The sequence below is a fragment of the Patagioenas fasciata genome, chromosome 1 (assembly GCF_037038585.1).
Source record: "Patagioenas fasciata isolate bPatFas1 chromosome 1, bPatFas1.hap1, whole genome shotgun sequence".
Lineage (NCBI taxonomy): Eukaryota > Metazoa > Chordata > Aves > Columbiformes > Columbidae > Patagioenas > Patagioenas fasciata.
In genome coordinates this window covers 149686344-149923376 of record NC_092520.1, presented here as the reverse complement: position 1 = coordinate 149923376, position 237033 = coordinate 149686344, and the positions used below count along the sequence as shown (strand labels likewise).

The window sequence follows — 237033 nt, the reverse complement described above, 5'->3', positions numbered from 1 at the left end:
TGTACAACTCATCAATAAAGCCTTCTGCATGGCTTAAGCCTTCTAGAGATTGCCTTCACTGCAAGAGTTTAGTTACTATATTCATTAGTGTGCCACTTGAACTGCATTGGCACAAGAGCAGACACTCTCCAAAACAATGCTGAGCTAAACGGAGGGATTTCATCAGCAGCAAAGAGTGACTGAGTCAAAATCGATTAATTCATAATTCAATCTGCCATGTCCCTGCTGCACTTCCAGAACCAATGGCACCAGCAACTGACCACCAACATCTCCTCAAGATCCTCGTCTCCCAAGCAGTGTTCAGCTTCACTCAACACTTGGCTACAGGTATTTGTGCATCTCTAGACACCAGAATGAATATCCATTTGTAGTATCAGGAGGTATATCCATACTTTATACTGTTGGTAGGACACAGTAGCAGAGCTCCCAGCAAGGGCTGGCAACCAAGGCCCCATTACCCACCCTGGTCTGTGCCACTCCATCTTTGCCACTGTTGTTGCCTTCTGGAGCTACCTTAAAGCAGAAGTCTGCTTTCCTCCACTGCCAGCTGCATTTTTAGTAACCCTTTCAATGGGATAAGTAGGAGTAGATAGCAAACCTTTCACCAGCTTGGTACCTGATGTAGCTCCACGAGCCTATACCTGCTAAATCATTCCTTGCAGTGTAAGCCTACAGAGCTGTTAGGTGAATTCCACTTGCATCATCAGGAGTTTTTGGCAGGCAGCTCCCAGGTCTCTGCTCAGCCACGTACCATATGATCTACTACAAAAGGTAGATGGGCTGCAGCTGGGGAACCACCACCCTGTGGTCTACACATGTGGTTTAAATGAGACCTTGCGTGTAGCCCTTCCCTTACTCAAGTGCCTTTCACCCATTGTTCTTAAATATATTTTCCCTTAATTAAGGAAAAGCTTTGCAAAAGAGACTTGCAGCCTGGTGGTGCATAGCCACAGGGGGCCTGAGGCAGTCTTCTACTAAAAAATTGTGGTAATTATGTAAAAAGGCACCTCCCCGGTATCTGATCCAGCACATTCCTTAGTATAATACTCCTGAAATTCAAGAAGGTTGTACCTCTGAGCCCAGGGTGTTCAGTGCGAGGTCCTTAACATCAAGCTTTTCTCACTGGCTCCTCTTCTGGGCAGAGACAGGTATAGCAGTCATCTCGGCGGAAAAAAAAAAAAAATATTTAAAAAAAAAAAAATCTGAGCAGCTGACCTGGAGGTGGGAATGATGAATTTTGTCTTCTTTGGCTCTGAAAAATGAAGTGGAATTATATTGGCAATTATATTTCATGTGGGTGTTGTTTTAATTTTGTCATTCTAAAAAAAGACAAGTGTAATAAAGGCTGCGGGCTTGCTTTCCCTTCAATTTTATTTATTTTAATCTGTAAAACTGTGTTTAGGCTAAATGGAAAATTTCAGTATTGCAGCAAGATTTAAGAAAGCATTAAAGTAAATTCTGTATGTATTCTGTGTTTAGAAACGAGTAATCAAAATTGTTTCGGTGCCAGAGTTCCTCAGCCCGTTTTCTTTTGCCCATTGCTGTAAGAAACAGAAATAAGGAGGCTGACTGTACTTGAGAAATTACAAGCAAAGAGTTAAGTCTTTTGATTAAATCCAAAGGGCTGACACTTTACATACTAAAAATATCCTCCTTCTTTCAAGCCTCTTTTAGTTGCAGTCATCTTGTTTGGAACAATAATAGTTTTTTAAAAATTACACTGAATGAAGTGTGATTTTGAAGTTGACTGAATCAGAAACTTTTTTCCTGTTTTGCTTTCTCCAGTGAAATTTCATTCACTGTTGGCATTCATGACCTGCCCATGTGACAAAGTATTAATGCGAAACAGCTATCCTCTATTTTCTCTTATGCAATACCTTATGCAATACAGAAGACTATGCCATAATTTTGATGCATGTGATTTTATTCCATAACCCAAGTGCTTTTCAAAGCAAACTGTTCATCTCAGTTTTATTGCACATTACCAGGTTGCAGCTACAGTGCCATGTAATGACAGCGACAATCCACATTTTTTTACCACAAATTCTTTTTCCTTGACATTTCTCGAATCCAGGCTTCTGTCACAGTCTTCACTTTTGTTTCTTAACATTTGAAGTTAGTGAAACAAATTGTTTCAAGACCACATGCTTGAGAAATGAGAGTATTTAGCTTTCCAGATATCCTGTTTTGCTTTGTTTTTCCACCCAGAATATAAAATTTAATTGGAAACTTGTTCTTAAAATCTTACATTTCTTTTATTCTTTTCTCTTTAGTGAAGCTTTGTACTTGCAAGTAGCTCTGGAAGACCCGTCATTTATGAAATCATTGTAGCCATCGCTAGGATCTATGGGCAGGTTAAGTCTTCTGACTCTGTAGTAGGTGATCCATCAGATGGTGTTGGGTGGTGAGTCCTGCCAAAACCTCTGAACATGAGTAGTCTCTCCACAAACAGTGACCATGGGCATTGAGAAAGAGCAAGAACTACAGGTCTTACAGGGCTCAAAACTAAACATCCCTCTTTGTGCTCTCTGAGCTTAGAGAGTCTGCTAGTTCTGCAGGAAGACAGGTCCACACTGTGGACAAGACACCTGAGCAAAGTATGAGCTCTAGCAAAGGGACTAGTGAAAGAGGCAGCCAGATTGTATAAGAAAGACTAAATCCCAGAGATGATTAATTTATGTGACATTTCTTATTTATTGCTTGAGAAAATGTCAACAACCCTGCACCATAAAACCAGAATGTAGCATGTGCTTCTTCATCAGATTGGAACCTACATTTGCCTTTCACCCACCCATCCACCCCCATCCTAGCTACTAGAATAGAAAGCATAACTCTTTTTCTTCCCCTTCTTTCACCATTCTCTTGAGCTACATTAACAAATATATTCTAGCCATGGCAAAGTAAAGCAGTGAGAGAACCGGGAAAAGGATACATTGCTGGTTTGTTACTTGTGGGTTTTTTTGTGACCAAAGTACAATTTTATCTTATATTATCTTTAGTCTAGAGCTCAGTGTAGGCTGCACCACTGGCTCCCTGTTTTTTGTATCTAATCAACTGTTGTATTTATTAGTAGCATATCTATTTACCTATGTACATATTCTCCAAACATAATCCATTCAAATAAAGTCAAACAACAGGAACATCATGAAAGGACATTTAAAATGACTCAAAAAAACACTGAATTTTATCAGAGATGAGACTCAGTTATTGTTCATGCACTATTTCAAACTGTAGCAAGCCGTAATGACAGATGCTGTGGCCAAATTTAATGTCATACCTATTGGGGGCAGAGGAAAATAATTGCTTACTTCATTCTTTATGTTATCTTCGTGGCTGTTCTTGCAACGTTTCTTTACACAACAAGTGTTTGAAGTATTCTAACAGTGAGTAAGTGTTGTGGGAGCACAGTTATTTGCTGAAATCAGCATTGTGTACTTCCTTTTTCTGTGACTTTATTCATTGCTCAGGATGCCTCATTTATCTTTTTTCTCTCTAAGGCTTTAGGGAATTCTGCGCTTCACAGCAGTGTCATAACACTTCTAAAGCAGGCACAGAAGCAGGGGCACTGCTTTAATAAAGAGGAGCTGTTTGATGAAGGTGCGTGGAGGGAAGTGTGAAAAAGATGGTGATGCTGTGTTTGCAACTGAATCTGTTAGTGATGTTGTGCAGCAATCAGCCTGCCCTGCTTGCTGTTCACTGCTCAGAAGCTGATGAAAATCAATCACTCTCACAGCAGGTCTAGTCCTGCTCCACTCTACATCAAAGTACAAAAATAAAATACAACTCACTTCAGTCAAACCAGAAGCAGGCTTATAGACCAGCATAAAGAACTTCCTCATGTCCTTCAAAAGCACAGTCTGGTCCAAATGCAAAGCATTAGTCTGTTCCTATGTTGTTTCTCCCAGCTGGGGTACTGGAAGGTGCTCATCATTTCTGAAATGTGTTGAGCATTCCAGAAGGGTAATGGGTGCTCTTCACAGCCACTGACAGCCAGGAAGGGGAGAGCACTCAGCCTCTCATGGCAGGACTCAACACCTTGCAGAACCAAGCCCTTGATAAGGCAGGAGCCCTAAAGAAAAAGGGAACATGTGATCATTGGGCTGAAAAGAGCAATCTAAATCTCGAGTAACTTCCTCAGATCACTTCTCTCCTTGCAAAATACTTTGGGCAAGGGGTGATCGGCATGTTGTGCATGTTACAGAGCTGTATGCTTGTGGACTCAGTCAGCTGGCCCCTCTCGCAGTCTGTGGGGATCAGGAGCAAAAGTACAAAGTTGAAACGTAACATAATGTGGCAATCCGTGGCTGGTGCATGGCTACCATAGTGGTTTGTCAGTAGCGAAAGTGTTTATTGATGATATAAGCACACTGGTATTTAAAGTGACTTACATCAATGTTTGTTACCTGAATGACCTCTGCTGTGCAAAATTTTCACACTCACGTAGTTTCAGTGGTGTAATTACAGTCTCATGAAAAAATATCCAGTGTAAACAAGATCTGGGGGACCACTGCCAGATGACACAGGTCAGAGAAGCTCTCATATTGCTCAAATCAGTGTCCAAGGCTGGGCAGAGAATCAGGGAGCTGTGTCTGCCTCAAAGACACCACTAGTTCTTGTGCTGCACATGATCTAAAGTGAAGCACTCCAGGGAATCTACTTCACGTTTATCAGAGATCTCATGCGGTTGATGAGTGTCTTAAAGCTCCAGGTGAGAAGGGAGAGATCATCTGGGTGGATTTAAAAACTAAGAAAAACTAGAAAAGGTTTCAGTTTCCTCTTCATCCGTGTGATACTGCCTAAACACAGACAACCGTGATAGGACTGTCATAAATTGTTGATGACTAAGTCCATCACAAAACATCAGCCTCTCCAAACTAATGAGGTATGCAAAAACTCATTGAGTAGCCTCAAATAAAGCAGAATGGAAGTTCAACTCAACTCAACTGTCTTTGAGATGTGACACAAATGGTTTTAGAAGCGTCTCATGTATATATATGACACTTTGATTTTTATATCTTTCTGTGAGAAACAGCTTGCCCAGTTCATCCACCTTTGATACAAACCCAGTGGTTCTGCAGTTTCAGTCCCAAAACATCACTCTTTTAAAATATTTCTGTTTCATATTCTTGTTCTCTGAAAAAAACTTCCACTTCTTACAAATCCCTTCACAAACTATTAACTGCCACCAATAGCTAGAAAGCAAAGGTGTTGCCTGGTGGGAACACAAACATCACATAAAAGTCCGGACTATGAAGTGGTGTCTTTATGCTCAGACAACTGCTCAGCTGCCTTAGGTAGATAGGGCAAAGCCTCAGAAAACAGATATATTTAATACAGCCTTGGCTTCAAAACTTTCAGCTACGCACATGATAAACTAGAGAGACTCTCTATAGCAACACCAGTATAAAGGGCAAATTATTAAAACTTTCTGATGAGTCACTCATTTCCTGTAGTTCGCTCCACCCTCTTTGGGATGCAGTGCTGAACTTCTCCTGGTGCCTGCAACCTGAGCCATCAGCTCTTTGCTGGCAGCACCTTGTATCCCCATCGGTAGCCTCTCCACTGTGGCTGGAGGTGGGCACACAAATGTGCATTGTCGGCACCCAAATCTGCAAGCACTTCAGCCAGGAAACAGTACTCAGTCCTATGAACAGTCCCATTGACATTTTACATTGCACACAGCAGTAAGTGTGTGAAAGATCAGGTTCTTAGTGATTGTGTGATTACAGGTACAGCAGTTAAGATTCAAAACAATGCAGGCCCTGTGCAAATCATTCTTGTCTCTCCTAAAGCACTAAAAATCTCCAAATCAAACATCAGTACCTAAAATTAGATCCACAGTCAAGTGACAGAGATTACACAACATTCATTACAAGGTTTCCAGGATTTTCAAGCAGAAAAAACCCAGAAGGAAATATAGATCCAATCATTAGGACTTCTAATATCACAGTGAGTAAATTACTTTTTAAAAACATCTTGCATTACAGGGAATATATAATCTCAGGGGAACCAGACAGTCTCTGAGCAGCTTACACATTTGGCAGCAGCCCAAGATACCATGAGGCACAAATCACGCAAATGTCTAAGTTTGTGTAAATTCTGTGCTCAACATCTGCATGAGCTTTCTTCCTAACTGTAAAAAAAAATCCTAGCTGATCCTTTGTTTCTTTTCCCAAAATTCAAACATCATATATGTTATCAGACAAAGTGTGGTTATTCCTTGAATCTGAGTCTTTCATGTCTCCTTGTTCTACCAGATATGTAACATCACACGTTAGATGCTGTATTGACAGCCAATTGCAACGTAAAACCAACAAAAAAGGAGGACAATTAAAATGCTGTGATGATTTCTTCTTTATGAAGCCATTATTTACCTCCTTAAAGGGCCTGAAGTTCTGTTGAAATGCAGCTGTTATTACCATGCCGTTATCAAGGACTAGAAATGTGATTATTTGGGCATTACAACAGTCTATGATATTTAAAGCATTAAACCCCAGAGATGGTTAATGTAATACAGGAACGTAAAATTAGAACGACTAGGTTGACTTGTAGAATGGAAAAATGGACAAGTTTTAATATGCTTGAATGTGGAACAATCTCTCAGTAAGACACAGCTGATACTGCATTACTTGACATTGTTTCATTGATTATCCCAAAACAACATTCAAAAAGCAGAGTTAAAACATGTAAGATGAGAGCCAAATTAGAACATGAAACTGATTCCTAGCGCAAACTGGTATAAAGAAAGTCCATCAACCTGATACTAAGAGTAATGAGTTAGTCGTTGCAAATAAATGGTATAGTTGGAAATATTTGGTTGAGGAAAGAAAAAACAAACCAAACAAAACACATTGGTTTACATCTCTTAATTTTCACACCCTGACTATGGACACTTTCTTGGTCATCCATCCCTCCTGTTTCAAAACGAAGACATACACCCTGTTTAGTGCCTGTTAAACTGGTAATGCCTGTACACCATGCCAGGATATTAAGCTGTTCATATCATTTTATCAATGCTGTTGAGATCTTTCTACAGGAGAGAGAAGTAGCCATCACTGTGGTGTGGTTTCTGACCTGGTTGTTAGCAACTCAGCTAACTCAGCTGACTGGTTCAGAGTTTTTAAAAATGCAAACTGACAACAACATGCTTTAAAGGTTGGACTAAGCAATTTCAGAGTGCATATTTAGCTTACTGTCTTGATTGCTTTTTAAGTTTGCTTGGTAAGAATGAATCATTTTGCTTTTAAAAAGCTGATCATAGACAATATCTGTCAAAATCTGTAGTATGCAATGCAGTCTCTACTTGTGCAGGGGACACTTTTAGTCTGGACGCATGGTATTGGAATGCTAGAATCTGAACATAATCTTACCTACTTTTTGTTTGAGTCTCATTAAACCCTCCCAAAGTAAGTCCAAACGTATATATGGGAACTTTCCATGTTACATCATCTGTTACCACTCAGAAATTTACTCTATGGATTTTGAGAACATTATACTTAAGATCCGTAGATATCCCATCTCCCCAGTTGCTTCCCTCCAAAGGGACTTCTGCACAGTTGGGATTTTGAGAGGACCAACACAAAGCCCTTCAGAGAGAGGTATAGTGTTCCAGCTGCTATAACAAGAGGTGAGTAGGAAGTTCAAATGTGTCTGCCCAGGAGAAAAGTAGGAGAAAGGCAGCCCTCAAATTTCTGGGGCATTGAGAATTCAGAAGGAGGATGAAACAATGAGGCAGCAGGTGAAAAAAACAAACAAACAAACAAACACCCCCCCATCCAAAAAACAAAAACAAAACCAAACCAAAACAAAAACAAACAAACAAAACCAACAACAAAAAAACAAACAAACAAACAAACAAAAAAACCCCAACTTATTGAAACCCTTACAAAAGGTTTTGTATTTTTCCTATTTAGAGAACGTGGTTTTCATAGTATGGATAAACATCACCACTGACACTACATGGTGGATGAGATCTCTGTCAGAAGGACAGAAGATTGCTGAGGGCAGACCACTGCACGTTTTCATGATATCATGAGAAGAGTTTAGCTGAGTTCAAGTAACCCACATTTCCTTCAGCGATGTCAGTTTTTATCTTCCAGGCTAAAAAACTGTGTCTTGTTGTTCTTCACACTTACCATTGCAAACTTGTCCACCTAACCCAATCAGCCCTGTCCCTTCTCTGTGGTCCTCAAGCAGTTCACACCTGCTACCTCTCTTTTAGCCATCTATGGATTGTTTTCCTGCTTGAATCCCAGATTGCACAATGGGTATGATTTCTCCTTACCTAATGTTTGTTATAAAACCTGTGACAGCATTTTTCCTCAGCTGCTCTACAAGAGGAAATAACATTTTATTTGAAATGCTGTGCTGAGTGTCAACACGAGAGGTGTTCTAAAAGAGCTGAGAAGTGTGCTGTCAGGAAAATGTTTCCAGGCCTACCTTCCCTCCCACATCCAACTGTGTTGAAATAATCAAATGCTATACCACTGGCGCTTGGCAAAAAGGTGACTAACAGCAGCTAATTACTGCTCAGTCTGTTGCCCTCAGCAGCTATTGGCCTGAATCACACCTGCTGGCATGGAGGGTCACAAGTTTGCAGGGCGGTCCTTTGGAGGCAACTTAATTTTCAGAGTCATCCTTGGAAGGCAGCAACTGGGACAAGGACTCCATATATTAAGGTCCTATCACAGAAGCTGCTGTCACCATACCTGGCTCAGCAGATGGCCAGAACACGCTGGCTCTGAGCCTCTTCGGGTCAGCCCTGTCCTACTGAGGGCCCTGGACCAGCCCATGTCATACTGCATGGAAAGTAGAAGGCAGCTCTTAATTCCTTCCTGCCCCATCCCTCTGCGGCAAACTGAAGCTAGCTCAGTGGTACTGGATATTAGTTTCAGCTTTCCTCCCAGCTCACTGCTGCAGTAGCAAAGAGTTGGCAGAGGGCCTTCTGTATCATATTTGATCTGTTGACACTTGCAGCAGTGCTGGACTCTGACACCGTAGGAGTTTCCGTCTGGAGAAATATGGTAGCCCTTCCTGCCTCCTCATTCCACTCCCCATGGAAAACCTCCCTCTTGTTTTCCCAAATTCTGGGCCAAATAAAATATACCAAAATAACATTGGAGACAGAGAAGGAATCTCTTGCCTCAAACATGGCCTCGGAGCAATACATGCAACCATTACTCGTCTCACAAATGAAGTCAAGTGGGTGGACTCTAGGCAGGGTTTCATCAGCAGGGACTGCAGGTTCACTGTGGCTGCTATGCAAACAGATATCCCCCCTGCTTGTGGTGGCCAGAATGACCACTTTTATCTGTTTTCATGCTAGGTTGAGTTCACAAGAGTCCAGGCATTATACTCCTCAGCTGGCTAACTTAAAACTTTCCAGCAAACGAAAAGTCTTGAAGTGTGTTGGTGTAGCTGCCTGCTGGCCAATGTTCTGTGACATTTCACCATTGCATGGAGAAGAGGCAGGAAAGCAATACTTTGTTGTCAGAGTTGTTAGACATCCTGCCTCACTCTTAAAGCTTTTTATTACTTCAGAGATGTTCTCCTGCATAATCACATCATTCTGCTGTCCTCGTATAATGTATTCAACACCTAATGTGTGAGCCAGAGGGTGGTTTTCTACAGTATAACCCGCCTCCTGTAAAGCAACCATTATTATCCTGTATATGCATATCACAGCTCTTTTATAGGAAGACTCTTGCATGTGGGGCAGCAAGAACCTGCACAGAGATACTGCAGAGCATTCTTTCTTACTTCTAGTTCCTTAATGTCATTCCAGAATTGAGCCATTGCATCTTCTCGTCATCAAAGAAACTGGGATTTGGCCCAGAGCTGATGATGTAGTATGGTACTGTTCTTTACTTAGAAGTAAGACAAGCATTATTATCAAGATTCTGTCATCACTGTCTCACCTGGGGCACCTTTAGTGCCTCATACTCCTGCACAGTTAGATTAATGGTACAGTCCCTTTAAGATAAACAAAGGAAGTGTCTCTGAAATGCAGCTTCTCTGTTTCTGCTAAGATGTATTTTTGAAAATCATATTATTAAGTAAAACTCCATTTAATTTACCCTATCTTATATGTCTAGTGATAATGAATAGCCATGTGTTGTGTGCTGTAACTTCAGCTTTTTTTTAGAGATTTTTAATCTCTTCCTGATTTCCACCTGCTCCCTGTTCTAAAAAAGGCCATATGGCTCTTCAGAGCCACCTATGCACTGCTTAGTTGGGATGTGAGTGTTTGAAGCAGTGCTGTTCTTCTGAGGAAATTTCCATTTCAAGTACAGGGTGAGAATGGGGTTACTGGCTGACTGTGGGCACTTCTAGGATACATGAGCTTAAAGGCCAAAACAGATCATCACCACAGTCTGACTGGACGCTCTATTTAACCTGAGTTGTAGAATGACACCTCTTCTTTCACTCCCATATGATAAACCTAGCTGATTGAACCATATTAGAATTGTAGAGGTGATCAGTTTCTAAACAAGCGCTAGTCTACCTTTTCTTCTACACAAGCCCTCCTTCTCTTAAGTAACTTTCTTCTGTGTGACCTCCAGGTTTCCTCAGCTAGCTTCTGACTAACAGGCTTGCTCTGGCTTTTGTATCCTATGCCCCACATTCTTTGGATTCTGTAGATGTTACGGCTGAGATTTTTCACTTTTTTTGTTCTTTTTATCACATTCCCTCGCTCTTGCACCCAGCTTCTTGCAGTTAATTGGTTCTCCACCTCTGTCTGCCTTTCCAACCTGCCATCCCACTTTGGGTGTCATCTCCACCTGCTCTCTCCTCTGAGCCTGCAAAGCTTCCATCAGTGGAGACCTTTAAGAACAGGTTAGACACACACACCAGAAATAGCATAAGTACAGTTCATTCTGCCTTTGGGCAGGAAACCAATTAAAGGAGTTACTGAGGCCCCTTCCAGACCAGCATTTTTCTGATTCTATTATCCTTTGCATTAGTGGGAGAGCAGTAATGGAGCCACACTTCTTGGCACAAATGTTTCCAAGCGATTGTTATCTTGGACTCTTGGGCTTACAGCTGGAGCTCCCCTTTTGGCTGTTTGCAGGGTAGCACAGACTGCAGCTGGTGCCAGGGCTCAGCCTTGCCATTTCAGCTTCAGTGGTGACTTAAACATCTCAGAATCTTCTCTCCATAAAGTTATCAAATTACTTTTGGTTTTAGTCATTCTGTGTTTTCCAAGTACAACAACCTTAGATACTTCTTATTATAACAGGGGTCTTTGCCTTGAACTTCTCTGTTAGTCATCAGCTATTCCCTCCCACTTTTATTTTAGATTTTTTTTGAGGCAAACATCACTCTTGTGCGCTAAAACTGTGCAACCCCCACAGAGATCAATTGGACTGCAGATGTTTAGTTGATAATCGTTTCATTCTTTTTGTTGTGTTGTGTGTTTTTTTGTTTGTTTTGCTCATTGTCATGCCATTCTGATTATATTTGTATTTGTCTTTTCTGGTAATTCTGGCAGTAGCATAGGCAGCGTACAAAACTCTACAGTACATCCTGCAACAGTTTTACGTATAACTGCTCTTCCAATCAGCAGATAAATTTGCTGTCAGGTGTGCAGGTAGGATATCCCAGTTAAGGAATCCAGTCTCTCCAAAATTATTCATTTTCTCTTGTATTAAATTCCTTGGTAAATAGATTTATAAACAGTAAAAAAAAATTGCTTTACAGCACGTAAAAACATTTTGGAATGAATACCCCATTATACCCATCCAGCTGCAAATGGCTGTTATCTGGTCAGAACAGTCGCCCTGTTATGCATCTTCTTAAAACCTGATACCAGCACATCATCTTGGAACCCAAAGTATAAAGCCGTCCATTAACTTCCTTATACTTCGTATCAGCCCGCAAAACTAGCTTAGTGTCCCAGCATCCTTTGCAAGAGGGTTGCTCATTATCAGCTCTAAGCTTTTGTGCTAACAGTTCCACACTTTGCACAAAAAAAGAAGCCAAAGGGTTTGCCTGCGGTTTTCTATTATTTTAAGCACTCTGGACTGAACTTACATCAATATTGTTCTTGGTGTACTGAAAATAATAGTGAAAAGAATAGATGAGTGGAAAAAGGTGAAGTGGTTTTGGGAGGAGGAGGAAATGCCGATGCTGCTGGAAAAACAATTGGAAAAAAAACCCAGTGTTTCAGTGAGGCAGGTTTTATATCAAGCACCACTCACTTCTGTGGAGTTGGTCCTAAATTGTACTAAAAGAACTGAGGAGAGAGTAGAAATTTTATAGAGGTAGAAAACAGCTAAAAGATATTAAAAAAAAATCAAACAAAATGGATCTTTGAAACAATCAGGGGAAGTTTTCAGGGCTCTGGTACAGCGTGAAGAAGCTTTCAGGCTCGTGTCATCCTCTGGAGTAAACCCACAGAACTCACTGGGCAGAGAGCTCACAAAAGGCATTTTCAAAACCAAAGATCTGACTGATGTACAATTTGCCTAGAAAATTAGGTTGTCCCTGTGCTGTTGGCCAGTCTTTATTTGCTTTTCAAACATAATATGTGTACTTGTGGGTCATGGCAATTAATGTCTTTTCGTTTTGCCCATTCCTTTAAAGTACTTCTGGTTAGCCGTTAGTCTGAGAGGGAATTTGTAAGTGTGAAGTATGAGGGGTTTTTATTTTTTTTAGTTGTCCTCTATTTTGTTTCCATCCATTCCTTTTCTGTGGTTCAGTTTTCTAAGTGTTTTTATTGTATTATCCATTGGATCTCTGTGATGCTAGAATACAGGAGTACCTCAGATAGAGAGTCACAGGCAGGGACAGAAAAAAAAAAGAGAATAAAATATTATGGTGTGAATAGAATTCCTCTTCTTCTCCCCACCTCTTTCAAAGGAAAGCTAATTGCTGTCACACCCTGCTCCACACGTGAGACGACAGGACACAGCAGGCTGCCTGTATCAATGAGGATGCTCCTCTGTCTCCCAGTGCTGCTGGTAGCATGATCCCTTTCCGGGTACAAAGTGTCCCTTTGTGTCTACTTTAGGGCTATCGAAAAGTAAATTGTAAGCTTATTTTTTTAGGTAGGGGATGGCAGAAGGGCACAGTGTCCTTCTCCTCCTGCTACTGTTCATAGCAGGGCATGCTGGCCTCTCTAAGAAGCCGGCAGAAGCAGCTGGTCCAGCTCTGTTATGAAAAATGCAGAGGTGCTGGGAATTTGCCCGAGGGCATAGGTCCCAGATGAGAGGTGCAAATAGAGAGGAGCAGACGCAATGCTTCCATAGGGGATGGACAGACAGACCCGTCCAACAGTCCGACACAAAGGCAGCCCTTCCCCTAGGGTATCCATCAGGCGCTTCTGCCTGGGAAGAAGCACACAGGGATTTTTCCTATTTGATGGGTTGAATTGTTCCTTTCCTCTGATTCATTATGGGGAAAAAAGCTTAAACTGAGATGCTTTCAGGCAAGTGCCAGTGGTGTTCATTATCATAAGCTGGCAGGAGGCAAGACTGTCCTGTGATGGTTAAGAGAAGGAACTTTCCTCTATCAGTATCACTCCATCCAAGCTCCTTGTAAAGCTGTTCTTTCTTTGCTCCCTTTTCTCCTTCGTGACTGAGGGATGTATGCTGCCAGCAGCCCTCAGCAATGAGGGCAAACATCTGTTTGTGATGCTTCAAATCACAGGTAGTGAAGGCCTGGAGCCTCTGTCTGCAGGTGACCAGGATAAAAGAACAGTTTCCAAGGATGATGTTTACATTCAGCTGGCTGATGTTGCCTGACAGGGCAAATTTCTAAACTGGTTTTCAAGGAAGGAGAATTATTCCTGAAACAGTAATTCTACTATAAAGAAAAAAAAAAATCAGGATTAAGTTTGGTAGTTGAAAATAGTGGATACTGGAAGTCCTGTTTCAGGCATCTATAAGCAAGATGGTTACTTTATCATGCTAACTCATAATTGCCCATGGAAAGACTATGATTCTCCTTTGCCTGTTTAAGTCACCGTGACCTTGTAAGTCCTACACAATGGGCAGTCACAGATGCCTGATATAATCAGGTATCATGGCCAGTGTTTCCACGAGACTGGTGATGTTTGTGAGAAATGCTTTTGTTATCATATTTCATGGCGTCTACAGTCCAGACTTTTTTTTTTCCTTCACCAAGCCAAAACAAACTATCCTTCATATTACTTAATGGACATATGTTAAAAACCAAACCAAAATCAAAACCAACAGTATTTTCCTTTGGGAGCTATTTATTTTATTTATTTTTTTTTTGGCATGATGATACATTTTACTAGGAAATAATTCCAAATTATTCCAAATAGTCTTTTAGCATTCTAAGCCATTTCTGTGGATTTCTATCTATTATAATCTAATCATTACTATTTTTAGAACACCAGTGAATAATAATATTAGACAGCACTGATCTCCGAGACAATTCGAAACTCCCAGGTGAGTTTCTGCTGGAGAAGCGTATCATAAAAAGCACCATCACAAATTTGCCCCTTTGTTGCAGAGGCTGCCAGACAGATCAAGGACTTAGAGGGCCTGCCATTTGAAGTCTCTTCAGTATGAAGATGTACTGTGAGGGATCAGTCTGGAGAGGGCTTTTGTTCTGCTGCTGGAGTAAGTGTTTGTAGATGAAAGGAGAATGTCTGCACCCTGACACTTTTCGAGACATGAAATTCACTTTGAACTAAGCATGGTATGGTGGACTGAAAAATAACATATATTTGTTTTCCCTTTGCTTACTACCTTGATGAGCACTGCAATCACTTTGTAAAGGAATATTGATATGTAATTATCCTGCTGGAATACAGGATTTACAGCACAAAGAGCAAACATTTGAAATTGCTCAAGCATGGTAGCAGAATTTAGAGTTCTGGAGCTACATTATAGTCACTTGGGATGTTTCCATTACCTTCAGCACATTTTGATCAAGTCCTTAAAACTTCTGGAGCACAGGTATTTGATCACCTGTCACTAAGATCCATGTCACAGAACCGTCACCCTAGTAGACACTTTTAAGCATGAACATAGGTATGATGTTGTCTCTTATTCCTTGAGCAACCCCTTCAGATCCCAGATGAAATACACTGGATAAGACAGCAGAAAGGGGAAGGTTATGTAAAGTCACAGAGATTTATTTTTTCAATGTCTTTGACATCCTTTACTTATACAATAGCAAGTCCTTTTCAAATGTACTTTTTGTAATAGTGAAAAATAAGAAGGGTACAAAAAGAGGAGGAAGGATGGCTCAATGTAAGCCTTCAGCTTATGTTGTTAGAGTCTCAACACTCTTGGCATTCTGACTTTACCCATCGTCCAGAGCCCACATATACTCCTTCCAAGGAGTGACTGATATTTATGTTGTATCCTCTGTCCAAAGAACTCCAAGCACCCAATGAAATTCACCACTTGTATACAGAAAGAGCTGTATACAGAAAGAGCATCTTGCTCACCGTTGCAATTCAGCCACCTCTGGGATGAAAGCGTTTTAGGCAGAGAGCATGTATTACTTGAGAGATCTAAGCATAAACTACTGAATATCATGTTCTTAATAAAACTAAGAGGGAATTTTAGACAGAAATCAATTAATTACCCATCAAGGGTGTTATCTGCATAAGAGACATTTACAAATACAGTGATACAGGATTTTAATTGGCAAAATTAGTTAAGTCCCTGGTTTTACTTCAGAGCTGAAAGCCACCACCATATAAAACACCCTGCCTGCTAAATAACATGCTGGAGATTGGCTCAGAGGAAAGTATAGCAATACCATTTTCTAATATTTTTTAGGAGAAGAGGGACTAACCCTGTCTGTGTTTTGAGTACCTTATAAGAAGAATTTGTGCCTGGAGAACCAGACATAATAAATGACCATACTGATGTAATCCTTCTGGTAGGTGTCTGCCACAAGGTCTCTGCTTTCTGCCAGAGGATCTGAGTCAGTTACGGATCCTGGGGAAACAAAGTTGGTATCAAGGGTAGCACTTTTTTCACCTCTCTTCTATCTTGGCTTCATGGCTAAACCAGGATGGACACACTGTCACTTGGAATGACCAAAGCTTTTATTCATGCACATGCAAGGGAGGGTTGAATCTCACTCCCATTGCATCATTTGAATGCAATTTAGTGGGTGCAGTAGAAAGTGGATAGTCACTGGACTAGATTCTCACATCATCTGTACTGGTGTTATTTTGAGTTAAATTTCTGACATCAAGTGATTGACTCCAAATATACTGTGGTATAAATGAGAACAAAACATGACTCTAAAGTACTAAATTTACTGTTACTGCCTGCATGACTGTCAATGCTTTAAGAAATGTTTCAAAACATTTATCATCCCAGAAGACTAATTAAAGATACACAATACTTCAGCAACAGCTCACCCTAGCAAACTAAAAGCTTCTTTCTGACGGGATACACAGTAGAATGCTGTTGATGCTCTCTGTTTGGCTTTTGTTTGGTTGGTTTTGTTTGTTTGTTTGTTTGTTTTCCCCCCTTCATTCATTTCCCTTACCTGCAGCCTGGTCTTCACTGGCGATTGTGAACAAACAACTTCAAGATGGGAGAAGACAATTCCCTGTAACTTCCATAATCAGTGAAGGTGCCTCAGATATTTAAACAGATGCCTTTGCTATAGTAGCCAGGTCTCAGGTTCAGGCACAAAATAATGCAGGTGATCACACACAGCCTTGGCTTCCCTGTTGGCACAGGGCTGGGCTGTGCAGGTTGAAGAGCAGACAGGTCATTTGGTCGCATTACTCATTCAACTAAAGCTCAGCACTTATTATAGCTTAGTGCTTTGCTTTTTAAGATTGGAGCGGCCAGCACCCTGCAGATTTGAACCTGTTCTTCTTACCACATCAAAGGACTCTGGATACTGAGGCAGATTTGGATCTCCCGCCAGTTTTAACTGGTATAAACTATGTGATAACTGGTATGAACTGGGTGTAATAACTGTGTTACTTAAGATCTCCAAGCACCCAATGTGAGCACTGAGTGAGATCCCTGTAGTGAAAGAGCAACAAAACCCATAATACTTTGAAAGCGGTAAGCGACATATTATAAAACATTATAAAAGTGATTGGAAACGCAGCATTTGTACAGAATTTGTGGCTAATGTTGTATATTAAACATCAGTCATTGTACAAGCTAATATTGTGCATAGCACACTGATCCTGTTAAGGAGCTACTGTAACAAAAGTACTTCTACTAGGAAGGATTTATAACTTCATTTCCCAACGGTAATCAGAAACAGACCTGTAGAAATAAATGCAGTTATACTGGTGTAAAAGCCTGGAATTTAGACTACAGGGCAAAAGAAGATCAAGTGTTATTCAGTGAATCCCTGCAATCTTTTTTTTTTTTGCCATATTCCCTCATCTCCCAAGCACATCTGGTGTTTTAGGAACATTGTATTCAACAGTGGTAAAAGGACACTAAGGCCAAGAATAACAAACGAAAAAAGAAAACACTGGGGCCTAATGCTGATCTCATATGGGTGTAAATCAGAGGGATTCCAGCAAAGCCTTTGGAACCACACCAGTGAAATCCTTGTGTCTGATTCAGAATCAAAACTGTAGAGACCAGTGATTTTCATCAACTGTCAGGCCTGAAATTCTCCCATTCCACTGGGACATTTTACTACAAAAGTTGTCTAAGAGCGCTTCTCACAAATATCACAAATGCTGAAGAAGTGACAGAGTTAAAGCAAAAACACTTCAGTACCTCTTGTGTCTGCACCAGACAATGTTAAATACAAATCAAACCAGATTAAGGGCAAGTTTTTGATTTGCAATTTTCAGTACAAAAAGAGAGTTTGACAGCAAATAAATACGTATATTGCACATAGTTACTGGATTAGTACATGGTCGCTCTTAAGCCCTTTAAAGACAGAGAAAATCTTTCCACTGACTACAGGGTGGGTTGTCCTCAGTAGCATGACCTTCTGAATAATATACATTATTGCATTTTGTATTTCTGATCTCGACCTGAGGCATTGCTGTAGCCACAGCACTTGTAATGCTTGGCAATTTAACTAAATAGACTGTCTTTAAAATATAAACAGAAAGCAGCTGCTTGTTGACAAAATTGTTTCAAGACACCAGACACTAAAATCTCTTAGCTCCCATTTGTTGCAGGGAGATCCTAGCAGGGAGGAACAATGTATCCATAAACGTCTGTACAGAAACCATGTTTGAGACTGATAATTCTGTTTTCCCCTGTAACCCTGCAGCAAGAAAGCAAAAGTACATTCAAGACGCAGATCCAATAACTGCATTACATTTCCTAATCCCACCTTCCATCATAAAAATCAATTATTTTGTCTTGTACACTTCTCAGGGATAAATCACATCAAATTAAAACCATCATAAAAACATGGGGTTTACTCTTCCTGAACACAACATGCCAAAATCTTGTATAATTGTCAGGTGCTGCTGTTTTAATTTTATTACATCGTACTTGTATTTTTACCTCCTCAAATAACTTCCCTCCTCCCTTTTGTTTCAAATACTGGAGGAATCTCCCCCTCCCCTGCTGTCTCCCTTCAGGGCTGCTGTAAAGCTAACTGTAGACAAGAGGACTTTCTGTGGATTTAAAGGGGCTTTTTAGGAGGTACAGACTTCAGTTATCCTCCACTTGCTTTGCTTTTAAAACAGTTCCTTACAAATTACGTCTTTTACTGTCCTGCAGTCTTTGCTTCTTGAGTTGTTTGCGGTTCATCAATATTTGCGGGCAAAGCAGCTCACTGACAATGATACTCCAGGTCCTGCCATACCAAATTTCTCCCTGTTTTTCCCCACTGTCCTCCAGGTGATGATGCCCTTTTAATGTCCACTTTGCCAGAAGTCAATATGCTGCTTGCTTTGTAAACAGAGGAATAACCTACTCAGACTTGCCCCTTGTTTGACTTTGTATTCAATGAGCATCAAGTCAAACAGCGACTAGAATGCCTGACCTTAAAGGCTGAAGTTCAGTAAGAAACACTAAGATCTTGAGGTGAAGGGTTTCATATTACTGACTCCTATGTCTTTCATTGATTAGAGGTTTTACAACTGATAGTGGGTTTCAAGGTTTATTTGGAAACTTTGTCAGGAGGGCAGAGGTGGGGGAAGGGAGAGAGTAAGCAAAGCTGAGGGTTTCTTTTCTATTTAGTGTGTGGCATTAAGATGGGAATAAACAAAGGTGGCAGAAGGGAATGCCATTAACATACCATTTCCAGATCCATCCCTCGGCTTATCGTTGGGTCAATTCTCTGCAGCAGTAGATGGGGAGATGGGGGTGCACACTGGAAGGAGGGAGGGTACAAGAGAGGGAATCTGAGAGGTGTTCATTTCAAATGATTTGTTTGCTTTCTGCAAAATGTATTCAGCTCCAGATGAAGCAAATGGGAGTGATCCAAATATTCTGAATTAGATGGTGTGAATAATCCAAGACTGTGTTCAAGCTTCAAGTTCTAGGTCCTTGCAAAAATGTCATACAGGTGAAATGCCACATAGGGAGCTTTGCAGCATTTGCTCACAGTATGCAAAATCTGCTCATGGCAAAATCTGATGCCAGGATCAGATTCGGGAAAGACTCAGTCGAAGTGGGGAGGAACACCAGGAAAAGTACCAATCCAGAAAGTGTCGAGAAGGGGAGATCCTAATTTTGCCCAGTTCCTAAGGGCCAGATTGAGAGGAGACTTCCAGAAGAAATGCAAAGGAGTCTTAATTAGATGAGCTTTCCAAGCTTTACCCTGGAAAATGGCTTTCAGAGCTTCCAGGCACAGCAAGACTGGGAAACACTGCTGAGGCCAAGGTCAGGTATGGACCAAGGCCATAAGCACTGAAGTCAGTAGAAATATCCACAAGGAAATTCAGATAGCAGCAAATTTTAGTTTCAGAAGTATCATGCAAGATGTTTTGGTAATCACTGGAGGACTCAGAATAAAAGAATGTATTATGATTCTCTAAAAGACCGTACAGTGTTAACAAGCATGTAATGGGGGTGTGCCTGCGCGTGTGTGCATGTGTGTGTGCACACGTGCGTGCCTCCTGACCCACTGGTGTTGAAAAAGCTTCAAGTATCCATCTGTCTTGAAGTAATAGATGAAAAGAGAGCATGAAGCAACCTGTAATTTCCGTAGGCTGTGGCTGAGGTGTTAAAGAGAGGGGGTGTATACTGGAATGCACATAACTCTTTTCTAACCTCTCACGCCTTGCCCTGTGGAAGATAAGGATTGACATCAGAGTTATTTGTCCACTTGAGCTCTCAGAAAGCTCAAAGAAGTGCCAGTCAGGCTGTAGTCCGGCTGAGCTCCCTGTTTCTTGGGCCATAGCTTCTCCTGCCAGGCCTGTGGCTAATGTATGTTCTTAATCTACCTTTCCAGTGCAGATGTTTGACTAAGAAAGAAAAAAAATCCAACAGTCTAGCACCCAGAAAAGAGAATTCAGGCTTCAGAAACCACTCTCCAAATGGGACATGGTTTCATCACTCCAAATCCTTCCTTTGAGAACCAAAACAAACTGGGGCTGCTAGGATTTCTGGGAGTTACTGGTAGCTGGTTACATGAGCTTCAGCTGTTGCTGAGGAGCTGACCCAGAACTCCCTGCAGCCTGATCCACCTTTACTCTGTCTCACTCTGACTGTGGTTTCCCACAACATTTTTAAAAGTTGAAGAATGATAAAAGAATCTTTCTTGTCTATCATCTGTCCTGGCCTTCTAGTGGGAAGTAGTGATTTTCTCTCAAGGACAGACAGAGAGCTCACACTTAGTCAGACTCCAAAAAAATTACAGTCTATGCTCCAGACTCCCATTACCAGTCCAAATACACAGAAGATTATTTCTCTCTTACTTCTTTCACTTGCACCCCCATGTCCATTTTTCACCTGTGCTAATGCAGACTGCCAACAGTTCAAAACTCTCCAACAATTCGACAGGAAAGAGTTCAGAGAGCAACAAGAGCACTCAGAGATCTATGAAATATAACCTATGAGGAAACTGCAAAGGAATTTTTGTTTTCTTAAATATGGAGAAGGCTGAACAGAGACATGATAACAGTCCTCAAAAATGTAAACGACTGCAACAAAGAGGAAGGAAATAATCTCTTCTCTCCCACGTGGAAAGGATAAGAATAACAGGCTAAAATCACAGCAGGCATGTTTCTTTATTAGATATTAGCAAAAAAACATTTCTCGCTGTTAGGATAGTGTTACTGAAGCACTGGAATAGGCTGCCTTTTAAATCTCTGCATTTGGAACACTTTTCAAGGAGGTTGGAGCAATGTCTGTGCTGACCGGACAGGTACCAATGACCCACTGTGCTCTTGGAGCCGGAGGAAGAGTTGGTGACTCTTTAAAAACCCTTCTGGCCTGATTTTGTATAATTTAATGATAATTTAATGATAAGCACATGATAATTTAATTGGATAAGCACATGTTCATTTATCACCATGTCGGAGAATTTTAGAAGTATTACTTACATTTTTGTGTTCTTTGTCACCAGGGCTTTCTTAAGATTATTGCCCTTCCAAACACTGGGCTATACTCAGTGGTTCTTTGCTATAAAAGATGAAGCTAGTCCTACCAACCAGGAGCTATAACCCTACCATTAATTGAAATACAGTGGGATTAAAGCTCCTAAAGAAATTTTTAAAAATGAGCCCTTGGCTACCCAGTCACTTGCCTTCACTTTTGCAGCAGCATGCACTACAGCATTGCTGAGTTTTGCTCTTCAAAGACAACCATCAGTGAAACAGAGAAGATAGGACCCAGGACAAGAATGATTAGCAGGGTCAGTCTCTGGCTCTCCCAGGCAGCTGTATCAGGTAATCCTTTTGGTAAACTCAGCAAACTGCATCTCCAGTCTGATTTGGTTTCTTGTCCTTGCTACTCTAACTGGCTGGCTTCTCCAGAACATCAGCACTTAGGCAGCCAAGAACCTTCCTCTAATGTCTAACCTAGCATTTTTTTCTTGGCCAGTTTATTAACTAGTTCCTATGCTAATGCTGCATTTCCATCTCCCTAGAGTTTTCCAGTTCAGTGGATTTGTTGTTGGCATCAGTATCCCTCTTCTTTTTCAACGTGTAAAGCTAGACAAATCAAGCTCTTTTCATATCCTCTCAGGCAATCAGGTGAACGCACCCATAACAGATCAACAGTACACTTCTTTCCTGATCTAATGAAGAGGTGACCCAAAATTACAGAATGGAGAAAGTGTGTCTCAGAACCCAAACCAAACCACTTCTGTAACACAAAATGGAGGCCTGGGAAGGGTTAAGAAGTGAAGTTGCCCTGTTATTTGCTCTGTTAGAAGTGTAGTTGTCCTACAGAAACTCTTGCAGTCTTGGTTATGGTTCTTTCGGGTATCACAAGTAATCTGAGAGGAAAAGCAATTCTTGCATCAGTCTTCACACAGCATGGCCTCCTTTCTGGTGCCAATGGTCTCTACTGGCTAGTTCTGAAGCCCAAGAACTGCAGCTCTTCTCATGTCACTTTGCAGAGGCCAGCCCCACTGGTGGCACCAGCACTGCAAGGTTGTGGTTACACATTCGGCAGCAATGCTGCTTGAACTGGCTTGTCCCCACCCTTCTCCACTCCCAGCTGCTTTTTCCATCTCCCGTCAGGCGCCCTCCCTGTTGCCAGCATGAGTGTTTGTGCAGATATGTGCAGAACCAGGTCAGGGATCTCATCCCAGCCAAAAAAATAGCCTGGGAACTTATTTTTCATTTTCCAGCTGGAAGAAGCTCTTCTGTCTGGTTTCTTGGGTGGCTGCACAAGCACTTTGGCTGGCACAAGTGGATGGGGGGTGGAAATAAGCGACTTTGCCGTGTGTGCTCCTCCCAGGTGAATGTGGCCAATCCACAGAGCCTCCTCCACTCTCAGCTAGCGTGGGTTGATCTCACAAGGGCAGTCACATACTTGTTCTTTGTCATGCCCCAGATGCTCCCCACCCTCCTTTCAAGGAACGTTGCTCTTGCCCCATCCGTCTCTTGTATGCATATACCAGAAGGACTCTCTAATCAATCAACATCCATTGGAACAGCCAAGTCTTGGACGTCTCCCACTTGTCTTTGTCAAAATAGACTGGAAGAGAGTTTGGGGGCTGCTGAGTGCTGCCACTCCTGCCACACAATCCCTTTTAGAAGTTGGGCTACATTTTCTATGCCTTAATCTTTGGACCGTTACAGTGGTGCCTTCTTATATCATAATAAACAGTTACTAGAAAGATTGTTTGAAAAATGTGGTTCTTCCTGATTGCATTCAGTAACAAGTAAATCTTAGTTATAACTGTGTTCATGGCGGCACTTGTTTTCTCTCAGGCAGCTTTTTACATTCAAGTTAAAATAAACCCACTGCTCTATCTTCTCACATTTTTTGGCTCTGAGAATTGTTATTAAGGATATAGACAAATAATTTCCAAGAGAAATTTTACTGTTTCAGGTTTTCTCACTGTAATGTGCTTTGTTTGAGACACTTCAAGGGAGGCTGATACAACCATTATTACCAACAGGCTCTGCAGGAAGACTCTTTGACGTTATCGTGGGAGAGGGGATTGGGAACCTGATTTGACTGAAGTATCTACAAGGACACAAGACTTACTGTACATTCTGACTGATTTCTGTAGGTATTCTGAGGACATAATGCAAGATTATTACTCTCTGGAGAGTGGAAAAATTAAAAAAAACCCCACACAACACCACCAAAAAGCCCTTAGCATAGCATTTAGATAGATTACTAAGAAAAAATAGTTTTAAAAAGGCACACTGTTATATATGATGCAGTCTTGTCTGAAATTTGTACACTGGTGATATTTATCTATGAAATAAAATTATAGATAGTTCATTCCTGTCTGACCACTGGAAGATATTTTAGACTTGTTTTTATGCTTATGGCACATATAGGTACTCAAAAAACTTCAGCCAGGCTTCATGGGTTGTTTGCTGGAAGCCTGTCCACAAAGGGCCTGCACAACACGAGGTCGTTTTAACTCCCAGGAGTGCCTCAATAGACACAGCAGACATCCACCCAGCATGAATTGTCTATTAATAAAGAATATTTCTTTATAAACTGATCAACCATAGCATCTTTTTATAGCCTACACCAAAAAAAGTAAATTAAAAGAGGTAGCTATCTATATTAACATCTATGCAATAGTATACTTACAGAGAGTTTTTAGTTAATTTACAGATTCCCAGAGCAAGTCGGGAGCAGCAGATGGCTGCATTTTGGGTTAAAAAGAAGCCAACAGGTGCTGAAGAGTAGCAAAGAGTGGCCTCTTTCCCCTCACCTCCATTTCCCTGCACATTTCAATCACTTCAGTGGTAACAAGATACAGGGATCATAGTTTTCATTCAAAAGTACGAGCCATGAGGGTGGATTTTGATTATAGAATCAGCCTCATGGTTCCTGATGGGCTTTTAGCCTTAGGCCAGCCCTTAAGAATGAAATGAGCTGTATCCTAGCCCTGCTTTCCTGTGACACGTTAGCCTGGTGCCTAAATGCATCTCACTGCTTCATCACACACGTCTGTAAGCTAAAAGAAAAAGAAAAAGCAACAAAGGCAAACAAACAAAAAAGCTGTTTGAGAGGAATGCAGGGAGGCTAAATTCATCAGCACTTTGAAATGAACTTGCAGAACTAAGCACTGGTATTTTCATTGCAAAACAAGGCCTTTTGCTGGGGAGCATCAATGCAACAGGGTCTACTGACAGACTTGTCAGCACTTTTAGTCAGGCTGGAGCACTAGAACACGCATTTGGCTAAACTGTTCGACCAGAATATATTACTTACCATAAATTTTCTATGCTACTGTAAATATAGAAATTATCCTTCAAAAGCCAAACATGCCTACTTGATCTGCAGGTACTACGGAATAGCTCTGCTCTCTGTTTCTCTAAAATCTAGAGTACACTCATTTTTCTGCCTGAGGATTCCATCTAATAATAACAACATATTTTTCTACACTGTGACTTGATTCTGGCTGCATATGTTTCCATTCCAGTGTTATTCGTAGTTGCTTTTAACTTAAGCAAAAAGCAAGATTTGATTTCAGCTGAGACCAGACGTATCAAATTCAACTAAAAAAAAAAAAGTGTTGGGGAGGGGAAGGGCTGGGGAAAAAAACAAGAAGAAGTGACTATAAACAGAGTAAAGTGGAAATTTTATTTGAGCCGTAACAGTATCTTCGCAGCAGCGGCACAGCAGGCGCAACTTTCGGGAGCGAATCTCTCCAACTGTTGGTTCTTCACCCATAGGCTCTGCTGTGCGCTGGCGAGAGAGGGAGCGATGGAGATCACTGCTGTGGCTGCACAGCCCATGCCAGGAACCTCTTGGTACACTGGCTGCATCACCGCATCCCAGCCCCAGTGAGCTCATGGGGCTCAGCTGGACTCGGAGAGGTAGCACAGGCACGTCATGAACACAACTGTCACAGAAAGTCTGTGAGAGGGACGCTTGTTCCACGGACTGCCCGGACAATGAAGAATTGGTGTGCCGCCCCCTCCCTCGCCCCCCCAAGCTGATGCCAAGGCGGGCGGCCGGCCGCCGGCACATGAATAGCAGGTCTGTTCCAGCAGCTGCGTGTCCTGGGCCAGAGAAGAGAGAGTCTCCAGCAGCGTGGAGTGCCCCGCTCCGTGCGCTGTCTGCAAAGGAAGAAGCCTTGGGGGTGAAAGGATGGCCTCAGAAGGGGAGAACATCAATCTCCAAGTGAGTTCATCATGGGGAAATACCCATGGGAGGGAGAAGTGGGAGGGAAGATCACCGGTTTAGGGGGGAAATATCTGTTTGCTCCTCAGCTTTGGCAGCCAATTTCTCTTGAAAATTCAGCGCTGCTTTTTTCCTCTGTCCTCCTTTCAAGAAAAGCTAGCGGTAGGATCTCTGCCCTATTTTGTCGGGAGCTGTTATGAGCCTTTTTCCAAAAGAGTGAGGATAGGAAGAGGGGTATTACTGAATAGAGCTGTTTTTTGGGGAAAGGGGGAGCAGCAGGGGCAGAAGTTCACCTTCAGCTCTCAGAAGGAGGCAACGCATACTATATAAACTGCAAAAACCTGAGCTGTTCCTCATCTCACAAAGCCTGTCTCTGTTTGGCAGAAAATGCTCCCAATCTGCAGAGGAGGAAAAGAAATAAATACAGCAAATGCTGAGGCAGTGCAGAGGCCAGGGTTTCCTATGTGGAGTTTATAGAGCAACAAAACCTCTTGGTGAAGCTCTTTCAGTTCTCTGTGTTCCTCTTCTGAGTGTTTGTGTTTTTTAAGAAGGGTGTTTCTTGTGCTCAGCGTGTGTTCTAGGAAAGGGCAACTACCCAAGGGTTTGGAAAAAGGAACTATAAGAGATTAAACACCCGTCAAATGTCAGAAGTTCAAGTCCATATCCACACTTCAGACAGCTCTGGAGAAGGAGAGAATATGAAGCATTGTCCCAGCGTGCAGCTTCCAGCTCTGGGTAGGCTGGTAGCAGGGTCCAAATTTTGCAGCTGATTTTTCTGTCTGTAATGGTCTTAACCATCCTTAGACCTGAAAGTGGGGAAGTCTATCTGTAGTCTCGATTTTTATTTCTTTGGTCCAGATCAAAGAAACTACAAAGGCAAGATTTGTGCTCTTGGAAATAATCAAAACAATTACTCTTAACTAGAAAGACCAAGACTCCCTGATCCTGCAGAACATGTCTCCACTGAGATACAAGATACAGAGCCGTTTTTTAAGATCTGGGAACAGTTATGCTCAGATAAGAGACACAATAACTGAGGAAGATACACACGTAGCTGTGAAAGTGTGTGAAAATATACTTTGTTCAGGATTGAGGAGGAGAGAGGTTATGCTTTCCTAGAACTAGATAATAAGGGGGAAAAGGCAGAAATCAGTAAGCCAGGAACTGGTGGCAAAGGGCAGAGAGGACAAAGAAATTATGCTAAATAAAAATTTAAATTAACTCTCCGTATGTTAAATCATTCCACCCAACAGAAAGTTTCTGGTCTATCATGGATTTGAAGCCCAAGTTTCATAGATGAAAAAATCAGCTTCACCAACTAAAATGCTTATAAACTTCTGAAAAATCTGAGGTTTAGATTTTTCTCTTTCAACCCATCTTGAGGTTAAGCGAAGAGCCAAAAGTGATCCTCAGCGTCTTCAGCCCTCACAATAGTTAAATAAATAAACCCAGAAGGTCAAAGGTTCATTGAGTTACAAAACTGAAAAGAGCATACCTATCTGTTCTAGAGCAGGAAGGTGTGGAGCGTTTCTATCCACCTCCACACAGGTTGCCACAAGAAAAATCATGCTACTGAGATTTACTTTGCAACACCTTACAGGCCTTTCATGAAGCCACCATATGGTACAAAATATAGGTGAATGCAAACAGGTTCCTGCATGCTTATGACCAGGAGATATACAGTGCAAGGAGGGGAGGGAAAGAGCGTTACATACGTCCACATAGCTGAGACAGGCAGCAGGTCCTGGCAATGACATGACTTAACAAGTGTGAGGTGAGAGGAGAAGTGTAGTCTTTCAGTTGAAAGTACATTTTAAAACCTCTTTTGAGTCCCTGGTCTGAGCACTGAACGCAGAGCAGGTGTCTTCTTGGAAGTTTCCAGCTGTGGGTTTCCAAAGAGCTTGTGGGAATGCGCACTGCCCGCTCTGGGGTGGCGAGGCATGACTCATTCCTCCTCAAAGAGCTCCTGCACGGAGTAGAAGGAGCAGTCATGAAAGTTAACTGTGATGCTATAGAGAAACATGATTTTTTAGTTATTATTTGTAGGGAGAGGGTCCTGTGCACAAAGCAGTTACACAGTACCTGCTAGCATTGCTTAGACAACATTTGCATGGCCAGCCTAGACAGGAAACAAGAGATTGAAAACAGTATGGGCCTCTGGCCTAGCATAGGAGTGAGCTAGAAGAGGCAATCAAGATTTAAGAAGGCTCTAATGCAAACTGATTGGTCCCCAACCTTTCTGCTCATCCTGAAGCATGAGTAAAGGAGCTCACTCAGCAAAATTAAAAGTCTCCATAACAGGAGACTCTCCTTCACCCAGCATGTCATCAGCCTGTGGAATTTGCCATCTTCTGGAGCAGGTCAGAAGGTCAAATATTGGAGCAAGCATTGAAATGAGGTCGAGAGGTCCAATAACAATATTTACAGTTATGCAAGCTAAAAAAGGTACTTTCAAATCCCATAAGCCAATAGCAGGATAAAAATAAATACCCGTTTCAGTTCCCTACAGGCAATGGCACAACTGCTGACCAGACTGCAAGTTGTATCTTGCATTAGAGAAGTTACCCCAACTGTCCATAAATAAGACCTCAGACTGCTTTTTAATAGCAAGAAGTATCTCCCATTAATCCACTATCTCCCTTACAAAAATTCTCATGTTCTGTGTGTTTCAAAGGAGTCTCTTTTCCAGTTCAGATTTCTAGCAAGACCAACAAAACCTCAAACTGTGCACAGAGAGATGCTAAAAGGAAACGGTGCTGAAGTGGAAAAAGAAGCCACAAGGCTTCACCAGATCTGTGCCAGCCAGCTAAGTGCTAAGACATAGGATAAAACTTGAATTTAAATATTTTAATTAAAAATATTAATTTACCTGTTCAAAGATAAAACTTCAACATGAATTAATTTGAGTGATGCACTTTTCTTCCCAGACGTCACTACTTGTGGCTTCCAAGTGAAACTTTCACTTTTCCCTATTAAGTATCTACCAGGCAGGCAGAACAGTAACCTGATGAGACAGAACAGAGTAGTACATCCCGAGATAGCTGGGGTCAGAAAAATACATTTGGGATAGAAACAAATAAAACAACCCAAGAAGATCCCATTACCAATTTATTTTTACTTCAGGAAACAAAGGTTTATAAATTAGAAGTATAGCTTTGACAGTCACACTCTGGTTGATTTATCTGCACTTCTTTATGCTATTATTCCCCCTGACTCTTGCCTCCAACCCTCCCATAGAGATTTTCAGGGGGGAGAGAGAAGGAGGGAGCCATACAGGACCATTCTTTTCAACAGCAAAAGACCCATTAAATCTGTTTAGCTGTGTGCCTCAGCTGCTGCAGTTCACAATCTGGCGTCTTAACACAACCCTGTTTCATCAGTGATTTAAGCTAATGTACCAGATTTTGAATGGGAGCGACTGAGACAACATCCGTTCCACCACTCCCACCACAGTGGCAGTAACCAAGGGAAAGTCTGTGGAGAGCTGAGATCAGTAACACTCATACATTATCGCCATGGCTAAGTCTGTCAGAGCCACAGATGAATATTGCAGAACAGAGCAAAGAATGGGGCTGATACTAAATGGCTCCCGAGTTCTATTAGGTTTGTATTTTTATATTTTCTTATTCATGAATGGGTGTTCTATTCTGTATAAACGGGTGTTTAAGGTATGTGTGCCAGATGAGTGTTATCCATATTTGTATTGCAAAAGAGGCTATATATTGTGTGTTGCATCTTTCTTTTTATAGTTTCTTACTCTTTGGATAAAAAAAAAATACAGTCCTCTGGGATGAGGAGCAGAAATAATACCTCACCATTTAGGGAATCATTCATACATCAAAGTAAAAAAAAGTAAACAGATAAAATAATCACTCTGGAAAACAGACCCTACACTGAAATTTTTTGGCAGAAGCTGCTTGGCAAGTACTTTGAATGCAAAATACATCTGTGGAAATAAAGACAGGTTTACAAGCAACTTGTAAGGAAAAAATATTTTAAATAATTGGATAATTTACTTCCACTGCTCATTTCTTTGACCAGACCTACAGCAGGAAGATTTTATACAGGCAAATAAATAGAGTTAGCTAGAGGCATCACAGAGTGGACTTTTCCAAAATGCCCATGAAACAAGTGGAAAGTCCCACTTACCACTGTAACTCCCATCTCCCACATTCCACTTTCAGTCTAGGCCTGATGAGGGGATGCAGGCAGTGTGTTTGTAACTGGGTTAGACTGTTGGTTTTGTGGGGGTTTTTGTGGCTTTAATGTGTGCCTCGAGGCTGTGATGTGCTTAAAAGTTCTTGGCTTGGGCACGTAATTTCCTGCTTCTGCAGCAACAGCCAGTTTGTGCTTTCTGGTGCTATATGACCTTTAGTCTCCCTCTGTGAGTTCCTAGAACAGTGGCAGTCTAATATTGCCAACTGAGCAGTGTTCCTGCTCCCATGGGCTTCAGACAATTATTTGGGTTCTGTTATTTGGGCCTGGATAATGACAGTCTGCATTAAGACAGTGAAAGAGCCTTTCAGAAAGAACGTCTCAAGTGCTCCAGAGCCATTCCTGTGACATCCCTGTATGGTGTGTATAAGTCAGCCATCAACAGTTCAAGGAACTTATCTCACTGTGTTTTTAACTAAACCAACCCAATTACTACAGCCCCTCAAACAGGATCCCACTCCTAGGGCTTCACTTCACTGCCTGTGCTATTCATCTGACCCTGGTAAAGCTGGTTCAGAAACCTCTAACTTGCAGAAAAACAACCACTTTCTGGCAGGGTAGTGTTCTAAAACCTGCAGTGGTTCCCGGGAGGATCAGACAACCACCAATGACTAGGACTGCGTGGCCATGGGACCGCGTAGAGGCAGCAGATTCTCTCCTTTCAGTGGCAGCTACCCCTCATGTCAGATCAGTTAGCTGAAGGTCCAGGTCTGGGTGTAGTCAGTGGAAGAAGTAGGGAAGGCCCAAACAGTAGCAATGATTGCTCTCACTAGTGGATGTCACTCAGACTGCAAGACTTCAGACCACTAATGAGAGTAAAGCCTTTACAGTACTAGCTAGAGGCTTTGGCAGAGATTCACCATGCTCTAGTTGGTCAAAAGACAGGTGTGATGTAGGATATCCAACTTAGGACCAAGAATAATCCCATGCTTTTCTCCCCCAGCTGCAGGGACCTGCAAGTCTGTGTAGAATTAACCGTGCTGGTTCCAGAAACCAATAACGCTAGAAGACAGCGTGATCACAACATGCTGAGAATCAGGGGAATTTTTCTTACAGCCAGTACTAATTGGTCATTTGCTCTACAGTCAGATGTGGCATTTCTCCTCTCCTCTATACATTCCTTCTGCCTCCTCTGTCTCTATACGGCCAGCCTTTGCACTTAGGGTAAAGGTTCACCTATGCCCTTCCCACACATGGGGATGGTATTCTGTCATCGTGAGAAACTGGACTCTAGGTTTTAGGGTATCTGGGTAAATGAGGCACATATGGGGTCAAATATACCCTTGGAGATACCCCATGGAAATCAGTGCTCTTACACCAGAGGCTGATCTAGTCCCTCGCACTCTGCCTTGTTGAGAGGTGGTGAAAGAAAAGTAACAACTTCTTTCTGAGATAGGGAGCTTGGTCCCATGCTACACACTGGGCAGACCGTGTCCATCATGAAGCCCTGCATGTGAAGGCAGAGAAGGGAAAAAAGGGGGCAGAAGGGCTGTAGACAGAGAGCATATCAAACAGTGAATTAGCCTGACTGACCCACCAGTCAGTAAATCTTCTCTCACTGAAACAATAGGCATGCAGAGGCCTCCCACAGAAGAGTACAAGGGACTGTTGTTAAATAGGATTCTTCCACTGTGATTAGGGTTAGGGTAGGATTAAGATAACCCTGCTACAGAAATAAAAAGGCAATGACATGCCATTAGAACAGTCATTTTCTGTGATGTATCTAAAAAGTTGCCTGCTAGTGCTATAAACTATAGAAAGCAGTCTGTGCTGCCAGAGGACACTGACAGCAGAGTCCTCAGTCCCTTGGCTTGTTGTGGCAGAGGGCAAAGACGCTGTATGAGTGGTGCTGCCTCATCATCCTCGTGGGAATGAGGGACACCCAGACCTCCCCAGGCTTCATCAGTTGCACATAGGTCCACAGCAACAAAATGTGGCCCTAGACATACAAGTTTCACTCAGAGCTAGGGCCACCGTAACAGTAAACTACGGGACAGTTTCCCCCACTGACTTGTAGGGTTGGTTCATGGCACATCACACCTCGCCTACATGTCTGATAACCACAGCAAAGGTCACCGCTAGAAATGGTCAAAGTCGTGAGGCAGGGGAAATGGGCTCTATAAAAGTAACCTGAGGAAGCCCAGACATTTCTTAGGAGGAGACTGGGAGGGAAGGAGGAAGGGGTGACTTGGGTCAAGGGGTGCTGCCACCTCCCCTGAGGTTAGGGCAAAGGACCACAGATGCTGGTAGCTACAAAGGCTTCTTCATAATAACAGATTTCTGTGCCTACTTCATAAAGTTCTTGAAACTGAAGCAGGAGCAGCAGAAAGGGAACAAAACTCAGGAGGCATGGGCTCTCCCTGCGGGAGTGGGAAGGGGATGAAGTGGCACAGGACTTGGGTTGACAAGGTGGTGCCTGCACAGCACCAGGGGCTGAGGGGACACTGAGGACTTTACACTCTGGGGGCCCCACACCTAATCAAGAGTGTGCCCGCATGACCGCACTCTGTCCAGAGGATGAGGTCAGCCAGCAGCTACACCAAACCAGCCAAGGAGAACCCTCCTACTGCCCCTGTGCCACATCACCACCCTGGCTGGGCCTGCTCGCAGCATCCATGCAACAGCTGCCAGCAGGACCCCTTTGCCCTTTTTCCACCATCTCCTCTTCAGCCACAACCTTTCGGGGATCCATCTCTTGCCATGTACCTGTTCACAGGTTGAGATACAGATACTTCTCACCCACACTTTCATCTTGCAGATTTGAGCACACAAGGAGTGGGCTTTATTTAGCGAATAATCATAAACATGGTTATGGTGGTGGTAACACATGGTTCTCCTGGCTGGCCAATGGCAAAACCTCCCACTGAGACATCTTTGTGAGTAGGAGTCCTCTGCAATGTGAAGTACCTGCTAAACCATGGCTCAATCCATTTTTATGTCTTTCGTCAAAAAGCTGCCTCCCTCAGCTTCATTCCAGCCCATGCCTGAGAGCTGAAATACGTGCTTGCTTCTCTGTTCGCCCTCAACTGACAAACAGGTACAGCACCTCCACTCACTTAGCCACTAAAAATGGAAGCCTTCAGCCCAAGTTATTGTTTCTTAGCCTTTCCTGAAAAATATGTATTCATTTGTTATGTTTCTCTTCTGAGAACCAAGAACGGGCAATGCTGCCTGTGTACAATAACCACACAGAGAAACGTGAGCTTCTCCAAATACAACAGGGCGCACAGGCATTTTCACTGCTGTTCCCCCAGTGAGTCTAATGTTTATAAAACTCTCTCTGAGAAAGGGCAATACAAGAATATTGTAACCTAGACTGGCCCAGATATGTAAACATGTAACAGAAATATTTGAATTGGACACCAGAATGATGGAAGAGCCCATGTGCAGATGCTGCAAGATTCACATCACCGGTTACCATACACCTTGACACACTTCTTTGAACCCGGCAAGTTGTAATTCCTTGTCAAATTACATGAATCAGATGTGTGACTCTATAATTACAGCTGTGAAAGCCATTATACTCAGGATCTTAGAACTTTCTATCCAAAATAACCCTTGGGGAAGAAATTTCACATGAAGCTGCTTAGGTCAAGGTTCAGCAAGTGCTGGAAATTCTGGGGGAATCCTGTCAGCAGGTTTAGAGAAATGAGAACAAGAAAATGAGATGATGCACTGGTTTGTGGATTGTTTGGGCTACTTTCTTTTCTCTACGTTTTTAAATTTTGCAAATATTTATGCAAATTGGTAGGAGTTTTCTCTTTGCACTCACACAAGTTCACATGATATTTTTGGGAATTAAAAAAAAAAGCCCCAAATCCACCACAGACCTTAGTCATGTGAGAAAAATAGCTGCTCCTACCAATCTAACAAGAGCCAAAGGGCAACAAACCGTTCTTCTGTAGCCTATGTTTTACTGAAGGAACATTTCTGCAGAAAATAACAACACAGCAATAGTTTGTACTCTCACAGGACTTGTGTGAGAACTAGGTCTGCTGTCCCTAGTCCTCCAAGCATTTTGTAAATATCAATGAATTCAATTTCACAACCTCCACATGGAGTAAAAGGTGTTTTCCTGCCGGTTTTACAGATATTAGGTCAAAGCAGAGAGGGTTAAATGACCACTACTGTACCCAAGGACCCATAGGTAGAAAGTGACAGAAGCGAGAAGGCAAGACTGAGCATCTCTGGGTAGGTGGATGGCCATGCAGCAGTAGTGTGTTCTGTGGTTTCACCTCTACTTCTAACTAAGTTCTTAACCTCAATTTTTTAAAAAGAAATTGTTCAAGATTGTTTTATTTAGTCATCAGAGACCACTCAGTTACTTCACACAAGATAAAGAAGAACATTAACTGAAGCTGTCAATAAGAGAACAAACACAATTCCTTCCCTGCTGAATGGAACTTCAACATCAATTGGAAACAAATTTCAAGATACTTTCAAAAGTTCAGGCACACAGCTGTGTTTGCACCTCTTTCTTAGGGGAGCTACGGTCATGCTGAACCACGTTGGTGTAGGAAACAAATCCCAAAGCCAAAGCGAAACAAGCAAAATTATATTAAACATAAATGCTGACTCACAATGACCATACAGGTTCTTGATGCAACTATTCTACTTCAAATTTGCACCTTTTTTTTAGCTGATTGAGGAAGAAATGTTCCTGCATGTCCCTGTGTGATTTCAGGCTGTGGCCACACATTTTTTTGCTGACTGAAGCTGAAGCACTGAAAGGGGGAGGTTCATCCTCGTCACCACCATCAATTATTCTTGCTGCCTCAATGCAACTGCTCAAAGTAATCACTGTATTAAGACTGTCTGGGCTAGGAAACATCCAATACTGAGTGTTCAAGCTAACCCAGATCATTGTGAAATAACTTGTTTAGGGAATATGCAATTATGGCTTCTAAGGAAGAAATAAGTCCCCTGTTTTCACAAGTCCGGACAGAGACAGAAATAGCAGCTCCTTTAGATAGGTTTCATCCATGTTATTGAAATAAGATGATTGTTTGCATTCTCGGATATTTCTTGGCTGAAGATCCAGTTCTTCTGGGATGACCATGAGATGTACGATCCAATCTGCGTTCTTCTTAACATAAGAATAAGGAAAACAGATACAAACACAAATACAATCAAAATATTCCTGCATAACATAAGCACCTGGAGGTTTTTTTGTCTTTTGCAATTGGTGATACCTTGACAGGCAATCCACACTGAACAGAGAGGCGTCCAGCAAAGGATTAATATGCTACAAGAAAATATAATATGCTGCTGTTTTCTTTTAAAAGAAATAGATTTGAACTCCATCTTCATCTTCATGTGCTAGATTTTTGGGAGCTGATTCTGGACCAATTCCTTAGCCAGGCCCCATTTTTGGCATGTGGCTGTTAAAAAGTTGCTGAAAGGAGTTGGGTCAAAGGGCTTTTACTTTGCTCTTAATGGCTCCACGTACAGTCTGAAGGAATCTGAAGTGCTCACAAAATGTGGTTTCGCCTCTGGTGTTTGCTGTTCAGCTGGCTCAGCTGCTCAACCATTTAAAACCATTGTGAGGGGATTTAGCACTTGTGAAATAATGCTGGTCTATTCAGATCCATAGAGGGACGGACAAAGTCCACCAGCACAATAAGAGCCCCATCTCCCCTCCTTCTCAGATGAGGAGCCACTGTGCAATCGAGTTTGAGGGAGAAAACTACTATTTTCCAGGTGCAGCTACACGAATCTTGGGGGAAAGAGATACAGGCCTACCAAAATAAAGAAGCTAACACATGGTCAGAGGGGGCAAGAACTTCAGCATCCCAGAAAAACAAAACAAAGCCACCCTGAAACAAACACACCAAAACCCAACTACTTATGTACAGGAAGAAAACTGTGAAGGTGAGGAAAAGAAAGAAGGAGTGCAGCCCCAGAAGAGAGCTCCAGCAGGGTGTAGTCCACAAAATGACAGATTATGACTGCTACTAAGTCAGATGGGGGGAACGGATACAGAGAACTGAGAGTCCTGGAGGTCTCTGTCCCCAGAAACTAGAGAAGATGGAGCTCCCCACTTCATTCTAGCCTGAGCTACTAAGTATAGCAAGAGCTGTGTTTCATCTCTGAGCTGATCTAATGCTCAATTATTCTGCTGAGACCATGAAAAAAAAGAGATAACTAAAGGCATCTCTGATGTGGACAGGGTTGCAGGCATGCTGTAGATCTGTATCTTTGTGCAGAGATTTGAACTCAGGACCAGGCTCAGACAGGCAACTCAAGTGCAGATGGCAACAGGTCTTGGTGGCTACTAATTAGATTAGCTTTTGGTTAGTGATGTGGAGCTGAGTAGCCCTCTGATTTATCTCCAGCCCCCTCTCTGTGCTACCTTTAGCCACAAACCTCCATGCATCACCTTGAGTTGCTCAACTAGGTCATTTTTACAATGTTGACTTTTTCCAGCTATAGCAAAATGGCAGTTCTCTTAGGAATCCCCAGGTGGGGGAACAGGCTCAGGGTGCAGAAGGGGGCTCGTGTGTCGGTGAACTCAGGTGTTTACATCCAGGGTGGGGCAGGGTCGTTTTAAAGCGCTTCCTCTTGCCTCACTCACATGACATACAAACAGGGACATTATCTCTCCGGTGGGAGCAACTGACTCAGATGCTTGGCCAGCTGCAGGGAAAGGTGTCCCCACAGCTGCCAGCAGCAAAAGAAACAGCTAAGAGATAAAAAGATGCATTGCTCTGTGGCTGAAAATGATAACAATACATTCCTCTTTGTTCTGATCCAAAAGCTATTTTTTTCTTCCTTTGTTCCCCTCCCTGTTTTTTCCTATCTGATGAGAACTTGTTTCTCAGCTAGGAGCCTGATCTGTCTGTTGTTGATGTGCCTAACATAACTTTTTAAATTCCTCCTTTTTTAAAAAAGATATATTTTACATATTATCAAATGACTTATGAAAAGTAAAGTTCAGCCAACTAAACCTCAAAAGAGTTACGCAAGAGCAAGTTGCACTGAGCTTTACCATGAGCTCTGTACAATTAACCATGTATGTCCAAGGACTTGATAAATCTGTTTATGAAGTACATTGTGAGTATATACTGTTGCAGATCTGGCTGGAGCAATCTGAAAGGATACCATTCCCAGGGGTGATCCTTTAATGGAAAAGCACTGTCTCTACACTATCCTTGACCTCCCTGAGAAATAAGGGACGGTATCTAGCTGAGTATCTCCTCTAGCTATATCAGCCATTTCCATATACGTGATTTATTTGTACCCTGCACACCACGAAGTACTTCTTCATTTCTTATCATCGGCTCAGTGGGTGTAATTGCAAGGCTGATTTGGTAGAAATGAGAGCAACACTTGTGGGAAATTTGTCTTAGGACCAGCAAACTACACGGGCTAAGTGAAGGCTATGATTTACTGATCACAATCTTTGCATGGAAAGATCTATGTCCTTTGCAGGCCCTCTTCTCCTCCTGGTCCATTGTGAAGGGCAGGTAGGACTCTGTGACTCCTCGTGGTTGTGCTTTAGATAATATTTTGTGGGTCTAAAACTGTGGGAATATTGTGTCTCTTACCACGCAACATTCAGTCTGCCTTTCGCCAAAGGCACCTTTATTACGTACACGATCAAGGCCAACATGTTGATACCTGTATGAAGCTAAGGTAGGGAGGGCAGGGAAGCAGAGGAAAGTCTTCGCAGTCACATTCAAATGTAATAGGTGTAGCTAAGCAAAGGCTTTCCAGGTGAAAGAGGTATCCTTTGAGGCAGTATTTCTTCAGAAGGTGGATTACAAGGTAAAACATCATCAAAAGGCCCAACAAAACCAACACTACTTGGTGCCAGGGTCAAGAACTGAGGAGAACAATTTCGAGGATTTCACTAAATATTTATGTTCCTGTCATGTAGGGGTAAATATAGATTAAAAGTCACCAGTCATGATAGTCATATTAAAAGGTGGAAAGAGGTTTCTTTTGACCACCTTCTCTGGTCATGTCAGCAGCAGCATTAAAAGAGTATCTGGGTGCCCAAACAGGATATAAGAAAATGTGAATAAGAAAAAAGGATCACGCTGGCTTTTTGTTTTGCTTTTCCAGAAAAAAAGATTGTAGTGAGTGCACAGAAAGGCACCACAAAACCCCTTCACAAGGCTGCTGCACAACATAATGACAACAAACCTGAGCTGCTCCAACAACAGTGAGTTCTGTTGGGGGAGGCAGAAACCAGAAAAGGGAGAGCGTGATCAAAAGTGAATAAAGCATAGGGATAAACTCCTCCATTACTTTGTGCTAGGTATGTGTAAATGTTTCAATGCACAACTAAAACTGGGAGCTAATATGAGCTACTTCTCTGAGCCCGTGCCAATTAACGACCATCAAAACCACCATGGTGCTCCGAACACAGACATGCAGTGCCCAGTCTGCCCCACATTGTCCAGGTTTTTGTTTGTTTGCTTGTTTGTTTTTCCTTCTCCCTAACTCTTCCAACCCTCCTCAAACATTCTGGAGCTCATTTGGACACAGCTTGTTGCCTATCCCCTTGTAAGAATCCAGCTCTGGTACAAAGTGCTCACTGAGCAAACCCCACTTGAAATCCAGGGCATTTGTTCTGCATCAGTGGTTCCCGTTTCTTTTGCCTCTCGGCCATCTTGAAGTAAGAAGCTATAGGATAAACACCAGGTACAGTGACAAAGGAATCATAAGAAACGTCAGTTCCTGCGAAACTTTGTTTCCCACTCCAGAACTTACATGTTTGGTGGCTGAATGTGAATGCATTTCAGAAGACTGTATTTGCAGAATTCGGGCATTCAGTTGTCAGAGAATTGGTTTTCTGCTTTAATCTCCTCCCATTCCTATTCTGGCCCAGAGGCATTTGCTTCCCCAATACAGTCTCCTAGCAAGGCCTCATTTGCTACACCCCTTCCCAAAGGTCTCTCAAAGCAACATCTACCCAGGAGATCTCTGCAAAACACAATTGTCACTAAAGGGATTTGGGCCTCCCTTTAATTTCTGCCATGCTGCACTATAGCTCCTCATTATAAAGCTAGCTCTTAAAGGTTCTTTGTCTCTGAAGGGTTGAAAGTTGCTGACTGAATGTCTGGGTCCAATTTTCCACCAGTCTTCCTTTAACTGGCCATTCTCAGCTATGCAAAGTGTTTGCATAATGCTACAAGATCATTCACATCAATCTTATTTAACATTTTGAACCTGTTTTGCAAAGGGGTTAATGAGAAAACAAAACACAACCTGAATATAAGTCACCAGAAAAAAAGTACTAGCCTAATCTTTTAAAATAGAGCCTGAACGGTGGTTCTTTTCACCGAGGGAAGAGGACTGACATTTTTTCTAATCAGAGAATGTAATTCCCAGGGACAGTGTATGAGAAAACAGCAGTGATCTACAGAACACCCAGGAACAGTTGTTGAAAGATTCCCAGGGTGTTACTTTTGGCAGGACATCAGGTTCCAATAAAACCCACTGAAAACACTAGACTAACAATAAAAGTAATATATTATACAGATGAAGTGTCTTTCATCTAAGGGTCACAGAAGGCTTCTGCAAATGATGAATGAGCTTCTTGAGGAGGGGTAAATGAAATTGATGCTCCGTAGATGTTACCACTGATTCACTGATTTGGAAGATAGGTTATTGTGTGCATAGTATTAGAGGGTACAGAAAGAAAAGAGTTAACATGTATAGGCAAGCTTGGGAGCATTCTTTGTAGTGAACTTGCATAAACACAGTAACCTATTTTTTAATGTTTTCCATAAATCAACTGCTGACATTCCACATACACAATTTGAGCACCTGTACACAAATCAGGTAACCAAAGATTACATTGTGCAAATATAAAAAGTACTAGGTGAGTTCATGCGCAGCTACTGGACTCTAATGTGAAATTCTGTATGCTATGCTTGCGATTCCTGCTTGACACGCTTTTGCGTATTTTCTGAGACCAGTCTGGGACTTTAAAAATATATATAATCATACATAAGTATGTGAAAATTAGGGACTAGAAATAAAAGATTGTTGTATGCCACCTGTGAACTGCTAAAAGTTTTGGATCCAGACCCACATTTTGCACCGCTAGCTCACCTCTGCAGGGCAACCATTCCATGGCATGGCTGTCTTTCACAAAACCCAAGATGCTGCATCACTCTGGGCCATATACTATGCTTCATATATCATACTGTGAAGATGTTGCTGGCAGTGTTATAGTGGCAAAACTCCCAGTGGAAGTACAGCTTATACTGCATCATTAACAGTTTTTAAAGCTTAATTGGATTGCTTACAACTTTTTGGTACAAGTATACTATCAGATGTTGCTGCACTGACCTTTTACCTAAGTGACCTTAAGAAGACAACGCATATTGAGCTAACTGGGGTCTCTCAGTGTATGTCTCAAATCGGGATTACATCTTGCTCTTTGTAGCCATTTCCAGAGTCAACATCACCCTTACTTTCCAACCCAGCACCCTCATCAGACAGCAAAAGCTGTTGAGAAGTCGTTGTCTGTGCCTGAACACAGAGACACACGACATGACTACTCACTGTTTACATGAAGGAAATTATGGAAAACAAGTCATGTTTCCTCTGTGTCATAAGGGTAAAAACAATAGCAACGGAGGTTTTGTCATGGCACCTCCAGTCTAAGGCAATGACTAACAACCAGAAAGATTAGATATCAGGATGATCTAATAGCCTTCTGCTCCCAAAAAGGGGAGGTCCTGCTCCTCTTCAGCCAATGACCCTTTGCTCCTTTCCTTATCTCCTGCTCCCAGAGAAACATCCCACCTTGCCCTTGTGCTGGCATTTGCCAAACCCTTCTCACAAACAATTCAGCTCATTAAAGCTGAAGAAAATAGTGCTTTTTTTTTTTTTTTTTTTAATTTAGCTTGGCTTAATGAGCTGAATTGGCTCAGAACAGGGTCTTATGAAAGTGAGAATGTAAGAGAACACAAATCTCATAGCAGGAGCATTTGCTCTGGACTCTTAGATCACAATAGCTATAAGGTGTAACCCCCAGAGTTATGCAAAAGGTACTCTTACTGGTAGTTTAACATTTTTTATATAGATGACCATAGCTACTTCTGAGATAATTTGATCAAGTCAGGAAGGGGATTAGCAGAATAACTGGTGCAATTCAGAAGTTGTATTCACTACAAATGCAAAAGAGAGAATAATTCTGGCGTCTTAAAGCTGTCCCATACAATACTACAAAGAAAGAAGAGGGGCAATTGGAACTGATGACACACAATTGGAATAGCTTTTCTGGGTTGAACATAATGTGATGGCAAGGCATCACAGCCTCTAAGAACTGTGTAACTCTTTACTCACTATCAAATATACTCACATGTCTTTCCTGTGGCTTGAAACAGCATCTGTCACTAGGATAAAACATACAGAAGCACACCAAGTGTCACAAGCCACTGCAGAATTCAAGTCCGTTTTTTCTGTCCAGTTTTGCTTGCCCTGGACCGGAAGGGTCCCTTGTCAGAATCCTTAAAGGAGCTTCAACATCATCCCCACTTACGTGTTTTTGTGCATGCACATTTGTTGCTTTCAGCACTCAGTTTCTGCACAGAGATGGCAGATGTATATGTGTAGCTGCTATCATTGGGACATAGGTTAAAAGTTTACAAGTTGGTCTTTGCAGCTGTATTTGGAAACTAAGTTCTGAGAAACAGAATTGCTCTCATCTTTCCAGATCTTGGTTTTGAACAACCCCATAGTTATGGTCAGAGATTAGAGAGATTTTTGTGGTGTTAAAAGAATGGCTTGGAATTTCTTGTCCAGTCATTTGCCCTCAAAACTTAGCAGATGACTCACTAACACTCACCTCCATTTGTTACTGAGCTGAAACTTTTCTCTCCTCAGTTTCTTAAGAAGTTTCACTCTGTATCTTTTCAGAAGCAGAGCCTGTTCTAATACAAAAGAACAAACATGGGAAGTGCAATTCAGCTTTCAAAAGTGCTCATGTTAAATTCCGGCTGAGCTAATATGCACATATGTACAGAGGCATTTGCACGCATAAATCACGGCTTGCTTACATCTGGCACACGCAAAGAGCACACTGCTTGGCACACTGTTTAAATGTGCTTCAGTTACTGGATTGCATTCAGGTCTGCAGACAATTTTGAAAAATGTTCTTTGTAGTCAGGAGATGCAAAACCTTACTGAGTATTTTGCAGATATTCTTATGTATCAAAGACACTCACTGTTGCCCGCTGTTTCCTAATGAAGTTTCTGCAGCCCTGCATCTGCAGGATTATCCAGATAGGTGCTTTTCATTCTTGGGAAGTACAAAAAGCTATCTATCTCCATGTCCCAGATGTTATTTGTTTACCTTGCACAAGCTCAAAGAAGTACTAATAAGCTATCACAGTTCCTAAGCTAGCTGCATAGCTTAACCAAGCCTCAATTTTAAGTAAAGCAGCTATCTAAAGCAGTAAGTAGTTACGCTGTCTCACCCAAACTGAATAGGTTATTGCAGTCTCCCAGACACTGCTCACCATTTGCTTTCATATTCAGCCTCAAATATAGAAGGTAAGGCCAGAGAAGTCCAAGCTGAAAAATATCAAACTGCTGCCACACCTAGATTGCTCTTACCACATTGTACCTGACTAAGTGCACATCAAGTGCATTTTCCAGAGTGGTTTATGGAAACCCATTAATCAGTACAGCATTGATCACAGCTCTTTAAACTGTGCTTGTTTTCCCCTGCAACTGGGTCAGATTTCTTCTGGGTCCAAAATTACAGCTTTTGAGAAAGGAATATTTCTTTTATTCTTAACCTGGAAATTTACAATCTGCTCTGAACTGCTTTCGAGTTATGCAAGTCCAGATCTGTACTTCTTTCGTAACTGGTAACAGATAGAGCAGCACCATGTCTGGTCCCTCAAGCTCTGTACTTGTGCCAAAGATAATGAGTTATACTGGCATAATTAATTTTGACGCATTAATAACACAACAGTTTTTTGTCTTTACCAGCCAGCATATTTGCCAATAAGATGTGGCAAACATAATTTAGCAAAGTTCTTTCCTCTGCTAAGAGGGAGAACAATCTCTCAGTTTAAAGGAGAGCAGAGGAATCCTCATTTAGGGATTAATCATCACTATACAACTGTAGAATTCATACTCCGGGCTGTGATTCAGCTATGAACAATAACTGTGGCTTGCTACTTAAGAACAGCATGGGTGTTAGCCTTTCTTTTAGTTTCTTAAACTGTTGATTTAAAACTTCTCTCAGTATAAGAAGCATTTCTAAATATCTGAAGTGTGACATAGCAAGGGCATTTGCATCTCCAGCCAAACCCACATAGGTTGGAAAGAAAGGTGTGATTTATGTTCAATACCTCAACCCATAACACACAGGACATCTGGAACTCTTCAACACCAGCCTCTGCTCTATGAAAGGGGGGACTCCTCTCTTTTGGCTACAAAGCAGATTCACCTTTTGACTCTATTTGTTGTCACTAAGGGGCTTTAGCTTGAAATTATCCATTCCCTCCTATGACTTGTATATGAGACAAAGCCAGAAGTACTCCAGAGACACATGGCACTGACACTTATAAAAGTTTTCTGAACTCATTTGAAATCTTGTCTCAGTCTTTCACTAGAGTATCCAACAGGTACTCTGTTTTTCAGCTCATGCAGGTTTTTCCAAAGATCCTGAGATACTCTTTATTTATTGCAAACTGAGATGAAAAAAATGGTTTCTCCATCTTAAGAAAAAAAAATTACTTCACTTTTCAATTCTAAAGTAGATTTTGATGAGTCCTACTTCTTCATCAGTCTTAATGAAGCTACTCTTATGGTAGAAAGATTATTTACAAGATTCAGTCCAACATATCTTACTAGTTTCTTACAAGTAGAGTTTGATGGATTTTGATAGTGCTTCTGAATAGCTGGGGTCATGGATGATAGCTCAGCTTGATTAAGACAACATTTCTTCTGATCACTCATTATTAAGAAAGATGTAATTAACCTTGACTTCAATACTCTCTAGAATTTTTTTATTTTCCTGATTACTTTGAACCTGAACTGAGTTTGATAGCAGTTCTGAATTATGAAACTTGATGCCAGCTTTGATTCAGTTGCATCAATAGCCTTAACTTTTTATTTAAAAAAAAAACCCTTTCACTTTGTTTACTCCTTTATGGTACCAAGACTTGGCAATCCCTTTGTAGTTGCAGAATTGCTTTCTAAATAAAGGGGTGGGGGGGAACTTAAAAGCACACAAGCTCACTTGCTGTAGAAAATGCAATAGCATGTTGACTGAAAACTCATTGTAAAGATGATTGTGATATGTAGGGATGATGGGGGGGAAATGGTGGTGAGGCAGGCAGCATCTACTTTATTACTCAGGGACTTTCAAACACAAGGTGTGCACATTGCATAGCCCCATGCTGCAGATGGGGCAACAGGAACAGTTTGGGGGGGTCTCTGAAATGGAAAGAAGTTAATACAATGAAAACCATTTGTACTGGACACTACTATTACTTTTCATAATAGTCTTTCTTTCGATGGAATCCTGGATTCCCAAAGGAAAATAGTTGCCGGGAAGGTCCTTTCTGTGCATTTTCCAGGTAGCTGCAATAAATTCTTTCATATATAGATGCCATTTCCACAATGCAGCAATTTCTCAGTCTGTTCAAGGATGTATTCCAGAGAGTACAGACTTGCATGCTGTCCAGAAACACCAGGTAGTCCAAACAGGGTTGCTTGTTCATTTAACTGTCAAATATATAGCTGATGTAAGAAGTGCTTTCTCTGTTTTCCTCCCCATTTCTAGATGTTCTCCAAGGGATTAAGTGCTGTTTTAAAAGCACTTATGATCTGCTTGCAGCAGTAGCCATTTCTTACCCTTGCTGTAACTGGAAAAGCTCAGACCCACTGCAGTGATTTTGCTAACATTCCAGTGATGTGACTATTCACAGGGACAGGGTATTTTTGATAGCAAGCCCTTAATTCTTCATCCTGTAGACCCAGCTGGTCCACAGAGGCTGACATCATTTGACCACAAAATATAAGATACTAACCACTTGAGTTTTTGCCAGAGTAGAATTTGATAGCTGAGCACAGATTAAAATGTCTTTTGGAATCAGTGTCCACTATATATGCTATTATTCACCAGTGACACACATTCAATGTCTCTATGCAACTGGCCAGTATTTTTTTCTTCTGTGGATATATTTGCCAAGATGAAAAACCAGAAAAAATTTAAACCATTTCCAATGTGTTTCCAACTGCTGAACTATTTTTTTATGAACCACATTGTGAGTCGTGATCTAAACTTACTGAATATTCTCCCAGGCAGCTGCTATTCAAACAGCGATTCTCCATTTTCTTCTTCAATTATGATCTATAAATCACTGAACATTATCAAGTGGGGCTACACATATGCACAATCTGGGTTCATTACAAAGTAAGTCATAATGGGCAGTTATATCTTCCTTTCTCCAGGTTTAAAAATCTAGTCTGGAATGATTTCGTAATCTGCTTTGGAATGGAGAATACTCTCCAAACAAAAAAATGTCCATCTTTCCAAATATATGCTGGTGTTGGTATTGCCAGTTTGACAGCTGTGACATATGCATATTTCACAGGGAAGTTTTGGTTTTGTTATCATGGGGGTTTTTTGTTTGGTTCTTCTCCCTGCCCCCCATCCAGTCAGCTCAGTGTTCTGAAAGAGCTGATGATGAAATACTGAACAAGAATTGATAACATTTACTTGGAGGAATAAAAGAGCTTAGCCATAAGTTTTAGTCTGAGGCAAATCTTGATATGGAATTCTTTTTCATTGGAAAAAAGGCAGTCCTAATAAATATTTTCAAAACTGTGCTGACTGAATTAAAATTTGTGAAAGTCTTCTACCTGAATGTTTCAGAATGAAACATTTTATCTTCTCAATTTGAAAGTGCTGTTTATTTTGGATTTGATTGTCCTGATATTTTTTGTTATGAAACATTTAAAATATCGTTGGCTTAGTTAAAATATTTTATCTCAATATTATATATATATTTTTTTTCCCCTTTGACTTTTCTTTCCCGGACAATTTTGAAATACTTAGCACCATCCTTCCAGATCAGAACAAAATAAACTGAATGTAACCAAGTAATCAGTGCATATTACGCACTCTGCTCTGGATCTGAGCCACGCAAGATCTGGATCAGCTACAGCTTTCTGCTGAAAAGCTTGGCTCCTCACCTCAGGCTGCAGGGACTCGCCTGCTCAGCCTCGGACCTTCTCTGCTTAAGACCTCAGTGTCAAAGCACTGAATATCACAACAGTATCTATACTCACTGGGTTCTGTAATCCCAGTGGCATGAAACCCACTGAATGGGTGGTCTTAGTAAAGACAGAGCAAATTCCCAAATCTACCGCAAAGGAACACTTTGCACTTATAATACATCAATGAATAAAATGGCAGAGTTCAGGGTATATCACAGAATGCTAGGGATTGGAAGGGATCTCAAAAGATCACCTAGTCCAATCCCCCTGCCAGAGCAGGAACACCTGGATGAGGTTACACAGGAAGGTGTCCAGGTGGGTTTTGAATGTCTCCAGAGAAGGGGACTGCACAACCCCCTGGGCAGCCTGTTGCAGTGCTCTGTTACCCTCACTGAGAAGAAGTTTCTTCTCATATTTAAGGGGAACCTCCTGTGTTCCAGTTTGTACCCATTGCCTCTTGTCATATCATTGGTTGTCACCGAGAAGAGCCTGGCTCCATCCTCGTGACACTCACCCTTTATATATTTATAAACATTAATGAGGTCACCCCTCAGTCTCCTCTTCTCCACACTAAAGAGACCCAGCTCCTTCAGCCTTTCCTCATAAGGGAGATGCTCCTCTCCCTTAATAATTTATGAGATTGTTGTGTGGAGAACTGAGATTTTCTGCATAAAATTTTTCCCTTTCTTGACCTTGGAACCAGGAAGAGTAGAAAGCAGTCAGTTATCTGCTATGTATTTATTGATGATATATAACTATGGGTTGACATGCAAGTTTTCTGCAGCTGAATACAACAGTCTTCGCTACACTGCAAGAAATTCAGTGATGGTTGCTAGTCCATGTTATTGAGGTTGTTACTTGGCAAGAGTTTCAAATTTACCAGCCAAAAGCAGCCACTGCTCACGTTGTTCCAGCACATACCAAGAATCAACCCCTTCCTAATCTGTTCTCAAAAGGTTAACCTTGTCATGCATTGCTTCAGATGGCTTTAGTGTAGAAGAGTGAAGCAGAGGATTGTTTTGGTTCAGGATTTGACTCAGATAGTGGCCTTGTCTCCAGCTTCTGTCTTTTCACATTACTTCCAGATACGCAGATATCTCTGGAGATGTTTGTCATCTACAGTTTGTCAGAGCAGGCTTAGCTACAGGACAGCAGCCAGATGGTTTTGTATGCTAAAGCCTGCCCTCCAAAGGAAGATGTCATGTTCATTGGTACGCCATGGGTTCTTCATTAGTTACAGAGATCTTAAAAATTCATCACTATCTTCAATTTATGAATAAATTGTTGTTCCTGTGGAGCCACACAAACAACATCCTTCTAGTCCTCTTGGTTATTTGTATACTTGAAAGATCCTGCAGAAGGTCAGGCAATACTGAGGCCAAGAGCTGGATGCCACAACTTTAGGTGCTGTTCCATAGTTGCTTTCCGTCCAAGTAACCATCACAGGGAAAGACAAAACAGGAAGATCCTTGAGGTGGTTGGATCCCAGCCAGCTTGTCATGCAACTGCAGTAGTGTTAGCACAGCTCCACAGCCTTTTCAAGGGACATAAATCTATTTAAGCCTTGCATAATCCGACTGACAAGCCATGTACATCTTTTGGATTTCATTAAAGCTAGGTGAATCAATTCAATAAAATAAACCTTTGATGTCAGGACAGGACCAGAACTGCATGATACACTGCCTTCGCTGCCTATTTAACTTTGCAATATTGTCTATTTAAGTCATGCTAGATTATTTATAGAGACAAAAATAATAAGAGATACAGATAGATGAGAGAGATTTTAGAAGGTGCGTGCCACTCTCCAGCAGGAAGCCAGGCAAAACCAGAGGGTAAGTCATGTTAACCAAAAACAAACAAACAAACACACACCAAACCACAAACAAAAAAACCCCACCACACCAAGCTTTACCATCTCTTAAACTCACACTTTCTTTCATCAACATTCAGATCCCACAGAGCTGTTTGAACAAAGGTGTTACAGAGATTACTAAGAATTGACTAAGTCTAACTTTACCCCCATTGTTAACAGATTGACAGAAAAACTCTATATCAGCACCAAAGTTGAGGCAAGTTCATCAGTGTACAGCAATACATTTCAAAAGTTTAGGAAAAGTAACAGATACTCAGAGCCCTTAGGGATCACTGAATTATTCAGAGTCACCTTCTGTGTAATGCTGATGCTGTATCACTTTGCTTTTTCTGTACTGAGTCCAGTAAGTGGTATTTGACAAGAGCATATAAGGTGTCACATCTTGATTTGAAGGGTTGGAGAGCTGGAGAATTTCCCCCCTCTTTTGGCAAGAGATCTTGCTGTCTTCATTTCTAATTTAAACTTACCTCAGATTCAGCTTCCCGTCATAGGGTTTTTCATATGCTTTCTCCAGCAGTAAAACAAAGTTAGTTTAGTACCAGCTGGACTCTGTGCTCCTTATTAAGCCTGGATCAAGTCTTTTAAGCAGGACAGCTGGATCTCTTCCAGTTTCCCATTGGAAGGCATTTTTTAGTACTTTCATAATTTGTACAGCTCTTTTCCTACGCACTCTTCAGATTTCATGGGCTCTCAGCTGCGAGGGAGTTTCTCATGTTATTCTGATATTAAACTAATGAATCTTATGAACACAGCCCTGCTCCTGTCATCACTGCAGAACTGCCATGTCCCACAGCAAGCTCATGTTCAGCTCTGTTTCCATTAGGACCCTTAAATTAATTTCCAAACCACTGCCTTTGGGTTGTATGGTTCTTAATGCACATAAGTTGTACTTCACTCCTATTGTACCTAGCGAATAAAAAAAATAGATATGAAACTGATTACAGTTACCTTTATCTATTATTTCATGCCAAATCAATGCAAACTGGTCTGACAAAACTACCTGGCATATGACCATGTTGATCAGAATCAAGTTACCCATATTGGTTCAACCAAGACGAGTTTCACTTTGTGACACACAAAGTTAAATGATCTCCTCTTGCCTTTCCTATCTCCACCAATAAAATATAATATATTTTTCTTAAAAAATATTCATCTTACATGCTCCCTTAGCCATATTTGTAGCCTCGTTGCCCACATGCCTTCCATCACAGGCTATCTCTCACAAGTCCTATTCTACAGGCTTGTAAAGATCTTTTATAACATTTATTTTAAGCCAGTTTCAGGCTCAAGAAATTACACAGATAAAAACACTGAACTGACTTCAGCAAGTCAGCACGTTGATCCTAGTTTGGATGGTTCCAGCGCGAGCACTTGACATCTGTGCCAAATCCAGCTATAGCACCAACTAATTCTGGCCACCAGAGCATGTCACTGGGACTGATAAAGGGCTGTAAAGGGACAATATATCTGGCAGGGTATCATATAACATAATGGATATTTTCAAATTATATTTTCTGAAATAAAAAATAGTGCCAAAAATTCCAAACCTCACTTGATACTGGGTATACTATGGTATATTCCCTTTTCTCCTCAACTAGCTGAATTCCATATCTAGCTTTCTCATTATTTGCCCTCTAATATCAAACAAGCTGGGCCAGGATTATCCAGGTCTTGTTTTACTTTTTGAGTTAATTCTTCTCTAGACTCCAAAGTTTCCTTATTGCTCAAAGATGTATTACAAGTTAGCAAGAGAAGGCTATGCATCTCACACAAGTCTTGCTTATCTGGTGCTACCTAGGCATGCTGGGGTTTATTTTTTAATTTTTTTATGGTTGCTGTTTATCATCTTAGTTACTTTGGAGAGTTGGAAGGTAATTCTGCATTCCCATGATGCATGGTTACATCATCCTGTTTCTTTCTAAACACAAAAGAGAACTATTGAGTGTTTTTGCCTTTCCTGAATCAGTAAGACTTTCACCATCTTCTGGTAGCAAGCAAGCTATACTACTGTTTTAGGAACTATTTTATCACTGTTATCATTTAAAATGCCTTACTGTACTTAGGGCCACGAGGCAAAGGTTTCTTTTGCTCTCTATCAAGTCTTTCCCTTCTTTATATTTCCACAGTCTCTACATAACTGCTGCCTGCTTCCTTTCTTCTCATCTTCCCTGTTTATCTGATATATTTTTAATAGCTACCTTCACTTCCTCACTTAACAAGAAGGTGCCACTAACCAAAGATGTCCCTATTGGCAATTATGAAATTGTGTTTTTTAGTCATCTAGTAAACTTTCCTAGAATAATTTCCAGTTTTCATTCACATTTTCCTGCCCAAATCTTTTCTTCCCAACCACTTTCATTCATCATTTTCCTGGATGCTTTGGGAAATAAGCCATTTGAGAGCAGCAAATACATGACAAAACAGATATATAGCAAACAGAATAGAAAGTCAATCATGTATCTTTGTTTGGACAGGTTAGAAGCATGACTGAAAATTCTTTGTTTAACATCCTAGCAGGAAAAAAGGAGATTATTTTCAGTGTCGCTTCAGAACATGCCAGGATTACAGTTCAGGTCCTATTCTAATTCAGTCAAATTACTTAGTCATTAGTGGGAGTTACTGGGCTTGCCCTAGCGATCTCTTTTCTGGGAATTAACCAGCTCTACTCAGCTTGAAAATTATTGGAAATCTGTTAGGCACTATTACCAAAGAAATGAGATACTATTGGGAAAATTAGATTAAAAGACTAGATGTTCAAAGAAGCATTAAAATACTCAGTATTTACTTACTCCTATTAAACCTTTGAGAAACTTGTGCTTTATTAACAGAAATGGTGATTTGGTGTGGTGTTGGTGAGTTGTGTTGGACTGGGGAGTCCTGGGAGAAAACAGCAAGCCATAGCATCAACTTGTCAGAGTTTTTGGTATGCTTTGGTGAAGGATGCAAAATGTGTGAGGGATAGCCAAAAAACTAAGAATAGATGAATGAAGTTGTCTAGACGATGCTTTTCCTTCCTGTTAAATGCTGATGTTTGAGAATTATGGGGAAGCAAAAATTCTTGATGATACACTTTACCAGGACTGAAAGTGCTAATTATTATTAGAGTTTTGATTACAAGATGTGCCATGAATATAAAGCTATTTCTTGGTAGATTTTTTTTTGTTTGAGGGTGGGATAAAACACAACAAGAGGAACATCTAACCTTGGATAAACACAACTCCTAAATAGCATTTCTGCTTTTGTTTGTGTTTTTTTTTTTTTCTGTTGCCTCCCCACTTCTTCAATCAGATCTAGTGCAATAGTTAGAGGGAAGGAGAAACAGTCTTCCTAATAAGCATTATGCAACCTTTTCTACAATATTATGGCTACTTACTTGATTTTAGTACTTCTATTTGTGAGGTAAATAAAATAGTTATAGCAGACAACAGGTGAAAATGATTGGTAGCAGGAAAAAATATATAGCAGGGGGAAATCAGGGCTTCTGGGTGTGCAGAAGTCAGGGGTCTGTCAGAAAGTAAGTGACGATTGTTAACCTTAAGAAAAGACTGATTGATCTGAGGCATGTCTGCAGTTACACTGTTACTTCAGGTGATAACTAACGCAAGGGCTGAGTTTTGAGTTTTATGTGTAGTATTACAAGGCAAGTAATTCCAGTAGGGGAATTTTAAAAAGTGGATTTTTTTCCCCACTTAATCAGCCTCCTCATATTAGCTCCTTTTTAAGTTTAAAATCTTGCATAAGAAGAGGTTCAGAAATTTCTGACTTTAGTGGCCTACTTAGCTGGCAAAAATGAACATAAAGGATTCATGTCAGCTTTCCAGATTAAAATGGAACCCACAGTGTCCTATCTCCACTGGAGTTCAGTTTAGTTATCTTGAAAACATGATGATGAAATAATACTGCAACTATTTCTCAGTTATGCTGAGACCAATAAAGTTGCATTTAAAAAAAAATAAAATGGTTTAACTGGGGCAGAGAACTGGTTATTAAATATTTTACTACAGAAAAAGATCTGGAACATGAACAATTTGGTGCAGCAGGTTTGGTTTTCTGTGCTATTGGCAATTTTTAAAAATGAGGTTATTCATTTTCTTTTTTCTTTTTTGTTTTTTTTTTTTTTTTTTTTAAGAAACATTAGTAAGCATATGTGGAAATCACACACTGCAGCTTGAAAGCAATGTGCTTTCTAATGGTGCTTTTCACATCCTACATACATTGTTTTCCAATGTGTTAAATTGGAGTGGCCATATTTAGTCTTTGGTTTACATTTCTCCATAGTTGCATGCTAAATTAGACCCATCAAATTGTCATCATTCTCTAAGACACTGTTGCTTGGCTTTCTTTTCCTCCATTGTTGCTTTACACACTCCTTCAAATCATGGGGAAATTTACACTGAACATAATTTTATTTATTCCTTTTACTGAGAAAGTCTCTATTCTACTTCAGAAACAGGTCATATGCACCAAAAAAACCCAGAACAGGTACTGCAGATGACTACACAACACTTGTGTTCTCTGCCTAGACTAATATAGGTTTGCTTAACTTTTGATAACCATTTTTAAAACACACCTTTGAGACATCCAATTAAAAAAAGAAATAAAAATCTGTGATGATGGTCAAACGTGGCAACAGGTTGCTCAGAGAGGTTTTGGACACTCCATCCATTTAACACTTTAGTGATATGACCCTGTCTGAGTAACCTCAGGTATCTTCACAATTGGCCCAGCTTAGAGAAGAGGTTGGACCAGATGACCTCCAGAGGTTCTTTCCAACTTAAGTTACTACCTTATAAGAAAATACATGTTAAAGTATTATCTTCACCCCTCTTAATTAAAAAAGACATTTACAGTCTCCTATTTAACATACATATCTGGACAGCTTGCAAGCCTGTACTCTCTGGAATACATCCTTGAACAGCCTGAGAAATCACTGCATTGTGGAAATGGCATCTACATATGAAAGAATTTATTGCAAATACCCGGAAAATGCACAGGAAGGGCCTTCCTGGCAGTTATTTTCCTTTGGGTATCCAGGATCCCATAGAAAGAAAAACCATTATGAAAACTAATAGTAGTGTCCAGTATAAATGGACCATTGTATTTGCTTGTCCAATAGTGCCAGTGAAAGACGGCTGGCCTTACCACCAGGAGCAACAGCAGATCACTTCTTGATTTGAGTCCCAGAGGCAAATGTGAAGCAGCACTCTCTCATGCCAGGACCCAGCCCTCCAGATCCACTGGTGGTGACATCTGGAGCGTCTGTGAAGCTTGGCAAGGCCAGGACTCAGAGCAGAAGTGCAATGAGAGCTCATGCGGAAGGCAATACTGTTGGGCGCTGATGCTGAAAGTGTCAAATATGCATGCTGCTGCTTTGAGTGGAGGATTGTTCTTCCATAAGACTGGCCACAGAGGCGTCTTCCCCTTGACAGAAATGCTGTTCTTCAGTACGTGAAATAATTATGAGATGAATATGAATTGAAAGTGCACTTCCTCTTGACCTACTTCCCAGGCAGGGAAGCACAGCTTGATGCCCTCCTGTTTGGAAAGGTAAAATTATCTCTCCACATTCCCTCGGCTCCACATAAGTCTCTATTGTTTGGTACCAACCACATGGCTAATTATCATACCTGCTATGCAGTCTCTTTTAATGATTTCCTTCCATCTCTTGTCAACACCCAGGCTGACTAACCAGACTGGTTTCTTTGGAGAGAAGTGTACCTGTTTACCCCATCAATAAATACACCTCTTTTTTGTTTGTACTGTGAAGGTAAACATTCAGAATGATAGCATAAACTGGACTGCGTGCAACTGAAAAGACCTTTCTTTATGCACAAGGTTGCAGGATACATCTTTTTTACTTCACCACAAAATCAATTACATGTTCCATTAATGTTGGGGGAGCCTGGCTGTGGCCTTGGAGCCTTCATGTACAAGTCCCACAGCAGCTCAAGTCTTGGAACAGGACAGTAATGCCACCTCCATGACAATCTCCTTGCAAAAAGAACACAAGCTTCAGAACCAGTGCTTTCATACTTGGACCTTCCCATCCCCTTCAGAGACATCTGTGGCTCTCATTCTGGTATCTATCAGAAAATAAAGAGGATGCTCCAGCATAGCTCTTGCTGGCATTTCAAATCCACCAACTGTGGTGGCACTATGAGAACTGCTGAGAGGATTTGTTAGATTTGGTCTTGGCAGTCCTTGGATTAACAGGCCAGTTCCTCCTCCTGTGGAATCACTCCACAGTAACTGTTTGAAAAGGGAGGAGCTGCTGGGATTTTCTGACCTGGATAGGCTTACCACAGGAGAGGGGAAAAAAAGAAAAAGGAGATACATACATACATACAGATATATATGTATCTGTTTGCTGATGTGTTCAGTTCATGATTTTCTAGGTAACTATTATAACTGATGTTTTGCTGTAGTAGGGTATTACTGTGTCCAGGCTGCAAGAGCAAGCACCAAAAGTATAAAGGAGAAAAAAAAGCTCAGCAATATGGCAGACAGCAGGCTGTGGAGATCCCTAAATTAGCACTGAGCCAAGTCAGTAAATCTGTGCAGCCCCACATAGCATCGTGCAGCCATACCAAGTTGGACTGCAAGCAGCAGAGAGCGGGGTGTTGCTAAACGATTGCTCAGTTAATCCATAACCTGAATAAACCACCCAGAGATAAGTGGGAGATGATAGTGTGTAAATTATCAGAACAAAATCTTGATTCCAACTTCATAGGCAGAAGTCTCTAGATCACAGTGAAGAAAATTTATGCTAGGGAAGAATCTGATCATGGGTTGTATTTTTTCCCCTTGTCTATGACACCACAGATAATACCTTTAGCTGTAAACTTCACCCATGATGAATTGTGAATCAGTGTACATGAATCACCTGCCAAACCCTTAAGTGCGTCAGTGATAAGAGAAAACAAATCCAAAAGTGCAGGCGCCGTATCAGCAGCTGGAGTGGAGCTGACAGCATAGCTAGAGACAATGACCATTCCTGAATTTCTTCCTGGCCATGGTTTGCATTTTTCATCTCACTTTCCACAAAGAAGATATGGCGCATCTGAGCAATGCAACCTCTATGACAGATCTGGATGTCCATCTGAGTTCTCTTGGCTTGTCAGCAATGCTAATTTCATTCAGTTTGAGCATCCATAGTTACTGCTGTAATCTTAAACACCACTAACTAAACTTCCTGTAACCATCAAGTGTGTCTAGTGATCAAGCTACAGTTCTAGGTTTGTCTAATCTAATTTTTTCCCCCTCTCTTTTCCTCCCCTCATGTACTGATGTAACACTCTTACCCTAGATGACAATTTTGCCATCCGCAAGGATACTTAACAGAGAAACTCCTTGGTGAGATTAATTCAGAGGAAACTGTTTCAAAGGCAGTGTTTTGGTTGTCAAGCAAGCACAGCATCCATTGAATTGGGCTCTGATTTTCTTTATTTATTTCTGCAACCTAATTAAATACATCTTAATTAATTAATTACACTAGAGATGATTGCCTCAAATGCACATAAACCCAATCTGACTTGCAGAAATGCTGAGAGCCAGCAAAGTTCACCAAAGCCAATAGGAGTTACAAATCAGTGCCCTTGGGCAGAAACCCACACCCTGCCACTGCCCACCAAATGCCTGCCCCCATTTCCCCCAGGAGGTCAGTGGAAGTTTTCTTCCCTACAGCTTTCAATAGAAACACATCTGGCCACTGAGTCAGGTATACGTCAAACAGGTCCCTGGCTGAAGCTGGTTGCAGCTGAAAGGCCATTCGACAGCCATTTGCTTAAATGTTACTTTGGCTTCCCCAACGCAAAGCGCTTCCTGCAACACTGCAGATATATGAGCATAATGAAGTTCAGAGTTTATTTCCATCCACCGCCTTTCAAGCGACTAAAAAGACCTCAGACAGTATAATTTTCAGAGGGCAGTATTTTGCTGCACTGTTGCCTGCAATGGCTGCCTAGGCAAAAAAATTGTGGCTGAGAAGTTCCTACTGGTTGTACTAGAAGTTCCAGCCCTGTTAGGCTCATTAAAAGGAACAGCACTTAGCTGAATGGTTAGTCAGGACCACTGTTAACTTTGAAGTGAAGGATTTATAAATCAGTTATTGCTTCCATGAGGGTGAGACAGAATGCTGAGCTGGATGGGTAAGAACAACAAGGTCCAGTGTGCTCTATTGCTGTGTGATCAGTAACAAACCCATACAGGACACCTTATCTCCACCAGCCAAGCAGGAATCACCAATCTTATCTTCCTCCCTACACACGCCTGCTGTTTGCAGAGCCCTCTCACAAGCACGACTTCAGCCACATGAACTTTCTTGGTAGCTCATGAATACTTACTGACTCAACTCTATCATCCAGAAAGCCTTCAGTGCTTTCAGAAGATGAAACCAAATTCTCCAGGATGCCTAAGTAGCCTGTTTTTGAGACAGAGAGTCACAGAATGGTTGGGGTTGGAAGGGACCTCAAAAGATCATCTAGTCCAACACACCTGCTAAAGCAGGTTCACCTAGAGTAGGTTACACAGGAATGTGTCCAGGCGGGTTTTGAATGTCTCCAGAGGAGGAGACTCCACAACCCCGCTGGGCAGCCTGTTCAGTGCTCTGGCACCCTCAAAATAAAGAAGTTTCTTCTCATATTCAGGTGGAACCTCCTGTGCTTCAGTCTGTGCCTGCTGACCCTCATCCTGTCACTGGGCACCACTGAAAAGAGTCAAGTCCCATTCTCTTGACATCCACAATACTGTTCCCTAAGCTTTGTTGTCTATGCCTTGGGGTAGAAAGTAATGGTGTGTGTTCCTTCTGCTGCCAGATTTGAGACAGGTAGACCTTCACCATTTAAGGATCTACAGGAATACTCCATTCCAAGCATGGTTGCTCTACATCATTGTTTTAAAAATTGAAACAGGAGAATGAACTCTATGCTTGTTTGCATTCTGTGCACTATCAGTAAGCAGGGTTACATGGGATTGAGGTCAAGGGCAGTTTTATTTCTAAAACCACTATCTAATCAGACCTTTAGTATTGCTTTTATATAAAACTGAAGAGCCGCAGCAACAGCTGTATGAGGAATTGAGCCCAAAACATAGTACTTCTCCGAGCCTTACTGCAGGGTCCTTCCTACAGTGCAAAGACTAGAAATTTAAGACTTCAGGAGGCCACTACTGACATTCAGGGCAGGTAGTGTTAAAGCATGAGAGACAGTTTTAACTGAAGATAAATTTTATTGGAAGAATGTGTCAGGTGGTTGGTATTTACCGATCAAAAGAATACAAGCTAGGGCTATAGCAACCATTTAAAAATATATATATAAAATGTAATAAGATCCAGTTTTACATGCATGACCAACTCCTGAAGTAGCTCTTTTTACAGAGGTCCCCTCCTGAGCTTTGTTGTAAACATTACTCACTACCGTCTTCCAGTCACAACTTAGTCCAGAGTGTTGTATATTATTTTAACACAACATAAAAGCACAAAATTAACTCTATAATAGATGATTAATAGAGGGAAGAGGAGGGAGAGAGTGCTCTCCAGTTGATGCATATTTCTTTTACTGTGCAGATTCCTATGACACTGTGTCTTAAATAAGTTATATCAGACATCTTTAAAGCCCAAACAATTATGCTTTCTGAACTCTGCCCTTAGACTTCACTCTCTATTTGCAGCTGGTCAGAGAAGTTTCCAAATTATACAACACACTTTTGCAACACTTCATACCATAGGTCTCTATCTAGATAGCATATAACTCCTTTTAGTCATCATTAAATCTAAGTTCATGATCCACCAGAAAAAAATGCTAGCGTAGTACCAGAGGCAAAAATTCTTGCTACCATCTTAATGATGGAGCAACTTTTTGCATTTACGACTGAGCACCACCTGCTGGTTACCTCATCTAATTGGGCTATTTCTCCTGCCACTCTCCTCCCAGTAAATCCTGAGAGCAGATCCTAGATTTTAGGAAGACACAAATGTAAATGTTACAGCTGGGTGCTGCAACATAGGACTTGAGATTTCAAAGCTGGACTTCTGAACTCCCCAAGAAACGAAAGTGGCGGCAGCTGTGACGCCACAGCTGGAGTGTCCACCAGAGGGAAACAAAACTTTGCAGCCCCCTAACATGGAAAGCAGTGGGGCAGAAGTCCTCCCCACTGCGACCACTCCCTATTCGGTCTCAGAGGCCGCCAAAAACCCAGCAACTCGCAAATTAAAAGCAAAAGCAACAGAGGTCCCTTAGTTTTCTGCTGAATTCCTGTGTGCCTCATTCTCCTCATTTTAATTCCCTTCTCCTGAAACATAGGATTTTCCTTTAATCTTTCCAGCATCCCTTAGTTGAAATGCAGGTTGCTGATTTTCTCACATGGTTCTGCTGTTGTGTCAGATCTCAGTTAATATTAAGTGCTTAAGCCAGTTTGCCAAGAGGAACAGGCGTGTTACATACTCACATGAACAAATTTTGATCCTGGCACTTCAGTTCTTCCACTTTGATCTTATAAAGTATCTTAATGGAGATGCTTTCAGAGCCGCACTGTTGGAGAATAATGTAATTTAACATTGTTAACTTTAGCTGAGATGGCCAAAGATAAGTGTTTTAATTGTTTAACTTCCATTGAACTCAGTGGAACTTGGACACTGAAGTCCTGGTACCATTTTTCAGAAACGGGAGAGCTTACTGCTTCATTTCTGATCTCTGCCCAATGGTAATTCACAATTTATGTGTAATATTACTGATATACTAATGGCCATTTTTATAGCACACTATATCACTGCCCTCAATTTGGTATAGCTTGCTGTTGCAGCACCATCATGCTGCACTAAAAAATGGAAAGAAAAAGGAAAACATCATCATCCTACGAATCCTGTGTCAACACAGCAAGCCATAAACTCAAACAACAGGATGAACCCACCCTTGAAATTCCTCCAGGAAGACAAGAGAAAGCCAATCTTAATATTTCTAATTATCAAGAAAAACCTTCCACACTATAACCACCTTAAACATCCTCCCTGAGCTTTACGGTACATCCTAAGGCAAGGCTTTGGCCCAGCTTTCAATTAAATTATTAATAGGAACAATAGAGTCAAAGTTTCCCAACTCAGATACCTCAGGTTGTTAAAACCCACATAAAGCAACATGACACCAGATAGGCTGATTTCAGATTTTCCTCCTCTACCCATGGTTTCGTAAAGATGTTGTGCTGGATCTTCCCTTTGTTCCTAATGTATGAATAGCTCCCTTGGTGACCCAGTTAGCTGTGTCCCTTGGCGCCAGTGCTCCCTAGCGAAAACACCTTGCCTGGGAATGCTGGGTCCCCTACAAGACCTGAGCCTCTGCAGGGGCTTAATTACAGAGCTTGGACTCTCTGAGTGACATCGGTTGAGATCTCATTGGGTCTGTGTCATTTGGAAAAATCTGCACCAGGGAAAGAAAGTAAAAAAAAAGGAAGGAAAAACCCTGAAGAATTGCTCTCTTGCAATCTTTTTCCTATCCTAAACTTCTTCACTCTCTCCAGGGACTTGTGTGGGATGTGAGAATACCCCACAGAACCAGTGCTGCTGCCTTTCTGCAAGCAGACTCTGCATCTGGCCTGGTACGTGAGCTTGGGTGGGGAAGCTGGGTCTTGCACAGCGCTAGTTTCTTCCAGAATAAACTTCCACAAACACTAATTGCAGCAGAGGACACCAATGCTTATCTTGGTGGCTTCCAATTTACTGTATAGGGAATGTAAGTTGCAGACTCCAGTGAAAAGGCTGTGGTTGGAACACACTGCTCCACTTGGGGATGGTGTGGGAGGATGGCTGTCCCACTTTCCCTGTACTAGCTGTCAGAAGGTTCTAAAAGCTGGGGAAAAGCACCCAGAGCACATGTCACAGGGCTATGCATAGGAAACAGGGCAAGTAACTTGGCAAGCAGCAGGGAGAAAGCTCTCCCAGGGCCTTTAAAGAGACAAGCAGGTTTCTGCACACTGGGTAGTTTGTGGAAGCTGCTGGGAGGGAAACTGAGACTGAAGGAACAGAATCACCATGCAAAGATACTTTGTTTGAAAAGTTTATGTCTCACCCAACAATTTCTCTGATTCTTTAGAATTAGCCTTTTTTTAGCTTAATAGAATGTTCTCCTAATTCCAGTTTTACAGACTAAAGGTGTGGTTTTGGTTTTTTTTTTGCCTTTTGATGTGAAGTGATTCCACCTCAAGGTTCTGGCAGCTTCAGGTTTTTGTCACATATGGCCAGAAAAAAAAAAAAAGGGTTCTTGCAGAGGCACAAAACCAAAACCAAACAAAACACAAAACAAACAAACAAAAACAAAAAACAAACAAACCAAAACAAAAAAAACCCACCACCCTGACCCCATCTGGGTTTTCCTTTTGGTTCAGGTTCATGTAACTCCAGCTAACAGCAGCAAGACTGCAAAGAAGCCTGAGCATTTCCTTTGCAATATCGTCCTCAAAACAATGTTGGCATCTCCGAACAAAAGACACTATATGTGCCAATGAAAGAGTGGGATTGTTTGGTTCCAACAGTGGGCAAGGACTCAGCAAACTGCAATCTGAAGGGAGGTAATGCTGCTTCTGTCAGAAAACTAGATCAAATTCTGGGTTACTTCTGTCACAGGCTGCTTGTGCATTCCTAAGAAAGCTTATTTGTGCCTGTCATATCAGGACACCCACATATGATGTGGTGTCTCTGTGCCACTTGATTCAGAAAATAATAGCATCTCCTCCTTGTGGGACACAGCTTCTGCAGTCGAGGTATCTCCTTCCTGACTTGAACTACAGTGACAATTTTTTCCAGAAGATGAGCATAGCAAAGAGCCATTGTATTCAACATCTTACCTGCTCACAGGCTTTAGAGCAGCAAAAGACTAACCTTAGCTGCTTAGAAGGAAACACCTCTAAAGCATTTCATTGAGTGTTTTCCACTGCTTTAAAACTCTGAACTTGTAAATGTTTCCCAGCAGAATGGCAGACTGTTTCAGAGATATTGCTTATATATGTAAGACACCTCTTGAGCATACGAGCTCACTTTTCTCAGCTGCCTTTTGAGGATGCCTAAGAAGTAGTCATCTCTAATAGTCCATAGGATACAGGTATAAAAAAAAAAGCTGCCTTCCATAGTGGGAATTTTTTCCAAGTACTTTCTTGACTCAGTCTTGATTCATATGGACACTTTTTGAAGCAACACTTGCCTAAAAAATTGCTTAATGTTTTGCCCTTCAAAGGAGAAATGAAATTTGAGCCAGTGAATCCATACTCAATTAAGAAGCTTGAATATACGCCTTGAAGGGCTAATGTAGCAAGGGTAGGAGAAAGAAATGCTCCATATTTGGGACTTCAGAAATCAGCTATGTTCATATCTTGTCATGAAAAAATAGTGCTTCTAGTTGCTGGCAGCCAGGCATAACTGCTCTCAGGTAGGTGAAGTTTTGTAGTGAACACAAGAGACTCAAAGGCAGGACACTGGTCTTGTTCTGCACTCTGCCATTCTTCACTGATTTGCGATCATGCCTCTAGGCTCCTCAGCTGGTTCACTTGTCAAAACATAGATAATAGTTACACATGTAAATGCTCTGCACAAGCTAACGATCAATCACATCAAAATTCAATTAAACTTTGGGGAACTTCCATGCTTCTTTCTCTAACAGAGTTCAGAGAAGAGGCCCTGACTGAATCCCAAGCTCCATTGTGCCAGTTACTGTACACACAAAAAAGAGTGAGGCATTTTCTTGTGCTGGAAAGCTCTTAACATATGAGAATTCAAACAGTTTTATCCCTATTTTTACCAAGAATCCAAGACAGAAATTACATAACAACTCAGAGCCAAGTTCAGACCTCTCCAGCTCCTAGAACTGCCTTTACTTATACAGTCCCATTCTTGTCCATTTTAGCCACAGCAGTAGTGAAACCCGCTAAAGTGTAGCTAAATAACTTGCCAAAAAAAAAAAAAAAAAGAAAAAGAAAAAAAGTAAAAAAGTAAATCCAATAACGGGAGCAAAAGCCTTAGTCAAACAATAACCAAACCACAAGCAGAAATGCTAATGCAGTCACCCCACATAAAGCAATGCTAAACCTACAGCAAACAAACGAGACAGCTCTTTAGCCAGGCTTGGAAAGATGCCAGGGATGTGCTCAGTAGTACTCAGAGGTGCTTCCACGCATGCTGCCGAGAACAGAGAACACAGCCATGCTACTTTCGAGCATGGCAACTCGTGTCCTCTCCAGGCTACCCATCTCCCCAGCCCCAGCGACCCAGTAGCCACCTTCCTTGGCACAGCAGGCACCCAAGCAAGAAGCAGCCCCACAAGCCAGAGCTTAATGGAAGGGCGTTAACACTAATTGAATCTGAACAGCCATAGCCATGCATCACTTTGCATTTTCTCATGTTAAAATGCAACTGCCATTTGTTAGAGCACTCCTAATGTGTTTAAAATCTTTCCAGAAACAGCTGATGTTGTTCCTAAGCCTGACATTCTCAAGCAGCCTAGTACAGACCTGAGATGCTGCCCTGCAGACTTCCCAACCCTGAAGTCCCTTGCTAAGTGCAAATATCTGCCCCTACAACTCCAGTTACTACGTGACTAGATTCTGTATTTAATACCTAGTTTGGCTAGCCTTGGGAAAAAGAAAAAATATACAAACAATTGGAATTAAGGACTTATGAAAGTCCTTAACAGCACCTTTTTTTTCTTTTACCTCTCCTGATGGCATCTGGCCAGATGCTCAGCTGCAAACTGACAGAACTCAGAATGTGCCAGTTCTCAACAAAAATCAGCAGATTCAGCCTTTTTAGATCCAGAGATTGTCTTGATTTCCTGGCACAAAAGGAAGCTAAACCTGGCGGTTTTTGAAGAAAGAGAATACCATGCACTCAGGTGAGACTAAATCAGCAGGGTCTGTTTGAAGATGCTGGTGAGCACTGCAATAGGAGACAGACACTGAGCCACAGGACAAAGACGTTGTGTTAGCACACACGTAACTAGAAAAAATGCTTTGTGGATGAAAGACTTTATAAATAATAGAGGGACCAAAACCCCTGAGTTTCAGTGTTTATGGATGTGATTTCATTCAGCTCTGTCTCTGTTGAAAGCCTCGGTCATGTTGTCCCCTCTTTCCACCCAGATTCTCACAGCTTCTTTTCTCTGGAGAGCCCTGAGCAACTCAGAGGGTGACCAGGGGCACACACAAGTCAAAATCTGCAAATGAACCTGAACTCCAGTGCTTTTGAGTGTGGTTTACCTGGGAAACACTGCAAGATATAAGGCCCAAAGGGAATAGGAAAAATCACCTACCTAATTTCATCATTTTCAGTGGCTTACGTGCATGAGGAATTCAGTCCATGTTTATTCTGTACACAACACAGGCACATATCACAGCTCTGCAGTAGATCTTAGCCATCTCTCTCCCTAGTTATCATCTACATGAGCATTCTCATTATTTTACAGAAGTGGAAACTAAGAAGGGCAAGGAGGATGCTCCAAGCCATCCAGCAAATGACAAATTAACCTAGGGATTCCTCCCATGAATATCAGCAGATGAGGGCTGGAATGGTTCTGTATATAGAGTTACAGGTCACTGAGTGAAAAGAGCACAAGGGACCATTGCTAGGTACTTGTCCCATACTATTTATTTTTTTTTTTAACCCTAAACATCTGCTACAAACTACAATCAGAGGTAAGTGGACCTTTGGTCTGATCCAGTACAGCTGTTACTATGTTCCCTCAGTTTTAGAAATCAACCTGACACCTCAGCATTGGATGCAAACACCCTTAGACTGGAAGAAGTTCAAATTTAGGACCTTGGTTTATGAATGTTTTGTATTAAAATGATTTATATGGACACATTTGCTCTTTGGATCTGGCAGCAGCCTGCGATCAGGCCCAGTTTTTCTTAATATTTTGGGCCACAAGCCATCCAGCTTGGGGATTTATTCATCTTAACGTGTTTAGCTTTGTAAGCACAATGCAGTAGTCACTGTTGTGCCTCCCGGCTGCTCTTCTATTTTTTATAAACTCATTTTTTCTCTGCTAACCTACTTTTAATTTTTTCTTATAGAGCTGTTTTTATGCTTCCCTCACTTCCCCCTCCCCCCACAAAACAAAACAAACAAAAAAACCCCAACCAACCAACAACAATGACCACAAAAAACAAACAAACAAACAACCAAACAAATCAAAACACAAACCCCAACCACCACTGGGTTAAAACTACTCTGGGTACTAAACACTAGTGACTTGAATAGGCTCCAGCTTCTATATCCTGGCTTTGGAAATAATTGTTCCCACTAATCCTTTTGAGTGCATTCCCAATTCCATACATTCAAAGAGCTGTCCCCCCACCACATATACACACCCAATTGCTTCTGTTCAACAATCAGATATCATGCATCAGCACATTGTAATTGCTGCTGCCAAGCAGTTCTTGAGCCCCCAAACCCACTAGTGGCTTCTGACCTATGGATGGAGGCTCCTCTGCCAGTATCACTGCCCTTCCCACCTTGTCCTCATCCCAGCTACCTGGAAATGAAAAAATGTCTTCTATTCCAGCTCAGTCCTGCAGCCTGCCAGTCGATTCCTGGATCCCTTCAATTCAGTATCATAAATAAACTTAACGATGGAGTTTAATATAGATTTGGCAAGACAGTTATTTGAGCGATAAATAATTTATGTTGCCCTGTAGCATAGGAAGCCATGAGTGGTGTCTGAGAGTGAACGGATGCAAGAAACTCACCATACAGCAAAGCAGAGTGACAAAGGGGGAAAAAGAGTTGGGGAGACAGTAACCCAAAGAAGGGGGTGCATGGAAGAGAACAGCTCGATAGCAGGAAAATGTGTGAAAGAAAGACAAGGTAAAAGGCACAGGGTAAGAATGGAGGAGAGAACAGAATAAGAGGATGAAAGGAGAGAGAAGGAGCTGAACAGATAGGTCCTGCAGAATGAATGAGAGACCAGCAGCAGTGTGGAAAGGGAGGAACGGAGAGCCGAGCATGCACATTCAATGCGACAAGCAGGTCTCTGCAGGCTGCAAGTGCTGCAGCCAGCCGGAAAGGAGAAGTCGACAGCCGTGTCAGCTGAAGGGCAAGGAGAAGCACCCCGGCTCCCGTGGGGCTCTGCCACCTCCTGACTCGCCCTGCTTCTCTCTTCTGCTCCCCCCATCAAACACAGCGAGAGCACTGCCCGGCCTCCCTACCCACTTCCAACCCTCAGGTGTACATAGCATTCAGTTTTGCTGTTTGCCTCCCGCTCCTGCATGGCCTCATTTCAGGGAGCTGCAGTGAGAATACGAGGCCGGCCTTCCAGCTGGGTAAATCGGAGAGGTGGTGCTGGCAGTCTCACCCAACTACACTTTCATCCCTTTGTCAATAGAAGTGTCCTACTTAGGCACCCCTCAGCTGAAGGATGGGAGTCCTGAGTGCTGCACCGCAGTGACATCTCTACCCGAGAGAGCTCACCAAGTTTGCCTGTGGGCGTGAGATGAGACACAGGAGGCGGATAAAGCAAATGGAGAGTGGGAGTTTGGTGACACTGGGGAACGCGAACAGTGCTTAGCAAGCACATGGGATCCATGCCTGCCATTTGCCTAGGCTTCCAGTTCTGAATAGGTGCTGACCCTCAGCTCCTGGAAGTTACTTTTTGGTTGGAGAGTTCTCATTCAAAGAGTTGGCATCAGTGAGCACTCTGTTACACTGAGCAGTGACCTGTCACAGAAGTGGAGGAACACCTCAGAGGAAGATCTCCATCAGAACTAGGCCCATACATGGGAAGAGCCTGGGATAACCAGGAAAGCATCCCTGATTTATTTTCTGGGAATTATCCAACATGAATTGAATGCAACACAACCATTTGGCTCTGAGCAGGACCCCTAGTGAGTAGAACAGATGGCTATATTAAAAGGGAAATACCCTAAGCACAACCGGACTAGCTGACAGCCTCCAGAGGCCAAAGAAGGGGACTGGCCCTGAACACTCTGTTTTCCTTTTTCCTGCAGCATCCATGACAAGGTTTACTATTACTTTTGTTCATGGAATGCAGCCAAGATGCTCGCTGTTGTGCCAAACTGGAGAAAAACAGCCTTTGCCTTGCAGAGTCCACAATATAGCTGGTATTGCCCAGAGCATTCCCTGCGTGTCCCTTCCCTTGCACACATGTGGCTGTGCACAAACCTGTGTCCTCACCCATGGGCTGACACACACAGCTCTGGCAGGGAAGTCCAAGCTGCTCCTAATTGCTGCTGCCACCATCTCTATCTGCGCATAAGCATGGCATATAGATCAAAACTATTAAAACTAACTCCCTTCATCCCAAGCTAAGCAGTCAGGAGCTGCAGGGAGTGAGTTTCTGTGGAAAAGCACAGTAGCTAATAACAGTGCACTTAAAAGTAGAAGTATTGATTGAGAGCAAGGCCTCCTACCCAAAGGGAACTATGCTCCTCTCATACCTTACAACATGGTGACTCTGTGTGTGCTTTAACCTTCATCAGCTAATGTTTACAAAGTACTTCTAAAGCTGCCAACTGGCAAATACCATGGAAAAACACCTCAGATTTTCCCCAATGATATGTGTGTGTGTGTGTGTGCAGCTGGCTGTTTATCAGCCGGGATCCCCGTGGCGGGCATCTCTGCACCTACCCCTCCGAGTGCACGGTCTACATTCATGTCTCTGTTTTCTTTGGCATCCTCCAGCATTTTCTTTGGAACTAATGGGCAATAATATAGTTTTTCCTCAGACATCCCCCTCTTCCAGAGTGCTCCCATGAAGACGATTACCATTCTCATACTTGTGAGCCTCATGCCGTCCCTCTGTCTCTTTCAGGCTGTTCTCCCCTGGGGATAGGGTCACAAAACCCACAGAGCACACAGATTTGCAATTAGATCTGCTCCTTTTTTTTTTTCCCCCCTGCCCTGAAAATACAACAAGAGAAACTGTAGTTTTTGTAGAAATTGTCCAAGTAGCTTTAAGAAAGCTCTGTGCTCTCCTCAGCCCAAAATCTACAAGCTTTGGAAAGAAATACTTAGACGAACCTCCTCCAAAAGTTTTCAGAAGAAAGTAGCTATTTCTTATAAAAATAAGCGCATAATAAAAAGCAAAGAATTTCCCTTGAAATCTAACTTCAGTGGAAATTTTTCAGGTAGCTTCAGTGAGCTTTGGATCTCAGCATGCCCTCTGGTGCCAGAGCCAAGTTTCACAGGCCTTTGGACCTGCCAGGTCCCTACAGCAAAACCAGAGAGAGAGTTTAAAAAAAAGTAAATCCCATGCTTGTGGTGATATTAATCCTTCTATCTGTAAGAATTTCTAAAAAAAAAAATCCCCAAACAAACAAAAAAACACACACACACAAAAAAAAAAACCAACAAAAAACCCAGCCCCAACACACCCAGAAAGACCCAATCAAACAAACAAACCCCCCCAAAAAAAAAAAAAACACAACATAATAGATGTGAAAGTTCAATATTTTTGTGTGTGCTTTGAGTAAGAATAAAGCCTGAGTTATAAAACATTGATGGGTACCTCACTCAACCCCTGTAGTGATCTGTATCGCTGCGCCACATTTACGCAGAAGGAAGCAGAAAGGGGATTTGCCTGAGGTCAGACTGAAGCCAGCAGACTCTTTGCAGGGGAAGAGGCTGTCTCGCATGGAAAGCCAAACATCCAGAAATCAGACCTGGCAGCCAAGCTCCAGCACCAGTTCAGCCAGCACTATTCTGTGACTGGGCTGGAGTTCTCCAAATCCGAATTTCCCTGCCCTTAAAAAGCGAGAAATAATGATACGTGCCCCGTAAGAAACTGCTGCATACCATTAGGTGCTGTTTTCCAGCAGACATGCTGGCTCTGAAACAATACTTGCGAGATGAACTTGGTGTCTGATGGCCAGATCCAAGTCTCCTCTCTTTGAGACAATACAGAGAAGAACAGGCACTGGTCCCCACTTTCAGAAAGGTTAACACTTTCAAAGTTACTAGAAAGATACCAGCTCTAGCCTAATGACATAAATCACTTTGATGAGCCTTAAGCTATGTCCTGTGACTTGACTTAGGAATCCGTTTGCCAAAAGAGAATCATTTAATCTTCCCAGTGATCCCACGTAACCCCCCACAGCTGTCTGGGCAACCCTGCTGCAGAGAAGCCCGAGTTGCTTGTGACTCAGCTCCTGAGTGGCAGCAGTCTACAGGACTGAACGTTAAGACAAAGCAAAAGCAGCAACGGTCTCAAGTTTTAAGAGCTGTGCATGCATTGTGGCAGCTCAAAGAGTCACAGCCATGTGTGCACACCCACAGAGGCAGGGGGTAGCTAGTGACAGCTATGGCACCAGGCATCCAAAGCAAAGCCAACCTCCTGCATTAATCAAAATGCCAGGTCTCTGAAGACTTCTGGTTTGTTTAAGTCTCTTGTTCTTTGAGGCCCAAGACTTGCATTCACAGCTGCTGGACTGAAAGTGAATAAATACCCTGTAAAGGCAAATCCATAGAGGAGACAGATTTCTTTAACTTTCACCTGCATCATAAGGACTCCTGCATTGTAAGGATGCCAACATCAAACTGGTTGATTGGTTAGTTGCCTAAATGAAAGATTTGTGTCCAGCTTTCATCACCCAGTAACCTTTTGGCTACCTTTCTGGATCTACTAAGCTTGGGCTGACAAAACTTGGAAACATGAATCACAGTTTTGCACTGTTCAGTGCAAGGGTTTCCCAGATCCAGTGACTCCACATCAGAGAGTGGTGCCCATCCCTGTCTGTGGTATCATGTCCAAACAGGGGAGCATGCCATTGTGTTCATTCACACAAGAAAAGCCCTTGTAAAAGTTGTCAATTTTTATTGCCTTATCATCTGAGACACAGAGCTCAGTGCATTGCAACTCTACCCCATTTCACAACCCAGGTATAGGAGCGTGGGGGCAGCTGAAAAGGAGGATGTGTTTTCATTCAGCAAGGGCTCCTGACTTGCTTTATTTATCTCCACATAAGCAAGTGGGAACAGATGTCTCAGCCTCCTTGTACCAGTCACTCAGCTAACAAAAGCGCTGTCTTGTTTGTACAGTGCTCTTGTTCTCGCACCCTTAACTCATCATTACGCAGATATAAACTATCAATGCCCAGCCTTATGATGCTGCAGGGAGGAGGGCTGACTCTGCAGAAAGAAGGAAGAAAACACACGAAAGGGGCCAAATCTCAGACCTTGCACCACTTGGTACAGGCACCACTCTGCTGTGACAGGATCGTATGCTTTTAAGTCGGCTAAGAGGGGGCAGTAACTAAATTCAGGTTTTTAAGACACGTTCGAAGGATTGGAGCTTTCACTGGCCTCCTTTCTCCAAGATGAGAGATACCTCTCTTCCAGCCCAGACACCAGACAGCAATGTTTAAGAAGTCTGGAACACTTATGCACCACCTTAGAGTCCTTACCAGCTCTCTAGACTTCTACTTTTAACTCCTTCCAGTATCTTTAAACTTCTACCTTTGACAGCAAGAAACACAAGCTTTGCAGAGGAGCCTCTTAACCACAGTAACTTTACTGTTAGAAACCACAAGAACTGCACGCTTTAAGCCAGGGGTGTCAAACTCATTTTCCCTGGGGGCCACATCAGTCTCACAGTTGCCTTCAAAGGGCCAAATGTAATTTTAGGACTATATAAATGTAGGAGTAATGCTTTAAGCTATACTCCTCCCGCCCCCCTAAAAAAAAATTCCCCCAAAGCACTTTCCTACCCCAATCCAGCCCCTTCTTAGGGATCACAAGTCACCAGTAGTTCAAATTGGACACAGTCCTTCCCACCAGCTTTCCCACACCTTTCTCACATGAGGGTGATCGCCAGCACAGGCCACAACCCGCTCCTGAAATCCACCTCCAGTTTCAGGATCAGGCACAGAACCACACACAGCTGTCTCCCAGGGTCACTGGCTTTGCTCCCGCTCCCACCCTTGCCCCAGGATGCACAAGGAAGCCAGAGACAGCAACACGAAGCACAAGCCATAACCCTTTCCACGTGTCATGCCCAGAATATGGAAGAAAGATTACATTTTCTACTGCATCTGGTACAAAAGGACTAAAATAGGACTTACCATTTGATGTAGGCATAGTTCTACTTCCAGTGTGTACCTGGAGAACTCTTCTACCACTCTCAACAAAAGAGGTCACCTTGGCCTTATCTCCAGATTTAAAGGGTCATCTATCGGACAGCACTGAGAGCAAGGCTGCTGGTCTTTACTACAGCTGTCAGAAGGCTGATTACTGAGAGCTGAAGCCTGTCTGCTACATGGAAATGTTGTTTTTCATTTGTTTTTTAAGAAAGAAGTTTGTAGCTTGCTGCAGATATCTCCAAATCTTTTGTAACTGTTGCCTTTGCAGGTGGTTTATTGCCAGCTGATGGCACTCTGGGTGAATGGAAAACTATAATCCCCTTTTCCATATTTTGTTTGTTTGTTTTCAGCATATGAGTCAAGACAGGTAACAGAGGAACTGAGAAACTCCGCAAGAAAAATAGAGAAAAGTGGATGGCTAGAAGCAGCCAAACGACCCACAGCTTGTAATTGGGTTAAGGGCAACCAGGTGATTTACCCCTTGTAAATACCTGTTTCTTTCCACTGACAAAAAATGTGCCTGAGTGATTAAAGTTAGGTGTGATGGATCCCACCCCTTGTCTCAGTGCATTTCAGTGCTTGATGTTTTGATAAAATTGTGTCCCTGGTTTCAGAAACAAAAATGTGGATTGTCCCATCTGCTCCAGCATCTTGTTTAAGACAGTAGCCAGCAAAAAGTGCTCAGAGGAGACACAAAGCCCAGCCACTGATTGTTCCTTGAACACTTGACCCAAAGAGAAGATCTCTCTCTAATCCCCTGCAAGTTTGAGGCTTGTCTGTGCCCTGAAGGAAGAGAATTTAATATTCCTTGCAAAATCCCTAGCTCTGGGTAATCTACATTATTGTAACGCTAGACAATCTTGTTTTCCACAAAAATACCCAGTATTTTTCTAACCTTACAGAGCTCTTGATCACCACAAGTATCTTGTGGCTATTAACATCATGAGGTGACTGTGAGGGGCAACCGAGTGCTCTCAGCATGTTTAAAACACACAATTTGACTCTTTCCCAGGCTTTCCAGACAAACCCCAGGAGGAGACAGCAGCCTGTCCAAGACGGCAGGCCTGTTAGCTTAGCAATTGCACTGGTTCATGTGGTTTCTCCCATCTCGCCAGGGTGTGAATCCTCGGCTCCGGCTTAACGGGCCGATGAACATCAACCACTACGCGACGAAGAAGAGCGTGGCAGAGAGCATGCTGGATGTGGCGCTCTTCATGGCCAACGTCACGCAGCTCAAGGCGGTGCTGGAGCAGGGGTCTTCCTTCCAGTACTACGTCACCCTCATCGTGCTCATCAGCATCTCTCTCTTCTTCCAGGTGGTGATTGGGATTCTCCTCATCATCACTGGTAAGGCGGCTGCCGAGGCATGTGCACCCTTGTAGGGTGCTGCTGTGGTGGGGGGCCCCATGGCTTGGACAGCATGGGGGTGGGAAGGAGAAGCCTCTTCCCCAAAACTGTTCCCCTTGGCTGCAACGAGGGCTGCAGGATGGTTGAAGACAGCTTGATGCAGCTGGTGGGGAGGTCTGTGTAACTGCTTTTTAAAGCGGGGAGTGGGTTGGTATTTTCTCCTGCACAACAGCTCTGAGTACTACTCTTCCTTCACTTCCCCACTGCTGAATCCCTGTTGCAGGGAGAGATGGGTTTTGGGCCTTTTGCTGCCCATCCTGCAGTCTTCCCCATCATGCAGCTCCTGCAGACACATTTTAGCTGCATCTTCTGCCTCACTCAAGCCAGGGCCTAACCGAACGACTTAGACAGAGGTATTTGAGCCAGCACTGTGCCCTTGTGGCCAGGAAGGCCAATGGCATCCTAGGGTGTATTGGGGAGTCATCAGTAGGTCGAGAGAGGTTCTTCTTTGCCTCTACTCTGCCCTGGTGAGACCACACCTGGAATATTGTGTCCAGTTCTGGGCCCCTCAGTTCAAGAAGGACAGGGAACGATTGGATAGAGTCCAGCGCAGGGCAACAAAGATGATGAAGGGAGTGGAGCATCTCCCTTATGAAGAAAGGCTGAGGGAGCTGGGGCTCTTTAGTTTGGAGAAGAGGAGACTGAGGGGTGACCTCATTAATGTTTATAAACATATAAGGGGTGAGTGTCACGAGGATGGAGCCAGGCTCTTCTTGGTGACAATCAATATGAGACAAGGTGTAATGGGTTCAACCTGGAACACAATTGGTTCCACTTAAATATGAGAAGAAACTTCTTCTCAGTGAGGGTGCCAGAGCACTGGAACAGGCTGCCCAGGGGTGTTGTGGAGTCTCCTTCTCTGGAGACATTCAAAACCCGCCTGGACACATTCCTGTGTAACCTCATCTAGGTGTTCCTGCTCGGGCAGGGGGATTGGACTAGATGATCTTTTCAGGTCCCTTCCAATCCCTAACATTCTGTGATTCTGTGATATACCCTATATTAACCTCACAGTTAACCAATCCTCCTCGTGCCATACAGACAGTATGTTAACAGCAGCATTTCAGACAGGATCGCCCCACGCTCCATCTGATACAAGAGTTGCTACGTTTCAGTCTCTAACACATGCTTGGTATTAAAAGTCTGCAGAACTCTGCCTTTTCCTGTATATCCTCTGTAGGTTTGGGGGTTTTGTTTTGGTTTTTTTTTTTTTGTGTGTGGCACACAGGATCGGAGGCTACAGGAAATCCTGTGACCTGTTCCTTCCCCTGCCCCACATGGCACAGCCTATTTTGGTGGCAGCCATGGTGGCTGGAGCCAGCTGTGAGGAGAAGGGGCACAGGGGACCACAGCTGAGGGCAGGGAGCCACAAGGCTGATGTTCACATGGCTTGTCAGCCAGACAGCCTCGGTGACCAGGGCATTCCCGTGGCTGAACTGATCAATGCCCATCAACTAGGGCTGATCTCCTTCATGTACCCAGGTGTCTCTTGGTTTGAGGGTGAGGAGGGAATTGATAGCAGTGTCAGCACATATGTGAGATCATGGTGTCAAGGAAGAACTGGTCTCCCAACCCAAGTACAATGTCGCTGACCTTGTCCCCCATGTCACCCGACCCTCCCTTGCCATGTACCATAGCCATGCAGTGGCAGGGAGTGGGGGGCACATGCCTGGCTAGCATGCAGCAGTAATTTGGCTATTTAGGGTTGGCCCATTGGAGGGCAATGGCATCTCTGTGGCAAAACAAAGATATGACCAAAAAAAGGATGTTTTTCCTCTGCTCTATCCTCTTACGTTGTCCTAGGGCAAGCTGTGTCCTCTGTAAAGTTCCTGGGACTATTCCCTTATCTCTGTGGTCACAGTACCCAGGGGCACTATGGACATTTGCCAGGCAGGGATTGCTTGCAAGGACCGGAGGACTTGGAGTCAAGCTACACATCTCCCTTTCTTTCTGCTTTGTATCGCGCAGCTCGATTGAACCTGAATGATGTTGCAAAGCAACCCCGCCTGAATATACTCAACAACACTGCCACAGCTCTCATCTTCATCACGGTCATCCTCAACATCTTCATCACAGCCTTTGGGGTGCAGAAGACTGGCCTCTACCCTACCAGGAATTTTCGACCTTATTAGGTCATGGGGCAATGCAGTCAGGTAAGAAAGGGGTGAGTTCCCATCACTACCAGCCCCTGGAAGGGCTCTCAGTCTCACAAAACTTCATTGCAAGGTGGAGAAAAAGGCAAAGCTGCACAAGTTAACAAAGCCTTTCCAGAGGCAAATGGTTATCCAACGAGCATCTGGGGCCATTGAACAAATTCCCTCAGAAGACGAGGATTTCTCATTGGTTGGTCTTTAGAGCAAGAACACCTAACATCCCAACTGCTGGGATTTATCGGCAGCAAGTGGTTTTCAGAAGGCTGCAGACCTCAGGCTAGATATGGATAGCAGTTGGGGATGGGAGCTAAATTTGGGAAAGAAAACCAGGTGCCTTCTGGGAGGTATCCCAAGATGGCAGCGTTATGTGAGAAGAAGAAAAAGAAGGTGCTGGCAAGGTGGAGGTGAAAGAGCTCTTCACAAGAGTCAGTGTGGTTTGGCAGGGGCTGTTTTAAGAATCTACCTCTCATTTTCAAGAGAGTCTTGAGAATAAGAGTCCAACCAAATGCTTGAGTTCCTGTGCAAGGTCAATGAGGAAGTGACATGTTCTTAGGTCAAAAGTGCTTTAGGTGAAGAAGCAAAGTTCACATCTCTTGTTTACATGACCTGCAACATGTAAACATAGTTTAAATGCAATATACTGGGGCACCAGCCAGCAAGAAAACTCTATAGTCACATGATAATGATGATGGAGGATGCAAAGGCCAAAAGCCTCTACAAAAACACTGCTGCCATGGGATCCAGAAGGGTGGGAGCACTGAAGAGCAGCAGCCCACACCTGTAGGGGTGGCTCCGGTGCCGAGCGACCCAGTGTGTTGTGACTGCTCCTCTCTGCCCATGCAGCGCCAAGGAGCCTGCTGAGACCTTACTGGTGTTTCTTGTCTTCCCTGCAGGACCTGGGCAGTGTGGCTGGTGGGAAAGCTCTCCTCTGTTTTCACTGACCTCAGCAGGAGCCCATCGACGAATCCAGAGAACCGGGTTAAACTTTCAAAACTGTGTACATGTCATGGTATACCGGCCCCTTACCGTAATGCTTTTGTAGTTCTGAAGGGGTGAAAACATTGCCTTTCAAAGCTAGAGCAAACTTTGCTAGATAAAGGTACAGGAACAGCAGCAGGTACACAATTTCAAAGCAGAGTTTTGTAAATCTCATCTCTTATTTTAGTTGCCTGCTTCACATAATCAATATTGGCTCATTTTGTAGAGAAGACTGAATGGTTTACTTTGTAGGGTAAATAAATGATAAAACTCCAGCTTTTTTATCTCAAGCATAATTTGCTATACTTAAAGCAATTCTGTCTAATAGTTTACTTCCCTAATGATGGACTGGTTTTCTCAAACTAAAAAAGAAAAAAAAGAGAAGTTCTCATGGGAGGATAAAGTGTATGTATATCAGTGTAGCTAAAACCAGTTCAAATGCTTTCCTAGTTGTTTAAAAATAAACACAACACAGTTAGCATTGGAAAATTAACCATGACAGAAAATAGATATTATGGCCTGACGTCTTTGCCAGGGACCTATCAGGAATGATGTCAGAAGAACCTGACAATATTTAGTAGAAAATGAAGAAACATTATACATAAGGAGATACTCTAGGCTTATTGCCACAATGAGAAATGAAAGATGCACAGTGTATTACTTTATTAAAAAATTACCATTACAATTTAAGGTCTTATCACTAACATAAATGTTTTAAAAACATATCACTTTTATATTGACAATGCCGGGAATTCTCTTGTATTAGAATAATTTGTTTCCTTAAAAAAGGTCTTTGAATTAATGATTTTTCAGGTTTTATTTGAAACAGTAAAAATTTTTGTCCTTAAATTTTGTAGCTCTGTAGTCATGCTAAAAAATGGTATTTTAATGGCCTGGTATAAGCCTGTTTAAATAATGACATGCTTTTCTGATTATTAAATGATTTTTTCATTGTACGGCAGAATCGGAGTTCAGTATGGATTTTTCATTTTGCGTACTCTTGCCATCACCGAGAAAGAAATCTCATGAAAACGTCCACATATTGGTCTTCAGGAGCCATTGGGAATGTCTGACACTAAAAATAACTGATATGGGCAAATTTCATTTGTGCTCTACATCTGACTTTATAGAACTAAATTTTTGCTTAAGTCACAGGTGGTGCTTTTTTTCTGGAGAGGATGTGAAAGATCTTGCCTAGGAAAGCTAGGCAAGGCTATGGGCCAGCACCAGCTCGTACCTGCAAAAGGACAGTGGCTTTTTTGCAGCTGAAGGCAAGCTGTGTGTAAAGAGTAGGTTGGAAAACACCAACTACACATTTACCAGAACTTAAATTATCAGAGCTGAGCAGAGTCTGGGATGTTTGCTGAAACAGGTAGACTTGTCCTCCACGTTCTCTGGGGGATGGCAGGTCCGGGCGACACAAAGTTTGCTGCTTATCCTGCTCCTCAGTCTCTGTTGAGACTGATGGCAAATGGGGGTGAAGCCTCTGTTATCCTGCTCTCCTCTGGAAAAGTCTTCACTGTAGAGGCAGTTCTAGCCAACACAAAACCACCAGCAAAGGGTTTTCAGCTGGCTGCGTTCATGAAAAAGTAAAAAAACTATGCGTACCTTGTGCAGATCCCAAATCCTGTGACTCACTGCTTCACAGAGCAGGAGGCAAAGCAATTAACACTGATGACTGAATGTAAAGAGAGGAAAGAAAAAAAAAAAAAGGTTCAGCTGAGAAAGAAGCAGTGAGAGGAATTTCATTACCAGATCTTAACTTCAGCATCATCACCTCAGAGACCTGCCAGATTGGGTACGGTGGTGCATGAGGCCTGCCCGAGCAGAGAGGGCTTCCCGTCACCCAGCCCAGGCAAGCAGGAGACCAGCAGCAAGCACACTGGAATGCTTTTCCCCTGTCACCTTTAATAATCATTTCTCATTATAATGGAACGAGACTCATTAGCAACCTTGGCTGCCTTTTTCCCTCTCCATGTCTGACTCCCATTCCTGCCAAGCCTTTTATACTCAGAGGAGGCAGAGTTGAAGGGAAAAAGGGCCAAGTTTGAATTTAATTAAGCAGTTGCTGTGAAAGAGCTGACCTCCCATTTATGTAGGCTGTACCAAGCACTGAGCTCAGGTCTAGGCTCTCACCTGCAGTCTTCTCCAGAAATTGTTCCATACTTGTGAGAGGGACCACTTCATTCTCCACATTCTCTCTCCATGACCACATAGCACTTCTGCTTTGCTGCGACATATATTTATCCAATGGTTCTATCTTGTTTCAAATGATAAACCCAGGAAGACAGGAGAAAAATTGTTTTGTTGCCATCCCCCTTTCTCCAGCCCTAGAGGGGACAGAAACAGATCTCACTCCTGGTTAACCCTGCTCATTGCATCTCTCACCCACCTCTCATGGGCCTGGGCAGAGAGCGACCTGTCTCTCTGGTATTGTCTAAGCTCTCCATTATATGAGGCCACAGGGGCAACATATGGTTTCTAATCCCTGCTGTATGGCGACGCAGGTAGGAGTAATACGAGGACAGAACTGAGCTCTTGTAGGAAGATGATGTATTTATAAAACATGTGGGAGAACCAGTATATCCCCCAGCTCTAACAGAGAGGTGGCCCAAGAGTCGTCTTGAAGGCACGGAGCCACATTAAGGCAGATAATTCAAAGGTACAATTCAGATTTTTAACACAAGGCATCAGTATCTAAAAAACAATCAACTTTAGACATTCGTAGGCAATGAAAAGAGGTGAGATGTTCATATTGGGCAAACATTAAAGACAATGACAAAACAAGTCACATTGTAATTTTCACACAATACATTTCTCTCAGAATAAAAGCCAGCCCTTCTTTGTTCCCTTCACTGGCCAGCAAAACATGCCTCAGCCCTACAATTCACAGTCCTCAAGATGGAGCTGGCATTTGTGGGCAGAGCCCCCTTGCCATGCACCCCACACTTGGGGGCCCAGGTTCCCCAGCCTAGCCACATCCTGCCCCAGAGAAGGTCTCGTCTGCAGCATGGCCCATCATCTCCTCAGCTGTCCCCATCCAGAGAGCTGCCAGAGCAGTTCCCTCCAGCCCACCTCCCTGACGCACAGGAAATCCCGTGCAACCAATTTCCTTCTGCTGTCAAGGCAGGACACAGCCAGGATATAAGTGAAGGCCAGAAACACAGGGCGAACTTCACCGCAAACCCAGACACAGCTTCCTAAAAAATTTCCCGTGACAGAAATGAGATTGACTGTCAGGGGTGTCAGATTCCAAGCTGTGGTGAAGCCAGGTTCTCTCTTGGTCTCCAGCAGCTGTGCCAGATCCAGAGGTGAACCCTCCTTACAGCTGTAGTGCACATTGTGTAACACTATGCTGATCAGGGACCACAGTGACCTGAGCACCACCCTGGATGGCCACATCCTTTGACTGCATGGCTGCCGTACTACCTAATCCTGATGTGCTGCCTGCTCTCCCCTCTTCATAGAGTCATCACAGAATCACAGAATGTCCTGAGTTGGAAGGGACCCACAAGGATCATTGAGTCCAACTCCTGTCCCTGCACATGACAACCCCACAGTTCACACCCTGTGTCTGAGGGCTTGTCCAGTCTCTTCTTGAACACTGTCAGGCTTGGGGCTATGACACCTCCCTGGTGCTCCACCACCCTCTGGGGGAAGAACCTTCTCCTGATACCAAACTTAAACCTCCCCTGGCACATCTTCCTGCCATTCCCTCAGCTTCTGTCACCGGTTGTCATGACTCTGGGGAGAAAAACTTCACGTTGTTTCGGAAGAGCGGCAGCAGCCTCAGAGCAAAGCCTAGTACTGCTCCTGCAAGATTTGCTGCTGGCCAGTAATCCAGGAAGCATGTAGCCCTTTCTCTCCCTACAACCTGCAGCAGTCTCTGAGCATGCAGGCTGGAAGACAGCTTTTGTCCCCATGGTCTCTCTTCAAGCTCCTCCACAGAGGCTGCCAACTAGTGCCAATTAGTACTAATCATGTTTACTAACACAATGCTTAAATACCAACTAAAAAGACACACTGTGCTAGAAAGCGGAGAACATTTGTGATGGTAACTTTGACAGTGGGGATACTGGCCATCAGTAAACTGGACTGACACCCACTAACTCCTTACATCTCAAGCAAGGAGTCCTCACGAGGTAAACAGTTCTGCTTGCCACTGGCTTGGGTTACAAGGTGTGAAGGAAGTAGCACAGTCACAGCTAACGCACAGGGGCGAAATCCTAAAATTCTGCTGGCAGTGCTGGAGTGAGCTCTGCACCCTACTTCCCAGACCACTCTTTGCTCGGTTATTTAGAATCTTTTAAGCCAAGTGAGTTATCTTCTGGATGCCCCTAATTCTTGACAGTGTCTGAAGATGAACGTTCACTGCTAACTTCAGGTGCTGCAGACCACATCTAAGCCAGACATGAAAGCACACGGTACAAATAACCTTTCCTCCCTGTGCATGGCATAAGGGTCGCCACCAAATCCGTCAGCTTTCCATCTACAAAATGGGCATTGTGCCATTCTCTGCTCAATGGGGCCAAACAGCTGGGTCGTCCTAATGCCTCTCTGCATCCCAGCGCTCACCCTCCCCGCCAGCCTCTCCCCATTCCACAGGGATTGCGTGACAGAGCTGGCCCGGACAGGTTGCAGAGGCACAGTCCTGGAGCCTCGGGAGCAGCTCACCTGCACACTCGTGGGGCTATGCCTGTGTTTGAGTGAAGCACAGGCTGCGACATGCACCGAGAGCGTGACTGACACTGCACATTCCAGGCAGAAACAGAGCTTATTGCAAGATTGCATCACATGGCTCAGGCCTCCTAAACTCCTGCAAAATGTTAAAAAAAAGTAATAATAATAGTGTTGACTGTTGTCAGCCTCTTCCCTGTTGCTCCAATTACAGTGTTTCATTTCTTAAGTCTCTACATGGGGAAAATACTTTCCCTCAATAAAAAGACTACTCTGGCTTGAGCAGAAGGCTAAGGCTGCCTCTTCTGAGATATTCAGTGTATCTGCTCTGGAAAAGGTCCTGTGGACTCAGAGAGACAGCCGTTTCTCATCTGCTTCTCACCAGAACTGCACACTGCACAGCAAAACTTTCTCAAATCTGGTTGACTTTTTCTGACTCTATCACCTGCAAGACACGGATGGAGGCAAGCAGATGATTTGACAAGATTTCTATCTCACGTGCTGGAACTTGCGTGTTCTGTTTTCTACTGCAACAGTGGAACTTGATGGACTTGTCAAGCACCACGAAATTAATAATAAATGAATGCCTATTCTGAATTGGCATCCACTCCACCAGCGTAAAAAGCAAACAACTCTAGTACTATGTCAGCATTGCTTGTCGCCTGCATACCTGCATCACTCACTTCTCAACAGCTCCCCACAGAGCTGAGTGCTGTGAGTAGCATCCTACGTCAAGCTCTCCTCTGAAGCTTGAGATCAGTAGCAGCCCTTTCAGCAGGGTACTGGGACAACAAATCTCCAGCGCAAAGCACCAAGTGTGCCGGGATTTCTGGGTTTCTATAGTCCTGTAAAATGCTTACAGGGGTAAAAATATCTTGCCTTGCATTAATGGGAGTTTTAAGGGTTGAGAATTCCCTGTAGTGTCAGGCCGGCTGTGGACAGGGACTCTTTCCACAGTTCCTCAATCAACACCAGCATGGGTCTGCCCATCCTTTTATTCATTTAACCCTCTTCTGTCCTCACTGTTCTTTGCACCCAGCGCAAGTGCCATGGCCAGAGGCCACCTCCCGTGTACCGGGCCAGAGCTCCCAGGGATGTTCCAGAGATGAAGTACCAACAGCTGTGCTGGTTCTTCAGCCAAGAAATGTGGTCTCTACATAAAAGTCAAACTATGACAAGACATAACCATGAGGCCATAACTTATTAAACAATGCTGCATAAATGTACAGGATTTAGAGAGCAGAATACTCTGTCTCCTCTTTTTCAGACAAAATCACAATATTTCAACTAATAAAATATTGCCACTTCTTCCCTGCTAGGTTTTCCCTGATATTGTTAGGACAAACACATGTCTGTCAGATAAGGCTGCAAAGTTCCTCCTGAGATGCCTTGCTAGTTTCTCTGTGTAACCCCTCCACTACCCTCAGGCAGTGGATCAATAATTTAAGTGGAGTTTGAACATCAACTCCCGCCACCTCGCCCAGCTGCAGGCAAATGTGGCTTTCATATGGGAGGTGTACTTGCATCTCCATCCATGGCCCATAATTTGCTGAATATGAGCACAAGTTTTCATAATGACTAAAGTGAAAAGCACAGAGAAACGTCTAAGCACCAGCAGCCTAAAGTGCTTATCAGCTCCTCCACCTCCAGATTGCCCTGGGTCAGCATGTGGGCATGTGGACACATAAGAGTTCAGAGAACTTACTTTGGTTCTCTGTCCCCAAAGGCATGGATGCTGAAGACATGGGGAAGGAGGGGAGATGAGGAGGGTTGTTGGTTTTTTTTCCTCTTTTTTTTCCTTCAAGTATAGAAAGAGAAGCTGTGTTACTATAAATAAACCATTATAGGCTTAGCTGGGACTGGTGTTTGTTTTGCATCATGCCAAGCCTCAACAGGAAATATGGCACCTCTCCCACTGCACCATACGCCAGACTGCACAGCAGGACATACGAGTCTTTCCCTCAGTGACATCTCCCCTGCACGCCTTCTTAAGACACAGATCCCACATCTTGGATGCAATGGCTCACAGGAGAAGCTCCCGCTTCCCCAGCCTGACCATCCCTTCCTCAGCTGTGCCGTCCCATCAGAGGGCTCTGGAGGCAGAGGAAGAGTTTGTGCGCTTGGCTGTGTTGTGCCTCGATGCAGTGCATGTCGAGACGAGATGGTGGATGGCGCTTCCAGGCGGCTTTGGGGTTGAAGGCTACAGTGTCTTCAGCTGGCGCCGGTTCCACATGCCTCGCTTTGAGTGAAACCAGTGGAAAAAGTTTCTCAGAGAGAGACGCTCCACTTCCAGACCCGCCTGCAAGATCCTGGCAGAAAGGAGAAGGGCAGGTTTAGGTAAAACTTGATCACAAAGATACCGAGGGGCCCAACCCCAGGAAATCTCTTTTCAGTTGTCCTGTTGTCAAGAGACTGCAATCAGATTGAAGAGCCCAGAACAGCTCAGAGGCATCTCATATCCATAAGCAGACATCTAATGACACTTGCTGAGTGTTCATAGACCCCTGAGAGTGGGACTGGTCAGGAGCAGGCTGCACAAGCCAGGCTAGGAGGAAAGACAGCTGGCAACATGGGATTGCTGGTGATGTTAGTCTTTTCTGCAGATATCTGACAGAAAAGACAGGGCAGGTCCCAACACCTAGAACTACAAACCAAGAGGCCTAGGATTCGTCCAGCAGATATCCCTCATCATAAACTTCTCAGAAGTTGTAACTGTACCTCATGATCTCTAAATGTCTCTCTGACTGACTCTCTTCTGGGCAATTGCTGTATGTAGTATGGGAAGCCTGAGGGAGCCAAACTGGACCCCATTGTGTGCTACACTGCTTGAAGAAGACAAAATCTTCAAGATCACCAGTGCCTGATCTGTCCATAGACAACCAGCAATGTAGCTGGAAGGCAACCAGGAAACTCCTCTCAGTGGCTGTAGTAGTGTATTTTGGGTCCACTTGCCTACTAGATTTGAGGTCAGGACACACTCAAAGACACTCCTTCACTGACTAAGCTTATGGTGGCACTAGTAACCTCAGTCTCCTCAGATCACCACTCCCCTGGTCCTTGGTCCTCCAGGATCTGATGCATCTCCTCCCACGAGCGCATGAATGTTGACAATGGATGCCTACCTGTCCAGGAGTTCCCAGTCCTCTCCTCCCCAACGGTCCCGAAACTCTTTTGTGTTCATGCCTCCAATCTTGTCCAGGTCAGACTTGTATATGCCCAGGAGACCAAACCCATTCACTTCCCAGTAGCCTGAAGACAACACAAGAGGCATAGGTATGTCAGTGCTTTGAACCACTGATGACTCCAGCATGGCTACTGGAGTGAGACTCACGCTTCTTTTAGCACAATGTTGACACCAGAGAGTCAACTCAGCCCCAACGCAGAGCCAACTGTATTAAAGCTTTGGGAAGTGAGACAGGCTTGCAGACAGACAGCAAGGGCTGTCCTATGGACTTGATAGCAGAGCCTCTCACATCTCCTGTCTGGCAGCATAGTTCCTAATATATCCAGACTGTCCCAACTTCAAAGGGCTGTCCTTATGCTGGGATGGCTCAAGATGGTCACTACTATCTAAAGGAAATCCTACACTCAGATGATGTATGCTACTTTCTTCCCCCTGACTTGGGTTGGTTTCCCCCACTCCCAGGCTACCCGTTCTCCTCAGGACAGGCTGCATCCACTAAGAAAAGAGAGAAATGGAGGAGGGGTTTTCCAAGGTCCTCAAATCCACAGTGAGCCCTAGGAGGTGACCAGGAGGAACATCGTATAAAGGGCTCTACTGGCTCTTTGACCTCAGATTCCACGTACTTGACACTGTTAAACCCCATCCTTTGTCTAATACACTCTCATCTAGTGGCCCTGGAAGCACCTTAAGCTCCAGACCACGACAGCACCAGAGGAACAAACCCAGAGGTTACATGCACTGCCCTTCTCCCGCCATTCCCCAAGGTCTGAGCCAAAGAGGCTCAACTACCTCTTACCGTCAGGCCACTGTGGGGACATGCCGCAGTGCAGCCTCATGACCATGGGTGCGAAGGCCATCTTGCCTTCCACACAGTGCTTCCGTATCGAATCAATGACTCCAGCCGGGAAGTGAATGTGGAGGTCGCAAAGGAAAATGATGCTATGTGGGTCCTAGAACCAACCACACCGGTTGGGAAAAAATAGGTTGACTTTGAGTATGTTTTTCTTGAAGGGAAGGAAGACAGAGATACGGGAGTGAATTAAATAGCCATTTGTTTCTTGATCAGAAATTGAGATCCTAGGGGCTGGCGAAATGGCCATAGAGTGGATGTTCAATGACAGGTATGGAATACTATGACCATCATCTGGCAGAGGCAATATCACAAAACTGCTACTGCTGATAGTCCCAGCAGGTGGGCCAAGAACTGAATGGACCACAAGTTTCCTGGAGTAAGGAGTGAGGCTCTTACTCTAGAGGGACAGGAAACACATCTACTGATCTGACAGGCTATTATTCCCTTCCCTAAAAAAGTGTGTTCAGTAAGAAACGCAAGAGGTAGCACCAGAGACATACTAGAAACCCTCCTGTCCAGCCCAAGTCCCCCAGGCTTACCGTCACAAGGTCTATCCCTGCCTGTAGCCCAGCAGAACGCTCAAAATTTCCCGTCAGCTTCAAGTACTGATAGCTGTGGGTCAGACAGGAAAGAAAAGTTCAGTGCATGCAGTCTGGCAAGTGGTACAGGGCAGGCATCATGCTGCGGAGCTGCCCCTCACCACCACGCACTCTTGCAAGGAGGAAGAAAAGCCTTTGCTATGCAAGTGTGCATGTTCAGGGCTGCTGAACGTCCCAGTGTATTCCAAGGGTCTTCCCACTCTTGCATTAAGGACACAGTCGCTAGCAAAAGTCTTTTCAGCTCTAGTCCAACTCTATCCTAGATCTGTTACTGGGAACCCTTGGCACATAAAGGGAAGGACCAGCAAAGGCTGCTTCAGGTCAGAGTAGAGTGAGACAGACAGCTGTTCCAGCAAGTGGAGTCTCCAGAGGTCTCTGTGCTCTCTGTCCCATTTCTCACAGCTTTCCTGTCTTTTCTGTCCTCCCCCTGCCCCATCACTGCAAGACTTGCTTCGTGTCCTCTCTTGCAAGCTTGAACCAAAGCCAAGAGAAAAGAGATGCATCTGAATGGATGACTGCAATAGGCCTTGCCTTGCATTGTTATAACACTATTATATGCAGTATACATATATGTACATTAGAACACCAACTAGATAACACTCTCAGACACATGGTGTGAACTGTGGGGTAGTCCTGTGCAGGGACAGGAATTGGACTTGGTGATCCTTGTGGGTGTCTTCCAACTCAGGATATTCCATGATTATCTATGATTATCTATGATTCTATGATATGCACATATAAGTGCAAGGTGTGGTTTCCAGCTGCAGGAGGCTGTGGCTGGTCAGTACACAGAGGCTGGCAGACGTGCTGTGTTTGCAGGCATATGCCCGTGAGTGGTTTTGTGTGACCAGGCGGTCCTCTCACCTGTGCAAGGTAGACCTTTTCAGAGCCTTCTCTACATCCATGTCGTCGCTGCTGTAGTCCGTGATGATGATGTTGAAGTACGGATCCTTAGTGACTCGGAACAGCTCCTCCATGTCAGAGATGAACTGCAGCACCCAGCGTGCCTGGTTTTTCACTGGTTGTATTGCAAGAGGGAGAGAACCAAAGCAAAACTGATTTCAAAGATAGCATGGCTTCTCAACAGGTAAGGCTCCTTACCTCCCCTTAAGCCCCGCTAACCTTGCAGGGATGCTGAAATAGGCCCAGTCTGAAAACCTGGACCAAAGAGCCCAGGAATCAGCGTGGGTTCTTTCCCAGAGTGTGACGGGAGTTTTCTTTGAACTTACATTCTATAAGAGTCATATTTCTGAGGGGATTTAATCTGGAGAGAACAGAAATGGGAAGTGACCCAAACGAAACAGTTGAGGCTGGCCCAGACCCACTGTTCAGGACTACCCTCATGGGAAGTGCCCATCGTGCCACCCCTGGATGTCCCGGGAAGGCAGGTCCCCCTTACCTGGCACCACGAAGTGAACCACAGCACGGTGGTTCCAGGAAAAGCCCTGGGGCCAGCACAGCTCTGGCTCGTTCACCACAGACATCAGGTGCCGCTGGCGACCCCACGCCAGGTTCCTCATCTTCCTCTCCTCCTCCTCATCCCTGCCAACGCCCTGCCAGCCCCGTGCAAAGACGTACTCGGAGAAGCGGACGAGCCGCTTTCCCTGCTCCAGCAGCTCCAGCTCCAGCAGGTAGCGGCTGCCTCGCATGCGGTCCTGGCGTTTCTCCACATTCACGATACGCTGCAGCTGGAACCGCCTGCAGGAGATACAGCTGGGGTGGGCACGTCCCCCATACACCAGCCATCTCTCTCCCACCTCCAGCCTGGTCAGCTCTGCCAGGCTCTTTTCTCCTGGCTAACACAAACCTTTTTGTCCCCAGCTTCCCCCTTGCTTTGCTGCACCACTTCCAAAATCCCCTGGGAAGGTCTAGCACCTGTTTCCTAAATCCACAAGCATGTGGGATTAGATCTGGGATTCCAGCCAAGAGAAAATAGTTGGCAAGGGAAATGAAATAAAGGTGACACAGAAAATAACAAATGTGTCTGAATGATTGTAGGGCTGGTAATAACGAGTGTATTCAACACCTCCTACAACAATCTTGGCACAAGGAGCATGTTTGGGTTAGTGAAGTTGGTTGACGACAGCTCACCAGCCAATACTATGGAGTAGGACTGAGTGATCATACAGTAAAAACTGGAGTGAGCTGTAGGTTCAGAATGGCTGAAACAGGATGAAATCCCTTCTGGATCATAACAAGAGTTTCTGCTATAAAATGGATGCTCATCAGTTAAAAATGCAGAGAAAAGGCTGTGTGTACTGATCAGTTAAACCGTGACTGTGATGGATGTGACCCTGAAAAAATAAATGCTATCTTCAGATGTGGCTTTAGAGCTACTTCCAGTAGGGATTGGGAACTACTAACACCATTCTGTCAGACATTCAGGATACCGGTCACTTATGTACAGGAAATTAAGCCAAACTAAAACCTGTACAGAGAAGGACAGATAAAATCATGGAAATAGAGGCCCACTCAACAGAAGGGTCAGGAGTTGGATTGTTTGGCTTACAGAGGCTCAGAGAAGGTACGTCTGTTTGCCAGAAAGGCAATCAAGATGGTAAGTCTTAAGAAGAAAAAGAACCATATCAAGACCATATAAAAACAGAGTACCAGATCTCCAGTAGGTCACCAGAGAAATGAGGAGCTCAAACATCTTCCCAAATCAGTACTAGGATTTAGAAATCCAGCTAGTTTTAAAACGGAGGAGCACACATTCAGATAACAGTGTAGGGTACTTGGTTGTCTCTGAGATCAGTGTACCAAGCCACATTATCTGATAGGTCCCTTCTGGTCCTCTGTCCTAAATGATTCACAAATTGAGATGTGGCAGCTATCAAACCACAAGCACAAGGAGTTCCAGTCCTACTTCATATCAGCAGGGTTTCTTAACCTTCAGCTGGTAAAATGCTCCTTTGTGCTCTCAATACCTACACTGTGCAAGGAGGAAGCCAGCAAAAGGCCAGTGATGCCAGCTGGATGGAAACCTTCGGTCTTTCATGTTTACTGCTACCAGCTATTTGAGGGCAATATTCAGTCCCCAGACACGCTTTGGTGTCCAACAATTCCCATTCCTCAACCAACAGAGGTATTTGAACCTCGGTTTTTACACAGATTCCTTACCTGAAGTCTTATTTCCTACACCCAGTTTAGCCTCTGATTCCCACTAGCTCCTGACATGACAGGTATTCCCTGTGCAGCACGGTACACCACCTCCAGGACACTGTCCCTTCATTTTTACACCGTGTCTTACCCTTTACTTCTCTGGTTGAGTTTCCTCAGGAAGACCCGTGTGACTTCCAGGGCCTCACTTTCTCTTAGCAGCAAGTTCCCTGACGTGTTGCATTTAAGGTCAATCCAGTCTGTGCGCAGCATATGGAAGTCCAGGTTGCTCATGGTGAAGGTCTGCTCCCAGTTCACTGCCTGGTCAAACACTGGTACGTAATCAAAATCTTCCTCATCTTCCTCCTCTGGCTCCCCATCTACCTCTTCTTCTTCCTCTTCTGCTGCCATAGGTCCAGACTTGCCCTTCACAGGAGATGCTACCTGTGCCTCTTCCTCGTCCGTGACCCCATCGTTGGCCACCTTTTGCTCAGCAATGTTGGACTCCACTTGGTTCAACCACTGAGGCAGCCCAGCGCTCACAGCATTTCTGCCAGCCCTGCCAGAGACTGGGCCTCCTCTCCTGGCTGGCATGGTGACTGCTGGCTTCAGCCCATCCTTAGCAGTGCTGAGGTCTCCTTGAGGTCTCACCCCTTTGGGAATTGTCACCCCTGAGTCCCTGAGGTGACCAAGAGGCTGCTGCTGCTTTTGAGACATGGTCCTGAAAGGAGGGTTTGCCGTTTTGACTGGTGCTCTTCCTTGGACAGCCCTGACGTGCTGCGGAGGACTCCTGGAGTTGTCTTTGACACCAGCTTTTAAACGGGGTCTCTTCACTATTGGGTTCCCCTCTAGGCCAGCCTGGCTTTGGTTGGCAGGGGCCACTGTGGCTGATTTAACACCAGACCTCTTGGTCCTCCTCCTCTGTGGCCTCATTCCTATGTTATCATCCATCACTGAGAGGAGCCGACGATGCTCCCGGAGGGAATAGTCCTCAGGGACATTATCGATGCCGACCGTGCTGCTGGGAGTGTTGCCTGCCAGCTCTGCTCTCCCCATGCTGGGGTGCTCAGGGTGGCTAGTACTCTCCAGATCCTGCTCCACGTACTGCAGATCATCCAAATGCCCCTCCTGGGAGCCTGCAGGAGTAATCACAGTTACACCTCTGCCACCCTCCTGCTGCCTTCCCTGTACTGTCCCAGGCACCTGCCTTGCCAGGGGTAGCTACTTCTCACCTCAGGTTGTACCAGGGGGAGGTTTAGATTGGACATTGGAAAAAAATTCTTCACATAAAGGGTTGTCAGGCATTGGAACAGGCTGCCCAGGGAAGTGGTTCAGTCACCATCCCTGGAGGTGTATAGAAGATGTTTAGATGAGGTTCTTAGGCATATTGTTTAGTGCCAGATTTAGGTTATGGTTGGACTCGATGATCTTAAGGGTCTCTTCCAACCAAAATTTTTTTATTACTCTATAATTCATCTCAGTGTTGTGCCTCCTGCTCAGACAGACAGGGATGCTCTCACATAGAGGAGCCATGCTCTTGTTGGTACCAACCTCCTCAGCATCTCTTAGCCAGCTTCGCCAAAGGCTGTGGCAGGGTCTGGCGTTGCCTTTGGCTGTTGGTCTGGTCATAGCTTTGCAGGACAGGTGTGAGCATAGGGTGCCACACTGCACATCTTTGGCTCTGTCCCTTCTGCCCACATTTTTGCTGGAATTGCACCTCAGCTAAGCTGCGGGCCTGAGAGGTGGTTGACATGTTGTCCACTACAGCCCATTGTTTGGTGACCTCTCAACCTGCCCTTAAGAGAAGGGAAAGTGGCAGCAAAAATCTCCTCCCAGCCACAGCAGCATGGTAGGGAAGGGCTGTGACTTGCTTGGTTCAGAAAGTCAACAGTTTCTTTCAGCTGATCCTGGAAGATCACACACAAAAGTAATACATAAAAGGATCCTCTGGGCTCTGACATTAGGGACCCTACCTGGTTGCTCTGTCTTTTCTCCAGAGTCCCAGTTCTTCTCTGGCCGATCCATTTTCATGTACTTGTAGAATCCAAATCTGCAGAGGGAAGGGCAAAACTCAAGTTTGATGAAAGTCACTTTACCCTCTCAAATTAATTATGGCCACTGCCACAGAAGTGACAGTCCATTACTCTGATTACATCTGCCCAGTATCTCTAGATCCCCCTTTCTCAACAAGTCATAGACTACCATCATTCCTATCTTTCAAATCTTTGGGCAATCAAATCTTACTCTGCACTGTCAAAGACATCACCTTTCCTTGCTTATCATCCTAGTCTCTCAGACATTTTCTCATAAGCACAAGAGGAAATCCCAATACAAGTACCTTGAAATACTCCTGTAGCCTCCCTTAAACTGCCCCTTAAAGCTCACTTATGATGTAGTGCTCACAAACGCAAGTCATCATGCTGCAAAAGCGGCTCAGGTAGGTAATTGCAATGATCTTCCTCTCTCCTCTCTCACACCACGCTATGTGATGTCTGTGTGCTGTCCTCATATGTCTGTGGTTCAAGCTTTTGGAAGGGATTTCCCTCCATGTTTCCCTCCATGTGTGCTTGATGCCAAGCAAAAATGGGCTCCCAGTTCCCAAATGTTGTCACAATACAAATGAATTGTCAAAGCAATAAACCTGGGTGGCACCTTCCAGCCCATGGCAGCCACCTTCTCCACCCTTTGCTATGAATCCCAGGCCCAGCAGTCCTCTCCCAAACCTACAGTACAATCTGTTGTTCCAGTCCTCACAATAGTTTTGTAGGGAGGAAGAAGATCTTGAGCACAGGGAGGCTACCACCAGTTATCTCACAGGAAAACTGACTCTCCTTATCCTGCAAAAATGTCCTCCCGAATGGAGGAAGGTCCTCACACAAGGTGTCTGCCTGTGACAGGGGGAACCTTGGAAGTGGCGGCTCCCTTGCAGGGCCACGGCTGGGAGTCAAACACTGGTGAAGACAAATGACATGCATTTATTCCCCTGGAGAGACGCCTGGTGGTAAGCATGGTTTGGCTTTCACAGCGACAGCCATCAGGAGGCTCCAGCTGCTGGCAGGCTAAGTTTGCTGGAAATGCATTCCCTGATGTAGTGGAACAAACATGCTCTGACCCAGCTTCTGGGTTAATAGAGCAAGAAGAGCAGCAGTGGTTTCCCCTTGAGACCTAAACGTATTTTCACTTAAAGGGAGCATAGGTTATTGAAAGGAACTACAAACGCTTTCATGTTTTGTAAGACTTAGGGGATCTTTAAGAATTAAGAGAGTCCTACAGAAATGAATATGAAATTCCACCCCAATTCCAACCTTCAAACCATCTCCTTCCTCCCTGCTAGTAAATCTGCATCTGCAGCATCCTACCTTTCCAAGTAATAAGGGTTCTCCTGATAGAAACATTTGTTGTCTTTCTCCATGTGGCTCAGGCGGCTGTAATCATTTGGGTAAACAAAGGATAAATGAACCTGGAAAAAAAGGAGGAAAATAAAGTAAAATCCTCATAAATGCCAGATATCGATCACCACGTGACCCAGGCATGGATGTAGGGTGACCAGCCCTTTTGAGAGGGAGCAGGGGTTGCTCACTAACTATTTGCATCTCCAAGGCACCCGGTAGCAGGTTGTGTGCACAGAAAACAGAAGGAAACGTGCTGGGATGTGTGTAGGGGTATGCTTTTTTCTCTCTCTTAGCATCTGTCCCTCCATCTCTGTGTATTTAAGTCCTATAACAGAGTGGGAACTAGCTGTGAGAGAGGTGGGCAAGTCCTCCTGAAGAGATGCAGGGGATCAAAAACTCTGTGGGGACACCTCCAGGCAAGGCTGAAAGAGCTGGGACTGCCCAGGATTCAAGTGCCCCAGGGAGTGTAGGTTTGCCCTAGCATCCAGCGAGGGCAAATCGTGCTGGTGACCTGTCCCCAGCAGATCTCAGAGTCTGCTCTGCTATGCAGGGGATTAATCCCTGCTATACTGCATGCCCCACAAATGTGAGATCCCCTTGAAGACCAGTTTTAAACTTGTCAGGGGATTTAGTAGTCCACATGGAATACAGTTCATCCCATGGAGAAAAAAATCCTCAGCCATTGTGAGGGTCTGTGTGAAGGCAAGCTCAGCTCTTTGGTTTGAGGTCCGAGTGGCTCTGTAAGACACACACACTTGTGCCACAGTGAGATCTGTGAGCGGTGCGTAGCGCCCATCTCCCTTTTCTTGTTGTTGCCCTTTCGTGTGTACTGGGATGCACAGACCTGATCAGCAGATGGTCAAATCTGCCCAGGAGCTTCAGATCAGTGAAGAGGCCCCAGAGGTTAATGGGGTCTCCCTCATTCCTCCTTGTATTCCCCTGGGCAAGTATTTGCTCAAGGAGTAAAACTTACAAACTGGAGTCCCTGGTAGCGCTGCAGAGGGAATCCATTCACCAGGTAGCTGGGCTTGTACTGGCAATCTGGTAAGGCTCGGCGCACACGAGACTTGCTGAGCAGAGGCACTAAGAAGAAGAAACATGTAGGCAAGTGTTGCTGGAGAAGCTCTGCTGAATCTATGCACCATCTTAGCTACTTCTGTGCCTGGTTTCTATTTATCCATGTAAAATACTAACAGACACACAAAGCAAACTGCCTGGTGCAGCATCACCCTTTTACATTGCTCTACAGAACTTACACTAAAATATTATGCCCGTGGATGTAATACGAGCTGGATGACAAGAAAGATGAGCTGGGTTTGGTTCATGCTTTGTGTCCTGCAGTGACTGATATTGTTTGCTGCCCTTCTCCTCTGCACTGAGGACAAAAAAGCGTGGCTCTTGCTAACAACGGCACAGGAGGACAATCTTTCTCAGCTGTGCTATCGCACGTGCTTTGACAGGCTGCAGCAACCTCCTTCAATGGCTTTGCAAGTCTTACCTTTGTAAAGAGTGTCCCGGGGATCAGGCTTGAGCATGTCAGCGGGGTGTGCCCTGCTGCCTGCATTGTCAGCAGGCCGGCTCGGGTGGCTGGCCAAGGTCTGCGGGATGTGCCCAATCTCATCCATCTTTAACAGTGTCTCATCTAGAAACCAGAGAGAGAACGGAAGTGGGAAGAAGGGCTAGTTCATTCCTTGTCCCAAAAAAATGCCCTTTCTCAGAGTCAGCCGTTTCTAAATGGCATTGAATTCATGACAGCTATGCTGTCTCTGTCGTAGCAATGCCTAAATGGTGCTGATCAGGAGCTTCACTGCAAAGACATCGTGGGAAGGAAAGGCTTTGACTCAGAAAGCTGGAAATAGAGACACTGTGGGGTAGGAACGTGGCTATCACTGAAAGCAAACAAACACAGTGATGAGTAATGGATGAAAATGACCTCCTGCCTTTCACACACTAGCAGTGGTGAGCTGAAGAAGCCCCATGCTGGCAGGAATTACTGGACATATCTGAATTATTAGCATTAAATTTATTTTAAAAGGAGATAAAAAAAGATGAAAGGGAGGAGAAACTTGAGGAGCAGAACTTTCTCCTGTGCTGGAAAAGGAGCAGGACCCTGGAGTCAGGCCTTCAGTGGCTGAGGAGGATGATGCTCCAGCAAGGGAATGGAGACCCACAGTAAGCCAGGAGCAAAGGGAAGCTTAAATTTAAGACTGGATATTGGTTGTGTTTTGTCTTGCGTGCTGAATGTCCCTGTATGTCTTACTCTGAGATGAGGGGAATTGAATAAATACCCAGGAGGGAAAGGTAACATGCTGACAAGGGCACTGGGGTTACTGTTAGCAACTTTTGGGTACTGAACATGAGAACCCCGAAGGAATGGGATGACATGATAGAGCCAAAGGCTGATATGGAAGAAGGAAACACTGTATGGGCAGAAGGTGCCAGATAAATATGAGACTGCAGAACTGTGCGCAACCATGAAGGGATCTTCTAGGATGTGAGTCTTCCCTTCTACAGGGAATTAATACGAAGAAAGCAGAAGGAAAAAAGATGGGGATAGAAGACTTAATGGAAAGCCTAGTTCTGGACAAATGGCAGGTTCCAGAAAATACAGCAGCAGGTTGCGATCCAAGACACAGCCAACAGATGCCTCAGTTACACCAGGGAGTCCTCCGTGGGAAAAAGTGTTTACATGGAAGAAAGCCCAGAGATGTTGGAAGGTAACAGTGGAAGATACAGAAAGGGGGAACACTGGCAGAGGAAAGAGATGCTGACAACGCCAGGTAAGGGTAAACAGGACTAAGGAGCTCCTTAATTGATAAAGGTATCACTCAATGGGCCAAGAAGGGTTTACAAAACAGAATGGACTGGGCTGATGAGCTTGCTGCAACCCAGCATCAACTTGAAGAGCCTGGAGGCTGATACAGAAGGAAGCAGCATCCTCCAATGTCACTGGTGTTTCCCATTGTGTCCAGCACCCAGAGTGAAATCCCCTGGAAGTGCTACAGTGGCCCCTTCTCCCTGGTCATGTCCAGCTGCCAGCGCACCCTCATGTCCCCACTAGCTCTCTGCAGGCAACCTCGGTCCTGTGTTGCTCTCACCTCTGGAATAGTTCTCACCCTTGTAGACTCTCCTTTCTGCCTTTCCTCACTGCCTTTAGATATCCCTGAAATAATGTTCCAGTCCTACTTCCAGTTCACCTATATTTAATAATGACCTGTTATTTAATAATGGACCTCTTGTCCTGAGGTGTCTCTCCTGTACTTCCTCCGTGTAATAATCTGTATGCATGGAATTTGGCTGGCTAGACTATGATTTATGACAAAACACCCCTGATACATTTTGGAAGAATGAGGAGGTACTTGGGGAAACCTGTGGTGAAGATACTTACTAGCAAAAAGGGAGAGGTATTGGGAGTCAATGACTTTGAACTTCGCTTCTGGGTCATTCAGTCTCCACTGGAACAGAGAAACACATGAAAATGAAAGTGCTTATGGAGTTAACCAAGCCTGAACAGAAGGAATAGGCACAAGATGGTTTTTTCACCAGATGGGCTCACAGCTTCCTCTTTCTCCTTACTATGATGGAGTTTACCTAACAGCAGAAGACTGGGAATAAGCTGAGATCCCACGGAACACATCCAAAGCAGGAAAAGACAAGGAGCTGTAACAGAGATTAGAGAGGGCAGAACTATCCCAAGCAAGCAAAGAATCCTGACATGTAGCCAGGACTATCCCGCAGAGAAGTAGGTAAGGGCTCTGGGAGGGATTAGATACATCTCATGCAAAGAGGAGCTGGAGCCTGGGAAAGGAGGCCAGTTATTACAGATGTCATTCCTGAGCTCTGTGGGGACACATACGCAGCACGGCCATTTGCATGGACTCACCGCTACTTCCACATGGTCTGTTCCTCTGTCATCCTGCTTGTGCAGCACCTCAAAATAGTACCTGCCTGAAGCTGACAACCTGTGAAGAAAAATGTACCTGTCACCAAGAGCATTAAGGAATATGTCTTAGTTTGTCAGCAGACAATGAGTGGAGAGCAACCACACCCATGAAACAACCTGATTCTCAGGGTAAGCAGGGCTAGGACTGCCAAGAAAATCCAGATGCTGACAGTGAGATAGGTAGCTTCACTTGTGCACCTGGAGCACACCATACCCTTCTCAGTGAATTTTGAATAAATCCCTTTCTGTCTTGCCTGCTGGGTTTTGGCACCTGGGAAACCTACCCAGTTCCAGGGCAGAAAGGTAGGGAGGAGCCTACCTTATCAAGGAGCCTGGATCTGCTGGTGGCTACTTCCTCCAGGGAAGAAAATTGCAGTGTTGCAATTGTGCAGTAAATCAGCAAAGCAACTGGCACAAGCGTGGATGTGTCACTTTAGCTTTGGTGATATCCCAGAGTAATCCCTTTCTCTATATTGCTAATTGTCCATATGATTTCCTGGCCGTGTACAGAGGTGACTGGGAGCGAGACGCTCCGCTCACTCACCTCACCATCTTTGACTGCTGGCTGTAAAATTTTCCAAACTCCCCTGGCGCGGTCCACTCCTTTCCTGTCTGTGAAGACACAGAAAACAGTCTAGTTAATATGAGTTTCTTCCCTTGTTACTGCACTTGAAGTGATGAAGAGGGAAAACTGAGCTACTCCTCCTGGTAAGTTGTTTGTGAGATCCACAACCTGTGGACAGATTTAAGTCCCTCAGTCATGAACATGGGGCTCCCAATAGCACTGCCAATATGTAACTGGCTTAAGGTATGTCATGTCATACCCGTCTGTGTTAGTGGTGTCTGTAGCTGGGCAGGAAAACAGACTTGGGAGTCCAGGGAAGTGTGTAAGATAGGAAGGCCTCCATCCCCACAGAAACATCAAAGCCTTGATGGAAGAAGCCATGCAGCAAGCACTGTACCTTGCCTACACTGGCCAGCAGCTGGAGACCAGAGGTCTTTTCATCTGGACTCAGCCAGAACTCAGCATTGTCATCCGCAGCAATGGCAAACTGAAACTCCCCTGTCGAGAGATGGAGGGAGTAAGTAGGGCTCTGGGGTAAAGGCTTGTGCACAGAATGGATTCTGCTACTCTAAAATGCTGTCTTTGTGCTTTTTGCTGGTGACACTATATTTTTCTTTTTGATATTACCAACCCCATCCCTTTGAACCTCTGTGAATTCTAACTCTGCTGTAATTGAAAACAAAATTTTACAGATGCAACTGGTTCACTATCCATCCTGCACTGGCTTCACCTAACTTGGAAAGCTAAGAAGTCCATGCAAAGCCTCCCTGCCTCCCATTTTGTTTCCAGAGCAAATTTTTGTGTGAGAAGCTGCATTTGGATGGAGGAACGTGCACACGGAGCCACAAAGGGAGACAGAGGTGTTTGAGTCTCACTGTTCTATCTGGGGTTACAGGGATGGTGGCTGAGGGCCAGGGGACCAGGAGGCATGGGTGAGTGCCAGCAGGCTGCTCTGGGCAGAAGCATGCAGCTGAGTGATACAGATGTCAGCTGCTGTCAGATGGTACTCATGCACCCGGGGAGCAGCAGGAACACAAATGATGTCACGTACAGGCTTGTGTATGCCAGGGAGGGAAGAAAAGCTCAGGGATTGTTTGTGCCCACGTACATGCCATGAGGCTGTACATTCATTGTTTTTTATCTAGCATCTGTCTTCTTCTGTGCTCTTCCTTTCCACCCTACAGGGGAAGCAGATGTGTTCCACCCATGCCAAGGCCATGGCCGGTCACGCACAGATAGCTGGGCTGCCCATGTGAGGGACCTGGTGTTGGGCTTCATGGGGTGAGGGCACCAGTGGTTCAGCAGAAGGCGTGAGGGAGGGGCAGGTGAGAAGCGACAGAAGCAGCAGCACAGCAGCCTCAGAGCCCTCACCATTGGTGAAAGGATGCAGGTAGCCAAATATCCGGAGACCATAGTTGGTCCATTTTGGGGACACAGCCAGCTTCTTCAGTGTAGTTCGCATCTGAAGTGGAAGAAGAAAAAAATAATAAAAATAATTAGATGTGACAGGATGCAGGGAGGATGCAGAAACCCTGGGACAGGTGGACAGAGAGAAACATGAGGCTTGTTCTGGGAGGAGGATGGAGCACAGTGTGTGATGGAGTTAATGGGAAAGAGCAGCCCAGATGAGAGATGAACTGGAGCAAGTGCTACTGTGGGGAGGAGAGCCACATGGGTGAGACGGTGGGAACAGAGTGTGGCATTTACCAGCCACTTGGATGGAGAGCACCAAATACAGGGTTCCTTCAGCCTGTGTTTGAGGCCTCACAGAGCAGAGTGGGTAAAATGAGCCTCCCCCATGCAGCGGAAGAGCTGCCACCATTGAATCTTTGTGAAAGCTTCCTGCTCCCTCAGCAGGTGGACAGAGGAGGTGATGGAGAGGGACAAGGACAGGAGGTGAAGGGAGCAGGGGTGATCCAGCTGGGAAGCAGAACTGGGAAGTGTGGGACAGAGTGAGTCCCAGTTTTACTCACGTGAGGGAAGAGGGGGAAGTGGAGGTTTTTCCGGAGCTGATCAATGGAGCTGCCGCACCAGTCCTCAAACACATGCAGATTGGCCTGGCCCTGGAACTGGGAGGCAGAAGTGGGGCACAATGAATTGTTGCATCCCTCTCCTGTTCTCCCAGCCTCAGCCTGCCCCCCCAGTACTGGAGCGCTTGTGAGAGAAGAGGAAGATGTTGCTGCTGCAACAGGCTGGTTTACAGGAGATATGGGTCCAGGCCCCTGTTTCTCATCTGCTGAGGGTTTGGGGTAGGCACAGGTGACAGTCTGAATGGCAGCAGGGAACTGCAATAACTCCCAGGACATCTCAGTTAAGTGGCTGGGGTTCACTCCATTTTGCTCCATCAAGGAGGTGTTTAACCAGAGGGCTGTGCTCTGAGGCCATGGTGTGGGACACGCTCTAGGGTGGCAAAAGGCCCCTATCATCCAGGAAAGAGAATGCAGGGTCTTCTGTTCTCCAAGAAGGTGTTTTTGGCTCCTCACCATTTCAGGGCTATTTTCCTGACCCAAGGAAGAAGGGACAGGAGATGGCAGATCCCTTTCTCAAAGCATGTCTGTGAGGTAAATCTCAGAGAGGACAGGGAGACGGAGGCTCAGAAGGGTGGGAAGCAGCAGCACAGGGCAGTCAGTGGGCAGCATGGCCTCCGTGTGCCCCCAGAGATACAGAATCATAGAATCACAGAATGTCCTGAGTTGGAAGGGACCCACAGGGATCATTGAGCCCAACTCCTGTCCTTGCATATGACAGCCCCACAGTTCACACCATGTGTCTGAGGGCTTGTCCAGTCTCTTCTTGAACACTGTCAGGCTTGGGGCTGTGACACCTCCCTGGGGAGCCTGTTCCAGTGCTCCACCACCCTCTGGGTGAAGAACCTTTTCCTAATGTCCAATCTAAATCTCCCCTGGCACATCTTCCTGCCATTTCCTCGGGTTCTGTCACCAGAGAGAAGAGATCAGTGCCTGCCCCTCCTCCTCCCCTTGTGAGGAAGCTGTAGCCCCATGAGGTCTCCCCTCATTCTCCTCCAGGCTGAACAAACTCAGTGACTTTAGCCACTCCTCATATAGCTTCCTCTTCAAACCCTTCACCAACTTCACAGCCCTCCTCTGGACACTCTCCAGTAGCTTTATATCCTTTTTATCCTGTGGCGCCCAGACCTGTACCCAGTGCTCCAGGTGAGGCCACACCAGTGCAGAGTAGAGTGGGACAACCACCTTCCTCACCCGGCTGGCAATGCTGTGCTGGATGCACCCAGGACACAGGTGGCCCTCTTGGCTGTCAAGGCACACTGAAGGGAGCAGGGGTCTCCTCCCAGGTGTGCAGTGTGGGTCTGGGTGGCTGTCCCTGCTACACAGCCAGCCCTGCCAGGACATGCTGTCAGTGCCCAACGGGGCCCTCCACCACAGCTTTGCTGGGTGCTGTGGGATTTCAACACTATGTTCCCTGAGGGACAGACTTTCTTTCTGCCAGAGCCATTCAGAAAGGAGGAGCTGGCTATCCCCCACAAAGTCCAAGCTCTCTGCCTGCAACCGGTGGAGCTGGATGCTGAAATCCTCCTCGCAGGACCAGCATCTAACAGCAGAGAATAAATAAGCTGGAGACTGCAGAAGTTACCTTAGACAGGGAAATGCTAGACAAAGGAATAGGTTGCCTTGGGACTGGGAAGGCTTTGCTGCAGCTGTCCTGCCTATATAAGGACTGAGGAAATTGCCTGAGCAGCACCCCCATGTCTACAGATGGCAGCAAATTCTTAGTTTTCACCAGGGAGTCTCCAGCAGAGCTGAAACAGCACGGTGGAGGAGTGCTCAACCCCTCCATGCACTCCTGGCAGAGAAACCGCTTCCCAGGACAGCGGGTTGGGGTTTTGTTTTGTAATGAACCGTGGCTTGAAGGAAAGATGTGGAAAAGACTTGGCCTGGCACCAGCTTATGCAGCAATGCTCCTTGCGAGCTGTGGGCTTTAGTCATACACGTGAAAACCATCTCTGTGTGCCAGGCAAAACACATTCACAACCACTGCTGTTCTTGACTGGTCTCTTACCAGCCCGCTTTCATTGGTCTCCGCACTGCCAGGGCTTGACTGATGTCTGCAAGCCCATATTGTCCCCCACCACTATCTCCTCTCCTTTCCTTCTCTGCTGACACCCCTCAGTCTGGATTCTGCCCATCACCAAGAGGAAAATCAGTGAGAAAAAGTGGATGCAATTCCCCAGAGTAATGCTGCACAAAATCAGAGAGGAACTACACAGAGGACTTGGGGCGATGGATGCAGAAAAGAGAAACGTGCGACTCTGCAAGGATTTGTGAGACAAATCACTGCAAGCATGACAAACACTGCATTGGAACTTAATTTCTGGGCAATTCCATGCCCCTTGGCCAAATCCAGGTTCACACCCAAGGGTCTTACACTACTTTTCTCAGCCAAATCAACTAATGACAATTGCTGTTGCTTGTGGAACACGAAATGAGGTGAACAGGCTGGGCTCTCACAGTGAGTCACTGTCAGAAACTGAGTCTTAGGGCAGTTTGCTTCTGTCCAGAAGTGATGCTGGTTTTTCTTCTTAGAGAATTGTTTGCACACTGCAGACAGTAGGCTAAGATCTCTGTCAAATGTAGCACAACACTCCCACACTGTGGACAGGCTGGTGTTGCAGTCCCCTCCTGAGAAAGACCCAGGAGACGCTCCTGAGGCTCAGGACTGCAATAGAGCTGGGCAGGCTTTGGCACGGGGTAGCCCAAATGACAAAACAGCTCTTCGGAGGGACATCCCAAAAGAGTAGCTAGACTTGCTTAAATGTTTGCAGAGGAAACTCAGACCTGTCCCATTCTAATTAATTCTTTACTGCAGAGTTTGGCAGTATTAGAGAGAGGGTAGCCCGCTAAACAAATAAGGCAGACACCACCCCACTAGGTGTTCCATCAGTGCTGTAAGAGATGGTGCCTGAGATTTCTAGCCTGACACTTCTGTCTCCAAAGTCTTTACAAAGCCACCTGAAAGGAGCTTCTGGCAGGAGCTAATGAGATTGCTTCTCTTTCACACACTCACAGCTATTAGAAATAATTAATTGGTAAATAATAAGCATTTTTTGCATGTGGCTTCGAGTCTTTTCTAAAGCAACAGACTTTTTCCTCAGCTACAGCAGCTTAACTTACTCTCTCCTTCCTCTGAATGGGAAAAGAAGAACATTATTGACAGATAAGTGCTGGCTGCCCAAAGTGCTGGTCTGGGACTGAAAACTGAGCTAGGCTTTAATTTTAGGCCCCCATGAGCCATCAGAACAGCAGCTGTTTTGAAACACTATCATCTCTGTCACTCCAGCTCAACTCATGGCTGCCCACTGCAGGTAGCTGAGAAATTCCTCCATTTACTATTTGGGTCTCCTCTGGAAAATGTAGTCAAAATCTCCTCCTTGGGGTTTTTGGAGATTGCAGTAATAGATAAACAGCACCATCATTCCCAATTCACGCACACAGCTCCTGAGGAATGTCCATAGACTTTGTAAAACATGGCTACTGAGTTTGACTTCTCAGCTTGGAACTATCTGGCCCAGGTTGTCAAAGGGCTGGAAACATAGGAGTTGGTAAGCAACAAGGTAAATTCCTCTTCTCCCCTTAAAAACATCTGCTTTGAAAATTTTGGATAGACTGATTTGGCCAGAACCGGGAATAGAAGCCAAGAGCCTGGGCTTTCAATGGGAGCTGGTATTAAGCAGTCTTGTGCCTTCCCATTTAGAGGGCACCTCCAGCTCCTCAGCTTCCTCCTTGTGTCCCAGCCTCACCTCCAGTTGCTTATCTCTACCCTGCTGAAAGAGTAGCATTGCAAGAACCCAGCTCAGATCCAAAATGGGCACGTGTCACAAACCAAGGGCACTGTCAGCATGGCACGAGTACGCACAGGAGCACTAGGAACTGGTATGGGCAGGCTGATACCCTCCTGAGCACAAGGTCACTGCCCAAGGGAAGGGAGAACTGAGCCTCAACAACCCAAGTAGCAAGTGATAGGACAAAAGGAAATGGCCTCAAGTTGCACCAGGGGAGGCTTAGATTGGACATTAGGAAAAATTTCTTCACATAAAGGGTTGTCAAGCATTGGAACAGGCTGCCCAGGGAAGTGGTGGAGTCACCATCCCTGGAGGGCTTTAAAAGACATACAGATGAGGCTCCTAGGGACGTGGTTTAGTGCCAGAGTTAGGCACTAAATGGTTGGACTCAATGATCTCGAGGGTCTCTTCCAACCAAAATGATTCTATGATTCTAACTGCAGGGAGGCCAGGGCTGGGACAGGCCCCTGCTTTGGTGCTGACACAGCAACCTCCACGGTTTCAGGAGCGCTCCTGGGCTCGGAGCCCCGGCGCCGACCTTCTCCTCTGAGTGTGCTGAATTAACACCCACCCGCAGCCCTGGCTGCATATTAAGAGACTCTGGTATTTCCGCTCCATTCTAGTGAGGAATTTTAGATTACCAGCCCCTCCAATGAAAACAGACTGTAAAGGAGGATCAGGCATACAGAGAGCATGGACCTGTCTTCCTAACCCAAGCTCTATCATGCCAAAATTGCCCAGGGGGCTGGCACTACACACCCAGCAGCTCCTGATGAGCAAGGAGCCCTAGGGAAGAAAGGCAAAGCAGCAGCAGAGGCCGGGGCAAGCGGCAAAGCTGGGAGGATTGCAGCAGTGGAAACATGACCTACTGCGTAACCGGAGCAGGATGGAGAAATGAGGTCTTTCCTAATTTAATCCCAGGCGGTTTTGGCAGCACGGAGGCAAATCAGCTGCGTGCAGCCCAGGGAATGCACAGCGTCGGGGATGATAAACAGGGCACAGAGAGGGCCTGAGTCAGGGAAGAAAAGCGACATTGTGCTGCCAACTGGAAACTCCTGAGTTTATAAGACGCTTCTGTCTCCGCGGAGCGGCCGCAGCCCCTCCTCCTGCCTGGCCCAGCTCCCCTGACTGGGTGACATTCAGCAGCCAGCAGCTGGGCTTCGCTGCAGGCTCTGCTGCGCTGTGCACTGCGGGTATCCCATCAGGACAAGTCAGCAACAAAGACCCCCTGTCCCACTGAGCCCTGAGACCTGACGGCACGAGCAGGCATGGAGGCGACGTGGGCAGGGACAAAGCGAGCAGCAATAGCTTTGTCTTTTGGTCCTCTAAGGATGCTTCCTCTTAGGGCAGGTTTGGTAGCAGAAGGATGCCCTAGCACAATGCTCTGGTTTTGTGCAGCACCTATACAGGTGCTGCCTGCAAGCGACCGTGCTCCTGGATGACTCTCACACCTCCTTCCAGCGAGAAGTCCTCAGGCTGCACATAGATGAAGTGTGGGGGAGCATTTTAAATGCTGCCCCCCTCCAGCGCTGCCTTAACCTCTCTCCTCTCAGAGCTGAACAGAGGCTTTTGCAGAGGTAAATAAGAATGATCAGGCTAACCAAGCACATTTCTGAAAATCCTACCCCTATGCTTAGAGGAGTGCTAAACTGGTGACACTCATGGTCCCACAGCGCAGGTTCACCCTGACGACAGCCAGGCACCTTTCTGAATTAATGAAACAAAATGCACCACATCTCTTACATCTCTCCAGCCTGAGGAGGTAGTGGGTGATGCTGGGATCTAGAAGACTTAGCTCTAGTGTCTGAAAAGGACAGTGAGGTTAGGGATCATGTGCATGGGCACCTCGAGGAACTCAAGAGTGAGGCTGAACCCTGCTTTCCCACAAATTCAGGGAGTAACTTTATTAGGGATTTCCAACGTGCACACTTTTCCACCACACTATCTGAGGCTGAAGACTTAAGCTGCTGGTTTCATCTCCTGAAGCTGAAAGAGGAAAACTGAAACCTCTCCTTTTTTGGCCAGTCTGGCTGCCAGCTCACTCTGCAACCCTGTTAATAATTTATGTTTGTCAAGAATATACCTCTCCATTCAAACAAAGTGTAGCTCCCTGACCTGTAAGAGGTAACCTGCCACCCCTCGCCCCAGGAATCAGGCTGCAATTAAGTTCTTAGAGATGCTGTGGGAAGGGAACAATGGGATCATAGACCCTGGATAATTAATTTGGGCAAAGTTACAGAAAAACTTAATCCCCAGGCCAGGGGAAATTTCAGTCGGTGGTTAAGAGGACAGCAAGCAGCTCTATACAGAGCTGTGCCTATGGATCCTTATCCATCTCCTGCAGCTGGTACAGGTGAACTGCTGGCCTCTGCAGTCAGGGTGGCTCTGCTGACCCCCTGGGTACAGACAGTGATGCAGCAAGGGGCAGGAAATTTTGCCTTATAGAGACAAAGAGAAAACTGGTGAAGGAGGTGAGTGCTTTGCAGGAGCAGCGTTACAGAGCACAGCTGGCAGGGGAGAACTGCAGGGCACGTGAGTGGGCCAAGGCCACCCAAACCAGCTCCCCAGACTGGTACCTGTATGCTCTGAGAGTCACAGTCTTCTTGTGGTCCATCTGCACCGCACCACCTGGCAGAGGGCACGGCTGGGGACTCAGACACCCACAAATTCCCAAAAGCAGCAGGTCTGAGGCAAAAGCCCTGCTACCTGGTAGAGCTCTCCTCCCCAAGAGGGAGCAGTGCAAGACAAGGCAGGAGGCAGAAGACACCTTTCCAGGCATGAGGCCATCCTGCATAGGACACCTCAAGCTCTACCCCTTCTCCTTGGCCAGAACAACTTTCCCCTCACTTCCTTCTTGGCAGAACCACACAAAGGCACCAGGTTTGCAGGCTGGTGGGTGCCCTGACCAAAGTAACAGCATGCAAGGATGTGAAATGAACCCATCAGCAAAGCAGAGGGCTTTGTAGATCAGCCCTGTGCTAAACACAAACTGTGTGGCAGTAGCACTTGCCTAGATGAGGTCTGGAGCTTTCAATAGGGTAGTTGATGGCTCTTTAGTACCTTTTGTGCCCCAGTGTGCCTGTCTTCACTTACACAACTTTGTGGCACCCTGGTCCGTGCCAAAGTTCCAGTAAGTCACATCCCCTCACCCCAGGAATGGTGGCTTCTCACATTCACCTCCCCTCCTCCATCAATACACAGGGACCCTCCGTCAATAGATAGGGACCTCAGCCAAGAAGGTGACCAGGCCCAGAGAGGCTGAGAAGCTTTGGGACCATGCTCGTAATGATCACAGCTCAGATTCAACTAGGGTATAAATGGAGCCTGCTGGAGACCCTCATTGAGTTGTTCTTCCTTGGAGGAGCGGGCCTGCAGTTGAAGACTCTCTTCCTTAGACTGGCCATCTAAGGAACATTGAGACACTTTGCTGATCTGGTAAGTAATCTTCTGGGCACCCTTGAGAGTCCTCATTTTGTAAGAGGTGGGAAGATGCACATTTTGAATCACCACTCCAGAGTTTTGGGATCTGATCCCCTTGGGTTTGAATTTGCCATGTAGTAACCGAACTCCTAACCGGTATCTGAACCTGTGTTTTGTAATGTTGTCAGAGTGCTGAATAATTTTGGATAAACCCCATTTCTAGTTAGTTTTCTGCTAAACAGTTCTGGTTAGAATAAAGTCTGCTTGGAGCTTATTGTCTGTCTCAACTGACTTTTGAGGTACCTCCGTAACACATACCTTCGCTCAAGCCACAGCACATACCCCACGAGCTGCAATTCTAACCCAGTAAAGTCTCATTGCACGCCACAGTCAGGGGGTTTCAAGACCAACACGCTTTTGAGAAAACACCACGGAGGAGATCAGAGACATCAGGCAAAGCCTCAGAGAAACTGGGGGATGCCACACAGAGCCTGTACCACCTGGTGCCATGGGAGCGGGGAGCAGTAAATGCTCCATATCATCCCTGTGCTCGGTAACAGGCCTGGCCCTGACGTCCCACTGGGTCTTGGCCAGCAGCTGCCCATCTGGGAGGCAGCCCTGCCTGCATGCTGCCTGCAAGGCCCTGTGGCCAGAGGAGCCCCCAGGCTCCAGCGGGGACCAGCACTTTGAAAGCCCATGCCGCAGACCAGATCAATGATTTGAGTCTGGTTCTGGGCACTGGAGGGTGACTGGTGCTGCTTCCAGGAAAGCTTTTAGTTCATGCTGCAGGGACCTGAACTGCTCAGTGCGATGGCTGGAGGGAGGTTGGTGATCATCTCCTGCCCCAAGCACAGGGACGGCAGCCTGCTCCCTCCCCAGGGGAGTCCCAGAGGCCCTTCTAATTTGTGCAGGTCTCTAATCACCTCGAGGAATTTAGGGAGCTGATTCCATTAGTTAAATGCCCCCTGGCTGGTGTCCCTCTCATTATCAGCAGGCTGCACTGCTCCCTTATCTTGAAGAGGAATGCTGAGATAAGGGAACAGGGGAGGAAAGAATAAACGAGGCATGAAGGAAACAAAGGGAATGTTTACCCCAGTCTTCAAGTGTCACCAGAGAAGGTATCTGTTCATCAGAAATGTCACTGAAGTGGAGAAATCTCTATGTATAACACACAGGGGTTGGATAGCAAGCAAAAGCCAGAGCAAGAGCAGAGTGTGACAATTCTGTGCACCACGGTCATGTATTCACTTGTTGAATGCTTGGCCTTACTCACTCCCCACCCTGAATAAACTTCACCTTTCAGGAAGGGAGGAGGCTGCCTGCTCTCAGGGAATAGCAGGTGGGTGCTTTGTGCCTTGATGGCTGGTGAGGACGCCAAATTATCAGGTATCTGGACACTCCTGTCTTTCCAGATGATTACTCAGGTCTGTAAGTGCCATTAAGCCAGGAGGGGGTGATAGGGAAGGGACTTCTAGTGAAGCAAATTAATTTCCAGGCAGAGGGCCCTGCCTTTCATTCCTGCGGCACAGGTCTCTAGCTACAGCTCCCTCACACAAAATGATGGAGAAGGGCACCCACCTCTGGCATCCATGGAACAGGGTTGTCCACAGCTGCATAATTCAATTTATTCCTCCCACCTCTTCGCAGCTCTTGGTTCTGAAATACAAGTAGAGGAAAGTCAAAGCCACCTGATAAATGATCCAGTACTGACACCTACACAAGAGGGCTCAAACCTGGTCACAAGAATATGTGAGGAAAAAAGAAAGTTCCCAAGATGCCTCTTCAAAGGACAGGTCAGCTATCAAGGCCATAGTGGGGTGAAAGTGCTCCCTGGCTTTTTTGACAGCAAATTTCCATGGTGAGCTACTGAGGGTAAGGATATAACTATTTTATAACTATTTGCTGGCACAGTTAAAACTTAGGTAGTTTTCCTTCTTTCTTTTTCCCCATCCTTGTTTCACAAAAGGTCCAAGTAATAGTTCTTCCAGCACTTCCTTCTGGCAAAGAGTACTAAGATGTGCTTCACTAGGGAGCTACAAACTCTCTCCTGACCTTTCATTTCTGCTTTCATCTTGCTTAGTGTTACCTTGCTGTGCCACATACCCAGCCAGCTCCAGCCCACCGCTGTGGCTTAGTACACCTAAAATAACTCAACTGACTACAGTGGAGTCATTGTACATCAACACTGCTGTGAGTCAGCTCGGATGTTGCCCTGTGGCATGCTCTCTTTCCTGTGTGAAGAGAGAGCTGTCTCTTGGGGATAGCATCAGAAAGGAAGATCTGCTTTTCTCAACTTTCAGAAGACATCCAAGCCTGCTCACCTGGTGTCCCACCTTCTGCAGGTGGCTTGGGTCCCCACCTGGGACATTAATGTCTGCCAGAGCCTTTGCCAGCTCCCTCCAGCTTTCGTACCCTGTGCAGAGGAAACAGAAAGAGATGGTCAGAGTACAGGCTAAAAAAAGAAGCCACAGCAGTTACCAGAATAAACTGGTACTTTACAAGGCTGAGAGACCTTTAACACTCTGGAATGGTCCAGCAGAGACCAGGAGTTGTTTACATTACTCAGAGCCGGCAGACTGACAGAGAGAAATTGCCTTTGTCTTCCTTAAAAGCTCTTCCCTCCTTCTTATTAACTCGTTATATAAAAGATTCACCATAGTTCTAAAATACATGCCACAGATCTCATTAATCACCACAGGACTGGGAACCTCTTTGTAGATCCCTCAGATCTACATCGGTCAAACTAAACATCAGTTTCTTTTAACTAGCAATCTCAATGAAAACCAAGTGAGACAATAACCAGATTACTAATTAGTTTAGCCATCAAAAGAATGTTATTCTGAATATGCACCTATTTGCATAATAAAAGCTTTCCATCTTCTTTTCTTGAAGGAAATGCCAGCAAACATTGCACCTGATGGAACATTCAGCTGTAATGCTTAAAGTATTAGAAGTGATGTGGTTAAGGATGTCCCTATTTAAGTGAAGTCAGCTTCTAGGTTCAAACTAACTTCATTTGACACCCCTCTTCTCCCAGTCTGCTCGGTACAGGAGCCAGGATCAATTCTGGTTTCCTTCTACAACTTGGTTGGCCTTCTGGGTTTAGGAGGTACAAAGACGAGCAGATACAGCATAACCCTGTAGCTCTCCATAATGGCAGTCCGTATCACTAACGAGACAAGCGATGGTCAGCAGAGCTCACGCCTCCCACCAGTGTTACAATGGCTCACACCATGTGGTTTTCAGATCTGCTAAACATTTTGGCGCAGAGACAGCAACTCACCAACGGGCCAGCAGCTCAGCACGGTGCCCACCCTGCATGATAGCTTAATTGTGAAAAGCGTGAGTGCCAAAACCTCCATGAGCGCTTGCTTCCCCCAGGCTGGTGGCGGACCAGCTCAATATCCATGTACCAGGGAGAAGAGCCAGGCTCTCTGCCCATTATCTTTAAAAATGGAAATAATTCCCAAAGCTCTAGGAGTTCCAGAAAAGTTGGCTGCCTTGGTATCTAACGGGAACCATCCTGCCAGCTTCAAGTCTGAGCCTTGAGATGAACGGTCTGAGACCTCTGTGCTGCTCCTGCAGCCAGAAGTGTCAGGGACATGCTCCAAAGGGGCAGTGCAGCCCACTGCTGGGGAAACCGCTACTCTTTTTTGTGGCCACCATACCCATCTTTGCCCTGCCCACCCAACTTCACCCTGCCCACCCAACCCAGCAGCACAGGAAACCCCACTGTGACTCAAGTAGGAGTATGCTCCATCAGTTTGCTTCAGAGGGGGTGTCTACAAGCCACATGACTTATATCAGCTCCAAACCACCTCTGAGCTATGTAGAAGCCAAGACAAACCCAAAACAACCCCAAGAACTAGAATTCACAAATGACCCTTTGACAGATCTCTCTCCCTGACCGTTGTAAGCTCTCAGCCTGTTATTGCACCTACAAACAGGGTTGCAAACTCTGTCTCTGCTTGCTCCTGAACCAGGATGCTGTAGGATCTGGCAGAGGTGAGCAGAAAGTGAAGATGTTGAAGTTGCCTCCTATGATGTGGTGGAAAAAAGGAGACAATTAATGAAAAGAAAGTGCAAGAAATGTGGAAAATGTGAAAGTAAGTAGTCAGAGATGCAACTGAGAGACAAGACTTGGAGGCAACTAGGGTGTCCTGCTTCCCTGACATGAGTGTTAGCTTCGACATGTGGGCTTCACTGAGGCGCTGTGAAATCCTGAACAGCCACAAATTTCTGATCTAGGTCTTCCCACCCCCAGGATTCTGATCTGAAGCTAGGGCTTTAAGTCTATGACTAAAAATATCAGCATCGATATTTTTCTTCTGCAGAAGATTTTTCAGTCAGACACTCTGGTTAAGTAATTACTGATTAATGCAGCTAAGCACATCTTGTGCTTCAGGGACTGACTGCAATGGGAAAGAAGGAGAAATTCCTGTGTCTTCACATAAAATAATGTATAACCGGTGAGCTTCCACCTCATTCAGAACAACAAGGCAGGAACCACTGTTTCTGAGAGCCCTGCAGCTGGACACATGGCCCCACTTGCAATGGGGCTGAAACAGACTTTGTAGTTTGCATTAAATTCAGCACTCACTGCTTCGAGGGCTCATTGTACCAGTGGGAGAGAGGACCACGTGTTTTTTTCAGAGGAGAGACTCAGAAGAGTGGGACTGGCTAAATTAGAAAGGAATCAAGCAAAGCAGGAATAAAATAGAAAAATGGCAACAAAAGTCAGCTCAGTCCTGGAGGTTCACTGAGAGAGGACATCAAGAGAAGCAGGTTTTTTTCTTCTGTGCAGAAAGGAGGAGATTATTTAGTTTAATTGTTAAACTGAGGACTTCACAGCTCTCTGGAATACACTCAGGACGAAGTGTCAGGAGCCCTCCTCTCCTGGGAAGAGGATGCTGGCCATCAGAGCCAGCCATGCCATTCGCTCCACCACGGTGACTCCTGGTCTCATCTGCACTTTGGCTCCTGCTCATGGCTGGCATGGAACCTGCCCCATGGCAAACACAGGAGCTCGGCTGCACACAAGTGCCAACGGCTGACATTCTCCTTGACCCTTGGAAAAAAGAAAAGGAGGCAATTTTCATTGTTGTACAAATATTTACCTAACACTTACATCAGCCAAACATAGAAGAGACAAAACATCTAGGAATTCATCTGGAGGTAGTGATTTCCTTGCTGGGTAATTTGTACTTTGGCAGGCTAATTCCCTGGCATGGTAGGAAATGATTTTCAGAAAATAAGGGGATAAATACCCCCCTCAGAGAAAGTTCTTGATGCTCCAATTCCTTCTCAAAAGACTGGCTTCCACCTGAGGATCTCCATAAGGGGATCCTTGTAGAAGGACCTGACTTTGTCCATGCTTTCTTCACTAGGAGGAGGGAGTGAGCTATAGAAAAGAGACATAGTTCCTCCAGCTTCCTGCAGTAAAGACCTGTTGAGGCCAACTGTTGATCAAGGTTTTCTCTCCAGCACAGGCCACAGGAATCCAGGACATCGCCTTGCAGGTATCCCCTCCTGGATGACAGCTGGAGAGCAGAGCCCTGTGGCTACGTCCACTGCTCTGTCTCAAGAGCACCAGAGTGAGGTGGTCTACCATGGGTTCAGCCCGTCCTTGAGCACTGCTTAGCAGCCCACCTGGCAGGAACACTATCTTGATGGCTACTTAAAGTCAACAAGAATACGTCTGGAAAAAAGTAGTAGGGTAGGAACTAAAGTACCTCAGCAAACACTTCAGTATTACTAAGAGGGAATGCCAGAACTGTTAGCTTTGATGATTTTGCTCTAGCCCCTCTACAAAACCGGTTCTGGTTAGGATGGGAAAAGGCAAAAAGTTGTAAAGGCAGAAATCAAAAGCTTGGGAAGAACCTGTCCCAGAGCCAGGTAAATAGCTGAAGATATTGGGCCAGGTTTTGTTGCCATTAGCCTGTTAGATGGACACACCAGCCAGCTCCCGGCTTTTCTCTCTTCTGAGCACCACTTCCCACTGCTTCCTGAAGCACACTGGTTGTTTTCCAAGGCTACGTTTTCACCTCAAACACCTCCAACCCTGATGCAGGCGCAGCTTGCCAGAAGCAACCATCAGCCTTGCTGCCGCATACTCCACCACCTTGACATCAGGACCAGTCTCCCCACAGCCACAAGGGATGGTTCAGGGCAGTGATTTGTCCAAAACCCAGCCCAGAGGAAAGAAAGGCACAGGGCTTTCTGCTGAGCTAGCTTGCCCGACCAAGCTGGCTGGTGGTCACACTAGGACCACAGCAGACTCCATGGAGGGTGATGCTGCTGTAGCCAGGACAGAGCAGCATCCATGCTTCCAGTGACCTGCAGTTACACCACATGTAGTGTCACATCAGATCTGCCCCTTCACCATCCCTGCCTGCAATGGCACACCTGGCACCAGAGGATGGCGGACAGGGAGATTTGTATGATTTTGTGCCAAGAGGGACTTGATGAGAAAGGAGATGTTCTTAAAGGCACTGTGGATGGGCAGAAGGGCAGACGGATTCACAGCAACAACAGGGGTTTTGCCCAGAGTGCACCCAAACTGCATTTTTTATCCTCACTCCAACCTTCAGGACATTTTCCCTATGTGTATAACCAGATACTTGGTTGACCTCCTTTCTACAAGAAGAGATCCACCTTTTTTTCTGCTTTTGTACCGCAGTGGTCCAAGGTTCAAGCCTTACAGGGATCAGCAACTGCCCAGAAATGTGAAGGTGATTCTTCTCTGGAGACAAGGGTTCCTTTTTCTCCCTGTTCCCATCAGACAGGCTGGCAGCTGCCTGTTGATGACCCAAATGCCAACTGGGGCTGAGCCTCAGCTGCCCCTCTGGATTTGGGATGGGAAGCCCTCAGGGAGTTGAGCTTGCTTCTATAAAAAGAGGCAGGTGGACACAAAGAAAAGAGGTTGAAGAGGAAGCTGAGACAGATGCTGTATCCTATAGTAGGAATTGCCACAAGAGGCAGCCGGTCTGGAGCCAGTTGCCTGCAGAGCCAGTGGACCAACAATTCAGGGACAGGAAAGATGTAATAAGAGGAAATAAGATGAAGATATTTCTTGCCTTGGGTCCAGTCAGGGCACTATCTGCCTTGCCTCAGCTATGCTTTTTACTGCTCTCAGGTTAAAAGTCAGGGAAGGGAACTGCAGGAACAGCACATGGAGATGGGGAGATCTCATCCAGCAGTCATAACTCTGCCAGAGCAATGCACTTGAAGCCTGGCTCAAGAGAAAAAACCCAATAATAATAAAAATGTAAAAAGCAGAAAGGTGCAGACAGAGATAACAGCAATACCCAGGGAGCTATCAAGGCTTTGGGGCAGGAGTGTGACCAGAGCTGCTCTGTTTGCAGATTAGAGCCATCAAGCTACTGTCATGCCCCTGGCCCCAGCCAGCACTCCATGCTTCAATTAGCCTGTGAAGGTACCTGGCAATTGTGCAAAGGGGAAATCCCAGACCCACTCAGGTGATGAGCTTCCTCTCTGAAGGAGGAGATTTGATTACTCTGCTGTTGTTACTGGTGCTTACATAGCTGCAAATGCTATTAACGCCCACATGCTGCCCAACCCTTTTGTAACCCTGCTAAACGATTTCACTCGGCAGCCTCAGGAAACAGCAGGTCCACAGGCTGGTTTGCATGAAAAGCATTTTCCTTCTGATGCAAGACCATCCCCCTCCTCTTTTGTTGCAGGGACATGGCAAGAAAAACTGGCAGGTATGAAGCAGGGTTTTGTTCTTCACTACCCACAGACCCTCAGTATGATTATGATGTTTTTTAACCCTCTCTTGGATGGTTCTATTTTTCCTCTTATCCTGGTTGAATTTTTTCTACTTGCTGTTCTCCCACAGGACTTCAATGTAATTTGAAATCTCTCACAGTATAATTCCTGGCTGAACAGGTATGCAGGTGTGGTACCCAATACCCACAAGTATTACCATTAGGTACCTTGCAAACATACTAGTCCAAACGATGCTGCGGAAGGTTGCTTGAAACTCAACATGACCATGTGAGCTCAACTCAGGGAGCTATTTGTAGTCTCTCACAAACATGCATCAAGCCTCCTGTCCTGAGCATGAACTTCAACTCTACCTCCTGCCCCAGTTATCATTTAGATTATACCCCACTCACACGGCAGTGCACTGGGAGTGCCTTCACCCTGCCACATGAGCTGGACAAACTCAAGAAATGGGCCCATGCAAATCTCATGACGTCCAACATGGCCAAGTGCAAGGTCCTGCACGTGGGTTGGGGCAACCCCTGGTGTCGATACAAGCTGGGGGATGAAGGGATTGAGAGTAGTCCTGCAGAGAAGGACTTGGGGGTACGGGTGGATCAAAGACTGGACATGAGCTGGCTACATCCACTTGCAGTCCAGAAAGCAAATCATAGCTTGGGCTGCATTAAAGGAGCATGGCCAGCAGGCTGAGGGAGGTGATGGTGCTCCTCTGCTCTGGTGAGACCCCATCTGGAGTTCTGCATCCAGCCCTGGAGCCCTCAGTACAGGAAAGAAGTGGACCTGTTGGAGAGGGGTCAGAGGAGGCCACCAAGATGATCAGAGGGCTGGAACAGCTCTGCTATGAGGACAGGTTGAGAGAGTTGTTCAGCCTGGAGAACAGAAGGCTCCAAGGAGACCTTACTGTGGCCTATCTACTTAAAAGGGGCCTATAAGAAAGATGGGGACAGACTTTTCAGCGGTGCCTGTTACAATAGGACAAGGGGTAATGGTTTTAAACTAAAGAAGGGAGATTCAGGCTAGACATGAGGAAGAAATTTTTTACAATGAGGTTGGTGAAACCTTGGCACAGGTTTCCCAGAGAGGTGGTAGATGTCCCATCCCTGGAGACATTCAAGGCTGGGTTGGACGGGTCTCTGAGCAACCTGACCTAACTGAAGTTGTCCCTGCTCATGGCAGGGGCTTGGACTAGATGACATTGGAAGATCCCTTCCAACTCAAACTATTCTATGATGCTGGGTGTCACGGGCAATGAGCTTGTGAACCAGCAACCAAATACTTCTGGCCAGTGAGAGCATGGGGACAAGCTGCCATGCTGTGCTGTGCACCCTGGGCAGCTTGGTTTCGTGGCTGCAGCCTGATTGTGGCCATCTCCTTGTCACTTGGCCAAGGCAGTGCTGCATCACGCTCTGAGGAAGAGGGTATTTAGAGAGTTTGACATGCCTTTCGCACACCCTGACCAGGGCAAACCCCTACTGATAGTGCCCCACCGCAGGGGAAGCAACACCCACCTCTTGGTCCACCACGCACACCTGTACACAGCCATACAACACCAAGTGTACAAAGCATAAAGATGAGGTGTAAACTGATCTCCTAAAAACAGAGATGAGAGGGAAGGATAAAGTGAAAAGGAACAAACAGCCAATGGTTTCTGGCCATAGGGGTAAGTGAGGGTTAGGTCAAATCATGAATCACAGACAGGCGTTCAGAGAAACTACCAAAAAATCATTCAAGGGTAGAGTCAGGCCAAGAGAATCTCTCCGGTTACTTATTTCAGTCATTAAAAGGCATAGGCAGAAAAGACTGAATGCCCTGCCCTCAGATCAAGATCAGAGCAATACTCCCGGAGTTAAAAGAATTCAAGAAGTTATGAAACTTGGTGTTACAGAGGGAGCCCTGCAAACATTTCCATTTCTGGTTAGGGTAGGACTCTACAAATAAGATTTCTGACCTCCTCCAGGGATAAATCACAAGTTAGAGACTGTGTGTGCAAACATAAATTCCTCTATTCTTCCTCCAGTTACAACTCTGATTCACTGTTTTGTGAAAACTGCATGGCTTTGCTGACTGTGAGTTTGCAAACTCTGACAATAAGCTGCAGAACATTAAAACTACATGAAGTATGACGGAGGAAAAGGCAGAGCACTGCATTTGGGAATGAGAGGAAAACGAGCAGAAATAACTACCCTGAGCACTCATGCAGTACAACTTCTAGACTTCAGCCACCAAATAATAACTTGCTGCTGTTGCCCTCTAGGTATAGGAAATGTATTTCATACAGGAAAGGAGGAACTGATAAGCAATGGCTGTGGCACTAACCTGTTTTGTGGAAGATAAAATTAAAATCTCGCTGCTGCCGCTAAAATTTTCCATTGCCTTAGCTGAATCATGAAATCCGTCTATGCCACAAGATTATCTGGCAAATACTGCCTGTGTCCTGAAAGCTCACCGAGGACATGCGCTGCTGGATTTGAGTAAGAAAGCCCATGATGTTGCTGTCGGTTGCACTATCTGCCAAAATTACAGGGCTGAGCTCATAAAATTAGTTCCAGAAATGTCTGTTTCAACCTAGAGTAAAACAATTGCAAACTCTTGCCTATCTGCACTTGACCAGCTGAAGGCAGAGGAGGTTCAGGAGCCAATGCCAGTGTGGAAGGGCAACTACGACCTGCAGCCAGCTGAGGTGCCCAGCCACAGAGGCCCAGCTTTGGCTGCCTAATCCACAGGCCACAAGCAATGGAGACATGTCCTCTCCCCTCCAACCATCTAATGTAACCCCTCCTCACCTTCCTCTCTTCTGCCTCTGCAAAGTTGCACTAAGATGTCCTGAGGGATTAGACTGGGGAAGGGGAAAGAGCAGGATGCTTTGTTTTCCAGGCCAAAGTTGACTCAAATGAAGCCTGAGAAGAAGAGCACCTACTGCAGCTTCTAGGAATGTAAGATGAAGACCATGATTTTGACACTACTAATTTCCACAGCAACACAGGGGAAATGCTTTCTATTCTGTTATTCTTCCGCAGTAATCCACAGGTCATCTTAACCGCACAAAACACATGTAGAAGCTTTTAAACAATAAAATATGCTTTTAACATTACAGCCATAATAGCTGTGCCATTAAAATCATTAACGGCTGGCAAGTTCAACTCTTTAATTTACGGAACGCGTGACAGTTGTCCTGCAATTGCTGTGTGCTTGTCCCCAAGACGTTGTGCTGACTCGATCTGCCTCCTTGTAAGTTACTGCCATCAAAGGCAAACAGTCTCTCACTTTTTACATCCTTCACGCACAGCAACAGATTTCTCAAAACAGCCACAGCCAGTGTTACAAAGAGCTGCTTCCAGTCATACCAAGATTAAGGGTATCTGAGTAGCTCACTTCACAGTATTGCATTTCCCGAGACAGGCTTTTGCCAGTCATTGTCTTTAAAACATGGGATTTGCCTCAAATCACTTACTGATGAGAGATCAAGATGTTTGGCTTGCTTGAACTACAATACCTGCAGTGCTTGGAAAAACTGGCAGATTGACAGAAGAGTACGGAATCAGATGTTTTGATACAAGTCTAAGTTTTTATTCCTGCTTTTAAGATCAAAATAACTAGCTACTTTGTGGACCCCAGTGTCATACTTGTCTTCCTCCCACCTTTTTTTAATTTTTCGGTAAATGGTAACATCTGACATAATTTTTGAACAAAAATACCTTTAATCCTGGAACATCTACATGGGTTTCCACCAACTCACTCCCAGTGACCACATCCTCAACTGCTGACTCATACTTTGCAGCTCTGCATACCGTCTGCTCCCCCCCCTCTTTTTTTTTAAATAAATGTAATAATAATTTTAAAAATTCCTCTCTGGCCCTCAAGGTGACTAGCATGAAAAGCAGATGTTCCACCTGGCTATGATCACTGAAAGTGGTATTCCTGGCACTGTCCCCTTTGTCTGGAAGCACCAGTGATGCCGTGCCTTTAGGCACACGACAGTCAATAAAAGCCTGTTCTACTGTGGTAACAAGTTAATTAAAGCTAATGTTTGCCTCCATATATCACCAGCTCAGTGCAGCAAATCGTGTGCACTGTACTTGGAGACAGACCTGGGAGGCTTCTTGCCCACTTTTAATCATATGTACAGCATCGTCATTAACAGCAGTAAGGACTTCAGGCAAAAAGAAGCATGTTTCTAAATCCTTTCAACCATGAACCGATCTGTTGCTTTGATGTCCAAGGTACCTGAATAAATGCAGTGAATAAAAAGCAACACATGTATGTAGCTTTCTTGCCCTGAGCACAGGGAGGTACCTGCACAATGAAAGAAAGAAAATGGAAATTCCACACTCCGCAGTCTTTGCCATCTGTTTTTCTTTTTGTAACAAGACTGCACCCAAGAAAGTTCAACAAGGTCATCCATGCAGCATTCAGAAAGCTTTGGTAAGTGCATTTTTCTCAACCGATCCAAACAGTGCAGCACACAGACTGCTCAGAAAGCTTTCCAAGAGGTATTTTTAATTTTTTTTTTTTTTTTTAAACAGGAGCTGTCTAGGATGTGAAGCTGAACATCAACTATGCACTAGACCCTCAAGTCAGCATTTGTATTGCTTTACCAAACATAGCTAATGCATTATTTCTTTTATCTTGGATAGGCATTTTCCTAAAGACTCAACAGCTTGACACTTCCGCGTAGATGCAGCATTCCCAAAATATCTCTCTGCAGCCTGACTTTCAGTCAAGTTCAGCGGAACTTTGGGCTATAGAATCTTATCTTATTTATCTTATCTTATTCATTTTTGTACTCAGTATTTCTATTTGTCATTTTGCTCAAAGCTGCTGTAGGTATTTTCTTCCCCTGAATTCACCTCGAAGGCAGTGATACGCTTCTGCTGAAATGTATTGTTTCCATGGTCTCTGTGAGCATTGTGACAAAATTATTACCCTGTGCTATCAGTTTTGGTGGTGACTGGAGGCAGTCTTGTCTCTAGACTGAAGGAAGAATTAAGATAAAGAACAGGTTGGACAAACATCCACCAGAAATAGTGCAGGTAGGGTTGACCTGACCTCTAGGCAAGAAAGCAAGTTAAACTGACACTCTTGAAGGTCATTCCAGAAATACCTTATGATTTGTTTAAATTATTTTTGTTTGCCTGTGTTCTTCAGGGTAGCAGAACAGCTGGTCATCCCAGGGCTCTGCATGGCATGCCCTGCTTTGACACTGTATAAAGCCCTGAAGACACAGACACCCCTAGGTGTGAGACAACACAAGAGTTATCTGACAGCTATGCTGAGGAGGAAACAAAAGCAGGCATACTGATGAATATCAAAACCAGGAAAATATAACAAGTCTTCTAAATAACAAAGAGGAACTGACAGTGCAGTGGTTGAGGCATTGCTTTGGTATTGCTTTCTAGGTACGCCATGTTAGAAGCTTTGGTATTGCTTTCTAGGTACACCATGTTAGAAACAATCTGATGATTGAATTTTGAGTCAGATGAAGTCCTTCTATTAATGGGTTTTGGATGAGGCTCTAAAACTACACCAAGAATTTCAGGAACTTGGACACAATCCCTGTGTACAAGTTTACTTCCATGATTCTGATTCAAAATTCAAAACTACAGCTTCTGGTTTATACATGATGAAATGTTGATTAAAATGGCAGCAAAAAGCAACCAGAATTTCAGGATATTCTTCAAGAATGTTTGAAATTTCTCATCAGATGCTGACAACACCAAATCTAAGCCCAAAGCTTCATTTGGCCTCTGACCCCAAATGCCAGCCTTCATCTCTCTTTGCGGAGGAGCTGTGCATGTGCCTTGCAACCCAACACCACCATCTCTGTTTAGCAAATCTGCGATTTGTAACACAGATTTCCCCTGAATCACCATCAAATATGGACTGCTAGTCCATAGTGGTTTTATACGTCATGGAAAATCCTATGTACCTATGTTTACAGGTATCAACCCTCAGAGTACTAACGGGGCAAGGGCATGCTCGAGCTTCTCCACAACACAGGCTCAAAATTAATGTGGACAAAACAAGCCACCAGCCCTCCCTTTGGGCATCCTGCCTCCAAGCAAATGTACACCGTGCAATGTGAACGGCTGCAAAGCACAGACACTTGCTTCTGGGTCGGCTTTGTTTACACAACACGGGTTGCTATGGGGAAGAATCACAGTTGTGTAAATTCTCTTTATAGAGCTCTTACCCAATGACATAATGCCAGAACATCAGCTCCTGAAATATTGTTTCTTCTCTTTCTTGACTAAATCCCACGTCAGTGTCCTGCTTCGGGTCTCAAACTGCCTGTGCAATACACTTGGCAAAAATCACTAAGGATGTGGGAGCCGGGAGGCGCTCACAGAACCCCCTCGTTGTCCCGGACAGAACAAACCTGGAGCTGCTCACAAGCCGAGAGGTAGCTGAACTTTTCAGAGCCCAGACTGCAGGGGCCAGCCAAATGCTGCTGAGGGGCCCCCGTCTTCTGCAAGCAATCCTTGCCACCCGCAGGCATTCCTGAGGGCTTCCAGGAGGTGATCCTTCACCCAGAAGGAGACGGATGGGTTAGTCGCCTTGGAGCTGGGCCAGCCTGCCTTACAGGGCTATCTTGTTTCAGTGGAATATTTACCCATGCTACAGCTTTCTTACCAGAGCATTAAAACCACCCTGCCAACTGCTTACCCTGGGGCTTGCAAGGACTGATGGCAAAATTATTGTTTTCTTTCCAATGCATTGGAAATTTCCATAAGTCAAGAAGAGGGGTTCCTACTGCCCGACACTCACACAGAGAGCACCTAATGAACACAGGGACAAATGAAACCATAACGACTGTCCAATCTGCCTCTTCTGTAATTCAGTACAGGAAACTCACACAGTAATTCCTTCACCAGCTCCAGAATAAATATCCAAAGAAAATGCCATCTGACGTTGGTTATTTACACGCTGATCAGAGATTTCACCCAAACTCTGTTCTCGGCCTCTTTGCCAAGTTATACTGACCTTTTCCACAGGCTCCTGGTACGATTCCTACTGAGCTTCACTGATTGTTCAATTTCTTTCCCTTTCCATGACCGCATGACTGTACCGCCTTCTACAACTTAACCACATATGTCAAAATACCCATTTCTAGCATATTCTGCCAAAACTGAAGGCGAGTGAAAGCAGCTGGCCTCTCTACTGCATTTTGCCAAAGGATTAGTTGTTCATCATCTGTCCTTTGTGTGCCTCTGACCCCAATACCTCACAAAGCTCCAGGTTTTACATAGCTAGGAGAGCATCAGACCTCAGCTCTGGTGCCTCGAAACACTACAATACAGTTTATATGCTACACACTGTTTTATGGGAAAAGTTCCTAACATGTTGTCTCCTGGGATGGAGATGAAGACTATGTGTGCCTGTGACTTCCCAGGCTCCACATATAGCCTAGGGCAGTCCGTTCTTAGTTACTCTCTTAAGCTACTGTTTCTGCATGCTAATACAAAGCCACAGAATTGCTGAGGTTGGAAAGCAACTCTGAAAATCACCTAGTCCTAACCCCTGCTCAGAGTAGGGTCACCATCAGCTACAGCAGGTTGCACAGGGCCACGTCCAGTCAGGTGCTGAATACTTCCAAGGACAGAGACTCCACGACTTCTTTTGGCAGCCTATTCCAATGTCTGACCACTTTTAACAGTAAAAAAGTTTTAAACAGAATTTCCTATGGCTTGGTTTGTGCCCATTGCCTCCTGTCCTTTCCCTAGATGTCACTGAGAAGAGTCTGTCTCCTTATGCCCTACTCCCTCCCTCAGGTATTCATACATACGGCTAAGATGTCCCTGAGCCTTCTCTCCAGGCTGCACAGCCCCAGCTCTCTCAGCCTCTCCCTGTACGTCAGATGCTCCAGTCCTGTAATCATCTCCATGGCCCTTGGCAGGACTCAATCCAGCCTATCTGTGTCTCTCATGTGAGGAGCCCAGAACCGGATAGGGCGCTACAGATGTCTCACATGGGCTGAGCAGAGTGGAAGGACCATCTCTCTCAACGTGACCTAATACAGCCCAAGAGGCCTTTGCTGCAAGGGCACATTGCTGGCTCATGTTCAACTTGTCCATCAGGATCTCAAAGTCCTTTCCTGCAAAGCTGCCTGTACCAGGGTATGGGGTTATTCTTCTGCTCCCTGAAACTGTCTCCCATGGGATTTTTTGAAGCAGGTCCCTGAGCAAAGCAAAGTCTGCTCTCCTGAAGTCCAGGGCTGCTATTTGCCTTGTTTCAAGTTAATGCCAGTCTGTTCAGCACATGAGGCAAAAATCATTTTTGAAAGCAGTTTTAAACCAGCCAGTCATCTAAATACATTGATAACTCTGAACCCCAAAAGTTTACAACTTCACTGCTTTTGAAAATCTGCCTGTAAGTGCCTTGAAAGCAGAAGTCCCAAGGGAAAGTGCTGGGATTTGAGCCAAGCCACACATGTGCCTTTTAGAGCCCAACCTAAAATAGCAATACAGTTAACTACTTCAGAGTTCACAAAATCACTGTGAGCCTTCCTCCATCTTTCTGCGCTCTCCATCTCCCCATTAGAAACCCACCTTCTCCACAGAGAGTTTCAAGACTGTGATCAAAAATTGTGATCCTGAAAAATGAGGGACAAAAGAGAAGGGATTGAATGCTAGAAGGAATAATGAGAAGTCTTGTAAGCTAAGTTTATTATTCATGTCCCTACTATATTAATGAGATACCAATTTTTTTCATTCAAATAAAGCAACCACAGAATAATATTCAGGCTGTCAAATCAGCATTTCACAGGATTTAGAAAAGTTGGAGCAGAACGTAAATCCTGTTTGCTACTGGATGTTAAGGGTTTGTCTATTCTATTTTGGAATACACATAACTGCTACTGCTTGACACGCTCTTCTACTTGAAGAATTGATGCCAAAACGAGGCAATGGGATTGTCAGCAGCCCACTGTCTTGGAGCTTATCCATCAGAAAAAGTCCTGCTGTTACGTAAGATGTCAACAGGTAAACAAACAAAACTGCTCACTTCTGCCAGGTTCATTTATTTGCTGTTCTGCCCTGGATCTCGGTGACAGTTAAATCAGGAGGAAGGCTTGGGGTAGTGCACGAAACAGAGACAGAATCATTTTATTTTAGCTGACACCAAGAACGACATTCGCACAACACACATCACACACTTGATTTCTACCTGCTTTTAAGGATCTGGGCTGCTTGACTCAGTCTTATCATGGCTTTTTTTTTTTTTCCCCACTACTGACCAAAATACTAGGTGTTTTTTCAGCACTGGTTCTGACGTCTCAACACTGCGAGGACGAGGCTTTCACCCTATCTGAAAAGCAGCTGTGTTGATGTTTGAAAGTTCAGTAATCCTAATGGCAGCACCCATGAAGTGACAGGATAAACATCGTGTAAAGTAAATATGGAATAAGTACAAGCCATTACTGCAACAGTGTCAATGGGGACGAGTTAGCACATGAATGTGACTGCGTTCACACAGCTTGTGAGATTTGGGCACGTCCTGGATGCCAGCGTGCTCTCCTTGACTGTTTTTCAGTCACCATTTGATGGTGAGAATAACACAAATCTGTTTGCTTCCCTGAAGTATCGAGGGGCTTGATTATCTCGCTTTCTAAAACACCAAAAATGACAAGGATAGAGAGTCTGATTCACAGGGTCTGTGCACTCAGGCTCACACAGACTTGTTATAGAAGTGCTGCTAGTCCTATCGGAAAAATCAGGCCCCTGGACACTCTGAACCTCATTAGAAATAAGAAAAAATGCTTTCTAGTGAACAAAAAAAAAAAACTCATATAGGAATCTCTGCATCTCTCCAGCTCTGAAGTTGGCAAAGTGAGCCTCAGTGGATTTAACTTCAAATGCTTATAACTTTGCATAATTGGGAAATGTCAGAGTAACATTTTTTATGCATCTTTGCATATGATCAAAAGCATGATTGTCACAAAACCAGCTGAGGCACACAGCATGTCCCAGACCCTTGGTGAAATCTGGTTGCTAAAGCATCCAGCTGCTTTAAGTGAGCCTTACAGAGGGTTGTCCTTTTTAAACATCTCTAACTGTTATATGTTGGGCCATCTCATATGAAAGAAGAGTTTCATTAGCAACTTTATCCCTGGTACAGACCGTTACAGAAAACTAAAAAAAAAATACATATTTTTCATTAAACTCTACAGAAATTTTTAGGATGTTTCTAAATTTAGAGTCCCATATCTACCCCTAGAAACTCCTGCAGGTCTTCTTCATAAAACCTAAGTCCACTTATGCTACCAATGTGGTAGGGTCTCTGTACAGATACGCTCAAATGATAAGAAAGACACCACAGGCATAACACTATCTTAAAATTATTAGAAAACAGGAAACATCATACAACAAAACAAAACAAAACAAATATTTTTCTACCAACTCTGCAATAACAAGATGACTGTCCAGTTTCTCCCACCCCTTCTCAGATGGTCTCCCCATGCTTTTTATTTAATTTGTTTTCCCCTGTCATGCCCTTGCGCTCTTAGACTCTTTCAGCCTCTGACAGTTTTTGGGGACCACCCAGACCTTGCCAGCTCCAGTGACCCTCCCAAGACCTCTCCTTCCAGTCCTCTTGCGTTCCCTAGTGAACTCTGCCTTCTCTTTCATCAGCTGCCTCGAAGTCCTGCCCCGGTCCTACAGTGCTGGAAAGAAATGCAACCTGATAGCTCTAATAAATGATAGCTAGTTCCTCCTTTCCCTTTCATCTCCTCTTCTCCGGTTGTAAGTGATCTGCCTGCTGCCAAGGCAATGGGCAAGCAACCTCCCAGGGCAGGCGGTGGGGCTGCTATGTCAGGCCCTGAGCCTTACTCCAGGCCAGGTCACCACCTGAGCAGGTTGGCAAGCAAGATCTCCCCAGCTGCCCAAGCCTCCTGCTGGCACCACCAGTGGAGAAGACCTGATGGGACCTTGGATTAGGGGACGACAAGGGCTCTCACCCGATGGAGCGCCCACATCTCCCCAGTCCCTGCCCTGCACACCCGGGGAGGACACATCCACCAAGAGGGCTTCCCCAGCAGCCTCTCATGCTATCAGAGCTCAAGGCACCACATTCGGTCTGTAGGCCGTGGACAGCCCATGGCTCCCTGACAGCCCAGGAGAAATCAGCCACCACTCCCTGGTTCTTCCCTGCTGGGTGCCCAAGGCTCTTTGCCTGAAAATCCATCAGATTTTGTGACTCATCCCTCATCCCATGGTAAGGCTAAGAAAACAGGTACTGACTAGATAGAGAAAAGAATAATTAGCTGTCATACAAGAAGAATTTGCAATCTATCCTTCCTTCACAGGACTTCCCCATCCCTGACGTGAAAAAAGCACCAATTGAACCATTCCAGCAGACTCCTCATGCCCCAGCAAGGGCTGGGTGTGACAGACACTGAAGGGCTCCACTGAGTCCAGACCTGCTACAGGGACCAGGTGAGCCCTCAGTGCCAACGTCCTTATGGAATAGGGTCACACTTCTTACAGCAAAGGAAGTCCTTCCCCCTTCCAGGTGTGACAAGACATAGCACTGAACTCAAATGGATTGGTGGGAGAAGGATTTGGGGAGACACAGGTACTTGTGAACCTGAGACAGAGGGCTAAACCCTTAGCGTAATCCAACTGTTTCAACACCACGAGCAAGGCAGGAACCACCGTGGAACACACTTGCTCAGCAACTCAATGTGCAGGCTTTAATCAGGCCCCATGAGACATCAAAATGCAATTACAGTCAAAGAAGCAATATAGGACAGTATCCTGTACTTTCTCTCTTTTAGTAGCTTGCTCCAGTTTGTTCACTTTTTAAATCAAAAGGATGTATTCTAACTGATGGTGTTGCAAACCACAAGCTGAAAAAACAAACCAGGTTATTTTTTGCTCTTTAAAAAAAAAAACACCACCCACCAGGGATCTTGCCCAATGGTCAAAACTGCCCAGCTGCTCATTTGTGTGCACAGCTGAATACAATTTCCACAGAGCTGCACAGCTATAGGAATGGAAGGAGCAGGAAAAAATAAAACAAGTTGCCACAACCAGCAACATTAAAAAGATTATTTTTACCACTCATTTTCCTGGTAATTAAGGTAGCTTTCTCCCAGTTTTCTGGGCATTTGAACCACCCTGGAAGAATCAACCCCAACATATTTTAAACCCATGTTTTTGTTTACTCAGAGAGGGCCAATTTTTCATTCACTTCTTACAAGCACTCGCAACACGCCTGGATTATCAAAGAGCTAAGTCTTAGTCAAATCAGGAGAGGAAAAAAAAAAGCAATGCTCATGTAATTAACTGTTGCTAAACAACATCAAATACATGTGAGGAGATTTTGATCTGCTCCTGGAAGTTCCATGAGCAAACACATACAGTGAAATGAATATGGTAAGTTATTTATTGCAATTTCTTCACTCAACTCTAAGAGCTTCTGCCAGAAATACAGTTCCTGTGCATGGAGCAGAAACCACAGAGGCCCGCCTAGGGCTACTCAGCACACAGATATGGTCCAAACTTATTGAATGCTGCTGGTTTCAATTAGGGACCAGAGCTGGTGCTTCAACTCAGTCTTACAAAAAACCAAAAAAAGGTACAGCATATGCACTGTACCACCCTGTGCAGGAAATAAAAGCCTTACATAGGAATTCAGCAATGAGCAGATTAGACCATTGGTTCATCCCATCAGATAGTCTACCTTTGACCAGTGGCCAACTTCTGATGTTTAAAAGGCAGAAGAAAACAACCTTCAAAAGTACTTTTAGCCATATCACTTCACAAAGGAGAAGAAAAAAAATGTCCTTGTGACCTATGCAAACAGGCAGCTTATGCCCTGCAGCACAAATAGTGATTACTCGTCTCTTACCATACCACACATAGTTGCAAGTGTTATTATTAGTCATAAAATTATCCAGCCCTTGAAAAAAAATATCCAGCCACACTACTTGCATCATTGGTTTCTGCAGCACTGAATTAACTAGGCTGAAATTACCCTGCACATACATGATACCTATTTTACAAATAATGCTTTTTAATTTAATGGTGTCACTCCCTTATACTATGAGGCAGAAGGAAACCAAGAGACTTAATCATTTCTAGAGCCACTTTGAATTCTGCTGTAGGATCAGCTTTAACCCTTCTTTTTTCATGGCAAAAATCCCCCCCCAGAAATATATGTATAGATTCATACCTTACACAAGTAAATCCTGCCACAAGTAAATCTCCTCTGCCTCAGCCACCTTTGCGGCTCCTTCCCTTGGTTCTTCTCAGATCTCACGTCATCCCTGAGCACTGAAGTACACTGAGCTTCTGCTCCAGACGAAAGTGTCCGGGTTCAAAGGAACGTTGGAGCTCAGTTGTGCCTGTTTATGTTCTCTTCCATTTTTAAAACAGAGCTGCTCTGGACCACGTTGGCTTCAACCCAACGGGAGCCCTTCTACTGGCTTCTGTGGGCTCAGATCCAGCCCTTGGTCCTTGCTCACGTTTTGATTAGCTGCAGCAAGCAAGGCAGACAGCTTTGTTGCTTAGCCAATTTTTACTATGCAGCCCAGCGAGTAACTCCTGGGTTGCTCACCCTCCTGAGCAGCCCCCTGCATGACGGCTTTTGAAAGTAGCTCACTTGGATTCTTCAGTTTCAGGTACATAGTGTTTGGTTTCACTGTGCGCTTTCCAGACAACTCTGGTAACTCAGAGGGATCCAGCTATGTAGATGAAGGATGTATTGGTTTGACCATATCAGATCTCATACTAGCCTGAATTTAATTAGCTCCTTACGGCCTGGTTTTGATCTCAGAAACACTGTGGTAAATCTGGAGTAACTCCTCTGAGGAGCAGAGTTTTGAGAACAGCGTTTGGCCCCTCAAGTAAAGTTCTGACCTTCTTTATGCTCCTGTGAGGGCTGATCAGTAAGTGGCCATGAGAGCAGCTCCAGGCAAAACCAGACTTCCAGGGCCCAGCTTTCAAACCCAGGTTTGAAATCCCAAAACCAGCAAGTTTGTCCATGTCAAGTGGGGCACTCCTTGCAGTCAGGACCTTGCCGCAGCATCATACGCTCCCCTCCCATAGGAACTCCTAGGGGAAATCCAGGCATTTCAGCCTGGCTTGACAACAGTGCAAAGGACAGGGGGATAAAGGGTATCCTGCTGTGGAGTAACTGAAGTTAGGTGCAGCCAAGGGATGTCACTCCTCATAGGTTCAATTCATTGCTAGCATGTACGTGAGGACCTCAGCAGAGGTGCAGCTGCTTTAAATCAGAGCTGTGCTTGCCTCACAGCACCCATGAGCAGCTCATGTACTGCCAAATGGTGCTGCAATGTAGACATCTCCCTGCCACTCCAGTGCTGTCTTCATACAGACACCCAAAAAGAGTGTGCTGCTTGACCATTACCAACATCCTTGTGCACCACAAATAGCCTGGCTGAGCTCTGGGCCTGCTGAAGATCTGGAAACTACATTAGGTTCTTGGAAGCAACTGATGGCATTTGGCTGCTCATACAGGAAATACACTTGCACAAACATGCTTGCAGACGGTTCCTCACCAGGTCCCCGTCCCAAAAGGGGTGCCAGGGGTTAGTTCATCCACCTCAGGGACAGCGCTGACCTCCTGCCTCTATCCCCAGTCCTAGCCTTTTCCATTACCTACTAATCTTGACTGCTCTGCTGTTGTTTCCTTGGATGTTTATCTGTAATCCTAATCCTCACGCTCTAGTTATTTCCAGATCTCTGGTCCTCCTGTGTCTTGCTCCTTTTGCAGCTCTTCCAGGAGACACAGTTCCAGCATGGCAGCCTTCTCCTCAGTGACTTCCCTCTCAATGCTGTGAGCAATTTCACTTAAGACTTGTATCACCTATAGCTATTTCCCCCAAACCATGAAACCCAGAACCCGAGGGAATGTCAGGAAGATGTGCCGGGGGAGGTTCAGGTTGCACATTAGGAAAAGGTTCTTCAACCAGGGAGGCAGTCATGGCCCCAAGCCTGACAGTGTTCAGGAAGAGACTCAGACACATGGTGTGAACTGTGGGGTTGCCATATGCAGGGACAGGAATTGAACTTGATGATCTTTTTGGGTCCTTTCCAGCTCAGGACATTCTATGATCCTATGCAACTCCAGATTGAAACATCTGAATACAGGTCTCATTCAAATTAACCAGCACTGAAATGCTCTTACTAGTCCTGCATAGTGTACAGGCACAATTTAGCAGGTCTCATGGTCTGTGCTAGCAGCAGCCAAGTGTACCCCAGGGGAAGGAAAGAGCTCCATTCTGCTTTATCAGCCACCCTCCCTTCACACAAGGCTCTGAAGAATCAGCTGCAGTAAGCTGCATCTTGCTCCACATGAGGTCAATAGATTTTTGCCATTGATCTCCAGGAGAAAAGCGTTTGGCTCACGTCTTTTTGCTGAAGAATAAGCATAGGTGCCTGGAAATTCATAAATATTATGGTTTGTGCTGGCACCCTGTCCGGTTGTACCCCTTTCTCACATCAGTCCTTCTTGATTACCCAGTTTCTTCCTCCACCATTGCCAGATCACCAAGCAAAGCACTCATTGTTACCGAGTCCCTGCAGACCTTTGCCCAGCTGCATTGTGGCACATGCAATTAGTTGCTCAGGTGAGCTATATGGCAATGTACCTCTGAGATCCTGCTGCCCATAGCTGCTCAAAGAGGTTTCTAGGAGCTGCTCCCACAACAAAGAAGCCCAGATGACCTGATAGAGCCAGCACTTGCCCTCAGACTGAAGAGATGGATAAAAGCAACCACATACATATGGCCAGGACTAAATGTCCTAAATTGTGGCACTGCCTATGTGATTGTTGTGTGTGACAGGAGCAGCTCAAGTCCATGCGCAGCTGGCCTGGGAGCCAGCTCCATCCAAGACGAGTGGCAACAGTGGCAAACCAAACTGGGGACTGGATAAGAGCAGGTGACAGTGGCCTTGTGGAAACAAAGTTTACTATTCACTGCAGTTCTCTCTGCATCATCAGGAGACCTAGGTAAGTCCCCAGAGACCAGCAGCAACCCACTCAGAGCCAGGGGGGTGTCTGGGGTCTGGATTTATCCTCCTTATTTCCCTATATCCACCCAACCTCAGCCAGCACCACCCCTTTCACAACCAGTTCCCTTGGCCATGACCTCTCAGCAGCACATCTGGTCAAAGGCAGAGGGGTTTTGACATCGTGCATTTTGACAGATTCACAAGCACCCTTGCTTCTTTTTGTCCTCAATTCCTAAAGTTAAATTTCTGAGGCAAGGCAGAAAAGGTCCATGAGCTGGAGCTAGGAGAAGGCAGAAAGGCTCCCTGTGACACCATGCTCTTGGGAGCCAGCACAGCCTTCCCTGGCAAGCAGAGAGGCACCACACAGTAATTGGTGCCAATTCCCCACACAGAGCTTCTCATCATAGCCTTCCTGCAGGAGAGCCACCAAGCCAGGCACTGATGGGCTGTGCTAGGATGGGAAACCTGGCAAATGCCACCGAGCATGTAGGTTGTCACAGAGACCCCTTTTACAAGCTGCTTTCAGATGCTGACAAGGCATATCTGGCCCTCTCACGTGCATCAGTGAGGCAGAAGGACACAATTCAATTATGAAGTTCGATGTAGAAGAACAGGGAAAATTTGTTACAGGGTTGAAATTTCAAGATCTGTACAGGCTGCCTTGGTGCTGCTTGTGTGCTGCTGTGTTAACCTCTAAGAAGGTCCTGCAGTGATAGGATAACTAGTAATAACATCTGTTATCTCGGCTAACGGGAGCATAAACAAGACTCTCAGAAATTAAGAATGATTTCTCAGAATTTTAAGCCTTTTTTTTTTTCCCCAGAAAAAAATATTCTTTTCATCTTCGTTACAAGTGACAACTCTTTGCTCTAGGATCTCTGCCTGATGAGATGTAATAGATTCTTTGCGTTTTCTTTATGAAGGTGCCCAACACCTTCAGGTACTTGCATACCTGCCAGTATTTGAACACTAAAGAAACATCCGGGGAGAGAAACAGAAAGATCTTGCAGCTCTGATTAAACAAAATGAAATTAAGAAAGCCTTTGTAAAACAACTGAAGAATGAAAAGGATGCTGAAAAAGAACATGGGTACACTCCCATGGGTACGAGCTCTAAATATACACGTCTCCAGGTACTTTTCTGGTCTGCAGAGGCACATATGTGGGGCAGAAAGACCCAAGGTGGGAAGACCAAGGAATGCTGCAGGCCAAGGAGTGTAAAAGCCATGAGTGAGTGGCACCGAGTAGCTGAGGGGGCCACAAAGGAAAAAAAAAAAAAAAAAAAAGCAAATGACAGTATATTGCAAATACCTTGCTTGCATTGTGCTGTGCTCTCCTAGGGGCACAGAGCTCGCTCTCTCTTCTAGCTCTGCTACTTTAGCCAAGTTAGTTCACTGCGGCCGAAACACGTCATGGTGCAAACAAGCACATGCCTTGGTAGCCACGTGTAGATGAGGTTCTTAGGAACGTGGTTTAGAGGTGGGCTTGGCAGCACTAGGTTAATGCTTGGACTCGTTGATCTTAAAGGTCTTAGCCAACCAAAACAATTCCATTATTCTGTGACTAGAGAGAGGCACCTGTGAAGAGAAGGAGGTGTGCGACAGCAGAGGGGACCGCTGGTCTGTGTTCAGATGCGCCGGCAGAGCAGTGCTGGAGGGGGCTGCGATTCCCCTCAACAGCACATGGACCAAGTCGGTGAGGAGTCAGCATGGGATACTGTCAGAATTTGAAATGGAAATGCACGGTTGCAACCCTAGAAAGGAAACTTGAAAGGGCCATGGCCATCTCATGTCTTATTTATCCCAGGATCTGACCTACCACATTAGTGAACATTACTCTCCACCTTAAAGGACAGCAGAAGGAAAAAACATGGTAATATATAGCAAGTCGTGGAGTCCCAGGAGCTTGGCAGGAGAGAGCAATGCTTTCAAATTCATGAAAACATGCAGGGTAACACTATGAAAGAACACTAAGTAGGCGAGGTGAGGAACATGCAGGTACTCGCATGCTGGGGTGGACAGGTATGTATGAAGACGAGTGAATACATGGGGAGCACATCTACACGCCCAGAGACGAGCGTGAAGCTGTGAGATGAGGTGGGTGGAGAGCCTCAGAGATGAAGGGATGGAGCCTTTCGTCGGGAGAAGAGATGTTTTGCGGGGAGCGGCAGAGTGATGCGGGGATCTGGGTGTGCCTCCATGTGCGGGTGAGGAAGCCAAGGGGTGAGGAAAACTAGTGCCACAGCATATAGGAGTATGTGCTGCAGGCATTGATGTACACACTGGGGTCATCCAGGTGCAGCTGGCTTCCCGGGCAGGGAGCAGGACAGAAATGGTAGCACACATCTGTGATGTGCCTACATATGGACAATGATTCCTTAGGGCACTTTTACGTGGGAGATGGCGGCATCTGTTATATTAGACAAATACTATTTACTGAAGTCTTTTGCCTCTGGCACTTTCACTGCATGAGTATTCTACAAAGAGAGGATACTGGGCTATCACCACGCATGAGGGAAGACAACAAGAGAGACGCTGTGTCAACAAGGGACCAACACTGGAGAGGAAGCTCATTTAACAGTGCCTGAAAGCACTTGCTCCTCTGGTTGACATCAAGTGCAGAACGCAGCCTGTGTCACTCAGTGTTTTAACACCGCATCCAAGCCTGTGATCTCAAGAATCCCAACCTGGGTCTTAACACTAACCCTCATGTTAAATCATTACAGTAGAGTGTAATTAAGTATCCCACACCCTGGTTCTTTACAAAGGAAACCACTGCAGCCTGCAAGGTTTTTATGTAGAATAATCAAGCTGGCATAGAAGACCTGCTGCCAGTCTATAAAACACTACATTGAGCTTTGTCAGCAGGTTGTTTAAGAGCAGCAGCATGCTGCATAGCTGCTGAAACCCTCATCTCCACCTCACACCACAGTTCCCTCGAGCTTGGAGGGAGGAAAGAAGAGCTGCAACCAGGTATTCATTACAGACCAGCTCCATGAAGGCGACCTTGGGTCAACGAAGTGCATGTAAAATTGCCCTAGCACTAGTCCAGCTGTCTGACATGCAAAGGAACTCAGCATCAAATTCCTCGGCCACCTGAAACAACACAAAGTGCAGGTGCTGCAATTCTTCTGCTGGGAAATAATCATTCTTACTCCAGAGCAAACAGGTTTGGTTAGATGTGCTCAACAAACACGAAGAGCAAAGGTGCCTTCAGAGCACAGGACACTTAAAAGGCACTATTGTGAGACTATCTTAGCACACGATGCAAAAATAGGTTAGTCATTTGTTTTCTTGGGAGGTTCAATTGCCAGCTTCTGAACTCTGAGTTGATTTGGTAGTACTTGGAGCACACACAGACCCTCTATACGTGGAAAATGCTGCATGTGAAAATGCCTTTAGAACGTGAGATACACACACCTGCAGAGAGTAAAGTTACAGCCATTTCTTTACAAAGCTACAGATCCAGACAGTACTATCACACATATTTCAAATAATAATTTTTAAAATTGGGATTATTTAGAGAAGAAGGCAAAGATATGCACACAGGGATTTGTACGTTTCATTTAAGCCATATAGTGAGATCACAAATCTCAAGTGACCACAACAGACATCACTGGTAAAATCCAAAAGCATGGAAGAAAACCCCTAACCTACATGCCTGTAACTGTACAGACATATCTACTACAATGATGAGAAAAAGCACCAATGCCACCTGACTCATCCTTGGAGCAGAGCAGCTCTGCTGGAACTGCCAAGGTGGTCAGGCCTGGACAAGGGCTGTCCTGAGCATCTGCTGCCAGCACAAGAGGTGGCTCAAATCCGTTCATATCACCACCACCACTTTCTTTTTTTTTTCTTTTTTCTTTTACTTGAACATGCCTGCTCTGGGAGACCCCCCAAGCCCTGCCCAGTTCAAGGAGTAGCCCAGTATCATTCACCCAAGCTGTTGTCCCTCCGGGGGCCTCTGCCCTCAGCCAAGCAACGTAGGAAGTCCCATCCTCCTGAGAAAAACTTTCCAGTAACTTAAGCCTTAATCTGTCTTTGTACCATATTACTTAGCAACAGAGAAATACACCTAGATCTAACACCATGGGATATGGGTCACAGCTGCAGAAGGCATATATCGTACATTTTTGCCTTTGTTTACCCATGTTAAAAATACCTTGATGTCCTTCACATAAGTACACTCTTCATTCAACCTCTGGCATGGAAAAGGAAATGGAAGCCAGGGACAAAGTTCAAAGTTTTTTCTCCTTTACTTCAGTGGAATGAAACCACAGAGCGGTGCTCGCAGGAGGGAGGCACCTGTGTCTGGAGCTGGAATGGAAGCCAGGCCAGACCCTGCCAGTACCTCACCTGCTCCAGTTCCTGGGGATCTCTCCTTTCTGTATGCTTAACGTGATGGAGACCTGGCAGACGGTGAGCACACATCTGCTGTACACACCTCCAGACACAAACAGAGAGGCCACTTGCCAAGTATAGTTGGTCGAATCTATAAGACACATCTGATGCACCCATGCTATCTGCCCTTGTTTCTCTACTGTTCGTAGGAAAAGGGGAATTCCACCTCCTTTTCAGCAGGAACAGTTGTCAGGCAGATCATGAGCACGTTCTCCACTTTTTTTTTAACTCTTCCTGCAGCTGGCCCACAAGCAGTGCCCACCAACTCTTGCTGAAAAAAACCCAGAAATGTCAATGCAAACCGTGTTTGCGTTTACTCTGACCTTTATTAGGCCATCAAGGGGTATGCATTTTGCTCCACCACCCCCATGGTGCCCCTCAGGCTGCCTCCTCCTGAGCTATCAGGACCAATAGCATGCAAAACCCACAGCAGTTCTCTCTGCAATGGTCGCAGTTTGCCCTTGTGCTGCCCTTGCACGTACTGCAGATAGGTCTTTCCAAAGGCCATGGGTTTAGGGACCATGTCCCCACATCAGCTGTATCCTTCCATCCATCTCTTGCCTTGGGCTGTGCAATTCAGACAAGTGCAATGAATGGGAAACGTCAGAGGTGAGACTTGTATTCTGGGGGCCCAGATGAGTTCCTGCCACTGCATTACACGCACTAGCAAAGTTGTTTCTCAGAAGACAGGGTAGCAGCATGCCTCAGGCAGCCAAACCAGCAGGACTGTACCAGCAGGGCAGGCTGGGTCCATCAGAATAGTCAATAATGAAATAACATGCCTTCCTGTTGCACTGAAGTAATTTCAAGCCAAATTAATGCTTTTCCATTCATAGACATCAAATATTTCAAAAGGATAAATAACAAATATTATATCATCAATATCTTTGCTACAGAGGCTAATTAATTGTGGCACGGGCTGCTGAAGCAGTTTGTTCTGAAGCCTTGGTTGCTCCAAGGCAGAGAAAGGGATGGCATGCATCCCCATTTGTACAAATTTGGGCTGTAACCACAGCCTCTTCTGGAGCCCGCCCTATAATAGAGAGCGAACAAGTGCTCATTTAGGGTGGGCAGCTACTGGGGACAGCGAAATCTTCAGCAGCTTGTTCTGGCAGGGTGGGAGTGGTGAATACACACGAGTTTTCTTACAGCAGCCAAACCCCACATCTGCGCAGAAAACCTCTCCCTAAGCAGGGAGACGCCTGCAGCTTTGAAGACATCCAGGGAGAATCAGGATTTCCTACCATGTCCCAGGATGATCCTGGCAATGCCCTACTCTCCTCACTGCTTCAGCATCCCCCAATCACCCTCCATCGGGGCATCCCCACCCCTCGCAATGAGACCCTCAAGAAGGCAGCAGGCACACTGTGTGCCCTGCAGAGGAAGATTTAAGACCATTTTCCTCTCCCCTTCCCCTGGCTCAGCTTGGATCAGGCGCAGCATTTGGCAAGAGAAGAGCTCCCTGCTAATTTTAGTCTCCAGCTCTCCACCCAGGCAGCGGCAGCAGCTCAACCGCTATGGAAAGCTGGGCAGCAGGGAGGTGAGGGCTGGGAGACGCTGCCTTCAAATGGCCCATGTGCTGACAGCTAAATATAAACCAGTGGTGGGCAGGGGCCAGATGTGCTGGCTGGGGCTGAAGCAAATCCTTCCCCCATTGCCCAGAGACAGAGCAAAGAAATTGCAGGTCCTCAGGGGATCTGCTCCAAGACCCGGGCAGCGCTCGCAGGACTCGCTTTCTGCCCAGAGGGATAATCTAGGCTGCAAACTCGCAATAGGATCCTACTTGTTTTACATATTTTTGGACAGATCTGGAGCTGGTGAGAGCTTAGGTCGAGAGAGGTTCTCCTTCCCCTCTACTCTGCCCTGGTGAGACCACACCTGGAATATTGTGTCCAGTTCTGGGCCCCTCAGTTCCAGAAGGACAGGGAACTGCTGGAGAGAGTCCAGTGCAGGGCAACAAAGATGATGAAGGGAGTGGAGCATCTCCCTTATGAGGAAAGGCTGAGGGAGCTGGGTCTCTAGCCTGGAGGAGACTGAGGGGTGACCTCATTAATGTTTATAAATATGTAAAGGGTGAGTGTTACGAGGATGGAGCCAGGCTCTTCTCGGTGACAACCAATGATAGAACAAGGGGTAATGGGTACAAACTGGAACACAGGAGGTTCCACTTAAATATGAGAAGAAACTTCTGGGTGAGGGTAACAGAGCACTGGAACAGGCTGCCCAGGGGGGTTGTGGAGTCTCCTGCTCTGGAGACATTCAAAACCCGCCTGGACGCCTTCCTGTGTAACCTCATCTAAGTGTTCCTGCTCCGGCAGGGGGATTGGACTAGATGATCTTCTGAGGTCCCTTCCAACCCCTAACATTCTGTGATTCTGTGGTGCACCTCAGAGACCAGTGTGCCACCCTGACCGAGCACCACCGCTCGTACGAGAGCCTGGTCTGGCTCCTTCCCATAATGGTCCCTTCTCTACCACACTGCCTACTACAAAATGGTTACTTGGGATGAGATGCCCTCGCTGCTGGGCTGATAGCTGCAAAATCGCAGTCTCTGCTGTGACAGTCAGTGCTTGGAGTGGGAGTCAAGTGGGCGAGTTTTCCCTGCACCTCCACACAAACTTGCCCTGGTTCCTTCAAGCAAAGCCTGTTCTGCCATCCAAGACAAATACCCCAAAAAGGGAATGGAAAAGAAGAGAGAAAGGGAGCCCCAGGGGTGACAAAAGGAGCAGAGGTAGCATGAACCTCAGCAAATACAGAGAGTTTCTGGATTAAACACTACCCAACCGTGGACCATAGGACTATGCACAAACCAAGCATCTTTTCTTTGATTTTCACTGTACCTAAAGGGACTTTACACACTTTGTAAATAAAAAGGGACACGTGAAAAATTCCTGACTGCATAAGCAAAACCTTCTTCTATAGAAACAACTGGCAACGTGCTGAGAGTTTGCTAGACACCCAGGACAAAACAGGTAACCACACTCTGCAAATCAAGCAGAGCAGCTGCAGGACTGAGCACAACGCTCTACACAGGCAAACTAGATGTCTTGGCAGACACCAACTACAGTAAAAAGCTGCCATGGTACTAATTTTCAAAGCAACAAACACCCTTATGACACCAAATACGTTCTTAACCATCTCAGTAGAGCAGCTTACGGTCCCCACCAGCTTCTATAATTATCCCTGCATTTTCCTTCACCCCTTTTAGAAGTCTGAGTGGTTTACTCTGTGCTCTGACACCTTTCTACATCTCCTCTCTTTTTGATCTCTACACCTGAGACTGTCGGTTCCAGTCTCTCTGCTCCATTGAAATTCCAATTATTTGCTTCTAATTTAGCTTTCAGTGCCTTCCCCCTTACGACTTTTTCACGGTCGTTGGCATTTTCCAATCACTCTGCTCCAACACTCCTCTTCCTATGCCCTGTTTTTGGCTGCTTCTTACTTTTGTTAAATAATCCATGTGGTCTGTATGCCCAAATGCTGCCTTTTCTGCTTGTCTTGTCTTTCATTTTTATTTATTTCTCTGTTTCTGCATGAGCTGCAAGACTTGCCAAAATATTTCTTTCCATCCCTTGATGTGCCTATGTCAGATATCTAATTCAAACACAGAGTTACAAGAAAAATGTGAAAACAGAATTTACAAAGGATCTAAGTTTAGGAAAAGACCCAACTAATCATGCCATTTGAGAAACACAGGGCTTTTGGACAAAGCCCTCAAGAGAGAGTACTGGAAGAGCCAGAGTTAACTGGCAAAGCAATTACAGTTTGCGAAGCAAAGGAAGCCAGCCACATGGCTGGAGCTGATGGAATGCAGACAGCGATCAGACAGTGCAGACACACTGAAATAATACTGGCCAGACTGAGGCAGGGGGACAGAGGGAGTTCAAAGAGGGAGTGAATCCTCCCCTGCCCCACCAGCACACACAAAAGACCGTCTTCCCCACTGCGGCAAGCGGTGCAAGTCAGTTGGACGCACCTGGAAACACCCTGCAAGGAATGGTGGCACATTCAGAGGAATCACAAGTGCAGAGCATGACCCTGGGGCAGCAGCAGCGTTAGCATCATCAGGAGTTCTTCAGAGGAACAGCAGGAGCGCAGAGGAGAGCTCAGCAAGGCGGAGGCATTTATTAGCCACAGACTAGATGCAGGTGAGACCACCATGCCAGCAACAGAGAAACTGCCAATGGTTGAAAAGGCACTGGCAGGAAAATCAAATTAAATTCAGGCTGAATGCTGGCGATCTTAGCTCTGCTACTGGAGCAGGTGAACTACATGGATAAGAAAATACACATGATCAGCTACAGCCAGTAACTATGGAGGAAGGAAAACACCCATTAGCAAGGTTAAAGTCTGTCAAACCCTGGTCTCACAAAGCGTGTCAAATTCCCTGAAGAGGCAGGAGACCAAAACAGCAGAGACAGAATTAGAATGCAACTATCCAAGGATAAATAAACTCCCAAGATAGCACAAGCCAGAGCAGTACAACTGTCCTTCAACTCACACACCTGAAAAAGCTCTTCCTGCCATGAGGAAGCAGCGACATAAGAGCTGCACTGAGAATGGCTCTGGGAACTGGTGACACAGCTGGAGCAGTCCAGGCACCTGGGCAGAAAGAGGTGATGAAGCTGCCCCTGCCGTGCTCCTCCTCCCACAAAACCTGATTGGTTAGGCCCTGAAGAATTAAACACCTTTGTAAAGAGGGTTATGCCTCTGCAGGGAGAGAAGAATGATGGCCAATACCAAACCACTTCCTGGTGTTTGAAGTGCTCACAGCTGGTGGTCCGGCCAACACATGGAGACAAACCAAGTGTCAATTTGGCAAAACTCTTTTTCCACAGACCACCAGTTGGGCCATGGTTAGCACTGACGCTCTTTCTAGGACCCACATGAACTTCGATCCACAGAGACGTTTTACTCGGGGCAGGGGAACAGCCCTAGAGGATCATCACCTGAGGCCTGGGAAAAGCTAGGCCTGCTGGGTTTAAGTAAAAGGGTCTACATAACCTACATAGCAAAAAGAAAAATAAGAATTGAAAGGTGAAATGGTTGGCAACAGTAATGCTGAGGCTGCTGTGAGGGTGCCTATCTCAAAATCAGCGGGAAGGGACACAATAATTCTTGGAATAGAGAATTATATCAGGCAAATTAAAAATGCTTGAGAAAATGTCCTTTAGAGCTAAAGCATCCTACAAGCACAGGGCTTGAGTTTCAACTGAGAAACTGGAAAAGAAATTATGCAGACCACCACAAAAATGCAGGGGAACCAAGTGCAGCAGCACATTACACCACTACCTGTCTCACAGACTCATAGAGTGGTTTTGTGGGAAGGAACATTTAAAGATCACCTAGTCCAATCCCCCACTAAATCAGGTTGCTCAGAGCCCCATCCAGCCCAGCCTTAAATGTCTCCAGGGATGGGGCATCTACCACCTCTCTGGGCAACATGGGCCAGGGTTTCACCACCCAGATGACCAGAGACAGTTCCCTCAGCCTGCCCTCATGTGTCCTGGCCCCTCACCATCTGGACATCCCTGGCCTGGGCCCACACACCAGTGTCCTTCCTGGACTGGGGAGACCAGGAGGGGACACAGGAATCCAGATGCAGTCACCAAAGTACCAAATAACAGAGGAAGGCACTTTTACTGTTCTTTTTCTTGTTTTTTTGTTGGCAATTAAAAACAATTAAAAAAGCAATCTTGAAAAGAACTCCTAATGAAGCAGCTAGAAGGGACCTTAACACTGAAGACCAGCACTTCTGCAGGCTCCTTCTGCTCCACAGGCACAGCTGTCCCTTTGACTTCTTTGCTTCATCAGTTGCTCTTCTTTGGGCACTGCCACAGAGGGTCTGCCTTCATCTTCAACTACCCATCAGGCAGCCTTCTCATCCTCAGACTGGAGAAAACCCACCTCCAGGCCCCAGGGACCTTGGAGGTCCTCTGACGGACAACAACTGTGACACAGAAGCCAGGTTGTTGGGATGTCCAGGCCCGGAGGCTGGGCCCTCCTGTGATAGCACTGCTGTGGTGTCATGGAGGGGAGCCCTGGCACAGTGTAGTGGTACCAGGTGAGCTGCGCTGGAGGTGGATCCACTTCCAGCAGTTCTTCTTGGTCTTTGGGTGGATTCACTTCCATGGGCTCCACGCCATCAACCATATCGGTAATGGCCATCACCACAATGTTGCCTCCTCTTCCTCCACATCTCCTGCAACCACCTATCTGCTTTCCCATGCAAATGCAGGCAGTCACTACCCTTGCGGCTGTGGGACCTCTTTCTTCCAATCATCCTTGGAACCTGAGGACCTCTAAGCTCAGTGAATTGTGGGCCAGCTGCCAGGGCGCCTGTGTTTATAGTGCCCAGAACAGAAGGCAGTGAGGTGGCTCATGACATCAGGAGGCTATTGTGCTGGCAACGCATGTGGCCAAAGATGGCTGTTCTGGGAGCTAGGGGTCGTGTAGCCTTAAAGATGCCCTACTGTGTGAAAAGAAAGAGGGTGAGGGGGCCTAAGGGCCCCTTTCCTGGGGATCGGTGCCCTGCGCCATTCTGCTGCCCCTTGGGCACAGTGACTGCCATCCATTTCTCCTCACATACCCTAGACTATAGCGTCCTCCTCATCCCACGCCCAGGGTCCCCTAGATGAGATGGTAGCCACAGCATTCCAGAAGAGCTGAGGGTCCTCAGTGATCACCCGCTGACCTGGCTCCCTGCAAGTGACTCAGCCCCCCACACTCAATAGTGGCTATGAGGGGCTGAAGCATCCAGACATCCCAGCAGCAGGACACGGAGGCTCAGCCAGCCTGTGCAAAGTGTCCCAGCATTCCATGAAGTTGTTGATGGCCAAGTGTTGCATGGCCCCTTCATTCCTGCCCCCTGGCCTTGCCCCTGGAGCATGGAGAGGTGCTATCTCCTTGGCATGGAGCCCCGAGGGGAGGACAGAGACTGGTGCCCCTCAGACTGCTGTGCTGGCACAACGCAAGTTGTCTATTAGAGGCCACCGAGGGAGGTCCATGGGGCCTCGAGGTGGCAGGGTTTCTTTCCACACCAAGGTTCACCTTTGCTCTGTTCTCTAGTTTTAAAGACAAACCTTTTCAATACACGCTTTTTTTCCCCCTCTAATAAAAAACGGGCAAGGTATGACCTGGGAAAGACTTTAATAATGCATTCGTTCTCAACACCTTGGCTTGGGTGTTATTTTGAATTTCTGAGTAGATGAAACTACTCCCTCCTATTGGTATGAGAGTACAGACTATGGGTTAGAATTGCTGTTCACAAAATTTCCTCTGAAATAGGCATGCATTGATGTTTCAAGACACAGCAATTGCAAAATGAGACTTCTTATATTTACCCCTTATGTTAGGCAGACAATTTAGTTTGAAGGTACATCTCTGGAAATTATAATTTAGTCAGGTTTGATAGGAAAACTTGGTACATGGTTGATTTATTTTGCATTTTTTGATTGAAAACAAAGCCCTCCCAACTGGTTTGCTTATAACAAAAGATGGACCTGTGGCAGCTAAAGCCAAGTGAGCTGCCACAGCAGGTAATTGAGGCCATTAATACAAGGTGGTCTGGACAGTGTATTCTCAGCCCATTATAAATCTTGTTCTGCACCTTATATGGGGTTAATAGCACCCAGACATGACTACTGCAATTTTACCTGAAAATAACATTACAAAACATAAATAAAACTAATTTAGGAAGTGAAGTATTTACAAGAAGGGTTGGAGATATCTTAACTAGGCTTAAATGAACGGCAGCACTGAGGAAGCTGTCAGAGTTGCCAACACCAAATATACGGGCCAAGTCAAACAGCCCACGCTAATGACATGGAAATAAGTGGCCTCTTGAAGGAAGGAAGAAACAGATTTCTTTAGAATGGCAGGAAAAAATACACATATCATTAATGTAGATTATCCTCACTTCAAGAGAGCTCTACCAGGCAGTTCTGCAGCCTAACAGGCAATTATGCAGATAAAATATTTTTACTGGTAAATAGGATATAACAGTATCTGACAGTGAATTACACTGCAGCGTGTGTGAATTTACACAATTTCAGTGAAACACAGGCTTCCATATAAGCCTACTAGTTCCTAATACTCACAGTCCAGAGGGCTAGTGGAAAATAAAGTTAAAAAGATAAAACATGTCTGTTATGGAAGGCCACACAGACAAGTCTCTGGTCTGTATTTAGTGTTTTTACATGACTGAGTAGCACTGGCTGTCAGTTACTCATATTTGGCTCAACTGGGAAAAACAAAAAACAACAAACAAACAAAACCAAAAACTACAAACCAAGATTATTTAGACTGTCTGAAATAAACATTAAGGTCACTGAGATGGAAACCAGGACATGAGTGATGCAAAGACCTCGGACTTACCGTTTGCATCTCTGATGGAAAATAGTAGCACAGAAAAGCAAGAATAGCACAAGATGTAATACTTTTGTCATGTAAAGGTATCAGAAGAACCTATAATGTAAATAGGTGACAGCTTTTTCATCTCCTAAGAAAAGAGGGATAAAAAGCCACATTGACCTCTTCTCAAAAAAAATCTCAAATGGGAAATAGTCACAGAATGCTGAAATAACTGAACCTTAGGAAATGGTAAAATCAGAATTAGTGACCTTTTGAGAGGGGCACTGATGCTTCAGGGGGACTCCCAGCTCCATCCAACCATCTTTAGATTGTCTGAAGTGATTCAACATCTCAAAGTCTAATTGAATCTCATTATTCAGTGTAGTTGATTTAAAATCTTTATTATGCTGGCTTGAATTATTGTTCTAAGGTGTCTCTGGAGAAGGTTGATTTACTTAACAGCAATGTTGCCCCAGACCATCTTAACATCTCAAAACACAGGGGACTCTCTCCAGACCAGGAATATCAAAGCCTTTGCGTTTTGGCATGGGAAATTCTTCTCAGGAAAACAGAATTACAGAGGAGCTCTGGTCAAGATCCCAGTGTATTTTGGTTTGGCTGATTACACATACAGACTGTGAATTTCTAACATCATAAAAAGCCTAAGGACCTGGTTCACATCTGTTTCCACCCAAGGCATTACATGGATCTTTCTTAAATCTCACACCACATCTAAATAAGACAGCTTATTTCCTTTTCTGGAAAGCCCTTCCCAGCTATTACTGCAAGCCTGAAAAAAAAGCAATTGGATTGGGAAGGGACTGGAAAAGGGAACATCAATAAACAGCAAGAACAAATAGGATGGGGAAACTCAAGTACAACAAAATATATAACGCCATCAGCTGTTGAGGTTATTGTTGTAAGCGCTGGAGCAAGAACCCCATCATCACTCTGTTCCACACTGCCATGACTGACAAGGCAACCTCTGTCTTCAGATAAACATCCTGCCTTTTACCGTATTGCAGATGTTGGTAATTCCAAACTGCCAGATGAAGGATGATGTCCATCACCTCTCCCAGCGCCACTCTTCCTTCACATCTGCCTGAACTTGCAAGTGAGAGAAGTCAGAGCCTTCACGTTACTATACCACACGCAGAAATGCCTCTCCAGAAGACAACAGCATTCCTCTGCCAGCCCCACAGTGCAGAGGAGACGTGCAGGAGGGCACCGCTCCCTGAAATCCGAGTCATCCTAAACCAGTCTGATTTAAGACAGGAGGGTGTGGTGCAGGAATACATATTGTGTTGGCACACCACTACACAAATCTGTCACAGGTAACATGTATACATAAAGGGATGGCGCAAGGGTTTATTTATAATGATAATATGTAATCTCTGCAAATGGTTTGTGGATCTTCTGGGGCCAGACAAACTGCAGGCCACGTTCCAAGAAAACAAACACAGTTCTCAGTGAGCAGGTACCCAGGCTCTTGGTGCTGCTCTGCAAAAAGGCTATTTAAGTGTCAAACCTGACTTAAAGAGGTGAAGAGAGCCAAGATTCACAAGCTACCTGTAGTACATGCCCCAACAGCAGTGAAAGGATATGCTGGCCCAGGACACGTATGGCATAGCAAGCATGAGGTCCAGACATCCCCTGGCTGCTGTGTCAATGAACCGCACAACCAAGCTAGAGTACGATCCAAATTACTCTCAGTGGCCCTGGCTTCTCTGCCGAGTCTGTGATAGCAACCCGTGCTGTGAATATGGGCCTGGGGATGTTGGCTCACTTATACATCAGCATAGAGCAAGATGTGACAGCACTTCTGATCACCCCCTAAGGAGACTGAGCTGACCACATGGAAGTGAAAAATACTGCCTCACCTGCAGTGCCCATCCTCCCACAGCTATGGCAGCCCACAATGTCCTCCAGGGAATGATGTTCCTTGGCACAGGTCCCTGTGAATGAAGGTCTCACTGGTGTCTTCAAAAGCACAGAAATATCGTATGCAAATTTAATGGTCTAGATGTTCCCCTGCTGTCAACACTTTTCTTGAAGTCAGGATGATGTGCTTTGGGAGTGATACCTAATTTCACTTTTCCACTGGCTTAACAGTTTCCACAAGGATGAAATAGATACTTCAGCCAGCACTGAACTACAGGGTCCAATCTTTCCCCATGGGCACTCAGTAACCTTCAGTGCAATTAGCTATGCAGGAGAGCGATACCGTGCATGTACATGCAAGTAACCTCGCATGTGAGGGATTGCAAAAGTCCGCCCATGTGCGTGCGAATGAACCTGTATATGTAGGTGTGCTCACCCTTATGCACGGGCACTTCCAAGGGTGCCTGGAGAAGGAAGTCGGTGCATTACATTGAATGAGCAACTTCAGCTTTCTGACAGCTACGTTTCTCATACAAACACAGGCATCTGCCTATTCACACCAACACTTAGCCCAGCTTTTAAGCAACTCACGCTGCTTTGTAGTACCCTGGATTCTTGCAGACCGGAGAGCTCTCTAAGGTGGGAGGGTAAAAAACTACTTTTCTGGGGAAGGAAAGGGACTCTAATGATGTAAATACTGGGGTGGTGGAAGTCTTGCCAGAAGGACTTTTTTCATTAACACATCTCCACAGTTTCTCCTGAGCCTCTCCTATTTCCCACTTCAGAGAAGGGGACTGCATGCTATCAACTTAAGAAAGCAGCAGTCTGAGACACTAGAAGTGAGACAGAAACCACTTGTCACAATCCAAGACAGGAAGACACTCCCAGTGTTATTTACATGTAACAATAAAATGTGGTGCAACAGGGATAGGTTGAAGCAGCTGGGACAGGCATATTAAAGGAGTGTCCTTCAATCCCTTGTTCCTGCAAACTGCACCTCCCAGCAATCTAATCTAAGCACACCGTGCTTGTGCCTGGATCAGCGTGATGCTCACACCTGCAATAAAGGAAATTAGTGCAAGTGATTTATAGTCTCCCGAGATACCATGGTATTTGCAGCAGAAAAAAAACAACAAAAAAAACCAGTCTGGACAGCAATGGCTGGGAATGACCTCACCTCCAAGTTTCTTCAGGGATCGGGATTCACTTTTACTATGTTGACACAAGGTTTTAAAGCAAAGGGGGATCATTGCACATCATTCCTTGCCTGCAAGCACAGCTCGCTGACACCACCCTTGCTCCCTCAGCGTCACACCTTTCTGGATGGTGGGGTGAGATGAGGCACTGCTGGGCACAGAAGAGAAAACCAGAGGCAGCAGGAGGAGGTACTTGACCCAGCAGCCTTTCCATCCAAAGAGAGCAACGCAGCAGCTCAGGGAAGGTGCCTGTCCCTGCCCTTGTCCCTTCCAGCCGCACTGCCAAGCCAAGGGCATTACAGCACCCAAGGTGGGGTGCAGGACTCACTCTCCAGTCCTGGCCGCTCAGTGCTTTACTGGTATTTTCTCCCTCCTGAACATCCCGTTAACCCTTGAAATAAGAAAGTTTCCCCCATCTCCAGCATTACTTCCAACAGCAAAATGTGCTGTGTAGCAGCTAGCAAAGATGAGACAAATATTTCTGCTGGAGAGCCCGCTTCACAGAGGTTAGGGCCTGTCAGCAGTGGGAGTGAACAGACCGTCCCCAGCTCCTCAGGTTTCTTGGCAGGGTGGCAGTGTCCTGCCTGTTACTACTTGTTTTGGATGACAACAGGCCACATTTCATGTGAGGAGAGTTGTGCCCATCTTCAACTCACATCAGCTTGTTTTTCTTCACTCAGCTGTAAACATGCTCAAGATTCCTATAAATACCTATTGGGCAGCAGACCAGCAAAATATGCTCAAAAGGAAAAAGGCAAGCCCCACAACAACGACAGGAACAGCAACACAGAAACAGACAACACGTCTGCCAGTAAGGCTCCCTGGGAAGAACAGGCAGGAATATCTTGATGTAGTCACATCACAATAATTGTTTTGTTGTTTTTTTTTGACATGACCAACTGCCCATTTCAGCATCATCTTCAAAGAAAAGCTATCACTCATGAGAGCCCATACTGTCATCTGTCCCTGTCCAGCTGAAGATGTCTGTCCCTGCTATACTGTGACGCAGCATCATGGAAGCCAAAGGGTACCGATGATTCCAGCATCTTCTTCTAGGCCCTTTATTCTCCTTCATCCAAACTCAGTTATATGCTTAACTTTGTTGTGTAGCAGAGCTGCACAGACAGCAAGGGAGGACAGTCAGGGCCTCAATTTTTAAGCATCACTTACTCAAACGCCCACACGCAGGCCATTTGACATTTGCTTCCTCCACCACACACCGATCTGGTGAGGGAAGAGAAGGAGAGAAGCATAAAGTTGGGGAGGAACCCATTGTGTCTGAAGACTTGCTCTAAGGTGTTGACCTAGGAGCAGATGTGGAACAGGGGCATCACAGTGGCTTGTGCTCCATGCCATGCACGGCTGAGAGAAAAGGGAATATTTCCTGTGATTCCTTACAGCCTTGCAGGAGGAGAACTCACCTCCCTGGAAAGAGAAAACATACTTGGCTTTCCATATACAGTCTGTTCTGCAATGCCCTTTAGGGAGGTAAGAAGAAAGCTCTGTTAGGGACATAGGAGATGGAAACAGCAATCTCCTGAAGGTCTCCTTCCAAGCCCAGCCGCAATTCAGCTTTCTTGCTCCAGTGGAAGAAGCCTCTTAGTTTTTTGCCCAGAAAAATTACCCAATAAACAGCCTTTGTATTTTATCATTAATAACTGGCAAGGCTGTTGCATAAGAAAAGTTGAGGTTGTAGCTCTTGGTTGGTCCCAGGTGTGACTTACATACAGTAGGATTCCCACTTGGGATATGTGATGGAAAACAATGCAGAAATGAGAGGGGGAAAGTATTAATTGTTCTGAGAGTCACTCCTTCCTACACCAGCTCCCTGGAGTTTCTGGGAAGAGTCACCATGAGGAGCCACAAACGCAGGCACCCCAGTCCCCAGAGGAGAAAACATGACTTACTTCTAACAGCCAAAAGAAAACAAATACTACTTGTCTTTCTACTCCGACTCCTGATTTCTCTTAAAACAAAACAGGCTTTTAGAGGTACTGGGGTAAGAGGAAGGGCGGGGAGGGTCACAGATTAACCTTCCTCCGGTTAGCAGGTTCCAGGATCCTGGCTGCGAGACTGGGAAAACACAACGCCAAGTGCTCGGCACACCCACAGCGCCTCAGCTCTCGGGGCACAGCGACTCCCCCTCCGAGATGCTGCTGCCTGACAGAGGGTTTCAACCTTCCACCCTTTCCAGCAGTGTTTAAATGCCTTTCACATGCAATGAGCAGCAATATCTCTGGTGGTGGCTTTGGGAGAGCCTGGACTTTAATATAACTGAACTTTAATATAATTATTTTCCTCATCTTCTCTTTTAGTTGGTAGTGGCCGTAGTCATGTCACTGTTTCCAGTTTCAGTCTTAAAACAGAATTACTTCTGTGACGGAGATGTAAAAATAACCCTGTCTAAAAGCAAAGAGGAAAAACCCCATTCATAAGAAAAGTTGTTTGCTCCAGCGCATCCCTTCTGTCCTCATGCTCTCTGCCCTTTCTCTCATTCTCCCGCTCTGCGTTGCTGGCAGCTAAAGGACTGTCAGCTGCATGGCTCCGAACACCTCACTCAGCCCTTTCTCCTATAATCACTATTTTAAATATCTCTGAGTGGTTTGTTTTCTTCCTTGCTGCACTTGCACAAGTCCTCTATATGCCTCTACAGTCCTCTCTAAGGATCTTTGGGGCGTATTGGCAAAGCGGCAATACAGTAAGAGGCTTGACTAGCTTGCATGAGAGGTGTAACACAAAGTAGATCTGTAGTGCAACCCATCTTCTCATGTCCCAGCTAATTCCACCAGGCATAAAAAGCAGATTATAACTAGAGGATTTATCCTAGCCAGAGAAATCAGATCTCTTACACTGTTGCAACAATAAATATGCATTTTTAACCTTGGCATCCCATATAGTACAGAACAAATGGACAAGCTGAAGTCCTGTAATGGACTTTGTGGGAGCAGGCATTCATAGAGCTCCTTGCAGTCTGTGCATAGCTTTAAGGCTGAAACCAAGCCTCACTCCTGGGAGCAAGAATCAGAGGATTTATAATGTGAAGTGAAGGGACTAAGATGCTGAAAAGCATTAATAGTTAAATGCTCATATGTATTTGAGAAACTACTACCAAATCAGACCAGCACCAAGCACTGATATTATTTTTAAAACAGCGGCAACACCACTGTAGGTTTCTTAAAAAGATTTGGGCTGTTTAAAACTTTCTTGTAACTGTGAAAAAGAAGAGAAGCATAAAAACCCACATGACACTGATAGAAATAAATACTCCTCTACTTTGTAAGAAAATAAGATAACCGCACTTCGTACATGCCCTGCTGTACTCCTTAAAGTTTGCACAGAATGAACCCATTACTACGCGGGCGGTGCGCATCTCCAGGGTATGCATTCCCTCCTCCTTTGCATACACTTCTCTCATCAAAGTGATATTCAAAGCATCTTCGCTTCCTTCCAGGTTAACACCAGAGCACCAAGAATATGAGGCGGCTCAAAGCCCTGACTCTGGGCTCTGCAATTCCAACAAGGTCACATTTTGATAGGTCTCCTGACAGAAACGAGGGCGAGAGCCGAGAACCTAAGGCAGAACAGCGAAACCCCTCAACACATACCTCCTTCCCGCGGAACAGAGCCCACCTCCAATCCCGAAAGCTCCGCAGGGAGGGGGTGTCCCCGCTCGCCGGCAGCGCTCCGCCGCTGCAGCGGGCCGCGCTCGCCCCCTCTTCCCGCCCAGCCTGGAAACCGGAGCGCTGCACCGGGCTACCGAGCGGGACGGAGCGCCTAGGAGAGCCCAGCACCGCGCTGGGCTGCGAGGGACGGGACGGGACGGGACGGGACGGGACGGGACGGGACGGGACGCCCCCCCTCCCCACCTTCCTCTTCCTCTTCCCTGGCGCCCCGCGGGGTAACTCACTGCGGTCCGGAGGAGCCCCGCCGCCGTCCACCGCCACCAGTTCCAGGTAGACGGCCCAAAGCCCCAGGGCCAGCGCGCCCAGGGCCAGCAGCAGCCTCCGCAGCAGCCGCCGCCGCCGCAGCCGCGCCAGCAGCCGGCCCCGCATGGCGCCGCTCAGGGAGCCCGGCCACCGCCGCTACCCCGGGACATGTTCCCGCCGCACCGGCACGGCTCGGCACAGCACGGCTGCCTCCGACCCCCCCCCCTCCTTTGCGGGGCGGACCCAGGTGCGAGGCGGTGCCGCGCCCCTGCGGGGGCAGCTCCCGGGCGGGCTCTGCCACCGCCCCCCGCACCTGCCTCCGCCCCGCGGGGGGCCGGGCCCGGGGCTCCGCGGCGGGGCTGCCCCCGTCACCCTCCCCCTGGCCGATCTAGGGGCTGGCGGCAGCGGGGCCGGGGACCGGGGCCGTCTCTGCCCGGGCTCGCGAATCCCTCCGGGGAGACGAGGGGAGATGGTGACTCCACTGCGCGGAGGGAAGCAGGACGAGAGTGGGGTGATTCGCATCCGCAGTTACACACAGCTGAATCCAATTTTAAGTGGCTCTTGCATGGTGCAACAAGTGTATTTACCTCAAAGTGCTTTGTTCAGTCAGGGGGAGCTGGACTCATGAGGTGTCCAAATCTGCTTTCTGAAACAGCTGACTAGATGCGATGTTACGCTGTTTGGAGCCAACAGAGGGAGGATGTTGGAGACCCCCATGAAGACCAGGACCTTCCTTGGGTGCACTCGATGTTTCATATCACATCTCGAGCACACTTTTGAATTACTCTCCCAGCCATCCCTCCCATGCTGTTCGTTTGGTTTACATTGGCAAACAGTCTTGGAGGATGCAAACCAGATTCCTCCTGGATGAAACTAAACTGGCAGATGCTCCCTGGGATGCATGTAATGTACCCAGCTGGGGAGCTACTCCAGAATAACCCTTTCCAAAAGGGTTATTCCAGTGTGGGTGTTGGGCCTTTGCATCAGTTGTTTCCCTCCACAGCCCTGCTCTTGCACGGATGCATTCATGCAACCATGAGGAGAAACCCTCAGGCTGACATTAGTTTTTAAGATGCATGCAACAAGGACCTTTTTTCGAGGGTCCAGCTTCCTTTCACAGCAGCCTTATGAAGTGGGAGGCTATGCAAAAGGATGCTGGCCATTATTTACCTTTAGAAAATGTGCCAAAGGCCTTTTAAATGGAGGGCCGCAGAAGGGCAGTGTGAGTCCCAGCAAGGACATGATGACATTGTCATTGTGCTGACACCCCAAGTGTTGCACAGCTTGGGAGCAGTAGCAGCATCTGTAGTCAGTCAAGTGCTGAACACTATGTTCTCAATGTCCAGGCAGCCACCTAGAGACACTGCTATTGCCTGTCACATGCTGGAATGGACAGACAGACAATAAGCTTCCTTTTTTTTTTGAATGTCTCATGAAGGTTTCAGAGCCATCTCCCTTCTGCTCTGTGTTGGAGAGATTTCTCTTGTTTTAGGGAAGTGCATCCAGAGAGTTTTACACCTCATTGTGGAGGCAGAAAGACATAACACTTCTCAAGATGGAAACAACTCCTGCAGTAGCGAGCAGCTCTGCCCTTGGGCTCCCCTGGGACAAAATCCATTCTGCAGCTTTCAAGGAAGCAAAACTTGCGTTCCTCCTTCCTACCTTGCTAGAGGCCATGGATGCATGTGGCACCAATCCAGGCTTGAGCCATGGTGATGCTTCCACCGATGCAAACAGAAAGGGCTGACAATACCCAGCCACCACCAGGTTCCATATGACTAAAGAACTTGAAGAGGTACACCAGTTAAATCACTGCAAGGCAGAAGTCTTGTATAAGGGTGTGACACCACTGAAGTTTTTTGGTGGTGTGTTGATTTGTTTTTTTATGAGCATGAAAGAAATAAACCAAGTTTTTCATATTTGTTAAAAAAAAAATACTATTAATAGGAAAAATGTGTAATAAATGTATATCTAAATTAAACTTTATTTGCCATTTAGAATTGAATTATGTATTCTTAGCAGGAAGTTGTCTACATTTCGTAGATGAACAACCTTACGTTTCAAATACGTCAACTGTACTTTGTTGCATATTAAAATATTAAAATAAGTAAGAACATCTTTCTCTTGTGAACATGGTGCTGAAGTGGAGGGGAGGGAAAAGTGAAACTATAGGCTAACAGTAGCATTGTTGACTTGCAAAGCAACAAATCGTTTGTCACAGTAGAACTATGCTATAATGAAGATAGAGAAAAGCTCTTGTCTCTATATAAAAGGCTTAAGGAAATAACTGTGGCATGTTGATGTATACTGTTCCAATATAGTTACAACAGAACTATATTAAGGAACAAAATTAATCTGGATGTGTAATAAATAGCAAAGAGGAATTTGAATAGCCCTACACTGTACTTTAAGTATTATATCTTATTTTGGACCACTTATTCATTGCAGAAAGTACTGATGCTCAGGAGTAAGATTGATGCTTGCAGGAATGTTTTAAAAACACCTCACATAAATGTGTTTATCCTTTGTCTACCAGCAGCCCTGTATTGCCAATTTCTCAAGCGTTCCAAGTCACACAAGTACACGCCCAGACCCCCTCATCTCTCATCTTCACTGGGTGCAATACTGTAGCTTCTAATAATCCCATACGCTGTGCTCAGCCCTGTTAGGGAAAGAAACTGCAAGTGAGCTGGCAGCAGGTGATGCAGCAGTAGCGTTTGTGTCATATTTGGATGACTCAGACAAGGAGCTGACACTGCTGATTGCCTTGACGGACCATCCTTGAGCACCAGACAGATTGCTGCTCGCTTCAGGATACACCTCTCCTTGCCTACTCTGAATACCCACTTCAAAGAAACTATTTGCCAGGATGAGCCAACTGGAGTATTTCTCCGCTTTGTTTGGGCTTTTGTTTGTTTTCTATCTTGGCTATGTTTCCTCATGATAAAAGCAGCCTTTGATATGGGCGCAGCACTTAACAACGTGCATCTCCTGTTCCTGCTGGCTCTCCTCTCTAGCTGTCTCTGTGCATCCCTGCCTCTTCTCTTTATGGTTTTGCTTCTAGTTGTCTAACAACTGTTTCTCTGTTCTGTAAATTACTTCTAGCTCTGTGCCAACATCTTTCTCTGTAGGCTCCCCAAAGGTTCAATTATCTGCCACTTGCTCCTTCTCTTCTTTCTTCTTGTGTAATTTTCAGTTTAACACTCATTACCAGCTCCACATCAAAGATACTCGACTGTCCCCAGCTTTCACCACCCTGGTGGCTCCACACCCCTCTCCCTGACCTCAGCCATGCTCTGAAGCACAAACAATGACTTCATCTCAACATTCATAACCGGAATGGCTCAAAGGCAGAACTGTTTCTAAGAGGAAAAGGCAGCCTCCGAAGATACAGTTCCTCATTATTTCCCTTTTTGGCTCCTCAGGAATGGACTGGGCTCTAAAAGGCATCACTGGGTGGAGCTATCCCAGTAAAATCCCTGTCAATGCTGCAGTTTAGCATCACAGTGAGAAAATCAGCGTGGTCCCACAATTAAACTGCTGGCAAACATGACCTTCTTGCCCAAGTTGTGCTGATATGGTGGGGTTTGCTAACACAGTTACATTAATCAGCAGTGTCATTTTTACCAATCCAGTGACGCTGTCAACATTTGAATGAAATGGTTTGAGCCTTCTCTCGCTTTTGCTGTTCACATGGCTGTGCTCCCTCTGTTCTGGCTTTGACAGCAGCATCACAGTCACACCACTTCTCTCCTACAACTTACTCATCTGGGCAGAAAGCCTCATTCATGCTTCTTTCTTCTCACCACGTCACTCTTCTTAGGTCTCAAGCCCTAGTTGTTCAGAGAAAGTTGCACAGAAATGGCCTGCCCTTCCTCTTTAGCGTAAAGAGGACACATTTTTACCTCACATAGTACCTCTAGAAGCACCTCCTTATTGTAGGTCCTGCCCCATGAATCAGCCTGAATTGCTTTCTGCACATCAGAACAGTCTCTCAATACCTAGAGCACGTTCACACTTCCAGGAAAAAGCTTTTACATACTTTAAGCTGAAAACTTTCAAAAGACTTCTCAGGGTTTAGACATTTACCATGATGAAAGTTTTATCTATGTCTGTGATCATTTTCGAAACCCATGTTTTCAAATCTGACCAAAGTTTGCCTAAATTTCCTCCTTCCACTGTCTTAAAACTACGAGTACTCGGTTTTATGTTTTAAGTGACTGCACTCATCATCCTCATGTTTCAAGAAGTTCCAAAAATGTGCTATGGTCATTTTATTAGGAACACTACAGATAACACAAAGCTGAGCAGCTCTCCCTATGATCGCACTGAGCACACTTCTACCCACCCAAGCCAGCACTGAAGAGGAAAAATTGTGTTACTGGATGCTTAGGAATGACTTGCCACAGAGATAAAAGTTTACAGTGAAAGAAAGGCAGTTTGATCTCTGAATCAATACAGGAGAATCTAGCACATCCTGGACATGCTTCTTCAGGATAAACCCAGATCTTTTCATTCAAGTCAAACCCATTTCAACAATGAAACCCTTCATGCCTGTGTAGTTTATAATTGTCTTTTACATTCAAAATTGAAAGATGCTCTGGGTTTTCTGAACAAAACCAAATAATCCATATTTACACATCTGTAATCTGTCCACAACCCAACATCATCGCAATTCTTAAACAACTTAGGCAGTGTATGTGAATCATCAACCCCATTGAGGGCTGTTTATAAAGTTGTAGTTTTGGTGCTTACTTGAAGAGCAGCCACTATCACTCATAATCAAATGTCCTTTCTCTAAACAGCTCATTTGGTGCTAAAGGGGAAATATCAAAGTCCACCCCACTTCTCAAATGCGTCAGTCATAGCAGAAATGTTTCCTGCTAGTGGGTTAAATCCCAGTTAAATTCCGATGGCCTGTTTCAGACAAAGTCCTAAACTTCTTGATGCAATGTAAAAACTGAAACAAACTTTGTTCTTTGTGCCCAAACCCTATGAATACAGCAGCCAAAAGGAATCATCACAGCTTTCACCTCTCACACCTTCTATGCTGCATCCAAGTATGTTTTGGTACATAATCCCAGTCCACATGCTAAAAAATGTGTACACTTCTACAGATCACAGAATGGTTGGAGTTGGGAGGGACCTCTGGAGATCATGTAGTTCAACCCACCTGTGCTAAAGTAGGTTCACCTAGAGTGGACAGACTTGCAAATTTGAGAATAACTGTTTAGGGGGTAAAGGGGCTATTTTTTACAATTCAAAGCAACTTGGGAATATAAAAGCAAAATGGTGCAGAAAAATTGGTATTAAAAAAATCTTGAAATGTTCCTTATAAACAAATGAGCTATGATGTCACTTTTAGTGGGGACAAATTGAGACATCTTTATTAGGATTTTGGCCAAGCAAGTACAAACACATTCAAGTGTAGCAGAATTAAATGTGTTACTGAGCTGTAATTAAAAATCTGAACAACATAGCTGTTCACAAATATTAACATATTTACCAGAACAAAGTACACAGAGATGTTGCTCCTGGCTTGTCTCAGCAAAGTATCTGATCACCGAAGAATTCCTTCCCAGCCTCCATACAGAGACATTACAATTCCAGAATACTAGGCTGCCCAGAGTCCATCCATACTGGTAAAATGTCCATGTTTCTGAATTGATGCTATTACCTACATAAGCAATTTAAGTACAGCTATTGCATACAAGCACATACTAGACTGTTATTCAGATTTATTCTGATGGCTATCAGAACAGTGGCTACTGCTAACCAGCCTTTCTAAGCACAGTCACAGCATCAATTAATTTGGGAATTACTGCAAGTTGTGATATAGGAAGATCATGAGGGATTTTTTTTTTTAACTTTGTGTAACCTTGCTGTCTAGGGTGAGCTGACATAGCATATATTCCTTTAATTAAGGTAACAGCATGAATGCTGGAAAACTCCTGTAAATATTACATATAAATAAATCACGGGTTTAAAGCCAGAATAGACCATTAAATCATACCCTGTTAATTAATGTCATTATATTTCACTAAGTTCTAATGCGTCAAACCCAGTAACTTATTAAACTGAGCTACCTTCTCCAGAGGTGCAACCATGTTTTGATTTGAAGATAGAGATGGAGAATTTGTTACACCCACATACAGTTTGCTATAATGAGAGAAAAAGAGCAATTTTCCTGTTAAAAATGTATGGGTTTTATTTTTTTTATTTTTTTTTAATTCCAGTTCAGGCTACAGGTTCTCTCTCAGCCTTCCTCTACTGGGATAAAGAGGCCTTCGGTAGCTTTTAATCTTCAAGATAAATGTATATTAATCAGTCTTCTTAATGTAATGCAATATGAGCTCTTGCACAACTCTCTCTCCTCCACTGAATCATCTGTGGTTCTGTGCCTTACCCAATATTTCGACATCCTTTCTGAAATGCAGGCACTCCTCCTCACCTAAATAAGGCTACACAACAATGAATTTTTTCCCTACTGCTCACTTTTCTCCTATTTATGCAAGAAACATTTTAGTATCTTGGCTCACAAGAGGAACATTCACCCAGTTCTAACCTTTAATCCTATGTAGAACACTCTTCATATTAATAGAATTAGCCATTTTAGAGATCTTTCAAGTTCTGTGCTCCCACGTACAAAACCTGGCAGTTAGTTGTATTGAAATGATACAAATCACTCATTACTTAATTAAAAGAGCAAAAAAAGCCAATCAGTCTTTGGAGTAAATGCCATTTTTTGTTTTGTACCCAAAAAATTGTAGAAGAAAATTGACTAATATGGGTCTCAGAACCTTATTCAGGAAACTCTCTTGGAAATGCTGAAAATTTTTTACTGACATCTTAAAGGGTAGTTGTTAGTGGCAGAACACACTTGGCTTATTAAAGTAATTCTTAGCTTGAAGGTTCACATTTGTTTTGGCAACATATAGCAACATTACACGTGATCAGATGACATCACACAGAAAAAACCAGGTACAATACTTTGCACTTCCTGTCTTTGGACAAATATTCAAGCTTCCAAATACAATGGATCTACAGATCAGCACTACTGTAATTGCCCCCCACCCCATAAATAGGAAGGTTTGTAGCCTAGTGACAAATTAAGAATAAAGCTCAAGCTGCACTTTGATATTGACACACTGTCAGGTATGTCAGGAATGTTGCCATTTTATTTTGTTCAGTCTTTCAAGTAGTAAGAAATATTGGTAAGGAAGATAAGGAATCAAACATTTACATCCTTCTTATGCCAATACTTCCTCCCAGTCTTACAAACCTGAATGTCAAAGCCCACTGGCTTTATCCAGACACACTTCACAAGTTAAGAAAATGTAATTTCATAGGCAATTCTTTAGCTTGGAAGAGTTGAAAATAAACAGAAACCCATTTATTTCTACAGGTTCAAGAGACCTTTTAGCTACCTTCCCATAGCTGAATTTAAGTAGGTAGATTCTGCTGAATAAGTGGCTAATACTTCATTACGTAGCAATTTTCAGAAGCAGCCTTCCAGGACCTGTGATAACTTCAATATCTTATCTTCAAACCAGTAGCATGTTACTTCACATACCAACTCCCTTTAATTAGCTAGACTTATCCAAGAAAGTACTAGTCAACTAAGAAAGACTGATGCTAAATGATAGATAGCATTATTTAATAACCTTCCTCAACCCTCCAAATAGCATTGGAACTCAAGTTGTTAATGAATCAGTCTCTGAACTAGTTCAGCATTTTCAGTTAAACTAATCAGTGCAACATACTTTAAAACAGCCTCTTTAAGTTGTAGTAGTAGTTGAGCATCTAGGTACAGACTGTCAGCCACCCACGCTAAAGTCTGTCTGTGATGAATTTGAGCTCAAGAACACACATATAAAAAAGCCACACTACAGAACCATAAGGGTCAGTAAGACTGTCACAAAAAGAATCTGCAATTGACTTAAGGGAATTTCCCCTCCCACATTGCTTTAGCTGGTCTTTCTCCAAACCTTGACAGCACAAAACCATCTTTTACATATCTACCTCTGCCAAACACTGAACGAGTATCTCCATGGCCACTACCACATCTAAAAGAAACTGTCTGCTTTCACGCACTAAATTCTTTTCAATGGGGAAGGAAGTGCTGGAAGCCTTTAGGCATATACTTCAGAAAGATATTCTGCTTCTGCCACATTTAACAAGGTCAGAAAGATACAGTAGGAAACAGAGGCACTGAAATCCCTTTTTCAACACCAATCTGCTCTCTGTCTACAAGGTGGACAAGATTTGCTGATGCTACACTAAAAGCATGAACCTCCCGCAATTACAAACTGGGCTGAAGCCATTTCGTAATCCTTTTCATGATTTCATCTGTTTTCTAGAATTGCAATGTCCTCATGTCTGGTATAAAGATAATCATCATATAGCCAGAGTTATATTTACCATGTAGCAACTAGGCACCTGTTCTTCCACTCCAATTTCAGTTACAGTACAGCAGCAACAACTGCTGTAGCAAAAATTGACACTGATTTGTTGGTACATAACCATGATATTGTTTAAAGCTACAGAGGTAGATATTAGATGCCTTTTATTATGGGCTTCCTCTGTATGTTCATATAAACCGAGAGGAAGGCGACAAGAAGATGACACTCGATAATTTAGTATTTCCCTCCCACCCAAACATTCAAAATAAGTGTAGATGTTGCTGTTTCTTGCAGGTGACTGGTTACTTTTTTCCACCATATTAAGTCAGGCAGGTTCATTCCAAGTGGGTTAGAATCAAGCAAAGGGAGGCCCTTTTAAAGTAGTTATCTGGTCAAGGGGACAGTCACTTTAATACATACTTTCTATACATGGTCTTTTTCAAAGAAAATTTCCAGTTACATCCTGAAGTGCCTCAGCACCAAAACAATAATCATTTAAACCATTTTTAAAAGCTGCTTCTCACATATGGAAAGGTCAGTCAAGCGATTCAGATCTTGAGCTAGATCCTTCCATGATCATTAATTTCATATGAAGTTTATAATATGCTCCAAAGAAAGCTGAAGACGAGTATACACTGACTCCTACTGTGGATGTGAAGGTGAAGATGAAGTCATAAGCATATTCCCAATATATTAGTCATCATGTACTTTTTATGTCAGTCTTATCAAGAGCCATCTCTCAACTGAAACAGCAATGTAATTTGGCATGTTAGGAGTGGCTCATGTGCAATGTTATGACATTAACTGCTGATTTTCTCAAGCCTTCTGTCACTGGATGCCAGGAAACAGCCAGGAGCTGCTCTCACAGATGAGTGTTCCAGCCTAGCAACGTCCCATTCCTAAAACTAGAATGCCAGCTAATACCTCAGCTTCAGCAGACCCGTAGTTCATTCTCTAAGCCATAGATTTTTGCTTTTAAGTTTTTCAGTTCTCCTTGAATTTTATGGGTTAGTCTGTTTCCTTGGCGGACCTCATGAAGGATTGCAAGATCCTGGTCTGGTCCGATAGTCAGAGTCACCTAAAAAGGAAGAGAAAAACAGATCAAGGAAAACAGATTTGTATAAAGTACAATTTAGAGAATATTATGATGAGAATATGAGTGAGAGATCTCTGAAGGAGACTCTTTGTAGCTAGCAAAGAGGATGCTTAAGCTAATGTCACTAGACTAATGCACGTCACCAGTAGAAAGGCGCTCCAGAACCAAAAATTAAAGAAAAAACTTCCATACATTATGGTGTTACATTACTGGTGGGGAAAAAATCTGGATAGAACACAGTTAAGTCTAACATAACCTGTTGACTGCATTCTACTTCCTGTATTATTTTGAGACTCACAAAAAGAGGCAAGATAAAATATTAATCAACTTTTATCTAGTTCTAAGTACTTCTCCTGATGTGATGACATTTTGTCATCTTTTGCTACTAGAACTAGAGGAGGTCTAATTGCTGTGGCCAACCTGCTGCCTTCTGAACTGTGTATGATTGAAGAGCAGTTCAAGTACAACGCCTCATGTCAGGCCGCGCCACATGGTCCATGCTGAGCTGAGCAAAGGCTGCTGGACAACCAGAACTCCTGATGGCAAGCTAGCCAAGGCTGCCATTTCCTGTCACCCTGGAACTGGAAAGCATGCCAGCCCAGCCACTTCAACAGCAGAACAGCACAGCCTTGGCAGCCCTCTTTTCTCTCAATCCTTTAAGGCAGGGGTGTCAAACTTATTTTCATTGGAGGCAACATCAGCCTTGCAGTTGCCTTCAAAAGGCTAAATGCCATTTTAGGACTGTATAGATGTAACTAGTCCTGCATTTATACTGTCTTAAAATGACATTTGGCCATTTGAAGGTAACCGTGAGGCTGATGTGGTCCCCAGTAAAAATGAGTTTGACACTCCTGCTTTAGAGTGTTGCATTGTCCTCATGTAGTTTTTGGTCAAATATCTTCATATGCAAATTTGGAAATTTAGTCATATGCAGTCATTTTGACCTGAAGTGATGAGAATGATTTAAAGATCACTGCAGACTTCTAGCAAGTATTTTGTTTCTCTGCCCTCTTGTGGTTAAAACTATGAAGAAATTAGGAATACAATTAAGATGACAACCACAGTTACAAAGCATACACATCTATACTGAAGGTATCATAGGCATTTTTTTCCCCAAGTCACATATGCTGTTTAATCTTTAAAGTTTAAAACCCCACAGCCAATCAAAATCCCAGAAGACATCAAAGCCTTTAGTGAAGACAAATGCATTAGTAAACCGAACTGTGTGCCCAAAGTACAGAAAACAAGTGAATAGGTGGCTGCTGAGAATCAGCTGGGTAAAAGTTATACCTAGATGATCCACTCTAGCATATCTTAGATAAATATCCTAAACTCCAGGCAACATCAAGGCTATGGTTTCCATTCTAAGCTGTTCTGATGTTCATCTACATATCTAGAAGCTACATCTTACTACAGAGCACACAGTTTAAACTTCCAGCCACTGTTTCCACAGTGATTTTTGCAGAGTTACAAACAAAATATTAACAAAGGAATAAATAATATATTCACAATACTCAAGTCAACTATCTACCTCTTGCTAGAACAAAACCAAACACTATGGTCCCCAGAAAGAAAACCAATCATCATTTTCTTTGTGGAATATACTTTTAAACATACTGCTGTCTTGCAATTTTGAGACAGCTAAGTGAGCTACGGGTATCATATAAGAACTTTCAGAGCTGCAACAAAAAGATACAGTTAATGTATAATTAGGACAGTTCCTGGCAAGCTTGATGCCTGACTGATTAGCTAAGAGAAATCTTTTTTGCTTGATAATATACATAAGAGAACAAATTTATTAAATATTAATATCTAAAGGAACACTTAAGAAATAAATTATTTCATTAACTCTAGGGAAATACTGCATTTAAATACTGAGAATACACCTCTATAGGGTAAGCCCATAACAGTCTGCCTCAGAAATGCTTAGCTATTACCTTAAAAAGCAGCATCTCTACATCTTTCAACTTCTGCCGAAGATCTTTAATGTCGTTCTTGAATCCTTCTACTTCCATATTACGACGTTTTTCCAAGGCCTCATATCGCTGAGTCATCAGCTTCAGGCGCTTCCCCATCTTTTCTGCACGTTCCTATAGAGATGAAGACTCAATAGGGTACACAAAATAAGGGCTGCAAGATCACTGCCTAGCTAGCAGATGATTACAGACTAATTACCTTAAAGAGTTCTTTGCCGACATCTCCCTCCTCACGAACCTTAGCCAACTCGCATTCCAAGGTGACACATTGCTCTCGATACATGTTGGATAGGCGCTTTTCTTGCATTAGCTGTTCTTGCAGTGACTAGGACACAGAAGGAACAGATCAACTCAAAAGCCAGTTCTCACAAAATCTCCCTGGTCTGGTCTGGAAAAGCAAGTGTGTTAGACTGGCAATATGACAGACAAATAAAAATTAACAACTGGAGCTACAGCTAATGAAATAACTAGGTAAGCACAAAATTTTAACACCACTTCCATTACCAAAACCTTTTAATTAGTTATAAACTCTGCATGACTTATCATCACTTAAAGAGTTCTCTCATCTTCCCCTTAAAAATAGTATTCAACTGATGTTAAAATGTCCCTTATCCACAGCAGCTTGTCCAGTACTGCATTTCAGAAGCACCTGCATCCAGTGGTAGATGAAAACAATTCCCTATTGCCTGTTTACTTCCCAGTTCCTTATTACCTGTTAACCCATTTCAGATCTCCCAACTTGTCAGTGAAAGTATACTAGAAGAGGAAGAAAAATCCTGACTGCTGCAGAAGAGCACAGGACACCAACTGAAAAGACTTTGTTCTCCCCTGTCAGCAGCAAGGCAGGTACAGACACTGGTTGCTAAGTGCATTAGCTGCTAGTAGTTACACTAAAAGAAAGGAATGTGCAACAAGAAGGTTAAGAACTGTTGGTCCATACATCACACAGCTTGCAGAAGTAAGGATTTGTTATGGGTATTAAAAGAAACAGACAGTGAAATGCTCCCGTAAATCCTAACTATACCTTTCATCTGAAATTTGCAAGCAATGCTGATTTTGAGGCAGGAGAGCTTTCTTACACCAGTAAAAAAATCTCACATCTTACAACTTACAACAATACAACTTATGGCAAGCCAGTACAGCTCTGAAACAGCTGCTACCTACTGCCTGTCTTGGCAAAATCCAGATTGCAATTTTCTAGTTCAAAGACTGTTAAAGAGCATCTACCTAGGACAAAAAAAATTACCTTTATTTCTCTGCTGTGGGGTTTCCAAGCTCCATCATCTGCTCGAAGCATCTTCTTGGTATCTCTCTGCTTCTTCTCTCTTCCTGACTCCCTGCTGATAATAAGTTGATCTGGATCTTTGTCAAGTTTCCTCAGCAGGCTGTCCTTCTCTGCCATCCATGCTTTCTCCTTGGCTCGGACATCAAACTTCAGCTGGAGAAAGTCACGGGTACTCTCATATAAGAGATTTTGGGTCTTATGGAGTCTGTAAAAAGGAATGCCAGTGGAATTAACTGACTTCTTTCCTAGTGCCTAACTTAATTTCCTCAGTCATCACTGCTAGTTGGAAGAAACACAGAAGAAAAAGGTGCTTTCCTAACAATTTAGCTCTTCCCATCTAATAGATGAGGTGATATTCTTCCAATGTGAAACAGGTTTTATATGTAGATTACTCCTTTCATTTCCTTCCACATACAACCAAACAGATGGCTGCATAATTTGCTTTTCTGCCTGCTGCAGCAAGCAACATATTAAAAGCCAAAATATTTCTATTTTCCCCTCTCTTCTCATCTCACGACTACAACATTGCCATTCTCTCGCACTCACTTATCTGTTATAGTTTTGATCTTGTCCTGGTCCCTCTGATGCTGGACCTGGGCTTCCTCCATGTGAATCCGCCTGTCCTCTAGTAGCGCCTCAAGCTGTTCTTTGGATAATCGTGTCTGTTCTTCTAGCTGAGCTTGCAGGGCCTCCACCTGAATAGGCATACAAAGGCGTTACTGAATAAGACCTCAGAGCAGCTCTGCTCCTGTCCTTGCAAGTTCCTTTTAAACTCCAGGATTCAAATCAAAGAATCTGCTCAAGAATACCTTTGAAAGTTCTAAGTTCTTAAATTTTTATTTTTGTTTTAAGTATTTCAAACTACTACATTTTGAGAAGAAATCATGCTACAGGCAAGACCAATGCATTACACGCAGCAAGAAAAGACAGAAGATATTGGAAAGATTTAAATCGCACAAAGGGTATGACAGATCCTGTGGAATATACAGAGACATTTCTGTACCTATGCTACCATCTTTCAATAAAATGGTGAATATAAAAATACCCAAATTCAAGGAAGGCAGCAAGTTCACCTATCTTGAACAAAAGAAATTATTCAACAAGAATAAATCATTAAATGTAAACAAGATGATGAATGAAAGAGAGGGATGCAAAGAAACGTGATCTAGGGCACACAGGGAGATAGAAATTGCAACAGTTTATTGAAAAATGTGCATCTGGCCTAGGTGTAAGAAACTATCTGAAAAAATTGGCATGAATTTAGATTACTTATTTTTATGACAGTTTTTTACGATGTTTTTGCTCCAGAACAAACATTGTTAGACAGCTAACTGGCCACTATGTCAGTCACCACTTAAACAAATAAATATAATGAAATAAAAAAAAATTAAAAAATCCATCTGCTTTTCAAGTTCACTCTTTAATTTGCTTTTCTTGACTCATGCTTCTTTATGCTTTACATACAGCTTCTCCTACCTTCCCCAGTTCATGATTCTGCACAATATCTTTCAATGCTTCCTCATGCTTTAACAAAGCTTCTTGTATCATCCCAAATTCATGATTCTGCACATTATCTTTCATTCTGTCATGCTCTCTACACCACATCTTTCACTGAAGTTTAGCAAAAGAAACATTTTATTGTACTAGTGCATCTTATCGGGGCTGCCTAATTCTGTCTCAGATGCATTGCTTTTGTTAGACTTCTATAAAATACCCAGTCTTGCAGATCTTCTGTAGGTTTTATGTAAATTGGTAGCCACAATCAAATTATGGTCGATACCACCCATTACACAATCTATATTTAATGACAACACATTGAAGTTGACATTACTGGAATATCTGCTTATGTAAAGCTTCCAGAATCAGACTAAAATTCTTAAATGTAAGCCTACATTCAACACAAAAAAACAGCTAAGTAAGCTGAAAGAAAGTGGAAATCCATGGTAAGATGTGGGAACTTATAAAATTGATATGACTACATCTTATGTAAGCAGGTAGCATGTTTGTCTATCATAATTTCCTGGGCAGCCAGGAATTATGTCCATCACTTAAGCAAATGTTTTTACCTGAAGTAGAAGTGTTTGATTATCTCTCTGATATCTCTCAGGACTTTCTAGTTTCTCTCCTTTTGCTGCTGATTTTGAAGTTCTCCTCTTGGTGCCTATTGCAGAAATTTAACAGAAAGAGAAAAAGGTCTTCCAGTCCACCTGCAGTACCCTTCCAAGCATGAAATATCCTATATTTTGGCAGGCCTACAAGAATGGGAAAAAGCTTGCCACGGCTACAGTCACAAGGATTTCTAGGAGGGCTAGCTAGAAGAAAAGAATTTCAGATCTTATTGTGATTACACGCCTTTATCCCGCAGTAAGACACCACAATATTTAAGCAACCTACTTATTTTCTTGGCATGTACAGAAAGCAAACTTCACAAATTTTCTTAAATAAATGATGAATAGGCAGATGACACAGCTGCAAAAGCATCAAGCCTTGAATGAGTTTTGAGCTTGTTAGCTAATTTCAGTCAATTTGGAAAAGGAAGTTCTTTGTCAAAAGAGAAGATCAGTAAGCAGGAGTTCAGACTCACACTAGTCTCTGCAGTAAAGGCAGACAGAACCCCCCACCTGGGATTGGCTGTGTCTCAGGCTGCCTGTCCAGCAGGTACCTGCATAGTTCCATAGTTCCACAGTCATACCAGCCTCTTCCTTAGCTGAAGACATCTCAGACATGAAGGGAAGTTATAGCCAGGTGGGGATTGGTCTCTTCTCCCAGGCAGTTAGCAATAGGACAAGGGGGCATGGGCTTAAACTCTGCCAAAGGAAATTTAGGCTGGAAAGAAATTCTTTACAGAGAGAGTGGTCAGGCATTGGAATGGCCTGCCCAGGGAGGTGGTGGACTCACCATTCCTGGAGGTTTTTAAACTGAGATTGGACACGGCACCTAGTGCCATGACTTAGTAAACGGACTGGAGTTGGACCAAGGGTTGGACTTGATGATCTCTGAGGTCTTTTCCAACCCAGTCAATTCTGTGATTCTGTGATGATGCGACCCAGCCCAAATTATTTTAAAATATTTTGAATTAAGCCAAGAGTACTACATGTATATGTACATACACATGGATACATTTAGAGTACTTTAATGGAAGTATATCAAAGTATTCACAGTAAGGAATTATTTTGGTATACCAGACACAAACACACAGAGAAGGAAGTATCAGTAGCTGAGCTGTTAATCAGTTTGGTGTAGTACCTGTTCCAGCAGTATCATTCTGTTCATGTGGATCTCCGGATTTAGTTGGCCTTTGCAGAACAGTAACCTATAGAAACAAGATTAGATAGCTCAGCTGAACATCTGACTTCTCCGAAGGTGCAAGGGTCAAGAACAAATTTTAAAGAGTGAAATGAGATATCCAGAAGAACAGCATTACCTTACTTCTACCACAAGACAAGGAAGACATTCACAAGTGTAATGTCCGTGTGGAAAAGTTTCCTTTATCATGGCTGAGTTTTACCACTTCTGCCTCTATATTTTGTTCACCAAAACAACTGGAAAGTAATCCTGCCTTTGCTGGCTTCTTTAGGATGAAAATCGGCACTCCCAGCAGAAAAAGGAGCATTTTAGGGACAGAAAGGAGAAGAGGGAAGGTGAAGATGAAAAGTATGCTATTTCCTTCCTTCGAAGCATGAAGCTTGAACTATCAGCACATTCACTCAAGCTACTGAACAAGCCTGGGACAAAAGCTAACTGATACAACAATTGAAACAACTCAACAGTTGAATCCACTTAATAACAAAAACAGGAGGCCATGAGGGAGGAGGTTATAACCCCAATGCTTATCTTGAGGTAGATGCTATATAATAGGCCTAACTTTAGAGCTACTCTGTGTAAGGGAATTTTAAATCTTCTGTGAGATTTTTCCACTGCTTGAGCAGCACAGAGCAATCACAAACAATGCAGCAGATTTCAGCCTTTTTCTGCACCTTATTCCAAGATAAATCCTATACCCCATCATAGTCTCTGTATATCCAAATCATTCATGACTTTAAGTAGGTTAAAGCACACTGCCCTTCTTATGTGCTGCCAAGTGATCAATTTGACTTGATGTCTGAAGTACGTGATACAATACTGCCTAGAGGGCATGGCTCTTCTACAGTCTCCTGCCCAGGAAACCGCTGCAGCAATCTCTTTACTGCACACCAAGGCCCTAATTAGGACTTTAACTCGGCACTCTGAGATAGCTGATCTTCAAACACAAACACCCACACCTGTTGATTTTCTGCACTTCCTTTTGTTGTTCTTCTCTTTGCAGTCTCTTCAGCTTCTCAATGACCATTTCTCAGATAGCTTCAGACTCCTACCTGCCATTTAAGAGGCTGATCTGGAGGTATGAGTTGAAGGTAGAAGGGGACTGATGTTAAGAGGACCTACTTCCAGTGTGCTTCTTCCTATTTATCTGTCAGCAGCTACACTAAAGCCTGATGTTGCTACACAGATAAAGATCCCTCCTGCTTTGGGCTCATTTTTAGCAACTTTTGACAGATTTGGTCTGTGGTTAGCCTCTGGGATACAGCTCTTCATGTTACAATCAAAAGCGGAGTTCTACAGAAAAATGGAACTTGCCTTATGTGGAGGCTCCTTGTGAAAATATGTAACTTCTCCTTTGTCTGTTCCCACTAAAGCCAGGAGGTGTTGAATTTTTTTTCTATCTTCCAGTTCCCTGGAATTCAAAGGAAAGCACATTGCTATTTTTAAGTACCTCAAGACATTGTGATACATTATCCTTCTAGTTTACTTGCTAATGCTTACAAGTTTTCCAAACTATTGCAGTTATTGAGAATGCTGCTTTAAAAACAAAGTCCCAAAGACATTACTGATGTTGCCAATGTCATAAGACCACCAATTCCACTGGCATGAGGGACCATTCCTCTTTTCAAATACAACAATGCTTCATTCAACAGATTCTAAGTGTCGAGTATTTTTAAAGCAAACTACATTAAAGGGTGTAGCAAACATTTCACCACACTCCTGAGAAGTGCCTAAGCACACCAACACATGTTTTGACTTAAGTTCTTAAAATTTTAAAAGACATCTTGATATTATCACACACAAAATGTTCCAAAGAAGGTTGGGAACTCCATTGCTCCTGGTAGCTGCTCTGGTACAACAGGTTATATACCTGTTCACCAAACAAATGGCATTAAAAAGGAGTTGCTGTCAACATGATCCCACAGAGTCAGGGGAAATTACAGGGTGTTTCAAAAGGATGGACTCAATTTGAAATCCTTTATCTCTGCAACCATAAACCACCTATGAATGAAACTCAACCACTTGAAAGGGTGGGGCATAGTTTCAAACAATTACCGCTATATGCCTCTCCCAGTACACAAGCAGCCCCCCCGCCTCAGCCATTTGCAAGATGGCAACCCTGCAACTGTTTTGAAATTGGGTCCATCTTTTTGAAACACTGCAATTTGCTTTGGTCTGTATTTTCTAGTTGAGCTCAGGTATTTTTAGGGCTGTAGGAGGAAGTTTTGCTAGGTAAGTACAAGGTCTGGTTAAATGAGAACCTCCACATTCAAACTGGCAACTCACAATTCAGATCTAAATCTATTTTCAACTTCTTCTCTTTCTTCTACTACTACAATAGGAGGAATAATAAGTGGAAATATATTTAGCAGCCCAACAGATTGTATTGGTATGATTTCATAAGAGCCCTCCCTGGGAAGCGGTGACATAATTGCTTCTCTGAAGACTCCAGATCTGGATGAGAATCAGAAGATAATGCATGCAAGCGCTATTCTAAGTGACCCAGCCCACCAACTAGACAGCACACCTGATTTTCAGCCGGTCATTCTCAGAGTAAAGACGAAGAACATGTTCCCTCTCCTGGAAGAGGTAGACTTGCATATCACTCAAAGCCTTTTGCAACTCTGCAATCTCCTCTTCTCGCTGACGTACTTCCCACTGCAATTTGTGCTAGGTAGAGGGAATGAGGTACTTGAAATGATACAGAGCACTGGGCAACACTTAAAAACTTCAAACTGCTTGTGCCCTGAGCCTGTAACTGGTATAGAACTGCCAGTTCAAGCAAATCATTATATTTTAGTCTCTCACAAAATTTGACCAGATGAGGGCAGTATTGGAGAAAATATTTAAAAATGTTTCAACAGGGAGTTCAGAGCCCTGAGAATCACTGTCACTACACAACAGTCAAATAAGGCCTAAGCTGGGGTCTCCCATTTCCAGTGGTTGTACTTCTGCACTGGCAGTCAGACTGGCACAGGTATGGGGAGACTGACATCAACAAAAATCTAGTGAAGTCTCTGTCATAGCACTTACTCTTGAAATAAATTACTGAAGAATAAACATTAAAATATTTGTATAGTTTAGTAGTGAGAAATTTGGCTAGTTAGTAAGTGTCATAAATGACTTTCTGCCTGGTGTGGAAAGCTAACAAACTCTGCATAAAGCTATTCCTGTAAGAGAGAAGGTACTATTTTGGAACCTTCTCCCTCTTCTTCTCCGTATAACGAAAATTTCCTGAGAGCTTTCAGGCTACTTCAAGCACAGCCAGTACTTGAAGAGTCCCCCCAATCACCTCAGAGGTGATCATCCTGTACCCAGAGGGTCATTCCCAATTGCAAAAATGACTGCTAGACAGGCGGATGCTGTAATGCATATCAGCACTGAAGTTACAGATATTGGGTAAGATTTTTTTTTTCCTTTTAAAAGGCAAAAATGTTTAGGTTTTGAAGTTTCTTTTAAAAGCATGTTTATTTGTTGTGTATGACCATTGCTTAATAGCCTCTGGCTAAGCTTATGAATTCCACTGCAGCTAATACAAATTAAACCCCTATCTCAAAGCTCATTACACTTGGACAAACCAGCGCTCATTCTTCACTATGAGAAACAAGGGAAAGAAGTTAGACAACATGAGACTTGAACTTCTAAACTCACACTTTCATTTAAAAAAAACAAAGAAAAAATCCCACAAAATAAAACCAAGCCAGAACAAATAAACAACACAACTCACTGTGAAAATATAACCAAATTACAGTAACTTAAGAAGAGAAGAATACCCTACAGGCCTGTTTCCCTTTGCTTTGACAGAGAACAGACAGCTAGATTTTATAATACAACCCTGAAATCTACCTATTTCTTTTTAGCTCAGTTCTACCAAATCACCTTTAAATCCTAAGACCATCTCTGCTCAGTTTTGAACTGAAGAAAAATATTAAAAATAAGTTTGTGTAAGGATATGGAGTCTGTCATAATGCAAAAGCTCTTTTCCTAACCTGCTCATCATAAGTTTCTTTGTATCTCTCCAGCCTTTTTATCAAATCCTCATGTTCCGCATCAAAGTCAGCAATCTTCTTGCGGTAGTATTCCAGCAGCTCCCGGGAGGGACGCAGAAAGGCCAAGCGCTCATTGATTGAAGGGAGAGGAGTAAAGTCCTCCTGACTTGGAGAATGAGAACTAGTATATGTGGATGAGACACGGGGAGTTGCCAGCCTGGACAGAAACATTTTCTAATGACATGTAAGCTTCAGGCAATAAAACAAAAAAACTTCTAAAATACTTAAAAATAAATTTTCAAGTTTAATAGCTTCAGTTTTAAATACAGATTAGCTTGTCTGTGCTCTGTGTGTTAACAGATCACAGTATTTAGGAGGACCAAAAGCTTTGATGTAGAACAGCTTGCAAGTTTAGTATACTGCAGAAATAGGGCTAACTGACAGAGAAGGAATAAAGAAAAATGCTGTGGAAGGAAAGTCTCATAGGTTATTTGGGAGGGTGCATGTGAAAGGAAGAGGAAGAAAGAAAAGAAGAATAGAACAAAGGGGACAAATAGGCTATTGTTGTACAATTAGAAGCAGCAGCCATTGCAGGAAGACATCATCTACAACAGAATCGCTATCTGATATCCAGAAAAAAAAAAACTATCTAAAAAAAAGACTGTTGAATAAAGACAATAATTCAGGTTAGCTGATGCACCAGCAACCATAGTTTGAAGTGTAGGTCTAGCAACTGACACGCTTCCTTCTCTTCTGACCTACTTGATGTTCTTATCCCCAAAGCTTGTCCACCCTTGATAGTGAAACAGATGCTTCGAAGTCCTTGAATTTCACATTAAAGCACTAGATGGAAAGTATGTCACTATTACATAAATCAAACCAAGGACATGTATATGTAATCACATACCTGATTTTTAAGCAGTGTTTACTGTGTTTAAACATTAGTCTGCTCAAGGAAACAGCAAATTTGCAAATAGAGCTGGCCACAGAATTCAAAATTATCTTGGAAAGTGTTTGTTACTTATGTTGACCTGATGAACTTTTTTTTTTTTTAATGATACAGAATTAAAGCTAAGAAGCCTCTTTACTGAAGATCTGCTTAACTTAACAGAAGCACAGTCTAGAATCTGATTCTGGAGCCAGTGCCAGAACTTTGATGAGGAAGTGATTCCACAGGTGACACTGAGGGAGCAGAGACTTTTATGGACTCGCTCATCAAAGCTGCTTAGATCAGAAACCCAATGTGATACATTCATGAAAGCATGCCAAGCTTCTCAACCCCTGGCAGTGTAGGATAGTATTAAATATGCAATAATATGATTATTTATGTAGGAACTTTCCCACCAGTAGTGCCCAGGAATGCCTTAAACACCACACTTTGAAAAATGAGTAACAGCAAGAGAAGAAAACGGGTAACAGGCACAAGGTGAATACTTTATTACTGGACTAAAGAACAGTAGAAATGGAAAGGCATAAGGAGAAGGAAGCACAGCAGCTACATGAGCGAACAAAGCGGTGCCTCACGTCAAGCCTGGCTACCGGACAGAAAGGGAAGAGCGCCGGGGCGACCATGGCAGCAGCCCCCACACTACCTTCTGGAGCGCGGGGAGGAGCCCGCGGCGCAGTCCGTCTCGCTCATGGCCGCCCCTACGGAAGGGCCGGGGACAGCAGCTTCGAGCCTAGCCTCAGCCGGGCCACGGTGGGGGTGCCCGGCGGAAAAACGAGCTAGGGCGCCTTACAGGCCCGGCTGGGAACAGCCCCTGCCAAAATAAGCCAGAGACAACCTCCCAAGGTAGCGCGGGAGGAGGCCGGCACCACCCACACACAGCCACCACCGCCGCCGCCTCACGGCTCCCTAACACGGGAAAGCCCTCAACGACAAAACAACCGCCGCAACTGACCCTCCACAACTTGAACGCCGAGGCAACCTGCCGCCTGCCGCCTCCGCCAATCACGGGCGGCCTTCCACAGGGCGCCCACCGTCTCTACCAATCACCGCTCGCGACACAGACGCCAGGGACTCCGCGCCTGCGCGTCTGGGAGTTGTAGGCCTCGGGTGGCCGGCGGGGTCGGGTGTTGAGCGCATGCGCAGCTGGGGGCGGGGCGGCGCATGCGCCGGTGGTGGCGCTGCTCCTCGGACTACCAACCATGGCGGTGGGGGCGGGGGGAGTGTTTTGGGGAAGAAACGTGGGTCCTTGCGTAGTCACCCCGTATTTATGATGGCAGCGCTTAGAGCTCCGGGTATGATAAATGCAGGGCGCAGTGGGAGCTCAGTTCATCAACAGTGGCAAAAAAACCTCCACAACAACATTGCGTTTGCCTTTAAAAATGAAGTGAGGGATTCCTGGTGGCGGTGCAACAGCCACAGGTTCACGGTCTGGGTGAACATCCATCCACACGCGTGTTCTAGATCATCCAGATCCTTTTTAGCTTCTTCATCCACCCTTATATCTTCCCATACCTAGCAGTGCTTAGTGTTCTTCTCACAATTTACGCAATAGAGTATTTCCTGATTTAGATGCTAAGTGCGCCAGGGGATTAAAAAAAACCCTTGCACGCTAATAAGGCAGCTTTTTTTCCTAACCTTTTCTTTAAAGAAACAGGCTTTCTGTGTTACAAAACCAAATCTAGGCTTGCCCACAAAACTCTGAAGTTATTCTTGAAATCAGTTTCCTCAATAAACAGAGAAAAGAGGAGGGTAGCTCATTTTCTGGGCAAAGTCCAGCACAAAGGCTGCTATTATCCTTGGTTAGACGAGCTGCTCTCTCCTCATAAAGCGGTTGAATATATTGTACAAGGGGCTGAAGTCTCAGGGAAACGATAAACACTTGCAGATGACCAAGAAGACTAAGGATTGACATGGGGTCCACAAGTTGCAGTGTGGCCCAGTGTTCCAGAGCTCAAAAGCCCCCAAACCAGAGGAGGCAATGGAGAAAAGCATAAAATTCTGTTGCAAAAAGCGTATCTTGCAGAACTGATACAATGAAAAAATGCCCTCTCACAAGTTATTTGTGAGTTTCAGCTTTTTACTCTTGTTGAGAAAACCTTCACCCCTCCCAGCAGCACCTTCCAGAGCCCTTCACTGCACAAACATCAACATAAAACTGAAACAACCTTGAACAGTCTGGAAGGAGATCAGCAAAAGACTGGTTCTGAAAACAACGCTTTTGCATGGATTAGGTGCTTTCTAGCATGGATTTTTTCCCCCTCTTGTGTTCCTGACTAAATCACTGTTTATCTTGGTGATTGAGTTATGTTGGTGTTTCTGCTGTTGGGAATAGAATACATATAGATATACATTTCCTCAAAAGAATGCAGCACAGTTCATCAGAAGAGAGACACAACCAAATAATAAAAGAAAATAAAAGGCAGGCGTATGTAGAAATAAAATTGCTAGATACTAGTAAGGAAACATCTGCATTCCACATGCTTTTACCGTCATAAAAGTATCAGGCACCCATGACAGGAACCCCCTGCAAAATATAAAACATTGCAATGGCACAATAACTATTGGTAATTTCACTAAAATAAGATCAGTTTGCTTTTAGCTATAACTTTTGTCGAAATTAACCGTTTGCATTGGAGCCATTTGTTTCCCATATGTGAAATGTGGGTGACACCTCTTCAATCTGGCAGGGAAGCAGTGCAGTTCAATGTATTAGTCTCTCTGAAGCAAATCTTGTAAGCCTCATGGTAACAGGAGGAGGAAATGAACTTTTTCTGAGACTGAAATAGTACACCAGGACCAAAGCTGGAATAAACAGCAAGAATAAAATGAGATGTGGAGTATGGTTAATGCTAAAGGCAGAGATCTGGTTAAAAAAAGACCAAATCAAACACAGAATCACAGAATGGCTGGGGTTGGAAGGGACCTCTGGAGATCTTCTAGTCCAACACACCTGCTAAAGCAGGTTCACCCAGAGGAGATTGTACAGAAATATGTCCAGGCAGGTTTTGAATGTCTCCAGAGGAGAAGACTCTACAGCCTCTCTGAGCAGCCTGTTCCAGTGCTCTGGCACCCTCAGAGTAAAGAAGTTTCTTCTCATATTCAGATGGAACCTCCTGTGCTTCAGTCTGTGCCTGCTGACCCTCATCCTATTGTTGGGCACCACTGAAAACAGTCAAGTCCCATCCTCTTGACACCCACCCTTGAGATATTTATAAGTATTGATAAGATCCCCTCTCAAAATCATGCAATTCTCTTTTGAAGAGTATGTCATAACGGTAAAAGAGGTACCAAGTACTTGACTTTGCAAATAAAACATTCCACATGGGGAGGAGGAGATCAGCAGAGTATCTACATGCAACACAGAGGCCGAGGGTTGCTTGTCGACTACTTCACACTGAAATGGAGAAATAAACAGCAGAGTCAATTATACTGTTAAGTGTTATTCTTTATTGACAGCACTGGGGAGCTCTGGGGATTGTCCTCCATAAGTACTCCCAAGACTGGATGCTCTTGCGTTGCTTATATTCACATAAACATTACATATGCATTACAATTTTTGAAAATTTTGGCATACATCTATACTAAGAAATAATTGATTATGTTAGTTATAATTGTTTAGTTCCTTACTTACATCTATTATTAGTTAATTATAAACTAAGCACTCTGCTTCTAAACAATGTATTACTTAATCTTCTATCTCTCTCTTGTCATGCAGAAGGATCTAAAACTTTAAAAACATCCCCTCATTTTGCAGGTGGTCAGAAAGCATTTATCTCATGTCAATTGTTTAATGATGGGTACGTCTTTCGTAACTTAATCACAGTATACATTAATTTGGCAGCTTCTCTTCAATACAACCTCGTAGTTAATTATTAGCCCGACTTAGAGAAGCAGTGAGAGAGAGGGATGTTGTGGGCAAGAGACTGCGGAGCTGCCAGCAGAAATGTCACGTTTGTAATAACGTTGACTGGCGTTAGCACCGGTTAATTCAGATTTATCTCAAAGAGCGGCCAGAGCAGCCGCCTGGCAGGGCCGCTAATGCCGACGGCGCCTTTTCTGCAAAAGTTCAAAGCAATAAAGAGAAGAAGCCGCCTAAGGCGCCGGAGACACGTCCCAAGGGCTCAGGCGGCCCCTCCCAGGCTCCGCGGGGCGGGGCTTGCGGCAGGGGGCGGAGTCTGAGGGATGGGCGGGGCCGGAGAAGGGGCGGGGTCTGGGAGGAGGGGGCAGGGCTCCCAGCCTTCCTCCTGACGTCCGGCTCAGACAATGGGCGAAAAGGCCCTTCAGAACCGGAAGTGAATGTGTCGAGTTTCGTCGCACATTCCTCCGCGGCGGAAGTGGAGGCGGCCCCGCCCTCCTCGACCCCCCCCCACCCCCTTCCGACCCCGTCCTTACCCGGCCGCGCTGTACGGTGTGCTGAGGTGTGGTGGGCAGAGCAGTGTCGCTATCGGAGAAGTGCTTCCGGGAGCGGCGGGCCCGGGAGGCGGCCGGTTCCTTAGCACTGGGAGCCTCCTCGCCAGGAAAGTGGCGGAGGGACTATTTTTTGGATCGGAAGGGAACAACAATTTCTGTTTCCGGGGGAGGGCTCAAATTCAGACGCGTAACTTCCGGCGAGTTGGAACGCGAGCGAGAAGGGGGGAGGCAGCCAGCCCCGGGGGACGGGACAACAACACTCGGCAGGAGCCGCCTCGCTGCCCCGTACGGCAGCCCCGCGCCCCCTCCTCGCCCTCCCGGCGGCCGTGCAGCCCGGCAGCCGCCGCCGGAGGATGCGCCTCGGCCACCGGCCCAACCCTGCCGGCCTCCCCTGAGGGTCCCCCCTGGCCGCACCTCCCCGCCCTGCCCTGCCGGGGCCCTCGGTGCTCTCTCCCCGTCGGCGGCGCCGTCCAGTTGTGGCCATGTCGGGGGGCGGTGGGTCGTGCTACGCGGCCGAGTTCGTGCCCCCCCCCGAGTGCCCCGTGTTCGAGCCCAGCTGGGAGGAGTTCAGCGACCCGCTCGGCTTCATCGGCCGCATCCGCGGCCTGGCCGAGAAAACCGGCATCTGCAAGATCCGGCCCCCCAAGGTACCACCCGCCTGGGGTGGGGGCAGGGCGTGGGCCCGGGCCGGGCCCAGGGTGACCGGGAGGGGCTCGCCGGCCGCCGTGGGCTCTGCGGGGTTCGCCGGGAGGTCTGAGCGGGCCTGGGGTCTCGGTGGCCGAGCGATGGACGTGGGGACCCGGGGAGCCCCTTCCCCCACTCCTGAGGTTTCGTGTGTCGCCTTCTATAGGCCTCGGTCTCTCTGCCAGGGACACCGAAGAACCTCTATAGGCTTTGACCTCAAATCTGGGTTTTGTAGAGGTCGCTTTGGAGCGGGTGAGCAGCCAGCAGTGCGTGGCAGTGTCCAGGACTTCACGCACTTTTTATTTCAAAAAAAACACCCCAATCCAACAGTCTACTTGTGAAAAATGCAAAGGCATTGTAGGTGAAATCAGGCATGTGCTCCACGAGAGAGAGGAGGAAGGGTATTTCTTTTTAATGGATTATTGTTTACAGACATAATATTTAAACTGTTAATAAAAGTGCAAAATCAACCTGTTTATGCAGGGGAATTATGTTTATGTGTAGCAGTTTAGAAGCAGAAGTGTAATCTCTCCAGTGGCTTGATCATTATTTTATGATGGCTTGCACTGTGACCCAGTAAGCCATTTAGATGAGAACATCAGGCAATTTAGCAAAAGGAGGTTGGATCACTTAATAATTAGAGTACAAATAAACTTTAACTGTAGTTGTAAAATAAAAGAGCAGAAGGTATTGATAGAGGAAAAAACCTGAAAAGAAGGCATGTAACTGAGAAGAGCTTGGATACGGGAGTTGCCGATTAGATTTCATGATCCTTCCTCTTCTTCTGACTTGTCTGTGTTGCTGGGATCTGTTTAGTTGATTTAATGACATGCTGAAAACTTGACCTCCAAGGGGCTGCCCTTTCTAAAATAAGCAGAATGGCTTAGGCTGAGAGGCCACAAGAAACTGATCCAGATCCTGCTCATTGAGAATAACTAGAACTTTCCTGGCCGTTGAACGCATTTGTATTTCTCTATGATTGCTTAGCTGTTTGCATTGCAGGGTTTTGCAGGATGCATGCGTCAGGTTGATTTGCAGCCCGCAATAAGGACTCTATCGGAGACCTTATACCAACCTTACTGATTTATTATTCTTTTCTGTTAGTAGAAGCTGTAAATATTTTACGATCGGGCTTGAGGCCTTTATGTGCTGCAGCAGTGCACATAATAAATACTTAGTGTGGGGTGTCCTTACTCTGTTGTATTTACTGCCAGGTAGACAATCTACTAAAGCTTTCTTAAAAAGTATTAAAAAGCTGAATTATGTTTTGACATTGTAGCGTGGTTTTGAGAAATGGGGCTAAGAGGCACTTTGAGTTAAACTGACTGGTGACTGTGTTGAGAAAGTCTTTATTTAAGGCTGTATTTATATTAAAGAGTTGGACTGCTGACTGGTGGTCTTATCTTTATGGAAATGACTGTAGACAAACAGGAAAAAAGCTACATGCATAATAATGTGCTTTATTTAGTGTTTGCCTCTGTCAATGGTGAGAATTTTGCAACATGTAGTATATATGGAACTTTTAAAAAGGTAAATAAATAACAAGCTGCAGGCTGTCTCTCATATTTAAACTCAGTGTAAGATAATACATACTGAAATGCTTTGAATCTTATTTTATATCTTTAATTTTGTCAGTATCTCTTTTATCCAACTAAAATACAGTGGGAAGAACATTATTTTAAAAGGAGAAGAATGTATTAAAATTGAAAAATTATATCACCAGTTGTACTGAGAAACTCTTCTACTATTGGGAGCTCGTTTACTCAGACATTGTTAGGGTCTTCTGTTTTGCACAGTGTTTGAGAAGTTTCTTGAATCCATAAAATGTCTTTCTGTCTCTGTTTAGGACTGGCAGCCTCCATTTGCATGTGAAGTACAAAGTTTTCGTTTCACTCCACGAATTCAGCGCCTGAATGAACTGGAGGTGAGCTTTTTCACTGTTGATATAATTTTGTGTTTGCACTGAAAGAGTAGGTTTCCTTGCTTGAGATTTGTATCTTGGCAGGTTTCTGAATGGGGTAGACTTTAGAAACCCGTAGACCACATCAGTGTTTATACTTGGCAGTGGCAGAGTTCATATAAAATAACTCTCCAGGGCTTTGAGAAAAGTCTGGGGTTTATTTTATTACCCAAAATAACCACAAGAGTTTTTCATATTCAACTGGAAATGCCTAAAATGAATGCCAAATACCATGTTGTGTAAGTAAGAGCAACCAGTGTCTAGCCTTCAGAGCTCTACAGCAATGAATTTTTTTTTCTTAAAATATTTACTGCTGCTCTGAAGCTTCTGGTTACCTTATACTGTCTTGGTAATGCCTTTTAAGCCTTAAAATGAACGGATTTTTTTTAATAGGCTTATTATACTAGTTTAATTTTATGATTCAAAAATGTATGGGAGCTTTCTTGAAAGCAGTAAGAGTTCCATTCTGTCCTGGTTTTTTCTTTTCTATACAACATTTCTCAAAGCCTTTCTCTGTACATACAACAAAATGTCATGTATCATTTGGCTTGTAAATGGGTCTCCTTATGGAAAGTGATTTGAGTACTCCAAAAATACTCAAGGGAGGAGGTCCTTCTGCATGGCTAAGGTATATATAAAAACTCTTAGTAACTCTCCTTCTCCCCTCCAATGTATATTTTAATAATTGCTCTTGTGTTTCTCCCTGGAATGCTGATTTTTTTCATAAGTATGCATTTTGGTTTCAAACCAAGAAATTGTTAGGTAAGAGTTTGGTGAGAAAAGCATATACAAGTTTCTGTTTGTAAAGATACTTGTTTTTATCAATATTTATCTTTTTGTTTTGATTTGGTTTGTTTGTTTTGTTTTTTTTTTTTTTTTACATGAGTAAGAAATACTTTGCTTGCTGAGTTGCACTTTGAAAATGTAAACACTATAAAAACTTTTCATGTTTTTTTCATGCTTGTTTTGGGACGTACACATTTGTCTTTGTTGATTGCAGGCAATGACAAGAGTGAAACTGGACTTCTTGGATCAGTTAGCAAAATTTTGGGAACTCCAAGGATCCAATTTAAAAATCCCTGTGGTAGAAAGAAAAATACTGGATCTCTACGGTCTGAGCAAGGTGCGTAAGCAATTGTAGATCTTGGTCTGACTCAAACCTCGTTTTTCATTCAAGTTCAAGAAGCCAAACAACAGGGAAGGCTTGTTTTACAGCATTAATCTCATTAACACACAGATTAAATGAAAGTGTAGAAAAAAAATACAGTGAAAGAGAATTTTTAAGTTGAATGGTTATGGCAGACATGTCGAGCACAGTTAAATCCATTGAGTTTGATTGGATTCTATACAGCATTTATTCATTACCTTGTACACAGCTTGGACATCCTGATGTCAGGTGACCACTTCTTAGTTCTCCTTTTTTACATGTGGTAGAGCCATAGGATTTCGAGGTGGTTTTTGAGCAGACAGCGTTATACTTGCATGCAGCTGACCTAGCAATTCTGTAATAAATTGCTGTTGTACTTGGTCCATCCTCTTTCTCAATAGAGCTTTGCCGCATGACATAAACGTGCATCTTTGAGAGTTTACAATGTGAACTTCTGGAATAATTATTTTAATTAAATTCCAAAACAGGCTAGGCTTAAGGCTGGCTACGAATTTATGCTACTATAGTTATGTTTGGTGTGGTGTTTTTTTTTTGTTTTTCTGAAGTTTGCACATATTTAAAATCCTTGTTGGAATTTACTTTTGTGTTGCTAAAATAGATGTGCTGTTACAAACTTACCTGTTAAGGATGGATTATTAATATAAATAGGCAGATCTTTTTCTTGCAAGGTAAGGAAGTAAGGTAGTTCTAGTGCTTCTAGGTTAGAGCATGAGTTTTCATTCTGGGTCAGGATTTCTTTCTCTTATATAAGTAGATGTGTAAAGATCTGAATATATTTTAATTTTAAGGAAAGAAGTCATAGTCTTTTGAACAGTCTAGAATGACTGATAAAATGTAGAGAAAGACTGATAAAATGCCTTTCAGGGTTTTTCTCTTTTCCTGTCCATGGTGGTTTGGTGGGAAATGCAGAAGATAATAGTGGTACTGGGAAATATCTAGGTCATTGTTATGAACTGAAACATTTTGGTTTATTGCAGATATTTAGGTCTAAGCTTATTTAATTACTTAGTGGCTTCTCTAGCCGTTGTTCATGTATAGGTAATTTTAGAAATCAAATTTGCATGGGTATTTTGAAGATAAGTTGAAATTTAGAAATAGTTTCATTTAAAATGTCTTTTCTAGTACTTAGATGTAAATAAGAGGAAAAATAAAAATTATTAATATTATCTGTTTTATCTAAGTTTAGCTATCTCTGGTTATAAGAGGAACCAACATTGACTAATTTATTTGTCACTGTCACAATTAGATTTTTGAATTTACTTCACCCTCAAAAGTAAACCTTGAATTTCACTCCAGTAACAAAATGTTTTTTTGTCGAGGTTTCTAACAGTCTGTGAAACATCAAACATGAAATTTGGTCGTCATGTGTAAAGAAACCTAATGCAAAACTACACTATTGCAGAAATGCTATTAGTCTTACAAAGGAAATTATAATTTCTTTGAGTTTTAAGCTTCTTGGCAGTGAAAATGTAAAGGGAATGGAGGCAGTGGAAATGTGGCCAGTGTTTCTGAAGAAGCAACTCATATGCTGATATGATCATTGCTTGGAGTCAAGTGGTGTGTTGTTTTTCGTTCTGTGTACGTATTCGTTACACGTAAGCAGTGATAGTTCTGTATGGTAATTACTAGACCCAAAACAATTGAAGTCAGTTGTAAAAACTAGACTGAGTTAATTGGAAGGTAAATTCAGTTTCTCTTCTTTTTACAGTAGTTTCTTTTCCATTCGGGGTTTTGCGAGAGTTTCTGTAAGTCTGAAGTTAATGAGCTTCAACATTCCTTTCTACCTGGGGTATGTTAGAGTGGGCTTCACTCCTGGCCAGACTTGTGTTTTGCGTCAGAAGACAAGTCTGGTGAGAGTTAACTTTCCAGTTTCTTCTGATGGTGGGGTTTGTGTTCTTTCCAACATGTCATAAATCTTAACTGTTGGACTCCTCCTGTCTAGAACAGTATGCAATGTACATTCACTAGGAAAATTGTCATGTTAAGTCTATTAAGTAATGAGGCAAAGTAAGCGCTTCATTATTGAAGTACTAGTCCTTCAGGAAGCAAAAACTAAATTTGGGATTCTGTTACTTTTCAATAGAACTTTTTAACATTTCATTGGTTTAATTGATTTTTGGTGTATGCAAGGTGATGAGAGCAGCTCAAAACCCCTAACTTTTTTATTTATGTGTTTCAGATTGTTGCCAGCAAGGGAGGCTTTGAAGTAGTCACTAAAGAGAAGAAATGGTCTAAAGTGGCAAGTCGACTTGGCTACCTGCCAGGAAAAGGCACAGGGTCATTACTCAAGTCTCATTATGAACGGCTCTTATACCCCTATGAGCTCTTCCAGTCTGGGGTCAGCCTCATGGTGAGATGCTTTTTTTTCAGTGCATGAAGAGGGGAACTGAGGTGCACGTAGCATGCTACTTGTTATTGCGTACAAAAGTAGGACATAGAGTCTATGCTTTTAGAAGCTTTAGGTATGTAAATGAACCTAGAATTGCCCTCAAGCCTACCTGTGACAGAATAGCACTAGAAATCGTAATGTGACTTTGTGTAGTTATTTTCTGGTAGTCATTTCTTTATAGGACTGAGACCAACCCTATTGGGAAAGAAAATGGGGGGAAAAAAAAGATTAATTGGAAAGATGTCTCTGTCTCTTGATAAGCTGGCAGTTGAGATTCAGTTTCCTTATTTGAAGAGTGTGTGGATTCATTGGTCTCTTGTCCAAATGACATGTGTAATACTGTGTGATTTCACTCATCCTCTTTCTTAGCAAACAAAATGATTCACAGACCATGGAATGATCAGCACTGCCTGATCAATCGACCTGGTGTCCTGTGCTCTGATCCCCTAGGGCATCCAAAAGCCAAACTTGGACCTTAAGGAAAAAGTGGAGGCTGAGGATCTCAGCTCAGATGCCCAGGCTTCCCCAAAGCAGGCTTCAAGGATGAACGTCGTGCTCAAGAGAACCAGGCGCGTCAAATCCCAGGTACCCTGTTAATTGTCTCCTAAGTAGGACAGAGAATGCTTATTTCTTCCACCAGCACAACAGCATTCGCAGCGCAACAGCCGTTGTCTGGCTGTGGGAGCCTGCTGAAAAGCACCATCAGGAAGCAGTCTTCATTTAAATTAAATCCAGAGAAGGATGTCTCTCTGAGGCCTGGTTTGCTTCTGGTAGATGCTCTGTTTATCTCAAAACTTTAAAAAGCTACTTATTGACAAGTGGTCTAGGTACCTCTGCAGTGAACATATCTGTGAAAACTAAGCAGTTAAAAAGCCATTTGTGAAATGATGTTAAAGCTTCTAATGGTGCGAAGTTTGGAAAGTGTTTTTAATTTTTGCCATTTAATTATATGAATGCAAATATGTTTCAGTAAGTCTTTATTAATTGTGGAAGTTGCACTTGGCACTAATTATCTCAAGCTGGACAAGACTGTTTTTGTGAAGAAATGAAGCACGTTGAGGGCAGGTGCTCAGGGATGGCTGGAACTATATGGGATTTCCACAGTTTTTCTACTGGAAAGCAGTTCATTTTCTTCTGGATTAGCAGTGTTCTAGAAATATCTGATATTCTACTAGGCAATATGAAATCCTGGGAGTAGCTCACAAGAGGTCTCAATTCAAACCGAATCACCACCATTTTAAATGCTATACCAGTAGAAATAATCTTGGAGGCTTGTCCTGGTGGCTCCGTTGCTTCTGTTCCGCTGCTTAAAGCAGGCCTTCACCTTTTGACAGCTCTGTTTCAGGTGTCATCCTAAGGCTCTGCCCAACAAGTTGAGTGGCTTCCTGCTGGCCAGTCACCAAAACATGGGTGAAAGCTAGTTTTGTACACAACAAACTTGCTTAGTGCCATTCTGGATTTGTTTTAAGCACCACAAAGTTGTTTGGTTTTTTGTTTTTTTTTTTTTTCTCTCAAATGCTTTTAAACTGCTTTTGTTCTTGTCACTGAGATATTTGAGTGTTCTTCATAAACTTCTGTCTTTTTCTCTGATGTCATGATTGACTTAGACTGCACTGTCTTTTTAGTCTGTTTTCTCAATTTACTGAAGCTGCCTTGATTTTTATTTATCGTAACCATGTAACTATGCATCCCAGCCTGTGATCTTCCCAGTTCTCTCAAACCATGTATTGTTAGTGAACTGTCCAGAAAAACTGAGAGTGCTGCAGGAACTGCAGCAGTCATTTGTTCTGTGGAATTCTGCTTTGGATTTGAATGAATCTTGTGAGATAATGCCAGTATGACTTTTTTTCTCATACATGGTATGAAAGCACCACTGCGTTAAGATCCTGTAGGTTCTTTCCTCCTACTGATTTCAGTAGAATAATGGTACTTCTCATTTCCTCTTGTTGAAAAACAAAAATTCTGTGGTTATCCTGGCACAGAATATTTGTTTCATTTCATCTAAATGGGCTGCATTTCAGAAATGAGGGAGGTGATTTTACTTGGATCAGCTGCAAAAAATAAATACGTATATTTATATGCCTTTTATTAGGCCTGTAGCCACACTGTCTTTTAAGCATTATGTTTATTAAAATGGCTGAAATGAGTTCTTTAAGGCAGGAAAAACTTAACCTACTTGCATAGCCAGGAGAAATATTTTTTGGCTGTATTGAAAGCTATGTGTAACTCTTAAGTCAACTCTGGAACTGTATTTAGACTCAGAGATTTGTCTGCAGTAGCCCCAAATGGTAGAAGTGTAAATATCTGGGGAATGCTGAGAAATTGTTCCAGATTTCAGTACACCTCCTTATTGTAGACAGGGCTCTGTTTATTGTTTGAGTGCATATTTGAAATTGTACCAGAGATTGTCTAGATAGTCTTCAGAGCACAGGCAATGTGCAACTAATGTAAAAACCTAAATAAATGTCATTCTACTCCAGCTGAAACATCTGAATGATTTGTATGTAGTGTGTGGAGTAGTCCAGTGCCTTGGTAGTGAGCATGGATAACTACACTGACCTCTGCATCTCAGTAGATTTCTTCCAAATGCTAAAAGTACTCTCCAAAAATGCTCTGTGTTTTCTTTTTGCAGATAACTTGCAGATAACTTGAATAAAGATAATAGTCAGAAATTACAGAAATGAAGTAAGATTCTCAGCAGTAGAAGGGGGTGACAGACTTTCGAAAAGCAAACTTTTGAATTTTTAGAGAAAATGAAAAATGAAAGAAAATATGGAATGACAGTTCTTCTTTGTGAAAGATGGGTTGGGAGGCTTTGGATGCTACAATCAAATGTCAGTTGAATACATTGGCTCTGAGTAGGAAGAAGATAGTTTGGTGATGAGAGATTCTACTCAAAAAGAAAGTTAATGCTTCATTCTCTTTCCTTTTTCTTTGAAGAAGGCTGCCACAAATGAAAACCGGAGAAGGGCAACTGAATTACTAAACGCTTGTAAAGAAAAGGACAACAAAAAGTAGAATGAATTCAGATTAGGAAAGGAGAATATCGTTAAGGAAAGGCTAAATTTAGGAGAATACTTCTTTTCTTAGGAAAGAGTACTATATCTTCATAGATCATCTGTTAGGGTGTACTGTAACTGGCAAGGGATTTGTCTAATGGGATTACATCATGATGATTTCTGGTAGAGAAATGCGGTACTGAAACAAAAAATAATGAAGCGCTGTCTTTCTAAATGATATTAACTCAACATGCAGAGAGTTTTCTGAAAAACTAAAGTGAAATCAAAGTAATGTGTCCTCTTTCACATTTTTTCTACAAATTTGTGTGGTTTCAGAATAACAGAATTTATAAAATAAGCTTCATTTTTTAAATTTGAAAGGTTTATTTCCATGGGAACAATTGTGTGAAACAAAAGAGCTCTGGGAGATGCTGATAAATGACCCAAACACGTATATATTTTGGTTATTGTTTGTAACTGCTCGGTTTTTTGTATTGGGGTGAAGGGGTGGAGATTCAAATGTTTCAAAGTTGATGAGAGTAGAACAATAGAAAAAAGATAGTGTGTAAATCCAGTGTAACTGGATCATGTTATTACAGTTGGCCACATACAAGCCTTTGGGTTGTTCTTTCATTTGGGAAGGTAAAAGAAACAAAGATATCAGCCTGCATCCTTCAGGAAGAAGAGAAGCTGAGAATAGAATTGCAGTTTAATTGAATTCATTTTGCTTTTTGTTATATGGAAAAATATAATGCAAAAGTGTAAAGGAGTTTGTGCTGTTACGGATGAGAAAATGGCAAGGAATGCAAGATTTCTGCCTCCATGTGCTCACAGTTTTGAATTTGGTGTTTTTAAACAGTCTTGAAGGACACCACAGAAAGACTGCTTATTGAGGCTTCTGAACACTTTTGGCATTCGCAACTAAACTAGCAATATCCTGGCAGTGTTCATAAGGTTATATAGGAATCTGATTTAAAACCCAAACATTTCAATTTCAACGTTCAACCTCTTCTTTTTGAAAACTGTATAGCTTTTTCCACCTGAGCATGAATGGGTTGAATCCACTTAGGTTTAGTGGAATCCAGGTAAAGCTGTAAAACTGTAGAGTGGTTGCTGCACATTAATCTTCTCGTATCATATTTACTGGAAGTAAATCTATTTTTCAGGTATTGGGAAGATTGTCTTGGGTCACAATAGCAGGAGAGAGAAATTGTGTAGATAATTCAAAAATGTTGCTGAAATTATGGAAAATTGTGCTGTGCTGGGAAATGTAATGTGGGTTGATTCTGTTGGGTTCTATTAGTTGAGAGAATGGATGAGCTGTTAATGAATTTCAAATGGGAACTGTGGGACTATGAAGTCTCCAGGTAGCAGGCTTTCCTGTACGAGAACTTAAGGCTTGTTAGCCAAAAAGTGAGGAATTTATGAGAAAAGATTGCCAATTAGTGTGCAATTTCAGAGTGGACTTACAAAGTTAGCAACATACATCTAAAGTGAAAATAATATAATAACAACATAGAATTAATGGATGTTCAGAATTAGAATATGAGCGATAATCAGTTTGGAAAGATGCTGGTTAGCATACTGCATACACAGTTCAGTGGGAACAGGGATTCTAGATATTGCTAAAAATTCCTTAGAGTAATAATGTCTAGGAAATGATATCTCTTTTAATGTGTTCTGGAAGCAAGAATAAATGGAAATAATCTAAGTTTTACTGTGAGTGCATCTGAATGTATTTTAAATATTTTTGGGGAAGTTTTTTTTTTGTTGTTGTTGTTTATAGATTAAAAACTGAATGCTTGTTGCTCTAAGGGAGCCTATTTCATGCATGATACATCAGGCCATAACTCTGTAGAAAATAACAGGTGAGGTATCTTCAAGCTACTTGAAGATACCCATGTTGGAATTAGATAGGTTTGCCAAGATCTTAAAAGATGAGTAAATCTCAGGAGAAAGATGGCAAATGATGAGAATTTGGTGGCCTTCTATATCAGTTTATAAAGGATGTTTAAAGTATAAGGAGGCAACAGAAAGAAGAATACTAAGGTAATTGCATTGCAGATAAAAACAGAATACAGAGGTTCTTTTTGCGGTTAGGTTAGTGGCAATGATGTGGGAAAATGAGGTAGGTGAGAAATGGGAAATGAAAAAGTTCAGTTGAGCAGAACACCTTCAGAAACAGCACTGGCAGTGGCCATGGAGTTATGTCCTAATGGGTCTTTTCATCTCTGATTTTGTGATTTCAAGATTTGTATTCATAACATTTCATCACAAATAAACCCAGGAGCAGCCAAGCTGAAGGAAGTAGGTTGGAACTCATTAGTGTCATGTGTATGTGTCTATTCAAGGAAGCAGATTAAAAAATCCCGTTGAAAGACTGTATGTGTGAACTAAATGGGAAATAATTGGGGAAGTTGGGACAAAAATGCTCTTTTTTGTTTGCATTTGTTCATTGGCTTTAGCAACAGAAAATCTTACCTTTTCATGCCTCTGTTTTCTTTCTTTTGATGATCTGATGTTGTGGGAGAATGCAATGTAAACAAATTACAAAGAGACTTGAAGGGGTAGTATTGATGGTTTGTGCTAATGTGGTCTTATTTTTATTTTTAGTCAGAAGCAGGAGAAATGAGTAGAAATACTGAACTGAAGAAGCTGCAGATCTTTGGAGCTGGACCCAAAATGATGGGACTGGGTTTGGGAGCAAAGGATAAAGAGGGTAATTAAAGCTTGGGATTATTGCTGTGTAAAGTAACAAGGCTGTTAAATCTTTTCTGTGTGTCTGTAGAGACAACATTAAGAAGTGAGCAAATCGTTATAACTGGAAAAAGAAAGCTAAGTATTCTAGGGTTTTGTTCATGAGAGAGATTTACAGGGTGCTTCATGTAACTTGGCATAGTTTCAGCTCTTTATGTATTATATAGTAACAATAACAATTAAGCAGCTGTCATATTAAATGCGTGACTGGAAGGGAAAACAGGGTTTGACAATGCTGGAACTGATCCTACCAGCTAAGTCCACAAATTATCGGTGTAATTCGCTCTGTTTCCTGAGGCAATTGGCATCACCTGTGAGGATAAGCAAAATACATTTTCCTAATCCCTGTTTATTTTAACTTGGCCAGGTATAAGAAGGCATTTTTATTTGCTTTGGACTGTCAGGTAGTTTCTGATACAAAAGGCAGGGTACCAGGTTGGACATCTGTGCTGTTTTTGCAAATTAAGTCTATCTTGTTGCGATATTAATAACATCTAATTTTATTTTATTTCAAGATGAGGTGACACGAAGACGCAAAGGAACCAGATCAGAAGCATTTGGAATGCAGATGAGGCAACGCAAAGGAACTCTTTCTGTCAACTTCGTAAGTTTGATTCTTTTGTTGCAATTTCTCATAATAAGAAATTCATTGATTTGTAACATTTTTCTCTTCTAAAACATCCCCCTGTGCCCCCAAAGTAGACAAATGGAGGGACACTGCAGCAGATGATACTGTTGTGGGAAGAATGAACAGTATTTTGAAAAATAATTTATGCTCTAGGTTTCTGTGTTAGTCTTTCAGACAGGAAGAATGTTGCGATGTGAAGGTACTTGCTGATCATGGTTTTGGTAGAACTAATATAATACTACTTCTCTTCCTTAAAAGATATTTTAAAGTGCTTCATTACTTCAGGAGGTTATTTTTTAGCAATTCCAGCTTTTCTGTCTTTTCTGTTCTGAGTTTAAACTAGTCATTATGCAAGTTCATGCAAGAGAAACCCATAAGGGGAAAAATGAGTTGTTTAGCACTGTGATGTTTAATCATGGAATAGCAGTGTATGGTTGTTCTTAATGTCTTTCATAGCACATCACATTTTACTTTTGAAGTGTCATAATTTAGCATGTGTATGCAACCATGAATGAAAATCCATGCTTTTTTTAGACCCTTTACTAATAATTTAGCTGTTATTTTTTTTCTTAGTCTGAGAACACTTAAAAAAGCTCATTTTAAATTTCAACTGTAGAATGCCAAGGCAGTCGAAAATCTCTAGTAATCATATTTGTATGTGTAGAAATGCCTTCTGGGGAAAAAAATGTGGAAGAAGTTGTGTATTTAAAAACAGATCATTGTGCCATTGCAGCAAGTTAGAATTTGTGTGACTTTTTTTTAATTGTACTATTATTTCTGAGTATACGGTGTTCCTAGACTGTGTAAGTGTTATGACCGTTTTAAGTATGCTTTAATTGAAAAGTCTTTTATCTAGTCTCTGTTTCTTTATGGAAAACTGTTTGTTTACTCTTTCCATTTACTCTTATTTATAAGATAAAACTAAAATACTGTAGCAACAGAACTGCTATTTTGGAACTGAATTGCTGTAACTGTAATCTTGTGAAATTCTGTAATTTAGTACCATTTGGTTCTACACTTCTTTTTTACTTGGATGAGAGATCTTCAAGGAGAGCAGTCTTTGAAGTGTGCAGGTCATACATTAGCCTTATATAACTTTTACCTGAAAAATACTGTTGTGCAGTTTTGTTCATACTCTCATCTTTTTGCTAACTATGAAATAAAATACACCTTTTTATCCTCTCTTCCCTCCCCCACCCCCCAATGTAGTTATATATCATAATAGTCTTACTGTGTTTTGTTATGTGGTTAGGAGGCTTATTTGTGGTTATTGTCTAATCACAGATTGTTGTGAATATGTATTTCAGTGCAGTCTTTGTAATTTACAAATCATCCCTTGGGCTGACATAAAAAAGATTGCATATGGTAATACGAATTTGGAGAGAAAAAGGTATTATCAGTGGTAGGTAACTAATGAGTATCATAGAATAGCCTGCTCTTACGACTGCCATTTTAATGCATTTTCAGTTTTGGGAAGAGAACCTGGAAATGTCTGCTAAGGGTACCCTCTCCATTTCATATATACGTGAAACAAAAACAACTCGTTCAGTGTTTTTTTAGACAGACATGATATTCCATGAGGCTGAGTGTGTGGATTTTTTTTAAAAAAGTGAAAATCGTGTGTATTAATAGAACTGCGTTAGTTTAAAAAATTGTTTCTTAAGAAACCCGAGCAGTCTTTTTAAGAAGTATATTATTGCATAGCTAGGAAGTTGCATAATTAACTAGGTTGGTGTAACCAAGATGGACTTGACTTAAAGTATTTAACACAACTGTGTGAACCTGATCAGCTGAAAAGCATGCATTTTTGTGACATCTTGATGAAACTAACAGACCCCCAAAAACCAAACACACCACTTCTGGTGTTATTTTGAGCTGCATAAAGGCAATATGCCTAGCCTGAGTTGCCTACTGACTGACGGGAGTAGTAGCAGGCTTTGGAGCAAGTGTTATTCACGAAGTTCATGTTGTTATTAAAAATTTATGCATAAGATAAATTTTTTAGCTGTGCTAAAGTATTGAAGTTTCTTCATATAGATTATGTTACACATCTTCAGTACTATGTTAAATGTTTATATTAAATTAAAGGTCCTTTGAATGTTACAGGAAGCAACAGCAAAGAAAATTTGAAACCTGTTGCTATGGTTTTATCTTTGGTCCCAGAGAATATGTTGTTCTTGTTGAGTGATTATCTTGGATAGACACCTGTGAAAACTGTTTGCTATTGTATTCAGTTTAATACTTCTTTCTTATCATTTGAAGTTTTATCCTTTATTTTGGAGAAAATGAGAAAGAAGTTGGTACCTTTACATGCGATTTCCTTCCCTTCCCCTTGAATTTTTAAATTGAAATCTGTAGGTTTGTGGGTTTTGTTATCTCTTCTCTTCAGTTGCAAAGATAATCACTGTACTGTTTTAAGTAATGGCATGTATGTCTCTGAAATACTTTTTGAAGATATTCCTCAGCTGTGTGCTCTTCGTAGGGGTTTAGTTGGACTTGTTTTCCGTGATAGAGACCCAAAGAGAAGGGAGAGCATGAAATTTGAAAAAAACGTTACATACTCTTCTGCCTTAGAATAATCTAAATGAGATGCTGCTTCAAGTTATGTAGAAAATAATTGTCCGACTGAACTGGATAGTTATTTTGCAGCACCCGAAGTCTCCCTGCCCATCATGTATTACTGCTTTAGGAAACTGAAGCATAGTTTTTCATTATCAGCTTTTCTTAAAAACCAGAGGAGACTCTGTTGGTGTTCTTATATCAGACTTGACAATTTCATCCTTTGTTCCTTAGTTTAAAGAAGGCAGGTTCTAGGTGGGAAAAGATTTTTCTGAACTTTTTTCTTTTTTCTCTCCACAGGTTGATCTGTATGTTTGCTTATTCTGTGGCAGAGGAAATAATGAGGACAAACTGCTACTGTGTGATGGATGTGATGACAGCTATCACACCTTTTGCTTGATTCCTCCTTTACCTGATGTACCCAAGGGTGACTGGAGGTGTCCAAAGTGCGTTGCTGAGGTACAGTTCAAGAACTACTCAAACTTTGTATGTATACTTGTGTTCCTGGAAAGATCAGACAGAAGAAGAGCAGTTCGGCTCAATGCTGTTCCATCCGGGTTGAAGCTGTACTTTTGCCTGGAATATTGTCAAGATGATCTGTGAAACCCCAGCTATTCTTGGTTGTTACGCTTCGGCATAACTACTGTTTGTTATGTTGCTACATGGCAGCTAAACCTTTGGCCTTTGTATGCTAAGAGCTGAAACTCAATTTGATAAGCTGATAGTGGTACATTAGGGTGAGAAGTAGGGTTGTGATAGGTGTTTCAGCATAACAGTGAGACATTTTGTAAACTAGGAAGTAATAAAAGTATGTGACTGGAGCGTAACAGGGAGCTTTGGTTATTGGGAAGTCATTATGGCATTGTTCAGAATAGCTGGCAGAAGAAAGTGAAAGAACTAATTTAAAAATCTGTAGCTGTTTTAGATTTGGTTTAGACTAAAAAAAGAACCGTTTGGGCTCTGAAAGTGGCAGCTAGTGGAATTTCATTGTTCACGAAAGAAGAGCTACCAAGTTCCAAGAGATGACTGATCAGCAGCCTAAAGGCAGCGAACATCACTTGATTAGCTTGGTATTTGTCTTAAGAAAACAAGTTTTGCAAGCTCAGGAAATTGGTAGTTCTAAAATTCAGAGGAAAAAACCTTACTCTTTTAAAGCTGTAATTTTGTGACCGACTAGTAAATTTTAGGCCGTGTTTTTTTTCTGAAAGAGGCAGTTGCACACATGTATATATTTGCCTATTTCCTCTCACATCCCCCACACCCTTCCCAGCTGTGGGCTTCTGCTGTTTTCTTTCTGGTGATGTATGAGTAGTTGTGCAGCCACATGATGAAATGGATCAGCTCACTGCTCTCTGACCCTCCACCAAGAGAGATTAGGTTGTCAGATGAACTCAGGCAAATGCTGTTGTGAGAGAGGTGGAAATTCATAGTTACAGGCAAGGGAAAAGATGCAACTAACGCTTTGGGCTGCCACTCACAAAGTGGGTTAAGCTGCTTGTTTATTGTTCCCTTAAGAGAGAGCAGTGAAGGAGTATTAGCAAACTTCAGCTAGTAGTAAATAGAGTGGCTGCAGTGATTTAAGAATGCGGAAACTCATGAGAAACTTCAATACTACTATGAGCAGTAAAAACAGTGATAGGTTATTCCCAATGAAAAAATAACACATGTAGGAATAAAATCGGGAAAGTTAAGATGCCAAGTAAGTTGTTATTAGCTGAAGATACAGAAAGTACGTGAAAAATTCTGGAAATACACTGGAAGTAAGAGAAAGAAGGGAAAAAATGTAGCTATATTTTGTAATGGAAAGCAAACAAATAGCAGAAGTTTGAAATGCTCCGTAGTGCTTTTTGCCTCAGTTTTTACTTCAAATGTTAGTTGTGCACAGATGCTTAATGTAATGTTAACAACAGGGTGCTGGAACAGGAGCTAGGAAGAATAAGCTAAGGGCTCTTTATGTGTATTCAGGTCAACATTCTTTGACAGTTTTTACAGATGTTATCGATTCTACATTGCAGGCTGCATTTAAGAACTACTTTGGTAAGTGCTGGGCATAGGCTAAGGGTAGTTCCTCTTGGAGAACAAGAGACTATTGATCTTCTGAATTCCTTTCCAGTCCTGTTTGTTTATGACTGAACAGCTGACTGTCAGATAGTTCTGTATCACTGTGGTGGGCTGACCCTGGCTGGACTCCAGGTGCGCACCAAAGCTGCTCTGTCATTCCCCTCCTCAGGTGGACGGGATAGAAAAGGTAACAAAAGGCTCGTGGGTCAAGATAAGGACAGGGAAGAGATAACTCACCAGTTGCCATCATGGACAAAACAGACTTGAATTGGGGAAAATTGATTTCGTTTATCACTGAATCACAGAATGTTAGGGATTGGAAGGAACCTCAAAAGATCATCTAGTCCAGTCTCCCTACCGGAGCAGGAACACTTAGATGAGGTTACACAGGAATGTGTCCAGGTGAGTTTTCAATGTCTCCAGAGTAGGAGACTCCACAACGCCCCTGGGCAGCCTGTTCCGGTGAAGTTATTATTACCAGTGAAATCAGAGTAAGATAATGAGGTAATAAAACTAATTCTTAAAACACCTTTGTCCCACCCCTTTTTTCTTCCCGAGTTCAGCTTCACTCCTGATTTTTCTACCTGCTCACTGGCAGTGGTTCAGGTGGATGGGAAATGGGGGTTGTGGTCAGTTCATCACATGTTGTCCTTGCTGCTGCTTCCTTCTCAAGGGGAGGACTCCTCACACCCTTTCTTGGCTCCAGCGTGGGGTCTCTGCCACTGGAGACAGTTCCTCATGAACATGACTTCTTCCCATGGGCTGCAGTTCTTCACCAACTGCTCCAGTGTGGGTCCCTTCCATGGGGTGCAGTCCCTCAGGAACAGACTGCTCTGGGATGAGTCCCCTGTGGGGTCACAAGTCCTGCCAGCAAACCTGCTCCAGCCTGGGCTCCTCTGTCCATGGGGCCACAGGTCCTGTCAGGAGCCTGCTCCAGCATGGGATGGAGGTCACAGCCTCCTTTGGGCATCCACCTGCTCTGGCATGGGTCCTCCCCAGGTTGCATGTGGAGATCTGCTCCACCATGGACCTCGATGGGCTTGCAGAGGGACAACTGGCCTGCACCATGGGCTGCAGGGGAAACTCTACTCGGCAGCTGGAGCAGCTCCTGCCCCTCCTTCTTTGCCGACCTGGGTATCTGCAGAGTTGTTTCCCTCACATATTCTCACTCCTCTCTCTGGCTGCAATTGCTGTTGTGCAGCAACTTTTCCCCTTCTTAACTCTGTTATCCCAGGGGCGCTGCCACTGTCACTGGTGGGCTCAGCGTTGGCCAGCAGCGGGTCCCTCTTGGAGCCAGCTGGCATCGGCTCTGTTGGACGTGGGGGAAGCTTCTAACAGCTTCTGACAGAAGCCACCTCTATAGCCCCACCCAGTACCAAAACCTGCAAACCCAGTACAGCCATGTTTGTATTCAAGTATGTGTTGTATCCATAAACATTGTGTCAGACACAAAGGGTCTGACAAGGACCTTGTAGTGAAGGGTGGGAACAAGAGGTGAAAAGTGAACTGGTATTTTTTGCACTCTTGGGATGAATTCGGACTAGAACAGTAGACGACTTGTAGATTTTTTTGTCACATGGACCATGTCCATTGTTAGCTATGCTGCATTGTTTTGATTTCCTTCTTTCTCTTCTACATACTTTCGTAGAACCGAATAATTTGATGGTTGCTGACTTGATAAGTACTGAAGCACTTGCAGAGTTTGTTCCTGTGCAGTTGTTTTGCAGGTGCTCGAGTCCAGCCTGTCTAAGAAATGTCTTACAGCTGTTGAAGCTGGTTTCATTTGCGTTGTATTAGCCTTTGGCTGGCAGCGGTGGATGATGAACCTTAGTTTTGGACAGGAAAGGAGAAGTGTGTAGTGCTGGGGTTTACTGTGTTAGATTAGCTTCTGTACAATTCTGTTGTCTTTCCGTTGTGGTCAGACTTCCGCAGCTGAGGAAAGCACTCAAAACTGATAACTTATTGACTTTGGGAAGGCCTCGGATGGACACTAGGGTTTGTTTTTTTTTTTTTTTTGCTAAAAATGTAACTGTGTCATAATGTGCTGCAGGGAGAAATATTTTATGTTCTGTCTCCTAGGAATGCAACAAACCCCGAGAGGCCTTTGGATTTGAACAAGCTGTCAGGGAATATACTCTCCAGAGCTTTGGTGAAATGGCTGATAACTTCAAGTCTGATTACTTCAACATGCCAGTCCATGTGAGTTTCAGATTTTGTTGCGATTCCTTGTAGGGGAAAAAGAGAAGGCTTCAGCTGATCCTGAATTTTTGCAGACCTTTGCATTGTTTGAAGAGACACCATAAGGTTCAAACATGTGAGGAAATGATTTAGCTTTCTGGCATCCAGTCTCATTTCATCTTCATTTCACCCTTTTCCTGTGATGGATAAATGGCTTTATTGCTTGTTAGGGTATACATTATTGGCCATACTCTAGTTAAGGTCTTGCCCTTTTTGATTAATTGAACCAAGTATCTTGTTCTTGTTTGGCAAAAGATTTTTTTCTCCTGCCTTTCCTCTGGCTTTTGTCTTGGTTTACTTTGTTTAGAGGATAAAACATTGTCCTCCTGCCTGTTACAATCTTTTCTTGTAGACATATCAATAGGCTGAGTCTGTCTGATAATTGGGCTGTTTTTCTGTTTTACATCTCAGCAGCATTTTTAAAACTCGCATTTCTGCTTTGGCATGCTTCCACGAGTCCACTGTCCTGTAGGGTGCATGCAGCACCAAGCTCCTTTTCCTCTTGAGGCTCTTCGGTAACTTGTGGGTGTTCTTGCTAAAGCTTCTGCCTTTTAAGGATTCTGATTTATGATACAACTTTAGGACATGGAGCAAAGCTTATTTTACAATAAGCTTCATAAATAAATGCATATAAATAGGAGTTTTAATGAGCTGTATGAAGACAGCACTTTTGAATACAGTGCTTTATCTGAATTTCCTTGCTGTTACTCAGAAGTTCTGGTCGTTACCTTCTGAAATAGTTTGGAATTTGCATGCTGTGTCGTTCTGTTTGCTACTTGGCTTCTGTCTCCTTTCCCACTTACTTTTAGCAGTACTTCTGGTAACCCTATAATTTTTCTTCATTCCCTCACTTATGACATGGAATCCTATATCTGTTACATTGCAGACACTATTAAGGAATACAGACCAAATTATATTTCTTTGAAGAGATGGAGAAGAGAAAGGCAGTGGCCTTAGTATTTGAAAATTCATGGGGGATTAGTAACAGTTTATTGCTTAAATGATAACTTTTATGTTGAGCCTTATCTGCACACACCCTAGCATCTTTTCCGCTTTCAGATGGTTCCCACTGAGCTTGTAGAAAAAGAATTCTGGCGATTGGTGAGCAGCATAGAAGAAGATGTCATTGTGGAATATGGGGCTGATATCTCATCCAAGGATTTTGGAAGTGGCTTCCCGGTGAAGGATGGCCGACGAAAGCTGATGCCAGAGGAGGAGGTGAGGAACAGGTTATGCAAACTGAGCCCGTTCTTTACTCTGTGTAAGATTTCACATTAAGAATTTAGGTCAGAAATCAGCATGGATTTTTTTCATGGAGAAATGGCGTAAGGGTTTTGTGTGCACTTAACATTCCTTTTGTGCAGGGCATTAATCTGTTATTTTAGGTTCTTTTACAGATCTGGTTGATGATAGCTAAGCTGCTTTTTATGATTTAAGTCATACCTGGTTTATATCACTTAATCTTAGCAGGCAAAGGTGTGCAAATTGTTACAGTATGCCCAAGTGTGAGGAGACTGATAAAACTTAGGAGGTTAATAATAGGTAATACAAACTAATTGGATTTAGCTTGCTTCTCTGACTGTGCATACTTATAAGAATGAAAACATTTAGATACAGCATCCTGTTATAGAAAATTTTATAAAGAACGTTTGGTAAGTATATTACCTGTTTTTCCTAAGACCTTACTGTGGCATATTGATTTTCTGTCTGCTTATATGTTTAAGTTCAGAGGAAATTAGAATGAAGGTATGGTTTTGTGATTACACAGCCCCAAATCAATTTATGCTGCTCACTGGAAGAGGTAATCCTGCCCACTAGTGTCTTCCACCTATATCTGCACCTTCCTACCTGTGCCTTTGTTGACCATGCAGTGATTGTGTAGTTGCATAGTGAGTCAGAACTACTTGTTGATCTATCTGTATGAAAGCAGTAATTTAAAAAAAAATATTTTCTAGCCATATCACTTAAGTCATTTGACTCACTGTATTGTCTTTATAGTGTCAGAGCAAAGGAAACAGTGGAACATGTGGCTGATGTGAGGGTGTGATGAGTCCTCTCAGCAAGCATGGGATATGCCTAAAATGAGTGAATCTGTGCTAACAGCATTCTTTAAGATGGAAAGTAGACTAATGTTGAAGCACAGTACTGAGCTTTGAAGTCTATTTGGATTTTAATTTCTTTTACGACTTGTGTATTTGCAAGTAAAGGTGGGATTGCTTAACTGGTGATGCGGTCATCTTAGAAATGAGTCTGTAGGAATTTTTTCTCCTGAGAAAACTTTCTAAAGTAATGTATGAAGATGATCAAGAGAAACTGCAATGCAGTAAAGCAGGTCTTAAAAAAGCTGAAATAATAAGGTAAGATTCACTGAATTGTTTACAATCTTAAGTTATCCTATTTTATTGAAGACTTCTTTCTTTTGTTCTTTCACTAGTGTTGCTGGTATTTTGTTTCACTAGAAAAGCATGAAACCTATGAACTGGGGGAAAAAGATCAAAGCCTAAGTAGATAAACCTTGATCCAAAGAAAATGGACTGTGTATGTTGAAATACTAGGTCTGTCTTTAAATCTTAGTCTGGTTAATTGCTGACTAAGGTATTTAAGGAATTATTTCATAGTTTTGATGCTTCATTGTTGCAGAATATTACCCCATTGTCTACTACAGAAACAGACAGGCTGATCTCTTCCTTCATGCTTTCCTTTTCTGGAGTTGGTGTCCTTTTGTTCTTCTGACTTGTTCAGATTTTTCTCCTCTTTTTTTTTTTTTTTTTTGGCAGGACTATGCGCTTTCTGGTTGGAACTTGAATAACATGCCAATTCTAGAACAATCAGTCCTTGCTCACATCAATGCAGATATCTCTGGCATGAAGGTACCTTGGCTGTATGTAGGGATGTGCTTTTCCTCATTTTGCTGGCATATTGAAGATCACTGGAGCTATTCCATCAACTACCTGCATTGGTATGGGCTCTCCTTTGTGCTGATGTGTTTGCCTTTAGGAAATTCAAAATTCTACTTGAAAATGCCTATGCACACTGATGACATTTTTCACCAAAAAGCTAAATGTGATGAGTGTTCCATATTCTTAGCTGAGGCTGATTAAAAGCAAATACAGATACTGTTTTAAGCGCTTTAGTGTTTTTCATTAACTGATGAAATATTCTTGTTTTGCCAAAAATCCAGTGTCATTGTAAAATCATGCTTTACAGGCTCACATATGTTCTAGGAAAGCTTTTGGTTTTGAACTGAGTTACAGTTCACTGCTTTATGATTTAAAGTTGATATCCCCCTATGCTGGAAATGGAGGCTGCTGCCTTGTGGCTTCCTCAGGCATCAGAGCTGACAGTTCAGCAAGCAGCTCTATGGATATACAGAAATACTGCTGTTCAGGAGAAGAGAAATTTGAAAGTAATTCTGACTTTCAGCACAATCCTCGGTGTTCAGCTTTTGTGTTTGAGAAGAATTGTCACAGCAGATTAACTATTTGCATTGCAGTCTTGCCACTTCGTCAGGGTTAGCCACAGTGGATGGAGCAGGGGGGACGGTGGGGGAAGCTGTGGGAATCACCCCTTCCAAATAGAAAGCTTGTTGTACCTTTGGTAAGGATGGGTTGATAGCCTTTTGGCTGGGATTGCGCATTTCTGCAGGACCATGTTTGCTGGTAAAATGGGCTCAGGAGGGAGATCAATTTTGTTTCCAGTTCAGATACTGTCTTCAGCATGGTATCAACTAGATCAGTATGTGAGGGGTTTGTGTGGGCTGGTGAATTCCCACAGCCCAGATGCAGAGAGCAGTGGTTATTTACTGAGGTTTACTAATGCGTCCTACCAGCAGGTGTCACTGAAGCCTGTAGGAACCACAGAAAATACAGCACTTTGCCTCATCTAACTTTTGGGATGGTTGGCAGCAAGGTTATTAACACAGTTAAATTATGCTATGTAAGCAGTTTCAGATATTTCAGCAGACTACTGTTTGTACTACTTGGTAAAGTAAAATGAAAGAATAAACACTATAGGTACTAGATCATTACAGTTCGTTTTGGTTAAGACAGGTCTGGAATAATATGTTCTCAAGTAATTTTCTGTCTAATTTTGATCTTGTTAGTCTTTCTCTTCTCTCATACTTAAATAATTGATGTTATTAGTCAGCTTTTATCTTAAGAGTCCAGTGGACTACTGTTTTTCACTAGGTGGTTATGTATATTAGAAGGATTGCTTATATTCCACTGTACTGTCTGGTGTTTTATTCTTTCCACTTCTGCTTAGCTGGTAGACTGTTCCATTGGTTTCAGGAATAGGACCGCTCCAAGCCTGATTGAGTGTAGGGAGTACTGTGATCTCTTCTCTCTTAAACATTAACTGTGATGTACAAGGTTGTATTTGTTCAACTCACTTTCTTCCTCCTAAAGGAAAATAATTACCCGTTTTATCCCCATGCTTAGAGCATGGTAAATGACAATTGTCTTCCATGTTAGGCTGGTCATGGCAAATCTCTTGTCAGGTACATTGATAATTGTGTTTTAGTCTAATTGATTTTTCAGAGTAGAACAATATATCCTGAAGAAGATGGTTGTTGATTTAAAGACCTTTTTGTATCTATAAGTAAAATAATTTGGATCGTGTGAACAGCGGTGCTAAATTTGAGGTGTAATTTGCAGTTGGGCGGCACCATTGCTTTTAACTAATGTGTTTATTACTGTGGTTGTGTTTTGTTAGGGGGGAACCCAAGACATGGTATGGCGTGCCCTCTCATGCCGCAGAGCAGCTGGAGGATGTGATGAAGGAATTGGCTCCTGAGCTGTTTGAATCCCAGCCTGATCTCCTGCATCAGCTGGTGACTATTATGAACCCCAATGTGCTGATGGAACACGGTGTGCCAGTGAGTATGGCACATGAGCATTTTTTTACATAAGTACTCCTGTGCACTCTCTTCTTTTCCCTCTGTGCCAGATTTGTGTAACAATGGTTTAGCATAGCTCTGAAGAATTTCTGTGGTGGATATTTACATATTCGATTTGTTAGTTCTGGGGTGTTTTTTAAAAGCTATTTTCTAGAATCTTCTCTAGATTCACCATGAAATTTAAATTATCTTCTATCACATGTGAATGTGCCAGGCTTTTTACATAAAATATCTTATAGAACAAGTGTCCATTGTGTTTTACATTTAACTTTCAATTAAGAAAGCCTCTACCCCGCCATAGCAGCAAGCTTGTCTGTGAAATGCTTTTGATGTCTTTTTACAGTAAAATACTTGTCTTACGTTCAGTAGAAATCTCAGTATTATAAAATGCATTTTTGACCAAACATAATTGACTGCAGACCTTTAAGCAGCAGTCACTATAATTTGCTTTTGTCTTAGGATAAATTACTTCCCTGGCAAATACCCCAACAAAACAAACCATAAAGTGCTTCCACAAGCTTTTGTGGTTTGTGATGCAAGGGATTAAATGATGATAGAAAAATGTTCCTTTTGGGATTCATAAAGAGAATTTTCAACTCTTGGCTTATGTATTCAGCTTTTTTGAGTAAGGCTGTGAATTGAGGATTCACTTTAAGAAGACAGAACTAATCCTTACCACTTTTGGGGTAGCTACATTGCCTGTGGTGTTCTACAGGTAAAGAAGGTGGTGTTCAAATGCCTTGTAATTATGTGTCTTAAACTTTGTTGCAAGTTTCACTTTTTTTTTTCCCTTTTTGTTTTCTTTTGTTTTGTTTTATCATGTGTATTAGGTATACAGGACCAATCAGTGTGCTGGCGAGTTTGTCGTGACCTTTCCTCGTGCCTATCACTCTGGATTTAACCAGGGATATAACTTTGCTGAAGCTGTGAATTTCTGCACTGCTGACTGGGTCTGTTCTTCTGTATATGTTTGCTGTATCTCTGCTAGGTTACCTTTGCAAAGAGAATGTTGGTGACCTTGTTATCTGAAGAGTAGTCTTTTGTGTTACATAGTCCCTGGTACAACAGCTAAGGACTAATCCGAGTTTCCGTTACGCAAAATAATTTTGGTGAGCACATAATTTCAAGCAGCTTCAAACCGAAACTCTGGCATGTGGTCTTCCTTTTAAAGTATTGATCTAACCATGAAGCGACATCTCATAGTACCTTTAATTAGTATTTCTGTGATTCCACTTTCTGAATTTGATACAGATTAATGTACTGTCTTGGACAGCTTTTGTCACTTGGATGTTGGAGGCAGGCATGTAACAGTCTTTTGTTCTGCTTTTGTGCTAACGCATTGCACCTTTTAATCATATTAGTGCTTGTTCTAATAGCCATGCCACGCCAGAGCATAGCTTAGGTGGATTCTTCAGTGAGTTGTCAAAACTGTCCTATCACTATCCAGGGTTTAGAGTTCAAAGTTACCATCTCATCTGTAGCTTATATATCTCTAACTTCTTTTATGTTACCTTCAAATAGGAATTTTAGTCCTTTATCAGAGAATTTTTGTAATTCATCCATTAGAAAAATTGTTTGCAGGGTTGACAGTGTGTCAGTGGTTTTCTTTTTTCCTGTGCTTATGATGCAATCTGTGTATAGCTTCTGTGAAAAACTGCTAAATTGACACCAGCCACGTGAAATTTCCTTTGCTTATACAAAATGTAACCAGAAATTTGTGTAGCCCATTCAACTAGCATTTTATATTTTTTGCTTTAAAAGGCACAAAATGAGTGGTACCAGTTTTGGTTAACTCTAGGTATCTTGTGTTAAATGCCTGTGTCCAAACACAGTAATATTCAGAGGGTAATGTATTCACCTTAGCATAGACTAGATGACTTCTTTTTGAGGCTGGTTTCTTTCCACTGAAAATAAAAAGAGCTTGGGAGAACTCTTAAACTTGTGTCTGAAAGTTTGACACGTGAGGTTATGCGAGATGTCCCACCGCTCTCGTAGATCTTCTTTTGTCCTCATCTGTGACTTGTTTTGTTCGTAATTGCCTCTGTCCCATGAGATACAGCTCTCTTAGTCTCAGTCTTTTCCCCGTTTTTGTCAAAGAAAGGAAAGTGGGAGCTAAGAAATTATATTGAAACATCTTTTCCCAGAATGATAGATGTTGTCTTTTGTAGCTTCCCATTGGGCGTCAGTGTGTGAGTCATTACCGAAGGCTGGGACGTCATTGTGTTTTCTCCCATGAAGAGCTCCTCTTCAAGATGGCTGCAGATCCAGAGTGCTTGGATGTTGGGCTGGCTGCCATGGTCTGCAAAGAGATGACCCTAATGATAGAGGAAGAGACACGGTTAAGGGAGTCTGTTGTACAGATGGTGAGTAGTAAGACAACACTCTGACTTTGCCTACAGAAGAACTTTTGCTTCCCTCTCCCCCTGCCTGGATCAGAGTTTTTAGCAAATGTTTCATTTTATTTTTTTCTTGTTAGGGAGTGTTGATGTCTGAAGAAGAGGTGTTTGAACTGGTTCCAGATGATGAGCGTCAGTGCACAGCTTGCAGAACAACGTGCTTCTTGTCAGCTCTTACATGTTCCTGTAATCCTGAGCGTCTGGTATGCTTATACCATCCGTCTGATTTATGTCCATGCCCCATGCAGAAGAAGTGTCTAAGGTACACTTGATTTCTCCCCCGCACCACTTTTCTTCTATATCAAATAGTTTGCTGTAGGCCAGTGACCAAATACAATATTTGGCCATGCTTCTCTCTTCCATTCTTTAAGGAGTGTTTTTAGCCTCTTTGCTTGTTTCTTGGTTCTAAAGCAGCAGGTATTATCCATGTTCTGTCTTCCTGGCCTTGTTACAGCTGGAAAAACTCAATATAAGTAATATCCTGGCTTTTCTATGGCCGTTAATACCCTTTCTGTATTTTCCTTCCCTATTTCCAGGTACCGGTACCCACTAGAAGACCTTCCTTCTTTGCTGTATGGAGTGAAAGTCAGAGCACAGTCTTACGACACTTGGGTCAGTAGAGTTACAGAGGCTCTGTCTGCCAATCTCAACCACAAGAAAGGTCAGATTTCTATCATTCATAGTGGGATGTCCTGAAACTCCTGCATGTGTTTTGTGTTCTCATTTAATGAGAGAAACACTGTCTATTGTTTAGCGTAAAAAAGAAATGAGCTAATCTGAGAGCATAATGCGACTCATTGTGTATTTGAAACTGAATTAGATTGTTGGAACCTTGATTGAAAGCCTTTGAAGCAGTCTAAAATCTCTTTTGGTTTTGCATACAGATAATTTATGTACTGTTATTACAGATGTGATCGAGCTGAGAGTAATGTTGGAAGATGCTGAAGACAGGAAATATCCAGAGAACGATCTTTTCCGCAGACTCAGAGATGCTGTGAAAGAAGCAGAGACCTGTGCTTCAGTAGCACAGCTGCTTCTCAGCAAAAAGCAAAAACACAGGTAGGACAGGCATTTTTTTTCAACAGTTTCCGTCTGTCTGTTTTATTACTTGAATGGACCTGGAAATGTAAGAACCCTGAGGTGTCACTGCTTACTAACGTCTTCTGGTGTTTGCTGCCCTCGGTGCTGTGACTCAGAGACAGATACAGTGACACAAAGGGTCAAAAAAGTGCACTTGGTTGGAATGGGTTAAATATACTGTTCTCAGCTGACTGGTGTACTGAAATGTGAAATCCTTTGGAGAAGTGTGTTTGATCGTTGATTGGGTATTTCTCTGAATGGGTGGGAGAGTTGTACGGAAAGAGATCTAGGGGAAGAAATGTAATGGAAGTATTGACTTGAGTGTTTATAGCTAGTCAAAGCCAGCAGTGTTCTTTTTTCCCCCTGTGAGTTTTACAGAAGTGTGTTATTATATGTGATCATTCATCTAAATTTTACATTTACAATTGTATTTAAGTCCATAGGTTGAAAGATTGAATTTTGGTTTTCTTTAATGTTTCTGTAGTGATAAGATGTAGATTCATTAGCAGGGAACAACTCTTCAGTGTTTAGAATCTTGTTCTGCTTGTGAAATTGCTGTGCCTGTCAGTTATGTGTATCAAGTCTTTAATTTGTGTAGTGTGTTACTTTTAAGTCTTTTACTGCATTCAGCGGGCTTGTGATACTTGCTGCAAGTAGTATATAATGGAAATGTGTTTGCAGAGCATGTCCTACTCAGTACAGTCTTTTCCTGTTGCAAGGCCAGTTTCAATAGTTCTGTGGCTACAAGAGAGCGAGCACTCTAGAAAATAACAGTTCTTTTCAGAGCTTGTTGCTGTTATATAACTGAGCCTTCTTGCAGTGCCTGTCATGGCAGTCAAATTCTTGAGCTGCCTGAAGCAAACTTTTTAGGGCTCTGTTCTTTGCCTGTTTGAAACAAACCCAATTTGAAAGTCATCTAGACTTCCCTACTTGGGAAGAGCAGATTAAATTCTTTTGAAGATGCTTAGAGGAATTACCTTAAATTTAGTTTTCAAGATTTTGTAATTCTTTGTGGAGTTTATTTTTTGAGCTCTTAAGTGATGGAAATTCTTTTGTAAATTCTCAGTAATATTGATTGCCTTCTGTCACTGGGAGTGCATCCAGGGATCATCACTTTCTCTCTCACTTAATATTGTTTTATTATGTCGATGATTACAGCAGACAGAGCCAAGATAGTGGAAGGACACGGACCAAACTAACTATGGAGGAGCTGAAAGCATTTGTACAGCAATTGTTTAGTCTGCCCTGTGTTATCAGCCAGGCCCGACAAGTAAAGGTAAGTTTGCTTCTGTTCTTTGGATATATTTTAAATGTTGTGCCTTTAAAAAAAAAAAATCCAAAAAAAGAAAAACAAAAAACCCCAAACAAACAAAAACAAAAAAAAACCTCAAACAAAAACCACAAACCAATCAAAACCAAATCAAACAAACAAAAAACAAAACCAAGACAAACAAACAAAACAACAGATAATACTGCCTGATGTAAAGAATGAAAGGCCTTATTTTTTTTTTTCCCTTAAGAATCAGTCCTGCACTGGCAGAGATTGATTGGAGTGTTGCAGTTCTAGCTTCTAATATAGAGCAAGGAACTGCTTTGCAGTGATATCTGTGGCCTCAAGAAAGGCAGTAAAATACTCTTGATATATGTAGCTCAGTGTTTTCTGCTTTACTGGGTAATCTTGCTATTTGTCACTGAAGTTTTGCTGATGACATGTTGCTGTCTGTCAGTAATGGAATAGTAACATGTATTTCCTGCTCATTTGCAAGTACATCTCTGAGTGGTTAACGATGGTGTTTGTACTTTCATGTTAGTGTAGTCATAGCAGCAGGATATGTACAGCTTAGTTTGGTAGCCTAAGCATAGGTATCTAGTGACCTGTGAGATGCTCTGGAGTATTCCACCTGGAAGAATACCTTAGCTCTCTTGTGCGGCGGTGCCAGATGGTGTGGGGTGTTACACTTTATGGTCACTGTTTAGGCCACTGAACAGAACACTTCACTTGACTGCGCATACACTTTTTAAGGGTACCTGTTGCAGTGGGCATGGTCAGATGTGGTGCTCACTGTAGTTAAATCAAGATAACAGATCCTCCCCACCGATCACTGTCCAGATGGCCCAGTTTTGTCTCTCTGAATCAGTTACTCTTACATGGCATCTTTAATGCTATCTGTTGTGGTGGGATTTCCAGTTAAATCCTACCCTTTGTATGTTTTGGTAGAAACTTCTGAGGGTTATATTGGTGTGCTGCTTCAGGGGAGAGGGAAAGCAGTACCACATTGACAATTGTTCACTAAATACTAAGCCTTTTTTTCCAGGTTACAGCCCACTTAATCTGTGTGCATGACCTGCATTTCTTGTCCTTCATGTGTATCTTTGCACCTATCTTTGAATGAACCTAGCCTAACAAGTAATCATACTGATTCCCCTGGCTGCTATTATCGTTTATCACTCTGGCAGTCTGTATCATAGCAAGTGTCTTCAGCAGTAATCTTAATTTGTTTCTGTGTTATCGATGATGAACTGTTAAATAGTGCTTTGCCTACTAACCAACTTCTGGAAAACTCCTTCAAGAGAGATCTTTAATAAATAAAGATTTTTCACCTGGAGGAATGGTTTGAGATGTATGTTAACCATTGATTAGCCCATGTATTCTCTGTTGATGCAGTTTTAAGAAGAATGTTCTATAGTGCTAGATTGAGTTCCTAAAATTCTAAACATTGCCTAAACATGCAGTTACCCCCACATAACCAAACCTATAATTAGTTAGTCTTGTTTGAAAAGACCTCTTTTCAGTTAGTGTTTCCTAGTGTTGGTGAAGTCTTCCTCCATTCATGATTTCTGTATTAACTTTTCCATGGTAATTCATCGTTGAAATAATGTAAACAATCATTATATTGGACTTCCCTCTGAAACTGGCACATTGTTGCTGAAAACAGGTACCTTTAGAAAACTATAGAACTCCAGGATACAGATTTTCCAGGCCTGTTGACTCTAATCTTCGAAGATGTTCTTTAATGTGTTTCTCAGAAGCTAATAGAATGGAAAAATATATTATCCTCATATGATAGGAACATTTTACTACACCACTTCTTTTGAAATACAAACCAGAAATATTTACTATTTATTAATGGAATTTTATTGTCACCTATAGATGATGACCAATAAGGTTGTTCTCAGAGGATTTCTTTATTTCTAGTGTATTTAAAACCTACTTCTAATTAGGACATAATTTGTAGATTGCAGAGCTGAATGTATACAATAAACTCTTAACAGTTTTAATTTGTATTTTTATCTAAACATCTTCACCCAGCTAGTCTCTCTGTTCCCCTTCCCAAGCCTTAGGAAGCTTGTTCTGTTAAAGTACTGTGCATGTGTATGTTCTTGAAGCTTCGACATAATCACTAACCAATAAAATAAATATTATCATTTTACTGGTTATGAACCATAGTCTCTTAGTTTCTGAATGAAGTCAGATAATGATCGTTTATGCCTAAGCGATCACTGACTTTCAGCATGGCATTTGAATGCAATTATCCATTGTAATAAATTGCAAAATAATTGTCATGTTGGATGATGAGTATTTTCTAACACAAAAGGCATTATAATTATTAAACTGTAACAATTTGCTGTTGTCACTATTAAACGTTCAGCATACGTTCCCTAAATCAAAATCATTATAATGTGGATCTTGTTGTTTTTTGTAAATGCTTTCTCATTTCCAGACAGTCATGAAAAGCAGCATCAGACAAGAAGGGCAGTAAGCTAAGGGTTAGGAAGTGCTGGCTTTGCTCCTCATTGGGCCATCAACTTACTATCAGAAATACTTGTCTTTTTGTAAGAGGCTCAGGAGTGAATCAAGTTGAGTATAGTGGTTGAATGTCCTTGGATGAGTCTCCTGCAGACTTTCTTTCCTGTCTGTTTTCTTTGATTTTTTTTTTTCATTGCAGTGCCAAAACATGAGGATGAGGACAACTGCAACAGTGCAGTTGGATTTCTGTGAAATTGTCTTCTTTCTTTAGAGGGTTTTGCATTTTAATTTTTTTCCTTTTTGAGATAAAACCCAGGTGTGTTTAAGTAGTGGGCCTGCTTTAGGAAATAGAAATTTAAAATCTGACCATTGTTATTTTAATAATCTTTTGCTATTCATGTCCTCCTACAACTCTGACTTGTACTTTTTCCTCAGCATATTGTGTTCCCTTGTGTATTACCATCACTTCTGTAATGGCCCAGACACTAGATTGAACAGACAGTCTGTTTGCAGAAGTCTCCTTCCCCCACTATTTTAAAATTAATGTTGACTGGGCAGTGCTTAATATTCTGTTTTGTTGGGAGCTGTAGTTAGTTGCAGTTGTACTATTTAAGGTGCAGAGTTTCATCCATCTAATATGCACAGTGTATGAAACATTAGGCCAAATGAATTTAGACAGTCTGTTACTTAATATGTGTCAGACTTGATGGATTGTGACAAACTAGCTGGCGGTGTGTGTAGAAGCGATGACTGATTATGTGGTGATCACATCCAAATTCACAGCCGACTGATCCCTCAGTCAGCTTTCCCTTTTGATTCTGTGGGTGTTTGTTCCAAATTGATTTGTACTGTATGTGACTTCAGAATCTGCTTGATGACGTGGAAGAATTTCATGAACGTGCTCAAGAAGCTATGATGGATGAGGTCCCAGACTCTTCCAAGCTGCAGGAGTTGATAGACATGGGCTCTGGCCTCTATGTAGAACTTCCTGAACTGCCAAGGCTGAAGCAAGAACTGCAGCAGGCACGATGGCTGGATGAGGTGAGGTCCACCCTCTTGGATCCCCAGAGGGTCACCCTGGATGTGATGAAGAAGCTGATTGACTCAGGTGTGGGCTTGGCACCACACCATGCTGTAGAGAAGGCCATGGCTGAACTGCAGGAGCTTCTTACAGTCTCAGAGAGGTGGGAGGAGAAGGCCAAGGTCTGCCTGCAGGCCAGGTGAGTGTTCCTTTGCAATGTTCTTATAGGTCACACAGTTCAGGGATCCTCAGTCTATCTTGAGGGGTGTGATGAAAAATAGGGGTTTTGAAACTGTAGTCCTTTTTTTTTTTTTTTTTACCTCCCAGCAGTTTGCTCATGAGTTGGATTTGAGGTTATTACTTGCAGAAGAGTTGATTGCCTGTCAGGTTGCACAGGGACAGGAGGCTTTTATTTGATGCTGTCTTTGCTCTTCATCCTCCTCAACAAAAAACACTGAGTATACTACACAAGACATTTTCCTCAATGTTAAAGAGTTCTGGCACTCTGCCTTTTTGAACTTGATTGTGCAAAGTCCATCAGCTTTCTCACCTCTCCTGTTACTGGGTAGCATGTAGCACCCTCCAAGAATAGAGCCATGGTATCTTACACTGCAGTGCAGTGATGAAGTTGCATCACCAGCTTATCAAATTTATGTCTTTAGTTGACTGGCATTTTGAGAGGAGGCTGGAATTTGTTTTTTCTTACTTTAGACCACGCCAAAGTATGATGGCTCTGGAGGGTATCGTCAATGAAGCAAAGAACATCCCTGCTTACCTGCCCAATGTGCTGGCACTGAAAGAAGCTCTGCAGCGGGCTAGAGACTGGACAGCCAAAGTGGAGGCCATTCAGGTAGGCGTTACAGCAGGGACTTGGAATCTTCTGCTTACATCCTTTATTTATGCATATTCTTTACTCCTAGCCCCTTTACCCACAAAGATGACCTGAAGGGAAACCTTGCTATAGCTGTCAAATGTGTTTACTGTAGCTCTGTGCTTGAAGTGCTTGAATTTCTTTTTGTGCTGCTCTTTCCCCATTGGCTATCCAGTTTGTTTCCCTTCCTTTTATGCATTTTATGGGGGATGTAAAAGCCTGCAAATTCATTATGATACAAATGTGACTCTCAAAGGACTTTACTTGGTATTGAAACTGTTCTTCGTACTGTCACTGGAAATACTTAGCTGCAGCAGAAAATGTTCTGCTCACAGGTCTTCGGTTTTGGAGCTGGCTATGGAAATGTGTGGGTGGTATTTTTGGTCTCTTTTTTTTTTTTGGTTGTTTGTTTTGTTTGTGTCTTTGTTTTTTTGTGTGTTTTTGTTTTGGTATGTTTGTTTGTTTGTTTTCCCCCGAAATGGTGTAAGATTTAATGTCACTGATGGCTGAAATTTTCTGTCTGAAATAGATGAAGTTATAACAGTTCAGTAGTCCTTCCTTCTGTTGTTCTATCCACATAAACTGATCCAAAAGGGACATGGCTTCTGTGATATTTCTAAGTGCTGATTTCTGGACTACAAATGCTGCTCTTTTATCAGGTATTTGTTGGGAACTGAAGTGAGAATCCTAATTGGTTTCACATCAACCTCTATACAACTCTCGGATATTGTAGTTTCCTGTTAAACAGACAGCATTTAAGACAACCATCTAGAAATGAAATGTTGTCTTACTCCATAAGCCAGCTAGCCATGTCAGAATGGCTGTTAAAATAAAAACTGTATTAGATAGGCTTAAAAATATCAGTAAGGTTTAAAAATATTGGGAAGTTTTAAACCCTGCTTTCCTTTCCTTTCCTATGGAATTCTATTTTAGTCAGTGGCAAAATAGTGTATGGCTTGAAATGAAGCTGGCCTTTGAATAAATGGTGGGATTGTTGGCTTAGAAATGTTTCTTTTACCCCAGAATGGGAACAACTATGCCTACCTGGAGCAACTGGAGAACTTGTCTGCCAAAGGCCGCCCAATACCGGTGCGTCTGGATGCTCTGCCACAGCTGGAATCACAAGTGGCTGCAGCACGGGCCTGGAGGGAGCGCACGGGGAGGACCTTCCTGAAGAAGAACTCAAGCTACAGTCTGTTACAGGTGAGCGACAGACACTTGTGCGTCAGCCATCAGAAAATGGGGCTTGGTGGCCCTCTGTGGTCTGGAGGGAACAGCTGGTTCAGTTACAGTAGATCAAAGCTCCTTTTGAGAATAGAATATTGTAAAAAAAAAAACTTCAGCTGTTCTTAGGTGAGAAGAATTAAAAAGGCAAAATGTCCATGTTTGGTTAATCTTGTTTAATGTGTAGAAAACCTCAACTGTTACTTTTGAAGAAACAGATGAAAACTCTCTTTCAGAGGGAAAGAAAAGGAGTTATCTTTTTGTCTAGTTGTAGAAATGCAGGCCTAAAAGGGACATGGAAAAGCTGTCTTTAATCAATGAATGTTTCAGCTTGTTCCACTGCTTAAATTCTAAGAAAATAGATTAGATATTTTATAAGCTGTTTAAGAAAAATTAAGTCAGCTGCTGTTTATTTCACTTCAATGAATGTAGTCACTGTCTTTGTTTTAATAGGAGTCATTCATGTGTTTGAAGATTGATCGCATCTACTTGACAGGCTTCCCTTTACTAGGGAAAACAATTCCAGTTCTTTCAATGCTTTCTTGTAGGCTGTGTTTTTCATAATCTTATCTTGTTGCTATTCTCTGCGGTTTGTCTTTGCTTTTAGTGTGATGTCTAAAAGCAGACAGAATCCTCTCACTGTGGCTTCCCTAGTGCCTCATGAAGTACAATAATTACATCTTGTGTCTCAAAGGGGATACTGGTTTCTAATTTTTCCCAGTGGGATCTACCCCAGTTGCAACATCATCACAATGATTTCCGTTCGGTTTATGATGCACTCTAGGTCAATTTTTTGTTCTCTGTATTCTTCTGCCTGACTAGTGATTTAATGTGTTCTGGTTTTGCATTTGACTGTTTTCGTAAATGTATCAATCTGAACTTGCCTATATTGAATTTAATTTGCTAGATTTGCCTTCCAACTAAACAAGATTACTTAAAACTTAATTCTTGTCCTTAAAACTGCTTTGCAGCCTCTCATGTTTGTTACTGAAAGGTTGATAGCATATATTCAAGTTTTGTTTCAGCTACCAAGCTGCTGATGTAGATGTGAAATAATGACAAGTTTTTAAGACTTGAAGTGAAGGTGCTCGAAGTGAACGTTAAACTACTGATATATAACTGCATACAGTATTTCAGTTAGCTATATGTACAATACCTTAATCTGAATAGATTTTGTAATTTAATAATGAGAACACTGTGGCTTTCAAGTTGACCTGCCATATCACTGTGGTGCTGATTACATGCACATTGCCTATGAGGGGCATCCTTTTCTGCTTATGTCTCTTATTTCCAGCGTTAGTTGAGAGATATCAAACCTGCTAGATTGTTGAGTATTTTTTGTTCTCTGGTGACTCTGTTGTAATTCCTTTATTACATGTTTCCATATATGTCCCTGAAAACATAACCTTATAGATTAGAACTTGTTTCTGTTTTTGGTATCCTTGGCTCTGTGTAAGTTTCTTGGTGGTTACAGGTTCTGAGCCCTCGGACTGATATTGGTGTTTATGGGAGCAGTAAGAACAGGCGGAAGAGGGCAAAGGAGTTGATGGAGAAGGAAAAGGAGAAAGATCTTGACTTGGAATCTCTGAGTGAACTGGAGGATGGGCTGGAGGAAGCCAGAGACACTGCAGCTGTGGTAAGGAGCACTGAAAGGTAGTGTCTACTGATACATGGGTTTAGTTTGTCTGTAATCTATGTAGAAACCTTATGGAAAAACTGATAAAGGAATCTCATCAAAACAAATATCTCATGATGTTTGACACAATAATATAGTTCAGATTTAATTGCAGTGAAAATAGAAGGAAGCACAGTTCAGAGTATAAGTGCTGGTATTTAATATGTATTGGGTTATGGGTAAGATTTAAATGCTTTTGGCTTAGTATCTGTGGCTGCTTATCTAATGTTATTAACATTTATTGAAACCCCATGATAATAATGTGGAATGAGGTACAGCTCTACCTAAAACAGTACTAAGATGTATTTGGTTAGGTCGATTTTTGAAGGCAGTCTGTAAGTGCTTGGTCACAGAAACTGGCCTGGGGGAATGTTGTATTTGATTCTTCCTTGTTGGGAGGATATTGGTGCAGCTTATCAGAAGAATTTGCTGTAATCTGGCCACGCTTTCTCCAGGAACAAAAGAAATATATACAGGCTCATTAATGTGGCTTATACAGAGCCTGTTTTACCTTAGTATGCTTTGTTATGGTTACTTGAATGGAGACACAGAGGAAATGCAATTTGCTATAGGAAGATATGTGAAAACTCAGATGCTTCTGGTGCTGACTCAACATTGAAACAATGCTCAGCTGCATTGTCTTGGTAGACAAATGGATGGTTTGATTCTGACTTTTGTCCTGATATATATGGAGAAGGTTGTCTAATGTTTGCACAGAATCTCTGTCAGGAGGACTCAGGGGAATAGCGAGTAAGCAAGGAGGGGATATTATAGCTGAAGTTTTAATTAGATCACACTATTCCTACATTTTTGACTAGTTTAACGAGGAAGATCTCTTGATATCTGTTTGTGTTTTGATTGTGGGTTTTTTGTTTGTTTGTTTTCCTGTGTTGCTAATAAAACGCAATCTGTCTCAGCTGTGAAGGTCATGAACTGTTTTTTGTCTTTGCTGGGTAGGTGGCTATATTCAAGGAGCGGGAACAGAAGGAGATTGAAGCCATGCATGCTCTCAGGGCAGCTAACTTGGCCAAGATGACTATGGTGGATCGGATTGAAGAAGTCAAGTTCTGTATCTGCCGCAAAACAGCTAGTGGATTCATGTTACAGTGCGAGCTGTGCAAAGACTGGTTTCATAGTGGCTGCGTGCCTCTTCCCAAAACAAGTTCTCAGAAAAAGGGCTCTAGTTGGCAGGCCAAAGAAGTGAAGTTTCTATGTCCGCTTTGCATGCGTTCTCGAAGGCCACGGCTTGAGACGATACTGTCTCTACTGGTGTCCCTGCAGAAGCTGCCTGTACGGCTGCCGGAAGGGGAGGCGTTGCAGTGCTTGACAGAACGTGCCATGAGCTGGCAGGACCGAGCACGGCAGGCTTTGGCCACTGATGAGTTGTCCTCTGCTTTGGCTAAGCTTTCTGTGCTCAGCCAGCGAATGGTGGAGCAGGCAGCACGGGAGAAAACAGAGAAAATAATCAGTGCAGAGCTACAGAAAGCAGCAGCCAACCCAGACCTGCAGGTAGGAATTGCAAATATCTTGCACTTTACTATGCTTGTCCTTCATCAGTCTCTCGAAATGCCTTATCTGTCTTGGAGGAGCTTGTGGGGGGAGAGGGGATGGCAGTTAAAAGCTGAGGATTAGTCATATCAAAATGACTTAGTTGAGTGCTCCTCAGGCTGTGACTGGCTTCAGTCAGTTACATGCTGCTCCAGCAACAGCTCTGTTGCTTTGTACTCATTGTCTGTAGCAACTGCTGAAGGTGCTTGAAGGAAACTCTTGTTCAGATCTAGCAGCTGGCTAAGGACCTGAAGATGCATAAAGCAGTAACTACTTCAGTGTCCAAATTCCATTTCCCTCTTGACAGAATCAATGATCTCAATATTTATAATTTCTCATGAATTATCATTCTTGGGCATTTGGTGTCTTGTTAGTAAATTTTAGTGAGGATGATAGGCAAACTCTGATACTTCTGCAGTGGACCTCTTCATCTTGAGATTGAGATCAGATGAGGCTGTGGTGAAGAAATTCGTACAACCACAGGCTATAATTTGGTAGCACTGAACAGCAGTATTTAGATATTTCTAGTCACTATTATTCAAAACCATGTAAATAAAATGTAACAAATTTTTCCTTGGATATTTCCCTATCCTTTTTCACATTTTGGTGTAACTAGGTTTTTTCTGTGACTGTCCAGGCCGAAAGAACCAGCATTGTCCTTGTCAGTAACTAGCTTTTTTATAGTTTTCTGGAAATTGTATTATTTCCTTCCCGTATTCCATTTTTCTTCTAGGGACACTTGACTAGTTTCCAGCAATCAGCCTTTAACAGAGTGATAGGGAGCGTGTCTTCATCGCCACGGCAGACTGTAGATTACGATGATGAAGAGACAGACTCTGATGAAGACATCAGGGAGACATATGGCTATGACATAAAGGTAAGTAATCCATTGTGGCTTGCCAGCATGAAATTAATCCAAAACACCTGTTTTTCATTAATGCAATTTATTTCAGAAACTTTTTTGTATCTTAAGCTATGGATATTCCTCCCTGGCTCCTGTTGCAGAAGAGATGCTTTTTGATTTTTATCTGAATGTCTCAGTCCTGGACTGCTGGGAAGTTTTGTAATGCTTGTAATCAAAATTTCCAAACGTCTCCATTTCTAAAGGTGCTTGTTAGTGCTAAGGAAAAAGATACACTTCTCATTTATAATACCATGGAGGATGAACATTGTCTTTATGCCCTGTTCAGAGACATCATGAATCATAAATATGAGTAAGTCTCTATGCCCTTCAACAGTTTTTGCTACAGCAAAAAATTAGTCTTTGAAAACTGCATGCCCTATATGACGTTCCCTGATGACAGAGCTTCTTTCATATTTTCATACCTTTCTCTTCATTCAACCCTCATATAAAGGCTGTATATGTGTTGAATTTTGAATCTGTGGAAATATTCAGGGCTACATATCTGGATCGTGTTGTAAAACTAGTGTCTGGATTCAGTTCAGAAACTGTAAATGCAGTTAAATTTTTAAAATATTTTAACTAAAGAACAACTGTCATGAGAAAAGGCAATTGTAGAGATAGCTGAGTGTGTTCAATGTGATGTATTTCACTTCAGAACTTCTGAAATGTCCTTTTGATATATATAGAGACAAAAGCAATGACACTGTTTCTTCCTGTGCAGTGGTGTTTTTTTTAGCAATAGTGTCATATCTACCTTAAAAGATGGTAACTTAAAAACCAGTGTGGTCATGTAAATTCTTCTAAGGCAGATTTTGTGGTTTATAAAGGGACAGCAAATAGTCCAGGTATGATTTACCTCAATCTCCTGTTCTTAATATTTGTTTCTAAGCAGCTTTATGCAAATACACATATTTGTCTTAGGATCCCATGTGAAATGCCAACAAGAATTCATTGCAATTGGGTGCTACAGCTTTTAATTAAATTAGTTTTATATTAAAGAAAATTCTAGACTATTCTTTGCGTCAGGACTCATAAGGTGGCATTTCTGAAAAATGTGGCATTTTCTAAGGATATCATAAAGCATACATCAAGAAAGATGGCATATACCTGTAGGATCTGAGGGTTTTGCGGGAGTTTTATTTCATTTGTTTAATGATTCTTCTGACAGGATTTCAAAAGCTGTTACTTAACCCTTTTTATCTGGATGTTCATCACTATATGTAATTGTAAAAACCTAACAGTAAAAGTCTGCCGAAGCAGAGCTGATAGAGACCAGAAATGTCTTTTGATAGGTCAGCTAACAAGGTTGGAGTAGAAGACAAATGTTCAACCAACCAAATTCTTCAGGTCTAAACTAGGAAGAAATAGTCAAGTTGCTCAGAGTTTGTTTTTATGCTGTTGGCTTTCAAGGGCTGGGGTTTTTTTTTTACAGTTTATGACCTATAAATATTTTTCTAGTGGAAGATTTTTTTTAAGTATATAGCCCACGATGCATCAGTTATGAGTTTGCTCTTAATAACTTCTTGTGGACCCTGTAGAAGTAACTGTTGGATCCCTAAGTGTCCATAGGCTGTATTTTGAATACCAAAGTCTTGGACATCTCAAGTACAACAGTTGTTACAAAAACAGATGTAAAAAGGCCTCCTTGATTATATTGTGCTTCATCTAATTAAAACATGTTTCTTGCCAGCAAATGCTTAATTATGAGTGCAATAGCTAGACTTGTGAGAGTTGTTCCAGGCAGATTGATCCACTGGTCTAATTTACTCTAAATTTTCTTCCCCTTTAATTGTTTTTGGTTTTGTCTCATGTATTTTTTCTCATTCCTTTGTACCTGTGTTGCTTGTGGCCACCAAATGATGATACCTTTTTATTAATTTTGCTATTGGTGATGAACTCTCTTTAATGTAGTGTATTATGATATCCAGAAGAAGATACTGTAAGAGATATGACATTTACTGTGTAGGGAGAAATATCTTTATCTTTCTGGATACATTTATTCTACCTCTTCATCTGGGCAATCTGAATTTTGCACTTCTAGTTCTGTACTGGAATCATTAGTGTGCACTTCACTTCCTTTTAAACATGTAACTGAAGGCCAGAGAGAGATTACCATTCTTAAACTCGCTTTTTATGTCATGAGATGACAGTGTCTGGGTGGTACAATTTCCTGAGTTGGCCATTTTGGGACCCACACAGCTAATCTTCGGGTAAATATTGTCAATAACTGCTATTGTCAAGAACTCCACCACTTTCTCTTCTTTTAAGCCAGCTACTTGGCTTTTATTGTTTTCTGAGGAGCACAATGTGTTGAGCATCTTATTCAATGCATTGAGCTGAGCGCAAACCAGTGCCATCATTATTCTGTTCATGGAAATATTCACAACAGTCTCCAGTGTTGCAGCCCTCTTCCTTTCAGTGTTTGGTCTTAACTTAAAACGATTCAAGACGGCCATAAGTCCTTGTCCTAGGGCAATATTTGATTGTTTTGTTGATAACTCTTGCTGTGCTGAAACCTCCTGGTTTTACTCACCTGTTAGATCTTTAATAATTTCTCTCTATAGTAACCATTATGGACTCAGCATACTCCTGTTTTGCTGAAGATGCCAGTCTTTGTGATCAAATTATTCAAGCAAAAAAAGTTCTATATGCTAAGAGTAAGCCTCTTTTCATTATGTTGACCTCTGAAGACCATACTTGAGGGACTGCTGAGTGAAGAAACTTGTCAAGTGTTTCTCATAGACCAACTGTAAATATGTTCACTTATCTCCATTGTTGCTGTGTTCATCTACTGTTTAAGTAGGGGTGTAACTTGCACCTTTTGCACATGGTCTTGGTGTCTCTGATGTGGTGCTTCAAAGTTAGGTTTTAAGAACAGCAGACTGGTCAGTCTTAGTAGAATTTACTTTGAAGAAGGTATTTTCCAGATCCAGGTGTTGCATGTTTTCTGTGGTCTTTTTCAGGACAATGCCAGTGTAAAATCTTCTAGCAGCTTGGAGCCCAATCTGTTCTGTGATGAGGAAATCCCTGTTAAATCAGAGGAAGTGGTAACACACATGTGGACTGCTCCCTCATTCTGTGCCGAACACGCATATTCATCTGCTTCTAAAAGCTGCTCTCAAGGTATTTGCTTGTATATACATTGAGGTAAAGTTAAACAGATAGCTGGGATGAGCAGTCAGTAAGGAGGTTGACAGCTCTGTTACCTGTGCTAGGTGTAGAGCGTATGTTGTCTCTAAGAAGGCATAGTACAGGGGTGTCAAACTTATTTTCACCAGGGACCACATAAGCCTTGCAGTTGCTTTCAAAGGGCCAAATGTAATTTTAGGACTGTATAACTGTAGGAGTAATTACATCTGTACAGTCCTAAAACTACATTCAGCCCTTACCAGGCAACTGCGAGGCTGATGTGGCCCCTGGTGAAAATGAGTTGGACACCTCTGGTACGGTAGAATTACATTGCACTTAGTTCCCTAATGTCTGAAATATAAACGTGTGTCAATGTTTTTTGCTTGCAATTGTCTCCCTCCTTAGATTGCTCTTGTAAAAAGTATGTAATTTCCTTTGTTTTTCATCTCTTCCTTTTGTCCTTATACAACTTACCTCCTGTCTGAAAGGTTCTAGCACTCCAAGGAAACAGCCTCGGAAGAGTCCACTGGTACCTCGCAGTTTGGAGCCCCCTGTATTGGAGCTGTCACCTGGAGCGAAAGCTCAGCTAGAAGATCTAATGATGATAGGAGATCTACTAGAGGTATCACTGGATGAGACCCAGCACATCTGGCGGATTTTACAGGCGACTCATCCTCCCTCTGAGGACAGGTTCCTTCATGTCATGGAGGTATGGAACTTGAAGAAGTATTCTGGTATGCAAAAAAAACCCCACCACATTACTTTGGTGTTGTTTTTAAAAATATAATGTTGAGTATTTGAGTGCTTAGTTACTTGTTTGGATTTCATCCAGGGAGTAGTAGTTTCCAGAAAATAACAGAATAAGAAATCCAAAAATTCAGTTCTTGACTACTCATGCCATAGCACTGTCCTCCACAATTAACCATATTTAGAACACTTTTCTCAGGCAGTTCCATATGCAAACCTTATTTTAGAAAATATAAGGTTAGGGAAGGAAACGCTGTTCTTGATTATGCTTGGAATCAGAACTGATCTGCAAAAGAATTACAAGAAATGTTTCAGAAGATGGAAAGTCTACACTTGTGTAACTTGTATGTTGTGAACTTTTGTTTTTACTGAGGAAGGAACTATTCTTTTTCAGAAAACATGGTTTGGTAATGCAGGCAATAAGATTCCTGTTCTTCCTCAGAATAACACAGACGTAGCAATTTTTTTATTTGTACATTTTAAGAAGGCGTGCTGATCATTTTGCTTGGCTGGCAATGAATGAGGCAGGTTTATCTACTGATTCTGAAGTCTAGTCCAAATCACTTATCCTCATTCATACAGAGGGTTAGGGACATGTGCTGGAAGAGGAGGTGAACTCTTGTGTTGGAGAGCTGTACTGGAACCCATCCTTCATCATCTGTCCGCTGAAGCTGAGGGTCAGTTTGACCACGTGTAGTTATGATTGTTTTTGGGGTTCTTGAACTGTGCAGGAAATATATTGAAAATGGTTCTTTCTTGACTTTTTGGTAGTGTACAGTAATATAGGATGGAAGATTACATGCTGTGAACAGTGAGGTTAGATGAGCATATTAATCACTTGTCTCATTTTCTGAGTGCCATCCACATACAACGTCTAAGTCAAAGAGCAGCCAAACTTCTGTCAGCTCGGACAGCAGTATAAAGCAGACCTTGCCTCCAAAGAAGTCTTGCTTTGCCATGTTTTGACCCAAGTACTTCACTTCATAAACTTAATGTACTTTTAATCTAATGATTTTGGCATGGAGTTGATTGAAGAACAATTTGAATGCCAGCAAATAGTAATTTATAAATCATATGCCAGACTGTTATAGTAATAGTTAAGCACAGCTTTTCTCTTTATGTTGGGGTTAAGAGGAAGTGTGTGTGTGTGTTGCAACACTTTCTGGTTAACCCTTCTGAATACTTGTTTGACCAGAACTACTAATTTTGAATTGAGTACCTTTCTATGTCTATTTAATGCAAATCAGTTAGACTTTTGTAAAATAATCTTCAGAGGATTTGCCTTTGGGTGGAGTAGCTATATTAAATAATGTACAGTAAACAGTCTTTTCATGGCTTGTGGTGTGTCCTTAATCTATTAATAATTAAGGTTACAGCATGTAGCTGGATTAACTAAAACTGATTCAGTCCTGTTTGCACTAAGGAGCTGCACATGCCACTGTCTCAGCTATAAATAGGACTTGTCACTGTGGATGCTACCTGCAGTGACAGCGTGCCCATTTTAAGCCTCACTTCTGATCTGAATCTGCTATTTAAGATTTGTTAATGATGCCAGGATATTTGCAATGTGTGCCGGTTTGGAAACTATTCACATAATGGTTCTGTTCCTTCTCTTGCTTGAGTTGATGATACATTTTAAGAATTCATCAACTGCTCTTTCTAAATCTCCAGAATACCAATTGCTTTTTCTCAAAAATAATTACAGGCAAGACTGACCTAGGATGAAAAATAGGCAAGAGCATCTAAAAAATTATTAATCTTCTCAACTTTTGTTAAAAAGCAATGTGAGAAGGGATTTGTATTTATTGCTCTTCTGCCTCCTTACCCTTGCTGATGATTTACTTTTTCCACTGGACAGTTTTGATTAATTGTACTTTGACACAATTGATACCACTTACTATTTTTTTTCTAGTATGGCGAAAATAAAGTTGAGCCCCTTTTTGTTAAGAATTTGTAACATTATGTTGTTGGATGGGTTCCTTCATACCATGTCAGGGTACCGGTAGCGGTAAGTACATCTCTTAAACCACAGCTTTGCATTATATGGAAATTCGCATTTGAAAAAATCTCTTTTTCCCCTTTCTGTGAAGGATGACAGCATGGATGAGAAACCACTGAAAATGAGAGGGAGAGACTCTTCAGAGAGGAAGCGGAAACGAAAGCTGGAGAGGGCAGAGCAGTTCTTTGGAGATATGAAGCAAAAATCTAAAGATCTGAAAAAACTGGAAAAACCCAAGAAGAAGAAGCTAAAACTCACCATGGATAAAACAAAGGAGCTAAACAAGCTGGCAAAGAAACTGGCTAAGGAAGAAGAGCGGAAGAAGAAGCGAGAGAAAGCAGTTGTCACAAAGGTGGAACTAGCGAAGGAGAGTGCGGAGAAAAAAAGAGAGAAGAAGGTTCTAGATATTCCTTCTAAGTACGACTGGTCAGGAGCGGAGGAGTCGGATGATGAGAACGCTGTATGTGCTGCACAAAACTGCCAGAGGCCCTGCAAGGACAAAGTGAGTTTTTGCTTAGTTGTATTACATCATAGGCAATTCCGTGCAAAGTCACAAAACCCCAGTGCAGTTTGATAATTAGGTTGAGCAGCATGAGCAACAAAAGTGCTATGATTGAAAATGAGAGAGGATTGAGGAGTACTTGCGTAGGTACGCAGATGTATTAGATAAAACTGTAAAACTTCATTATTCTCTTAGGTACTTTAAAAAAGAAGAAGATGGAAGATTAGAATCTAGGAAGAAGTACTCAGTCTTGGTTGGAAAGTTTAACCTCTTCAAGCTGTGTAATTTTTTGCTGGCTGTGTGAAACTCACATTGTCTGATTCAAAGGATTAATTCTTTGACTCAGCTAGAAACGCTTCTGACTTCAATGTGTTTCTGAGCAAAAGTGGGATGTGTGATGTTCCTAAATGAAGTGAATTTTCTGTATTTCTTGGATACAGTCTGTGGACAGTGGTGCTGCAGTCTGAGTGATCTACAAACTGCAGTGTTCCACTTGTTGGAGATAAATAATCAGTAATTTTAGATTTGATTGGATGGTTACAGAAGAAACTTGATCCGTGCCTCTCTATAGTACTGCCTGTCCTGATTGTCAGGCTTTAACACCAACTGATGATCAAAAAATGGTGGTGTGGGGTTTTTTTTTCAGATTTTTTTTTTTTCCTGCATTTTAGAAAGAAATAAAAAGCTCCAATAATAACTGGGATTGACACTATACTGCACTGTCTTGCACAAGAGAGTAGGCGTAAATACGAATGCCAAGAACTTATTTTGCAAAATTGAAACATGGAATTCAGATGTTCATTTGAACACTTTAAAAGACCAGTTAAGACTATTTTTGAAGCCTTAAACTTAGGCCAAGGTTAGAAATTACTCAGTCACTCAAAAGAAGATACAGTCTTTGTACCACCATTTTCTTTACTTCCCAGATGATATTTAGTTTATATTAGTACATTTTTACAGGCATTGAGATTGCAAGAGGGAGGAGAATGCCTGAAAGTTTATATTATAAAGAAGGTTGTACTAAATTTGTCAAACTTCCATAAATTAAACTGAGTAAAATTCCTGGTTGTATAATCAAAGCTTTTGATGTAATGACTGTCTTTCTGTAAGGTCGGACATGGTTTTGTACATTCAAAAGGTAAATACCATATAAGTGAAAACTAGCAGATACAGGAATGTAATGACTGCAGCTGTTGGTGTCCATTCCTAGTCACTTATAAAAATTTGTTCAGGAAGAGTTTTCCTAGAAACTGAAGTAAAATCTTGAGCTGATAATGTTTCTTCATTTTAGATAGGTTGCCACTACTGTTATTTTTCTGATATATCTTCATCTTCACATATACCTCTAAGGTGAAAGCAGAACTACAGCAGTAACGATTTTTATACCTGTACCAGTGTGTGCCATTAAAATTAAGAATATTTGTTCCTTATCCTGCAGATATCAGTTTCTGCCCACTGACTCAAATTAACGTGTACTTTTACTCAAGGAATTACACAGATCTAAAAACTCCTGTTTTTTCCTTCCTAAATTTTTATTTACTTTTTATGCCTTTTCCAAATTGTTCTATAGCAAGTTCAGCTAAAAGTCTGAAATACTGTAGCTTAAATGTTCTGGCACTTTGGAGTTAAAGTTTGTGTGAATCTTTCAGCATTTGGTGGCCAGCCCTGTACCCAGTATCTAGCTGACAGAAAAGCTGTTGAAGTCCTCCTGCTTTCTGTAATTTTTAAGTTGCAAAAGCAACCATTTGATAAAGCAGTCTAAGCGGATATGTATAATTAGGATTTGTATTTGTAGACTCTCATCTATGCTGAAGTAACTATCCCTGAGCAAACTCCTGTTTTAAGTGTGCTCTAGCATGCTTGTCCTTCATTTGAGGAGAGCCGAGTGTCACCTTCCTCAGTAGTAGCAGTGTGCGTTTGTGATGGTTGGATGCAAGAGGGTCAAGGTTTGTTGGAACAGTGTTATTTCTTTTAATAATTTGGAGCAGCTTGTTTAAACGAAGTCTGTAGGGTATTAATTTATGCTCAGAAACCTTTGTGTTCTAGGTATATCAAGTGGGCTTAATAGAAGGTATTTTCTTCTTAGATGCCATGCCCGTCTGTCTGTCTTGGTAATGTGTGGTGTGTTGCTGCTCTGATCTCTTGCAGGTCGACTGGGTGCAGTGTGACGGTGGCTGCGATGAGTGGTTTCATCAAATCTGTGTTGGTGTCTCTCCGGAAATGGCTGAGAATGAGGATTACATCTGTATAAACTGTGCAAAGAAGCCAATGCAGGGACCAGGTAGTCCTGCTCATGCACCACCACCTCCTTTCTTATTGAGCTACAAACTACCAGTGGAAGATCTCAAGGAGACAAGTTAGCAACTACTCAATGCCTGGAACTTGTTGGGAAATGGACCACTGAAACCCTACAGAAAGAGAGGGTTTGGAGCTAATGTAGCCGCTGAGCTTCACTTCCAAGGATATACAGACCTGCAGCAGAGTTGGTCCCTTCCTTACAGCTGGCTTCCTTCACACAACGAGGACGTCAAGGCACAGTGGTACCGACTCATCTATGCAGATGCCGCCTGATTAGGAGCTCCAGCCAGTGTTTTTTGACTTGAGTATTTCCATCTTTGAGTGTGGCTATTGCTTTTAAGAGACTGAGCAAATCCGAGGCTGTTAGATTAGACACTTCAGGGTGTTAGAAGTACACATTGGCAGTGGAGCTGGCCTGGAATTGGTGGGTGTAGGCTGGAGCTTTTAGACCTACCATGTTGCCCTAAGGAGGTGACTTTGGAAGTTTGTCTTTTGCCTCCCCATGCCAACCCAGCAAGTAGAGCAATGTCTTGGGAGAGTTCAGTTGCCTCCACGTCCAGGCAGCTAACACTACACTAAAAGGATGGGAGCAAGTGGTTGAATTTCTTTTAATTTCTCTATTGTAGCTAAAGGGCAGAGGAGCTCACGATCTCAGAAATTGGCAAAGGTTCTGTTCACCAAAAAGGAAACCCAACTCTACTCCACTAGGCAAAATCTTTTCCTTAGTGGGGAACAGCTCATCTTCCTGTCCTGAGGAGGGCCAGAAAACATTGATGAAGATGTCTAGCTAGACCAGAGCTTGGGAAGAGCAGAGTGCTTCCCTTTCCACAGGGATGCCCTCTCCTGTTCTAGGCTTTGCGTAGGATTCTGCACTCCTGCACATTAAAGTTGTCTCACGCAGGGTGGAGCTGGCAAAGGAGGTACAGCATCCAGGGCACCAGGTTCAGTGATCTGTACCCAGGGATGGGAAGGAAAGAAGACAGCCCACTTACCTCAGAGGTTACACTGACATGTGCTTCTGTGAAAAGTTTCACTCACAACTATTCCCAGTATCACCAGGCTACGGGCATGGCCTCAAGCGATACCAGCAAGCAGTGTGCAGATACTGTTCGCAGCGCAAATCCCCCTCCCTGCTGGCTTTGCTGGATGTGTACCAGTGTACAATCAGCAACAGTTCTTGTCTGAAGTTGCCCCTGGCTTTGCCAGAGGACCAGAGGGCTTGGGGTCATCCTGGGTGACAGTTGTTTTAGTAAATCCATTTTTAAAGAAGGACTTGTTTTTACTTTTTTCTAAATGTCTCAGACTACTGACTTGTTCTATAAATAGATTATTTTTCTTTGATTTTTTTATACTTACCACTGTTAACCAGCAGCACAGACAGAGGTTCACAAAGCAAAAACCTGCCCGTGGGCTTGGGTTTTTTTACTCCATTCCTTCCTTGTAGTACAAGGAATTAGCAGTTACCTTCCCCATTCTAGCCTGACCAGCTGCCTGTGTTTAAATAGGTAAATACATTTCATGTGCTACCTTTGTGTTTGGGTTTGTTCCTATTAGTGGGGCATCTGGGCCTTAATGACTCCAGTGGATGCTGGCTTTGTGTATGTGAATGTCTGAAGCCAGCCCCTGGGCTGTCTTGTCCCCCTCTCCACTCGCTCCCTATTGTGTTTCCATTCTTCTGCAGTTCTAGGAGTGTTGTAAGTAGTGTCCAGTCTTACTAGGAGCTGGATTGGGATTTAAAGAAATATTGACAAAAACGAAAGTGTTCTGTCTTGACTGTTCTGTGTCCCTTCTCTTGTTCTCTAATATTTGCAAGTTTATTTGTCTGGCAGAGTTATCCATCCAAAAAAAAAGTCAGCTCAGGTAAACGAACTTATCAGTTTGTTTTATTTGTGCCCGCTAGCTGGGAAGAGGAAGATGTGCGAAAGAAAAAGAACTAAGATGGAGGTCAGAAGATACAGGGTCTTGGGGAGATTTTGAGTGCAAATTGAGCACAGACTTCTGGTTCTACTCCTTAAAGACTAATATGGTATTAAAAGCAAAAGCAAGCTGTCGTTAATCATGTGGCTGAATGGGGCACCCTAGCAAACTTAAGAGTATTTTTTTGTTTACTTATTTATGAAGGAGTCTATGCTATAGCTAGACATACCCTCTTTTTGCCTCCAGTTAGGTTTTTTTCTATTCATTGTACCCTTAGTTTTGATAAACTGGTTTAAACAGATGTTACTTTCCTCAAAGCTTTGACTGAGGATACTACATAAATGTTTCCCTAAATGGAGTGGATAGACTTTATCTGTCACAGATGTTTAATCGTTCCAGAAGTAGACTAGTACAAGACTTCTTAAAGAATCCCAGTGTTCTGTATTTTCATGACTCCTAGAATCCATGGCAAAGGAGGGAAAATATGGTTAGCATATCCTGTTAGCCACTGAACATATCCTCTTAACCATTCCTACGTTCTCTGTTGCGATAAAATCGTTGTATGTTATTACCATCAACTGGAAAAGAGATCTTTTAGTAAATCTGCTGCACTGAATGTTCCTGTTTCTCTGAGTAGAAGGTGTGGTGGAGATTGTTCACCATAGCACTAGTTACCGCAAGACGGAAACAAACAGGTATATGATGCCGTGGTCAATCATTCTACTTGTAGCAGGCATACGAGAGAGAACAGAAAGAAATGTGCAAATTATGTGCAAAAGGTCACACTTCTAGTAGCTGTTTTTCATGTTATCACATGGAGAGGCTCTTTATTACGCTGTCGAAAAGAGATTGCCACAGTTTTTCTAGTTATGGATGTCTCATCTGCTTTCGAGTAAGGTGTTCATAAACTGAAGACCATTATTAGCTTCACCTCTTATTGTTTAAGCTTATTTTTAAGAGCATAATTCCTCTCAAAGGATTGCTGATAGTATGAACTTATGAATAAATGTTAACTTTTTGAAAAATCTGTAGATAATGTAGTTAGTGGTTGAAAAACCTAAACAGCTGTGGTATTGTCTCTAGATCTTGAGGTTTTGAATTTTTATGAAAACATATGCGAAGAAGCAAGCCAAAGTTAAGCTAAGGATATAATTTTCTTACATGTCTGCTACAGCTTTCGGAAAATCTCTTGTGCTGTGGGGACAAAACTCTCAGTACAGACAAAATCTTAGCTAATGTATCTAGAAAGGTATGTGTCTTAGTGCTATATTCTACAAAGCATACTAGCCACTGCTCATGTTTCTCTTCATGTGTCTGATACAAAAGGTCAACAAAATGCTGTTGTGAGGAACCAAAAATGGCCAGGACTTGAGTTGTGTATCTTTTCCAAACCTTGTGGTTTCAAGCTTTTTCTTCAGAAACAGGGCCTGGACTTAAGCGGTTTTACTTCCATAGAGACAAAACGTCACTCCTGAACTCCAGTACCATTACTTTTAGGATTTATGCCATGAGCGTCAAACATACGGCCCAGCACCTTGTTTCCACCCAGCAGCAGTGCCGAGCTCCTTGTCCCCAAGCTCCTGCCAGCGCTGGTCACACGTGCAGCGTGTGTGACACGTGTTGTGCTGCAGGCGCAGGAAATGGCGGGAGCTGCAGCCACAGCTACAGGAGGGCGGTGAGCCTGTGTGAGAAGAGTAATAGGTGACACTGATGGGGACACCAGTAACTGCCTTGGGCATTTAAAGACCAGACAGACAAGAATGACCCGGGCTGGGGGGGATGGTGGAATAAGGAGAATACTCCTCATGGTGGGTGATAAAAGGAGAATTATCAGTAGGCATATCCACCCCTGACTATTATTTAACCTGGTCCTAAAGGACATCTTGGTCTTTTACTTAGGTGGCACACCATACTATCTTTGGTGGAGCAATCTGAATCCGAAAGTGTCCAGTAAGAGAAAGACTGATGCAGAAGGAAGGCAATTTAATGATAGATGGGAAAGTGAATACATGTTTGTGTTTCAAGGAATAAAAACAGTATGTCCTTTGTGTTATGAGACAGTGTCAATGATAAAGGAGTACAATGCGTATGGTAAACACAAGGCCCACAGGCCTAATCTTAAAATTACATTCAGCCCTTTGAAGGCAACTGTGAGGTTGATGTGGCCCCCGGTGAAAATGAGTTTGACACCCCTGGTTTATGCTTTTGACAGATGATCTGTATCTGAAAGCTTGTGCAGCCTGGACTGTTTGATAATGAGGGCTGAAGGTAAAAGTGACACAGATGCCTGTGTATTAGCCACGCTGTGAAGCTTGCATTGATAATTTCAGTTTTAGAATCGTAGAGTAATTCAGATCAGGACGACTTCTGGAGGTCATCTGAGTCAACCTCATGACCAAAGAAGTCTGACTTCGAAAGCAGGTCAAGTTTTTAGGACTGTGTCCAATCAAGTTTTGAATATTTCCAAGCATGGACATTTGACAACCGTTCTGGCTTCGTGTTCCAGTTTTGTAACATCTTCAATGCAAACTTTTGTCTAATGTACAGTCAGAGATTCACTTTGCTATAGCTTACCTGTTGCCTCTTGAAGAGTCCGGCTTCATATTTTCTATAACCATCCATTAGGTAGTTGAAGACTGCAGGTCCTGCAGCCTTAATTTCCAAGCTGAAGAAACGCAGCGTGGCCTCCCTTGATCTGTGTCACATGCTGCAGCCTTCTAGCAATCTTGGTGGTTCTCTGCTGGGCTTGCTTCAGGTTTGTCAGCTTGTGTTTTTGTACCAAGGAGCCCAAAGCTGGACGTGTTACTCCAGATGTGGCTTACGAGTGTTTAATACAGGAGGAAAATCACTTCCCTCAACCTGCTGGCCCTGCTCTTGCTATGCAGCCTGGTATGGGCTTGGACTTCATAGCTGCAAGGGGACACAGTGCTGACTGCTATTCTATTCCTCCTCCGTTAGCCCCAGGTCCCTTGGTTTTTATTTCTCAAGTGCAGGACTGATGAACTTAACACATTTTCCATCAGTGTGTCACTCTAACCAGTCAATATTCTACTGAATGGGAGCTCTCTCCTCCCCTGTTTTGGATTGTCCCACTTCTGTCCTCCACCATCATTCAGTTTGGTGTAATCTGCAAATTTGGTTGCTCTCTGTCCCACCACTCAGGTGGGTAAAGCCATAAAACTAAGTCTCCAATACCAGCCCATGAGGTACTCCACTTGCAGATGGCCACCTACTAGATTCCAAACTGTTGACTACTAAAGTCTGAGCACAGCAGTCCACCCTGTTTTTCACCCACATTGTAGGTTGTCCATCCACTCCACAAGTGTGTGTTTGCTGTGGATCAGGGTAAACATCCACTGCTGTCCCCTTATCCATGGGGCACATCATCGGAGGTGACCAGATGGGGCTGATGCTGTAGTGGTGATTGTTACGGTACCCTTATCCCTCATTGGCCTGGATGTGGCTTTGAGGAGGATTTGTTCTGTAATCTTCCCAGCGATGGGTGAAGCTACCTGTCCTGTAGTTGCCTGCATCCTCCTTGTTTTCTACTCCTCATTGAATAGGCCTGGTGTGCAGGAGGGTTCATCACAATCCATCAGGAGAATGATCTTCTCTACAGGTATTTTCCTAGTCTTCGTTCATCATTGTGGTGTACAAGATTCAAATAAAACAAACAAAACCAAACAAACATCAACAACAAAAAAGGACAATCTATCTGAATTGCTGTTTGTAAGATGCATGGAAAACTGAATAGCAGAACCAAGGTTCTCTGAGCGCTGCTCACACCTAAAGTCCTTGTGGGCTAACAAGCACCTGTGTCAGTCCTGTACATTTAGATACAAGTCCAAGCTGCTCTCATTGAAGTCAATGTTGTGGATACACGATCCTTCTGCACACAGTTCTTCACAGAATGTTAGGAATTGGAAGGGACCTTGAAAGATCTTGTAGTCCAATTCACGTGATGGAGCAGGAACACCTAGATGGGGTTACATGGGAATGTGTCCACGTGGGTTTTGAATGTCTCCAGAGTAGGAGACTCCACAACCCCCCTGGGCAGCCTGTTCCAGTGCTCTGTCACCCTCACTAAGAAGTTTCTTCTCATATTTAAGTGGAACCTCCTGTGTTCCAGTTCATACCCATTACCCCTTGTCCTATCATTGGTTGTCACAGACAAGAGCCTGGCTCCATTCTTGTGACACTCATGACATTCGTGACCCTTTACATATTTATAAACATCAATGAGGTCACCCCTCAGTCTCCTCCAAGCTAAAAAGACCCAGCTCCCTCAGCCTTTCCTCATACGGGAGATGCTTCACTCCCTTCATCATCACTGGAAGAAACGCAGAATACAAATGAGCATGAACTGTGGCATCTGATGTTCCAGGAGAAATGAAACAATCTACAACCTTGTCCATTCACCAGTGGGCTCTTTACTAGGCAGCGCTCCAAGGACAGCTGTCACCTTTATTTTGTGGTGTTCCAATAACAGTCATTAGAATAAGCGTAACACAGAGTTGTAGCAAAGCAAAATCTATTCAGATATTCATCAGTTGCTTATCAGACATGCCTTGCTTTCATTCTAGGTATGTGTTGCATACCTTTAAAAAATAGTGACTGATGGAAAGAACTGCTGTATGTTAGCAGTCATTTTCTGTGCTAGAAATGAAAGATTTTAAAAGGGTAGAAAGTGTTTTTTAAAATCCTTGTCTTTCAAATCACTGTTAATGCACCTGTAAGAAGTTGAGAGCTGTGGTTTGCTAAAAGCATAAGTCGAGGCTTCCTCGAGTTAGATGAAAATGAAAAGTAGGGACCTCCTTCAAATTCTCTCCAGCTGTGATCCCTAAGAATGTGTTAGGTCAGCCTGGCTGAACCAAACAGGAACTCTGCATGGAGCACCGAGTCAGCGGGGAGATGCAATAAATCCAGCGCTTATCGGAATTCTAGCCACACTGGCTTTGGGAGGGTGATAAATGCGTAGGACAGCTGGAAACTGCACAGCAGGAGGCTGAGAGCACCGAGCCTCACGTCATAGAATCGTTTTGGTTGGCAAAGACTGTTAAGATCAATGAGATGTCTTGGTAGAAATGCACGTTAAGTTGCAAGGTAAAGACAGTGAAAGTAGCAAAGATTTACTGAAAAACAAATATTTGTAAGGAGACAAGTTCTGAATGCCTTTGAAAAGAAAGCCCTGCTGCGGTGAAGAGTTTTAATGCTATGTATGTTGCACCCCACCCTCCCCCCACAAAAAAATAGAAAAAAATTAAAGCCTGAGGTAACTGCCATGGGTATTAATATCCAAGGAGACCAGCCATCTCTGAAGATGTGGGTCCCAAGACAGCTGATGGCACTGCCCAGCTGGGATCTGCTTTTGATGGGCAGGTGACATGCCAGATGGAACTGCTGCATCCGTTTCCAGGTTGATGGAGTCCTTGCTCAGTCTGAGAGCGACTCGAGTCCCCTCGCGGGCACTGGGCACACAGTGGCTTTCCTCTCCTGAAAAGTAAGGTGTTTGCCATTGTATGATAATAGCAGTGGACCCTACATTAGTCTAAATTACGGATTTGAGAAGCAGATCAGGTTTTAGTGAAATGCGAGGTGAGTAGCACATTCTGTTTACTTCTGTCACCTGAGGGTTTAACTTTTCCCTTTATACAGCTGGAACTTTAGTTAGCCAGGCCTTATGTGTGTCCCTGCAATGACATTATCAGAGCAAAATACTGTAAAGATCAAAATCTAGACATTATCAGTGTATTGTTAGCATTGCATCCCATTTTTTTTTTTGCCAGCTTTCCTGATAGTCTCTCTTGGGAGGGGAGGCAGGAGATAGATGCCTTAGCTTGCCTGCAAGAACTCTTGGGAAATAAACTTGCTGCACCCCACTGCATGAGAATACCTGGTAAAGCAGCAGTGGAATAATCTGGTAGCAACTCTGCATACTGCTGATGAACCCCCAGGTGAGTGTGTGTGTGATACCATGGGGCTTCTGCTCTTCACCTGTTGCTAGAAGGTGACAATCTCCCGGTGCGGCTGCAAATTATCCAGGTTTGTATCTGTACTGGTAAGGTTCAAAGACAGCTGGGTTGCTTGTCTTCTGGGTGTTGCCTCACACCATGACTTTTTCTATAGTTTTTAACCAAGACTGGCATATTGCCAGTCCTTGCTGCTCTTTTCATAATTACTGTTGTATGAAAGGAGACTGTGGAGTAGCTTGCCAAGAGGGAAACCACAGTCTTTGCCCCGAAGGGTGGACAGACTTCCCTGGTAATCCACATGTATCTGGAGCTGACACAGTCCAGCACCAATGCCCTAATCCCTGGACTATCACTCACTCTGTCTGCAGGGAATGTTGATGCAGAAGTAGTGGATTTTTAAGTGGTTTTCAGAAGAACTGAGGTTGCAAGAGTGCTTCCCACAATGTTTGCGATACTTCAGTGGCCTTCCATATATCCAGTATTTGTGCAAGCTGCATTTATTAGAAGGGAATGGGTGACAGGTTGCGAATTAGGTAGTAAAGAGGCGAAACACTGCTCTGCAAGGATCCTGCCCTGTTCTGAGCATGCGTGTGTGCACAGGGAGTTGAAGGCTGGAATACCGAATTCCCCTGGCTCCTGGTAGGAATATGCTTGGAATGGTTATACCCCAGGATTTTAGGGATGTTAGAAAATCAGAGAATGTGCAACACTGAACAAATAACAGAAGAGAGTACAGAGCAACAGGAAAGCTGTTCACAGCTTAAAAGGTTGGGTATTTTCCCTTTTCTTTCTCCTTTCTTTTCTGGCCAAGGCAACTCTAGGAAGCTGATGGTTCAGATTCCTGTATGGAGCAGAAAGTAGGCACTTATTTTTTTTCCAACTCCTGTTTACAGAGCATGCAGAGAGTGCTGCTGCACAAGCAACACCTGAGTTTTTTGCAAGAAGAAACTTGCTTTGCTTTGTCCTAAGAAACTGTTCTAAGTTCCTTTTCCTCTCCCAGGTCTAACGATCTCAAAGAAACACAACTGCTACATGTATTTTTTTCTCTCTTCTCTTCCCATTTCACCGTGGGAAATCCCTGAGGGAAGTGAGGCCAAAGGAAATTAGGACAAATTCCCTTTGCAGGCTCTTTTCGCTCCTCCCCAACTACTTTCCCTTCCCAGCAGGGGACATCTCACCTCCCACCCTTCTAAGGCTGCCTGTCTACTCTCAGAGAAGCTGTGAGACTGCAAACTGCCTCTCCAGAGCTTTTCCAACCTTGCAGCTCAGTGTTTCCTCACCCCGCTGCGGGGAAGCGTGGAGCTGCTGTTCCCCACCTCCCAGCCGGAGCATCCTCCATGCAGGTGAGCACTTTGCTGCTGTCCTGTCAGCCCTGGCTGATCCTCCAGCTTCTCCACCAGCTGGTTGTGGGCAGTGGAGATGTTCTGTGGCTCAGCCTTCCAGGCAGCCCGGGAGTGAGCTTGGGAGCAGCACGGGGGCATGTACGTCTTCAGGCTGCTTATTTTGACAGTGGCTGTGAGTTGTTACCTGTGCTGTCACAGTCAATGGGCTGTGTGGGGCATCGCTTGGTTTCTCGCTGCAGCTGTACCGACAAAGCCTGGTTTTATCTCTCCAGTTTCTCCCTCCTGATGTCCCTGTCTTTCCTCCTCAGTGAGCCAAGTGCTGCATCCATATCCATTAGCATCGTCAGGACCAGATTTGGATTGCAATAAAAGAGGGCTGTTTTCTGTTTTGCTCTAGTGTAAAGCCGCAGCTGCTGTTCTAGCAATAGGGTGTATGCTGGTGCTGCTACGCAGTTCAAGCATTGCTCTAGGAAAATTGTAGGGTAACCAGTATTGAAGACCAGTCTCATTTTCCCCTTAGATCCCAGTTGTGGTGAATACCAAGATTGAAGGTTTAATTGGCTCCATATTTTTAATTATTTCCCCCATCTGGGCACATCACTATGGATGCTTTCATTTTTTTCTTTGATTGCTATGAAAACTTCACATCTGGGCTGTGACTGACTTAGTGAAACTAAATTTCCAGCACTTGCCAGAGGATGGGCAAGCAGCACCTGACCCTCTGCCTTAGCTTGCAGTTGCCAGGAATCAAGTATCTTCTGTCAAAGACAGCAGGGATGCTCTGAGCCTGTCCAGCTGAAGGAAAGTAATTAGTTAATGTTCATGATGGAAATACCTTATTTGTGTGTGTTTCTCTCTCTGACCTCTTGGTCAGGTCAGCCCCCCTATGTTTTATCTTAGATGGGCATCAGTATTTGAATTCATGGTGGCAAGAGGGCAACGTGGCTTGGAATTTAGTATTCAGAAGTGACAAAGGGTAAAACATGTGAGCAGAAGTATCTTTTCTGTTCCCTCTGGAGAAGGCTGCTGTCAAGCAATGCCAAGAAGCTACCTACTCCTTGTAGCACTTGGCTTTGCTAATATCTCTTTGCCTAGTGCCTGGGCACAAGCCCCTGCTCCACTGTCATTCCTTCTCCTTACCAGAAGGGTTAGCTTTCTTCAGACATCAGCTGGGTCTAATATGAGGCTTAGCCTTCTCATCTCTGACACTCGTAATAGAAAAATAAAATTGCCTTAAATTATCGAAACTCACAAATTATTCTTTAGCTAAATTTTTGATGAAAAAAAGTGTCTAAGCCTGAAAGAGACTCAGTGCCATGATATGTTGCAACTGACCACCAGAACAGGAATGACTTGTAGACAGGAGATCAGTCTCAGTGTGAAGCTCACTTCAGGTAGAATCCCATCCATATGTGAAGATGTCTAAAAGCTCTGGGTTTTGTTCGTGTTACATCTCAAATCCCCACCACACAATGAACCAGTTCAGCAATTGAGTGGTCAGCAGCAGGTAGAATCCCATCCATATGTGAAGATGTCTAAAAGCTCTGGGTTTTGTTCGTGTTACATCTCAAATCCCCACCACACAATGAACCAGTTCAGCAATTGAGTGGTCAGGAGCAGGTTTCCAGTACGTTATCTGCAGGGATAACTCAGCACTTTGAGCATCTATAATACCTACGCTACCTTATGGGGACCTCAGCAGGGCAGCCAAGGGGAAGGTTAGAGAAGATGGGGCCAGCACATGTCCCCCTGCTCCCTCCTGCCCTGCCTCAGGCCAGCAGGGACTGCAGAAGCAAAACAAGAGACAACACGAGCCACTTGTGACCAGCAGCAGCTGAGAGTGGATGTGCTCTGTGGTGATCGCAGCAAAGCTCTGCAGAGCCTTGTGGGGTCTCCTGGGCCAAGTGGCATTTTGGGGCTGGGGTCTGGACTCTCACAGGGGGTGCTTCTCCAAACACAGCATCCCTGTGCACTGCGCTGGCTCAGGAGCTCAACTGGGGCACCCGTCATGCCGAGACAAAGGTTGCCTGGGATGTTCTGAAGAGGTAACGACTCCTTACAATGCAGGGGCTTTCAAAAATCTGCTTTATTTCTGATTTTGGGAAGCTGGAGAAATTGAAACCGTGTTTTATTTCTTGTTGACCTTTTTTGAAATGCCAAAGTTTTTCCCTTTGTCATCTCTTACTTTGAAAACTTATTTCTGACAAACTTTTAAAAACTTTCTCTCATTCTGTCTACCAGTGACTATTTGTTGGATTTTCTCCCAGAATGGAAACTTTGTATTCGGAGTAGTTTCCAGCCCAGTAGGTCTCTTGAATTTAAAACTATCTTTTCACTCCCCCCCTGACTCCCAGAGTAAGGAAATAAGCATGAATAGATGCTCTGAGAACACTGTCCAGTCCTTGCCTGTGTAAAACCAGATCATGGGTTTTCTGTGCAAGAATCAGTTAAGAAGGTGCAATCCTATCTCACCTCTGAGCTTTGCTTTTCTTTTTTTTCCTGCCAGAATGTCCAGGCAGAGAGGGTGCAGGGGCAGTTAAAATCCCAACCCTGTCAATGCCTTTGACTTCATTCCTTGTGCAGACAATCTCTCTCAGATCTGTCATCTTCACCTCAGAGGAGTAAGACATGCAGAGCACAAGGGAAGACCATCATCCCTATGGTCCCAAGGTACAGCTCCCAATATACTCTCCTATCTACCCTGTACCTAGTCAATCTGCTGATCTCATACTTCTTGTATTTGGGCCACTTTAGCAATACTGCTATTAATAATAGCCTGAAATGATGGTTTCTTTTTGCATATGGTTCTTGATATGAAATTGCCCTCTAATTAGCTCATTGTCTGCAAGAACAAACTGAGTTTTGTTTTCTTGATGCGAACTATCAATTTTCACGTCTGGAGATTACCTTCAGAAAGGTAGTGATCCTTGCCCTCTCCCTAAGATGTGCTCAGGCTCTGTTCCCACAGTTACTCTGCAAGGATTTGTTCAGGCTGCCCAGCTGCTGTGAAGTGGGACTAGGGAAGAGCCCTGAGGAACTGGTGGTACCTGATGGAGCTGGAAAGAAAGCAGCAGGAGGTGCTAAAAAGATTGAAGATTCCAGACTCAGGAGTCTTTGCTTGCTAATAAATTCTTGTTTATACTATATATTTATTATATATTATATTGTATGCATATATATAGATATCTATACATAAGTGCTTATAACTGCATAATCTTGCAGTGCTTTTGTTTTTGTCCATAAACAAAATGGAGACACTTTTGAAGTTTGAACACAAAACCCCCTGTTTCTTACTCATCTGTGCAAAGGGCCAGAGTGTTTAGCAGAGACAAGATGCTAAGCAGAAGTCAAAGCAGAGGTAAGATGTGTAGCACTGCAGACCTGCCTGCCTGGGCACTCCTGCTACACTTGTGCTTGTGTGTGCAATACAAATGCCTGTGTGTTCCTGCCTTAGTCTTGGGTTTGCTGTCCCAGATGGGCAAGTGTACACCTGTGAAGCGCTGCTCTTTCTGTTGCGTTCTGGGGAGAAACCACCAGCACTGGACATAGTTGAGATAGTGGTGATGGGAACTGGCAGCTCTATTGCTACCACTCCCTTATGCAGCTGGAAATTCACAATACAGACAAAGCAGGTCTGGGGGAACAGTCTTTTTGGTCTCGACTTATCTCTCCCTAAGCTCTACCACTTTTGGTCTTTGACCAGAGGTGCACAGAAAGGCACTCAGTAGCTCGCTGCCAGCCCATGCACCAAATGTGGTGAGAGCAACACCCTTAGCTTCTGCGTGCAGAGGAGCAGGGGTACGGCAGCAATGTCTGCAGGGACAGGTTCTCCAGCACTGCACTTGCTGCAAGCATGCCATCCCACGTTCAGGCTGGTCCCTGAGCTTTGGTTAATGCAGGAGTGTCATCTGTTTATCTCCTGTGTGCAGAGCATCATGTCCACAGACAGTCGTATCTTGCCCTGGGCACAAATGAGGCCTCCACCCCTCTGTGGGCAGGGTTTTTCTTGCTTCGGGATTCTGGTCATTTGCGTTGTTATTGGGAAGCTGGTATTCACTAGGGAGGCTGTGTTTGAATGCTGGGGCTGTCCAGGTGGTTGCAGTAGGATCTTCTGTCACTGCAGGAACTGCAGGTCCTTGCAATGGGTTTTGGCTCCTGCCTTTGTGGTTTCAAAATACATGTGCCTTTCTGGGACAGGCCTTAGTGGCTCAAGCAGGAGTTGATCCTTTGTGCTCACTTTGGCTTCTTTCTCTGCTGAGCGTTCCTCAGGTTCCTTCAAAGTGCCAGCCAGTATCAGCCTCTATTTATCTCCTTTCTGTGTATAATTGTGACAATTTTGCTTGCTACACCCATGGTCGCTTAAGCTGAATAATGTTTTCAGGCTGAAAATGCCAGTAGCAGGGTGGTTATCAGATAGAGGAAATTCATTTTATTTGTTCTGGCCTTTGGTTCCCAGATAATACAACTGCAAATTGTGTTCCTGGAAGCTGGGAGGTGGTTTGCAAGATTACACAGCCCCAAAACACATGCAGGCAGTTTGTCACGTGTCAGAGGAACGTAGGGGGAGGTCAAAGTGGGGAGTGTAAGAGGTTGTAATATGTCTCCCAGTAGCCATTTCCATCTCCTCTTTTCCCCTCATCATCCCTCTAAGCCAGTGCCTTTGAATCCTTCCTTCTTCTAGGTTTGAGCCACCCCTGCAGGTGGCTGGGTGCTTTGGAGTGAAAATATCTAATTAGTGCACCTTCCCTGCTCAGCTGGAAGTGAAGCGAGATGTGAAACAAGACCAGACCTTGGAGTAGGTCCTGTGGTTCCTACTAGAGCATGCATGGTCAGCACTTTTATGTGCTGGCTGTGCAGGATGGAGTGGGCTGGGACCAGTTCTTGTGCACATCTGCCACAGAAAATTTCAAAGTACCTCATTGTCTTCAGATGAACCTTGTTCCAGGCTTGCTTGGTTCGGACTATGGGCGCTTCCCCAGGAGCGCAGCCTCAGCTGCTGGTAGACAGCTGCGACCAAACTGAAGACAGAAATCTTGGCAAAGGTTGTAGGGCAAAGAGAAAGATGAGCAAAATGCAACATAAATTTCAAGAGAGGAATAAACAGCCATTAGGATCAGGATTTTCCAGCCCTTGTCCTGGCTGAGGTATGAGGTACATTGACAGAGAACCCCCTGGTCCAGCGGTCTTGCTCTTCTCCAAAACGGGGGTTGGGGGGGAAAGTGGCTAAGCCAGCCGTGCACCCCTTGTGCCTCAGCAAAGGCAGCTTGGCAGCTTGCCTGGACCTGGCAGCCGCTTCAGGGACCTGCTCAGAGAGGCATCGCTCCAGCTGTCCTGGTAACCAGTGGGTTCTGACCCAGCCAGGTGGGTCAGGGCCAGGAGGAGCATGGCTGGCACTGTCCTCAGCCCTGTGCTCTGGGGTGTTGCTAAACAGGCAGCCTCCCATTTTGTACCTTTGGCAGGGGAGACAGCTCACCAAATTAACCCCCTTGTGCCATCCTGGGGGGTGGCAAAAGAGTGATACACTCAGGACCGGCACCAGCATCAGTGCTGCCATTTGTCAGCACGTGCGGCACTGGAGGAAGATGCTCTGGAGCTGCCTGGTGAGGTTCAGCTTCTGCGACTCCGGGTGGCAAATTCTGCTGCAAAAGTCTGTGGTTACAGACTCAAAATCTTAGACATTGAAACTTCATCCTTTGCATTTTTCCCTTTAGATTTTCTTTGCCTCTGATGGGCCCATTAAAGTGCTTCCCAGTCTCTTTGCCTTCTGTAATTTCAAAAATGTGTATTGAAACCATCTTTTTCTGTGATCTTAATGGATACTTTGTGATATTTGTTGGTTCTTTTCTCTTCCTATCTTCAGTAAAAGGATTCACTCATTTATTATTTTTAATCTCTTAAGTAACATGTCCCAAAACCATATGGACTTTTTCTTGTTTCACCCCAGAAGATGTGTAAAGTGATGTTTTACTTTAAATATGCTTTGCTCAGCATTTTCCAGCTTGCTTTTGCACTTGTAGATTTAATATTTCCCCTTGATGGCTTATGTTTACACTGAACATTTGTTTTCATTTTCAAGCTATTGTTGTGTTCAGCGCAGTCTTATCTCGCTGGGCGGAAGTCAAATAGTTTGTTATTGATTACACGTTTCCTATGCTACTCTATTGGTTCCTGCCAATTAACTTGTTGTCAAGTTGATAAGATTATTGCCATCGGTGCACTGTAGTGATCGTGGTTATCCAGGGATATTTGAGCAGCAATACTGATGTACACAGTTGTTCTGAGACTCTTAAGAAATATTTCCTTATTCAGTCTTCTCCTTACAAAAACCTGTTGCACAAGGCCAGGTATTATTTGATTTTGCTGGTGTTTTTTTTAATCCCTATATCCTTACCCTAACTATTTAACAGATACACTATCCACTGTGAAGTGGTTTATGCACAGGGATGTTCTCCATTTCTCACCATCTTACATAATTCCTCCTCTGGAACACCTTCCCTGGTTTCCAGCAATCACAGATTTGAGGACTAGGGCTGACTGTTTTATTTGGACCATCCTGTTTAATCACTACTGTGGAGGAGCAGCCCCTTGTGAATTTGCCCAGTTCCTTTCCAAATGATATTCTGTGGCAATGGCTGTGGGTACCATGTTGGGTTAATTATGCAGAGTGGGGGGAAAAAAGATTTACTTTTGTTTTAAATCTTAATATTTCATCAGGTGCCATTAGTTGTTACGCTATGAGATGTCACAAAAAATATATTAATTTCTCTGTCTTTTCCTTGTTTTCTAGATCTGTTGTAAGCTTATTTTTATCGTAGGCATCTCTTTCTGAGCTGAAGAGTCAATTTTTATTTGATCACTCCTTGGTTGTGTTTGTTCCTTACCTCTGCCCGTCCTTCTTCCCTTTCCCTGTTCCTCCTGTAGCAAGCCCAGTCCTGTGTGATTACACCATGGATTAACATGGTGATACCACAGTGTTTGCTGCTTTGTTCCTGCTGTTCTCCTAATACCTTCTCAAACTGCCTGTACACAGCTCAGGTTTTGCTGCCTCCTTGCACAAGGACACTGAGCCCAAAAGCATGATTTTTTTTTCTTCTCTCTTGCCCCAGATATTCATTAACAGATGTAATAAAAATACTTTAAAACCTTGCCTCACATCCTTGGACCATCACAGCTGTAACACATCTACCACGCACAATATCCTGTTCTGTTTACCTTTTTTATGGCCTCAAAGCGCAGAGATAACTACCTGCAGTAATCCCAATACCTGCTTCCCAAGCGGCCACAGCTAATTCTGCACCATGGTGTTGGGTATGCAGAACCG

At 43.5% G+C, this 237033-nt stretch overlaps 4 protein-coding genes across 9 annotated transcripts; 2 read left to right on the top strand and 2 right to left on the bottom strand.

Annotated features, from left to right (window-relative positions):
- Positions 1–25138: 25138 nt before the first annotated feature.
- On the top strand, positions 25139–75031 carry NINJ2 (ninjurin 2). The gene is made up of 4 exons (XM_065852122.2): positions 25139–25661; positions 71136–71367; positions 73396–73580; positions 74474–75031. The coding sequence occupies exons 1-3, from the start codon at positions 25629–25631 to the stop codon at positions 73557–73559; spliced, it is 429 nt and encodes a 142-aa protein (XP_065708194.1). The 5' UTR covers positions 25139–25628; the 3' UTR covers positions 73560–73580; positions 74474–75031.
- A 2063-nt stretch (positions 75032–77094) lies between these two features.
- B4GALNT3 (beta-1,4-N-acetyl-galactosaminyltransferase 3) lies at positions 77095–147810 on the bottom strand. 5 transcript variants are annotated; one of them, XM_071817435.1, is made up of 20 exons: positions 147570–147809; positions 106430–106521; positions 105687–105764; positions 96844–96939; positions 96242–96332; positions 95268–95368; positions 94850–94917; positions 94246–94324; positions 93751–93817; positions 91861–92004; positions 91336–91445; positions 90330–90430; positions 88944–89020; positions 87122–88106; positions 85271–85569; positions 84736–84889; positions 83812–83884; positions 83216–83369; positions 82358–82484; positions 77095–81544 (listed from the first exon to the last, which is right to left on the bottom strand). In XM_071817435.1, the coding sequence occupies exons 1-20, from the start codon at positions 147712–147714 to the stop codon at positions 81436–81438; spliced, it is 3150 nt and encodes a 1049-aa protein (XP_071673536.1). In that variant the 5' UTR covers positions 147715–147809; the 3' UTR covers positions 77095–81435. The 5 variants fall into 5 exon arrangements, with proteins under 5 accessions (XP_071673536.1, XP_065709118.2, XP_071673540.1 ...); XM_065853046.2 differs by lacking the exon at positions 147570–147809 and adding an exon at positions 125028–125217; XM_071817439.1 differs by lacking the exon at positions 96844–96939 and having other exon boundaries at positions 147570–147810.
- Positions 147811–152947: 5137 nt separating this feature from the next.
- Positions 152948–169573, bottom strand: CCDC77 (coiled-coil domain containing 77). Its single transcript, XM_065859614.2, has 11 exons — positions 169232–169573; positions 167640–167856; positions 166178–166320; positions 164965–165061; positions 163594–163660; positions 162414–162508; positions 160894–161042; positions 160309–160552; positions 159262–159387; positions 159024–159176; positions 152948–157068 (listed from the first exon to the last, which is right to left on the bottom strand). The coding sequence occupies exons 1-11, from the start codon at positions 169276–169278 to the stop codon at positions 156922–156924; spliced, it is 1485 nt and encodes a 494-aa protein (XP_065715686.2). The 5' UTR covers positions 169279–169573; the 3' UTR covers positions 152948–156921.
- A 3657-nt stretch (positions 169574–173230) lies between these two features.
- KDM5A (lysine demethylase 5A) lies at positions 173231–223422 on the top strand. 2 transcript variants are annotated; one of them, XM_071817428.1, is made up of 28 exons: positions 173231–173645; positions 175529–175606; positions 176643–176765; positions 178990–179160; positions 179650–179784; positions 184812–184917; positions 185471–185559; positions 188443–188601; positions 192283–192402; positions 193501–193659; positions 195219–195400; positions 197155–197317; positions 198169–198288; positions 199507–199701; positions 199815–199996; positions 200271–200395; positions 200643–200793; positions 201976–202090; positions 205427–205782; positions 206295–206433; positions 207478–207657; positions 209153–209314; positions 210311–210862; positions 211635–211778; positions 214769–214928; positions 215423–215643; positions 217772–218182; positions 220331–223422. In XM_071817428.1, exons 1-28 carry the CDS (start codon positions 173481–173483, stop codon positions 220541–220543), a joined length of 5076 nt encoding a protein of 1691 aa, XP_071673529.1. In that variant the 5' UTR covers positions 173231–173480; the 3' UTR covers positions 220544–223422. The 2 variants fall into 2 exon arrangements, with proteins under 2 accessions (XP_071673529.1, XP_065697662.1); XM_065841590.2 differs by having other exon boundaries at positions 173232–173645; positions 201973–202090.
- Positions 223423–237033: the final 13611 nt, after the last annotated feature.

Coding starts and splice junctions, on each gene's coding strand:
- NINJ2 (XM_065852122.2), top strand. CDS start 25,629: ATGGCCTCAGAAGGGGAGAACATCAATCTCCAA. Junction 25,662..71,135: donor GGGAGAACATCAATCTCCAA/GTGAGTTCATCA, acceptor CCATCTCGCCAG/GGTGTGAATCCTCGGCTCCG. Junction 71,368..73,395: donor GATTCTCCTCATCATCACTG/GTAAGGCGGCTG, acceptor TGTATCGCGCAG/CTCGATTGAACCTGAATGAT.
- B4GALNT3 (XM_071817435.1), bottom strand. CDS start 147,714: ATGCGGGGCCGGCTGCTGGCGCGGCTGCGGCGGCGGCGGCTGCTGCGG. Junction 91,446..91,860: donor CCGGGACACTCTTTACAAAG/GTAAGACTTGCA, acceptor TCTTCTTCTTAG/TGCCTCTGCTCAGCAAGTCT. Junction 81,545..82,357: donor GACTGGGAACTCCTGGACAG/GTAGGCATCCAT, acceptor CCTTTCTGCCAG/GATCTTGCAGGCGGGTCTGG.
- CCDC77 (XM_065859614.2), bottom strand. CDS start 169,278: ATGAGCGAGACGGACTGCGCCGCGGGCTCCTCCCCGCGCTCCAGAAG. Junction 167,857..169,231: donor TCCTCCCCGCGCTCCAGAAG/GTAGTGTGGGGG, acceptor GTTTCTGTCCAG/GCTGGCAACTCCCCGTGTCT. Junction 166,321..167,639: donor AAGAAACTTATGATGAGCAG/GTTAGGAAAAGA, acceptor CCCTCTACCTAG/CACAAATTGCAGTGGGAAGT.
- KDM5A (XM_065841590.2), top strand. CDS start 173,481: ATGTCGGGGGGCGGTGGGTCGTGCTACGCGGCCGAGTTCGTGCCCCCC. Junction 188,602..192,282: donor GTCCAAAGTGCGTTGCTGAG/GTACAGTTCAAG, acceptor TCTGTCTCCTAG/GAATGCAACAAACCCCGAGA. Junction 214,929..215,422: donor TTCTAAAAGCTGCTCTCAAG/GTATTTGCTTGT, acceptor CCTGTCTGAAAG/GTTCTAGCACTCCAAGGAAA.